The sequence below is a fragment of the Microchirus variegatus genome, assembly GCF_963457635.1.
Source record: "Microchirus variegatus genome assembly, chromosome: 6".
NCBI lineage: Eukaryota > Metazoa > Chordata > Actinopteri > Pleuronectiformes > Soleidae > Microchirus > Microchirus variegatus.
The window spans coordinates 8314260-8602617 of NC_139807.1; the positions used below are offsets into that span (position 1 = coordinate 8314260).

General features: G+C 40.3%; 4 protein-coding genes across 5 annotated transcripts; 3 read left to right on the forward strand and 1 right to left on the reverse strand.

Moving 5' to 3' along the window:
* Nucleotides 1–22174: 22174 nt before the first annotated feature.
* Nucleotides 22175–95310, forward strand: rxfp1 (relaxin family peptide receptor 1; the record flags this gene model as incomplete). The annotated part of the gene is made up of 18 exons (XM_083891418.1): nucleotides 22175–22217; nucleotides 29324–29461; nucleotides 60875–60958; nucleotides 66671–66776; nucleotides 70589–70660; nucleotides 71271–71342; nucleotides 75327–75398; nucleotides 75579–75650; nucleotides 75788–75856; nucleotides 75974–76045; nucleotides 76176–76247; nucleotides 77248–77319; nucleotides 78567–78638; nucleotides 80069–80140; nucleotides 81969–82198; nucleotides 85440–85850; nucleotides 86842–87060; nucleotides 94886–95310. 18 exons carry the CDS (start codon nucleotides 22175–22177, stop codon nucleotides 95296–95298), a joined length of 2361 nt encoding a protein of 786 aa, XP_083747544.1. The 3' UTR covers nucleotides 95299–95310.
* A 3344-nt stretch (nucleotides 95311–98654) lies between these two features.
* On the forward strand, nucleotides 98655–113683 carry etfdh (electron transfer flavoprotein dehydrogenase). 2 transcript variants are annotated; one of them, XM_083890776.1, is made up of 13 exons: nucleotides 98655–98792; nucleotides 99515–99676; nucleotides 100243–100472; nucleotides 100821–100902; nucleotides 101322–101440; nucleotides 101919–101996; nucleotides 102718–102864; nucleotides 103068–103208; nucleotides 105949–106092; nucleotides 106820–106988; nucleotides 107849–108031; nucleotides 109423–109644; nucleotides 112713–113683. In XM_083890776.1, the coding sequence occupies exons 1-13, from the start codon at nucleotides 98762–98764 to the stop codon at nucleotides 112874–112876; spliced, it is 1872 nt and encodes a 623-aa protein (XP_083746902.1). In that variant the 5' UTR covers nucleotides 98655–98761; the 3' UTR covers nucleotides 112877–113683. The 2 variants fall into 2 exon arrangements, with proteins under 2 accessions (XP_083746902.1, XP_083746903.1); XM_083890777.1 differs by lacking the exon at nucleotides 98655–98792 and adding an exon at nucleotides 99290–99432.
* A 33-nt stretch (nucleotides 113684–113716) lies between these two features.
* On the reverse strand, nucleotides 113717–120027 carry ppid (peptidylprolyl isomerase D). The gene is made up of 10 exons (XM_083890778.1): nucleotides 119886–120027; nucleotides 118273–118413; nucleotides 117893–117999; nucleotides 117580–117768; nucleotides 116931–117053; nucleotides 116680–116786; nucleotides 115678–115819; nucleotides 115175–115261; nucleotides 114940–114982; nucleotides 113717–114100 (listed from the first exon to the last, which is right to left on the reverse strand). The coding sequence occupies exons 1-10, from the start codon at nucleotides 119968–119970 to the stop codon at nucleotides 114012–114014; spliced, it is 1113 nt and encodes a 370-aa protein (XP_083746904.1). The 5' UTR covers nucleotides 119971–120027; the 3' UTR covers nucleotides 113717–114011.
* A 10401-nt stretch (nucleotides 120028–130428) lies between these two features.
* Nucleotides 130429–226609, forward strand: rapgef2b (Rap guanine nucleotide exchange factor 2b; the record flags this gene model as incomplete). Its single annotated transcript, XM_083891419.1, has 30 exons — nucleotides 130429–130497; nucleotides 157060–157130; nucleotides 160429–160485; nucleotides 169369–169452; nucleotides 180150–180225; nucleotides 182790–182957; nucleotides 205030–205161; nucleotides 209132–209309; nucleotides 210573–210709; nucleotides 211455–211613; nucleotides 212257–212409; nucleotides 212506–212670; nucleotides 212833–212952; nucleotides 213047–213250; nucleotides 214548–214656; nucleotides 214753–215029; nucleotides 215327–215484; nucleotides 215827–215841; nucleotides 216286–216526; nucleotides 216825–217208; nucleotides 217303–217514; nucleotides 217841–217964; nucleotides 218413–218436; nucleotides 219702–219925; nucleotides 220245–220412; nucleotides 220807–220956; nucleotides 222102–222303; nucleotides 222385–222902; nucleotides 223480–223773; nucleotides 226575–226609. 30 exons carry the CDS (start codon nucleotides 130429–130431, stop codon nucleotides 226598–226600), a joined length of 4899 nt encoding a protein of 1632 aa, XP_083747545.1. The 3' UTR covers nucleotides 226601–226609.
* Nucleotides 226610–288358: the final 61749 nt, after the last annotated feature.

Genomic DNA, 288358 nt, shown 5'->3' on the forward strand with positions numbered 1-288358 from the left:
AAAAAATGTACAAGGCGACCAGTCTGTATCAGATGAGGATGAATGAAGTTATAAGAGTAACATTACAAATGCACGGCCAACCCAGTAAACTGTACTCTCCTCTCTTGTGTTCAGCATCACACATGCTGCAAAGTGGAGCAGGAAGAGAACGTGTCAAGGAGAATACATGTAAATGTGTGGTAAACAACATTTAACAGTTAAAAAAAAAGGTAAAAACATGGAGAATGATGCATTCATGGACAAACGAGCTGACAGGGGACACCTCGCCAAGTAACACTTAATTTAATAAATCCATTCCCCACTTGTATACTGGAACAAGGACAGAAGCCCATTAAATGGTATAGTCAGGCTACAACTGTAGCTCAACTTAATTGGAAGCTACATGAAGACGTATTGTGTTGTTACACTTTTATCTTTCTTCTCTAAGAAGATGTGGTGTGAGAAGTGATAGCATATTGTGGAAACAAAGAACTCCTCTGCTCAGCTTTCCAAAGCGTGACAGGGAACTATGGTGGCCTTTGCACTAAAAAGGATGTAAACCCTCTCTCTCTCTCTTTACTCTTCCTCTGGCATTTCCTCCTTCCTTACTACCTGTATGTCAGTGTATGTGTGTAATGGAGATCTTGTGGTTGGACAGTCTCGCCAACAATATGGGGTGTCTGGTCACGACACAGGAGGCAGGAATGTCCGTTTACAGGTATATTTGACGTTGAGTTGAGTTTGAGTTTATTGAAAGCAGGGACAATTCATATTAATGAACATATGCATGTAAATATGCAAGATTATAGCCAAACGGCTAATTTCCATCTTTAGTCCCTGTGGCACGTGAACAAAGATGCGCAGATTAACAGACTTAAAGATGAACAGATGTACAGGTCCAAACTCCCTAGTAGTGCTTTAGTGCGCCCTTTAAAATGGGAAGAAATAAAGGTGATGATACAATTCACAAATGCTAAATAAGGACCATAATCTATGCTTTTGTGGATGGAGCTGTTTGGCACCAGCTGGAGCTGTTCTCTATTTGCTTATCAAGGCACCTCCTTGAAACAAAATATCGCACTGACAAAGTAGTCTTCTTCTCACTTTCAATGCTCTCCACAGTCTTGCACCTCCGTACCCTTTCTGAACTCCCATCTTCCGCTCCACACCACACCTCCTGCCCATCTGTCTGTGCCCTTTTTAGTGTCTTTTTATGCTGTAAGGTGACATTGGTTGTTGTGAAAAGGCGGGCATAAATACAATAGAAAACATGTTTTTGTATTTCGTTTAAACCATTTATACAGCATCTAACAGTATTTCTGTCAATCAACCCTCCTCGATGTTGCACGCTAGACTTTTATTCTTCATCGCCAACATAGAGACGTCAACATTTGCTGAAGCTCCCGTGAGTGAAACACTCCTAATAAAAGCATCCTCGTGTCAAACAAACACAGATGGAGCAGGAGCCTGTAACAAGCATCAGAAGAGAAATGGACAGACATGACTGGGAAATCTTGAAAGGATGGGCTTTGGCACGAGCCGGAGAGAGATCTGTCCCTCTCAGCTTTAATCAGTTTTACCCTCACTGGGTATAAAATAATCACCAAAAGCTGTCAGGCCCTTCAAAGCTCAAACGAGGTAAATTTGCTTATTTTGGCTGCACGTGATCATCCCCTACAAGAAAGCATATAAACAAGACAAACGAGGAACACAACATCAATCACATTAATCATTTTACTGCACCTAATGCATGTTTGATGCACCTGATTTATAACGCATGTCCTGTGATTACAGGCAACAGCTTGAAGGCATCATGGTATACTGCATGTAGCAACAGATTGAACATGTTCGATGTTTTATCTGATACTGCCTGAGACGGACAAGATTAAAATGCCTACTCCTTTTCTCAACTGTGAAGTCTATTAAAGGTTATCAACATGACATGCCCTTTGGCTGTTAGAAATCATTAAAAATTGATATGAACTGAAACATCCACCTTGTTTAATTTTAGCAGAATTTTACCACAAGGCTGCAGCTCTTGAGATAAGGAGAGTTCTCTCCCTCGTGGCATTTTTGTCTTAGTTACTGTGGGGCGCATTCTATTAATAGTCACATTGCTCAGAATTGGATGTATGTGGCGAATAAGATCTTTAACAAGTTATTACAATATTCACAAAAAGTTGCGCTCAGCATTTTGTTACATCGGGCATTACTAGCTGTATTGGTAAAAGACCTAAAACTTGAGCTTAAACTCATTAATGTTTTTTGGGGAGTTGCTCCCTGATGGCCGTTCAAGAGAGTACATTCTCAAGAGAGGCTTTCTTGACCCTAAGCCTTTGTCAATTAGCTAAAAAAAAAAAAAAGTAATCCACATACAAATAACACAAATTAGAGATGGAATCTTTTCATATACATTATGTACTCGGTACACAATTGCTACTACAATATTACTCAGTGCTCGGCTCAACTTCACACCTGTAAAAGTGTTTGGCATATGTTTGTCACCTCGCTGAGTGGTTGTGCACCAAGGCATGGCTTCATATCTCTCCCCTCCTCCTGGAGACTTCTCTGCTTTTGCAGTGCACATCAGTCAGTTCACACTTTTCACCTGCTCTCCATCCATCCATCCATCCATCCATCCATCCATCCATCCATCCATCCATCCATCCATCCAGGCATCTCCTACAGATTTATCCTCAATGGTCGTGGGGGACACTGGTGCCAATCCCCATCTGACATGCAGCAAAAGGCGTGACCGTCACACCCTGGACAAATTGCCAGTCCATCACAGGGCCACATAGAGACAAAGAGTCATCCACTCAAGTGTCCAAATTGTCCCCAAATCTGCATGTTTTTGGACCTTGGGAGGAAACTGGACAACCTGGGGGAAACGGACGCACAAGACCATACATCACCTGGTCTCCACCATACCCAGCTCTACAAACCATCTTCATCAGATTATCCGCAGTAGTGTTTGTGCTGTGGTAAACTCAATGAACCCGTGTGCCAAGACCATCTATTTTGTCATTCTGGTGTCACGATCTCAGCATGTTTTAAAACCCCACTCCTCTGATTCTCCCTGAAGATATTCTCACCATCTGCCTTGTTCCAATCTCTCCATATTTGGCAAAATCATCTGGCAGCCTCTCTTATAACACACACGCATGGTGTGCATGTGTGTGTGTATGTGAGCGAGTGGGTGTGGGCTCGCATGCTAATAAACAGAATTGTTTCAGCACAGACTTATAGAATCCAATTCTGATGTATAGTTCCTGGCACAGTAATTGTTTCCAGCACAACACACACACACACACACACACACACACACACAATACAATCCACATAAATAATAACCCCAAAGTAGGATTAAAATGACAGAAAAGTGATTGCACGTATTAATTATTTAATCAGTATGAGTCCTTGATTTGTGCACTCACCAGCCCCTTTATTAGAGAACAGAGGACACCAAATAAATATGGTCTTCAGCTGCTTCAAGATTAAACATGCTGTGCATTCAGAGATGATAATAGTCATGGGTTGTTATCTGAGATCCTGTTGTGACTTCCTGTTGCCTTTCCCTCATTTCACACCAGCCTTGCCATTCTCCACTGACCTCTGGCTCAAGTCATTTTTCATCCAGATAGCTGCCACTCACAGGATTTTTTTTTTTTTCTATTTTTAGGACCCCTGAGTTGGAATATTCCTTCCAGGTTGTCTGAGCCGCTTGTATGTTTGCACTCTAGCAGGTGTTATTGACCATGCACTGAGATGCTGCTGAGTTGATCGATTTATTCACTCGTTTCGTTGCACATAGATGTTAAAGAAACGGGAAAAATTGCACTTTTTGCAATTGTTATACAGGTTTAGAACACACTAATGTGTACACATATAGACACTGGTGGTTAGAAAAACATTAATAAAGTAGCAGATGAAAAATAAACAACCTCCTGATGAACTCAAATCAGCTCAACATGTGAAAAGCTATTTATATAATTATCAGTTTCCTCATTTTATATTTGGGTCTTTTCTAAAAAAAAAAAAAAAAAAAAAGTGGAGACTTTATTTGTTTAAATGTGACAGCCCTCAGTATCAGATCAAATCAGCATATCAGTCATTTCTATCCCATCACTGAGCCCCTAACTCTGCTGCCATCTACTGCCACCACCTCCTGAAAATTTAAGTACCTCCTGCTCCAACCTTTTTGCCCTTTTTCTTATTGTGCGGTGTTATTGCATCTGCAGATGAGGCCACGTTGATTATTTATAACGCTTTGACAAAGAGCAAAGGTATTTTCCCACACAGTTAAAATCAGAAGAGAAAAGTTTAGGTAACCGTCGATGCAGACTGAATGTGCACCAGAGGTCATTCTTATTGTGAAAGACTATTGTGGCTTCAGTCAAAAAGGTTGTCTTTCCAATGCCTGAAGTGGCGTTAATCCAACATAATGGAATGGAATATGAAATGAAATAACAACATAAATAAGCGACATAAACGTGAAATATCTGCATGATGTGTTTGGATTATTACAGAAGTGCAGAATTGCCGCCAGGGAGAAAAATGATCGTTTTGTCGTTGAAATCAGAAAGTTCTTTCGTCGAGTGAGTTAATAGCGAAGGATTATTGTGATCGGTCGCTGAATGTGTTCACATTTTAATGTTTAATGCACTTTTGCAGCAGCGACGGCGCGCTGTCAGGCACAGCTGATGGATTCAGGCTACATCTGCCTGCTGGAGACACTAAAAACTCTCGACAAATGCGTGTCTTTAGAGAGAGAGAGAGAAAGAGAAAGCGAGAGACTGCCAAAACATCCAGAGAGTGTTTCGCATCTTCAGCAGGCAGGTGTAGTCGCTGTGACACAAATGAAATTAAACAACAATCAGTCAACAGAGCCGATCAGAGTGGTTTCTTGTGATGAGAAACCGGAAAGCAAGCAAAGGTCAGGCCATGCACTTTGGAGATGCTTCATACCACTCCATTCAAAGTGAACGAGCGAGCATTTTCAGTCGATGCCTCCCACTGTGTGAGTCATCCGTGAGGGTTGTTCCAGGGTTCATGCCGTCAAAACTGTGTGAAAAGATATTGTATTGTACTTACCTCACATAAGCACACAGCTGAGATATTAAGCATCTCACTCACTCACTGCCATGGTCTCCCTGGCTGGTGTCACTGAGCACATCGGGAGGTAGGCGCAGAAGAATCCTACTCCCTCGCATCCTGTCCTCCCCCTGTTGACTGTTCATAATTTAAACCGTTATTTCAGGAACGTTGTCTTTTCAGTGAACTTTGGGAGGGAAATGTGAGCGATTCTATATTTAAAAGTCCCAGTGGTGATATAATTCAGTATCAGCACTCATGGAATGCCTCTCTTCCAATCAAATCTCTTGCTCGCAAAGGGGTCAGACCTCACAGTTGAGTAAAAAAAACTGCTTATCCTCGCTCGATTGCAAACTCGAGAACTCTGCGACTCGCGGAAAAAAAAAAAAAAAACTTCAGTCGGAGTCAATTACTGAGCGAAATAGAGAAAGGGATTGTTGGTGCGGAGGGGAATAGTGAGAAAGTTTTCTGCTGGTTCACAATAACAGAATCACACAATCACTCTGCCTCCGTTTGTCCACGCTGATGCAAGAGAGGAGAAAGCAGAGGAGGTTGATGATCGTCTACGCCAGGGGTCACCAACGTGGTGCCCGCGGGCACCTGGTAGCCCGCGGGCAGCCAATACGGTGCCCGCGGTCTCACTTCACTTCACCTCACTTGCATGTATCCATATGATGGCTCAGTAAAATATCTTTGATATTGTTTATAAAAACTGATAATCGTTAGGAGTAAGCACTGGAATGAATGTGTATGCAGTTGAATGCATAATATTAATCATTTAAATGGTAAACAAAAAAAAAATGTTAATGTGGTAGCCCTCCATATTATTTTTTACCCTTAAGGTAGCTCTCATCTCAAAAAGGTTGGTGACCCCTGGTCTACGCTAACACTGGGTTTATAAAACTTTTTAATACTACCTTGTACTCTGAAGATATCGCTCTCTTCACTGCTCTTTTCCACATCTGTGGAATATCTATGTATGTATTATAAAATACTGTCATACATATATGCATTGCATTAGCACATATCTTCCCCCCAAGTGCAAATACAATTATATTCAAATACAGATATGGGTTTAGTTTTTACTGCAAAGAAAGATGTTTTTCATTGAGATTAAATTTGAGGCATGTGATGTAGCATTAAAGTCGGGGTCATACAGCGGGGAAAATATTATCAATATAATTTATTCCACATAGCACGTGTCATTTCCTGAGTATGAGAAAGGCAGCAGGATGAAACCATATTATCAAATGAATATCCGTAATAATAATAATTCATCAGTATTTCAAGTGTATAGAAGAGAAGTTGTACTTGCGTAACCGGGGATGTACATTATTTGATGCTGCTCTGCATGAGATTAACAGCTTTCCATGTGATTAAAGAACAAATCCTATGTAATTTGATTAATTATCTAAATATTTTCACCAAAATAAATATTTCTTGAAGTCGCACAGTATTGCCATGTCCATTTACAGTCTGTGGTTATGTTTTTTTTTTTTTTATGGAAAATCAAACTGCTTCTACTGCCTAAACCTAAAGAAATACTGTATAGGTACATACAAAACACCTCTCCACTAAGTCAAGCTGGGATCTGAACCATCAACCCTCAACGAGCCATCGCATCTGGGTGTAGCCTTGTGTGTGTTGCCAGCAGCTCAGGGAATTCTGCCTCTGTCCTTTTGAACTTCAGAATCACAGAGGTTTATTCCATGAAGTGTCAGTATCAGCCTAACCTCAGCACTCTAGTGACAAAAGCTAAATGTTCATTGAGAGACCGTGACCTTGGTGTGTACTCACGTATACTCTGAGCTCAGTTTAAATATTAATACTATCTCGGCAGGATTTGTGTGGATACTGGTAAAATATTATCATTTTGCTTGAAGTTCAGTAGAAGAAATTTGCATTAATATGTGACCAGAAACTAATTTGCAAATATGCCACGAACATACCATTACGTGCTCTTATATTTAGTGGCATTCATAATTAGCTTGTATGCCAACTATTTTAATTAAGCATAACACACAAGCACCTGCATTTATGGGGCGATTCTGAAGAGAAGGAAAGGATTCAGAGAGAAAGGGGATTTCATTGCCATACCATACCATAACTCTTGCAGAAGAAAAAATTTAATATTCCTGTGTGGGCCGCTAATTAACAACTCCAAAAGGTCACAACACAAAAAAAAATGTACATTATTAATTGACATACAACTGAAAAAGATGTAAAACTGGAAAAAAAGTAAATGGCAAGTTAATGTACTCTATTCACAGATGTGATACATTCAATGAGTGGAGGAGGATGTAAGATGAATAGTGATATGTTATAAATGTGCAGTATCATTCATTTCTACTCATTATAATGTTAAGAAGCTTACATCGTTAATCACATTGGCTCCTGTGGGGCCTTTATAATCTTTGCATGAGCCGAACTACCCAGGTCCACAGATCTGAGTTCCACAGTGAGAAAAAAATATATCAAATTAATGGGAGTTTTTTGGGGTTTGTGTGGCAGCATAAATGACGTTGGCTGCACTTCTCACTGAAGGTGGACTGCAGTATTCTAAGCGTTGTGAAGCAAAGCTTGTGCTCTGCAAAGGGTTGCACATGGGAATGACCATGACAGCTCTGCTCCACAGTGTACACAGCCAAACTGATTCATACTGTATAACCTGTCGTTGAAGACTTTATAAGAATTACATATAAACATGGATTCACACTGACCATTAATCCCACAGTAATGGACACACACCATTTGTGTTTATTAATGCCACAACTGACTCTGTTTACTGTAATAATGATGAACAGCTTACCTGGTGGACAAACTGCCTTGCTCAATTTATCTCTTTCACTTTCACCGTTTGCTGCTGCTCGAACTCCTCCGGTAACTTTGGAGTCTCATGAGAATTCAGAGAAAGCCCTGAGCCGCGGTTGCGCAACACCAGTGCTTCAGTAATGTGGTCCGACTTGGGCAAAATCAATTGGCTGTAACTACTGTAACCACTGCCACCGTGTCATAGCTGCTGGTCAAGCAGACCAAGTCTACAGGTCTACCAGCTCTGATCTGACTGGAACCTTTGCAATGCTACCAGATTTCATCATAGCTTTCTCCTGTGCAGTCACTTCTCGTTTTTTTTGATGCATAGCAACATTTCTCCACCCCCAGCCCCCCTCCCGTCTTTAGGAGTCAACATGCATCTCTCGTTCCGTAGCCAGCCACCAGTGCCTTGACACTGGAGGGGTTTTTTAGATGATGTATTACCTAAAAGCCCATATCTCATTATAACAATGTCATGAGAGGTTTTTGAGCCGAAATACTTTGTACCACGTGTATTTTGCTCATGCAGGGCGATTAAATGTTGTTCATTCATAAATCTAAGTCATGACTGAATTAGTTGCATCCTCCAAAGACAACATCAACCATCGTCCCGGTCAGCAGAATTAACAGGAGAAGAACAGATAAACATCCAGAGCAAAGCAATCATGTGCATTATGCATGATGTGTTGCCTCATCTATGAACTTATAAGTGTTAGAGTGTTTTTTTTTTCATTTTGCTGCCTCACACTGTAGCTTCTCAACAAAGAGAGGTGACGATCCATCCAGCATAGTTCGGAAATGTCCCATTATTTGTAGAATTCATTCAACGACTGCTGTCTGATTACGAATCAATTATCAAAATTGCATACTGTTTCCAAACATATCTGTTTGCTAACAAGGCACAAATGGAAAATTGCTCAATTGCTGAAAGCCGAAATGAGTCAGAACACAATCAGTAAATCATCCATAAAAATATAATTTAACTTTGTGAAAGTTTGGAGACAGTAAACTAGCACTTTTCAAGTCAGCTATAGTTGTATGACTAATTATAGCTGCAACACCGGGACTATGGGTGTTTAGTTTTCTTTTTTCAATTACTTTATCATCGAAAATAAATTAAAAGCTGGCATTGGTGTTGTTGTTTTCCTTCCCTTGATGTTCGGAATTTCTCTCATGGTTAAATTATCATGATTTCAGGGATGCCGTTTAGAGACACGTGATGTTTTTCTAAGAGACATTGCACAGATGGATGGAAGACAAAATGTTAGACGTGTATCCTGTGTGGAATCACCGCACAAGGGACCAGAAGTTTCTAGATTTAGATTAATTTCTGGGTCACTGGCTGGAGGGAAAAAGACCAACGACAGGACGAAGCACAAATGGTGTCTGCACAATTTTTAATGTGCAGACTGAGCCTTTAGGCGAGTGTTCGGGCCGAACAAGAAAATATAGACTTTGTAATGAGAAGTTTTGATTCAGATATGGTTTTAGAATTGAAGGATTTGTTTGTGTGGTGGAAGATGCGTGACATTTTGGCGAGGTTTCCAATTTGCTTTTGGGGGTTTTTGATTACAAATTCCTCCAGTATCTCCAGCACAAAGTATACCATCCAAAACACAAACAATTTCAAACAGGCAATGAATGAGACAGGCCTGATTAACATAATTCCAACACACAAACTTCATTAAAACTTTAAAATGTCCAGCTTAATTACAACTCAATTGTTTTCCTATTGACACAAATTGAAAACTATTTCCATAAACAAAACGTTTCAGCTTCTTATCATTTCCACATGAGCGTGTGTGGGGGTGTGAGAGTGGATGTTTGTTTGTCTCTATATGTGGCCCAGTGATGGACTGCCCACCTGTCCAGGGTGTGACCCCTGAGACCCTCATGTTGAGGACAAAGTGGTAGATGAGATGAGTCATTTCCACATACTTCAACGTAGAAACTTCAAATTCAGACTTCAAAATATCCAGCTCAGTTGGGATATTATTTCTCATCATTTCATCATTTCCAAAATATTGGACACACTTACTGGTTCCACATACTTCAACATAGGAATTTCATTCAAGACTTTGAGACCCTTTCCTTCCCTCAGTTCAACCACAGATTCGTCACAGTTACAGTTTAGAATAAATGAAATTGTCAGCCTTCAATCCACAATTTTACTTTGGTGTGTGTTGCAGAGGAAAGTTCATGGCTAGAGCGGATGACATCACTTCACTTCTTTAAAAACAAAAACACACACACATCAGCTCAGGGTTACAGACATGCTGGTCTATTTTCGGTTAATAATAAGTTCACATTTTGTGTTGGTATCACAATCATGTTGTTGCGTGTAAAAATCATCTGATTGACCTAATCTGGAAATAGACCTTGAAAGTCTGTATTCTTGCTCTGCGATAATACTGTACTATTTCATTTTTGTGATTACTGCAACAGCCCTAATAGATGTGTTCAGATTTTGGACATGTTTGGTTTTGCAGAAACATTTTCGACTTCTTCTGCTCGACGTTCAATCGGAAACTTGAACCTCGTCGTTTAAACTTCTCGTTCATGCCAGTTGATTGCAGCATGCTAAATTGGCTTCGGGCTTGGGCAGGAGGCAGAAATCCCACTGCAATTTCTTCTGAAATTGCCTTCTCTAGTTTAATGTATTATCACTGACCTACAGTAGTGAAAAAAGCAGAATGATGAACATGAACAGAAACTGTTTGCTACCATTACTTTTTTTTCAGTTTGACCCATTTTAGGTAAATATGTTGCTGTTTACCAAGCAACATCGTGGATAGAATTTTATGCAACATGTTGTCCAAGTCTCTCAGGATGTAGCATGTTTACCAGACTCACATATTCTAATTCACAGTTGGGGCATCGGCAATAGTTTTAAATACACTGTTGATACACTGTACAAAATAGATACCTTGACAAAAATTGGCTCTTGAATATTGCATCCTTATTTTGGCTTTCACCATGTCCGTGTCAACCATTTTCAGTATGTCATTAAAATTATAACCAGGAAAACAAAACAAAAAATATGACTTGCAAAGGTAAAGTAAACATGTTTAACCTTTATTTGTGAAGAAGCATGTGAATATCCCTCACCTGTCACTTCCAAGTGACTTGGAGAACCCTTGTAGCTTTACAACTAAAGATATTTTAGATTTAGATGGATGAAAAAATTGTATCTATGACCTAAAACAAAATACATATTAGTCTATAAGGAAGGCAGATATTACAGGCTATGTTCTATTTGCATAGTGTTCTCTGCACATATTTGCTGTTGTAATTTAGTTGTGTTGAAACCTAATTTCCAGCAGACAGGTTTGATATGATGCGTTCCTAAGGTTGTGACATTCATAATAAGTGATGCAGAGTCATTATATAAAAAAAAAAAATTTGCCAAAATAAGATGTGACACCTTTATTTTTCTCTCTGCCTCCTCTCCCGACCCGTCTGCCTTTTAAGTGGGATTAATCACTGGTCTACTGCATTCAGCCACGCTCTACGTTATTTTCTCTTTTTTCGAATACTGAAAGTAAACATCATATAAGTCAACTCACTGTGACGGCACACATCGGCCATCCAATATAATATGTGTCTGATAGATAGATAGATAGATAGATAGATAGATAGATAGATAGATAGATAGATAGATAGATAGATAGATAGATAGATAGATAGATAGATAGATAGATAGATAGATAGATAGATAGATAGATAGATAGATAGATAGATAGATAGATAGATAGATAGATAGATAGATGTGTTTCCTTTCATCTATGTTCTGGAAACATTCTGGGAACTGAAAGTGCAACCAAAATCTAACGTTTGGGGAAAAAACCTCTAACGTTTGGGGAGGAACCAAAATGTAAAAAAAGATACACAAGTTGCTATACCTCACATTATATGGGGATTATTGGACTGTTTTAAAACTAATTTCCATTACAATCATTGACCCGGCAAACTGTCCTCTACTGCTCTGCAAATTCAATTCACCTTCTGGTGAATCATAGACTGTACAGCATAATCTTAAATAAAGGAAACCATTGTGTGTAATGACTTCCCTCCCCGTCACCAAAAGGTGACGGCATGAAATCAGAAATAAAGCTACTGTACACTTATCTGTGTGACTGCCCTTTCACTTAAGCTGCTGAGAGATGGTCAGGATCTGCACATCTGTCCCAAACCTGCCCAAGCGACACAAAAGAAACCTGCTGACCACAGATAACTTTTGTTGCCTTCATGTGAGATTTTTTTTTTCCGTGAATTGTGAGAAATTGCTGCTCTCCTAGATCGTACTGTAGGTCTATTAGAATTCAGATGACCATAGAATTTCAGCATTTTTAGTATTCAAACCAGTCACAAAAGCATGCGCCACCTTAATATTCATCAAAGAAGCTAGAGACAAATAACATTTTATATGAGCTGCCTCTTTCTGTTTAACATCCCTCACTATTTACACCGTTTTCTTTCCATACCCTGATGTAATTCATTGTTGTTCTTCTGCAATTTGATATAAAATAAATGCATATATTTCTAGCATTTCTATATTATACCTCCATGCTGCATACATGCATCTACTTGATGTATACCATATAGGATTCCGTTTAATTGCACACAGAGAGAATAGGACACAGTGATACAGAAAATCAGCATTTTATGTTTACGTCCACTGAGGTAACCTGATAAATAAAACAATTTTCAAGGTAGTTGTTTTGTTATATCATGATATAATGTTATACTGTGAATCACTGTTTCCCCAAGAGCTTCTTTATAGACTTAGTGAGTCAGCAAAACTTGATGCAACCATTCTATTCACACTAAGGCTGTAAAATGAACCCAAAATCAGCCCTTTATTGGGATTTGTTAACAACATATTGTTGACAGTAGAATAATACTCCTCACCTTCACTTAAAGCATTGTTAAAAATGTGTTTTTCTGCCCTTTACAAAGAAGAACGAAATACAGTATAAGCCAACATTAGAACCACGGTGTAAGACACTTAAAGGTTAATTACAAGTCATTCCGAGATACTTTTTGTTTTTCGAGAAGAAAGTCAGCTCACTGTCAAGGTGCATCGGGGCAAATGGATCATTTTCTGAATTTCAAAAATTCATTAAAATTATTCCTTAAGAGGTTTGCAAATATTTGCAACCGCTCCTTGTTCAGGCCGATGCCGACTATGATGAAGGTAAATTTCAGGTCATCCCAGGAAACTTTTTCTTTTCTTGAAGAAAGTCAGCTCAGTGTCAAAGTGCATCGGGGCAAATGGATCATTTCCTGAATTTCAAAAATTTAATTAAAAATATTCGTTAAGAGGTTTGCAAATATTTTCAACGGATCCTTGTTCAGGGCGATACCGACTATTATGTCAAATTTCAAGTAATTTTCGAGATACTTTTTGTTTTTGAGAGTCAAGTCAGCTCACTGTCAAAGTGCATCAGAGCAAATGGATCATTTCCTGAATTAAAAAAATTCATTAAAATTATTCCTTAAAAGGTTTGCAAATATTTTCGACGGATCCTTGTTCAGGGCGATGCCGACTATTATGATGGTAAATTTCAAGTCATTCCGAGATACTTTTTGTTTTCTTGAAGAAAGTCAGCTCACTGTCAAAGTGCATCAGGGCAAATGGATCATTTACTGAATTTAAAAAAATCATTAAAATTATTCCTCAAGAGGTTTGCAAATATTTTCAACTGATCCTTGTTCAGGGCGATACCAACTATTATGATGGTAAATTTCAAGTCATTTCGAGATACTTTTTGTTTTTGAGAGTAAAGTCAGCTCACTGTCAAAGTGCATCAGGGCAAATGGATAATTTCCTGAATTTCAAAAATTCATTAAAATGATGCCTTAAGAGGTTTGCAAATATTTTCAACGGATCCTTGTTCGGTGCCATGCCAACTATTATGATGGAAAATGTCAAGTCATTCCGAGATTTTTTTTTTTTTGCTGAAGAGCCTCTGCCTGCCTGGTGCAGCATGATAAATCAGTGAGAATTAAAATTCCTCAAAAAAATTGAAAATCAAGGATGCACACCATCGGGTCATGCTCAACCCATATCCAAAGTCTTAGGGCAATCTGACTAACGGTCAGCGAGATATGCCTGTCAAAGACAGACAGACAGACACACAGACGCAACTTGCTTTATAGATAGATATACAATATGTGGTGCAACAGCTGATACAAAACCTGCAAAGCCATAATCTGAATAACTTAATTACTAAAATTCCCAGTTGCTACTTAACTGTGTGTTCATAAACACCAAGCACAAAGCAGTGGCTACAGTCAAATTAAACCATTATTGGGCTATTTTGTGCTGTCATGGGAACATTTCTTTTTTCAAGCATGAGAAACGGTTTACTGTTGAGCCATTTGCTCCATCAATGCAGTTTTATCTAAATTTGCTATCAATAATATTGAGAGTAGCAGCCACCTGTGGCCTGCTGCATACAGAGAGAGAGAGGAAGCCAATAAAGGCTTTCACAGTTACATTTGTAGATATGAAAAGTCCAGATTAATATTATGGTATCTGCCCCAAAGTCTGATACCATACTCTTGAACTCTTGAACCAAACGTTTATTGTGTTACCCTGCAGTGAGCTAAATGCCTGTGAGTGACTTTGAAATCTCTCTTTTTGAGTGATCATCATTGATATTGCCTGTAGCTGCACATATGTCAATAGAATTCAAACTGCACACTGTGTCAAGATCGATCCACATAAGACGATCAAGGAAACACAGGCCTGACTGACAGGTTTGATCAATAGCTGTGATGGGTTTGTTTTTTTCTTTTTTTGTGTTGTTGTTTTTGTATTATTCTTTTTTTGTCTGCATAGTTGTCATCAGGTTCCAGATCAAATGTCCACATGTGCCAGTTAAATGAACCTGGTCCAGGCTCAGAGGAGAAGAGAGTGTTTTTACTCACATCAAGACTTTGAGCCCCATTTAAATGATGTATTTAGCACACGGTCTGAAGTGTGTGTTGCAAGCACATTAGGGTGTGCAAAACTCCCCATTTGCTAGTTACACAGCGTGTAATGTAGGCACAAATTAACTGAGGCGGTGTATGTAGTGTTTGAATCACTTTCAGGTGCATTTTGGGTGTCAGAAAAATTAAGCCGAACAGCGTTTCGCTTGTCTTTCCAGAATGTGTGTCTGTATCGTGCATCTCTATTTTTGAAAATGCAGGAAACTGAATAAGTACATTTTGTACAATTATTCTCTGCTGAGGAAAGCAGAGTGTATGGTATGTGCCTGTATGAAGGTGCATTGAATGCACCACTTAAATAAGCATGAACATACTGCACCACCGACTTAAGATCAGGTTATTGCTGGTCAATGACTCACTGACTTTCTGCTCCTCGAAGATTGCAATGCACCCACATTTGGACCAAGCCATAGCACAGTGTTTCTCAATCCTGCATGTTTCAGACGTTTCCTTGCTCCAACACACCGCGCTTCACCGTGTCATTATCAGGCTTTTCCAGAGCTTAATTATGCGCTGAACGTTTGAATCAGGTGTGTAAGAGACGGGAAACATCTAAGAAATACATGGCAGTGGGTCACGAGGACCAGGACTGAGAAACCCTGTCATTTGCTGTCCAGACAGTAAAGCCCTTCGAGACAAATTGTGTTTGTGATGTTGGGCTCTATAAATAAAATGGACTTGGTCAGCACACCCACAGGTGCGCTGATGGTCGTGCTGGACGTGAAAATGACAATCATGACACCTGCACTGTGCTGCGCTGTGCTGTGCTTTGTGCCGGGTGCAAGATAGAGACAGCCCTTTGAGGTTTTTTGTTGTTGTTTTGTAAATTAATAGCAGTGACCTCTATGGTTATGGGTTTCCACCACCAACCTCATCTGACAGTGGACATAGTCTCCAGAGACAAGACTGCCATTTGTCTTAAAACTGAGGAAAAAGCATGACATGTACTGCAAAGTGTAAGTGTGAGTGACAGTGAACGATGAGATAAGATTTTACAAGCTGCTGTTTTGAGGAACTAACATTTGCTTCATGTCACGTTGAACTTCAAATGTAAATTTCATTTTAAATAATACATCGCTGACCTTTGAGACTTTCCCTGACCGGAGAGTCCCACAGCAGTTTAACATGTAAGATGCATACATTCAACGATGTGCATTAGATGTCAGTTGAAGCTGAATTCTGAGCCAATTTTGCTGCTCTTGTGCAAAACATGACCTGTGACACTGCTGTTATTTATTATCACATACATTTTTTTTTTTGTTAATGTCATTTTAAATTATACACACCTTTTGAATATTGATCTGTTTTTCACATCTGACATCTGCAGATAACTTGATCCACTCGTTGGTGCGGTTGGGAGTTTGAAAATGATTGCCTCTGTAATCTGTAATTCAGTTTTAAAGCCACACAAGCACCTCTTCCTCCAGCAAGTCTATGTAAATGAAGCCAAAGGGGAAAACAACTTCAAACTTAATTTACAAAAAGAATGGCAGTATTAGAAATGTATTTCTCAGCAGTTACAATTACAAGTTTTAAAGTCTTGTAAACAACTGATGTTTTTAATCTCTACATGGAGGATCAAAAGTGATTCTCGTGCACATTTTGTGAGTGTTTGAATTTGAAGGACTTTAAATTACTTGAAATTCAGAATGTGACTCTGTGATAGCTCAACTTTTTATCATTGAACTTTGTGCCAATAATTATGTTAATAGCACAGGTTTTGTCCTCCCTTCCAAATCCTTCCTTTAAATTACTAGGATTTTTCATGCTTCATTCATTCGTTTTTCAACATCTCTCCCTAAGCCTTAAGCACAAAGCCAGGGATAAAATTCGGTGAGATAAGTGTCCTTAGCAGAGCTCAAGTGTTAAATATATATATATATATTTGGGGACGCTGACTTCACAACCAAGGGACAAAATGGTTAATCTGGTTTCATCACGATGAGATGAAAAGGTCACATACAATTCCTTGCATTCGTTGTAGTCTTTTATTTTTGACATTTATCTGTCAGCAGAATTTATTCCCACACAAATGATCTGTATTCTCAATCATACAGGTTTCATACAGGTGGTTGTGCAACAAAGCCCAAAAGCAGCTCAACGCCAAATGCTGAAAGATGTGTTGCCGATAGTTGCAGAAACTAGTGCAGTACCTGTTCAATGTGTGCCTGTTTTTCAACTGTTTTTTTTTTCATTTCTTCTCCAAACACCTACAAAGTCAGGTTAATGATTCAGTTCATCTAAAACAACAACTTTACAATTCACTAATTTGTGTGTGTCGCGTAGAAAACAAAGTCACGGCAGTTTAATGCAGCCGTGCCGCGATGACCCTGCCCGCGTTGAGGAGGCACTTTATTGTAATCGAAAAACCAAGCAAACCGTGTACCAAACCGAGTCGAAGTGAGGCGAGCCGAGGCGGTACTACATAGTGGAAAAACACCACAAAAAGCCTGATCATCCCAGCTGCAGCGGATTTCCTTGACCCTCTCACAGCCAGACTGCCGGCAAACACGCAGTGCTTGTTTTTTAATAAACCTTCAAAATGGTTTAGTTTGTTGCTGGTGGTCTCTCTGGGATTTGGGACGAGGCAGTCTCCTTATTCATGTAGTGATCAGGTTTTTCCCCTAGGCCTGGTTGTAACACAGAGATACAAACATTCTTTGCATATAGATTTCACAATGCTATGAGGAAAGAAAAAAACTGGTGCTTTTTGTGCCTCCAAAATCATCCTCTTCCCTACATCTGGCCTCTTAGGACTGAAACCACAGCTCCATCATATGCCTGACACTGACACATACAATAACCAAATGACTACCATCACCACCTCAATCCACACTTCCATCAAGGAAGCCACAGGAACCTGAAAAAGAAATCACTAAAAGCCTTACCCCGTGTGCCATAGCTGCACTTAACTGTCTTTAGTATTCAACATGCTTGGTCTTTTGTGCTTTTATGTGTTCAATGTGAAAACGTGACTTTACAAAGTGTTTAAATAATTTCCCAATTGGTATAATAAAAGTTTTGCAGTTTATCTATCTTTAATTTAACCATTCCCTGCTTATCATCACCCTCATTTACTCAAAACAAACAAACAAAAACACTGTCACGCTAACAAGTAACGCAATTTCGGTTCAGAAAATTCCTTCCTTGCTTTTGAACTCGAATGCATTCGAGCTGCATGGGAATGTAATGTTGAGGAGACAAGGTTGTTATTGCGAGTCGTCTATTCACGGCTCTTACAGGAATCCATCTGTAAAATATGCTGCGTGGATGAATCCATTTCAGTTAACCTTCTCACGTTCTTGACACATCCCCAACTCATAATTCAAGGCCAGTCACCGGTGAGGCGCTGATCATTTTACATTCCTGTCCTAAACATTTAGCCACTAAACGTGTGGTTCAGTCATTAAAGTTACAATGATTAGGAAAATAATAAAGCTGCATCCTTCATCTGAGGGACTCTGTCAAGCAAAACTATCACACCTGACAAAGGATGGTGTACAGCATACAAACAAACAAACACATAAAGCATTTACACGTCACACATAGTGATTGACAAGCTTAATGAACAGCAGAATTCCTTTTCTGTGGCTGATTCTTTTTGCTTTCGGTGTATCAGCACATCACATCTAACCTGCCGCTGTCTCACTTTACAAGTGTCCCTCTGCCTTGACATAAATCAAATCACTGTGTGCTGCAATAAAAAAACACACACAGTGAATTGTGAGGAGTTGACAGGCTTAATTAGCATTGTGTGAACTAATTTGACAATGTTTGAACGTAACAGACGTTTGTTTGGATTTAAAAGTGACGCGCAACATCTTAAAGTCAAAATTAATTAGGCGGTCAAACTGTGAGACCATGTTAAGGCCACAGCATACTTCTCCAACTGCATTAATGCGTTATCCGACTGCGTAACCACGGAGACCCCTCGAGCCTTCATAGTTCTCCGTCGTGGTGCTGGATACGCACCGCAGTTTTCTACCCGATCAGTAGGGGTCGCTACGCAAGGTTGTTGTGCTTCTTGCTACGGTGAGCAATGGCGTCCGAGAGAGAAAGACTGCTGTTGTTGTTGTTGCAGCAGATATTACAAATATTTTCTGTGTCCCGGAACGCAGTTTTAAGATAATTTGAGGCGAGAAAATGGCCATTTAGTGTCTAAACATGTGGTTTGTGTATTAAGATGTGACGTATTTATAGTTTGGCAGCGACGTCTGTGGAAACCTCGGTGCGCACGGTGGCCGGCACAGAGCAGCGCTATCTCGGCCTGTCCTGAGGACCAATCACAGCCCTTGCCGTGTCCGTTGTCCCTAGACGGAGTGACGGACACTTAAAAAAATATTGTGTGCACTCGGAGACGACCGAGAGACTCTCCGACAGCCTCTCCGGCGACGTAGAGGGGTCTCCGTAACCAACGTATAGAGCACTTTACACAGAAGTATACATTAGGCTTTACTCTCCTTGTCTATGTCCCCAGATCGGAATCAGACTTCTAACACGTACCAAAGAAGAACAACTTAACTATTCTAAATCAGCGATGCTAAAAAAATCAATATGCAATCTCATTTTACAACAACAAAGGGAAGATTTGAAGATGCATTAGAGGACACATTCAGTGATGTAACGTGTTGACTGGAAAAACATTCTAAGATGTTTTACTGTTACTTAGCAAGACCCCACAGGGCTTGTTTGTATCTAATGATCCGGCAACACGAGGCATGTCAAACCGCCAGAAACACACTGGTAGTGTAACAATGATGTCAAGGATGGAATACTTTCTCTAACAACCTCAAGTAAGTCCTTGAAAAAGTTTCATTCAGATAATGACTTCCCCAAAGGTCCACTCTATCGGGACAAAATGGCTTTCTGTGCACAAACGATAAGTTAAAAGTTTAAGTGTTTTTCAGTTGGTGGCATGTCTCGGGCAACCAGAAGAAAGAAAGCCAAAATAAATCCAAAGTCTGCTCAAACAAGTGCAGCAGTTTTATTCATTTTTGGAGGATCAAAAACTTCTCTTTTCAAACCTAATCATACCTGCAGAAAACAGAAACAGAAAATAAATGACAAAATAACTTACCTAAGGTTTTCATTGAAAACAGGAGACAAAAGAAAGATGAAACGAAAATGACTTCTCGCTCCCACGACTGCTGCCTTTTAATTTAAACTTAAAAATGAACGATTTTTCCCAAACATTACTACAATTATTATGTATCGTATATAAACAAATAACTCTCTCAAAAGCAAATAATCTATTTACTGCAGCTTTCAAAATCAACTTAAATGCCATACAGCAACTGACAGACAGTCACACAGACACTCTCAATTGACGAGAGAAACTGGATATAAAAGTGCTAAACAAACCCAAAACTTGTGACCGAGGGTCATAACAGCATGTCAGTCATGTATGGGGGATTGTCTGTTTCATCAATATTCAGATATAACATAGCAAATCTAATCTGAAAACAAACACAACTAAAATACATTATTCTACATTTGTTTCCATCAAGCATAATGACAAAATGCAAGCAAGGAGGTTTGTGGCATTTGTATTCAAATTGGTTTTGTATGTGCGTGTGTGTGTGTAGCAGATTGAGTCAACCACGTCTTGGGTTTCCTTTAAGAGGATCACTAAGTGATACTTGAGAAAACAAACGTTAAATAGAGTTGTTGGGGAAAACAATTGCCCTTTAAACTTCCAGCAGATGCAAAGCAACTGCTCTTCAGTCAACTCCTTTTTATGTCCTCAACTAACTCCGGAGGGAAATGACTGCCTTTTAACCGTCAGATGATTCATTTTGTTTACAACCGACTTGCATTTTTTTGTGTTTCTTTTTTATTTGACTTTTTGCTTTGTTGGAAAAAAGGAAAGAAGGAAAAGCCCATTGTGCTGGATGGATGAACATCAGGGGTCTGTCTCTTCCTTTTCACTGTTATGGTGATTTTTGAGTAATCCAGCACTAAATGGATGTGCATGTCATTTTGTTTATGTTGCAGCCTCGACTTGCACACAAAGGGACAATATTTGGATAGAAGTATAAAAGTGAAGTACTAAAAGTCCTCGCGCCAGCGGGTACTGTTTACTGGACACAAAGTGCAAAATGATGTTCACTACAGTTTATTTAAAAAAAGCAATTTTATGTATCGCCTTCGCAACAAGTAGACCCAGGTTCACAGCCCGGTCAGGACAAGGGCTTTTCTGCATGGAGTTTGCGTGTTCTACCCGTGTGTGCATGGGTGTTCTCCGGGTTCTCCGGTATCCTCCCACAGTCCAAAAACATGCCGATTTTTACCCTTTCGGCGAGGATAACGCCGTAGAAGATGAGTTAGTGAGTGAGAAGTTTATGTAGGTTTTTTTGTGATTGAACTGTTAATAATTTGAAAGAAAAGTAAACGAAAATCGGCTGATTGGTTGCACTGATTTCAATCATTGGTATCGGCATTGGCCATAAAAGAAAAAAAGAACTTGTATCGGTAGATCTATACTTACAAATATGTCTGCGTGTTTGTCTGTTCTTTTCAATTTGAACTTGACAAGTACAAGTTGGGGACAGGCAAATAGAGTGAGGACAGACTGAGGCTGTGGAGGAAAAAAAAAAAAAGACAAGATGAGCCTCTAACCACTGGTAATAGCATTTCAGCCTGTCTGTCAGTCCAAAGCCACTGCCTTTGTTTGTTTATGTGGACAGTGACAGGACAGGGAAAAACAAATGCTGACAACAGCGTTCAGTTTACCTATTCTGCTAGTGATTGATTTGAAGCCTTGGAAAACGTATAACACAGGAGGAAATCATCTCAGGTGATTCTGGCAAACCTACAAAGGAAAGAGGGGGCGAGAAAAGAAAGAGGGGGATAAAGGAGAGGTGGGTTGAGGATATTGTGGCGCTCTATAGTCCTCCTCTCACTCCAGATCTTTGCTCCTCCTCCCTCTGTCCCCGTGTGCGCGCTGCACCTGTGCGCCCGCAGCTTCTCCTGCTGCTGCTGCTTCCGCCGCTCGTGCGTCATGATGGCAAATGATCCTTTTTAGACCTTTCTCTCTGTCGAAGTGTCTCCAGATCGACTCGACCCTGCGAAGTGGCCGCTGTTTCTCCTCCTCCTGCAGCCGCACGCTTTTCTTTCTTCCGCGCAGCAGCGACAACAAGCGAACTTTTGGTTTTACGCACAGGTTCTCAATTGTTGGACAGCCGGCAGAGATTCCCTCCGTCTCTACTTCGACCGTCACCCGCACCACCACGCGATGTTTTATTTCAATATTCCTTTTTATAAAAACTTAAAGTGGGTACAGGCTACCATGCGAGTTGCTCTGGCTCTCGTGCTCGCGTATGGAGTGTCCGGTAAGTTCAGCAACTTCTCTCTTATTTTTTTCCACCAAATGATGGATGCGATGCACCTAAATGTATGGTTTTACCTATTATTATTATTGTTTTATTATTGTGGGGATTTTTTTGTTTGTTTGTTTTTATTGATTCCCCAAAAAGTAGCCAGGTGATTTCATGCCGGTATCAGTGTAACCTGCAGAGAAAATAACGAGAAGGAGGAAGATAAGAAGGGCAATTTGGTAAATGGGAGATTTTTGAGATTGTATTTGTCGACGGGGAGTCGCTGGTTGTTTGAAGAGGAAATCTATTTTATGTGCAGCACATCCTGTATATTAGGAACATAGCAGGGAGCCCTATGCTCATGGAGTGCTGGGGATTTTTAGTGATGGTATCACCTCTATATTGCATCATGTGCAGTTACCCCAGGATTTCATTCATGTTGTGTGTGGCTTCCCCTTAAAGCCTCTTTAAGATCCATTGCGGTGCTGCATAATTTACTGCCGCAAAAAGCTGTTGCCACTGAAGTCACTGTCCAGTTGCTCTTGTTGTTCATCCTCAACTGAGAACACATTTCACGATTAAAAGTCTGTGTGAAGCTTAAAGAAATGTTGAATGTTGTGATTGATGATGGGAACTTAAGTTCAGTGGATGAGTTTTTGTGTGGACCAGAAGGTGTTTGGTGTCGTGCTGCAAAGACGAATTGTTTAATCAATTTACCCATAAATTGTAATAGGAATAGCTTTCAGGAGTACTGTGGGCAACCTGGCTTGAGATTTGTTCACCTCTCATCCAAGACGCCACTTTGATTTGATCTTAATTGCTTCGTCTTTTTTTTTGCTTTATTCTATTTATTTGGTGTTTTCCTTCTTCTCCTTAGAGGAACAAACACACCAGACATCTGACATTTAATGGAACAAACAACAATTTGATTAAAAAAGACAATATTTGACAGATTAATTGTTAGTTGCAGCTTCAGTTTGGAGTGTCTAGATTTAGATACAGATGTGTATCTTATGTGATTGCTTTCTTTAATTTTATTCCAAACCAATCTAAAGGATTTCTCAAACTTGAGACTTCGGTATTCAGCGAGGGTTTCACTAAGTCAGGGTATTCATTTGTACACTTGTCAAGTGGGATATGTTGCGTAATTATGTGTTATTGAATTGTATTGCTAGAACAATGGATTCATGGATCTGGGAAGAAAGAACATTTCAAAGAGTAACTGCTCTGCTGGGTGCTGGAGGTCTCCAGCAGTAGGAAGCAAGAACAAATAATATTGGTATTTCTTTGTTTCTTTCTCTCATATTTTCCTTTCAGCAAACTTATTGTATTTAAATTTACCATTCCAAGGAAAACCCCTCGATAACAAATGGCAGAAATAACCTGAATAATAATGTCCCCATGGTTTTGATGGAGTGGGTGAACCTGCAACAGCTTTCAAGTAATTCACTACTAATTTAATCCTGTTCTGTTTTTTTGCTTCTATGTGACACATCAACAACTAAAGTCATCAACATAGCAATTGTTAATTAAAATTATTATTTAGTCGTTGCCTTACATCAGAGTTTGTTCTTGTCTCTTAATGATTCCTTCAATTGTGAATACAGATAAGTCCTATTTCCTCTCATATGTACGTTCTGCACATGAATGTTGGGAAGTTAGTTGGCCACCAGCTGTTGTCTGAGTCGTGTAGACAAGTGCAACAGAACCAGCCCCAAAATATGAAGCTGTCTCAAAAATCGACCCAATGTCCAACACACTCTGGACTGCACCATGTAATTTGTGGTCTCCCATTTATTACACTCTGAAGAAAGACTATTACTTTTGGCCACTGTAGTACAATTTTTTCTTTTTTTTTTAATTTGTAGTCTTCACGTGTTATGGTTTTCTGGGCTCCTGAGCTAAACCCTTACTTGAAAATCACTGAGGGGCTGCACAGACAGATAATTGATGCTCTCGCTGCAGCTCCTCTGCAGCAGTGGCTAAAAAAAATAAGGTGTTCAGGTAATGCTTCTTGCTTTGGATAGGGGATTTATTGAGTATCATAAAACGTTTACCTTTTGCAGAGCTCTGATAGTAATAAGTAGTAAAAATCTGAAGTTATTTGAATGGATATATTAACCTTATTGTTAAATTTGTTAGCTACTGTGGTCTCACCATCAAGCAGTGGTCTATACATCAACTGGGTATTAACACAATATGTATGTCTTGTGATCACGACTGGTCAAGACGTGACTGATAAGAATCTGAAGTTTAAAATATTGAATTAGTTATTTTTGCATACTTCTGCTTTTTATTGTCCCCTCCAATGCAATTGGATGGCATTGAAACCTTGAGTGAAATGCCATGCCTTGAGTGGCTCAAAGAATCATTTTCAACCAAGAGCTACAATTTATGACTATTTTGATAGCAGAGAAGTCATTGGTTTATGTAAATGATCAATTGACTTATTGGATAACCTTAAACAACACTCAGAGTTCAATAGAGATCTAAATGGCTGAGACATTACTGTTTGAAGCTACAACCAAGTTGTCCAGCAGAGGGCACTGTGAGCCCAACTTGGCTTGCACCCATGCCCTTTTTTGCTCATCGGAACAGGGATATTAATTTGGGTGTGGTGGCATTGGAGAACAGAGAGCTAGACCAAAAAGTTCTTAGACCAGCTCTACCCACGACAATCAGCTGATTGATTGGGCGACAGAAAAACGTCCCACGGAAGTCGAGGCAAACAGCTGCAGTCGATTCCCATGTAAAGATTTACATTTTGTCTAGACAAACGGCCGCATCGGTGTCGTCGTTCATTGTTTGTTCAGCGGGTACGACCTCGCGCTACGTACAAAACACAAGCCCTGACCCAGTTTCCAAACCGTACCGTGATGCAAAGTAACAAACAAATCCGTCTCATTTGCTTAATAGTTGTCAGAGCCAACCGCGTCAGAGGAAGCATAAAACACAAGCTAGTAGTTGCACATGGAATGGTTTGAGATTAAATCGCTCAAAACGTAACTAATGATCTCTAACCCAAAAATGTCTCTTCCATTTCCTCCTAATACTAAAAACTCACAGTTGCATTACTCTCCTGCTAAAAAGCAGTTTTGATCTGACTGGCGAGCGTTAGTAAACGCAACAATGGGCCGTTGTGATTCACAGAAATGAGTCATGATGACCCATATACAGTCTGAGCTGAAGAGAAAGAAATGTAATTTACGTCTGTCTTTGTCTTCACAAATTGTTGTGTATGCCTTCAGCCTTTTATGACGAAATGTACACAGACTGTCAAAGTTGTTTCTTTCCTTCATTATAAAAAAAAATCTTGCTTATTTATACTTGTGCTGTTATGCAATCACAGAAATATCATTAGCAGATGGAAATCCTTTTATTGAACCCATTCAGCATGATGATGTGGTGGCAGGCAGCGTGCAGCCCTGTCATTAGACGATGTCTGTTTCAAAAACAAAATTGATATTTTTGGGCAACAGTGAGATGGGAATTTGGTTGGTCTGGTTCCCTTAGGTCACCTGTCAAGTTAGTTTGAAGACTGTCAAGTGAACCATTCGACAAATACGTGATTGAAAAAAACATGAATTGCTTGATCTGGCTTAAAGTGCATGTAAAAACCTTACTCGAAGGCTACGAAAAGCAAACAATTCTTATTTTCAAGCAATTATCCACCCTTACAAACATACTTATGAGTAGTCTATTCAATGTCTGCCACTAAACCATCCCTGAAGGGTTAGGGTTAGGGCAACCTTCTGATTCTGATTATTACACACTTGACCTTCTCATAGACAGTTTGTGCCTATCCCAGGTAATTGCATAGGAAACTAATTTGTTTGTGCTCATTTTTCCTTGGCTTTGGTTGCAAGTGGAGTAAAATCTCTCCTTTTTTTGTCTGTGACATGGTCAACAGCGGTTGAAGTAACCGAGTGTTTTGAATGTTTTGAATGCCCTTGTGTCAGTACTGCACACGCCTGGTGGCCTCAGTAAATCACCTGCAAAATGTAAAAACCTTTTAAACAACAGTTATGCCATTAACGGTCGAACAGACAGATTCCTTGAGGAGTTCACACAATGCCGATTAAGTCTATCAGCTCCACATGGCTCTCCCTGTTTCTCAGTGCAACGGTGTCAGATCTCCTGCTGCCAGTCGACGTATCCTCACTGCACAGAGAAGGTGATGTGTCCTTATTTCAGCACAGACTGAGGCAACAGCAGCACTGGCCCAGTAAAGTGAGACAGCTGTGCACAGCTTGAACGATGACTGAATACGGAAACAAATTCCCATGAAAACTTTCAGAAGTGAATTCCACTGATCGGAAAAATAAATGAGTGATTCAGCTGAGAGTGAACTTGACTTCTCAACCTTCCTGTAGACGCTGATTCCAGCCTTGAGGCAAGCTGGCCACATGACAGGAGCCTTCAACCAATCGTTAGGCCAGTCAGAGTGAAGTTGCTCCTATTGGCCGGAGAATGAGTATTATGTGACATGTTTCCACACAAAATTAGCATAAAACTAACAGATGAGTCAGCAAAGCAACATAACATCCTTGAGGAAAGAGGGCACACGTGAAAGAATACAAGAGCAGCAAGTGCTCAAAATTGCATTATTATCCACTAAGTGCCCCCCTGCACCCTCATGTATGTTCTTCCTCTGATTAGTTTCGTACTGTGTGAGTTGCTGTTTCCAAAACAGCGGGTCACAGTGTTGTGTAGGCTTTTGGGTGAATGTTCATCACTTTAAATGCAGTCAGGGGACCACTGCATGCCTTCCTCCATCTGTTACCTCACATCCTGCCCATTATATCCCCCCCCCCTGTGAAAATTGTGGACCATGGCAATATTTAAATCTGATGTTGCATGATAATGTTTGACCTCCTGTTATCACGAATGGCAACACGAAGCCAAGAAATTAGACGATGTCCGTTTCAAAAACAATTTCGTATTGGTCAATAAATTAAAAAGTTTACTCCCCAGATAATTTAAATTAATTTGGTACAAACATAACCTCCTCCCATCTGGCCTGCATGAGGGTAAAAATTGTCATGCAGTTATTCATTAGCTGGGCACCAGTGAGATGGGAATTTCCTTGTTACTGAACAGGAACCTCCAGATGAAAATTGTTAAAGCAAACCCATGTCAAAGAAGACAAACAACGCTGTGTTCTTTATATAGCAACATGAAGCCAAGAAAAATGACGCACATCAATGTTGAAAACAACACTGGGAGATGATCATTTCCCAGGGTTTGCCGCTTCAATTATGCCAAAGCCAGAGCACAGAGTACAATTTGAAAATACGAAAGCCTGTGCAGATTACGGTCGAAGCAGCCAGTTGGTGTGTGCCATTTTGGAAATGTTCTCCTTGGCAGAGTGGATAACGTATGACATCACATTATGCCTGGAGACTAAAGCACATACTATCCAAAAGTTTTCTTTAATGTATTTGGACCCTGAGGTCCCACCACATTCAAACTGGGTTTCAGGGAAAGCTGCTATATACGTCAACTGTTTTTTTCTGTTTCTCGTCGGAAGCAGGTCACAGTCTTTGAGGAGCCAGAAGGATGATTGGTTGTTCGTGAAACCTGAATATAACTGTTACATAAAATCCCAGTCATATTTAGAAAGAGACACATTCAAATACAAAATGGGCAAACCTGCATTTTTCAAAAGGTATACATTTTATACCTTGAGATAATCAGGCAATTTGAGATTTATTTATTTATTTAATTGGATGCTGTGATGTTGCCAGCTCGAAAAATATCTCCATGAATAGCTCAGCATACGTTGGATGAGTACAGTGTGTCCTAAGCTCCTTGTGGCCATGACGTGACTATTTAACGTAAGGCCAGACGGTTAAAGGAAATGCAGGTAATGAGGAGATTTATCACCTCACATCTGTTTTTATTTGGCTGCACACTGGTGCCTTGTAATTAGCCTGTAGCCTGCTTTATATTGAATCAGGTGCATGTCAGGTTAGATACACAAAGGCCTGTATGGGATTTCGCTATACAAGGCTGGAAGTGATGACTGAAAGAGTAATTCTCACTCTCAGCTTGCAGGGGTATATTTAAGTCTCCTTTACATTCACTGCATGTGTCAGTCTGCACTCTCTGTGTTCTGAGTTTTTTCTGCATAATTGAGATTCTTTAAAGTGCAACAGAAGCCACAAATGACTGTTTATTAAAGCGGCACAGCAGTGGAACATGCAAGGGCTGATTAGGCCCCACTGGCTTTGGTTTGGACAAAAGCATTTCCTGCACAATTGTCCTCTTCAAATATTATATGGAGTAAAGAATTAAGGAATAAAGAATGGAAACAGCTTATCTCCAGTCTTCTCTTCAGCATTTGTTTAGTCCACTACTGTCTTTAGTTTAGTTTGACCCTCAAATGTGTCTTCACTTGATGCATGAACATGCAAAAGACCTGTAATGAATTACAAAAGATGAACAGTAGGCTGCTGTGAGGCTGCACATAATGTACCACTGATGGAGAAAGATGGAAAGAGAGTGCAGGACTAAACCAGCTCTATTTTTATGTACAATATGTTCTTAACAAGTGGTTTGATTTTGGAGCATTTACATGTACATTCTTGACAAAAAACTGATGAACGGCCCATTTCTTTGCTTTGGTCCCCACTGAATTGTATGTCTGTTGTGTGGCACAGTGCATCCGGAAAGAAAAGACAGTCACACATACACTTTAATGGCCAACAATCAGGTGAATGTCGCTTCTCTACATGTTTATTGAAGAGTATTTTGACACTTATGTGTTTTACATTTACATTCTGCACAAACACTTTGGTCCTCACTGAAGCGTGAATGTGCACGGCTCACTCCCCAGCGTCTGATTTGAGACTTTAAACACTTGGGGACTTTTTTTTCTTGATTTCCAGATTTTCCTGTCATGTGACAAACGCAGAAGAGAGCTTTTTCATCACTTCACGTGTACTTTAAAAGCTTTCGTAATGAGTCGCACGCACTCCTTGCACATTTTACTGAGCTCTTCTTCTTCCAATATGTTCTTCTTTATCATGTGATCATGATAAAGAAGATTGGTGGAAATTTTATATTTCATAAAAATATTAAAACTTTCTGCTTTTCTTTTCTTTTCTTTTTTTTTACAGCTGTCAATATCACAGAGGAGAAGGCAACTTGTCCACTGGGATATTTCCCCTGTGGTAACCTGACTCTGTGCCTCCCTCAGCTCCTGCACTGCAATGGCATCGATGACTGTGGGAACCAAGCAGATGAGGAGAACTGCGGTGAGTGCGTCTGCTTGAACGAACGCGCGCACAATTTAGAAACAAAGTCTTTGCTTTTATGCCTCGGCGTCCGGTGATTTCCAGAGATAGGAGAAGCACTAGTAACTTCCCCATATTTATGCATTATGATGATGATGAATCATCTCCTACTCGGGGAGTTCACTGATTTCCTTCCAACACGGTGCATACAGCCAAAGCATCACTTGGCTCAAATATACCACGAGGATGAAACCTGCATTTCCCCAGTCTTTCCCTCCAGAGCAGTTCTCTGCCATAATGAATCAGGTCAACCATATGCAGGCTTTTCCTTCTCAGAAACATCACTTTTAGCCTCCTCTTACGTTAACACCACAGATATAGGTGACGGTAGGGGCGAGAAGTCCTCTACAAAAGAGAGTTGTGTTCCTTGTTTGCCTACTGTATTGCCTTCTGTCTTCATGCTGTGTCGTAGCTGCAAGGGCACTTTTGGCTTTACTCTAAACGCCAACCTCGCAGCGCATTTTAACTGAAAATGTGTAAATATGTGGAAGTCTTTAATATTATGCCCCTGTCTGGGAGGTTAGGAGCACAATGTAAGAATGCCTTTGTTCCCTTCCTGGTCTCCAAACCAAAATAAAGGGCACTCCTATTCCTCAACAACAAAATGTCTTTCACATTCAAACAATTGTCAAATTAGTTCACATCATGTTGATTAAGCCTCTCATCAGCTCCATTTAATCTCGTGCTGCACACAGAGTGATGTATTTCATGTCATGAAACTGGACTGAGTGGGTTTTCTACAGCAGAACTTGGACTGACAACACCAAGACGTGTCCTTGAAAAGTTTCAAAAGTGGATTCTACTGGTAAAAATAATCCCGGATGCTCAGTAGGACTTTGACAGGCGGGGCTGTCGTATTTTTTTAATCATAATCACAAGAATGTGAGCCAGCGATTTTGAAAAATGCCTGCTTTGCCACCAGCAGTCCATGAGCAGCTGCCTGACAATCATGACTGGGTCTTCACCTCTGCACCTCGCGGCTCAAAGTTTCCTGAAAGCAATGGAGACAAGTAACGGAAAAGACAGATGAACAACACAAAGCATACCAAAGTTCTGTCTCTCTGTGATTGGGAAGGGCCGCGGGAGGAACTGGGGAATCAGAATCACAGTGCCATGATGCTCTAAGGTCCACAGGGGGTGATGGACGTTCTGCACTGCATTGTTAACCTGACAAGTATACTTACTACACTATTTCACAGAGATTCTAACAGACCACAATGTTTGGAGACCATGAAACCAACAGCTCCCAGGGCCACGCCCACAGCTCCAAACCATGACGGAGAGACCTGAAAAGATCTGCAATGTACAGCAGAACTCCCACTCCTATCCTGAGAGAAGGATACATAAATATATACAAGACCTGGGGGTGTAGCATTTAAATTCACATTATGTAATTTATACCATTAGGGGACTTAGGGATGCCCTACTTATGCGTGTGCATATGTCAGAGAGAGAAAGAGTCCTTTCCAATTTAGCACAAATGTTCACTAACTTATGGGGGTGTTGGTCTCATTTTGAGCATGTTACATGAATCAATTGTGTAGACTGAAATAGAGATTGACACATTTTTTCTTTGGCCAATGCTGAGGTTTTTTCCTGTATATTTAGCCGATTTCCTTTTGTGTCCTCCAATTCCAAAAATGTAATTGCTCGAATACGGCAAATGATAGAAAAACAGCTCAGCTTGCAGTCTTTTCAATAAAAATGTTTTTCTAAATTATCACATGCCTGCTCGATTAATAAATGATGAGAACAGTCTACCTATTGAGTCTGATTGAGAATCCAGTAGTTGTCATTTGCCAATTTTCATAGAAAAATAAGACATGCCACCAAGTTGATGCCTCCTCTATGTAGTTTATTTGTTTTGTCATTTGGAAATGATATAAGGATCCCCATGAAATTGAAGTGGTGCATACCAAAATGCTGCCTTGTGCAGCTTGTCCTTGATTTACACCGGTGGTTTAGGTCAGCGTGACTGCAATTATTGTCCTGCATCCGCAGCACTGGATTCGTACCCATAAACAAAATAGGTTCAGAGCACAGATGCTGTAGTAAGCACATTTGATAAAACCGTGGGGCATCGGAGGAACTTTAATGGCAGACAACTGTCTTGCAGTTAACGTGTTGCAAATTGTATGATCCTCTTTTAGTGGCTTATTCTCCCGTGTGTCCCTTTTTCTCTGTTAATGCGGCTCATTCTATGACACCGTGGCATTGTGTGGACGCCTTTATTAATTATTAAAATAACTAGTGCAGTGCCCGTAGGAAGTATGTATTCCTATAGTGGGAGCTGAAGGAGATTTTTCAGTTATGGTAATGCATGATAAGGAACATAAAGGCAAACATAAAACAAACACTGTGCAACCTCATCAGGCACAAACACACTGTTTAATTTTCGATTAGCATTAGCGTAGCTAGCTGCTCTTTGTGTTGTGACTAATGAGGTTGCACATTGTTTGTGTTATGTTAGCCCTACGCTAATGCTAATCTTAGCCTCGCTAGCTTACCTTTGGAATAGCTGCAAAGTAGTAGCATGCTAATGCAAAATAAATATGTGCTAGCGTATTGGTGAATGGACACCTCGTCGTTTCACTATAACACCATGTTCTGCGGTGAACCGTGTGAAAATGTCTCGCCCACCGTTCGGACAGCCTCTTCACTTCCACCTCCCCGCTCCAGACAGCGCAGCTGCTGCTGATGAGCCGCTGCCTGCCTGGTGTAGCGTGATACATCAGCGAAAGTGCAGCATGATCATCAAATCAGTGAAAATTAAGATTCCTCCAAAAAAATTGAAAATCAAGGATGCACACCATCGGGCCATGCTCAACCCATATCCAAAGTCTTAGGGCAATCTGACTAACGGTCAGCGAGATATGCCACACACAGACAGACACAACTTGCTTCATAGATAGATTTGCCATGGGACTCGCTTATAAGAATGGTTATAAAAGACTTATTTCTATTTTACTTTTCTCTTCTGTTAATTTCACCCAAGACCGATTAGCTTTTGCCTGTAACCAAGATAAAAAAAATAAAAAGTTTTACCACTTGGAGGTTGATGCAAGATTTTGGTGTGTCGCTGAAGTTAGATTGTTGGAAGATCGTGCTTCGTATGTAAATGACCAAAAAAATATATTGCTTGAAGCAATCAAGCATAAAGCAGAAACCAAGAATCCATTAAAGGGCTATTGTGTTGATGATGACATCAGCTCGTTTTTTTGTGTCTAAAAAAAAATGCACTTCGAAATCCAGAATAATTATGCTCAGAAGGAAACGATATGCTAATCAAAATGGTGATGGTATAATGTCTGTGCCTCCTCACTCCTCACACTGTGAAAATAGGATTATGAATGACTGCTTTGCTGAATTTATCTCGAGGAGAGCGAAATCAATCATAACGTCTGTGCTGAAACAGGTGCAGACTTTAGAAATGTCTGTCAAATTATAATAAATGACTGTCGTAAAGTCAACCCAGGATTTGTCCATTAGACTCAGCTCAATCATCTCAAAGCTTTTTGTCACAAAAGCGCTGATGATTTAAGGTTAGCGCCATCAAAAGGAAGGTGACATTTTACCATTGCTATAATACTGTTAGATTGAAGTTTACCATTCAAAATATGTGATTACTCCAACTCGCTGGTGTTGTGGAAATTCCTCTGCTGCAGGTTAAGTATGAAAGAGAACTTCCGCCGGCCGACAAGGTTTTATTTTCGTTGCAAGGAAAAGGTCAATCTTCACAGGAGTGATCTTTGCTGGAGAAAAGAGCCCGAGCAAAGTGTGCACTCCACAGTTATACCTGAGCAACTTCCCTTTCGCATTCCTCCAATGGACAAAGACTCTACCTTCAGACGGTGCTTTCACACCTCTTTGTCTATTGTAGGTATCGGGGAGCTGTCTCCCTGCTGGTGCTGCAGGAAGGTGCAGGGTAGACACAATATACAATACCCTAAAGGACCTGGTATTCTGTGTTCTGTGGGTATGGGTGATGGACAAATGTAGCTCTGAGATAGAGAAATTGAATTTTACTAATACACTGGATAAAGATACTTTTCAAAAAAACGTTTCTTCAGTAGACGAGTTGTTTTTGCTTATTAAGCTCAGTAAAGTTTCTCATCACGCAGCACAGGCTGCGATCGCAGCAGCATCATAACGTGGTTGTGGTTTACACTTGTGGGCAAGGTGAGCACAAATGCTATAAAATCTGCACAGTCTGCACGTCCTTTACCAGCTCGCAGTGCTACTCTGGCTGCTTTTGGGCAGAATGGGCAGGATAACAGAGCCAGGCAGGGTGTTAGCCAGACAGAAGCTCTATCAGCAGCAGCCCACTCCAAAACACATAATTAACTTTAAAGCCACAGCACTTCTTTCTTTTTTGTTATCGACAATACCAAAACATCTTAATCTGTGAAAGGGGGTCACGTTGATGGGCCAAAAACACAGCTGGACTTTTATGTGTTACCAGGAGTGTTACAAGTCTTATTTGGTTACACTGTCACACATTGGCAAAATAATAACACAGGTTAAATGACATCACTTACTAAACATTGTTGTCTAATTTGAGCACATTGATACTGATGTAAAATACAGTGACTGGCACTGCCTCATAGCAAGAAGGTCTCCGGTTCGAAATCCCTGTTTGAAAACACTGAACTGCAGCTAATAGCTCTGATAAACACAATTTACAGTACTTTTTTAGTGGATGGGAATCACAGAATACCTCAAGCATGTGATACATGGTCCACAGTCATAGAGCGATACATCACCATATCTGTCTAAGTCGGTGCTTCTCAATTATTTTCTGTTCTGGATGGAGAAAACATTTTGCACCCTCCCACACCCCCGCAACTTTTAAAAGTATAATGTGTCTATAACATTGTTATAAGTACACCTCTGTATAACATTGTATGCTAACGAACTTAAAAGAAAACAAAATATAGATCAACTTACAACAAAGAATAACTTTATTAGCATTGTTTTTTAGTCTGCAACAGAAAATATTTAAAGTGCATCAATGTGTGGATGTGGATGTGAAATTACATATATATTATTTTATATATATTATTTTATTCTCGTACAGCAGAAACGGCATGTTCCCCGGGGTCAAACGAACCCACTATTTGTGTAGGACTGGTCTAAGTGAAGAAAACAAAACATCTGAAAAAAGAAATACTCTCTCTTTATTCACAACATTGAGAACAACAACATGTATTGAACGTGGCTGGAGGATATCTTAATATCGATATTTTAATACTAATATCTAAACTTAATTAGTGTTTGTTTGCCAAGCTAGTATGGATATCGTGAGTCTGGGGGCAGATTTTAGAAATTGTCGATATTTTTTTCCCCCACCTCTACTTCTCATATATCAAATACTCACAAGATTAGATAACTAAACAGAAGCTGCAGCAAGTATGAATACTACAAATATGAAGTTTTCAGTGTATGTGGTGTTATTGTTGCTCTGATACAGGGAGAGGTGTGATGGAAGCGGCAGCTCTTGGAAAGAAGCTGTTCCTCAGCTTGTTGGTACTAAATGTGATTGATCTGAATGAGTGAAGTGTGTAATGTCCATGAAAATGCAGGTGTTTTTTTTTTTCTCCTCCACTCTGTTGGTATATATCCAGTTTGTAGATGTTGTCGCTCCATCCCAATGATCCGCTCACTGCCTGATTCAGATCATTACACTCGGCCACTGTGCAGATGGCATACCACACAGAGATGCAGTGGGTCAAAAATGCTCTCGATGGTGCGCCTGTTTGAAATGAATCATTATTTTATTTTTGTGGGACTTGTGGGTTTTTTCTCGGTGTCACGAGGATGGAGAGTCTCTCATCGGGAGACAAAGAAGACGATATTCAAAAGCAGCACAAAGAAAAATATTTGGCATCTCAGATACATCTTTTGTTTGATAATAGTGGAATTTGTTCTGCATGAAAACCACACAAATGTTTCTGTATACAGTTTAAAATAGTGGTGGGAAAACGGTTGCAAATTTTGATTCATGACAAGATCGGATATTGAATTAAATCCGTTTAACTCGATCATGGTCCCTCCATGTCTGCTCTCCATCTCTCCAAACCCAGCTGATATTAGTTTAACCCAACAGTGGTGAAACCAATGACACAATATTTCACTCATACATGTACACGTAATTTCACCCTCTGGTGTATTTCCAGGTTTTTCATCATATTTTAAAACATGCTGAACCAACAGTTTAAAGTCAAACATTGAATATGAAGAATTTACACAAAGCTTGTGGCAGCATCTGCAGTCAGGCTGACAGGAAACTGAGATGGATGTTTTTTTTTGTTTTTTTTTGTAAATGAGATTATGAGATTAGAATAAATCAAAGTGTAAAAGCTGATATTAAACACGCAGTACGTGATTTATGGTGCTAGGGGCCTCTTTCTCTTTGCCCCCAGATTTCTGTTCCGTTTCCACTCATTTTATTCAGGCTTTTATTGTGAAATATTTATAGGGACCACATGATGCCTTCATATGAATTGAGTCCTGAGGATTTACAGCATTTTAAAAATGTATAAACCCCTACTCCTAACATAGCAGCTGCTCTCTAAAGCAAAGAACATCATAAAATAAGGCATCCAACATGAAACCGTTTACATTGTGATGGATCAAAAAAATATAGTGTGTATAACCTTAATCTTGCTGTTTTTTTGAGATTTTGATACTAAAATGTTTCATATTATACAAAATCAGTTCATTTTCACATGTCAAGTTAAGCTATTGGTATTGGCAGATATCGGAAAACGCAGTATAATAATATAATATAATGACTACAACAGTAGGTTAATTGGCTGCTGCCTCCTTGACTTAGAGTCAGAGGAAAATATTATGTTTATTTCATTTCACAAGAGACAACATCATGCATCCCTGTTTTCGAGTACTTTTTGGCAGACGTAGCAACTGAAAGTAACAGACTGCATAGTCAGAAGGAAGTTTGTCCAAAGACGGACTGAGATTGTGGCCGGGTGCCTATGTTATTTGCGTGATTTACAAATATTTGTCACCATTTCTTTCTAATGCCAAAATAAATGATGAACAGCATGTTTTGCTTTGGCAGTCAGAGCTGTCATAAGCATTTAAGATGAAGAAAATTACTCACACCGTCACACCTCATTACAGCAGCAGGAATGCTGTCACTTAAACAGAAGGTGTGGACATTAGTGGAGAGTGTACATGTATTTTTTTTTTTTTCACTTTCAGGATTATCAGTTTCTCAAGATGAGACAAGAACAATTTCATTTAATTCAAATCATCAGTGCAGGTTAATGATTTAAGTCGGTGTTTCCCAACTCACTTTTTAAAGGTGACCTTTAAAATAAATCTTGACTAAAGCAGATTTGTGCATCGCATAGCGACTCATTTAAAGCCATTATCTGTAATCCAAATCATTTGAACTTGGTAAACAATTAGTGAACACATTTTAGCTTAATTATATGCATGTTACTTAAAACATGTACTCAAAAATTGGTGGGCTTATCACAATAAAATATGTGTACTGGCGGTGAAGTTAGATAATCAACAAGAAACCTTCAAAAAAACAAAAAATCTGTAGTATGCCAAATTTGATCAATTAAGAGAAACTAGTAGCAAATAAACAAAAATTAAAATATGTTGATTTATGCACTGTTACACATTTGTATTACAGACTATTGCTGACCAAACTGCAGATAACTTCTAATAAAAAATAAATCATGCAATGGTATGGAATCAAAAGAACAACAACCTATGAATGCAATAGCAGCCTTTTTCATGCACATTTCCATATCACACCAGTGGAAAAGCACAGCTGTTACGTTGACACCTTGGCATCCGGAAACTGAGGATGTTAAATGAAACTACACCATCACACATTTGATTATTTATGTGTGTGCTTACCATGAATGTAGTGTGAAAAAAAACAGCCACATTTTAAATGACAGACAGATAATGACCCTCTTTGTGTATGTATGTATGTGTATACTGTATGACTCATTTGTACAATCCAATTATCTTTTACTTCATGCTTGGGTTGAGACTTTGCTGTTGATGAGCATGCTCGATAACACTGTGATAGGTATTGTGGTTAAGCTGAAGAGCAGGGATAAGCCCAGCTCTCTGGAGGTTGCGGCAAACCACCTGAGAAGACGCCACCGGTACTGAAAGATAACTTTAGGGTCAGACTAATTCTGCCTTCTGCACAGCTCCGTGCAGTTTGTGGCGTACTCGTCGTGTTTGGAGCGGGAATATGGAACACCAGCAAAATCCTTGTGGGCTGCGCCTGACCACAAAGGCTGCCTTTGTCTGCCACAGTTTTAATCTCACCGACCTGACAGGTGTCTGGGGTTGCACTTATGTTTCAATCTTACCCTGGTTTGGACAAAGGGATAATTATAAATAAGCTGGAAAGTCACAGGCGAGTAGATCTCGACTGATTCAACCCGTATAACGAATGGTTACCCGTTTCTCGAAGATGCTATAAGTGAAGTTATTATATTAAATGGAAAAATGTTAAATTCAAATACTGGCTCCACTGATAACAATGACAGTACTTGTACTCACAAAATACATTTTCATTTGCTGGCTGCAAACTGTGTTTACGTTTTTGGGTTTGATGTTTTGCTCGATTGCACCACCCACCACCACACATCCAATAACACAGTCCATAGCACTCCAGTACACAGAATGCTAGCAGAGAGAGCAGATAGCATCTAGTTACTAAACACTGGAAATACAGTCTCTAGTCTCGACTGGAGGAGAAGAAAGAGTGGATCTGCAATGGCGGCTGAGAGTGAAGAGGAAGCTGACGGGCAGATATGCTGATGCGGGTTAGGGGTGGGAATCACAGGGTGCCTCATGACACGATGCAATACGCCAACAATTCTGTGATAATCGATATTATTGCAAGACAAGTAGCGACACATCACAATATCTGTCTCAGTGAAGAAAACAAAAACGAAAAAAGTGTTTATTCACGAAGTGCATGAAGACTATTTATTCATCTGTCCATCTTTATCCCACTGTAAACGCCCTCTTTTTCTTCAGCCAGGTAACTTCCACTCAAGTTTCCCCTCATTCGTGAGGAGACACCGAGAACTGGTGAATGAAACTGGCAGGGACTGTTAACTTTAGAGTGCCTTCATTTGTTAATTAAAAATGTCGAATTTTGCAATTATCGTCTTGCACATGGAAGCACATCGATGTAACACCAAATCTATATTTTGACTCACCCCGACGGAAAACAGGGAACCTATTCCCTGTTTTTACATAATGTTATGGTGCTTTATCATGATACAGTTCAGTGCTTTTGTCATGCTCCGCCTTCATCTCCGTCTGCATCTCCTCCTCATTTCTCTCCTGCATTCATCTCCGCATGCAATCCGTTCACCTGCGGCGGGAGCACACCTGCTCCCAATTCAATCATCAAGCTCCTCTACTTATTTCCTGGTTCTCCAGGGTTAGGGTTACTCCTCTGTATGGTAAACGTCACGGATCTCACGAAGACCTTTCCTATTCTAGTGTCTAGCTATTGCTTGTTTCTCTGCGCTTACCTTCCCTGCCTTCAACTTCAGTTCCTCCAATATTCCATCTCGCCATTTCCAGAGCAGTGAGTCCCATACTGCCAGCCGTTTTTCGAGCATTTTGACCCATCTTTCGAGATCCACAGAATATTATGTAGTATACAGAATAGTATGTACTATATACATATACTATGTAAACGTATGACAACATATAAAAACTACCAAAAGAAAGATTGGACTTTCTTCTTTCATCTGGAAAAAAAAAAGTTTGTTTGTGATCCCCTCGTCACCTCACACGTCCCTCCTCAGTCCTCATTTCCGGTCTTCTTCTCACGATCCACACTGATTGCTCATCCAAAAAGAGCAGTGCTGCCACCTACATGGTCAATATGTCATTACAAGCTCCGCCAGTGTCTCAGCCCCGCCCCCCCCCCCAACTTACATGTCTATACACGTCAATGGCAGTGAACGTTCAGGAGCAAATAAACAGTGAAACCGCCCTCTGTCTTCGCCTTTGCACCTCCCCGTAGCAGCGTTATCATTATACAGTTCTAGACTCGACTCTATTCGATTTCTTTGCTTTGTGAGTATATTTGTAAAGCTGGAGATATGGTCTGATGGAATGCAAAGGTTATTATAACCAGCGTGGATGCAGCTTGTATGGTGTATATTATATTGGCTTAGCTGGAAGTGGTTACACTGGAGCTCTAATATGTGAAGTTTGAAGTGTGACACATTACAAAAGGACGTGTGTCATGTTTTAACTCTTACAAACATTCATGTTGTTAAACCAAAAAGTTCACTTTTGTTGTTTTTGTGAAATATTTTTGGCCACAAATGTGGTTTAGTGAAAACCTGGTATGGTGAATCTCCCATGGAGAAAACGTAAATAACGAGACAGATAGTTGTCAAAAACAAGAAACAAGAAAAAACAAGAAAAAGTGCAGCTGTCCATCACTGTCTTCACTCTCACTGAACATTTTCTGGAGGCCGGACCGTCCCCCACTACGCATGAAACTGTAATAAGAGACTGTATGACAATCTGTGCTCAGAAACACAGTCCACTGTTTGGCTGTCAGTCAGTGGATTTCCCTGCACTGGCATAATGTTCCAGCCATGCTGACAGATGATATGAGCTGCAGACACTCACAGGGTGAAGGTGGTACCATCATTTGAAATGGAGCAGCTGCTCAGTCACTGTGACGTTAGTGCCGCTTCGCTTTCGGAGGAAACGACTTGCTGTAGGTTTTATTTTATTTAGTTTTGTTTGTTTTTATCACATGCAATATGCACAGAGTTGTACTTTGCTGATGCGCAGCCTCTAAGCCTGTATTATTTCAGTTGTCATTTGAAAAAATATATATGTATTTATTCACTTCCTTATCTAAAAAGTGATTATGTGTTTTCTGACCTCCCATTTGTAAGTACGCTTCAGTATTACCATATTCTTTGTATAAAACCGTTTTTACTTTCCCTCATAAATCAACCAAACAAACAAACAACCTTTATTATAGTATATAGCACTTCTCATATACTATATATACATGCATTTTAACGCAAACGACTTCAAATGAAATCAAATGACACCTTCCACAATGAGACACACACATCAATGCGTGTCACAAACACATTTTAAATTCATACATAATCGGCCCACTTATTTAGAGAGTAAAGTTGACAAAAAAAGGGCAACGGTCAAGACATCTCAACAGATTGCAAGTGACGACACAGCGGCTGACCTATGAATAAATACATACTCATAAAGTCCTAATCGGAAAAAAAACAAAATAATTGAAATGAAAGTGCTAGAATGATAAGTAGATAGAAAGGAGTTGACAAAATCACATAATGTGAAATACCCAAGAGTAAAAACTTACTCCACTTACAGTACACTGACAGATTTGGCTCCAAAACGTGAGAAGCTGTCGCAGGGTTTCCATCTGCAGCGTGGGGCCTGCAAGGCTGAATTTTCAAAGAGAAATCAGTTGAAATGGAGCAAGGAAAACAAAAAAAAAGACTGTGTGACTGCAGGACACGATATACTGATAAGCCCACTAGACATCTAACGTTACGCTAAATGGAACAGACTCGCTGTGAAGAGGCCACCCGTGCATCAGCATTTAGACCCTGCAGCCTTTTCTTCCTTCCTCTTATATTTTTAGAGTAGAACTTTTAAAGTCTCCTGTTAGGCGCAGTGTTTAGGTGAAGTCATTAATGATAAACACATCATGGAATCGAGGCTGTGTGAATGTATTGAATCACTTTCGAAAGAGTAGCCCATTAAAACAATGAGACTCTTTCATTGAAGCTGCTCATGGTAATTCTACAGCAAAAGTTGCTTCTCTGCCTTTTGTTCTTAGTTTCATATCAGATAATGTCCTCTATATTCGTTGGTAACCCATGGCCAAGAGGAAAATAATTGGGTTTGTAACGGAAAGTTTCAATCCAAGGGCTGGGAGGGTGGAGATGAGGGCTGCCCACTGCCCCTGAGCCTGGCTTGTGTGTGTTCACTACCGGTGTGTAATAATGATGGGGTAATTGATTCTAATAAGGCTAAACTGCAGCGGCACATAGCAGAATTCCTGCGATACACAGATAGAGCCCAAGTGGTAAACCAGTTATGATGACATCACTCGTAAGAATATGAAGTTGTGAAAATCGCGGCCAGTGCCATGTTGACGTTTTGGAACTGGAATTTAAGAGGCGTCCCCTACAACCAGGCTCCGATTAGAAGATATCAGCTGGTGTCCGACTCATATGAGACATACTTTACTTTACGTTTACAAAATTAAAGCTTGTGATTGAGTTTTTTGTTTTCCTGAAAGACCTGCATTTTTATATACCGTATATACGGTCTACAAGATGGCCAATCACTTGGGAATCATTGAAGACTGTATTCTTTCTCTTCTGTAGATTTGTTTAAGAAGACGTCGTCCCAAAAGAAAATTAAAGTTGCTGAACTTTTTCTTTTGCCTGAGTGGCAGATGTAGAAGTGTTATGCCTCAGCGTAGGTGCAGGCTCGTGCTCCGAGCAGAGGATGCTTCATTTCTCCTTGTGTCTTTTTTTTCTTCTTTTATCTTTTCCCCTGCATCTTGTGTGGCTTGTGCTGATGTAAAACTACAATGTGAAATCTGGAAGAAAATGGCACACGGCAAACAGATAATAATCTTCAACATTTCTAACTCTGATCTGTGAACACAAACAGCTAAATTAACACAGTCTGACACTCAGTTGCCTGGGAATAAAACCAATTTTCGTTGCCATATATATATATATCATTATCTTATCAAGGGCATACAGATCCAAAACAATTTTTGTGTACAACTTTTTGAAAGAATATCCCATACTAAAAAAAAACACCTTTTGACACTGATCCAACTTCTCTCCACTCTCCACATAATGACTGAGCTTCTGTGACTGAAGTGTATATAACTGCTACTGTTATTGTTGCAATTCTTGTTTCAGCAGACTACATTTTGTAAAAATCACTCCCCGAGTAGCTTACACACACACAGAGTGTGATTTGAAAACTGCTGCAAAGCTTCTAAGACGAGCTTACTCTTCAGAGTGTCGGCAGTATTTTAATTGGAACAAATCTTACACGAGGGGTTCTAACACTGCGGGCTGCTTTGTAGAATAACAGGAGTATAATATTTTTTAACAAAGGCAAGAATGTCGTTCAACAAAGGATGTTAATTATACCCCAGAAATGCAGTCTTTTGTTGAATGACGTCCAAAAAGTACCAAAATTGAACCAGGTTATTTATGACTCATCCTGTCAGTAATTGCTCTCTTGTATTTTTACGAAGGGCAGTGCACAATTTATTCTTTGTTACCATAATTCCACTGTTAGCATTGTTGTAGCACGACCCTTAACATGTTTGCGGCACAATTATTAACTTTGGGCACGTGAAGTTTTGATTAATGTGCTCATTTCCTCAGACCTTTTAGGTTTCTCCTCATTCAACGGCGCATTTTCCAAAATATCCTTCTGCGTGTGATTAATGTTTGCTGTGAGTTGATGTGGTTCATAATAAGAGATTTGTTTTCTGCACACGCCCCTCTAAAACTGATTTCGAAAAAGTTATTAATGACCTAAAGACCTGAATTAATCATAAAAGCACTGCCAAACTGAATTACACCAATGTGGATTTTCCAGCCCCTTGGGTTTATATGACATTTAGTTTTTATATGTTTAAATGTGCACTAAATTTTGACTGGCTGCATAATAATACATTTGTATTATGCTTCTTCTGATATCAGAACCTTGGATTTCACCTTGACCTGACTGTGTATACTCTCATTTTCAGTTTCAGGCAATGAATGATGATGATGATTACGATTCAATGCAGAAGATTTTTCAAGCAAATACACATTTTATCCACCATCACTTTAACCCAAAGTATTCAGTATTTTTTTATGGTGAGGAAAATAAAACTTGTGCTTTTGATGCTGAAATGACATTTCCAGAGGTTGATGTACTGTAATAGCCAAAAGTCAAAATACTTTCACTCAACTGCTTTCAGGTTTTATCACAGCACACAATATATGTTTACCTGTTTCCGGGAAAGGTATTGCACCTCTGCCATCTAACCACGGCAATCAAAAAGTGAAGTATAACATAACACCAGGGGTGAAATACTATTCTGTTGAGAACATGGGGCTCTACATCACTCCAGCAGAAATGAAATGTTATTCCTATTAATGTTGCTGACCTGTATAGAGCCTATAACCTGGCGTGTACAGATATACAATCTCTTTTTATAACCTCAAAGCATGTTTTGTTGGCAGATTAACACAGAAGCTTCAGTTTTGTGACACCACATAATCAGTAAAAGTAAAACCCACTCACAGAAGCTCACGATGTGACATCACTCTTCTTCCTGCTGGCTTTGACCTTATTTTTTCTATGTTTTGTCACATGGCAAACAACTATCAACGGATGATCCCCCAACCCCCCTTGGTTTGGTTTTCATGTGGTTAACATGATGACCTGAGCAGATGAGCACAGACCATTCCTTCTCGTGGTGCCCCATATCAAAAAACACCACTACATATTGGAGCCATAGTCTCATTCCTCCTTAAAGGGGTCATATTATACCTTATTTCCCCAAGTTAAACTAGTTCCCTGGTGTCCTTATGAACATGTCTGTGACTTTCTTTGGTCAAAATACCAATAATAAGGATGAAGCACCACAGCAGTTCAATCACCCGGCCAAAACAGCCCTGTTCAGAACGCTGTGTTTAGTAGTATCTCTTTAGGTCCACCTTAAAAAAAAAAAAGGAAAACAAAACTTCAGAGACACAAAATTACATCAGCCACAGATGCTACTGTGAGCTAACAGCAGTTAGCATTTGTAAAAGTGATCATTTGCAGGCTCTAGCAGGCACATTGCCATCATAGTATAACATGTATGCACTGAACAGATAAATCCTCTGAGGCTGGAAGTTTGTGTAGGACTCTGCGCTGCACTGTGGAGCCAAGAATAGAACTTTTCACGGACTTACGGAATTGCCAGCCCTCTCGTGTGTTTTACAACATTCCAGGAGTTTAGTGTATTGTGACGTCTCAATGAGCGCGGAAGTCAACATCGCGTTTTTTTTAATTCCTGTACTTAGACTGAGGAGGACCCCAAAAACATGAGTGAGTCATGTTCTAGTGTCAAAGTGAGCCTTTGCCGACTGATACGATCTCCAGAGTCCCAAATAAGGATTTAAATATATTAAAAAGTTTATTTTTGCATAAAATGGGACCTTTAAGTCAAACATCACACAGGCAAAAGAAAACTAATAATATTCTAATGTTTTTTCTTGATTAAGTGAGCATCTGTACTAATGTCACAAAACAATTTAAAACCAGTGATGCAAACGACCAGCATCTGAATTTGGCTTCCTGATTTTCATAAAAAAATCATTAACTCTTGCATTAACGTGGGGTCTGTAATTGCGCTTGATGTGATGCTGATACTGTCGCTCTCTAAATAATGACATCGCCTCAGTGTGATGTGATGTTGATATTGCAGCGCCAGATAAAAAAAAAAAAAAAAAAAGTTCACCAACTGAATTCTAAAATGCTGCTCCCTGAAGCTCAAGTAGTCCAACGATGGGTTCCCGCTATTTACAAACATCTGTCCGTTTGTTTATGTGTTGGAGTCGTACCACAGTGATGAATTACAGTACATTTCCTCCCTAATGAAACATCTGCAAGGCTGGTTTTCATGTCATTTATTCCCAGCATTTAAATAATCTCTGTCTTCTGTAGCTTGCCTGTTTGCAGATCACATTGCCTTCAACTGTGCACACATGTATGAACATACAGTAGCCGGGTGATCAAAGCACCGCTGGAGATCAAATATAGACCGTCTGCTTTGTTGTTTACAGCGTGTCGTCACATTTTAGCTATTCACATGTATGTTGCCTTTTACATGTGAATTATTACCTTTCATAAGCGTTAATATTTTGTAAAACACAGGTGTTAAACTTGTGTATTTCGCTGTTTTGTTTGTTTGTGAAGCACTTTTTTTACGATTCTTAACTGTTTTCTCACTCGTTTTTGTTGCTTTTCCATCAATGATAGTACCTGGTACCTGCTGCCTTTTTTTTAGTACCTGCTCTGGCGCGGTTCCAAGAGACCTGAGCCAGTGTTGTCATTGGAAGAGTCATGAGTGAACTGTTCATACTGAACTAATCCTTTTTTAATGAACAGATTCTAATGATTCATTTACGCGGAAAGAACAACTGCTTTGCTCGTCACTACTTTGTGTCACGTATACGACGACGTCACAGCAGTTTCATGCAGCTGTGCTACGACGACCCCGCCCACGAGGAGGTGCTATAGTAATGGAAAACGCCTGATACCAAACCAAGTAGAGTTGAACCGAGTAGTGCTATAAGTTATAATGGAAAAGCAGCAAATTTCTCGGTGTACCGATAAGCATGGTAAACCCATGTGGCCTTTATCCAGTTTATGTTACTCCCACCAGATTTAACTTGGCCAACTGTGATGTGCCTACAGATGAAGTATAGAATGAATTCCAAAACAACATGGTGAATAAATTGGAACACGTGCTATTTTAACAAGATATTTTCCAAACCTTCATCCGCAGTTGAAATCCTCGGTGATCGGCAGCCCGAGAGACGAGCAAAACAAGAAAGCCAAAATGATTTGCTGCCAAAAATGTCTCTCTTTTAATTCAATGTGTCATATCAGATGTCACGTGTGAAATTACCTGCCTATTACATCCACAGTCCCACCGCAACCAAGCAGTTGTTCCCTGATTTAAATTAATCTTCATGAAACCACAAGCCCTGAAGTTAAAACTCTCCTTAAGTCTTTTAATTGTCTTGTCTATTCAGGCAACACCTTTATTGCTCGACATGTACAACTGCAGTGTTTTTTGTTGTTGCAGTGAATCCTTTTGGATCTCTCAATGTGGACATTTTCTGTGGCCACGTATCGAATCGAATGTTCCGTTCATTAAGGTGATGATTATTGAGTTTCTGTATACCTTTTTAGCCTCGGAAAGAAAAATCAATCTGCAGCCATCAACCCTCTAATACTTAGTTCTTCTTCTTGCTCCACACTGCCTGATCCTTCTTCCAAATCATGAGAACAATTCCCTTTCCCCTTTCCAATTAATTCACCTGGAGAAGGTCACATTTTTGGTTGAGTATAATGACGATACCTTGATCTCTCTGCCTGAACATGGTTGCCTCCTCCCACACCCATTGTGCGGCAATGATTATTGAGAATTGTGGAGTGAAGGACATGCATAATGCAGATCAATCCACTCACATGTTTTGCGAGTATAGTCTCGTAGAATCAGCATGGAGACTTTTCTCAGGTGAGGTTGGAATTTTCCTCGGTTATCAAACATGCATGAGCTTCCGTCCTCTTGGCAGACATTGGGCATTGTCCAAATACCCTGTGCCGTCATTTGCTGTCTCTTTGGTGGAGCCTGCTGCAGATCATTGAGCATATGAATCTTCTCTTCCTCCAATTAAACATGACAGCTGTATCATCTGTGTATGCCGTACCATTGCAGTGCAAATCTTGTCTGGAATGCGAGGAATTTTAAGCGTAAGCAATTGCAATAAGAAACGGTGACATACATCCTCTGGACACATAGTACCACCAACTGCGGTGCCCTACCAGAAACATGAATACATTTACTGGGTGACCAGGTAGGATCTGATTAGATGAGAAAATGGAAGCAGTGGGGGTTTCAATTGTGGAAGAAAAGCCACTGGATTGTAATTCTGGACTCATGTATTTCTGTGTGGAGGCCACAATATAAGTCAGACCTATTGTTTCTGTGTTCCTTTTGATAAATCTGGAGTGGGCTCATTTCAAACCATTCACAATAACGTGCTTCAGCCCGCAAAAAAGTGTGTTTAACTCTCCCTTGGTTAAGGAACTGACTGACGACTGGAGGGTGGTTTGATATTAGAAAGAAATGTTTTTTTTTTTTTTTTTCGAGAGTCCGAGTCTGAGACGGTTCCATGTTCTGCAAGCATGTCATGTATCTGTGGGAGTTTGACTTCAAACCCTTCCTCACACCGCAAAGACTGTCCCCCTGCCTCCTTTTCTTATCATAACGTATGGAATCACAACGACATAATGCATCGCAAATGAGTCTCCCTTTGATGCACAGTTCAAAGCGACTCTGTGAAATTGTTATAATCTCTCTCCAAGTGTCATCTGTGGTTCGCTTCCCCTCTAATTAGACTGTTGACCGTAAATAATATGATTGAAATATGATACCCTAATGGATAGGGTGCCATCTATGATGAAGCGAGATGGCTAAATTTCCTCTTAGATGTTAGATGGCCATTTTTTTAACAAGTGTGGGGGCTTCGTTTATTCATGGCTTTTAAAAATTTAGATTATGTCACTTCAAACACTAAAGCTAAACCTTGGACTTCCATGTACTGGATCTACTGTATACATTGCCACATAGCAACCAAATTAAACATTTATATGTTCATGTTTGTACTGTATCTTTTGAATTGTTAATCCATGTTTCTTTGATTTTAGTCCAGTAACCTCTAAACACCCCAAAAATTATTAACAGCATTATTAGTTTTGTTTTTATTTTATTTTTTATTAGTGCTCTTTTATGCCCTAACAAGACAGATGGTTGTTTGTTATGTGTAAACTCCAGATAAAACTATTTTACTATTTACTAGTTTTATATGGGAACATCTGCACAAATTGAAAAAAAAATAAATAAAAAAATGGTGGAGACCAAAGGCCTCTCTTAGATGAATGAATGTCCGACTTCCTGGGAATAAAAGAGCCATTTTCCGTGTCTGTCCAATTTTGGCTCTGCATGCTTTGTTGGCTTTGTTGGCTTTGTCGCCCCCTGCCACAATTTACTTTCCTTTCCTATCTCTGTTGCTCTGCTGTAGTTTTGTCCTGGTGTTCTTTCACTGTGGTTTTGCGACAGTGAAAAATGTTCCTTGTAATTTCAAGGTTAAGTACACTAACTACTCAGCCAGCAAACCCTCAGGAGTAGCTGCACATGCACCTGCTATAAACAGTTTAAACATAAAAGTACGGCACTCGAGGCAGAACCTGCTGACAGGCTTTACTCTATGGAAAAGCTGAGATTTGAAATTGCCGGAACACTAAAGACACTTTTGTGAAATTTCCCCTGGATGATTCGATGAAAGGTTACTAATCCAACTGCTTTGGGTTTGAACCAAGAAAGTTTCACAGTTGATGTGATTACAATCATTTCATCAACCCAATTTCATCACCCTTATAGTTTTATATGTCATTTGGTCACATTATCATCAACAATTAACTTTGAGGCCATGGATTTGCTCTGATGTGTTGTGTGTTTTGCCTTATTGAAACTTTACGAGTTTAAGCTGTGTGGATTGTGTACGGTCTGAAGGGTGGATGAGTCTCCCTTTAGTGGGCTGTTGGATTGAAGAACACAGTGGGGATCATGACTATAGTAGTCTCCTCAGTGTCTCCTCAGCTTGTTTTCCAGTGGGTGCTCAAAGCCAGAAAAAGAAAATGCTGACTGGTATGAGTCACACTCCTCTCAGCCTTGATATTGCACAGACCGTCATGAGCCTCTCTGAACCTGAAGCCTTTCCTCTGTCTTTTGTGTTGTAGGCTAAGTGTCTAAAGTGCATTTATATCCGAGGACTTTCATTTCCTGGCCTGACTGGAGTGACGATAACAAATGGTTTTGGAGTAGGCTGGGTGAAAAAAATATAGATTCGGTGATGTATCGTCAGTCCTTCCTCGTTCAATATGAGAACTGATATGCCAGGGCAAATATTGATATTCTACTTAATGAATGAAGGCGCTCTAAAGTAAACAGTCCCTGCCAGTTTCACTTTCCGATCATTGCTACTTCACTTTACAGTAGGATACTGGCGGAGAAATCTACATTAGGAGATGACCCGTCCACGTTCAATACATAGACTTTATGCACTTTGTTCTCCATGTTAGAGAACATAAATAGAGGAATACTGCACTGTTGTGATATTGTATCGTAATATTATTGGTATCGTGGCCCGTGTGTTGCGTATTGATGATGTGATTCCCACCCCTATTTGGTAGCATTGCAAAAAGAAAAAATAAACATGGGATGGTTCAGGTATATGAGCCATGTGGATTTGTAATTCAACCTTTTACCAAACAGGGCATTTTCAAATGTTCAAATGTTATCAAATCACTAAAAAAAGACTTAAACATCTAAAATCTCACAAACATCACCTAGAAGACAGAGCACAGCTTTGCATGTGAACCATGTACATAATCCATCATGTCCTCATCCAGTTCTGTTACGCCTATTATTTTGACACACCCACTCTGGGTGCACGTTTATGTGCAGCAAGATGTCAGAGTCACTTAAAACATCTTTCATTCACATTTTGATGCTGATTAGATTTAGATTGAGATATGAAGCAGTCGGAAGTGGTTAATTTGTGCGTTTGTCAGTAGAGAGTTGTTTCTATCTTGTTTCGCCTCACCGCACACTTCCCACACTGCACACCGGTAAAATGTGTTTTATGTCAAGACAGGCGAAGCATTGCAAGGCAACATTGCGCGAGTAAAGTGAGAGGGCTGGACACAGGTTGGAGTAGGACTGAAAAAATAAAGAAGCCTGCATTAAAAGCTTGAAAGGGGTGAATTCTGAGGGTTCCTCTCCAGTTTTAAGTCACGCAAAATAGTTGAAGCTTCAACCTGTAAAAGCTGAAAATGTTTTATTTCAAAACAGCGTACATCTTCCTTATTTAGTTATTCCTGTAAAACCTTTGTACAGTACTGTATATAAACATTCAAGGCTAAAACGGAGACTTACTCTCACTGGTTTGTGTTCCAAGCATTAAAACATTGGACAGACCACAGGAGTAATTATGTGATCTCATGGAAGCTTTATTAGCCCACATATCTGCTCAATGATGCTTGTGTAAACAGCCCAGTAAATATTTGTTGGTGGTCTCTAATGTGCTGAGTTAGAAAGCTATGTCTAAATATGACTTGGGTAAGTGATGGTGACTCTTAGGTCCTCAATGCAGCTTTAAAAACTTTCCAGGCTTCTACACAACCAGGATAATGGAGAGAAAACAAAATGAATGGAAGTGGTGAGCAAAGGAACAAAGAGGGAATGCAAAGTATGTGCAACAGCTGGCACGTGTGTAAAGTGGTATAAATGTTCAAAGATATAATAAAGAAAATGTAAATTAAAACAAAAAGTTCAGTATACACATTTGAATGACGGATCATAATACTTTCCGCTTACTCTCCGCCAATCCATTCTCACATTTTCTCCTTTCACCAATTGGTTGGGGCAGATGGTTGCACATCACTGAGCAAGTGCGTGATTGTGAAAGGAACTAAAACAAACCTTTAAAGTCCCTGAAAGGCAATTTCCTTTACAGCAGTTTCAATAAAATGATACAAATCAACCCAAACAGCACAGACAGTAAGATTCATGCAAATGGATACAAATGGCACAGATGATTGCTGTTATAATAAATCACAGTGGGTAGGTTGTAATATCTTTAATAAAAGGCTAATAGCAGTGGGCACAATGGACAGTCACAATTGTTCAGATTGCCAAGCTAATGCATCTCATATCCTGATATTTTTCAGCACAGTGTGGACATTTTTCAAATCAGATTTGCGTCACATCACAAAGAGAACAGTCTCATCAGAATTCATTCACCTTTTTGCCTGTTACACATACACTGATGTCGCACTGTGGGAAGCTTGGCACAATTTAAACAAAAATGGAGGAGGGTGTGATTCTCCAGAGCTTCATCTCAACCACAAATTATCTTCAAATCTGATCTTCCTGACAATCGGTTCACATTATATATTACCAGTGATCAGATCTAGATCTTGATCAGGTCTAGTCTAGTCCTCCACATATATTTCTATAGTCACAGGCCACTAAACAAAATAGACAAACTGGACGACTGCCTGTTTCTGACACGACATCTCACACAGAAAATGCAGAACAATAGACTCGCACTGTCTCAAGTGCAAAGAGAAGAGATTTAGATTTAGTCCATTCCGCAACTTAGCGGCTGCAACTGTGAAAGCTCGATCCCCCTCTAAGCTTCAGATGTGATTTAGGTACAACTAAGGGCAGCTGATCAGCTGACCTTAGAGACCGCAGAGGCACATAATGGCTGCAGCAACTCACAGAAGTAGGATGGAGCGAGACCAGTTAGACATTTGTACACTAATAAAAAAGGATTTTAAAATCTATTCTGTAACACACTGGGAGCCAATAAAGGGAGGCCAGAATAGGCCAGATGTGCTCACACCCGTGTGTCCTTGTTAGAAGGCGAGCGGCAGCATTCTGGACAAGCTGACAAGCCTGGCTAACCCCGACGTAAAGGGCATCGCAATAGTCTGGACGGGTCGTGATAAAAACATGAACAAGTTTCTCAAAGATTTGAACGATGTGTCGGATTACCTGGACACGGCCTGTACTCCCATCCTTATAAGAGCATCTGAACATGTAAGCCAGTCAGTGATTTTGCAACACAACTCCATTTTTCAAAGGACTTTGATAACTGTCAAACCAGCAAAACACGGCAAAAAGGAACGGACTCATTAAAGGACCTGTCCATACTGAAATTATGCACCATCGCGTGAAAGAGCAGCAGCTGATTTGTGTCTGATCTTTACATGTGGCTGTGTTTGTATAAAAGTTCAGCTTCTCTCCCACAACAGAGCCCAAGTACTTATATTGCCGCGCTGCTGCCACCCTTAATTACATGGGAAGCAGCAGCAGAGGGGAGAGACCTCCTCCAAACTCAATAAAACATTTATTTGGTTTTGGCAACACACCTGAGTCATTGCTTGAAATGAATCACGGTCTGGATCATGGCTTTGCCAACCGTCCTGCAAGAGATTTATTATATTATTGTATTCATACATCAATCCGTCCTTCTTTTACCGCTTTATCCTCCGCATGAGGGTCGCATGGGGTGCTGTGTCAGCTGACATAGGGACAGGGTGATAGGCGGGCTCACACCCTGGACAGTTCACCAGTCCATTGCAGGGCCACATATACAACCATTCACTCGCACACTACACTACAGTCAATTTAGAGTGTCCAATTTACCTTAACTCCATGCAGAAACACCTTTCGAACCTCGGTCTTCTTGCTTATATTATTGTACTATAATATAATATTGTGTTGTGATTTGTATAAATAAAAATAGCAATGCTTTTTTGAGTTAATAGTGTCTCAAGGCTGTGTATTATAGAGCTACTTTATCTTCCATTTTCAAATCCCAAAATTGGCTGTGGTCTTGCTTTGTGCCAGTGCCATTCTTTTTTTGGGGGACAGCAAACAATGCAATTGTAATAGATTCTGGTAATAAATCTCTCTTTTGTGGTCGACCCGTGACTACTTGCTCTTAAATCTGCTCTTAAAGTAGTAACAAACTGATTAAAGTAGTAACAAACTGATTAAAGGTCCCATATGATGCAAAATCAACTTTTTAATCATGTAAATCATGTCTCGCAGAGCACCGCTTTGTCCGTAAAACACGCGAAAGTCCTGGCGAGGGCAACGGTATCCGAAAACCCGGAAGTCCACAAAAAGTTAGATTCTTGGCTCTACAGTGCAGCACAGAGTTCTACACAAACTTCCAGCCTCAGAGGATTTATCTGTCCAGTGGATACATGTTATATATGACGGCAATGTGCCTGCTAGAGCCTGCAAATGATCACTTTTCCAAATGCTAACTGCTGTTAGCTCACAGTGGCCTCTGTGGGTGATGTCATTTACTGTCCCTTAAGTTTTGTTTTCCTTTTTTTTTTTTAGATAAAAAGATACTACAATACAAAGCGTTCTGAACAGGGCTGTTTTGGCAGGGTGATTGAACTGCTGTGGTGCTTCATCCTTATGGTAGTTTGACCAAAGCATGTCACGGACATGTTCATTAGGACATTCATTAACTTGGAGAAATAGGATTTAATATGGGACATGCTTGTGTTTTTCCCTGCTGTGAAAAAAGTTATATAACACCAGGTTTATTCAAGACATGCTTGAGCTTTACATCCGCACTTTATTCAGTATAGGAGACCCTTCTTGTGACATTCGGTCACATCATTCCAATCCAACTGCCAATTATCACAGCACTCGACAGACAAGGCAACAGAGCTGTTGATGCCCCCGAGACTTTTCCCACAGTACTGTTCATATATATATATATATATATATATATATATATATATATATATATATATATATGACAAGACATGCTTGAATCCAAGTGTCAATCCTTGGTGAGCCCACCACCTAAGAGCAAAGGAGAGACAAATCAATCACTGACGTACTCACCCACAAACCCCAAGCTGTGTGTACCGTGGTTTCATCGAGCCAAGTTCGTCACAGGAAACAACCTGGCTCCACACACAACGATATCCACTCCTTATTGTAACAAGTATGCGTAAGATCAGCGTTCTGTTTTGTTTCACTCCTCATAATCACAGCATATTTCAGCTGCCAGACGAGCCACTGATACATGGAAGATGGATTTTTCTTGCCGCTGCTTTATCCAGCCGCGTGCTGTATTGAAGATCAAGTGCTGTATGAAGTCATAAATCCCATTGCCAGTCAGGAGAGTCACATCCACAGGGACACGCAGTGCTTATTGGGAAATCGTGAGGAAATTGCTTCCTTTTTAAATAGAGGAAAAAGTGATTACATCCTTTCGGAAGAAATACTATAAAATGTTTTCAGACTGCATGCAAGGAATTGGATGAAAGAATTGATGCAACTGGTGTGTTTTTTGATTGGATGTATGCATGGATGGCTTTATTGGAACGATTTTTCAGGTGTTAGACATTGGCAAGAAATATACCAAACAGAATTATTGATTCATTTTATCAATATATAGTAGCAACAAGAAAATATTTCAATCGCTCATGTCACATTCTTTAAAGGTGCATTATGTAATAAATCTAAAGCAACTGGCCATAAAATCCTCCTAATATGTCACAGAGACTGAGGAATAATGTTCATATAACAAACTGAACTCACCAACAACAACAGTACAGACAAAATATTTGCATAAAAAACAATCTTTTGCAGTCAGTAGAGTCTCTGCTGACGAGCAACCACGGGTTGCCAGTTACGTCAGAAAACGAAACCTAAAAGACCTCGGTATTTTGAATTTGAATGTATTAACCGTTTTTGGCCACATTCTTACATATGGCACCTTTAAGTAATAAATTGTCTAAAGGCCCAGTAATAGCAGGATTAAACTATATTAAGTGTTTTAGGAGCAAAACTCAAAATATACAATAATCACATTAAAGGGACATGTGTTGACAGGTGAGCAAAATAATTGACCAATATATGTCGGCATAGTTTCTAAAATCATCACAAATGTGATCCAATCACAATATATTTTTTATTATTTTGTTGTTTACTTCATTAGGCATTATCCAATTAGCAGGAGATTGTCTGGAACCTTGAGGCGAGCAGCAGGGTAGAGTGTGGATTTTCCAGAAAATGTCTCACTGTTTCGTCACATCCCCGTGCCCACTCAGACATTCTTCAAATAAAAGTTCCTGCAAAATGCCCTCCAGACCAATTTAAGGAAAACTTCATTACATGTCTGAAAGCACCATAATAATGATTGTTAGAGACTATAATACAAAAAAGTACAGTAGGACAGCAGGACATAAAGACTCATAATACATAGTTATTGGCAACATTGTCAATAAAAATTGTTTATCTGAACTGTCTCTCTAAACAGACCACAGACCTACATCGGAAAATTGTTTTTTTTTAGTTTTCAATTTAACTTTTTTTTGTTACTTTACCCATCTTGTGTGTCCTGTTTTTGAGCACACGGGAAGACTCGTCAATGAATGTGCGGAGCACTGTCTGTTTTTCATCAACGTCGCTTTTATCGCAGCTGATGAAGTCACAGCCATGGCACTTTGTGAGATTTGTATTTCGCAGCCGGAGTGCAAAGCAAAAACTGCGAGAGACCTCCTTGACTGCCCTTTGAAGTACAGCTCCCCACCCCCCCACTAAATGGGCGAAATGCTAAACACAAATTTACATGACAGGAGGGAGGGAAGGCTAGGTTTCTTTTCGGCCCAGCGCTCTGTGAATGCACAGGCTTTGATCACAAAGCTCAGAAATATGATGAGTGCTTCTCCATATTATAAGTATATGTTCCTACAGTGCATAGATGACCAGTTTCATATGATAATTCAAACTTCTTATGCACGTATGAGGGCTACTCATCTCTACCTGAGAGGAGTTTTCCGTACGTATCTTTGATGCGTGCAGGAACAATACCTTTTATTATGGATGGATTTGGTTTGATTCAGTACATTTCTCATTTTCAAAGTGTTTCCATGTATCACTGCTCGCCTTCGATACATAGTTCCTCCTATTTTCTCTTTCAATTTTATGAAACGTGAAAAAAAGACGAGTTGTGTACATGACATTGTGTTAATTACTTTGACACAGACAGAAAATATGTGGCCTTAAGCATGAGAAATCTCTCACTCAACACTCACACTCACGCCCTGGTGCCTCACTTTGGCAGTCGGGGTGAATATAAAAAAGTTGAAGTCAAAGTCGAGTCAAAGTCGCCAAGTTGTTAACGCTGTGGTTTGTTGTCTGTTTGCTTTATGATAACTTTTATTTTCTTTCTTTATTTCCCCTGGCTCGGTTCATACTGTCTCCGTTGCTGTGACTAACGTCTTCTCCATTTTTTTTTGTGGTGTAGCGTTACAGCACCACTTACAGGCCTGGCATATGTACTACATACGTTTCGTGTGGATACAGACGTTTCCTGAAACGATGCCGTTTTTACGGGGAAATTTTCCAAAACGACAAAGAAAAAGATCCGGCGTGGATATGACCTAAAACATCTTGACTCATGGCACAGATTAGACCAATCTCCAAAGGAGAAAATGGAGAAAAAAAGACTAAATAATTCTAATGGAATCATTTGTGTCTTCTGTTTGATGCAGAAGTTCAGAACTATATTACCTCACTTTGTAATGTGTGGTGTGTTTCAGCCAAATCATTTGGACCTGAGAAGTAGTAAGATGTTGCTAGCGAGCAACTCCCTTAAGAGTTGCGATTTACTTCTGCGAGTGTTTTGATTGTACCCCCGTGAGAGTTGCTGGAAAGGAAAATGAGAGACTTTTATGAGAGTTTAAAGACACTGTGATGGAGTAACAGCACAGCAGCTTGAGCAAAGCAGTTCATAAAGATATCAACTCTGGTGAGAGTTGCGAACAACTCCCGTGAGACTTGCGATCAAGGAAAATTAGGGTCTTTGATGATGACGTTGTGAGGAGCAGTAAAGAAGTTTCAGCAAACCAATTCATAACATTAAGAGACAGGATATCAACTCACGTGAGAGTTGTGATCATCTCCCGTGAGAGTTGGGATCAACTCCCATGAGAGTTGCTCACAAGATAAATTAGGGTCTTTTATGATGACAACTCCAATGAAAGCTGCCATCGACCCCTGTGAGAGCTGCTATTGATCAACTCTCACGAGAGTTGCAATTGACTCCCGTGAGAGTTGCAATCAACCCTGTGAGAGCTGCGATCGACTCCTGTGAGAGCTGCGATCGACTTCAGTGAGAGCTGCGATCGACTCCCGTGAGAGCTGCGATCGACTCCAGTGAGAGCTGAGATCAACTCCCGTAAGACTTGCAATCAAGAAAAATGTGGGTATTTGATGATGACTTTGTGAGGAGCAGCATAGAAGTTTCAGCAAACCAATTCATAACATTAAGAGACAGGATATCAATATCTCCTGTGAGAGCTGCTATTGATCAACTCTCACGAGAGTTGCAATTGACTCCCGTGAGAGTTGCGATCAACCCTGTGAGAGCTGCGATCGACCCCCGTGAGAGCTACAATTGATCAACTCTCGTGAGAGTTGCGATCAACTCCCATGAAATTTGCTCTCAAGGAAAATGAGGGTCTTTTATAATGACGTTGTGAGGAACAGCAGACCAATTTATAACATTAAGATATGGGCTATCAACTCCCCTGAGAGCTGCGATTGATCAACTCCGACGAGAGGTGTGATCATTCAACCGTGAGAGTTGCTTGCAAGGAAAATGAGGGTGTTTTTTGAGAGTGGTGACATTGTGAGGGACAGCATGGCAGTTTCAGCAAACCAATTCATAACATTACAACTATTTCATATTGATACAGTAGTCTGCAGAGTGATATGTTTGTTTCTTTTATTACCAATTTGCGTCAGACTTTGCCACACCCTGAGCATGCACTGTGTGTATTTGAGGGCTAATCATCGAAGTCGATAAGAATCCTCTTTGGGGAAACACAGAGATGTAGATAAGTATGAATTTCTTGTAAAAATTTGATTTGATTGTAAAAACCATTAAGATTCATCCTCTGACCTGTGCTTTGTGTGCTTTATTGACAAGCGTATCATCATTTCTTCTTAACAATCTTCTTTTTAAGTCAATACACTCCAATTATGCTTTATTAGAGATGATTGATGGGATATTTCTGAGACCAACTGGGGTGCCTAATCTGAATGTTTCATACTGTATCGTGAATGTGGAACTATCCAGAATGAATACTCCAATATAGCTTCAGTCCACAGACCACACAGCTGAGTTTGGCTGATTACTGCTGTCACGGTCTAATGTCTGTCTGTCCGTTTTAAGTGGTGCCTTTTGATGCAATGATCTGCAGATGTAATACTGGTGCTGTACCGTTTGAAATATCAATTTGGCCTGAGGCGCATTGGTGATTATTTGTGTTGTTTGTTTGTAAGAAAGCCATTAAAAGATCTGAGCTAATTCAATCTCTAATTCCAAATTCAATCATTTGTATTTCAAGCTTTAATTTATTCATGAGACGGCATAGTTATTGAATTAATATATTATTAATATTATTGATAGCTAATATAAACATTTGTGTCTGTAGGTGTTTCTTATTTGCTGATAGCCGGTAACATTCAAAAAAAGTGAATGTCAGCCAATACTGGCCTGAGGCAGATGAATCTTCGCATCTCGTATTTAATTACCGCTGTGAATGTTATGCAACTGAGATGAACCCCTTCCTCCTTTTTTCTCTGCCGTGTACAAACACAGTTCACACACACACACACACGCACAAAAAAGCCCCGGTGTTGGAGGCTGGGGATTTATAGGCACATAAAGTTCTCAGTAAAACAGTGACTGAAGGATTAGATCCTGACTGAAGTTGTAATTCACCCGAGAACATAGGCTTTAACAAAGTTGATGTTTAGCTGTAAAACTCTTATGAGTCGTTTTATGCGTAGTCTGGACTTGTATATGTGGCGAGTGAGCGGTATCATGTTTTTTTCACGGGAGCTCGGTCTGATACAAGGATTCATATGAAAGCTGGATTTCATCTTTTACTGTTAGTGCAGAAGGACCCATGAAATTTGAAATGATATCCGCTGAAGCACAACAAACATGGCTCAAGTTTAGGGGAGGATTTGCTGCTTGTGTCGTTTCTTATATGGTTGGAAGGATTCACAGAAAAAGTATCCACTATACATGTTCAGTCAATTCCATCAGTCTAAGCTGGACCTGGATTGCTAGTTCACAGTTCATTTCATTTTCGTTTGGAGTCCAGACTTTGGTGGCGATGGTGGTGCTTGATGACCTGCTGAGACTGATCGAGGGTGAGAGTTGATTACTCTGGACTGGACAGATGGAGTGGCGGAATGTGAGCACAAAAGCAGCGTGACGGAATTAAGGGCAGACGGTGAATCACTTAAAAATAGGGCAGCAGACGAGCCACGCAGGCAGGTGTGCTGCTGTCGTACATGAATAGATCACACCAGCTAATGAACGGCTCGGCAGAGTGACGGGGGAATTAGGTCCAGATCTGAGGTAAGATGAGTCACACAATGGAGGAGAAATTACACTACAGAGGAAGCATATTGAGAAGTCATTTGAGACTGAAGCACAACTTAAAGTTAAGCAGTTAAGCAGATCTCACAAGCTGTGCTTTTTGTCTTTGTGATCATCTTGTTGTGTGTTTTATATAATTCTGTCAAACCCTGAGGACTGAGGGACCCGTGTCACTTACTTACCAAAGAGTGATGGTGAAGAAAGTACTTCAACGACTGCAGCTTTACACCGTCGTCCTTGCATCAAGTCATAAAAGTGAATGTTTTAATGGTGTCAATATCATGTGGTTTTGCTCCATCACAGCAATATTGAACTGAGGCTTGACTTGAAGGGATCACATTACAAGTCAAATTGCACTTTCCGTCAGAAAGAGTGCAGTGATAAATATATTTTCTCCAAGTCATGCAGCCTTGGTAGTCATTGGGAATGAACTAGATAGTGCAGGGTATCTTAATCCTGGTCCTCGGGGACCCGCCGCCCTGCATGTTTTAGAAGTTTCTTTGCTCCAACACACCGGATTCAAAATGGTCAGCTCATCAGCAAGCGCTGCAGAAACCTGACAACGACCCATTCATTTAAATCAAGTCAGTTGAAACAAGGAAACTTCTAAAACATGCAGGGCGGCGGGTCCCAGGGACCAGGATTGAAAAACTCTGGGACAGAGCATCAAATAGTGTCTGCTATATAAAAGATAATGTAAAGATAAAGTTATAATAGCCCAGTACTAATATATAAAGTATTTACACACTAATATAGTATATACACCTTTATAGTCTAATAGTAGTTAGCAGTTAGCTAGCAATAACTGCATTGTAGTGATGCGGTGTCCCACTTCAGTGTCTGTGCTCAACATCAGTCCACTGATTTGCAGGAAGTGTGATTGCTCTTTGTCCTTGTCGTATCGCTGTTGAAGTTTCAGGTCATTTTTGCTCCATTTAATGACCAAACTTGGCAGAAGTCCACATTCTTTATGCCTGTGTTCAATACCATGATTAATTTAAATGACAGTCTATATGTCTGTGCCAGCTGGCTGCTTTTTGAGGAGTGACCTCTTACTGTGGAATTCATGTTTTCAGTCACAGCAGGCAGAGCATCTCAATGCAAGTATTTAAAGTACTATATATATTACATGTACAATAATGAAAACATCAAATGTCAAAAGGATGGCAAATCCATTTGTCAAGCAAGCGCTGCGGCTGCTTTTACCACTTTTATACCCAATTTTCTTTTATAGCCAAATTTGAGGGCTCCAAGAAGAACCAAGTTTGCCGCTGAGCAGTTTTGTGTGTCTTTTTGGCACTTACTGCATTTAAACCTTTTCTTGCTCGAACCACGGTTATGTGTCCTGTCTGTACACCACTTTATATTTTACCTCATAAAAGTTGTTTGGTTTTGAAGTACAAAGTGATTGATTGTAAATATGTGTTTTTGTCTGTTCTCTTTTCTTTCACAGGAGACAATAATGGATGGCCGCATCTTTTAGACAAATTTTTCGGAATGCCGAGCTATAGCGCCAGGACCAGGTCCAATATATGCTGTAAGTGATGTTGTTCTGTTGCTGAGCTGCAATTTTAGAGATGGTTTATGCTCTTGTGAAGCATCACTAGTTAGAGGGTGTAAGGAAAAAGGAAACACAACCTTGAATCATGTTCGCTGCCGACTTGCTGGTGTTTACCAACTGTGGTGTCCAACATAGTCCTTCACACAAGTGAGCACAAAATTGGCAAGGAAACACTTCCTCTTTCTAAAGATATTATAAGTAGTAGTAGTAGTAGTGGTAGATGGAGAGCAATGAATATAAATTATTATATTTATTTTTTTTATTTATTTTATTTTGAAAATGTGTGTTTTTCCTTTCCAGTATGTAGATATTCAAAAAAAAAAATGTTTAAATGGACGTGTGGGAAGGGAAGTGTAAGATATAGCGGTGAACATATTCTTAAAATATCGTAGACTTACGCAGGTGCAGATTTTCTTTCTGTTAAGTTCCTTTTGTCCCTGCCGATAACCATGTAATCAGGCTGATTCACAGGAATGGCTGCAAGGCTCGGCGTTGATTACGTGTCAATTCCTCACACAGTCATGCTTCAAAGAACCTGCGCAATCCTTTTAAGGAGCTGCAACAAAAAAATAATACTTGCATACCTGTGAGAATTCCTACGACATGGCAGCTGAGGGTCTGTATATTTGCAGTAGCACCTTTCTTGTCTTGATGACCACTCAAAGCATGTAACGCCAGTTTTGCCTCATCACTCATTCACACGCACATTCATACAGGGCATCTACAGTATGTGCAGTGCTATTTCCTCTCATACGTCATTCCCACCTTTTCTCATGCTGCCACTAAAGCCTCCAGGAGCAATTTTTGGGTACAGACTGGATAAACAAGGACCTCCAACCCACTCCACTTACTTCTCTGTGTGCGGTATCAACTCGATTGTTCTGTTTGTCAGAATTAAAAGAGACATAGTCATTAATTTATTATTTCAATGTACTGGGCCACACAGTTGGTGTAGTGGTTAGCACTCTTGCCTTTGCAGCAATAAGACCCAGATTCTGCATGGAGTTTGCACGTTCTCCCCGTGTGTGCGTGGGTTTCCTCCGGGTTCTCCGGTTTCCTCCCACAGTCGAAAAACATGCAATATGGGGATGAGGTAAATTGGATGCTCTAAATTGACAGTGGATGTGAGAGTGTGTGGTTGTTTGTCTATGTATATGATGGCCCTGTGATGGACTGGCGAACAGTCCAGGGTGTGGCCCCGCCTACTGCCCTATTTCCGCCAAGACTGGCACAGCTCCCTCCACGACCCTCATGTGGAGGATGTTTGTGATGGAGCTTCAAGTCAGCTTCAAGGATTATGTGTTGTGAATCTTCCGGGCAGTTGATATGTAGAGCTATGGTTGGTGCACATCAGTGATAGGCTGCCCATTTCCATATCATAAACATTTCCTTTCAGTGATGGTTTGGTGCAGAGTTAACCGGTCGTAACCTTGAGATCCCTGTTATTTGACTTCAGTCTGATCTGTCTCTGTATTTGGAGTTCAGCGCTGAGTCATAACATAAAGTTGCACTTATGTTTATGAGTCTCTGGGGAATGATTTTATCTGAAATGTAATTTCCCAGAGTTATCTGAACCGTGTGTGGATAAGTATTTTGTGTGGGTGTGCGTGTGCAGTCGGCTTGAGCACAGCTCGTTTTAAGTGGAGAAAAGTCATCAGACTAAAATTGTACGGAATGTATATAAATCCATGCGTTGTGTATGCTGTGAGGAAAATAATATGCTGCTGAACATCTTGGAGTGGAGTGTTTTTAAACAGCACGGGCATCAGATAAAGTGTGCAGTAACATTTTTGGTCGCCTTGGCGATGCAAGTAGCTTTGTAGCCCTTGATAGATGCCGACATTTGAGAAAGATCTGATATAACTAGATCTGATATTGCTAAATCAGATTATAAAGAGGGTTGTTCATGTTTTTTTATCTAAAACTCATGGGTCTTTTGGTGATTTGTACTGCAAGCATTTACTATATATATATATATATGAAAAGAGACTTTTGTTTTCAGATCCAGAAAGTGAAGCCAAAGTTAAGAGCCTGTATTTTACTTGAATGGCATTTTCCATTAAACAGTTCGAGCCCTATACTCCACTCGGTTTAGGTATCGGCACATAGTTTTTCATTACTTCATGGTTGTCACAGCACAGCTGCGAGAAACTGCCGTGACATAGTTTTATACGTGACTCTCTGATCAATGAGCAGGTACCAGAAGAAGCACCAGGAAAACAGGGTAAAGTCGAGTAGTGCTCGAAGTGTATTATGGAAAAGCGCCGTAAGAATGAATTGTGCCACTTTAAAGCACGATTAATGCAGTTACAGTTGATTTCATGAAGAAGAGCCTGAAGGTTTTTTACAATGCTTTTACCCAAAGTCTCAGTTTAGTGTGAGTAACTGATATCTTAAGTCTTTAAAACCTGAATATTTGTTGAAAACTTTTCTTTCTAGACTTAACGACCTCTGAAATCACAATATGCTTCATTAACACACACACAGAATGGCTCACTGTGTTTATTTTTTATTCATAAACCATCATTCATCCTGAAAGAAAAATGTCCTGGATCACAGTGGGGATCCCAGAAAAGCTGCATGATATATTAAAAAAAACAAAACAAAAAAACAATAATGATTGAGTGATTGTTGTTCTGTTCCTGGACCAACTGATGGTATCATCAGCCTCAGTCAGAACCAGAAGAGGATTCTGACCCTTCGCTGCTTCAGTGAGCACTTCTAATGTGACCGCAGCCTGTTTTTGAGCTGGTGGACTTCTTTACTCCACCAGCGTTTGCTACATTAAAAATCCATAAATAATCCATTGCTTCATTAAAACAGACCTATTCCAAGAACACGATATTGATATTAATGTTCACCACTTACTCTAAAGAGAGAAAAGAGAGAAAAAACAATTTGAAACAACATTGTTTTAAGTTAAAGTGGTGTTGTGTTTAGCGTCGTAAAAATAGAATCCTTGTGCTGTTGTCTGTTAAGTTATTGTTTACAGTTTTGTTTTTGCCTATATTTGTCTTATTTTTATCTTAACCTAATATGCACCTTATTAAATAAGGTGCATATTAGGTAAAGATAAAAATAAGACATGGAAAGAAATAAGATAAGAGTGAATGTAAATTTTACATTCACTCTTATCTTATTTCTTTCCATGTACAGTTTTTATAATATTTTGTAATTGTTTATCTGTATACTGAGCTGCTGGAACCCTGTTCTCTCCCCACTGTGGGATAAATAAAGCTTATACGATAAGATAAGCTAAATGTTATCTTATCTTGTTCACCACAGTGATTAACAAAGGAGTCATGGCAACATTTTTTTCCTTTTTTATGGCATATTTCACGTGACACCTGTATCATTATTTACTCACAAGGACACATTGTTATTATAAAATGACAGAGCAGTGCTGATTTGTGTCGTTCTATATTTGCCAGTCTGCCTTAGTTTTTATCAGATGAAGTGTTGCGGTGTTCACAACAGCAGAAACGCACATACATTGTTTGACTTGTTCTCTCCTAGCTATGGCTAAACCTCCCACCCTCCGAATTAAATGACCTTTTCAGACAGTTGAAAGGGTCCTGTCCTCATAGACCTGTTTTATTGGAAGTTCAATGTTGTAGAGCTGCACAGAGATGAGATTGAGGCACGGAGACAAAGTAACAGCAACACATTCAGCTCATCCCGTTTTTCATTTTGTTTGTCCCCTCTCTCTTCTGTTCTCTGGGTTTCTCTTTATCCTTATTTTGCTGGAAGTTCAAATACACTTTTCAGACCATATCAGCATTTCAGTGGTTTGATGCTTCTAAAAAAAACTGTGGCAGACATAAAAGGGAAAGTAACCCCTTTTATTATTTGCCTTTTAACATGAATGTAGGAAACTAATGGACCTTATAAAGAGCATTCCTATCAATGAATCAGCCTTTTAACGACATATCTGCATTTTGGAAATGCGTTTGGAACTGCTTATTGTTATTATTATTATTATTATTATTATTAATAAACTTCATGTAGTTGTTTATTTGCAAAACAAACTCTCAATTTGAATCCTGAAGCATGAGTGTGTGAGTGGATGAATGGCAAAACTGTAGTGTGAAGCAGCTTTGCGTGGTCATCGAGACCAGAAAATCGCTATGGTGGCAAACTGGGGCTTCACTTTTTAAAACTGGAAAACTATATCCATTTTTAATTTACAGTCTATAGGCACGAGACAGGGTAAAACATGGACTGGTCAGCAGTAAGATACAATGCTCGGTATGGATATCAGTTCAGCGCTGGTCAAAATCAATGGACTGGATGTCACATAAATTATCCATGAAGTGTGGTAAATGCTTCACTCAGCACATGTAACATGCTGTAATGAAAGTCTAGGTCACATGACCCCATTAACGTCATCTCTAATGATATAAGAATGTAACCGGTGCTATGAATGTGAGGTTGTGCTCCAGCTAACCAGCAAACCCTTGTGTGGAAAATAGAGCTGTAGACAATGGATGAATGAGTGAGTAATCTGACTGAATTCCTATTCATCAGATAATCCATATTTTGAGCCTGAAAAGACTTGGTTTGCTGCAAGTGTTATAAGTGTCTTTTTTTTAGAGTCCATTATCCACAGTAATAAATTAAAGTGTTTGATTGAAAACTTTCTTTCAAGGATGTTTTTGCGGCGGTTTACAAAGTGTCATCAAATTTGCATTTCATTGAAGATTCAACCTCGTTACACAGGGTCATATTAACCTTTTTAATCTAACTGGGATTTAATTAAAGTTAGCTCTACCCAGGAATATAATTTACTAAGCAAAGATGAGGAACCCACATCTGTTATTGACTTATCTCAGCACTCTAACTTTTATAAATTCCTCTTCTATTAAAGCATAGCTGTAAAGCAAATCCTCTTCGCATAATGTTAAATGCAAATAAAAGTGGCTGAAAACGGGTTGTAAAAAATTACAACTGTGGAGTAAAGAGTTGCGGCGGAACGCCTGAAAATTGTCTCTCTAGTACTCTGGTCTACATTTCTTTGGCTTGATGATGCACCATGAGCCATAGTTAGACACACTTACAATATAAATACCCTCAAGCACACTTAATCTGCAGTATACCATTCCCTCATGAGTCACCGCACCGGCTCCGACACTACTGCCTTTGGTTTTTTCACTTGCTGAGATGTATTTGTCTTGAAAATGTGTCTCACCTTTGACGTTAAAACGCGCAAAAGCTCTGCCATGTCATTTAAAATGTGTGGTTTTTTTTTAAATGAAGTAGAGAAGAAGAACAGAAAGAAGAGCACACTCATGCTTTGAGGCTGCAGTACCACTGATTGACAAAGAGGGAGACAGAGAGCAGGACTGTAGGTAGCTAAACCAGCTCTGTGTTTTTGCAACGTTAAAATAAGTTTCTGATTCAGACCAAATACACTCTGGAGTAGTGTTACATTTAAGATGGGACCATGCCTTTTTTTAATCTTTCATACTTGGTTAGGTGGTGCATAGAATATTTTTTTCTGTGTGATGACAAAGTCACAAAAGGTCTTTCATTTCTTAATTGAGATGAACTCAGACCTTACATTCAGCTGGCCAAAAATTGCAGTTGTGCAGAACTGCTCCAGGCTTGACACGGTGGCACTTTGGTGCAATGACCAGTTGACTGATGTATACTTTGATGTCGCTTGTTCTTGCCTTTCCATCTCCTCAGTGCTGGGTGTTGTTCCAGAGCTCTGCCAGTGCCGGGACCTTGAGCTGGACTGTGACAGTGCACAGCTTCAAGATATCCCAGCTGTGGCCATAAACGTCACCATGATGTAAGTAGAAAATTAACATGAACCAATTTTTTTTTTTTTTATCAGTAACACAAAAGCTAAAGCCATCCGCGGGAAGCCTTGGTCATTGACATTGATGCACGTACCTCCTCTTCAAAGGCCCATTATGCCACTCAGGCTGCCTTTCAGTGCCACAGAGTGAGTGAGGAACTCGCTTGCAGGCAGAATTAAAGATGAATCTCTGATGGGAGTGAAGTGCCTAATGCAGTGCTATCACATTGAATTGACGAGCAGAGCGGTGTGTGTCCTTGAAAGTGTTGAAATTGCACGAGGCGGCACCACAAAGACTCTGTTTCATGGTGTCGTGAAACGTTTCCTGACAAAATCCCTAATATCGGGGGATATGCAGTGGATTTTGTGTGTGGCGTGTGTTTGCTGCAGCCTTGAACTGCTGCTTCTCACGCACGTAACGTCATTCAGTTCAGAGTTTGGATTTGAAAATCATAAAACACGAATACGCTCGCAAGTAAGCCTGCCCCACACACGATGATAATTGGCCAGATTTCGGTGCCGATCTGGCCCTTTTAGACAATTGTGGGTGCCTTCCAAGTTTAGGCCAGATTTGAAGACTATCTGGCCAAATTATTCCGTGGTGTGAGGAGTTAATAGACTCGATTTTTGCGTCAGTCTTCCAGTTTTCAAATCGCAAGTGTTAAACGTGATGAAAACAACAACAATAAGCGATTGGGGGCGTGAGCAGAACCACACAAAGACCGGGAAACAGATGTTGCGTACCTTTTTGTTTTGAACCGTAAACTGTAAAAGCCAAGTTGATTTCTGTCTTCTCAGCCACGAATTTATATTCTGAAGTCATGTTGAATCACGTGGGTTTCTGTGAGATCCCAAAGCCCTGCAATCTCCCTCCCTGAAAGGATTTGATATAGCACACCAAATGTGTGGTCCTGCGTCTTGAATGGATCATCTAGTCTGTGCTTTCTCAGGATTAAAAAGTCTGTTTGTCGTGTCTGTGGTCTCCCTCAAATTTGAAAATCCTCTCATGTTGGACAGTTATTTATGTGGGAACAGAAACAGGACATAAAAATAAATGTAAAGTGGGTCTTTTTTGGGGAATAGTTTAAGCCTCTATATCTGTCGCATCATGTGCTAAATATACTAAGGTTGTGGCTCATTTCTCTTTTTCATCTAGACACACATGTCGAGACCTTTTACACTGGCTGCGTGAGCCATGTTGGCACTTTTTGGGAAATCACCTCTTGTCTATTTACTCATGTGCTCACCTCACTGCAAAGAAACATTAAAAAATGTATACAGAGACAATGATTTGCTGCCATCAAAAGCCTTTTGTTCCGCTGACATATATGTGACAAGAACACAAAAAAAACGTCATCAAGATGTCATTCATAAAAGTAAATTCTCCACACATCATATTTTTAGGCCGCACTTGCATAACCTCTAATATTAATGCAATTATCCAACAGATTGGCTTTACCTGATTATCTTTCACAGTGCATGTGCTTTGTCATCAGCCTGGCATAACTCACTTAATTGCTTTTTTTTTTCGGATTTTGCAGTCAGCTAAGTCAGACAACTTATTCAAAGGGAAATTTCTTTTGGTTAGTTGAAAGTGCAGATGACCAAAGTTTGAAATGCACAGGCATTTCACTTATCAATTCGATGGCCATGAACAGTGTAGAATTCTTATTCTTGAGATGCTGCTATAGTCCAACCACAGTATATTCAAAAAAGTGGTCGCTAGATTCAGGTCACATGATGTTGTTTGTTTGTTCCCAGTGGACAGGACTGGTCATGGCGCTGGCCAATTGGAGTTTATCCAAGTTTACTTATGGTTGATGGGTTCATAGCATAATTTCAAATATGTTAACAATATACAGTCCAAGTTGCTGTCTTCAAATATCTTCATCCAAGATAGATGGAAACAAAAATATAACCCATATATAACATCTTCACATATTATGTGGCTATTTTGCATAAAGACACCAAGCTTTCAAAACAGTTCCCAGTTTTTCGTTGATAACACATTGATTAATTGCCAAATTAATGCGTGTTCAGTGTTAATGGTCCATCCGTTTTCCTGTCCTCATTTATCTGCTTATATATGCGAGCTTACTCGTCGGGTCATGACCCACAGCTCATTATTCGTGTTAGTGAGTTGGCATTAATCACAGTGTCAGTTTAAACTTCCCTCTGTCAGAACAGAAACAGGCAAACACGGGCATAGAATGGTAACAATTTGGTCAACAGAGTTATTACCAGACTAATACCACATTGTTACTGTTCTGTAATGTAAAGTGTAACCACACCAAGCACTGGAAGAACATTTAAACTCCTAATAAAAAGTAGCCATCTATTGTTTCCTAATGTTATTTGTGAATACGATTGTCCCATTGCTTATATTATGCTGCTAACTCACCCCCATCTTGGCTCGGTCACATTGAGATTAGAATCTCGTCTTATCTCGTTGCGACTTCCTAGTGAAATAAAAGTTTAAAAAAATAATCAATCAGTAAATTGAAAGCTTTGCCTGGCCCCCTGGCTCCCTCTTGACGACAGCAGATGAGCACAATGCCCACATTTACTGCTGCAACATCACCAGTCTGCCTGTTGATCTCCTGCTCCGTCCGTCCACTTGTGAATAAAACCAAAGAAAATGCTTAAACGCCTCCCCGTAGAGCAGCAAAACCTCAACCTGCAAAATCAGATCTTATAAATATTAATCTCCTCTTGCGTAGGATAAGACTTTTTCCACTGCTGCTGAGTTTAAACAGTGTATTTCATACAAACTCTCTGCAGGTCGTGCCACATTTTTATCATGAAAACTACAAATCCATAAAAGAACCTTGTAAAATCCTATAAGTCTAGTCGAATTAATTCCTGAGTGTCTTCACTTAATAATAATATGACGTCTTGAAACTTTTTATAGATGGCCATTCAATAATGGCACCTGCCCCCCATAAAATGAAAATGAAAAGAACATTCAAATTATCCTTGGGAAAATATTGTATCTTTTCACCTTCAATGACGAGCAAGATCTGAGGCACTCAAAGTTTTTTGAGGACCAATAATCCACAGGCTTTCTCAACCCAATGCGGTGGTAAAAGAAAGCAGTTGGTAAATTGATGATTAAATGGCTAATCCTTTTTAAAAAATCACAGATAAACAGGTATCTGGAGTAGGATTTTGCAATCTCCTTTGAATTTAACAGAACGTTTAGAGCGCTCCCCATTTGCTCGATACCAGTGGTAACCTTTAAAAAAACAGGGACTTTTAGAATTAAGAGGTTTCTTGTTTGTTTACTGGACTGCTCCGGAGCGTACCGTCACGCAAGAAATAACAGTGTCTGTGTTTGGTAAGAGCGTGGCGAGCCCACAGAGACATTGTCAACAGTAAGAAAATCTCAGTACCGACACAATCCAGCCGCTCGACGGTGCCGGTGAGTGTGGATGATCCTTTAATCGCCCGTTAATCCGTTAAAAGCTTTAAAATCAATGACTGAAAGGAACGATTACTTTTGAGCTTCTTTGAGATTATGAAGGAGAATAAAGAGGCTGTAGTTTGCCCTGTTTACAGATTTATTTCCCTGGTAAATGACCCAGTGATAAAAGTTTGTTATTTTGTTTGCTGTGTTGGGAAAAACTGAGTCTGACCTGAAAAAGGCCTTTACAAACAGAGGTAGTCAAACGTTCTCTTTTCTTTTTTTAGTTTCAAATGACCAACTCAAACATCACGGTTTCTGAATCTTTTTTTTTTGGGGGGGGATCATTCAACCCACATGTAAAATGTCTAACCTTGAAAATGGTATTTCTGTTCCTCAGGTCTTTACAAAGGAACCGGCTTCAGAGACTGAAAGAAAACACGTTCTTTAAATACCAGAGCCTACAGAAACTGTGAGTTTATCACAAATCATGAGTTGCAAAAGTAAGATTAAGATTACTAGATTCATTTTATGATTATTTTCTTACTGTTCAGTACTTTTATTCCTTCATTCCATGTGCCATAATAAGATGTATGTGTTTTGACCAAAGAGTTGGGTCTATATTCTCTCAATAATGCCGTTCAGGTAACAAAAATAATAGAAGATTCAGAAGAGAACTGCATTTCTCTTTCTTCCTATTTTATAATTCATATTCATTCATATTTATTCCTGACTGACGCTGTTTATCAGCTTCAAACAGTCGCACTCTGTGCTCGTGGGAGAATAGGTTTGATGATCTGCCAGAAACCATTTGCCTTCGTCGCACTTTCAGCTTTGAGTCGCTGCTTCGTCAGTCTGTCCAGATTCAAACATTTCCCCGAGATATGCACACACAAAACATCCAAATCCCTTTCCGGGTGTGAGAAAACATGAAGAGACAAAACTGCAGGTGTGAGCAGGGCTGTGTATCGTTGCAGATTGTTAGATATCTGCCATTGTGTGTATTTGTTTTTTTTTTTTTTCATTAACTTTATTTTTCAAGCGATGCACACAATCTTTTTTTGCGTTCTTTCTGCACACAGATACCTTCAGCGCAACAGAATCCAAGATGTGAGTCCTGATGCATTCAGGGGCCTGTATAACCTCACGAGACTGTAAGTTTGTTCACTTTTTTTTTTTTTTTTAGCACATGTTGCTCAGTCGCAAGGTGGCACGAACACAGTATTCCAGATGGTGTTGAAGTTGCTCAGTTATTGTCATCGGGCATGTTGCTGTTTCACTCGCAGCTGTTTGCGTCAGTCGACTGAACTCGTGCAATGTGGCCAGCGTGATAAGCTGACACTTCTGCCGAGTCTCACTTCCACATTAATTGCTGTACGTCTTTTAATTTCCGCATCGAATCTCTCGCCGGAACCTTCTCTGTGCAGATTTAATTGCTGTTAAAAGTCAAGTCTTCCATCTGAGTGTCTCAAACTTAAATTGCTGAACATACCAGCTACATGAGGACAATAACAACCTGGAGGTATAGGCCACGTGAGGAGCATTAAGGCTGATGGGTTCTGTCTGTGTCATTCTGTCGTTAATGTTACCATGGGAACAATAACAGGAGTAAACCCCTTCAAAAAAAACAAAACATCTGTCTGTTAACTGTCTCAGTTATCAGGTCATTGTCACCTTCAGAAGTTACCTTTTGTTCTGTTAACATCCAGATCCAAGTATTTAGCCTCTGGAGGCTGGATAGAGAGTCATTATGTGGCACAATCGAATCAAATCTCATAAGTGGGTCCTTCAAAAGTAAAGTTTGTGATATATATTTTTGTAAGAAAACCTTAACCTAAAATATTAGCTATAATTGAGTGGATGAGGGCGGAATAAGTGAGTTTTACATAAATTACCATAAAACATTGTTACCCGGTAAACAGAGAGAGCTATTTGATCATTGAGTATTATGTGTCCAGTCTCCCGAGGGGCATTTTGAGTTATTTACATTCTGAAAATGTATGTGGTTTCTAAGCTTTCCAACAATGTCTAACACATGGAAATTTGAATATATTATGAAGAAGATGTGGCCATTGGAATGTAGGCAGAAGAGAATTTTAGCTTTAAAGATTTACACCTTCTGGGGAGCCAAGTGACAGGATCAACAACCCCCTCCTGATCTAGCTGTCAGTGACATCTGATATCTGTGAGCCCACAAGAGGACGATCAGTGAAAGTTTTGTAGTAACTGAACAAGTTTTGCTTTGACTTTCAACTGTAACACGGTGCCATGTCGAGAGATAAAGGGCAACGAGGCACATTTCTATTAATCAACCCTCTCCCCTGTCCTTGGGTGTTTTAATGTTAATGGTAGAAGAAGACACACTGTCCTTCTCGGCTGCTCTACAAAGACTGTCTTAAAATTGTCTTCTATGACTATGCTCTGACTACTATGATTGTTTCCAATCACGTATATTATCAGAAAAATCACATAGTTGTGTTACTTTGCAACATATTTAGACATCAATAAATAAATATCACTGTAATTGTAACTGTGACAAAAAAAAAAAAATTGCAGCTCATCAAACCAATGATGTAAAAGCAGAACGTCACATTTCCGTTTGGTGCCAAAGCTACATGTACTCAAAAACCTTTTCAAGGACGTCTTGCTTGATTCGCAGTGGAGTGTTTATGCGGTAAAACGTTTCAGTTCAGGAAGATGGAATATGACAGTACAGCAGGGATGATTCATTTCGTGTGTGTGTGTGTGTGACAGGGACTCCTCTCCGTGATGACCATTAGCTATTGATGAAGGATTATCTGCCTTCAAGTCCTGCTTTGGTCCGGGCTGGGAAAATCCTAATGCTGTCACATACAGTGATATTTAAACAAATGAGGGTCATCTGAATGTTTGGGAACCATGTCTTCTTGGCCCTGTGAACACTGCATCTATTCAAGCTGTTATTACACAGTGCAATAGGGCTGCAATTAATATCTATTTCATAATCTGACGATTAATCACGTTATCGTTTGTACCGTAAAATGCCAGAGAATGTTTGTCAAACCTCAAAATGATGACGTTTTGTCTTGATTTGTCTACAAACGTAATGAATCCATTATAAAAATGAGTTGACAGTTAATTTAGTAATCCATTAATCACTGCAGCCTGAAATACAAGTGACAGAATGTTATTTTCTTGATGCCCCTGGTAATTATGTGAAGTCTTCCAAATCACCATTTATATGCCATTAAATCATTCGTCGGTTCCACCTTGACCTTTTTTTTTTTTTTTTTTAAACATGATTTTAAATTTCAAACCTGAGTCAGACTTTATCTCCTAATATCAGTCTGTGACCTTACTGTTACTCTTGTAACTGAATGGAACTAAATCTCTGCAGCCGAGGCAGAAAAGTGAAGCAGATACAAAGATCCTCCGCTTCATACATTATTGATGTGAGAAAATAGTGGCGGAGAACAGAAATATTACAACTGTGAAGTAAAGAAAAAGAATTGTGGAGTAGAGTGTGAACTGTTTCTCTCCAGGCGTCTCTTCGTGATTTTTTTTTTTTTTTTTTTAAGCTTGTCAAAAAGCACTAGTTGCTCCTTCTCAAACACTGTTACGATATAAAACCCCATTTTACCTCTTTCACTCGTGAGTAACTGCACCTGCTCCTTCACTATTGCCTTTGGTTTGTTATTGTCTTTTGCGAAAACACACAGAAACGTTCTACCACTTTGCAAAAAATCCTAAAGATGAGGAAATGAAGTGGAGAAGAACACCAGACTCCTGCTGTGAGGCTGCACGTACCAGTTTAAATGCATGTTAAAAGTCCAATTTTAGTCGGACTAAGACAATAATTCAGTTTTCTTACATGTCTTGTAAACATGTTAGTCCGACTAGAATCGAGCTAGTTTTAGTCTGACTCACAGACCTGGATATTGAGATTCATAGTCCGATTACTCCTGCATGTATACGCTTAGTCGGACTGGAGCCGGACCCAGAAGTAGAAAAGAGACGATGTATAAACTGCAGTGCTGTTAATGGAAATCATAAGGTGGCGGCGTCTTTCTTAAGACAACACAGCACATCATAAAGGCCATGCTCGATCTAATTTGTGTCACGATTAACATGTACAGCAGGTAGGAAACGTACAGAGCCACAGCACGATCCATCTTGCCGTCCATCTCGCCCTGTTCGCTGTTGGTTTTTCTGTGACATAAAGGTCAACAGGAAATTGATCATACTTGAAATTGATCAATACACTAGAGAGACGTACATGACCAATAAATCGATTTTGTCCTCTGCATGTACACTCGGCAAGTTGTCCGATCGCCTGCCTTAGTCGGACTACAGCCTTAGCTTGTCACTACACCTTTAGCTGCTTTGTTCCCTTATTAAGTTCCCCTTGTTAAGTGTGTGTGTACTTGTGTTTATGTCTTTGTGAGGTCCACAAAAACCACAAAAAAGTGCTTTTTCAGAGCTAAGACCTGGTTGTATGGTTAGGGTTTGAAAACTAGGTTATGTTGGGGTTAGGGTAAGACACTTAGTTGTCTTCGTTAAGGCTAGGGTAAGTGAAAGGAAAATGCATTATGTCTATGAGGTGAAGATATAAAAAGACGAGGACCAAAAAACTTATTAACCATATGAGTGAGGACATTTGGGGAAAGTGAGGACATTTTGGCTGATGCTCACGTTTTGTCACCCCTTGAAAATTAGGTTTAAGGAAAGGTTAACGCTTGGATTTGATAGGGTTAGATTTAGGTTAGGGTAAGGGTGTCGTCACTATGAATGCTGTGCTATATTTCAAGTTTTTTAATTAATGAGGTGGCTAGTAACACATTTTCCTGTGGGGTGTCAAGGTCAGAGGAGATACCTTTTATCACTCTACACACCCCTAAAGAAAAGGCTATGTTCCTGTGGGAGGACAGGCTTTTATGGCTTCATATTAGTGCCTGTGATTTAGGAGTCACTTCTTACGTCAAAAAACCTGCAGCTGACAAAGCATGATTAAACGTACATGAACGGAGTGTGGCGTACATGTCGAAAAACCGTGAAGAATACCTGTGGAGGAACGGTTTTAAACACCGTGGTCAATAACTCATTATGTTCAGAGAGCATCCAGTTCATTTGACCTCACAACCATATCTCTCCTCTATTAGATATCTGAGCAACAACAAGATATCGATCCTGATGCCGGGAGTGTTCCAGGACCTGCACAAGCTGGAGTGGTTGTACGTTGAAATTCCCAAAGCAGAGATAATTCCTCAGCAATAAATGAATGATTATTTCTGATGAGGCACATTTTGCTGTGTTATTACAGTACAAGGTTACCAAGCATCTCTTTTATTATTTCCTCTGAATCCATATCCTGCAAATGAGGCTGAAACTGTATCTTGTTTTATTTCTTCTAGGATCCTGGAAAATAACAATATCCATCAAATATCCCCCATGACCTTTACAGGGCTGAACTCCCTAGTTTTACTGTGAGTTTTCATTACCTCCATCTTTTTTTTTTGTTCGTTTTACTTTGCTGCTCTGTGTCAAAATGACAAACATCCTGCTGTTAGGAGGCTTTGCTGATCTGTCTGTCTATGTTATATTGTGTGCCGCTGATTGACAGGGAGCTGCTGAACAACTCTTTGACAAAGCTGGACGACATCTGTCGGGAAATGCCAAGATTGAACTGGCTGTAAGTAGGTTATGCGGAAATCAAAAGGCTGTGTGGTAACAAAAAGGTCTTAGGGTGAATGTTCTCCCTCTCTCTCTCTGTGTGTGTGTGTGTGAATTTCATATTGTGTTCTTGCAGGGATTTGGAGGGAAATCTCATCGAAACCATTGGAAACCTCTCATTCTGCTCATGCAATATGTTGACAGTTCTGTAAGTAGAAACATGCATAATGTAACAGCTCTGCCTTTAAATTATGCTTTTGCCAAAGTCAAACTGTCGGTTCAAAAGGTCAGAAAGATATGATATGATTGTCTGTTTTGCATTCCCTGCCTCTCTCCAGTGTTCTCCAGCAAAACAAGATCAGCCACATCCACGAGCAAGCGTTTTCAGTCCTCCAAAAGCTTGGAGAATTGTAAGTCCATTGTGTTTGGTTGTCGTTGTATATGTATATGACCTGTTTTGGCATTGGTGTATGCTTGGTAATTACAAAAAAAAGAAAAACAGTACACAAGGAAATGAGGGAGACAGGGAAACCTTCCCTCTCTCGCAGCCTGTTTAAGCAGATAAAGCAAATCTATGCAGCAACCAAGAGGATTTGAGAATATCAGTCTAATGAGGTCACATTTCAGGTGAAGGATTTACTGAATAAATATTAATTTCGTTAATGAAGAACATTCTCTTTGCTGAGCCTGGAAAGCTTATTGAAGTTGTTATATTTGGGTTCAGTCACACCTTGTTACCTTTTGTTCCCAGTCCATGTTTGTCTGTGACGAGGTTTCTCAGGAACTGTAGGTTTTCATTTCACTTTGGCAGTTAGTTTTAAATTAATAACACACTTTTATGACCGGCTTTTTTTTTTTTTCAAATGATGACTTATGACATATATATGTTGCTGTGTATCATAATGATAAAGTTGATATTCGTGGCAGTGAACTGTCTCGTGTTTTTTTATCACCCAGAAGCCTTCAGCCATGTAATATAGTAAATCATTACACATAATTGTAGGTTGTATTTCCAAGTGAATAGATTTCTAATTTTGCTTTATAATCAAGGCATTTCGAAAATTATAGTATTGTTATATTATGTATTATAAACCAGGCTCGACTCTGCAGCTCTCATCATCACCTCACAGGAGCACACTTCTCATTACACTGTAAACCCACAGATTCTTGCGTGTTTGTGCACAGCATATTGTGCCGGTTGATGAGAAAAAAAGACGTGGGAGGCATCAAACAAGTGAATTGCATTAGAAAGAAAATATATAGGAGGAATTTATTTCAGGTCTCATTTCTACGTGCCTGATATGCAGTCCGCCTACTGTACATTGCACAAGGTTACAGAGGGTGTTGTACTTCAAGAATTGTGTGCATTTTTTTATGTTGAACTGATGTGGATTTGTCTTTCCCATCCAGGGATCTGTCCAACAACAGGCTGGTGGCAATCCCTCCCAATCTCTTTGTTTTACTGGGGGATTTGCTCCAACTGTGAGTTGAGCTTTCGCAAACACACACACACACACACACACCGGGATGTATAGCTCTGTGTTCAAGCATAGCTTTTCCATGCACATTAAAAGGCTTTTTTCTTTTGATGCTGTATTTGCTAATGACATCCGACAGAAAACTACTGATGTTCTTGATGCAGAGGCAATTCCAGGGAAATTTAAAAAGATGGAACACGACTACTTTGATGCATGAAATGGATATGCACTTTTGCTGTGTGTCGACATGATTTTCTTCCAATGATAAAAAAAAAAAAACAGAAAGTTTAGTTTCCATGGTACTGTGCTTGAGAGCTTCATTCAAGCAAGGAAAAACTTCCTCTAAAATGTAATATAAATGATAAATGGTCAAATATTTACTGTTGTTTTTTTAATTTCAAAACTGAAAGTATTCTCAAACCTAATTAACTACATGGCTAGTTCATTGAGTTCATTGGGCCTGAATTGAGCTTCCCCTGTTTCAAAGACCAGTAACCACCACTGGTCCACAGCATGTTGAGCTTAGAGGTGCATTCAGTGACCCTCACCAAAAAAAAGCCGTTTGACTTTTAATTTTAGTGGGGGAAAGTGAAGTGAAGTGATCAATCGCAACCAAACTTAGCTTTTTCAACTGTGGTCAGCCCAACCCTTGATTTACAATACTACAGTCCCTTGGGATGATTTTATCACGACACAAACGGCGAGTTTATTTGTCAGCAGAGAGGCTGACATAATTTAGATAAATGAGTAGTCTATTTTAAGCATGCAGCATTTTCTTGTGTACCTCTTGAAACCTAAACCCACCAGGGGAATGGCAGACTTAGCAATTGCCAATTAAAACTGCTATATATGTGTTTTAACGACAATAGCAGGAGCATTGCTGAGCATCAATCTTAATGTGAATTTGGGTGTGAATTATTGAAAAATGGGAGGGAGGGTTATAATTTAAACAGCACATGCAGAGGCGGTAACAGTAAACAAATACTGTGCTGATGGGTGGATGACGGGATGTTGTGTTAAAGGAAATCATGCATAATAATGCATGCGCACATCTTCAATACGCTAGTCTACATGAGAAGAAAGTCACATGCACAGTTTGGCTTCCATACAGTAAATGCCACCAATCTATATTCAAAGATGTGCAGCAGCTTGTCCTTTTGAAATTCCACATACTATGATATAAGATATAAGAAGTGGAAACCAATTCCATGTTATGTGATTGACTTTCACACCTGTGTTATTATTTTCCAGGAATATATCCTACAATCCTATTTTGGAGCTCCAAGTCAACCACTTTGACAAACTGTATAAACTGAAGTCATTGTAAGTTACTCCTTAAAATTATACCTTTGCAGGTTGTGTTTTATATATTTTCAGAGCCTTCCTGTTACATTTAAATGTACACAAACACATTGTATTTTACAATAGAGTGGCTGAGAACAAGTGAAAAAAATGACACCTGTGGTACAAAATGATGGATTTAAGACTGGAAACACTTTCTTGATAGAGAAAGAGGGAGACAGAGATAACAACTATAGTTAAACCAGCTCTGTGTTTTGATGCTTTTCCACTACAAAGGCCCAGTGCGACGCAACTCGGCACGGCACAGTGTTTTTGCTTTTCCATTTGCGATTGTAATGCAAAGTTCCAAGCGAGTTGAGCCGACGTCGTCAGACTGCCGTCCACTGATTGGTCAGAGAGTGTCGTCACTGGAAGAGTCATGAGCACGACACCCGACACAAGCTGAACAATGTCGAACTGCAGATCAGTTCAAAAGACTTAAAAATCCTGAAAACGTGCAATAATATCCAACAATTAGCAAGGAAATGTCTAAAATATCAACACTTTACAGACGAGTCTGGTGTATTTAGCGACAGCCTTGCTGAGATTGGCGATCAAGAGCAGCGAGGCGCATCGCAACCCCTTCCGCCATACTGATTCTAATGACTCGGTACACCGAAAACTGCCTCACAAATCACTATTTTGTGTATGCCGCTTGTCACGGCAGTTGCCTGCAGCCTCCGTACTGTAGTAATGGGAAACCAGTCCAAACCGTGTCGCTTCAAGTCGAGCCGTGCCGGTACTGAGTAGTGGAAAAGCTCAATTTGTGTACAGTATTGTTATTAAACTGTGACAAAAATGGTGAAAATGTCCCCTCTCCCTAAATTTACATTAATATTCTTGAAAAACGACTAACAAGACGTTTCTGTACTTTGGAGGAGAGTAGACCAAATATTCTCTCCTCTCAGGGGATGGAGTGTTTGCTGAATTTTCCAATTCTAACTTTTATACGCTTCATTCAAATTTGGCAAGCTGTTTGTATCACATTTTTCCGTGGGGTGACACATGTCACAAGTCTGGTGTCTTTTGATGTTGAGTCGCAAGTCAAGTCTGAAGTCACTGTTTGTGCGACTAAAGTGTGTGCACAGAGATACTGACACGCTGTCAGCACTATTTATTTATTTATTCATATATATATATTGCACTTTATTTAGCACTATCCCATTTTTTATTATTATTTTTATTTTTCAAATAACACTGCTTCTGTGGTGTTGTGATATGATGTGAATGATGTGCCTTTGCCTCTGAGATGGAAGTAGAAGTCCCCACTAATGTAACAATCATCAAATGAAAGATACCGTGTCTGTCTGTGCTTGTAAAAGTATTTCTTCGCTTGAAAGGCTGTTTTTTCAGAGGAGATCCTTCATTGAAATATAGTGAATGTGCTTTTTTTATATATATATTTTCTACAGGAGCATAGAGGGGATTGAAATTGGAAACATTCAACGGCGGATGTTTGAGCCTCTGAAATACTTGACTCATATGTAAGTGTTTCATTGTTTTGCTCAGTATTTTTGCTCCGTTAATCCTCATCATTTGGTTGTCATGTAGATTGTAGGCTTTCTTCACGTTTACTGTGCTTTGTCTCGTAGTATCCGAACCAAGGCTGTCGGCATTCTTTTGCAGCTGGGAGATAATTTAGACAGGCTTAGTGTAATTCATTTCCTGTGCCGTTAAAACGACCCAAGATACACGCCTGGTGTTTCTGAATAGGATGCAGCAAGGAGAGTAAATAAACGTCACTTTAGCCTTCCATGCACACGCTGAAGTGCCTCAAGGCAACTTCTATTTAAGTTCCATTATGTCACTAAGTTTAAAATATATGTCTCTAAAGCTTTATATACTGATAGACATCTGCTGTCCAGTGGAATAATCCTATTGAATTTAGTGCTGGGCGTGTTTCCATGACCGGAAAAAGATGCGCGTGACGTCATGTTTACGTGACTCCGGATTGTTAAAATGAGTCTCTAAAGTAACGCAAAACTTGAAAAACCAGAGGCACACATATGCAGTACACAGGTACGCTGGTTATTTTTAGCGCTGCTCTTTTCGTTTAATAAATAGGCCGCTCCAGTTCAGCTGTCGGCGCGCTAACTGGCGCTAAAAGGAGCTAATGCAGCTAACGGAGCTAACTGTTAAACGGTGCCTCTCTAAAGTAGCGCAAAACTTGAAAAACAGAGGCACACATATGCAGTACACAGGTACGCTGGTTATTTTTAGCGCTGCTCTTTTCGTTTTAATAAATAGACCGCTCCAGTTCGACTGTAGGCGCGCTAACTGGCGCTAAAAGGCGCTAATGCAGCTAACGGAGCTAACTGGTAAACGGTGCCTGGACTCCGGTGTCACGCGCGTCTTTTTCCGGTCAGTCGTCATGGAAACGCATCATGTGTTAACGTACCTTAACCTCGTGCCCAGCACTGATTAAATTTGATGATAACTTTATATGTAGCACATCCATTGGGTTGTTTTTCTTTTGTAGAACACTTTGCTGACTCCTGCAAAACTAACATTTAAGTGAGTTTACCATCAAGCCTTGGCCATTCTTTGTCTATTTATATATTTATTTTATTTAAGGAAAGGGACAATGCTTAATGTAAATATGCCAGGTTGTAGCCTGAAGCTAATTTCCACCTGTAGTCCTTAGTTATATGTGCCTCGAGCTATATTAGCCTGCTAACGTGGTTAAAAATGACAATGTTCCCATTAGCATTTATAAGAATGGACACAATGTGCACATCAATGTTTTTCATCGATAATTGGTTTCCTCTATTAGTTCATTCTTCACATCACCTGGAAGTGTTTTTTTGTGAGAAGTTAGATTTTGATGAATTATTTGATGTGAAATGTTGTCATTGAAGCCTAAAAGTGACTCCCGAGTGGTCGAGTATGTGCATCTTTGGGACCACAGCTCCGCTCCGCAAACCACTGCTGCACAGACCCAAGTTTTAAATTACATCACCAGTGCATGATCATTTTTGTAGAGTGGGTATAAAGTGGAGACACATTATACATCTTAAAATGAAGTCTCATTAGCATTTAGATCAAAACACCAGAAACGGCGTTTGACTCCCTAATGTTGAACTAGCACGGAGGCAAATATGTTCAATATCTCAAAACCAGTGGGCACATAAAACCTGTCTACATTTATTTATATACCAGGATGTCACATCGGGATTAAAATCTTTCACAATCTTTCATAATGAATGCATGAAGAAACTGTCATAACTGTGAATAAAATGTTAATAAAATTAAAAAAAAAATATGTGTTATGTTGTGTAATGATAATCTGCTTTAATCTTCTATCTATCCCAGCTACTTCAAGAAGTTCCAGTACTGTGGCTACGCTCCTCATGTGCGCAGCTGCAAGCCAAACACCGACGGCATCTCGTCCTTCGAGGATCTGCTGGCCAACATCGTGCTGAGGGTCTTCGTTTGGGTGGTGTCCGCCACCACCTGCTTCGGCAACATCTTCGTCATCTGCATGCGCTCCTACATCCGCTCCGAGAACAAACTGCACGCCATGTGCATCATCTCCCTCTGCTGTGAGTCAAAAAAACAAGTCTGTTTATGGTGTTTAGTGGTAGAAATTGAATTTGCTATCCAAATGTATGGAATCAGATTTGAAAAGTTCTTGCACTGAGCTCGCGTTTCACATTTTGAAGAAGAGATGATGCCAGTCGACGTCGGGATGGTCAGAGAAGTTCACACCTTTATATTTACCTTTTCGTTGCTTTAAGTGCAACCACGGGAGTAGAAATGACAAAACTACAGGAGAACAAATAACAATATCAACAAAACACAGAAAAGTCTGACGTTTGTTGTACGTAAAGACGTCTCCACACTTGGTACAAAATCTAGTGTGATTAATAGCTCATTTCATCAACAGATTTCATATCACACACATTGTTAGAGTCTCTCATGAATACTGAATGTAAAAATAACAAGAGAAAATCTCATCCCAGAATTTAATAACAGCCATCTGAGCCCAGCGATTCACACCATAATAAAACAAAACTGACTTAAAATATGGCAAAGGCACTGTGATGACAACCCTGTCAAGTCAGTGGGCGACATAATTGCATTGCCATTGACCGTGTATGTACCGTGATGACAGAAGTTATCCATCTGATGATCATTTGTGCTGTTACACAGCATCATTGTCACTTTTGGAATCTGTTATTTCGAGGCTGTACTTGGCAAACCAAGACTACTCGGTAGGAATGAATGAGTTCATAACCAAAAGCTCCACAAAGTGCATATTCAGCCTTGCACTTTGTCATTTGGATAAGAGCTGTAAAACGCTATGTATACATATGTGTGTGTGCGTGCGTGCGTGCGTGTGTATATATATGTACATATATATATGTGTGCATTCACTCAAAGTACTGATGCTGAGGAGGTGAAGGACAGGACTTAAAGGGACAATATGTAGTATTTATGGGTTTATATAACCCAAAATCCACTTTTTTATACATATTATGTGCTCCTGCATTGTCTAGTCGCTGTATAATATTCTTTGTTTCATTTTCGTAGTGTTTCAAAAAGTCATTTAAAATAACATGGTCGCGGGCCGCGGTCGCATAGCCACTGTTAGCAGCGAGAAGCCATGTTTCTACAGGAGCCTGTAACGCTCTCCAGTTCTAAGAGAGTCGGGGTGTCGCTCTATCAACACCGAGCATATCGCAGCACATCCTGCATTACCGTAATTACGTGACTGTTTGTGCTATTAGAAAAATTCTATTGGTTTCTGAAAGCTGAGAACTTTCAGTTTTTCTCAATTTTACGTTGTTAATACACTATTTTAACAAGCAGTTAACTAACTGCCAGTTATTTAACGTTATTCTGGAAAAACAGGGCTTACGGGACATTTTATGGCCCTTTTATGATTTAAAATAAGCAAAAAAAAAAGTCCAGACGGACATTTTATGGCTTTGAATCTGTTTGTGTGTCTATATTTTTATCCGTTGTACTTTTATTTTATCTTTTCTCTTTTAATATTCACTTATATCACTTATACAGTAATATATTACTTTTATTTTTTATATATGTGACAGGTGCTATATAAATAAACTTTTCTGGCTTACAATAAAGTGAATTAGAAACTCTAATGGTGGCCTAAGACGTTTGCTGCTAAGATCAAAGAGCTCTGAAAATATCTCATTATATCTCATATCATTTTGCAGCACAATTTCTTTATGCGTCGACATTTAAAAGCTTATCACGAGGATGTCGGTGGGACCTACGTGCTTTTTTAATAAAAATTTTACTGGCTGACATGACAGAAACAGGGCTTAAAGATAATCAGTGGGATAGTTTCCATACTTTTCATTTCTTTAAAACAACAATGGATTAAATCCCCTCATGGTGTGCATGCATGTTGCCTTTAATCATCATTATTAAAGGGGTGGCACAGAGTTGAAGAAGTTGAGGTGTCAAATACAAAGAAGAGACAGGGATGTGCAGCCGTGCAGATGAATCACCGGTGCTGAAGTGATAACTTGAAAAGATTCGACTCCTCCTGGAAATCAGTGCATCATTTGATATTTATGCCACTCGAGTTGCCCTCATCATTTCACGCATTAATATTCTCTGCCTCTCTTTTTATCTGACCTTTACTTTCTGATCACTTTCTCTGCTGGTAATTTCTCAGAACACTCGTGTCAGTGTCCATACTGCTGCCGAAGATGTTGAGGCCAGTTGAGTCAGTTTGTCAAGTTTAATCTTTTAGGAATTAATGTTGGCTGCAGAACTAGATATAAAAGAGTGTCATTTAATTGACTATACAGCTAATATGCGATTCAGTTGACTTATGACAATACACGGCAAACATGCAAAAGAAACAAACGAGATTGATTGGTATGTTTTGCTTCAAAAGTTGCCCGGAGGACAGTCTGCGGTGAATCTTCAGTTTACCAGTCCAGTTATCACATGACATACTAACATAAAAAAAAACATACAGGGAGCCTTTAAAGATCATATCCATTGAGCGTTAGATCAGAAATGCTTTTTGATGATCACTGGTATCCATATCAAAGGAAAGGCTGTCAGGAGGGTTTGGGTCGTGGATTTGCTGCATTTGCAAGGAACAAAACATCGAGCGGTGACTGATGAAGCCGCGGTGAAATTCTTCAGAAGTTGTAGGCTGTGACAAGATAAAGTATCGTATGTAAAAGGCAACAACACATGAACTTATGGTTTGGGATTTAGTAGTGATATGTAAATATGCATGTAAATTAAAAGATGTTTGTTTATGCATTCATTCTTTCCTGTTTATGAAGAGTTTAAACCCCCACTGGTTCAATCATTTCCCCCTGTAATCATGTAATTATGCGCATTTTGTTTATTTCTATACATGAATATTTATGTCCAGATATTGAAATTTACTTTTACGGATTATTTCTGCCTCCAGCTGAGGCCATGTAGATACATGTAAAGAGTAGAATGTAATCATGAAACTCTCAGCATAGTGGTGGTGGCTATGCTATATCATTTGTGTACATCTGCGCTTGCTGCATCCTCTTTATTCAGCTGCTATAAAAAGGTCACTCTTTCACATTATATATCATCACAGTCTATCCATTTATCTCTGCGCCTCTCGCTTGACAACAAAGACGACACCAACTGTGCTGGGATTTGCCCTCTTTATTGGCCTTTGAGGAAATCTAAATCTAAAGCACCATGCAGTTTGTCCTTGTTTTACTTTTTATGCACCACTGAATGCAGCAGCTGTAAAGTCAGGATTTTGTTGTCATAAATACACCTCTCTTTCTTTGCTGTTCACAGGTGCAGATGGACTAATGGGCATCTACCTCTTCATGATTGGCGCGTACGACCTGAAGTATCGAGGCGAGTACAACCGGCACGCTCAGGCCTGGATGGACAGCAGTCAGTGTCAGGTCATCGGCTCTTTGGCCATGCTGTCCACTGAGGTATCTGTCCTGCTCCTCACGTATCTCACTCTGGAGAAGTACATCTGCATCGTCTACCCTTTCAAGTATTTGACGCCGGGCTGGCGACGGACTGTCACGATCCTCCTCGGGATTTGGGTGTTCGGCTTCATCGTTGCCTTCCTGCCGTTGGTCTGCAAGGGGCTGTTTCGCAACTTCTACGGGACAAATGGCGTTTGCTTCCCTCTGCACTCGGAGCAGCCTGAGACGCTATGGGCTCATGTTTACTCCATCGTTATTTTCCTTGGTGGGTATTTACAGTCTCTCTAGTCCACTTAACTTTTTTGTTGTGTTTTCAATCAGTCAGACTTTATTTATATAGCACTTCTCAGACAAAGTAATAACTCAGCAGATAGGGCTTAACCACATGCATTTACAAGTGATATTAACGAGCATCTCCAGTGTCAACATCAAAATCCGATTGCTATCCAATCCCTTAAATCACCCCCCCCCCCCTTCTTCTCATATGGATTCCTCTTTGCTTTTCGAAAGCAGGGGAACAAGTCGTCTTTGACAAGTGGAAAACCGATGAAAGCAGAGGAGACTCGTTGCATTCACACTTCTGTTCAATGTGGTCACGATGTGTCTCCGACCACGTCCCAAAGGGGTTTGGCAGATCAGATAACAAGTGGTCAGGTGCTATCCGGTTGCAAACTGGTCGCAGATAACCAAAGGACCAAAGTGCTTCGCAGGATAAAATAAAACAAAGAACAACCCCTTCCCCACACCACACCCCCACATCACCCATTCCCACAAACTACATATATATTAAATAAAATTTAAATATGTCACAAATGTAGCAGCAGAAGCAGAAATGAGCAAACACTACCATAGACCTCAGTAATCAGCTATGAAGAGGTTCCTTTTGTTCAGCTACTTTCTATAGCTAATTGCAAACGCATCATTTTTTTTTATTTAAAACTATAGAGCGTAACTTTTAAATATAAAAGCCTTGATTAGTCCCCTTGTTCTGTGATATTTCCGCGCTCCACTCAGGAAGTGATGAATTTCATGCCAATACATCAGCAGCATTTCACTGGTGAAGCGAGACGTAGTACGACTGAATTTTAGTCAAAAAAAACAGTTGTTTCAGCATATGTGTAGAATAAATACCTATTGTCCCCACCTGTGTTTACACTTGCCCAGTCAGATCTGATAGTTTTGCTTGACAGAGTGCGATGCGGTTGATGCGGTACAAGTATGGCAGTCCTGCAACTAACCAAATAATCTCTTTGTAGGTCTGAACCTGGTGGCATTCCTCATCATTGTCCTTTCCTATGCAAGCATGTTCTATAACATCCAGAGAACTGGCACTCAGACCACCAAATACAGCAACCACATCAAGAAAGAGGTGACCATCGCCAAAAGGTTCTTCTCGATTGTCGTCACGGACTCCCTTTGCTGGATCCCGATATTCATCCTCAAGATCCTGTCACTGCTGCAGGTGGAGATTCCCGGTATAGTAGAAGTGCTATAACAATTTAAAGGAATGCTTTATTGTGAGCACCAAATAAGCCCATTCTGTGCCATTCTTCAGCTATAGGTGGTTTGGATTCACAGGAGTTGACAGAAAGATACAGATTGTTCATTATTAATGGCTAGATCACAGACTGTAGGTCTATATACTGTACATAGAGTATGTGACTGTTGGTCTGTGAAGTGACGCCAGAGCTGAAGTGCCTAAAACCAGTTGATCCACTGTTGTCATTTTGTATACAAGTCTATGACAAAATTATACTATTTCTAACTTGACATTACATCAGTAAGTATTTTCTCTAGTTTCAGGTCTTGCTGTGTTAGTTAAGCCAGGAAAAGAAATCATATTTTCTCACTTTAATCATCGTAGTGGTTAACCATTTATTTTACATGAAATTTTTTTTTTTTTTCAAAGATTTTATGTGTGTACATGATACACTCCAAACATACATGGCCAAACGCTTGTGACATCCCAGTGTTTGCTAGGGGAGACTCTGAGCATGGTGAAAACACATTATATCAATACTAATCTGTATTCGATATTTATGTGTTGCACATTGCATCACGTTGACATTTTATTTTTTTACCTTATATTTTTACTACTAGTTTAATTTCGTTTGGTTTAATCTGTGTTTATGTGGAAAGTTTGAGAGCAAGACATTTGCAATATTGGTTTTGTGGCATCTCACGCAAACAGTGTCAACGCTGCGACTCCTTGTTCCATTGGCCACCCACTCTAAAAAACAGTGTTGCATTGTCTCCAGACACTTCTGAGTCGATTTCATTTTCTCAAAGATCTCTATGCAGTCATTGCTGTCTAATTATCTCATTACTCCTGGCAGAGTTGTGCAGCTCTGATGTTATGAGAATGACAAAGAGTGAACTTAAGAAGAACAGAAGTAACAAAGTGTTTTCCCCCTTCAAAGTGGGGTCAGTGGATTCCTGAGGGTCTGGGTCTGAGCAATAAATTATAAACTGATGCCATTTAAGGCGAGGGGAAAATTCAGACTTCTGGATGTTTTTATGGCTGAAGTTAGACTGAGCAGGAGAATAAATGTGTGGCTGATTCAATGATGATGCTGTGGCAATAAGGGATAGGGGTTACTGCACAGATAAAGACTGTCAACCGACTGTCAACCGAAAGATAATTGCTATCTGGAACCAGATCTTCTTCACTCTGTTTCGAACGAGGTTGTGACGGAAGTTAGTCGTGTGAAGTGGAAAGGGAAGGCGGATGCTGGGCATAATGTACAATGACTGTAACGCTCCGAAGTTTGTTGACTTTCTTGTAGTAAAGTTTTGCGCTGGGCCATTGAGCTACACGGAGCAATGTCAGAGATTTTACAGCGTTGCTGCGGGCAGTAATGCAACATTACAGATGCAACTGCTGTAAAACTCCCCAAAATAAAACGAGTCTAAATGCCAGTAAACACATGCTGGGACACAAGAGGGTGTCCTTGGAAGTTGTATCCCCTATGAGGCTTTTTGAAGGCACTGAGCTTTTGAATGATATGCACAGAAGAGGATTATAACTCTAACTGAATATGGGCCCCTGCTGTGAATCCAGGCTGACTTCAGTTGCTGTTCTCTGCAAAGCTGCATGATTTTGCATGTCACCTCTGAAGCTGATAAAGGTGAAATTTCTTGAAATATAGATATTTCTCAAAAGATGTAATATGTAACATTTCATCCATCTTATCTCACACTGAGAGACGTTTTGGCAGCAACAGAAAGAAAGAAAAAAAAAAAAACTTGGATTTAGTTGAACCCCAGTTTTACACTTTTACGACAGGGGTGTCAAACTCAATACACAGTGGACCAAAATGTAAAACTTGGACAAAGTTGTGGGCCAACGTCGATATTTATTGAATAATAATCTTCCAGATAACAATGAGGGTCCAAACAAGTTTTGCTTTGCGTTACATTGAAATTAGAACAAGCAAAGTTCAATACTACACAGTATAACTAAATTTTGCAGAGTTGCAAAATAGAATTTAAAATAAAAAACACATCAATGGCATTCTAATTTATTTGCAGCCTTCTTATTTAAATGTAAAGTTATCTTTTTCCACAGGCTTATAATAATTTTCAAAATAAAATAACAATAAACCAAATATCTAATAATGATATCTTTCAATTAACGTGCAAACATTCAAACCTATTCCTTGAAGTAGCACAAAAAAGTGCATAAAGAAAACATTAATTATAGCTCAGTTTGCTACACACTGATCTCCTCTGATGTGTTCAAGCTAAGATACCTGGCATCTCCTTTTGGACGCTAGTTCATCAATGTTTGGGCTCAGGGCTCTGAGCTGAATAAATCCTGAGGATCAAGCGAAGGAGATCCTCCGTCTACCCATCTATACGATCACAATTTAAAAGAAAATGAAGAGCCAGACGGTTCAGGATTGAGGCTTGGAGTGAAATATAAACAACTGCAGGAAATATCCCGACTAGACGTAGGGATATTTTCGGGATCGTTACGTTACTTTATGGAACGCACACAGATGTTCACAGCGTCCACACAGACTGCGGATGCGCAGCCTTAGTCTGCGAACGCGCGGTCTGCACAAATGCTGTATAACGGCGGGCCAGCCCTAGTAATCGTTTGGTATTGCTTTGCGGGCCAAATATAATTACACTGGGCCAGAGTTTGACACCCTCGCTTTACGACGTCCAACCTCGTTCCTGTGTGAGCAGAGGAGACGACAGAGAGACATCATTCAACATGTGACGGAGAAGAAAGAACTGAGCAAAAGCAGGAAGTTCTGAGGCTCATGAGATCACAAATACCTTCTGTCATTTTTGGAGAAACAAGTCTGTTTCTCACAGATCCACTTCTTTTTCAAAGAGTAACGATCCTGTGTCCATTTTCCATGTTTATCACAGAATACTTTGTCATTGTAGTGTATGGGCTCTTCCAACCCTTCTCTGCCCTTGAACCTGTGAACAATAATTCAAAGTATTACACTGAGCTGAAACTCAGGATTGATTAAATAAACTTGAATCTCACTTTAAATATTTCAGACATTTTCTGTGAGACGTCAGTGAACACATTAGTTTGAAAGGTTTGTTTCAAACACTTTTTGACGTCACACTCTGCTAATGAAGGTTCTGTTTATGTGAAACTCACTAATGTCTGTACATCTGCCCCATCAGTTTCAAACTTTGACTTTGAGGAAAGTGAATTCAAACAAAAACTTTATCTCACGTTGTTTTGTCATTCCAAAGCCACATGAATCCACGTTCTGTTTCGTGCGTTTCCAAACCAATCCAAAACTCTTCGTTCTTATTCAGCTCTGTAACAAATTTCTAACAGTCGACAAGAGACGATGATCATCATGGTCAGAGTTTAGTGAGTAACAGATCAGTGACAGTTTCATTAACGGACACTCACCTGCTCATTTTCACTGTTGATCATCACCGGATAAGCATCTTGCCTAACACAGTAAAACCAGGCATGATCCCAGTTTTGCTCTTCATTGGATTTAAAGTAACAACTGCATCCATATCTGGTCCATCCCTCAGGACACCGCGTCACTTCATGTCAAAAATGTTTGTAAAGACAAGACACTTAGAGTCACTGATAACATCTGCCAATGTCATGAAACAGACAATTTAAGGAAGACATCATGTCAGTGGATTTAAAAATAAACATTTATCTCTTCTTAGTTTTTTTCCTTCAGCTTCTTAACCTCATCCTGGTAACTGCTCTGTATCTCAGTGATGTTCACTGACAAATATCAAGACTTGGAAAACAGTAGCACACTGTAATATTTACACCTAACAGTCAGTGAGACATTTGATCCAGTGAATCATGTTATTGTGTTTTTTCAAACCTTTAGTCTCTGCCAGTTGGTTTTGGTTGTTGTAGTTTTTGTTCAGGTTGTTGTAGCTGTTGTTCAGGTTTATGTGTCTGTTCTGCAGCTGGTCATTTTCAAAAGTGACTAAAATATCTGGTAAGAAACAAATTAATAAGACACCAAACAAAATGAAATCCACTTTCATGCATCATTTCCTGTGTCAAGACCAAACAATATTTTCTAATCAAGAAACAGATCATGAGTTCAACAATGCAAGGAAACACAGTCTGCAACGGGACATAATTTGACTCAAAGAGCGTTGAATGTGGGTCAAAGGAGACTTTAATGGAGAAAGAAATGCTCACAGCGTGTTGTGATCCCGGCTAATATCAGCAGATACAGCACTGCCAGAGTCACAGCCGACGCTCTGGAACAGCATCTTCTCACAGCTGGAAGCTTCTCCTCACTCTGTGGTTCTTCTACCCATGAGAAATCACATTATTCTCACAGAGTTTTTAAACTCTGGTGGCAGCACAAAGAATTACCAAATATAGACATACACTTTATTGTCCTCATTGCTATTATTGTATTGAGCTCAACAAGGCTAGACCCATTAGCATGCATCAGCCGAGATACAAGGTAAAAACATAAAAGGGAAACGTCAAAAACCAATGGAATAAAGTCAACAGTCTCACAGAGGAGAAATTAATCCCACACTGTGGGAAACACTGTGACGATCTCAGTATAATAATGTATAAAAGAAAGTTGAGTGTGACGGTACGCCGATGACTATGTGATATTTCTCTAAAACCACCAAATTGTCACACATTCATTAGTTTTTTTTTCCCCGTCTTGTTCTACTTACCAGTTTGTAAGTCAACATCTTTCTCCAGCTCTCCGCCCTCAAAAATCTCCACCTCACTTTGCTCTTGGACACATTTGACCGGCAGACCTGACTCAGGTAGAATACGTGCAGACATCCTGATGAACCAAAGACGAGCCGTAGAACGACCTCAACTTCAGTTTGACCAGTCGTCGCTGCTCGTCTTTTTTTTTCTGTCCGAGTCACTGTCCAGACGTTTACTAAACTGCTCGCTACAGCTTCACAAACGCCCTTCTGGGAAGGGCAACCAGAACAAGTACGGTGGGAACAAATCGAGTGTCTAAGAAGTTGTCTTTCTCACACGACTTATTAGGTTGTAAACAGACAAAGCGTACCGGTTATGATGATAAGTTAAATGAAATGAAATAAAGGTTAAACGGACTTTTATAACAGACAGTGCTATGATGTCATCAAAACTGTGCTTTGGACATCAAGGTACAGTTTTGATGACAAACTGCAGTTTCCTGCTGGAGGAACGTTCTAGAGTCACTGCAGCTCTTCAAAGGAATTAACAGCGGAACAAACCACAAATACAGTTTCTTCAAATTCATTCGATGACAAGTTTCAGCTTTCTGTTTTTAGCTCAATTATGTGTTTGAAATGTAATTTATTAATATGGACTGTGCAGATTTAGAAAACCTTGTAAATGCACTGAGAAATAAAACTAAAGATGCAAATAGTTCAATTTATTGTATTGTTTATATCATATAAAATATATGATACAAACATGTTTTAATATATACATCTAATCAGATGATAGAATCCGTTTGTTTCTGACACAGGAAATGTGAGGAGTGAACCCTTCAGCAATTAAAGGAACTGAGTCCTTCAATACGTTCTGATGTCGAGTTGCCATAGTGTTCAAAATATAAATTATTTATTTTTTAGAAAGTGTAAGTTCATCAGTTCTATCTTGTTAACTGGTGTTCAAAGGTTGAGTAACCGAAAATGAAAACTGACTGTTTTTGTTGTGAAAGCAGCATTACAGAAAGTTTGTTTTTTCAGACCATCTTTAATTAGATATACATAGAAGATGAACGGTGATGAGCTCAGTGCTGAAAGTTTTCTGTCCACAGCAGAATCACACCTCGCAACATCGCACATCTTCATTTTTTACAGGAAATAGATGAAAGAGAAATAACAAAAATAAACATGACTGTCGACAGTCAGGACATGAACTCGCACCATCACACCAGCACTTCTAACTTCTTATCAATAATTATTCAGTCATCACATGAAAGGATGATACTTTGGGTGAATTCCAATTCCTTGCTTAACTCTCAATCTCAAAAATGTGCGCTCCCGCTAGTGCAAGTGCTGTCCCGATTCTCAGCAAAATTAAGTTGAGGGGCAAGTTTAAGGGCTGTAACGCCCTCAATATTGAGATTTTACGGGACCACCCTTGGGAGCAAGGGCTACCCAGAATGCATTGCGTGTTTTCACATAAGAAAGATGGTGTCGAAAGCAGCGAAGCGAGTGCGATACAAATTAAGTATTTTCTTTGTTAAAGTGACAATGTGTAGTATTTATGGGTTTATATAACCCAAAATCCACTTTTTTATACATATTATGTGCTCCTGCATTGTCTAGTCGCCGTATAATAGTTTTTGTTTCATTTTCGTAGTGTTTCAAAAAGTCATGTAAAATATCATGGTCGCGGGCCGCGGTCGCATAGCCACTGTTAGCAGCGAGGCGCCATGTTTCTACCGGAGCCTGTAAGGACAAACGCGAGAGAACAAATCAAGCGTCTCTTTACTTGTAGCGGAAGTCCCGCCTCCTCTCTCTCCGCTTCGTCTGCTACGGCCGCGGTAGCTCGCACTCTCCCTCGCCTCACGAACCTCATCTGCTGACACGGAGAAAGACGACGAGGACGACATTTGACCAGCTGCGGATACCGTAGCGCTCAGGGAAGGGAGGGGGTGAGCAGAGCAGCAGGTCTTTGTTGTAAATTTCAGCCTCTCCTCTAGATGGCACTATAAACTACTTATTTCCCCTTTAATAGAGATATAAAAATTATGAAAACCATTGTATTATCTTAGTTTAGGCCCATATTATGGATTACTGACGCCATTGTTGCGTAACATTTATTTTTATTTTACGATCTTTTGTCAATAGCCGGCCGGTACGCACACGCGATCGTTCGCTATCGGTAACCCTTCAATAAGCCGTGGTGTGTGGTAACTGTCAGCTGAATATGTCCGTGGTTGTGGTATTTGTATGAGTATCATCTTATAACTAACTGACAACCTAATAACTTGACTGAAATAAAATAATAAATAAATAATCGTGAGGTAAATGTGTTCTTCTTCTTCTTTTTTGGAGTTGACAGACTGGACGCAGCTTTTGCGTTATTCTGCCCCCTACAGTCTGAAGATGTATCTGCATTTAAGGGGTGTCCCATTTCTAAGTAACCCTCAACACTTGGTTTTGAGGGCCAGTTAAGATAAGGGTTGAGCTTGAGGGTTAAGATAGGAATTGGAATTGGCCCTTTATTTGTTACAGTTGTCCAGTATGAGCATCCTTCTCAGCAACAGACTGTAAACAAATGTTTTGGTAAATGGTTTTGTATTTATATAGCGCTTTTCCAGTCTTGATGACCACTCAAAGCTGCTTTACACTACAGTTCCCATTCACCCATTCACTCACACTTTCATACGTTTCTCTATCACTCATCTTTCATACCCACTCACACGCTGCCGGCACAGCCGTCAGGAGCAACGTGTGGGGTTAAGTGTCTTGCCCAAGGACACATCTGTCTGAAAAATTGCGGCCTGACTTTCACCATGTTTTTGACACTGTTGTTTTATTCTATATTCTTTCCGAGTATTAGCCAGGGCTGGGAAGCCTTAAGCCTAGCGCATGCGCAGAGCCCCCAGACCAACTTGAGTCCGTAATTTGACTTCCAGCCGCATAATCTGGGTGGATAATTCCAATTTCCAACATGTTTTGCGGTTTAGTCAGACTAAAACAACAATTCTTTTTTTTTTTTTAAATGTCATACTCATACTAACTGTGTCATCATCTTATTTTTACCTCTTTTGCATTTTTTACTTTTTGATCTTTAATCTCGTGTCTGTCGTTTTAATAATTTCAATCTTTCTTATCCCACTCCTCCGGCAGGTACCATCAGCTCCTGGGTGGTTATCTTTATCCTACCCATCAACAGTGCACTTAATCCCATTCTTTACACGCTGACGACACGACCTTTCAAAGAGACCATTCTTCAGGTGTGGGCGAACTACCGGCAGCGGAGGCCGCTGCTCAGCGGTCAGCACGCTCATCATCCGTCGCTCACCTGGCAGGAAATGTGGCCCCTGCAGGAGAACAGCAAAGACCTCACCCCGGGAAACCCTCTGAAAATGACGAGCCCGGGAGCCAAGCTCACCCCTGTGGAAAGTACCAACGAGAGCTACAATGACATAACAGTTTGCTCACAGCAACAGCCGAAGCAATGCACAGTCCTGTCGGTGAGCTCAGAGAAAAGAAACGTGCGCCACACGCTCACTCTCGTGCAAACGAATGAACTCATCTAGGTGTCTGCCGCCAATTAAATGTCATGTGATCTTCAAAGTTAAGAGCCTTTAATCTCTTTTTGGCACTCAGTGATTTGTGCCCTGATTTCTCCCTGTAGGGATGAAAAATCATTTGTATTCATGAGTGTTTTTGGAAATGTTTGCATGTTTTGCCTATGGTTATCAGACGTCACAGCAGGAAGTAGAAATAAAACTAGAAGCTTCACAAGCCCCAGGGCTAAATTATTAAGTATCTTATTATTGGAAAGTGCAGAAGCTATTTGTTATTTTTACACCAGAGAAATGTATTACATGGATTTCCTATTTTTATTTATTTCTACATGCATATCATCTATTATGGATTTTTACTGGAAAAAGATTCCCTTTAGATTTCCTTTGCATTTCCGGTTGAAAATGCAAGCAATCTGTCAAAACATCTCACAAAAGTACATACAGGGAAATGAAGTTTTCGAGTGCCTGTCGTTTATACTGTATCGGTCGTTTAACGTGTCCTCACTTTAGCCCACACACAAACATGTTTTCATTATTGATAGAAACCTTTTGCCAGATTGTTTTTACAGACACATTCATAATTCATAAATTCACTCTGACACTATAACAGAATTGTTGTCTAAAATTTAAAGAGAGAGGAGAAGAAAGAAAATATGCTTTTACAGTTTTGCAAAGTAAGCAGTAGGGCTGAATATTGATGAAACATTTTCAATACTATGTCAATATTCGTACCTGTATCATAGTTTTATACGGCAGCTCCCATTAAAGCTGCAGTAGGTCAAATTAGTAGGGAAATAGCTGAATGTACCTGAGTCCGTCCCATCGGACGATTATGACAGACACATGAACTCAATATGCAACAACCGACCTGAGACAGTCACGATGACACAGGTTTAATTGCTTTTACCTTTTTCTTTTTTTAGATTGCTTTGCAGACATTGGGCATTTGTTGCCGATGCTGGAACAGCAAGCTTACCACAAAAGGACTGTGAAGCACAGCTGTTTGTATCAGGCACAAGGCGCACCCAGGGCCTGCCCTATGCATTGTGGTGCCCCCTCCCATCTCCTCTGTCCACTGTCATCCAACACACACACACCACAGTGGTTTCTAGAAACACATTTTTTCCATGGAAAATGTAAACATGTATAAGAATGCCAGACGACAATGAGACCAACCCATTAATAAACTAGAAAAGCACTCGGAGAGCGCAGACCTCCGCCAAGGCAGCCCAATGGTCCCATTGCGGACATTTCCTGTAAATGTCATCCAAATCCGTCTGAGAAACTCTGCCGAAAACATATACGGAGGTCACCAACGTAATAAAACACTACATAGACTTCTATTTGCAAAAAAAGACAATTAAGTATAGTAATAAATAATAGTAAATGATAATAAAAACAAAACACGGATCATTTAAATTTGGCACGCCTGAACTTCAGTTGTTTAGCAACATAAGGCATCAATGGGTGGATTTTTAGTCATATACATATATATAATATATGTATATTATTTTTCTTTGTGGTCATCCAGTGCCCCTCCCGTAGATGGCGCCCTAGGCAACCGCCTCCATGGCCGATGTCGAGAGCCGTCTCTGGGTGCGCCCTCTTATTCTAAACTGCCATTGGTCAAGGCTAGAAACGCAGCCTTGAGGAGGTTTAGAAGGCTAATTCTCTCTCAGATCACTTGATTTATATTACAAATATTATGGAGGTGTTGCTCAATAACACCCATGATAATGTTGCCTACCTCAGCTTTAACTGTGTGCCCATGTAAGATTAGATAGATTAGGATGGAGGATGTAAAAACGACCTTTTAATGTGAAATATCTTAAAATGCATGGCTCATTTAAAATCACATCAGCAACGATTAACACCAAATATTAAAAAATTTGGAAGGAACAAAACAGGATGATGAATCAAATTTATACCAAGCAGAAGAGCCAAGCCCATTGGCAAGTGCAGTGAAAACAATCACATCCCCCATGTGTTTTTGTAACTTCGTTAAGTGCTTTAATAGTTAGTCGTCCTTGTTAATGTTGTCCTCTATTGCCCGTGTGAGGCTGCTGTATAGAAACTTTCTCCTGTGAACATGTTGTAATGCCTGTTGTTTGTTTGATAATCCTACTGCTGACAATGTTGTACATGCAATCTACCTTCAGCAAAGAGATTTTTTTTTTTCATTTTGGAATTACATTTGGTTTGTAGAAGGAGATGAGAAAAAAAAGGAACTTTTATTTGGTCTTTTTTTCCATTACTTCTGCCACCAAACATGATTGTAGGAAAATATTGAATGTAATATGTGAGACAGGTCATTTAAGGAGGCATAAGGTGTAAGTAGGTTAAATTATCTTTTTGTAAATCACGTCAAGTCATTCCCCAGCTGGTCTGGGGACATGAACATAGAAGGTCACCCCGCCAGCAACTGCACCAAACAGCACATTTTTTACACTCTGATGTGTACAGATAAAGACATTTGTACAATGTTCATAAATGATTCTGTAGATACTTTGTTCAGTGAAAGGACTGATTCCTGTGGAAGCAGATTTTTTTTGCCAGCCGTTTTTAAAATAAAAACATGAATGCATATCAAAGAAAAGAGGATAACAAACTTAGATGTGACTACATTGTACCGTATGTGGCTGTTTGTGTTTACATTACATTACAAAACATGTTTGAAAAGAAATGCATTTAATATTTAAGAGAAGGATATTTTTAAATGTGTGTTGTCAGTTCATTGTTGTATTGACCTGTACCCGACAATAAAATGACTTAAGTCAGTAAACAACATGCTTTCTCTTTTCCCACAGATGCTTTGTGGAAATCAGTAAGATGACACCTTGATTAATTAATAGACTAATCGTATACAAAAAAATACTGTATGAATCAAAACAAAAGAGTCCAGAAGATTAAATATTTAAGAAAGGATGGATAAGAGTGAATAAGATTAGGAGGTAAAATGAGAAAGTAAATAAAGTACTGGACTAATTGGCCCAGTGAGCCGGCTAAATAACAATAACATTTTTGTTTTTGTTTTTAACAAGTGTTTTATTGGTCTAATAAATCTGTGTACTGTATAAAGAAAAAGAAGACGTGACGTTATTTATATCTGAACTCTGGACTCGAACAGCTCATTCATAACATTCACCTTCTAAATCCAGTGGACAGTTGGCCTGGAGTGACTCCTGTTAAAAAAACGTTTGATTCATATACTTCGTTTTTTCGGGATTTACCCACAGCTCTGTAGCAGAGCACAGCATACAGATCTACACTCGCGCAGGTACGTGAACGCAGCCACTGCGCAGCCATTTGACGCTCTCACGTGACTTTGTTGCGTTTTGTAAGACTCAGCTTTGATAATTGAATAACAGGCGGGTCACACAAGTTTGTGACACGCAGTGTTTACTTCAGCGGATTAAAAAAAAGGGAAGACCACTGTACTGTCCGCTAGTGGGCTAACGCTAGCTGACTCACTATGTTGCCAGCTAGTAGATATTCTACTCAAGGTATGACAGCTAATAGCTTGTTAGCTTACGTGTTTTTGGAGTTGGTGTTGACATTGCGGCTTATTTGTCGTTAGCACTTGTGTTGTTAGCTCATGTAACTACTACTTATAGAGTCGAGTACCGGGTTACATTTTCTTTCGTGTTTCAGTTACTTTTTTGAATGTTTTCTGCGTTTCTACCAGTCAAAACAGTGCAGCATGCTAGTAACTGTTAGCGTCATGCTAAAATGTAGGTTAAAGTTGAACCAATATGGGTCACTTGAGCGGCGCCCTTGTCCAGGGTTAAATGAATGACTTGTGTTTTTATTAACGTGTCGACGTTTTGAAAGTGTGTTTGTGATGTTATGGTTAAGTTTAATCGCGGATATGAGTGTAATTGACATGGCTGGATTTGCATATCTATATATAACTCTGGCTGCTAGCATGGTGCTACTGCTAAATCTGTATAGTGTGACAGCTGCTTGCTTGCACGTTCACTATATTACATGTCACTAACTCTCTGCACGTGTCTGTCATTTGTTTGTTGACGTGTTGCATTTCACTACAGTACACCTCCTGCTTAATTTTTAATTTGTGGTCTTTCTTTTTGTACTAAATGAACTTTGTTTGAGATAAAAACCAGATCAGACTCAACTAGACCAGTGAGCACACACATACACATACATCCCCCACTAGTTTGAACTGGTCTTGAACTGATAGCATCGGTTGTCTTTCTCTTTGCAGCCCACAGGTGCATCAGGGCATTGAAAACAGTTCAAACGGAGCATGCTGTGCCTCAACGGTATACAACACTACACAGAAGAACATGCTCCTCGTTGCCACCAGCACCCCGCATCACTACTCACTACTCCATCCACCCTCGGGATAAAGACCCAAGATGGGAAGGTAAGACGGTCAGTTTGGGGATATCTATATGTGCTACTTAGTTCTGCGCATTATAAATGTAATACTTTTTATAAAAAGGGTACCAAAACATGCTCCCCATATTCTCACAGTGCCCATGGTGAGTAGTGGTGTCATATAAAGTGATTTTCTGCTGTGAGCCGCATTAGATAGGGCATATTTTTCTATCAAGATCCGCTGGAATCTTAAATCAATATAATTAGATAATTATAGCAAAGTTTAGAGTGGAAACTAAAACCTTTATAAAAAGGTATGATCAATTTTACATGAGTGAATATTTTAGGAACTTCCATCACTGGTTGTGCTGTTCTAAAAATAATGCAAAGGACAACAAAGGCCATATGATCTGAATTTAATATTAAACTTCCTCCAAATGTGCTATGAATAATTTCTGAAAAAAATAAATTCTTCTGCCCAGATTTTCAAAACCAATCTAATTTGTCAAATATTTTTTTGAAAGCTGAAATATAATTCAGTGCTTCTCTTTCTTTATGAGTGATGCACTGTTTTCCTCTCTGAACATAATGTTTCTTTTTCTTCCTTCCAAGGCGTCGAAATGGAGAGGTTTGCCGACGAGGCAGATGTGGTGATTGTAGGTGGAGGTCCTGCTGGTCTTTCCGCAGCCATCCGCCTGAAGCAGCTGGCTAATGAACATGAGAAGGAGCTGCGAGTGTGTCTTGTGGAGAAGGCCTCTCAGATTGGAGCACACACTCTGTCAGGAGCTTGTCTGGAGCCCAGTGCACTCGCAGAGCTCTTCCCTGATTGGAAGGAACGAGGAGTAAGACTCTTTTTCAGTCTTGTTCTCTTTTGGAGTTTGGTTCATAGACAAAGATATAGCATAACAACTGTTCAAAGTCAGTGCTCTACCTTGCAGTTTCCTATATTGTACATCAACATTTCTTCATGCAACATAGTAATTGTGTTGTATACTGGTACACAGGTTGTAGTACTATTTATTCACCATTTTTGTAGAGCTACACAGGATAAATATACATTTATTTATGCTAATATTAGATGATCTAAGTATGAACAGCAATAGCATTGTTAAATTCTAAAGCTTTTAATGAATACACATAAATCTCTATTATTGTGAAACTCTTGGTAACACATTTTCTTCTTAACTCAGGCACCGTTGAACACTCCTGTGACTGAAGATGTATTCAACATTTTAACAGAAAAACACAGAATCCCTGTCCCCATCCTTCCAGGTAAAAGCTCTGCTGCTGTGTGAAGTGTCTGTGTGTGAGTTCCCACCACATTAAGGTGGTGTTGCATTGATATTTTCACAGTTCGAACCAGTGATCAGAGTGGCTTTTATATCCATTAACGTGTGTTATTTACCACTGGGAGTAAAGTGGCTTCAAACTGATGGTGAGGGATTGAAATCTGAGCGACCAGATGTGTCTGTGCAAATTAAGTGGTGTGGAGACTGAACAGACACACCTTGTGTCTGAACTGATCAATAGAAGGAACATTGCAACATTTGCATTATATGCTTACAACATTATTGTCCACCTGATATTATTTTAAATTTGGAGTAGAGGCACATACAGAAATGCAGCTGTCAAACTTCTTATCACCTCAGCAGCAGATTATTTATGTGCATAACATTTCTCACGACATGTAGGTCTGCCCATGAGGAACCACGGTAACTACATAGTGAGGCTGGGGAACTTGGTACGGTGGCTGGGGGAACAGGCTGAGGAGCTTGGAGTGGAGATATACCCTGGTTATGCTGCGTCTGAGGTGAGGATTCTTTGAATCTCTTTGATTATTTATTATTTGTGTTCTTTCTCCCCACATTCCTTTATCTTTCTCAAAACTAAGTTGCCACCATTCTACACGCATATATATATATATATAGATATATATATATATTTAAGTGCTTACATGGCTACTTTTGGGTGAATGTTTTATCAAAAAATGAAGTTCCATTAAAACTTAGTTGATGTCTTGTCTTGTATATGAAGTAATATACAGTCAACAACTTATTGTTTCTAAATATTTATAACTGCTTTTATCGTTTCATTTTCTTCTGAAGTCCATATGTTGTTGGCTGTGTTATATGTGTATTGTAGTTGTAAAGGTTACCATTGTTGAGCCAAAATTGATACAATAGAGTGATCATATTGACAGTACTCTTTGTTTGTTGTTGTTGTTAGAAGTCCCCTAAGAACCTATATGATTTAGATATTAACCTTCATCGGTATATGCTTGTGTTAAGGTTTTGTTTCATGAAGATGGAAGTGTGAAGGGAATTGCAACCAATGATGTGGGCATTGCAAAGGATGGCTCACCAAAGGTACTGCACTCTAACACATTTATTTAGTAAATAAAAGATGTATTTTTTTGTATTTATTACATAATCAATAAAGCTCTCAGTCTTTTTTAGCTCTTGAGTTTGCTCAATAACTTCATGATAATTCGGAAAAACAGACCCCGTATTGCGCCATTCAGCTTATCATAGCATTTTTGTTCTGCCAATCTTCTAATGCTTCAGATTTCACAATATAAGCACAGTTAAAAATAGGTGTGATTTTCATATCGTCTATTGTTGTGGATGGTGCTGCACATTTGTAGCGGGTCAATGTATTCTTTCCCTAGTCTAGCATGATGTATTGTAGCCGTAGAAATAGCAAAGCAATAGAAGAATGGCAATACTGGTGCCAGTCATGTCACCTGAGTTCAACAGAGAAAATGTTGTGGAGATATGGAACATCACCTCTGCTTTATGTACGTGTCCACAAGACAGCTTAGAAATATATGCCGTGTTCAGTCTTGGTGCTGTAAATTAGTCCCTGGCACCTTCTTAAAATGATATGTCTAGTTAATTTTGTTAGGTAGCAACTTGGTATCCATACATGTGTGCATCTCTCTCAGCCAAGACATGACAAGTCACAGTGACCATTTTATCAAACAGGTTATTAAAACTACTGTGGATATTGTTGGTTTTTGCTATGATTATACCACATTTTGTTGAATTATTCATTGTTGTCTTATATTGTTAACCTCTGCTGCTTCAGGATGTGTTTGAGAGGGGAATGGAGCTCCATGCCAAAGTCACATTGTTTGGTGAGGGCTGTCATGGTCACTTGGCCAAGCAGCTTTACAAGCAATTCAACCTACGAGAGAACTGTGAACCCCAGACCTATGCCATTGGACTGAAGGAGGTAAAGAACTGTTACCACTCACATGAAGCTCATCAGAAATAAACTGGCACTATGTTGGCCTACTTTTTGTTTTGCCATAGTCTGGTTTCATCTGTCAGAAGAAGGTCCTGTTGCTTTTACACTGGAGATTCAGCAGTGTGTTTACTCCTCTTCCCCTGGCACATCTTCAATTCATTTACTGTTATTTTGCTCTCTTTTCCCAGATTTGGACCATCGATGAGAAGAAGTGGAGGCCAGGTAGAGTGGAGCATTCTGTGGGTTGGCCCCTGAACAGGCAAACGTATGGAGGATCATTCCTGTATCACCTAAATGAAGGAGAACCACTGGTGGCACTGGGCTTTGTGGTGAGTGACTTTGTTCACATTCTTGACAGAGATATTAACAGTTTTTTACAGCTGTGTGTGATGGATGTCGCAAATAACCTAAAGATAATAATTCTGTTTCCAAATGAACAGTGAAGCTGTGGGCAATATAATGCTGTGATTCGATATTGTGTGGTTTATTTAAAGGAAATTACTTTTTGAAATGTGTCGGTCTTCTCACAAAAGCCCTCAATAAAAAAAGTGTTTTATAGATAAAACTTTAAAACAAAAAGGGCTTTTATATTTAGGTGGAAGCACACTGTCATTTCAGCTTTAAACCCTATTACTCATGCAGTTTCTTAGCCTGAACTTGAATACAGGAACAGTCACTATCACCATTTAATGCACAGACTCTCAAGCTCTGCCAGATTTAATAAATCAACTTTTAAGTATTTGTCATGGTTTTTTTTCCACCGAGTATAATATATTTCTATTCTGTACTTTAAGCTGTGGCATTTAGGGCTGAATGGTTTAGTTAAAATATGTTATTGTGATTACAGGGACATAAAGCTATTATAAGTTTAAGCTTCAAGATCCAGTTAAGTATTTCCTGTGTCATAAAAATGGGATTATTTTATAATTACCTCATGAAGTACCTCTAGATTCTAATGCAAGGATGCAAATTTAAAGATGTGAATGGATTACAGCATGGTGTAATAAAACTGGTGGTTCTTTGGGAAATTAAGTGTTTATATATGTCTTTTAATTAAACTTTACTTGTCCAGACTTTATCCAGGAAACTGTTGCTTTGATATGCACATGCAGGCAAATAGTCAGACAGATGTTTAGGGCCTGCTCGATTTACTTTGCTGTCAATTAGCGGAGGATTCTCGACTATCAGTTCTTCTTCATTAACTGTCGTTAATCTGTAACCTCAATTGTTGACAAGGCGAAAGAGGATTTTACTGAATTTACCAAACCCAAGTTTGACAATCATTTCTGAGTTTTTTTCTGAACCTGGCCCCATCCTTATCATTAGGCCAACTCCCTGATTTTATTGGGTTCTTCTTTTGCCCAATCTTCGATCTTTGTCAAAAATTCTGTCATGAATTCCTGCTCACAAACTGACAGACAGACATGGGTGAAAATATAACCTGAGTAGTGATCAGTGAGCAGAACTCCAGTAAGAAAATAACAAGGCAGGTCTGTAAACAATCTGTCTCACACGTAGGTAGGTCATTCACTTATGACTCAGGGGCTTGTTGAGTATGACTGGTACACTAGAAGAGCAGCATGAATTGACTTTTATATATGAATACGATGCACATCCTTTGCAGTTTGCCAAGTGTGTTACTTTAGGTTTAAATTTAAATTTAAATATTTAATAACAATTCTGTCAAATTACATGAAGCACTTTGACTTACGGCTACAACAGCTTCGTCCTGAGAGTTTGCATTTGTTTGTTGTGATGTAAAGTGACCCCGAGATGTTACGGACGTGCTCAGTGTTGTTTGTTTATTTCCTCCATGAACCTCACTGAATTTGGCAGCATGTTAGTATTCTCAAGGGTTTTTGTTTTACAAATCTCCAACTTCCTGCCTCTGAAATAGCTCATATATTGTGTTGTTGGCTTAAGTTTTTGACCATTTAGACACAACAGGGCTACAGCTACTAATAATTTTCCAACTCTTTCGACTATTTTGATTTATTTTGTTAGTTGTTGGGTCCATAAAATATCAATAAATGGTTAAAAAAAAAAAAAGTATATCTTTAAATGGCTAATTTTGTCCAAAGATAGTCGGTTATTCAGGTTTCTTCATTATTTCGATGGAGCAAAGAAACTTTCAAAGAAAGAAAACCCTCAAACTTTTTAAGTGATTTTTTAAAAATAGTTGGCAATTAATGCAATAAGTGATTAATCATCAATTAGATAATGAACTACAGTCCCACAGACTATACTTTCAGTAAGTGGCACTTCCCATTGCCTCTATCATAAATCTCTGGCAGGATACATCTCCCTGACCAACAATTTCACATTCAGTGACGTGCCATTGGCCTTAAAACACAAAGGAGCCTTGATTGTTCCACTCTTCTTCCATTTTTATGTGCTTCTCTAGACCTGCAACTCCAGATACGGTGACCTGAGATGACTGCAGAGATATGGTAGTGTGGTAGTTTAACGAGATTCTAATAGCCGCTGTGATTATAGTTTTCAGGGGGCAACATTCAAAATGCAAGTTTTAAAGGCATCAAGGATCATAAAAGCTTGATTTATAATCTCATTACCGTGACCCTTGATAAAATAGTTAATTACGGGTCTCTAACCTTTGGTCGTGCTGCGTATTCTAAGGCTTTATATACTGAATTGTTTAACAGTTTCAATTGAACGCTGCAACACACAAAGTCGATATAAAATTAAAATATTTTAATTTGGTTTTCAGCTACATTGATAATAAAAAAGTGCTCTGAAAGCACATACATCAGACAACATTTTAAATGCTTCTCTAACTAATTGACCCGTATAGACACAGCTATAACATCACAGTGTTGTTTCACCGCTCTGTGCCCATATGTTAATTTATTCATCGCCAACAACACAGAACAAAACAGAGTTATTGCAGAAGAAAATACATTTTATGCATTTATTCACTGAACCATTGTTATCAGTAAAGCCAGTCTTTCAGTTCAAACTTTTCTTCATCTCTGATGTGATTTATGCCTTAATATGTGCATATCTTACACATTGGCACCTTTTAACCATGAAACATTTCCCCTACTGCAGGTTGGTCTAGACTACTCCAATCCATACCTGAGCCCCTTTAGAGAATTCCAGCGCTGGAAACACCATCCATTTGTTGCACCCACTCTGGAGGGAGGCCATCGAATCGCATATGGAGCCAGAGCTTTAAATGAGGGAGGATTTCAGGTATTTACTGACTGCACGGGGGACATTTGTATTGTATAAAACAATTTTTATTTTGTACAGCTTTCTTGTTTTTAATTTGCTCCGTTTTACACGAGAAAGCCATGAGCCGTGTAACAGCCTATATTATGTCATAGAAAACACAACGAGCGCAGCTGTACCATTGGGGGAAATAACAGATTTATTTACATAGAAAATAACTGAAATATGCGACTCCCATCAGAAGTGCCAATTTCCCTGAAGGAATTGCTGTTTTACTTTTGAAACAAATCGATGTTGCTGCAGTGGAATAACAGAAAAACGTTTTCACTACTTCTAGTAGTTTCCACTACTTATAGTCTTTTGATTTTACATGAATCATTCACATTTGGATGTAGTAAAAACATACACTAGACATGCTCTTGTGTGTAGTAATGCATAAAAATCATTCAGATGTGTTCAGGGTTTGATTTTATGATCATGATGGTGTTTAGTGGACTGCAGTGGCATCCACAGTCACTGAGCTGTGAAATCACGTTTTTGAGAGCAGGAGTTTTGCAGCTGAATGGCAGCAGTGTGATGCAATCATGTCAACATGGACTAAGCTCTCTAGAGATCTTGAAAGCAAAGGGGAGGCCTTACCCAGCTGCCACTATCCTGACATCAAGTTCAAAGTTTAAGGTTTTTAAAAAGTGGAACACACAAAAAAAGTCTGTAGATGTACTTGATTTCCTTCCTTTTCCCTCTCAAGTCTATACCAAAGCTGACGTTTCCCGGGGGGCTGCTCATTGGCTGCAGCCCCGGTTTCATGAACGTCCCGAAGATCAAAGGCACACATACGGCTATGAAGAGTGGAATGCTGGCTGCTGAGGCCATTTTCCCCAAAGTGAGCGCAGAAAGCCTGGATTCAGAGACCGCAGGTACAAAACTGAAGATGTGTTAATCATTTAGATCAGAGGTCTTGTATCGTGACAGAATATTGTGATGTAATTATTAGTTATTAGAATTAATGTCAGCCATCCCTACTGTGAACAGCTGGTTTTTCCCTTCTCGCCCCCCTCCTGACATAACTTGAAACTCACGTTTGAGTTTGAGACCCCTGATATAGATAGTAGCATATTGTTTGCTGATACTCCTAGTGCATAACTTGTATAACGCTCTCCTGGGGAATTCTGAATAATTACCAGGAACACTGCAGGCGTCTCTGCCTTTGTTCGGAACAGCCAAGTGTATTTTTAGCTGTAGAATCCTCCTCTGAAGTTTTTCGTGGGCGCGTCAATGTTTTTCTGCGTTCTCACTTTTCCAGTGCTGTGTACAGTAGAGGTTGTGTTTCCGCCTTGTTGGCTGTAAATTAATCACATACAGTATTCAGCAGATGGAAGGTTTCCGGGCGACGCGACAACAAAACAGCATTGTACTGATACAGGCACAGAGGGTCGCCCTGAGATAATGGGTTTAATCAGCATTGTGTGATCTCATTTGGCAGTGGCTTGAATTTAACGGATATTCATTTGTGTTATTTAAAACTTACAAACTACAGCTTTAATTTTAATTTCACACACTGCACACAGTAGAATATTAGTTGTCAATTGAACAGAAATGCTCCACCACTCAAATGTGATTGAGACGAATTCAGTTTAATTTGTGCTGCTTTTATTTAGGGATCTCTCTTGTGGAAAAAGCATCCAAATTCTTGTCACGAGAGGCACTGTACTACAAATGGGCAGATTAATAAACATGACAACAGCAGAATCTAAGTGTATTTTTTTGTTCCTCCCAGGAATCCATGTGCCTGAGTATGCTGAGAACTTAAAGAGTTCGTGGGTGTGGAAGGAGCTGTACTCGGTCAGAAACATCAGGCCGTCGTTCCACAACTACTTTGGCCTGTACGGTGGCATGGTCTATACTGGAATCTTCTACTGGATGTTCAGAGGAAAAGAGCCGTGGACATTAAAGCACTGTGGTGAGTGTTGTATAAACGGTATTTTTTACAGCTTGTAACATTTTGACGCCTTTAGCTGCTCCATCGACTCCATCAAAGGGCAGAAAGAAGCTCTGCAGAAGGATTAATATTGAACAAGGACGGAGTATGTTTTACAACAAAGCTCATGTCGGAATTTGACATGCTGCTAGAACGAAGCAGGTGGTGAAAGGCAAGTAATATCAAGGGCGTGAATGATGTGATTTTCCACTATTCAGAAACATTTATAGAGAACATCATCCTGTCTTGTTGCTTCAGTCGTAGCTTTGCCTTTAAGAACGTGGTATAAAGTATAAAAATCCATGATCTGAGTTCAATTAGAAGGCATCTTACGGTGAGGAAACACAAGCACAGTAACGTGGAGTCTGGTTCAAACTGGAACAAATACATAAGTACAACCCACAGAAGTGAATAATAACATAACACAGCACTTCAGCCACAATACTGTGGATCAGGACATCATATACCTACTCAGTGGGTATGTGCGTACTTGTTATTGTATTACTGTATAGTGCTTTCATAATGTTCATTATGACGTTGATTTCTTTTCTCCTGGGGAGAATCATTTCAAGCGTTCTCCTTTCCGTCTTTGAGTCATACACTCCCTGAACAAGCAAACGGAGAATAAGTACTTACAACACAAACCTACAACTCCATACAACCTTTAGCACTGTGACTACGGTTGCAATCAAAGCTACACCCTGTGACCAGGATGATAAAAAGTGTGACTTAATATGTTTGTCATCAATGGGGAATGATATAAGTATCATGGTATAAGAACTGTGCAAAAGGCCACCAGTGGCTTTGTTGTTCAAGAAAAGTATTTTAGATTTTTATATTACATTTCAACCAGATATACATGAAATATGTACTTGTAAAAGAGGCTTCTTCAGGTTAAAGTCAGTATATGTGAGTTTACTGACATTATAAATTAGTGGGAAGTACTGGAGTCAGCCCCCTGATGGCTATTTAATTTATTGTAACAGCACAAGAAGACCATTTTCCTGTACACGGCATATACTTTTTTGTTATAGGAGCTATTCAGGTGTTTTGATCTTCATGTCTGTAGATTATTTAATCTATTGTATTTTGTCATTATGCATTTCTGTTTTTGTTTCCATGTCTGTATTATGAAATTCTGTTTTAAAATATCATCACGAATGCTGTTAATCGCTGTTTTCCCTGGCACATGATGTAATTCTTTAAGCTTATTGCATCCACCCCAAATGGTGGCTTCTGTCTGTGATTATCTGTGCTGCTGAAGCAACAAAACGCCAGTGGGTTCCCTTTAGGTGATGGATGAGGTTGACTTATCTCAGCAGCAGAGAAAATCAACATTTCCTAACCTAACGGCTTTACTCCATCTGTCTCAGGCCTTGACGCAAACCAGCTGAAACCAGCAAAAGATTGTACACCGATTGACTATCCCAAGCCTGACGGCAAGATAAGCTTTGACCTGCTCTCCTCTGTGGCCCTGAGTGGCACCAATCATGAGGGAGACCAGCCCGCACATCTCACCCTAAAGGATGACAGCGTTCCCGTTGCCAGGAATTTGTCTGTATACGACGGGCCTGAGCAGCGCTTCTGCCCCGCAGGTAACAAAATCATGGCTTCTGAAATGCATCACCCATACAATCTACCACGCAAGAGCTATAGAAGGCTATTTTCTGATTTGTGGCCTATGATACACACCAAGTTATTGATTGTATCTAGGGCACAGAGTTGATACCAGGCAATTTTCTATATATCGAAACTAATCTAATCTCTGGTGATTGTTAACAGGCTGAAAATAGAACCTTCAACAGTTTTGATACGTGTGCCTTTTTTTTTTGTTTTCCATGACTATGAACTGTCTTTGTTTTCTGTTTTCACCATGGTTACTTGTAAGTAATAATCTCTGAAATTAAGCAAACAGATGCAGAGAGACGAGAATCAGCCTCCTGTTTACAGGCATAGTTGAACCTGAATGATCTGGGATAGTTGATTTCACAATTGGAACAGAGCTCAAACATGTTTTTTCAATGAAAACAACAAAAGATGATGGGAAATACAAAGCCTCGTTTCGCCACGGTCTTCTTTGCTATTGACCAAACGACTAAGAAAGCTACTTCATCAGATTGGAGGTTAATGAAGGAAAAGTAATAACCTTGTTTATTTAAAATTGACTTAATGCGGATGGCTGAACATGTAGGTAAAATGGTTTCTGGTCTAGTGGGAAACAATTATTCAACGGTCAGATTTAAAGGGGAATAATATCAATCATAATATAATCGAGCCAAAGCTTCGATCTTCAAACAGTCCAACGATAATCATAACTCATGTAGAACAGCGGACATATTCACATGGAAAACTCGTATCAGTCAATGTATGGTATTTTTTGTTAAATCCATCCTCGATATTGCATTCAATTTCATAAGAAATCTTATTTTATAGTTTCTTTGCATTCTTTGAGTGCCTTTTTTTTTTCTTTGCATTCATGTGGGTACCAGAGGACGTCATATAACCTCAAACAAGTCTCTATGGTTACCCTCTTCTCCATTTTGACTAAAAATGAGTGTCGGCACTGAACCAAACTGGAAATTACTGCATCATACTTTCGTTTTAAAATCATTATTTTCATTAAATCCATCCAGATGCACCAACATGTTGAAAAACTCGGACAGACTGAGTTTGATGTCTCCTTTTTTTTTTATGTTTCTCCCTTTTCTGTTCTTTTATCCAGGAATATGTAATTATTTTTCATGTTATAAGAGGATGTGAAGGCCTCTTGTGTTGTGAACCTTGTGGAATATGCTTTTACTAATACACTGCTAATGTTTCTCAAGCACCAGTCGTGAACATGGGGTTGTGCTGCCAATGCTTGTCACGGTCTTGTATTTTTTGGAGGCTAAATATCATCCATATTCACATAAGCTTACCTTCGTCTGAGCTCGCCAAGAGGATCAGTCTTAAGATGTTTATTCACAGAAGTGTGTGAAACTGCCCTAGTTCCAACTTTTTATTTCAAAAGCCGTCCATTATCAGCGTCATTATCTCTCTATAGTCTATGAGCAGCTTATATAAGCCATGACTAAAAACTTATGAAAGACTAAAGATGTGTCCACATTGCTGGAAGTAGAGGCGATCATTGTTGTTGCTATTAGTAACACTTACCTCAGCACAGGCATTGGAAGATATGAACATTTTAAGTCACACATAACCAAAATAACTGCAATTCATATTATATAGTATAGCAATCTGTGCTTTTTAACTCGCACAAATGTTCCTAAGAGAGTGGTTCTCCAACTTTTAAGACCAAGTACCACTTATTTGAGCTCTGAAAGTAACACCGTTATCACCAACGTTAAGATACAGTGGCGTAAATGGTCCTGAGCAAAGTCAGCCAAAGACTTTTCACAGGAGGGAGAATTATTCCCAATAATACAATTTGCTCTCATTATCTTCCTCTTCCTCACACACTGGTAGGGTGAGATTAGATTAAAATGGAGTGAGACATAATGTGGCTCTAGGTGGTATTTATTTAATTTATTATAATTTTGTTGTTATTTGTGCCATTTTCTACACACTACGGTCACAAACTCTGGTATATACAGCAGAACAGTAGTTCTAAAGTACCACCAGAGGAAGCTTGACAAACATCGCAGACTGGATACATATTTTTCGTCAGCATTAAAAAGTTAAAAGCAAGAAATCCGCAATGAAATAATTCTGAAGGTCCTGGCTGACTGATGGGGATGCAGACGTCCCCATATGGCACTTCAAATTAAATCACTAGGACAGAGTTAATATGAGCTGGATCGAATTTTTAAGGCACACGTGTGAAATATTAAGTGTTTTCCTCAGTCATGATCGTCCCTGTAGCATGGTAGGAAATCACCATGATCAATAGCGTGCTTTTTGTCGTGGAACACGATTAACCTTCACATCTTGCCATCACTAATGACAAAAAGTTGACGCATCTTTATTTTTTCATGGAAAACAAGGCCTCCACTGACTGAAATCAGGCATTTTAACATATTTAAACACTATTTAAGCAGCTTCAACTTATTTGTGCCTCTGCTGTTGTTGCTTATGTAGTAATGGGACAATGGAAAAATAACAATTTAATCACTTGATACTGATAATTACGGGTAAAACGGCAGTATTTCTTATCCAAACGGTGTCAAAGTCGGCACTGCGCACACCGTTGCGATTAGGAAGTCACCTGCCAAGTTTGAAGCCTGTCGAGTGATACAGACTTTCATTGAATTTACAGAGAGAGATATGTCAGATACTAGAAACTGTAGCATTAATTACTCCTTCAGGAAAATAAATCACTGATTTAAAAACTCGCTCAACTTGGCAATTGCGTCACTGCTGGTGTCCAAGTTTTCACAGAAATCTAAACCCAACAGGAAGTCGTCCGAGAGCTGTTAACCCCCGAGAGATTCTAATCAGACAAGTTTTAACTTTTAAATTAAAAAGCAGAAAATGTTCTTTCTTCTCCTTGTGCCTCTTTTTAATCCTCATTTCCTTGTCTCGTCTCTTCCTCCTTTTATCCTTTTTCTGTCCTCTCCTTGTTGCAATTGTCCCATTCCATATATATATATACAGTATGTATATTGATTGAATCTTCACCATTACAGAAAGAAGAAAAAAACAGCTTTTCTCTCCGTGTCTCCAGGTGTGTACGAGTATGTTCCCACGGAAACAGGAGACGGGATGAGATTGCAGATTAACGCTCAGAACTGTGTCCACTGTAAAACCTGCGACATCAAGGACCCGAGCCAAAACATCAACTGGGTGGTGCCTGAGGGTGGCGGCGGACCAGCCTACAATGGAATGTGAACGTCAGGAGCTTCCGTTTTTTGTTTATTTGTTTGCTTTTCCTTTCAAACCGTTTGTCTTGAAGAATAACTGTAAGTACGATCAATCAGGGACACATGTTTTTTGTCCAAAAATGGAGAATGAGCCCCCAACTACAGAACCGTCGCTTATGAAGGTTTGTAATGTTGAAAGAAATCAAGTAAGAGAATCACATTTTATCATCATAATTATTCATTATTTAATTATGCAGTGGTTTAGCTAGTTTAAAATGTGCCATTCGCTATCAAGGACCACAGTAAATCTGAAATTAAAGCAGTTGTCAAAAATGAGCCCCTGGAGTGTTTAGATTATTGCCATAATGACCACAATATGGGCATTTTAAAACAGTTATCGTGTTTAAAGTACTTGACAAACTGTAACAGACTATTTCTTTAAGAGGTTTTCTATATATATAAGGTTGATTTGAGGGGTGAACATACCCCGATACTGACACAAATAGCTGAACTAGGTACAGTACCTGTGGTATTAAACAGTTAAACAATAATACAGTATATATGTTAGTTTTCTGACAGTGTTTACATGGAGCCTGATGTTGCCTTACATGTATATGATTATGGTCTTTCCCATGTTGGAGAGCATACAACTTATCAAACACTGGTATTGATCAGTCCTGTTTTGATTGATGATGAAATAACAAACCCTGGTGTCTGTGTTGACACCATCTATCAGGACTGAACAAGATGGACTGTTATTTTAACAGCACTATTGCGGTTATATCGAGCTGCACTACTGTACAATATATATCACACATTACAATAATGAACAAACACTTGACTGCTGTCCTTTTCTGATTTATTGACCTCTGTATAAAACAAATAAAACGAATGGGGGACGAGCCTTGAACGAACGCACATCATTTCGCCAGTGACAGTGAGCCATCCCATAAACACTCCCCAACTACACACTACAGTGAACAAACTGGTCAGAGCAAAGACAGGTGAAAACAGACCAACAGAGAAACATGATAGAAGCCGTCAACTGAAAATACTGCACATTTTCACCAGCTTTATCTTCTTCAGTGCGCTTCTTTTTCTTCTTTTTTTTTTGTTTTCAAATATTGATAAATATTAATTCATTGCATCTTAAGTTGAAATGATCAAGCAAACATTTTAGCATAGATTTTCTTCTCTTTCTCCTTCTCCTCCTGGACCTTGAGCTGAACTCTCTTCATCTCGTTGCTGATAGCTGTCAAAAAGAAATACATTTTATTTAGTCTCTTCCAACAAAGTGCAACAATCATACAAATCAATATTTGACCTTTGAATATTAAACATGGTTTTTGATTCCCCTGTGTCAATATAGGCATATTTTATCTGTCATTCTGCACTCAGTCTATTTGAATATTTCAGTACTTGCTCAAACGTCGAGGGGAAAGCATGAAGCACGCCGATAGCTCTTATCTTCTAACCAGCAGCCAAATACGCTGCTTATTAAAATATCAAAAGAGCAGCATGACACTGTCAAACCAGAGAAGAGCTACGGATTTCCAGAGAGCCAGATTCTTCTTCTTTTATTTTTACGTGCTGGAGCTGTGTTACTTTAAAACTGTTCCTCTAAACAGCCACTGTAGGTTCGCTCGCAATCAAACGGCACGTGACGCTACTTTATTTTCTCTGAAAAATCACAGCTGTGCTGTAAAAAGGACAGCAATAAAGTGATGCAGTGTAAGATATTTTTAAAAAATCAATGTTTAATTTTGTATTTCACAGTGATGTGACGATTATGTGGAAATTAGCTACTGACAAACCGAAATTATCGCAGTGAAAATCGCGAAGAGTGTCGTCACTGGAAGAGTCGTGAGTGTGACATGAGGATCTCTGTCTGGACATTGTAGTGTTTGAGCTTCATGTATAAACATGAATTTATTGGCGAGCATCTGTGTTGGAAAATATTTCCCTGTCGTTGGGCAGACACTCTCGCTGTCACTTGGAGAGTGGAACACAAATTCACTTCTGAAGCTTTGACGCTGATCCTGGATCTGTGAAAAGGCTTCACAAACACAATGTTGAGGATAAGTTGCCCACCTTTGTCTTCTGGTGCTATTCCCTGAGCTTTCTTCAGATCCACCTGTCGGGTGAGAAGCACAGTAAAGCTGCTTTCAGATTCAATGCTCATCTTTTGTAAACAACAAGTCTCCTGCTGCTGCTGCATGAGACAGACCAACTATTGTGTTGTTTAGCACTTAATGGAAAAAGGCTTTTTTGTTATGTTTTAATGTCAGTACTAAAACAGCACAACGTATGCTTTTAAGGACATTACCATGGCTTTGCTGAATTCCTTAAGCCCCTGCCAGGCCTGAGCTCTCCGGAAAAGTGCCTTCGTGTTGGCTTCATCCAGCTCCAGAGCCTGGAACAGAAACACGGCAAATTTAATTCCCTCCTCAGAGCATAGTAATTTATTTACTTTGTATTCATCGGTGTGTGAATTTATTCACTTTTAGGGGCCTATTATGTTCCCTCCATCGCTGATGATGTCTGTGCCCTCACACATTAATCACATTTCGAACAACACAACAACAGTTTGCCCGATGGGGAATTTTTATTTTGTCATTTATAAAGTAACCATAGTATGAAGCATGATAAAGCCAATAGAATGATAGAGAGAAAACATTTTTAGGGTCACTGAATGCACCTCAAAGCTCGACATTTTCCAAAGTGGCCTTTAAGCGATTAATCGGCTAAAACGATCAATTGTTGACCTCCGGGATTAATCTTTTCATACAGTACTGGGGAGAGTGATACGAGTAGTATTAACGTTTTTACCTCATCGCAGCTCTCCACAGCATCCTGCCACAGCTGCATCTTCAGGTTACAGGCTGCCGTGTTGAGGAAGCAGCTGAGGGCGGTGGGCTTCAGCTTCTGCTGCACCTCCTCCTCCAGATGATCGCCACCGACCTCCAAGTACCTGCAGGGAAACGAGCAAGTTCAATGCTCCTGGTGCACTGTTAAATCCGAAGCATATAACATCGGTGGGCGAGTAAAAGGATGCCGCTTAACCCGAGGTGGTGAGATAATGAATGTTGCTGTGAGAGTGTGCCTCTTTTATTTGTACCCAGGGGTCCTTTGTGTAACATTTAGAACAGTTTGTTGGCGGAAATTGAATATATATAATAAGCAGGGCTGGGTATTAGAAAAAAATGTGTCATCAAATTCATCAGCATTAACCATGCAGCATGCACTCTGACTGAGATCGATCAGTGTCTCACTTCAACCAGCTAAAAAATAAAACATTTTACCAAAATGTGTGCTGAAATATTTTGTAAAAACAAATTTAATACACTTGGCAGTGTAATCAATACCCAGCCCTATCCATATGTATATTTGTATAGATGTAAAATCGCTTAAATACAGCCAGGGTGAACAGACCAGTATTATTTATAAGGTTTTATGAGGTTTATGGTGCAAAGAAGAATGAACATCTTTCTTTCTGGAATACAAAGGTCACTGTGAGTTCCTTAATCACTTGGAGGAAAGGAGGAGTGTGGTTTTGTTACAATCTGCACGCTCACCATTAGATGTCACTAATTCCTGAAATGAATATGCACATCACCTTTTCTTCTGAGGGTGAAGGGTTTGCAGAATACTAAGTTCAAAAGGAGGTACAGCCCACAAACTGCATCCATTGACCCCCCAAAAAAACTTTATAAGAGGACAATTCCCCCAACAACCATCAGATTAAAATGTGTCCTCTAATAATGTTTTTTTTTGTGGCGATGCTAAGTTTGCAGCTCTGCCTCCTTTTGTGACAGGACACTTGCACATTACCTGAGAGCTTTACTATACTTGTTGACTGCAGTGCTCCAGTTTTGACTCTTAAAAAGGGTGTTTCCAATGTTCTTCACATCCTCGGCAACAGAGAGAACCTTATCAGCCTGAAAAATAATAGAAAAAAAACAAAACATATTTATGACTATTTTCTTTTGACTTTCTTGCAGTAGTCGTCATCAATGTCTATTGGATATGACCGGCAGTGTGTGTGGAGAGAGCGCACATCAAAGACGCTCGCTAATTCTTACATCTTTAAAGTCGACGTCTGAGTCCTCAGGGAAGTCGGGGTAGGCGTCTCCTGATCCGTCGTTGGGTGCAGATCCCCAGCTGTCCCCGTCCTTGTGCTCACCACAGTCTCCAATGGCACATGGCTGCAAAAGGTAGACATCAGAGGAAAAATGCGTCGTTTACAGCAAGAAATGTCTCAGGTTTTTTTTTTCTATGGCTGACGCCCATCTTTAGAAATCAGAGCAGTCGATGCCTGACATTAGATACTGAAATTTATTTGGCCAATACTTATTTATCCATCGGATAAAGCTTAACTTGAATAAACATTTAACAGTTATGGTATGTCTAATCTGCATTTTGCGTTCCCAAGTCAGTGTTCTTTTGTTGTATAAATTAAAAATATATGTATATATAAGTGTCTGAACCCATTCCATAATAGCTCTGCCAACTAAGACTAGAAAATAACAAAAACCTAGCATATAAAAAGAGAAGAATTATGCGCATAAATGTTGGTCTACAAAATTAAATATAAGAAAACGGGGGACTGGAATCGATAGTGATAAAATAAAAATTGACACTGTACTGAGTGAGGCTGGGTGCCAAGTTTGAAAAGCTGCAAATATTTTATTTCGGAAATAAACAGTGGAGACTTCAACTTGGAATAATTACCTTCACAGGGGTATCCTCTGTGGTGTCGATAGCCTCCAGCATTTTTACGACTCCCATCCCTTTCAGCACCTGTCCGAAGACCACATGCTTCCCGTCTAAATGTGGGGTGGCAACGGTGGTGATGAAGAACTGTGAGCCGTTGGTGTCCGGGCCGGCATTGGCCATGCTGAGCAAGCCCACTTTGTCATGCTAAATGGAGAAGATAATCAGTCATTACAGCAGTAAAAAATGTCCTAAGCAAAAATCACTCAGGAGGATTCAATTATTGTAGGAGAAATTCTCCTGTGGTGGAGTCATAAAACAGCTGCTTCACCTTGTAGTGGAAGTTTTCATCCTCAAACTTCTCCCCGTAGATGCTCTCTCCACCAGTGCCATTATGGTTGGAGAAGTCACCTCCTTGAATCATGAACTTCTTGATAACTGCCAAAAAAAACACATTTAATGTAAGAGTAAGGGGTGCTTTATGTACCCTTAATGCAAAGAACCACATGGTTTACATTTTGAGTAATACTTAAAATGTAATTTATTTCTTGACATGACTGTAAAGCAAGATCCCATTTCTTCACTGTACTGAATGTCCCCTCAGCTACTTCTACACAGATGATAGTTCAGGTACGTGAACTCAAACTTCTGGAAAAAATGTGCCTCCAAACTGAAACATCACACTGAACGCAGATGTGAAAAGGTATTTACTTCTGTGGAAAGGGCATCCTTTGAAGTGTAGTGGTTTCCCAGTGGATTTGCCAGTGCCCTTCTCTCCAGTGCAGAGCGCCCGGAAGTTTTCAGCAGTCTTCGGGGTGATGTCAGCAAACAGCTCCAGAACTATTCGGCCAGCTGTAGACGGAAAGAAAAAGTGCTGGGTATAATTTCTGTGCAGAAGGATAAAGGCGGTAATTTGGAACCATTTCTTGTATTGGTTTGAAACTATCCCTGCCTCCCAGGGTATAAAACTAGTGGTGGGTGGAGAAGCATTTCCTGTACCGTTTATCTAAATGTATACAGAACACTCTCGCTTGAGAAAAACACAGTGCAGAGTGACTCTGAACACTAAACCCTCTTTAAAGGTTGCTTAAATCTTTATCTCTGGGCGCCTTGTTTCAGAAAAAGCAAGGTCTGCTCACTTTAAGATGTGCACAGATTAAGTGCTACCACTCAGTGCCCTCATTAGAGCACTGAGTGGTTTCTTTAATGTCATGATGTTATCAGGGAACTTCCTTTATCCTCAGACCTGCACCTTTCATTGCACAGAGATGTGCTGATCCTTACTCTTTACGATCGCATGGCAATTTGTTGCTTTCTTCTCCATATCCAAACTGAGAGTTCTTGAGGCCAACCCCACTACATGCACTTGTTTTTTTTGTATTTATCTTTTGCTTGTGTTTGCCAATTTCTAACTGTTTTGCACTTTGCACTAACTGTTTTGTATTTGCTGCTGCCTAACTTGGTCAGGACTCGCTTGCGAAATAGATTCCTAATCTCAATGGGATTTTCCTGGTTAAATAAAGGTTAAATCTACACCTTGGAAGCAGACTGATTAATCGGCCAGATGATAAATGTTGTTACGTTCAGGCCACCGTAGTTCCCCGACAGGATCAGGGGAGGAAAGGGTGAGCACAGGAAACTTCCTATATAATATAATCTGCTGTCTTAGCATTGATTGTTTTTTATTCTTACACATGAAACGTTTCAGCAATTTTGTATAAAATTATTAAACTGTACTATTTAACGTGATGGCGAGGGGGGGTTACAACTGGCAAAACATATTGTCCAAAGAAATTAATCATAATATATAGGCATCAGCTGCAGAAGCTTCGAGATGATGAAAATGAAAACGACACCTGACACGGAATCATTGCAGAAGCGTTATAAATACCAGAACAATACCAAATGTAATAATTGTAAATTAAACCACTTACACGGTCAATTAGTAACCCAGACATATGATTAAACGTTCACAACCTAACCACAGATGTTTAATAATGACCATTATTTTATTATTTTTTAATTGGCAAGTCTTGAAGGAACACGTGGTTCTATGCTCACAGAACAAGCTCTCTATATTGCATTTATCTAAGTCAGAGCTGTTGTACTACAAACGTATTCAGGCTCTTACAAATACAAATATCTATATTGAATAAACAGCCTATGTTTCTACATCGTACATGTTCTTGCAAGTAAATAAATTAAACGCTATGTTTGTGTTAAGTCACTAGAAAGAGCCAGGAAAGCGCTAAGCTAACAAAGCTAACCGGCCACAGCTGAGCGGTTATCTCACTTTAAATTTAGAAAAACAAAAATGTGCTAACCTCTTTCTCCGCCGATGTCTACATCGAAAAAGACCCGGGGGTTTTCGGGGTTTGTAGGCTTGTCAGTCGGTATTGGTTGGGACATTTTAAGGACAAGGCGATTTAAGTCACTTGTTTCAAGTAGCCTAATATGCTAAACCCCGGCGAGAATGAACTTAATATCTTCCGGTTAGGAATCTTCAAAATAAAACCCTTTCAGCGAGAATTGAGACATAAAAATTGGGGGAATCAAAAGTTCTCGTTTTTACACCAGAATTGGATATAAAATACACATAAGCAATACGAATTTAACGTAACTAACACATTAAATCAGACGCGTTTGTCTGATTTCGGTCACTGCTGACTTGAAATTAGACTTCCGGTCACGGTTTTTCAGAATAATATCTTGAGATACGTCATAACATGGTAATTAAATACAATGGAGTGACTTTTATTTTATTTTCACAGCACATGGTATCATTATAAGCCTTTGTTGTCGTCATCATTATTGCCATTATCCATATTTTCTGTCAAACAGAGAAATGCTCTTAAACACAAGCTCTCCTTTTCATATTATTTATAAAATCTAATTATTACCTGCAGTCCTGTTTGATTTGCAACAGGGCCTCTATAAATGTTATTATAACAGAAACATTAAGGGGAAAAAACTAAATATTAACCAGTTTTGTAATGTAACAAAGTACAAATACTTTGTTACGGTACTTAAGTACCAAATTAAGTACAAAACTCACATATTTTGTTATTTGTATTTCTAATAACATTTGCACTACAATTCTTCCAGCTATCTTTATTACTACCAAATAAAATCAGAAGAAGAGACAGTAAATGTCTTTTACTTGGTAATACTATAAAAAAGTGACTTCAACTTCTACCAAAGTCATTTTCTGGTTAGATATTTGTACTTTTACTCAAGTCTCCCTCTTTGAGGTACTTTATACAACACTGCTCTTAACACATTGTGTTTCTCTCTGTAGTGCAGGAGGTATAAAGTGGTGAGGTTTTTGTCAGTGAGGATGGATCAGCAGGTGCTGCAGGAATCAAAAGCCCATCAGAGGGCGAGGGCACCTTTCATGTCCAGTGTAATATGGTCTGTAGACATAATCATCAGTTTAAGAGATCAATACTACACTTAACTTAAAGTAGAAGTCCCTTTTTTGCCCAGTTATTTTCAAAGCCTGCGGTCAGAAAGTCAGAATCCTGCGGTGAATTGCAGCGATTGTAAAAGATAAAGTGGAGTCGTAAACTTTCCATGAACTTTCACCAATCGTGTAAGGAAACAATCATGAAATAGTGTGTGTGTGGGGGGGGGGAAATAGGTGCTATTCTTCTCAAGAATTCAGACTGTTGATGTTCAGTGATGAAAGCGCTAAAACTACAATGTGTTAGAGGAATTAAAAAGATCAAACTAGACACTTGTCTCACCACCATCTGCTCTGTCTACGCTCTTTCTTTCCGAGTCTTGGTGTTGACTTCTCATGCTATTAATAATCTGTCGTGTTCTTTATGGGGAAAAAAAGAAACAGGCGACTGAAGATTGAAGACAGGCGGGAGATGGCAAAGACTCGTCTGGCACCGTGCAATGGTAACTGCAATAAGGACATAATGTTTTTTATACAAATTAGTCACTTTCAGGGTTTCATTAAGACCAAACACAGACAAAAAGTATAATTTTAATTTGATTTATTTGATGTTAATGAGTTTGAATGTGGACACACACACACACACACACACACATTTTAAGAGTTACAGGCCATTTATGTTCAGAGTTCAATTATGAATAGATCACAAGTGGAGCAGTGCATTGTTAGATTTCACAGAAGGGGGTTGCGGCTAATGATTATTTTTATTGTCAATAAATCTGTCACTTATTCTCTTGATGAACATGGTTAGTCCATTAAATGTCAGAAACCACAAACCAAAGTCATTTAAGAAGCTGGAAAATCGAATTATTTACTTCTAATGATCAAAATAGTGTGGTTGCTGTGGCCCTATTTCACTTTCTAGTAAATGTTATGGTTTTATTCTTAGCGGAGTGTTTTTTCCCAGATGTTCAGGGAAAATAACACTACAATCTGTTTCTTTTTTGTGTTTACGCCGGTGGCTCTCACTGTGTCCTGTTCCTCTGGACAAGTACACAGTATTGATTTATCAACTCCTATGTGTTATTATTGTATCGTGAGTGAGTGAGTGAGTGGGTATAAGAAGGATCCATGATTCCAGGAAACAAGTCCTTGAGCACTTTGATGACACTGTGAGCCGAGCAACAGACCATCAAATGTGTCCACAATCACTAACCTTTTCTGATCTTCCCTGGGTGTCATAATGTGTTTGTGCCTCCTCAGCTGTTAGGTGTCATTTATTGACATGCATTTTTGCTGGCTTCAGTGCCTGTTAATGTTAATTTGTGTGTCTAAACATGGTTTATTCCAGTTATTCCACAGAGTGGCTCTTTAGTCTAGATTATTAATTTCCTTGGATTAAAACACTCTGTGTGTGCATCTGAGGACTTAATCTAATGCATGACCTTGGTAATGATTTGGGACATTTGGTGTAATGGTGGTAGAGCAGGGGTGTCAAACTCATTTTCACTGAGGGCCACATCAGCATAATGGTTACTTACCCTCAAAGGGCCAGATGTAACTGTCATACAGAATAAATGTAACTAAATGTAACCAAATATAATGTAAAGTAAAGGTAACTACTCTGTAACATATTGCTAAATAACTTTCTGTATTTATTACTTATTCAAGTTACAAATTTGATGCATGACAGATGTAACCTGGTCGGTGATGGCGTCACAACGTAATCGCCATGCATTGTGGGAAATGTAGTTTATGGTCAACGCACGCCGTAAAGCAGCATAGACCTATTTTAACACAGATTTTTAAGACCTTCTGGAACACCTTTTAAAACCATATTGTAAGAAAATGAACACAGAAGGAAATAAATAATCTTAATCTATTCACTTCTTCAAGGTTTTCCTTGAAGCTGTGCGTAGTTGCTTCTAGCTTTAGTCCTTAAATTAGCCTTGACATAGACATGCACAGTGTTATATAAATACCTCATGAAAAAAAACTGGTTTATTCTCGTCACGCTGAACACTTTCAATACATCTCGCTTCTCAGGGTCACCTGGAGATTTTTTCAGACTTGCGGTGAACAAACAGACGTAAACAGAGTAACAGAGTCCCATTCATGAGTGTTGTTCAAACAAGAATAACGTGCCATGGGAGTGGTATTTTTAGATCTTTATGTTTACTGAGCAAATGTGATGCAAATCACTTTGTACTCTCGACACCGAGAGGGAGTCGCATTGTAAGGGTTAGGTTTGGAGTAAGTCTTCCACTCTGTGTGAATTCATATCTTTGACCTTGTGGGGACATTTTGTCAGGGCCCCATGACTTTAAAGGGCTTTTTGGTTTTAGGGATTGGGTTAGAATTGGTTTAGGTTAGGTTTAATGTAAGGTTTAGGCTTAGATATGATGGTTAAGGTTAGGATAAGGGGCTAGGGCTACACTCTTAGAAATAAGGGTTCCAAAAGGGTTCTACGACCAGGGCTGAGGTTCTACCTGGAACCATTTGCTTCTGAATAACCCTTTCCAGAAGAAAGGGGTTTTGAAGGGTTCTTGGTAACACTAATGGTTCCAGGTGGAACCTTTTATAAAAGGGTTCTCCTATGAGGACAAGCCGAAGAACCTTATATGGTTCTACTTAGCACTTTTATTTCTAAGAGTGTAGGGGAGGCATTATGTACATTATGTATATGGTGTTACCTCTTTAGGACATTTCCTGGCATACATACTCACCTTGGTTGGCCCTTAAGTCCTCTTGGAGACCAAAACCTGATCCCAGTGAGGCAGAACCTCAGTTTCGAGGAACTGGTTTTAAGTTTAGGGCTGAGATATAAATTGTGGCTCGGTTAAGGGTAAGGACAATGAAACATAAAACCATAGGGAGTGAGATCATTTTAGGAAAATTAGGACATTTTAGCAGGTGCTCACGTCTTTAAAGGGTGTTTTAGGGGTTAAGACCTGGTTTTTGGATCAGGGTTACAAATGGGTTTAGGTTGGGGTAACTGTTAGACACTTAGTTGTGATGGTTAAGGTTAGAGTGTGTGTCTATGTGTGTATTTAACTCTTTAGGACCTTTTCTGGTGTAAACACTGACCTTGTCAGGACCAGTCGTCCTCATGGAGACCAAAACCTGGTCCTAATGAGGAAAAAAAAAATCTAATTTCTGCTAAGATTTGAAGTGTAACTAGGGTTAGGCATTAACTATTTATGGTTAAATAGTTAAAACGGTTTGTTTAGGCTGTCCAGATGAATGGAAGTCAGCTGTGTCCTTAGAAGAATAGCTACGCCAACCTCCGTGTGTGTGTGTCTGGCAGATTTCTAGTGTGTAGCTTGAGGCAATGTTAGTCTCTGCAAACATGTTGCATTATGAATGGGCAAGCGGATAACCTACTCAGCGCTGAGCAATGCTGTGCGGGATGTTGTCACCTATCCATTTGACACAGCAAACACACACACACACACACACACACACACACACACACACACACACACACACACACACACACACACACACACACACACACACACAAGTAATATGACTCTGAGCAAAGGAAACAGAAGACGTTCAACACAACAGAAGTGAGCTTTCCAAATTCTGTCCTATTCTTGTTCCTGGAACCTCTGAGTCACTCTGTCCTCCAGCATCGCCCGGAACTCGGTTTTCTGTCAGAAAAGCATAAGGTTCAGTCATTTATTTTCACTCTCGCACTGTAGTTTCTGTCCTTTGTGCATATAATGATGATGATAACAACTCATTCATGAGCAGGGACAACGTCACATCCACGCTGATTCCTGTCGAACCGGTATTTTTGGTGTCACGAGCAAACGCATCCGGCAAATGTAATACCCAAGAAATGACTCACATGTTTGCTAAACACCACATTCATATTGTAAGATGAATTAAAAAGAAAAAGTGGGATGCGGCCTTAACCCATTCATTACCTCTGTGCTGCTGTATACGATATAACACAAAGTGTATATGTACAGTACCTTAATTTGCACATTGCTGTGCAGCGTCCCACGGTTCAACAGCTGGCTGTGATTCCAGCCCCAGCCAATCTCACCCACATAGCCCTGCTTGGGCTTAGGGGGCGGGGCATTCGGTGCAGCTCGCCATAAGTAGCCGAGGTCACCTGTGGCCTCAGGTGACGCGTCGCCTACGCCGATGTACAAGGGGAAGTATCCTGACCTCGGCCTGTAGTCTCCAACTCCATTTGGACCTTTGGATGAAATGAACCAGAATAACACAACCAGTGTTACTACACGCTTAGAAATAAGGTTTCCAAAAGTGTTCTTCTACAAGGGCTGAGGTTCTACCTGGAACCATTTGCTTCTGAAACATCCTTCCCCGAAGAAAAGGTTTTTCAAGGGTTCTTGGTAACACTAATGGTTCCAGTAAGAACCATTTTGATCCAGAGACCCCTTTATAACCCCTTTCCTTGAATAAAGGATTTTTAAAGGGTTCTTGGTGGAACCCTCCAAAAGGGTTCCGGGTGAAACCTTTATAAAAAAAGGTTCTACCTGGAGCCAAAAAGGGTTCGCCTATGAGGACAAGCCGAAGAACCTTATATGGTTCTACTTATTTACTACTTTTTATTTCTAAGAGTGTACCAAATAAAATCAGAAGAAGAAGAGTTGGTATTTATGTTTAATAGTTTTACTTCTAATCAGAAAATTACTTTTGATACTTAAGTACACTCTTCGAGAACCCATTTTGGTTCCAGGGTGGAACCTTTATAAAAAGGTTCCACCCTGGAACCCTTTTGGGGGGGTTCCACCAATAACCCTTTTAAACCCTTTATTCAGGAAAGGGGTTTTAAAGGGTTCTCTGGATCAAAATGGTTCTTACTGGAACCATTAGTGTTACCAAGAACCCTTGAAAAGAAGCAAATGGTTCCAGATAGAACCTCAGCCCTTGTAGAAAAACCTTTTTGGAGCCCTTATTTCTAAGAGTGTACAGCAAATGTCATATAACTTTTTTTTACTTAAGTAATATTAGAACTTCAACTTCTACCAAAGTACTACTAAACTACTAAAATGCAGAATCTGACAAACCAGTAAACATCACATGTGTGTATTTTGACACATTTACCACCTGCAGCCATCACCGGCCATTTCAAAAAACATAATGCCCCGACTGTGTAACACATAATCTGCTGAGTCATGATTAAAATGACTCAGTCACAATGTTGTTGCTGCTTTTTATTTATCGTTTTACAGTCTGTGCTTTGATTTTTAGGTTGTTGTTTTTTTGTTTGTTTCATGCTTTTCTTTCTCCGATATCTGATCCAGTGATTTTGATCAGAATCACACTGATACATGTCAAAATCACTGGATCAGATATTTGATATTTAACCTTTATTTTATCAGGAAGTCCCTTGAGATTAAATCTTTTTTAAAATCTGTCCCCATCATCATTCACCTTTCCTCATCATTCCCTGCCAAAGATTCTTTTTTTTCAATTTTCTTAAATGTTTTATTATTATTTTTTAATTCAGGTTTTTGAACTTTTTTTTCATTAGTACTTCCAACAAAACATACTCATGTAAAAGTCACATTTTTTAAAAATGACTTTTAATAGTACAAGTACACAAAAATACCCACTCAATTATTGTATTTATACTTTCCACCTCTGATAATGGGTTACACACAGTTCACTTATTTAGGTTCAATTACTTCCTTATACACTTTATATATTCCCCATCTTGTATTTTTTTTATAAGTAATATCTTAGTATGTGAATCTGTGAATTTTGGAGTCGCTGTAATTTCCCCCTTCAATAAAGTATGTCTGATTATTATTATTTAAAAAGTGCATATTTATGATACAGAAACAGAAACAGACACACCTCAATTAAAGTTCAGTCCATTTTTTTAAAAATTGCGCTCAGTCAAGGAAAAATCACACTAAAAGCTCAGTTCATGCTACCTGTGAAAATCATCCTTTGTCCACACTGTGGTCTCCCTGCAGCGCCGTCGCCATCGCGCCCCATTTTCCTCCACTGTCTGTTTCACACGGTTATTTGCACCTAAATAACAAGGCACCCTTGGGTGATAACTTGAGCCCAGCGGCGGTCTGCTCTGCCCATGGGGTCATGGTCGGTTGTCATGCAACAACTGGTTGTCATGGTGTCAGTGCTTGTGGCCTAGTTACATCTAAAGAAACTGTCCACTTCACATTTGACCTAAAGAAAATAATGAAAGAAAGTCTGTTGTACAGCACATTATATTATATATATTATCATTTTGTAGACTTAAATGTGCACCTGACCTGTAGGGATGCAGTTAAACTACTCATTTGCTATATTGTATATATACAAATAACTCACAAATGACTGCAAATTGACCTTCCAACAAAAGCCTGGGATGGTTGAATGATGTATATTCAGGCTTGAATTAGAAACATTATGATTATGTACTCGCACCACTGAAGGTGTTGGCCTTCAAGATCAAGAAATGTACTGCAATTTGACAACTGTAACATAGCAACAAACACGTCATAAAGCTATTTTACAACCAAGATACACTGATCCAGCAGCAAAATAAGAGAAAAACAACCAGATGCTTACACTTCTGATGGAATCTCACAAGTGCTATGTTTATTTTGATCATTTATAATTGCAGAGGTACTAAAGAGGAGCAGGAATGAAGAGGTTGCCAGATGGTGCCTCCCATGTGGCAGCAGCTCTCACTTTTTCCAAGGTTTTTCCTCTGTCTTTTTTTCATAATATTCTAGTGTGTTTTTCTTATTGTTAATATAGTGTACTTTCTTGGAAATGCACGCTTATTATCTTTATCTTTACTGTCTTTGGTGCTGTGACAATGTAAAATGTCCCCACTGCGGCACTAATAAAGGACTATCTTATCTTAGGTTAACAAAACAAAAATAATTAATAAATGCTCCATTTGACCTCTTGTGAACATGATTTCCACAATTCACTCGAAGGTACAGTGTGTAAAATTGCCTGTTGCAGCTGAATATCGCTCGCTCGAATATCACCCTTCACTTTCAAGTCTGTTGAAGAAACTGTGTAGCCTTCAGTGAGCATCAAAGCTGAAAAGATGTTGAGTTTGTCCATTGTGGGCTCCTGTAAAACATTATAGGCCTCCGTAGAGCTGACCTGGCTCCTGGTATATATATATATATAAAAATGTCTTTCTGGAGTAATGAAAAAAAAAAATCCATACAATCAATTGATTGTACACTAAAAATGAGAAACGTATCAGTATTTCTCTTTTCTATTTTTTGTACAGTCAGTCAGTCTGTATCTGTATTCCAGCCTCTGACCCTCTGTGCTGCTCTAACATAGTAATTTCCTCTCCTGGATCAATAACGTCTTATCTGCGCTAATCTTATCTTAGCTTTTAACACCCATACACAGACCCTAGCTCTGTGTGTGAGTGTGTGTATAATCAGCCAGTCCCTGTAGATTCTTGTTAGTTTTCACGGGGTTCACTGCACTTAACAGGGCTGCATAGGTTTTTTTCAAAATAAAAGCTCTGTACCTCAATTTATATGAACTTTTATTTCAGTTACTTTTTAATTATAATGACATATTGTTTATTTTATGTGCTAATCTTACCCTTTTCCTGTTCACAGGTTTACATTTGGCCTTGGATAAAGTGCCTCACTTTTATTGAAAATTGCATATTGTCATGTTGCTCAGTTTATTACAGCTACAGTGACCTGTTGTGAAAACCTCCGATATGAGGTATTTATTCCTATTAAGTGTGCAAATGTTTGTCTTTGTCTAAAATAAAGGATTTTGTCGTTAAACCTTTGTCATAAGTCAAGTTAAGTTCAAATCGTTGTTCACTGTCAGGCTGATTTATGCTCAGATAAGAAATAAATGCATTATATATATATATTAACTTTTTACATCATTCACAATAAAATTATGTGTAGTATGTAGTAGTGTAGTAATTTTGAAATAAATAAATACACGATTGTTTATTTAGTCTGAGTTCTTATGGGATAAAAGTTAATAATAATTAAACAACAACAACATTAATAATCATAATAGCAGTAGTAAAAAATTATACCGTAATTTTAAATCATCTTTATTTATGGAGCACCTATCAAAGTGCTTATTAACAGAGCAGTAATAAGACACTACCAGTGACCACACCTTGCTTTTAAATTATTATTATTATTATTATTATTTTTTTTTTAAATAGCTGGGTCCATATCTACATGTATTCCCCCAATGGGTCACTAGATGGCGCCATAGCATCATTCTACGATACTGCGCTCACTGCCCATTCCCATTTCTTTCTCTTTTTTGTTTAATGGACTCGCCCATGAGCCGCCCCTTGTGACTAAATCTCTGTCAAGTCTAATAAGGATAAAAACACCTAGACCAGAAGTGCATCGATTTTTCCTTCAAAATAAGATACCCGTCTCATTATTCGGGAAGCTTGATAATTGTAACTGCCAAAAGAACACCAAAAACCAACTACACAATGTATTGTCTATTGAAATAGAATAATTCTCACTTGTTATTGGGTTACATTTTCATGTGACGGATAACTTAATTTATCCAGTGCATTATTTAAAAAAAAAAAAAAATGCTTAAGGATGTTTATGTGTACTACCTGTCACTTTCCATATCAAAACAAAAATCTATCTATCTATCTATCTATCTATCTATCTATCTATCTATCTATCTATCTATCTATCTATCTATCTATCTATCTATCTATCTATCTCAGGCACAACCTTTATTTTGAAAATCACCGAAGGAAGTGTGACACTTAATTGCAGCCGACTTGATATTGGCGTGTCAGTCACCATGGTGGTGGCATACAACAGAGTGGAGCGGCGGCGGCGGCGGACCTACCCTCACTTTTAGAGCCGTTTAAAATGCGAATATAATGAATATTTCCTCAGTGAATGTTGCCGGGTCTAGCTCTCAAAATGGAGGCCAGGTTGTTGTTGACGGGATAACTGTTAGCCGGTAGCTTACTTTTTTTCTTTCTTTTCTTTTTTGGTCATCTGGATCCTACATGGAATTCCTTCCCGTCGCTACTACTAGCAGAATGCTGAAGAGACAAGGGGTAGCTTTGATGAACGTTGGCTAGAATTAGAGGGGGCATTTTTGTCCCCCCCCCCCTCACATTAAATAACATTGTTTTAAGAGACATTTGTTTTAAAAAGGAAAGAAGTTTCCCCTCCCCTCCCTCTTCTTCTTCTCGGTGGGACTGGTGTTAGCAGCCGCGGTTCCGGGGCTCGGGTAACAGAAAGACAAGACACACCGAGGAGGACTGCTCGGCTGTCTGGCTCCAGTCGTGGCCTGGCTCCGGGCACTCCCAGCTTATCCGCTAGCATTGGAGCACAGGCGACAAGAATTACGCAAAGACAGCGGGGTGGACTTGTCCTGCTGCACACAGACCAGCGTCTCTGGATAACTATACACGTTTTTTTTTACACAGGATAAACCCCTTCATCTCACGCACGACGTCTCCTAAAACAATGGCGTCTTATGTGGATAACAGCTTTCGGCAGGCTGTGATGATGAATCCGGCTGAAAGGACGCAACAGGTCAGTAAAGGAATGACTTTATTGTCTTAAACGGGGACTTAAAGGTGCATTTGGTGATGTTTGTCAGTGTTGTGTCCGTGCCACTGGTTGTTACACTGCAGAGTCCGCCGCACAGACCCCGTGCCCTCAAGTGTTTTCGGTGTGCAACTGTTGCCATTCAGCTCGTACTAGTAGTGTCACGTATGGCTTCATCCCGCTAAGCCTCCTATCAGCACAGATAATCAAGGCCACTTAACATAACAGGAGCTGCAGCCATGCTGGGACTCTAACCCGGCCTGTAGTGTCACTTTAAAGTGCACCTCCTGTTTTCATTTGAATGAATTGTGCAATTTGCACAGTTTTTTTTAAGGGCTAACTAGTTTTCTGCCTAAATCATGTATAAAGTTGTTGCAGACGCACAACAACAACAGCAAAACTACTCCAAATATGTTTTAAAATACCTTTATATTGCAATATGTTTTTCTTTATTTTCAGGTTTATCATAGGGATATTCTGATAATCAAATATTCGGTTTGAATTTTCAGAATTTTCAGCTGCTGTCTTTGCTCCATGCAACATATAAATAATTCAAATTGAATGATTTTGGTTTGTGGACAAAAAACAAGACATTTGAGAACATCATCAATTCCAGGTTTGGTAAACATTGATCAACATTTTCTGATTTTGTATGGACCAAACAATTACTCGATTAATAGAGAAAAGAATAAATTGTGATGATAACTGTTAGTTGCAGCGTAAATGTCATGTTTGTACATTGTGCAAATGCACTTTGCACATTGGTTTCCCTCATATGTGTGCTATGTGTCTATGTTGACCAGTGTACGTTTCTTTCTGTCCACTTAGGCATTTAAAAACACAAGGGCTGCATTCGACGATTATGTTCTTCATCGTTCACTCTGACGATTTGTTTCTTGATTCATTTTTGGTCCGTAAACTGTCAGCAAATGTTGAAATCTCTCGATCTGTGTTTCCCAAACCTCGAAATAACGATGTTATCAAGTGTATTGTTTTCTCTTATTTTGTTGTTGTTGTTTTATGGCGCAAAGGAAACAGGAAATATTCACATTGAAGCCTCTGCAGCAAAACTTAACTATGTGACATTTTGTCATGATAGTTACCAATATCAACTGCTTTGGAACTTTGTTTTATTGCGATAACATTTTTTACCACATCACCCAGCCCTACCTTGAAGCAATGGAGAATAGTTGAATGTGCAAATTAATTTTAACTATCATTTTACATAGTTTAAAGTGAACTCACTTCAAAACTGGGCAAAGTCACTCACTGTACTGCCACAAACTTAAAACCAGACATGTTTTCCATGATAAAACATTATTTATTATACAATATTGATAACACAACACTATAAATGTTTGACAGTTAAAGTAGAATCCAGTCAATTGTTGCTTTCACACTTCTCTATGGTCAAATAACACTTGTTAAACAGTAAGAACACTTGAAATCTGAAGTAAAGCATTTAAATCAATTTCTATGCATTGTTGTTCAAAGTGTGTTTGCACAAATGTTAAATGTGAGGAACCATCATAATGCCATGCATGATAGTATTGAATACATTTACATGCTGTCCATGTTCTAGATCTTTTCCCATAGCTTTTCAGTACCAGTGGCCCAATATAATTGACTTAGAATTTAAATAATATCCTCTAAGAGACAATCTGTGTCTCTGCACAGATATATATAGATGCACTTAAAGCTTATCATCAGTAAACAATAAAACTTTAGGAAGCATAATCCTCTCCCAAGGCCTTCAGTATCTCACAATGTCAGTACACTCCCTTCTACTGTATCTCGCAAGGTTAAAACTGCATCCATATTTATAGATCACCACCAAAATCCTGGGCCATATCTTGGGCCTATCCCCAGAATATTAAATCTAAGTCAGTTTGAGTTATGCTGCTCTTCATCTGACAGACAAACGCAACCACAAACATCCCTTTCATGGTGGATGTAGTAATGACTGCAGCCACCAGTAGCAGCCATCGTGTGTATTTTTACAGTTCAGTCCTGTCACTGCACTGTGCCACCTCAGGATCACCTGATTCAATAGTCAATAGTTTCCTCTGGGAAAACTGGAGTACTCGTTGGCTGTCTGCGGTTAATAACCTCGAGCCACAAACACACACACATACACTCACGCCCAAGCTTACACGCCTTCGGGTATTAGCAGCAATGCTTTACAGATGCACGCAAAATGTCCAGTTTGGCCTCTAAAGGCGGTGTCATTTCATTTGCCTCCACAGCACTGTGATGCTGGCTTTGCACACAATGGACGATCGATAGACCACCACTTAAAACCAGTGGGCTACAGTTAGTGGCACAGCGTCTGCCCATTTGTCTGACAGTGAGAGACAGTTATTGGTGTCATTGATGGCTTGTTAATTGAACTCGAGCCACTGTCTTTACAGCACAATATAAGCTATGATTTGCAAATGCCTCCGTGGTTTTGGAAAAAAAAGATTGGATTATCGATTTTGGCTCACACTGGTAGCAGTAATGAGCGTTTAAGATGGGGCTAAGGATTGTCGTAATTTGTCCCAGTGCCAAAATAAATTGTTTTTTTCTTGAAATGTCTTTTTCGTATTTGGTACAAAATGGACCCTCCCCCCACTCCCCCACAAATAAACCGTGTTTAAATAGTGTTATATGACTCCAAAGAGTCATATAACACTATTAATGTTAATGTATTAATCATGTTATCTGGGGATATTCTCTGTAGGAAAAAGTTGCTCATCTTTTTTAAAGAAATGACCCTTCAACAACCACAAATGGAGATGGAATGAAATTTCATAACTGCTAGCTTGTCGTACCTCTGATAAAACATGCTTCATCCTGCAAACACCTGATAGAATTTTCACTATGTCAGCTTTGCTTTCAGCACCATATTAGAATCTGAATGCTGTTTCTGCAACTGCCCAGGCCTGCTGAGAATATAGGAGACATGGAAGCTACTGAGGCTTTGAGAGAAATTATCCCACTGGGATATTAAGAAAGAATTAAAGGGGAGTAGTTTAGTCTTTTTTTAAACTATAGAGTCTTGGGGCTCATACACATGAAGCTTTTTAGCTGTCGCCATCTTCATTGTCATTTCTGGTGAATTTCTGTGGCACATACAGTCTTTTTGTGGGGTTTTGGGTGTTTGAAGGCCATTCCTTGAAATAATGCTGTGTTTATGGAAAATATTTTAAGAGCAATAGAAGATTAAAACTGTATCGGGAAAGTTCTGTTTTTGTGTGGATAAGGCCTTAGTGTGAGACTGTCAACTCAGGACAGTTTGAACAATGATGTTTGAAAATGATTCAGTTATGGGGAAAACTTGAACACAATAACAGGATGTTGAAGTCTCGTCTACAAACATTCACTTTGCTTTGCAAGACTAGAGAAAGTCTTTCTGACGCTAACCTTCGTTGTGGCTCCTCAGTTGCTCTTTTCCTCTGTGTTTTTTTAATAGCTGCACCTTTTGCTAGCGCTCTTTACAAGTGTGCAGTGAATGTGGTGGCTGACACGGTTTATCCTAATGGCGTTGGCAGGGCCCCTCTTGTCAGGATTAGCTAACGGACTGAGGGATCTGTCTTTATCGCTCAAGACCGACCGCAGTAGGATTTGACCCTTCCTTCCCGCCCTATTGTTAAATAACAGACCACTGGACAGCGAGTATTTGCACCATTCTTCTCAGTTGGTGTCTTTTTTTGAGCAGTGACTGGAAATACAAAGAATTCTAGACGTGCAGTCTGATGGGGAGGAAGAGGGAAGAGGATGACACATTTCTTTAATAAAGCACTGCAGCACATTTCAGCAGTTGTGATATGAATTAGGATAACATGACACGACTGGTTTGAGCTGTCGTTTCTTTTTCATTTCCAAATTTAATATTGCATTTCAGAGAAAATGACATCCCTCTGGAATAAATGAAAGTATTTCTCTCACATACAGTCTAGGTGTTTTCCCAGGTTGAAATCAGTGAGTCCTCACAACCCATTCTCACCCCGTTCATCTTCACCTTTAAGCTATTTTTAATTAAATCTTAAATTGAGTTTTGTGGTGGTTATCAATCAAGCAAGGGTTCATCAGGGGGTTTTATCTTCTCTGTTTGGGAATGTGCTTTTAGTCACTGTAAAAATGGCCGCAGGAGAATGTGTCGGAGAAGACATATTATCAGATGTGATGGATCCTCGTATGGCTTATGTTTGTGGACAAAATATGTGGCTTTAACCCAAATTCTTAGGCTTGATTTTTCACTTTTGGTCAGACAGTCCATACGTTTCCATATACAAGTAAGTCAAACTACGCCATTCAACTGGACTACTGTCTTTTTCGTAGTGTACAAGCACTAGCAGGGAACCTATTTATTGATTGAAGTACACCCACCTCCACTACGCTAGGTGGTGATACGCCCTCTTTCAACTTGTTAGTATAAAACTGTTCTGTTTCCAGTTTAGCTAGTTGTTGAATGTCATTTTAAAGTATGGTTTTAGCCGGATTAATACAAAATATATTTTTTTCTAATGTCATTGTCAACTTCTGCTGGGATGGACGTTATGTGCCATTTTTGTTTCTTACATCTATTTCTAACCATTAGTAACCTAAATTGGGTGTATGCATCATTGGTGGGATAAGCTTCAACTCAACTCATACCGAGAGCACGAAACCCAAGGCTTCCCCTACCGATACGGAAATAAAAGTGAAATCACGGATATTTCCGTCTTCACACAGGAACAGAAATCTTCCCACACCTGGCGTTCCATGGTGCACAGATGAAATCTGCTTCTGCTTTCACTGCTTTGTTTATTTTCAAGTAGCTGGACTTAGGACAGATATGTCTTCTCTTATTTAGCCAGGTGGTGAAGCCAGAGGCCACAGACAACAGTCTTCTCCTCTGCCCGTGACCCTGCTTTTACAGCTTCATAGCTGGAAGGGCAAGCTGCCTGCTTTACATTGTTTCCACATATTGTGGACCTAAAAGCAGGAGACTGGCACTTGGTTGCAGTGTCTGCACGCAGACAAGGGAGATTTAGAGGGCATTTACTGGACTGGGGGTTATAAATGTCCAACTGTCATTAATCATCAGTGTAATGGAAGATATTGACAAATTCAGAACACCTTTGTATATTCAAGTTTTCAAAGGATGATCGCAGACTGATAGAAAAGTACTGCAAAAATATATTTTATACTGGTAATTTCACTGTGACTGGGAGTCTCGTAATCAAATGTTTTATGATGTATAATATAAAAGGGTGAAAGTGCACAGGCTAGTAGAATAGTTCTGCAATTTACTGTTGCAACATTCACATTTCGCAGAGCTGTTTGCATAATGCATTCGGTATGATAATTTTATTCAAATTGTAGGAATGTCATCAGAATGTTTTGCGCAACATAAAATATCTTTTCTGGAAATTATTTTACCATTTCAGTCAAATCCTTCGGGGCTGCGACAACAAAGTAAGAGCCATTGCTGATAGTTGACCTGCACAGGCTGCAGTTGCTGCACATTGTAAAGTGACTGATGAGCATCCTGTTCAGTACAGTCAGGAAGAGGAAAAGCGCCGGGATGCTTTTGAACTCATACAGGAAGACTGTCTTGACAACAGAGCCCCTTTCCCTCAAAGCTGTTTTCATTTTCTTAAACAGGGTGTTGTTTTTTAACTTTCTTCCTATTTGTGTCAGGGCGTCACTGCAAACGTCTATTTAAAAACCCTCCCGTTCTGTGGCGTAATCTGGACTTTTAATCTACAGTACCTTTTCATTTTCTCAGACAAAATTAGGGTCGTCTGTAAAAAATTAAAAAAAAACTCCTAGTCACCCTGTAAATTTGGTTGCTACTCACTTTGGTGCTTGCTTGTACTCGGCAGCACAATCCCTGTAGCAGTAAAGTGATGTCACATGTTATTCTTGTGTTGTAAGTGGAGGCTGAGTGCGGGCTGCAGTGGTTATACACACACACACAGAATGCGGTCACAGTGACGTATTCCTTCTAGTTTAAATACAGGGGATGATTTCAGTGGAAGAAGGAAACAAAAGCACCGACCTACAGTGCCCACACACAGTACAGCCACTGATTGGCTCATTTGAATCATGATTTTACTTCCACATCAGATATTTCCTCCCCATTATACTATGATTGCAATAAAACATAGCACAGACGAGTGGACGGTGGACTCATAAAAGCTATTGATTATTGAATTAAAAGCATTGATTCATCACTGTTACAACTGCACAGGGAGCAGCGGATGAAAAGGTCTAATCTTAAACAGATAAATAATCTCCACAGTGTGGGAAGACGGCATTTATAGCAGGTTTTTACTCTTTAATTATACGGATAAGTGTCTGATATTGTTGTTAACTGGCTCATAACATTTTTACTGGTGTACAGCAGGGTTTTTGTGTCGTCCTGAGCGACTGTTACTCCCCAAAATCTAATAATGAAACAGCCAATCCAGAGTAGTTTGTGTTTGAAAGCACCACTGAGACTGAAGTCAGCTAAAGAAAGTGTGGCTTTTGCCAAATTAATCATTTAGTATCAGTGCAGCACAGGACCAAGCTAAAGCTCTATGTTATTTGGCAATATCTACTTCTATGGATATGCTGATCATTGTTTATTTACCTATGACTAAGGTAGGTGCCAGTAAGGTCTTTGTTATTAAAACCTCAAATATAATTGCACCCTGAAACATGTGTCAGTGATCATCATTGAGTTCCCTGTTTAATGATTGATAAAGTGAATTAACTTTTCCTTTTTCTAATCTGGTTCTACAGAACGCTTTGGCGATTTTCTGTTTACAAGTTGATAATGTTTCCAATCGAGAGGAATTTATGCCCGATTATGCTGTCGACCATGGTTGTTGTTTGAAAACTGATCGTCAAGGATGTGATAAGTGGCTGCTTTGCTTTCAGGTCTGCTGAGGCCAGTGAGACAACGTTTGTTTCTTTATGCTGTAGATTATACAAACCAAATCGGCAGCTTAGCTACATTTTTATGCAAAGAACAGATGGAAAACCTTTTGATGTTGGTTGAAGTACGGTACATGTGGGAAACAAATTTGTTTGTGTTGCTTATTTTGCAGAAGTATACTGAATTAAGCAGAGTAGAGGACGTTAATGTAACACATTAGTTGCTTACACTGCTCTTCTCTCTGCTGTAGTTTTTTCTGGTCCTTATTTCAAAGTCATCCCAGGTCACCTCTTGCATATGTGTCTTGCTTCTGGTTGCTACTATACAAAATGCCTTGTTACTCAGACTGCATGCTTTGGTATGTGGCTATCATGCCAAGTTTGATTGCAAATCTCCCTTTGTTCTCCGGGTTTACGTTGGGATGTTGCCTTCAGGGTCATGCTATACGGGATTACACAGATTCTTATGTCAGTGGCATGTTTCAGTTCCTTCATGTTCACATTCCTGGAGATATTTTTGAAGCAAAGAAAAACAGCTCTGGAGTCAAGGCTCCTGAAATTCCGCTGGCCTTCGCAGCAGAAGGCAACAGACATCACGCTACTGAGCGACCACAGTCTTTACATAACTTAGCCCGAGACCCACTTGGCTGCTCAGAGAGCTTAAAGAATAAACCATTCCTGACATGCAATATTTACATGACCACTATTGGGTTACACTATTTGCTGAGGCTGTCATTAAAAGCTTCATCCCGAAATGTAACTTTGGAAATTCCAGCTCTGGAAAAAGCGACACCTTCATTTCAGAAAAGAGTGATGGCTGCTTTTTAAAAGTTCACAAGGCAATGCTGAAAGCTTGGCTGACACAGTTGCTTTATTGCTCTGAAATGTATGCCACTTGCCTGAGGCTAAAGATTTTAGTTTCATGTCATTGTTCATTCACCTGTAAATGGTTGTTACCAAGTAATTGCTGGTAACAATTATCACACTTTTGGTTTGTAGCCTCACTCTGGTATATAATCTGCAGTGTAATCCTCCCTCCTGGAGAACTGCTCCAGACATGACGTGGATCAGATGAAGAGCTGATTAATTTGCGTGACTAAAGATCTCTAAATCCCAATATACAGGCTCACCATGTGGCTAATTCTTGTTTACAGAACTGGTAACAAAGGCACTTGCACGTGGTTGCTGTTGCACGAACAGGGTCAAGTCCAAGGCGATGTTGTTGACAGGGCTGCTGTGTTGTAATGATGATTTTCATCTGGACATTAATGTAGGAGTCCTGCTACATTCACCTAAATTACATAATTACATTTTTTGATCATTAACACTTAGGATGAGGAGGTTGAAATGAATGTATCGAGGCTGAAAAACATTTTTCTCTCACTCTTGCTCTGATACTTATTTGGCAGATTCAATAAATCATTGTCTTGTTCAAATACACATACTGCACATTACACACATCCTATTTACAATCACAAATGTTAATTTTCAACCTATGGCATCCAGTTGTGGCACCACAGCCAGTTTCATTAGAAATTTGGACCATGTACCTAAAACAGAAAACAGAGCCAGTTACTGGATTGCTCACCTGCTGAAGTTTAGGACTGTAAATATTTATCAGTAGGTACATGATCCTTCTCTGCTCTGGACTTTCCATAAATTCTTTTAAATCATTTTGTAGCACACACACACATCAGTCTGACTCATGTCTCTTGGTTGTTGGAGATACATCTTGTGTTTACAGTACATCAGACATGTGGTTGTGAAGCTTGTCTTGGTATTCTACTTGAAGATTAGCTAAGATAAGATAAACCTGTTTTGTTCCCCGAAAGGGGAAATTTGATCTTCTTCTGCATTTGCCTTTATGACATAACATTTTATTTGATTTCAAATGAGTTTGGTATCTGGTATCGTCAATTTAGTGACGATACCAGATTTATAAACTGAACACGACACCAAAAAGCTCCACCCATTGTCCCTTTAGGACTTAAACATATTACCAGTGTTTGTCATAGTTTTTTTCAGTATTTTGTTCAGCTCTTTTCAAAACCAGTCCCCTACATTACATGCAGTTACTCCCGAGGAATGTCGGGCAATAATTATACACTCACTTATGTTTAAATACGTAATGTTTGGTAAAGACTTTGGAAAGAAGAAGCCCATAGAAGTGGTCTTTGTACTTCTTAATCAAGATCTAATGAATGGGAGGCCGTATGTGTCACAGTCTATAAAATTATCTTTTCAGCATTTATTATAGCAACAGAAGTGGAGAAAGTTAAGCGAGATGAATGTGGTGGTGACATGCAGCAAATGGCATGGACTGGATGAGAACCAGAGCTGAGGCATTGGAATGCCCTGATGTCATTTACACTGAATACTTACAAACGTGCCACTCCGTAGCCAATAACATCGATGCTATGAAGTTAATCTGCTCTCACCAGCCAATTGAGCGTCAGTATTCATAGAGGTCCCTTGTCTTGTAGTGTAAACAAATCCACAGTGCATTTAAGATGAGGGCAGTTGGAGTGTACAGGGAATGTGCGACGAGAGTAAGGGTGTAAAGAAAGGGCTTTTTTGTCACTGACATCATTTGACCATGACTGCATGACCTTAGGGGGCTCATTTTCAAGCCAGTTTCAAGCTCAGATGTTGAATCATTTCACAGTTTGTCGGATGTGCTTTTTGATCGTAACGTGGCCCGTCATGCCTCATGCAAACTGAGGTTTATTAACAGCTGTGCTGTTGGAAGGCAGGTGATTACTTGCTATGTGAGCTGTAAGGCCCAATTCATTACAACGGTAGTGTGAGCAAAAACAGCTGTCTTTGCTAATGGGTATCGTTGTCAGAAGTGTAAACTGCTGCAGTCATGCCAGCAGGAAGACAAGGGTGAGAGGACGGACCAAGACAGCAAAGAGGAAAGGAGGGAAAATGCCTCCTCGCAACATTGTTTACCCCGTTTATACATCAGCGATTAGGAATACTGTTGTTTCACTTCCTGTGCGCAGTGGAGCGGATTGGTGTCTTGTTGAAACCTTATCTTTGTAATTGGTCCCTGCGGGTTTGTCTAACCTGTGGTTGGTCACGTTTCCAACTCCTCAGCCCTCTGTTCCTCTGCTGCCCATCAGGGAAAATGTCCGTTCATTTCCAAGGTCTCGACGTAATCTGATTCTGACTGGAATGTTTGACAGTTACTCCTTGCTTCCTGCTTTTTTGAAAGAAGAGGATAATTAGCTTTGCTTGCTTGAACTTAACCACGCTATCTTTCTAACGGCTGACTTCAAGTCTCTTGGGCGCCAGTTGATAGATTATGAGGACCAGTGAGAGACGGGTTTTTAGGACCTTCCCTCTGTAACAATTTTATAAGAAGATGCACTGCAGTGATGCAACATCCCCTCGCAGCAAAGTTGATTGATTTTAAGCTGTTGACTTTGTGGTATAATTTTCTTGCACCAATATAGCAACAGTTTTTCTTTGAGTGGTGCAATGTCACTTTCATCTGAGCATTATTTATGAAACTGCTGTAGCTCATCTGCGCCTCAGAACTTGACCGGGCTAATTGACACTTGCCTTGGTTGACCTCAAGCAGCCATCCGTTTCCAAACATTTTCCCATATGGCCCTATATTTTCTTTGCACTTAAACCACTCCCGCTGAGACCAAACCCTTTCATTAATCATTCTTTGCCTTGACTAAAACACAGATCTTTGAATGCGTCATGCAGCAAAGACCAAGTATCAATAGGCTTATGTAATGCCATACACACAGTTAAAAAAAAGCAGTATCTGCTTGTTGTGTAATTTGGTTAGTTCCTGTATTCTGTTTGTAAGCAAACATTCATAAGAAAAGGTGACATATTGCACTCTGATGGGATAATACTGTTTGTCAAAGTGGCTTTAGTCTGCGCTGTGCAGCACAGCACAATGGGCACCGATCAATCAAATTAACAAAGGAGTCTTGCAGCGTCAGTCACAATGACAGAATGCTGACAGTCTTGTAATTCACCGAATAACCTCTTGTCCAAACACATTTCAGCATTTATTAAGCAGCGTCATTAATTAAGTTAATACATACCAGTTGAAGAGTTGACTGTGATTACAATGTGACTATATCCACCACTGTGAGTATACTCTGCTGTATGATTGCATGTAGCTGTTGTGTTTAATTTACAACAAGTGTCATAAAATATATGACTCACATCGGGACGTCGCCCTCATGTGATCCTGCAGTGGCACTTGCTGCCTATGCAGGTTTGACTGCCTGCGGCTGTGTTATTGTTGCACTAAATGTTGACTGAATTTGATTGTAATTGGAAGGAAAGATGCCCTCCATTCAGGCAGGCTTCGCTATACTCTCAGGCGCTTTGAAACACTAACACAATGACTCCCTGTTACAACCAGCTTCTGCTTGTCAAGAACTGTTAAAATCACACCAATTATATTGTCGGTGTACTGGGAATAGCTGGTTTAGCTAAACTGTACCAACTGCAGTTGTAGACATGCCAAGAAGCTTAAACAAAGAGTTGTATTTATAGCTCAGTGCCACATTAGCTACAGTCCAACATCTAGCTTAATTTTGTGGAACAGTGTATGAAAAGGATGGCAGATAATTACAATATGACAACCAAGAGAAAGGACAGACATTACCATACAGAATAGACATCCATGCATTAAATCATTTACAGTGTAATGTCCACTTCCCTCCAGAAAGGGAAAACATTAACTTGTCACTAAAGTCCTAAAAGACCACAATGGTTCGCCATGTTCCTTTTGTGAGACATCCTCAGGATACAGCCTGAAATCCCCGTCCATCTTGAGCTGAAGGCCTATTTTAGTCTGAGTGAAGTGAAAGGCTTTGGGTGGGTTCATAAGGCAACGCTGTAAACAGGAAACTTCCATTCAAGATGATGTGAAAGAGAGTGCACCAATGTGGTTTAGACGATGAATACAAGAAAACTACCATAAAAAATAGGCCAAAGTTGGGAATCCTCACTCGGCGGGGATTCAAGAAATAACCCTCATTTATGGTTTACACTTGTAGTTGGTTACATGACATTCACCCAGGAGCTATAGTTGAACCCACTGCTCTCACTGCACCACTTACTCTGAACTGGCACCTCACCAGATGCATCATCGTGTCACATTCAGTACATTTCCACGCACAGTGGAAATGTACTATATATCCTTGAGCTACAATTAAAGCGTGCTATTCAAATGAATGTCCCGGAGTACAAGTGGGGGATCGATTTATTGAATGAAGTGTGTCCACCCCTGCTATGCTAAGGGGAGATGCACTCCCTTTCAGCTTGTTCGATGGTAGCATGTTGAGTGCCATTCTAAGTCCTTCCTAACAATCATGAACCTAACACCTTTTGTTTACCAGCTTCTTCTATTATTTCAGGGTTGAAGTTGGGGCTGGGTACTGCTGTGCATGCTCAGATTGCACAGACCCATCTTCAGTCCGACTGTAGCTTGACCGAGGGTATACATCTTCTCATCTTCTACCACGTTATCCTCCACACGAGGGTCAAGAGGACAATCTCAGAAGACATAGGTCGGATGGCGGGGGGAAAACACTGGACAGGTCTCCAGTCCGTCATAGGGCCACATATAGAGACAAACAACCATTCACTCTCACACTCACGGTCAATTTAGATTGTCCAATTTGCATAACTGCAAATTGTATGTTTTTTGGTCTGTGGGTGGAACCCTCAGCACCAACAAGAGTGCTGAGGGTATACATGCAATACTAATTCAACTCCCAATCACATGATCTGTGCGAGTTAGTCTGACTTTTTTGTTTTTCGTCCTGAGAAACAATGCCATCATTGTCCTTTGTGAATTAACGATTTACAGTTCGACAATCACAGCCCTTTGAGATAAAAAAAAAAAAAGTGAGGATGTCACACCTAACACAGGCAGGCATTACACCCAACTCCATTGTGATGACAAAACCATGAAAGGGCAACAACATTGTCTAGCTACTAACAAAGGTAAAGCTGCTGGCTTGTTCCCAGCCCAGAGGGAACACACTGTTCTAGTCTTGTAGCCCAGAGACCCTCTGGAAACACTCCAGTCATGAGACCACTGGCACTGACAAAGGTAACACGTAAAATGACTGTAGGAATTTAGTACCTCATTGAAAACAATAAGTCGGTTTTATTTAGTATTTAGGGTTTGGGTTGTGCGACGTTTGGTTTTGTAATTTTAGACGTCAAATTGTTTATGTCCAAAGAAGACAGAGCAAGACCAGATTGAAGCAGCACATGCACTTAACGGGGGAAAAAATCAATTGTGGAAAACAAAACAGAAAAAGTTCACAATTGATGCAGTTCAGCCAAGACAACCTCAGCAGTGCTGCTTACAATATCTCAATGTAATTTCCCTTTCATGGATTTAGTTTTGAAGTAATGTAGAAACATCTGTGCTACATGCTCCTTAACAACAGCACGTCACATTTTATGTGAGATGTCTTGCAAACGAACAACACACTCCAATGTCCTTCTGGTAACTAGAGGGTTTTTGTGGCCTTCGGGGCCCAAAAAAGAGAAATCTGGCTCTTGTGAAACGGTCCTCATAGAGAAAGAGTTTCTCTGGTTGTTCCCTAGCAACCAACAGCCAGAGAAGCATTGTGATGCTGGAATTACTTTTTGCAGACTGCCTTAGGAGGAAGCGGCAGAGATTTAAAAGATTGATTATTGAATACCATAATAATTTCATATGCAGCAGGGGGTAGGTTTCAGAGTAATGACCATACGTTTTAGGAATTGGGTGAAACTGATGCAGTCACAGCAATGTATTAAACTCATACAATTGGGAACTATTTCATTTTTCCCCCTATTGTTGAACTCTGGGGGAATTCATGAATAACTCCCCAGCCTTTGGCTTCCATTTGTCTCAAGTTAATTGGGCAAAAAAGGGGGGTGAAACTGGACCCAACCGTTTGTGTATCATTTAGGCCACCAAGAAAGCCGTTTTCCCTGGAAAGATGAAAGCACATCCTCACCCCCCATTTCATCCAGCAAACCCCCATCTTACCTTGCTTTCACTTTGAGCTCTCATGAATTGATCTTGTGTATTGTGTGATGTTGTGTAACTTTGTGATGATTGCACAGCTCCTCTTTGAGGCCTTTGTTTGAGCGAGATGGAGCGGGTTTCATTTGGCCGGACAGTTGGCTTTGTTCCCGGGTGCAGACCTGCTATGATCAGGTTCAGTGACAGAGCTGAGAGATCCCTTTGTGTCCAGTATTGGTCAGAGTCCACCGTTGAATCCACACTGAGCGTTGTTGTGGTTAGGGCTGCATATTTTTCTTTCATCATAACGCAATGACATGGCAACACAACAGATGTTTACGTTTGAGAACCTGGCAACTTCACGTTAGGCAAAAATAAATGACATTAAATGTTGGTTCTGCATATTGCATGCAACTTTTTCAGCCATGTTTTGTTTTTGGAATCGGCATCGTTTCACTTGATTTTTGATCTTTCCATGATAACATCTTCCCGCAGGTTGTTAAATTCTATCTTGGGCAATCGAAATCACAATATGACGTAGTGCAAAAGACACTCCAATTATTTGATTATGATAAAATGTTTGGCATATCGGCATTATAATGAATTACTACAATGTTACAGAATTACTGGCCCAAAAATCTTGGAAATATTTTTTTTTTATTTGCTAGCTGACAAAAACTGTTAAATGATCATGATGTAAATGTATTTTTATTGTGAATAATTTTCTGGACCATATTGTGCAGCTCAGTTTCCTACATTTTCACCCTCCCATTAGATGAGCATTTTCTCAAAGGCAGTCACTTCTTTTCTAAAACTCTCAGACTGTATTGTGGGTTTTTAGTCCCACTCTCTGTGAGACCCTTTCCCTTTTCAGGTTGTTTTGCAGCATATACATTCACTTATGCTGATGTGTGTGTGTGTGTGTGTGTGTGTGTGTGTGTGTGTGTGTGTACGCAGCTATTTTGAAGACCAGCCAATAGCAGCACCCTCACTCTGAAATGACCAGCGATTAGTCAAAGGAGTCAAAGAATCCTATTATGGGAACAGAGTTCCCACCAAGGCTGAAAATACGGAGCCTAGGGGAGGCGCTTGGGTTTAGTCCTCTCAAATTAATTGATTTACATTATGCAAAAAGCTTATTAAGGAATTATTGCCCAATAACACCAACAATATGTTGCCTACTGAAATCTCCACACATGCTAGTGTGCTGGGGCTGTGTTTAGTACAGTGGACGACTCTGGTTGTGGCTGTGGTGAGCGTAGTGGTCATGGTGCAAGTTTGTGGTCACAGACTGTGTCAAGAGGCTGTAGATTGAAAGTTGCTAACTCATGATGAGTAAGCATTGGTGACGAAGAATGTCCCAGTTTTGTTGAAATACTTGAAAATGATTGCACTGTGATGAAGTCAAATATATGGAGTGTTGAGAGGAAATCTCGACAGTGGATTGAGCTTCTTGTAAAGCAGCTGGAGGAAACTGGTTCTAACACGATGCCATCCTGTTTTGTAGGATAGAACTGTGAAGAAAAGTAACTTGAGAGCCAAGTTTTTCACCTCAGGATGTCCGCAAGGTAGAACCTACAATTCAACATGTACCGTCAGCTCTAATTTTGGAAACAGTTGTGCAAACCTGCATCGTTTTTGCAAAATCATAGTGGCTTTAAAGGCTCTGCTCGTTCCTGCTCACAATCCTAACAGTTTACAACTAGATTTATCTGAGCTGCTGCTTTTCATGCACATCACTCTGACTGTGCGTATTGTTGTCACAGCCCATGCATTTATTCCTGTGATGCTGTTGATAGCTGGTGCCTGCCGCATATCAGTACTACACTGGTAAAATAGATTCATGACTTGTTTTCAGAAAATATCATTCAGTGTTAAAAGGAGGCAGCTGTGACATCCTGTGTCAGTGTTACTTGACTAACACTGAAACAGGATGTGGATAAAGGTAAAACAGAAGCAGACTTGATGCAGAGAAGTGAAATCTTTGCTTATCTTATCCTTCTTCTCACCCTCAAGGGCAACAGCGTAGTGTTGTGTCCTTAACAGTGTTTTGTGCAGATTTTGAATTTAAAATCACTTCCGTCGTAATGCAATGAATGAATTTTTCGCACATTGAGCAGTTTCCGTTATAAATCATACACAAATTGGTTAATAAATAAAGTAAAGGGCGCCTCACTTGTGTTGTGAACAATGCAGCCTTACTTTAATGCTGATCAGCTACTTCCCGATTTCCTCATAAATTATTTCCGACCTTACCTTGTGATGCAGAGAAACACTGCACCATACATTTAAGGATTTGGTTCATTCTTATTCTGCTAAGATTTTACACGAGTTACGCATACGTTTTGTGTTGCCAACTTTGTGATTTTTTTCCTACATCAGTCAGCAACACATCTGTTTTCTGATTTGATGTATGGTATTTTGAATTAATTTTGGAGTCATTTTGCCTGTAGTACAGACAAAAACAGTGTGGAAGAGTGTGAAATCTGTAATGGATAAATATCATAAGACGCACATCCATAATAAAAACAATTCTCAGTGGCATTTTCATTTCCAGAGTACCAGTGCATATGGCCTACATTAAGGTTCATATAAGTAAAAACAACAACAGAATGAAAAAATCTGACATTCTGCTTTTGCCTTGGGGTGATTTTTGTTTCTAGTTCTCCTTCAATGCAGCCATCATACTGGGACAGTGAGCTGTAGCATCCAATCGTTCTCAATGTATGTTTTGACATGATACAAACGCTATGTATGCATGTTGTATTCATCTATAGAAGATGTTCCTTGATATTCTGCAACACAGGTCTATTTTGCACTTCGTCATTTGCACTCACTTCCAACCCAACATGTGTGTCAGATTGCTGCGGCCCCTGATCAAAACACAGGGGTTGAGGAGGTCAGTGAACCCTGAGCATGCATGTTGACATGCTTCCTGCCAGGATAAATATGCTTTCTCTCTATGAAACTTGCACCCATTTTCTTGCACAATTTCTGCAAAAACAACCTGTAGCACGACTGCAACCACCGTCACTATCTGCTCCTTTGTGTGCAGCCCAGCATGCACCTAATTTGTAAGCCCCAAGAGACAGAGTGTGTTTTTGTTCTTGAGGGTTTTACACTGGCAGGCGGCTCAAGTAGGTGCTGTTAAGCTCATTCACATGGCTCCCTGATTCCTGTTCCAGCCAGTCGCCATGTCCACCAGCTGCCCCGACCATGGTGGGAAATAAACAGTAGCTCCCAAGTGCCTTTTAAATTTTGCCCACAACTGCATCGTCACTCTGCTCCCTGCAGCCACTTCAGCCACTCGCCATTATTCACAGCTTTAATTTATTCATCAAGTTCCATCAAGCTGGTGTAAAAGTGGAGGGTGGTTGGACTTGTTAGAGCCTCTCTGTGGACAAAGACGAGTCGTATATCCATCTTAATCGTGTCTGAACAGGCAACAGTATGCATATAATTGTGTGTCCGGTGATTAATTTAGCATCCGAGGTGGCGATGAGGAAGGAACGGGGCCATGTGCTCTGCTAGCTTAACCCATTGAGTTAACACCAAGTGCTTGATGTTAATCAGACTGCTAATTAGCTTTGTGCAGTGTGTGCCAACTTCATTCAAGTGGCACATTGGTTTTAATGCTGTCTGTTTGTGACAATTAGTTTTATTTTATTCACACATGATTATTTGGTGCAACAAACAGTGTGATTTCAGGTTTTTATAGAATTCCTGTGGAGCTACCTTTTTATTTTGCAGTTAATTTGAAGGATTAACTTCATCATCTCATCGCTTTATTTTCCAGGCAAATGAATGCGATGTTTTGCTAATGAGCGCATCTGTTCTGCTAGTGACTCCCTTTGTTGTGATCCCATGCCGTGTCTTTGTAAAACAGACACTCGACCTCGACGTTTGGCCAGAAACAGTCACCGATAGCAGCGCCACTCTTCACCGTGTGACCTTGTTGAAGCCCACAAAGCCTCCACCTGCTCTCTCGTACACACACATACACACACAGGCTAATGGATAAAAATACCCAGCAGATCTCACACTCTCTGTCAATAGAGATTCAAGGACAGCTGCCAGCCTCCCTGTTTTTTAACAGAAGGAATGCACAAACAAAGGCAGTGGGAACACACACATGCACTCGCTCATATAAACACAAGAGACAGTCGCACTCGGGGCAGCACCAGCCGGAGCATCACACTCCTGCCCCTGAGGTGTGTGATGAACGTGCACATTTCAGAACAAACTGCCATCGCTGCTGTTTCGGCTGCTTTGGGGGGAGGCGAGCCTCCTCAGTCCCACTTGGCACACTGACACGGACGTGCTGCGACATTTGTGCTGAGAAGACAGTTTATTGCAATATATTGCCATTAGCGGATAGTGCATCGTGGGCTAACATGACCTTCCAACCTCCAACACTGACCGTCTGACTCCCGGTGGTCTGTTTATCTCGTTACGCGTCTATATAGGCTGTTTATCTCCTCACGCAGCAGTTCTGTCCCGCTCATTATGCCCCGACGCTTACTTTAAATAGCCACCCGCTCTTGGATGCAGACATATGCTTTTTATTAGACAGCCAGACGTCGAGGAGACTGACATTTCTTGTCATGCAGCGCTGCATTAAAGTCCTATGTGGAGAATCTAAGAAATGCACAGAAGGGACTTCAGGGCACTTTGTGCTTGTTTTTCAGTGGAAATTATATTTAAGCAGTTAAACTAATGAACCCCAGTGAGACAGTGCTTTGTTGTGCCCCCGTTTAAATTAGGGCCACGCAGCTCACGGCTGATTTAGTCATAACTGGAGGTCTGAATAATGTGCAAACAGTAGTGCAAATTGTCGAATGCCCATGTATATTAAATTTAATACCACATAAGACGGAAAAGGAAAACATAATAATATCCACACAAGCTGTAAATTATTCATTTTCCTACAATATTCAAGTAAATAATGAACTTAAAGGTGCAGTGTCTGAAATTAAGCAAGATTAATTGTGGTTGTTGCGTTTTGCAGCTGAATATCCTTCACCTCTCCCTTTTTATCTCTCCCCTTTTATTAATTCTACTTATTTTATTGTCACTTTCTGCCAAATGAAAATAAAATCACCTAGGTTTTTGCAGACTTAAAAGGATGTATCACAAATCAAATTGCAAATATGTAAAGGAAAATCCCGCTTGGATATTTTACCCCTATATAAGCTCAGTCTTTTGTCATTTTGCACTGTTAATGTGGCAAAATCTGTATTAGCACATTTTTAGCACATTAACACATTTTGTTTCCTCACTTTATCTCTGAACCAGCATTTCCTTTTTCATGGAATGATTGACTAGTTGTTAGATTAACAGATGCAGGTTTACTATATAGTATCCCAGCAGGAGCTCACAGGCACAGCCCTAATAGTCGACCCAGATGCCTCCTCTTCTTGGTATGCTATAATAGCACCTTCCATAGGTTAGTGATCATTGGGAGGTGTGAGTGGAGATGGCCCCTTTTAGCCTCATGTGTGCCCGTGTGTCTGTGTGCGAGTTCCGTGGCGTGGACAGTGAGACATTATCTAGCCAGTGTCATCCGAGGAATGCGAGCCTCTCCCCAGTGTGACACACAAGACGACTCCTCTGCTGTCACGGTAACAGGATCCAGGAATACCAGCTCGTCTCTGAACGAGGGGTCGCCGGCACAGAGAGGCAAACCTGGAAATGGTCAATAACGCGAAGGGGAGGGGAGTGATGTGCGTTATGGTATGAAACATAGGCTGCACGGAACTGTCGAATAAATGCAATGACGCATACATGACAAGAGCCTAAATCTGACTCTTTTTTTCTGCAAAACAATATCTTTTGCCTTAATGAGATGGTTTGCGTTGCGTACTATCCTGGTCCAACCTCGAGGCGGCCACAGTTCACAGGGTTGAAGGTATGGAGTAAAAAGCTCGCCCTGCGGTGACAAGTGAGCAATTGTTATAAATCTAGGTCGTCCTCGTTCCCAAGTCGCAGGGGATTAATTTGTGCTTTTCACAGCTGTTTTTTTTTTTTTTGAAACGGAAAGACAAAAAAAAAAATCCTCATCCGCACACAGTGCCTTGATTAGAGTGGCTAGTCCTCCTTTGACTGCGGTGAAAAGCACCTGGATGGTCTAATGAGCTGACTGAGAGGAAGCTGCAGCCTCTTGCAAATGAGAGAGTGCAATAGTTCAATAAAGTAATTTGATCATTTTTACTCAGGATGTTTCCTCCTTCGATCAACACTGTATAGAATGACTGACCGATTACAATTCCCTTGATTTCACAATCTGCCAGCGAGACGTTACTCTGTGAAAACTCCTCGTGATAAGTTCTTAACAAGTTGCCGGCAGTGCTGACAGAAGTGCATATGTCTCACTGTGATTTCTCTCTCACACTCCGCTCACTCGGCGTTTCTCCACACCTCTCTCTTTCACTTGGCGTGATAAGAACAGCAGTTTCCTCGGGGTGTGGGGAGCTGCCAGATAAACTCTGTGGTTTTACACACACAGACCTGAAGGTTTTGCAATGAGCGTTGTTGTTTTTTAAACTATTTCTGAACATAATAAAATATACATGCATTATTTGCATTAGAATTAATTCTGGATGCATCATTTTGATTAGTACAATGATTAAAGGTTTTAATCCTTATGGCAATTAATTGAGAGTTGGTCAATCATAAATAAAACAAAAATCTAAAGTTCGAATTAAGCTGCAAAATGTCCCTGAGATTTTCTGCTCTTTGGCCATAAAATCACACCAAAACCTGTTTATATCAAGGTTTCTTAATGAAGAAATTGATTTAAATTCTCTGTAAAATTTCCAAGAAATTGAAAAAAAAAGAGCCTTACAGCTCAGCTGGATTAAAGCAAACATTGTTTGGATTACCTCAGAAGTTCATAAGAGATAACCTGCGTGACACAGTGATTGGGTAATACTGTTGGATGACTCCGTGTGGGCAATAATATATCACTGAAACTGCAAGGTGCTTGCCAGATTTTATGGTTTTATAACATTTGAACAGTCATTTCCGAAGGAGATATAAAACATATCATCGTCCACCGTTTGCTACCTGCAGTCTGTCAATCAAGTCTCTGAGTCACTGCTCGAGAGAAATGGCACTCGTGCTCTTTGTGTTTACATTGTGTGTTCTGTGACAAGAGACATTGATATCAGTACTGCACGGTGACACACGTTGGTCAACTCGTGCGTCGATTGCAAATCCGAGCGTCCATCAGATAGCGAAGAGGCTGATATGGGGGGTCAGCAGTGAGGTCCTTCCCCACCCTCATACCTGAGACTCTTTTGTTAACGTCTCACACATTGTTCCATTGTTGCTGTTTTTTTAAAAGGTGGCAGTTGCCCTTTTCTTTGATGTGTCGCTCCGCAGAGGCTGATAGATGCATGCAAAGGTCTGCTATCTGCTCTCAGCCAGAGCCAGATGAATAAATGGATTGACCATTTGTGCCACAATGAAAAGGTTGGACCAGGAGGGAGAAAAAAAAAAGAGCTTCCTATCTGGCAAACAAGACACTGTTGTGTTAAGAGATAAGGGAAAGAAAAGGCATTTTATAACATGTTTACAATGACCTTGGGAAACGAGCACTAAAGTTGCGTAATTGGACCATTGCAATGTGGAAATGCCGAAATTCACTTTTTATTTTTAAAAGGGTTAATTCAATGGTCAGCATTTTTGTTCTAGATGTTATAAAGTGAGATTTTTAGATATCTTATAATTAAAAAAAACTTCGAGCACACACAAAAAGAAAGACTAATAAACTTGTATTTTTGCTATTCTTTATTTAAATCTATGATCTCACTAGACAAAAAAAGAGATTATTTTGATATAATTGTTAAAAGTAGCAGTTCATTTGTCAACAGTAACACTGGTTAGTAGATTTGTTTCTTCTTTTCTGTGCACCAAATAAAATGGAAACTATTTTGCTAATCGATCAATGAATTTAGTTTTTCCAGGTCAAGGGAAAATTTTTCTTTTCTGCTTCTTAAATTTAGCATTTGTCATTCTTATAGCATGTTGAAGACATTACTCGACTCATATATTTAGCCAAATCTTCACTAAGTTGTTTGCCCTTTATGGGTTAAACATTTTCAAAAACAAACTCCTCTCCCCTGTTCTCCCCGTCTTTAATCTGGCCTCTTCAGACTAATCCTCTTCTCATGCAAAACTCTACTTGTTTGCACTGTAACTCGGCTCTTTTGATTATTCACCGTCTTAGGGAACACAATGTGGGAAAAACCGCACAACTTCCTTGACCTTCCTTTGCCCAATCAACACTTTGCCACTCAGGAGGCTGGCAGCAGGCCCGGCGCTGCACACGGTCCCTATTGGGCCCGAACATAATGGGTGGAAAATGGAGGATGTCGTGATCAGTGTCTGTGTGTGTGTGTGTGTGAGTGTGTATTCAAGCCTCAAAACAGGGAAGACAAGGCCTGTTATTGTTTAATTTGGATTCTGGAAAGGAAATGCCTCCACTCATTGGGCTACATTGCACCGCTTCCATCTGTCTTACAAATGAAGGTGTAAAGTTATGACTTGTTTTTTTTTTGCGCCAGCAACTGAGGAAGTTTAAGACGAAGTGCAATTTACAGCAGCTCATTGGTATGCAAGGAACGCCACAAGGAGTTTACCCCAAGGTCCTTCTTTTCTTTTAAAACTCTTATCAAGAGCAGCATCTTGGTGTGTTTTCCCTCTTGTGCAGGCCACCTGAGTTCCTGGAAGGATTTGTTTAGAAAAGGAAGAGACGGGGGGGATTAGACGGTGTTAATGGTTAAAGCCTGCGATGGGAGTTTGAACTACTTCCCAAAAGTCCTAAAGCCAGCACTTTTTTTTTTTGTGAAACAACAAGAAGCTTTTTTTTTGTCTTTTATTCAGTGCGCACACAACACAATGAGCAGAATTTTCGATGCAGCCTTCATCTTTGTGCCCTAGTTTCAGCTTCCCACTGTTGGTCTGATCCTCCTTCCTGTGTCTGTTCTATGAGAGACTTTTTTGTCTTGTTTTCAACCAGAGATGGGACTGAACACGAGGATGACAATGAGCATGAAACACCTACGTATCGTTGAAAACACAGATCAAAGGTCCTCTGCTTTTGATCGTAGGACTGTGAAGCATCAGAAGAAAAAATTAGAATAAATCCATGCTTGATCTTTCGTTATTTGAACGTTGAATTGTCTCTTAAAGAATCGAGAGAAGCTTATTTTGCATTTGACATTTGTGTGTGCTCTCTCTCTCTGCACAATATAGTAGTGATTGTGTTTGGTTTAGTTTGAAAAGAAGACCATTTAGAAGAAAATTAGACCGGAAAATGCAGAGCCCAGAGAGTGGAAAAGATGGGGTCCTTTACATTCTTTCCATACAGTCAATCTGAAATATTTGAGACTGAAGCCACAATTGATGGTTTTGCATATTCCTCCCTGTGAGGTTGCATTTAAGTGGCGCTGTTGTATTCACAGTGATGTCACTGTGGGATGAAAAACAAATCTACAACACTGCCACCTAGTGGTGCTTATCCATCTGGTTTATTTACCACCCATTTAGACCACTGTTCAATTTCATGCCTTCCTCTGTTGTCGTTTTGCAGTTGCAAGAAATTACAAAAAGATACCATCATACATAGGATGAAGTCATGTAGAAGATAAAGTGAAATACAATATGAGTAAACGGCTTTGAGGTTGCACAAGTTAACAAAGAGCAAAGCAGTGACTCATAAAATAAATTTGAATATTCAGTCCTCTTAATCTGTGACCGGCAGATACCCAATCTGTTTCTGAGGAATGTTGAAATGATATTAGAAGAAAACCTGCGTACAGTTGCCTTTAGTTGACAACACTGAGTGGAGCAAACAGAGGTGACTTAATGCCATTAAAATGCCTTGGCCGTTGACTTTCTTGAATACAGTTACATAAGTGGAGGCAGTGCCGTTACATGGTCTGGTCTTAACCCTTATCTTAACCCGTTCCACCACTTTGGTATCGGTCAGTGCTTAAAGAAAAACTGAAAACCTAAGATGAAGTATTGTATTTGTTTTAAAAAAAACTCATCATTTGCTCCTTTAAATCAGAGGACAGGTTTATAACTAACAAAAAAGTCCCTGCATACAAACTTTCACACGTTACTGTACATATCTTTGGTCATCCTCACCCAAAGCGGCAGTTTCCCAGTCCTCCAGTAGGAGGCAGTAGACGTCAGAACATAGCCTCTGTGAAAAGGACCGCTCCTGTTCACAGACTTTCACTGACCAAAGACACTTTTGTGAACATAAGGCTTTGGTTAGTGTGTGATGTAACAGGGCCGGGCAGCCCCCAGGACTACACTACACAGATTCCTTTCTTTATCCACCTTTTTATGGGCCAAACCTAAATTAGTCTGACTTCAAAGAACCGACAATCGTTTTGTGTGGTTTTCATAGCATAGTTTTCATATTAGTGTATATACGTTATGTCTATTTGTGGGCGTCACATGGTTATTTGCTACAAGTGGCATAGTAGATGTGGTTGCACTTTGTGTTATGTAATGAGAAGACTTTTTTTTTTAACCTACACCTTGTAAATGGAACATTTTAAACCTTTTGTTTGTGTTATACTTTATTGAAAGGTTTGTGTGTTCGTGCATTTAAGCTTATGAGTCAAATTAGAGGGAAGTCTGTGTCTTGTTTGGATGTTTGATAAGAGTGTGCATCTTACTTAACTAGTCTCAGGATTTGATTTAATTATTATCATCATTAGAGATGTCTCGTCTGACACCAAAAATCACAACCTATACAATCACTTTTACGTCTTTTAAACTACCAACCTGTTGGTGCTCATGCATGTACCATGTAGCCATAACATATTACAACTTTATAATATATATTCTGCTCCTATTGTCAGATTTTTAAATTTTTCTTGACCGATATCCAATCCAGTAATTTCTTTGACCAGTATTGGATCCATACTGATACTGAGTATCGCATCAGATCTCTAATTGCCATGTCAATGATTGGACCCAATTCCAAAATCAATACAGCATTAACGTAGAATTGTAACATAGAAAATATCTCTTTTATTCAGCTCACCTATACCTTTTATTCCCAGTGGTCAAAAACATGTTTAATTCCAGTTTAAATGGGTTTTCACGAGTGGGAATGATTCTGCAATTATGGGTTTTTATTGGCTTCAGCAAGGCCTGTGATGACCACGCAGATTTCTTCTTCGTCTGCTTTATTGTTGCACTGGTATGACATGCATTCATGATCCATAGCAAAATTCTGTAGCAATATAAACTATTGATATAGAGTTTTTCTGTGAAAAGGGCCTTTAGTGTTCTGTTTTTCTCAGACCACTTAAACCTTATCATAGGGATCATAGGTGGCCTTTAACACTGCAGAGACTCTGTTATTCTCCCCCATAAAGTCGTATTCATATTTTGTGGTCAACATTTGTTGCTCTCCGAAACATAACCCAAAAAGAGGAAGGGCATTCTGTGTAGTTTCATGTGTGTAATTCTGTGGCCGGCGAGGTCTTAGACACAGAAGCGTCTCTGTTGTCCTTTCGCTCTGCCGTCGCCACGTCTACCTCCAGTTACCACCGACAAAGACATCCCAGTAGCGCAACACACACGCGCGCACACTCACGGACTGTCAGTGGCCCAGTATGTCCCCCACAGACAGTGGAGTAGCTGTACGAGCTGCCAGCTCTCAGAGAGAGCCACTTTGTTTCACCTCTAACTTGGATTCGGGCCAAACAATCTTGAGAGTTGCTCACTGAGTCACTTGATGAAATAATTGAATGAGGAGTTTATAGCTGCGCAGTGTAGTTCCTTTATTATTATTTTTTTTCCTTTCATTTTATTGCTCTCTATTCAAATGTGCAGTCAAACAAATCAATGCTCCCATCCTGTCTAAATGATTTCTGTGGCGTGAGAAGCCAGTGTGTTCTTCTGCAGAATGAATGAACTGCTTAAGAAATCATATTACAGTGATGTGATTTTTGATGGGCTCTGTATCAGACACACATTTCCTTATTTTGGGGGGAATTATAATTTGAAAGGCAGTGGCATCTCTCACTACCACCGCAATACCCCATTTGTAATGTTGTGAAACATTTGAGCCTCGACGGGCTTCTTCAGTCCTCGCATCAGTGTGACTTGAGTGTGTTTCCAGTGGAAGTGAACAGTTGCTGAACAAATCGATTAACTGACCAAAGAGAAATCAATAATTATCACCAGATGTTGAACCAATAGATTACTTGACCGAAAAGAAATCAATAACAATTAGAACTCTGCGTCCGGTTCACTGATTTCTGGTGTTTGAGCATTTGCAGTTGTTGGTTGGATGAAACATTATAACTTTGATCTTTGATCTCTTTCATTGAAATTACAATTTTATGGTCTATAAAATATCAGAAAATGGTACTCAACATTTCCTCAAACTGCCCACACGTTATGAGCAAAACAACATACACTTAAATTGCTAAAAACCAACTGCGGTGTTCTGTTCAATCAGTTATCAAAGCTGTTGCATGTTGATTTTCTGTCTATTGGCGAACTGCATAATCAATATATCATTTCAGCTCTAATTTAACCATCAGTCATTGTTTTGAGGTTTGCTACTCGGTCTTGTAACACCTTTTTCCCCCTTTCTTCTTCTCCTTCAGGACCTGGAGATCGTCTACTCTTATCTCCATGGCATGGAGGCCTTGTCCAACCTCCGAGAGCATCAGCTGAGGTGAGTGTCTGAACACACACACACACACACACACACACACACACACACACAGTCCTTGGTAATTAGCGTAACTTAAAGCTTGATATCCCTGTGATACACATTTCAATTGCATATTAAAATGGAGTGACAACTCCTCTGTGTGTGCTCCATTAACGGTTATAGTCGGGGGGTGAAAAGAACACTGAACCACCAGCCAAACACTGGTGACATCAGTCTGCAGCCACGCTGCCTTCTTAGCCACATTAAAGCTGGAATTATTTTACTATCTAAAAAGCAAATGTGGCTGTTTTTAGGAGCTTATAGTTTTGTTTTTTTTAGATAGTTAAGGGTTAAGAAGTGGTTTTCTCGGGTATTCTTGCTTCACCCACCAGCCTAAAGACAAGCAGATTCTTGGCTTATTGGTGCATGTGAATTTCCCACTTTCATTTTCCACCGACCCCGACGTGGGATTTGAAGACAGCACTGCTACTTTAACTGTTAAAAGCACTTATTCCGTGAAACTGTTCAATCCGCTGTGTGCATGTGCAAAGTCCTGCGGTGACATCACTCCTGGCCTTGACCTCTGACTTCCAATGTAGATGGAATGCACCAGACTTAAATTTGGCCTTCGAGGTGTAAAAGTTTGTGTCAGTGGTTGTATTTTTTTGCTTTCATTGCATAGATGTTTTCAGACAATTCCAGAGATTCTCCAGAGCTTGTCTAGAGCAGAGGTCACCAACTTTTTTGAGACGGAGAGGATAGAGAACAGTGTGGAGGGCTACCATGTCAACATATTTGCAGTTTAGCATTTAAATTTAGAAAATTATGCATTCAGCTGCAAGGTAATTCCAGTACTTACTCCCTAACAATGATCACAATTGTCATCAACAGTAGCAATGATATTTTATTGAGTGATAATATAAAAATGTGCATGTGATTTTTACCACAATTTACGGTTATCCTACGAGGAAACTTATACGTACAAGTTTATTTCTTAAAATGTGCATTTGTCATTTGAATGGATCTCTTTTATGTGAATGCAAATGTCTACAGAAGTTGCTCCGTACATTCTCTGGCAATCCTCCTGCGTGCTTGAGCTCGAGTCAGGTGCTACCCCCCCCCCCCTCCCTGGTTCCTCTGAAGAATTTCCTTTAGTGTTTATTTCTGGTGAAAGTCCAAACCCAGTTCTTCAGTTATCTTTAGTTCACGTCTGCAAACAGCTGCTGTCCACCGGGCGACCTGTCCACGGTTTATCCCGCCACTCGCCCCGTGTCAACGGGGATTAGCTCCGATTCCCTCCACAATTTTCACAGGGTGAGCTGTATAGATGATGAATGGATGGAAGAGCTGGTGGTGGTTCCTATAGCGGAATTCTTTGCATTCTTCTCCTCCTCCTTGTGCGTCTCATATAACCAGCTCACACGTTCGGAAAGCTTTCATGAGTTGTTCATTTTATGGGCACGCACTTTTTTCACATCTGAATCAGAAGGTTCTGTGGTGGCATACTGAACAGACGGGTCTAAACCAGCCTATAATCAGTGATAAAGATCAGAATGAGAATACTTTATTAACCCCCGGGGTTAATTTGGGTGCATTACATTCTGCTCCTACAGAATAACATAACACTCTGGAATAGAAAATAAGGAATACGATTAAGAAAACATAATATTGGAAACCGATAATATATATATATACATTTAATATGAAATATAATCATGTATGACTACATATTTTTCTGGGTGTAATCTTCCAAAAACCCTGCACAAACAGCTAAATGTAAACTGGCGGGAACACGCTTGCCTTTTTTATTTGCTTCACTGTCACCACGTAAGCTTTCCCGCATTTTCTCTTTGATGAAGGCTTTCCAAACAATGAATGTCAGAAGTCTGTTCCCAGCATGCCCTGTGTGCATACATGTGGATTATACTGGCGAGGGAACAATGTAGCGGTACATGACCCGCGAGCTGGAACATTCCTCTGCGTGACCCCTCGGAGGCCTCCCACCCTGCAGTAAACCCCTCTCCCTCCTCCCTGTTTGGATCCTGAGGAATGTCCCCGTGGTCCCACAGACTAACCCACACCGACTCCTGCCAACTCTATCTGAGTGGTTTTGGTTTTCCTATCTGTAATCCCAGCCAGACAGACATCGCACTCACCATGGGATTATGTTATAGTTCATTCTTCTCGTCTTTTTCATCTGGGAGGAATGTGTTGTTTTTCTTCTGTGGTTCTTGTTCACAGCGACTTGTTTTTTCGGTCCTTGTGCAATGGGGCTGCAACACGACAGCTGCCCCCCCCTCAAGCTATTTTGAAGCCTTTGTTTCTATCAGCTACTGTTTATTATAAATGCCTGTAAAGTGTAAAGAGGCCGTCTCGTCTTCTCTGGAGGCATCTTTGCCTTTTAATATTACATGGGTTACCTTTACATGATCAGAATGATACCAACCCCAGAAATCATTGCTTATAATTCAGTAGTAAATCTTCAATTAAAAAATCACATCATTTTATTTTAAGTACACAACAAGCACAAAATAACATGTCAGACTGTGCCTAATTCGTCAAGAGAAACTTAAGCACTGTGTACACTTAATGCGTTGACTAATCCCTCTATACTTGTTTGTTTGAGACGGAGCAGACGCAGGCAGGAGTGGTCTTGTGACTGTTGGGTTAATTATTGAATTCCACAATCCATGACTGAATATATATGTTGCCCTTAAATGTAGCACAAAGCCCTCAGCAGCTGCAGTGTCTGAATAATAGCTGTTCTCTCATTCTTAAATGCACATATAAACTATCTCAAACAACAAAAAAGATGTTTGATGAGTTGCCGAGTCGCTGAGTATCCGAATATTTTAAGTGTTCAGTATAAAAACCCAAGGACATCACTGCAGGACATCACTAGAAGAAATTCTCTGTAGAAAAAGGACAAAACGAAGGACGTCCCTCATCAGCTATAGCTTACGTATGATTCCTATAGCAAGGAGCAATAAAGAGAGTCCTTCTCTTGGTTTTAATAATGTGCGACCACTAAGAAAAAGAACTATAAAGGGAGGCTGTGGTTCAGGAGGTAGAACAGGTCGTTCTACCTCCTATTAGACGAGGTTTCCTTGGGCATGATTCTGAACCACAAAATACGTGACTTAAAATCTTTATTAGCCACAACTTTATTCTCTAAAATCATTCCCATTTGACGTGTTGAATAAAATAACTTACCTGAGCATGAGTTCCTGCACTTGTTGGATCCAAGAATCCATTCCTTAAATGGCTCCTGCTGTTTTCTGACTGCTGCTGTCTTCTCCCTTCTCATCTTTGTCTGCAGGATAATGTGCGAGACGGTTCGTTACGAGAGACACGAAGCCAACGAAGTGCTATACTAGTAAGTACCTACAAAACGTCTGGTTTGCTTGTGTGTGGTTGCCTGTGTGTAAATGGTTATTAACAATAATGATATTGCTATTATAGTTATATATATTTATACTGTACCAAAACATTAAAACGTGGAAAACAACCAGAGTTGGAATATTTGAGTTTAATTTGCTGAAAACATTCATGGGTTTTTTTAGCTTTTACTCAGGGTTATTGATGAGCTGAGGTAAGTCTGTGACACACAGCGGAGGAGCGACCTTGATGGCTTCAATGAAAACAGATGTTGACAAAGAACTGAGTCAGTGCCTTTGATGAATGTGTGTGTGTTTCAATGTCACCAAGACACTGTAGAGCACCATTGAAGGGAAAAACAAACCTTGAAGCTTCTGAATCCATGAATCGCTGAATCAAATAACTAACAAATTAAGTTCCTGAAGAGTTTCAGTTTACCGTTTAAACTGTGCTAGTCACAGTTTCTAGTTTTCTAACTCCGACCTGTTTCCACCAAAGCAGTACAATGTAGTTCAGCTCTCTTTTTTTGTGGTTTGGAACGGTGCACCGTGATCTGCATTTCCACTGTGTGGGTCAGATGGTGAGAGCCGCATCAGCTATGTAAATAGCATGATGTCATACTGGTGTAGCTTGCCAACGAATTCCATGAAGCAAAGTGTGATAATGGAGGAAATCATTCTGTACGATTTCCCTTAAAGATGCACTTAAGTGATGCTCTTTCTGTGAGCAAATCAATTTAAATGAAGGTGCAGTGTGTAGGAGTCGGGACAACTGTGTTTGGTAGCACAACAAAAGGGCAAATCCTAAAACTGGGACAGAAAGGACTGGGTATTTTGGTACAAAGCAAAGAATTGTGCATTGTGCTGAACTGTATTGCTTTGGTGGAGACGGGGCCTCACGTTTTATTGACGGTTAACATGATCAGAAGGTTGTAATGACGGTTTCCAGGCAGCATTTTAAGTGAGTTTGTGTCCTGAAAGGAAACACACACACAGTGTTTGACTGCTGTCACATGTTGATGTCTTCCAAACGACCATGGTGAGAATCAAGACAGTTAATTAACTCTATTAGGAGCTAGAGAAGGCACCTTGTCCCTTCTCTGCATTCTGATCCTTAGTTTGTGTGTGTATGTGTGTGTGTGTGTATGAGAGAGATAGGGCCTGGGGGGAAATCTGGAGTGTATTATGCGACCCCTGCTTAATCTGCATTCCTTTTGTTTAATCAGCCCCCACACCACCAAGTGGGCTTCTAATGAGGTGTTGACTCTTCCTCATCATGGCAACACACACACAGACACTGGGAATAAACTTTATATGACGCCTCTCACCCACTCTATAATCATATCTTGCATGTCAAAAATGCTTTATACACTCATGCTGCCAATTACTGGATGATGCTGTCATCACACACTGCAGTAATATTTGTTTACGCTTTATGACAACGTTGTGACCATAAAATTAAGTGAGTCGAAAGATGTACCTCGTACACCACCAAAACTAGCAGTTTTATGCATTTTTTTTGATGCAGACAAAGCAGACGTTTCCTTTTTACCACTGTCAGAAGAAGCATTTGCCTCTGAGTTGTTGTTTTTTCCTCCTGTGAGTCATGTTCGACACCATGAACATGCCAACAAAAATTGTCAGAAAACAACGAGACATAAGCAGGAAACAAAGAGATAGTTTTTATTTTAAAGATTTTGTTCTCTTACAAAAAGGCAGAACAGAATATCCACTCAGTGATTCAAAATTCAAGAGATTTGCCATTTGCACATAAATATTTGTGCAGGTTTCTCACGTCAGCAGTGACAATAAATACTATAAAATAGAAGTATTTTTTGGAATGTATTGTGGATTTTTAGGTGAATCACACTCTGCTGTTATATTGCGCATGACGGGGTGCATTTAGGATCGAAATATTGTTCAAAATGTAAATGTAAACAAAAAAGTGTTTTTAGTCATTTTCTTTATTGAAATTCATCCATGTTTGGATGCAGTAAAATAAAAAAAATAGCATGACTCCCTGTACTATCCTGGGAAAGAGGTCAAGAAACATGCCAGTTTCTTTCTTTCTTTTATTTTTCTTTTATTGGTAAAACCTCTGTGACACTTCTGTCTTGCTACAACTACAAAGCGCACACGTTTACGTGACGTGCATGTATGAATCAGTGATAATCACTCGGAGCTCTTTCTCCCTGATAAGAGCCTGGTGTTAAACAGCAGCAGATCAGATTGAGATTCCTCCTCAGCAGGATCTTAATCAGGTCGTCTCCTCTGAAAATACAAGCCTCTGTAACAGCGTGTAACAATGGTTAATAATCAGCTGGGAGAACGAGGGCTTTAAACGTCAGATGGGGAAATAAACGTGATACGATCTCAATTAAGTTGTAAAAATTCTATGGCGTGTACATTTCTCGACTCGTCATAAAGAGTTTATTTCCGTAATTGTGTCACCTTCAAGAGGAAGGTATTTATAGCAAAACTATAATGACTTTGGTGAAAGGGAAATTAACATTTCATTAAACGTCACTGGCAGAGAGGTGGTCATCATTCACAGACATTAAAACTGTTTTATTGTAGAGAAAATGAACCGTACATTTGCAATCACGGGGGCGTGTTCCTTTTCCAGCCACTGCTTCTGACCTGTGCTGAGGTGAAGGGTGAGATACATTTCATCCTGGAAGTTGAGGGAGGAAAGTTAAAGGAACGAGGGAGGATGCAGAGATGAAATTTACTCCCCGAGTATACTGGTCACACCGTATCTTATTACGGAATCAACCATGTTAATGAAAACATTAAAAAGCTAATGATTGATGATAAATTTTTTTTATGTATTTTAACAAACCAGTTGTTAATCTAGACTGTAACATATTCAAATAAATTATAACATTGAAAGCCATTGGTTCAATTTCTGTCCAAAACCTAAACCCAGCTCATCACCATCAAATTTCAGAACTTTATTATTTTATCTAGGCTTAAGTTAACCTTAAAAAGACAGCAATTCATTGCAGAGCTGTAAAAATATCACTTAATTTCATATAAACTCTCTCGCTAAATGTCACTGCCTTTTCCCGTCCGTCCTTAAAAATCCTCCTTATCCTTCCATGATTTAAGGGAACAGGGGATCCAGATTAACATTTTTCATGGCTGTGTGTTTGTCCTTTCTCTACAAACGTCCACTGTGGTGAATAAAACCCACAAAAGATTCATTTAAATGTCCCCGTTAATGACCCCGCACGCTCATAACCACTCTCTGCTGATCCCTGACAGTTGGCTGTCCTGCAGTAATGATAGGAGGATAACACTTTAGAAAGTGCTCAGGTCTCATCCTGCACAGGACTCCAGATTGCTAGAGTGTAAACACACACACACACACTCACACAGATGCACACACTTATGCAGTTTCACTCAATATCTCATGAAAACATCCCCACAGTGAGAGAGAGTCTGAATCCTCAGAGGGATTTAACATCCCGAGATTATGGAGCTAAATCCCTCCTGAGATGGACGCTGACCCAGCACATTTTACAACATCCCTTTTTAAATGGGTTAGTATCATGCGGTTGACCTTTAACCTCTCCCATGTCAGCCATTTCAAAGTAATTCCTCACTCTTGAGCTGCCATTACCATAATATACATGGACATAACACTCACCCAACTGCTAATACTCTCATAATTACAGTGTTACAGGTTAGCAGCAGTATTCATTCAATTTGGCGTCGTTTATTGGTTTTCTAGCGTCTTATAAATCATGTGAAGCTGAAATGACTATAAAAGGTCTCCTGTTGATTCATTAAAGTCTATATAATGATGGATTATGAAAATGTAATATTTTATCCCGTATCTCCTTCATGTTTCAGTTAAGGTCAGTCCACAATTGAGACCTTGTCACTTTCTATCAGCTCGAGTGTAAGTGCTTGAAATGCCACCTACATACTACTTCATTAAAAGGCACTCAATGCAAGCAGTTGCATAATGACTGTTTATTATTTGTAGTGCAAAGATATTAAGATACATTATATTATTTTCCCTTTTTGGTTCTTCCTACGTGTTTGGGTTCATGGGTGACACTTAACATTGTAGTACAGTGAAAATATGCCAATAATATGGCAATCATTTTGCAATAGGGAAGAAATAATCTTATTTCTATAGTTATAAAATAGATTACTTATTACCAAGTTAGAAATAAGAAGAGCTTGTAAGAGCTACACAGAACATGTGTTGATTGAAATAGCGAAGAACTACAATGATATAGATAAAGTGTCTTAAGTCCAAGTCAAGGCAGCTGACACCAAACCTGATGTTACCAGGAGAAAAAAAAAACAGAAACGACAACATACACACTGTTCAGAGAGACCAAACGCTCTGGTGCATCTGTCAGAAACCGTATGCAGCCTCTGTTCACTGTGACGCTTGTGATGACTTGCCTCCAGACAAGTCATCACAAGAAAAGAACCAAAAAAAATACATCACATTAAAAAAATAACATCATCTTTGGTCCATTACAAACTGTGTGTGACAGTGATGTGAAGAAATTATAGTTATTTGTTAAACTAAGCTTGGGGGAAACATAAAAATGTCATTATATACCAAAACATATTTTAATATCTTAGTAAATGATATTGTTTCTAACCATAAAAGCTTCCACATGTCACTATTTTTAGTGATGTGTTGGTGAATGGTGGTGAATGGCTCTGTATTTCATAATGTCACTCGCACCATTGAGGCATTGAGGGTCTCTCGAGGCTTCCATGGTGGGAGCATTACAATAACATCACAATAACAACTTAAAATGGTCATAATTTCATTTGGCCTCTGAATATGTTTTTCAGTGGACACGCCTCTTCTATTTTTAAAAGCCCTGTTTCAAAACAACACCACTCTCTCGTTGTCTACCATTTATTTATTTTTTTAAAGTCCTGCTCACTGTGGGTTTTCTCATGGGGCCCACAGTCTCCACCACTCTATGATTAAATCTAATCCGACTAAATTAAAAATCTGTGTGTATATGTAAGAACTCCTATTTCCTGGAAGTCTCAATTTGGCCAGCGTCATGTTAACATTTTTTCAAATGGAAGTTCACCTGCCATCTAAATCGTCTATTTTCCTCCATACTGGAGCAGGAACAGGAAATTGACATAATGTGTTATTGGAGAAGACCAGTAATTAGCAGTTAGCTCTGTGGGAAGATATTTACTGACATCATAAATCAAGTGGGAATTAGGCTCATTTTCCCAAAGACTCCCATTCATACAGACTTCCTTTTTGCAGCCAGCATAATCACCCCCTGGTGGCTATTCAATATATTTGACTTCCTATTTGATTTCAGGGGGAATCCAGAGGACTAATCATAGTTTGTCAATTTACTGTCTGAACTTGGCTAATTAATTTCCTGACTCAGTTTTCTTCGAGCTCTAAGACCCTAACCTCATCTCATGAATGACGTGACGCAATAATCGCTCTCCCGCCGCCGTTTCACTCCTTTCCTCCTCCTGGCACTCGTATAACCTGCTTCCCCACTGTTAAGAGGCTTCCCAGTGGGGGTTTTGGTGTATGATGTTTAGTGTTTGACAATCGCTTCTGGTCCACATGTCCCAGTTCAGTCAAGCTGTCGCAATGTATAAGTCTCCTATCTCCTGCTTTCTTTTTTTCTTTTTTTGGTCGTGTATCTTCTCTTCTTACTCCTCCTCCTCTTCCTCCTCAATGGGGGCATCTGCTTGCCTGCAATTAATAATTTAGCATTTTATTCGTGTCGTCTCCGAACGCAAAGGAGAGCGATGAAAGCGGATGGAGGGAGGAGGATGGAGACCAGCAGAGGGAACAGAGAGAGGGATGGTGTCGGCGGGGAACCAGAGAGACTTTGCAGTATGTTACTAGAGTGTCTACAAGCTCATTAATTCTGAGGAGGAAACCAGCAAGATTTTGTTTTCACTAAATAAATGGGGGGCAGTAATGCTGATGGTGAATGAAGTGAATGAATGTGTGTGTGTGGGGGGGTGAAGTGAGCGCACCCATCCTTTACCTTTCTGTAAGCAAAAAAACGCAGCCCCACCCTGCCGATGTCTGGCTGGCCATTGATTTTCTTTCTTCCTCTGGTTTCTATTAAGAAGTCTCACTCAAGACTCGGTGAACATGCTCTGTGATAATCACACAAGCTGCTGCCTCATTAACACCCGAGCAGCTTCAAGTAGAAGACACAAATTCAGCTCAGTGAGCACAAGCTTGTCTTTCGTGATGAGGTGATGTCTCAAAGCACTGAAGTATAAACAGACACAGAGTGACATTACCTTGGATTTCGGGCTAAAATGATGCTGTGCTGCGACGGAAATTTAAATTTATTTGTCATGATTAAGCCTCGAAAAGATAAAGTATGAAAGGGCCACGTTTTAAAACGTTTAATTTGTCCAGTTGCTAAGCTAACTAGCTGCTAGCTACATCCTCATATTCACTATACATTAAGACAGATTTTAGACCAGGTCAGTGTCTGTATTTACTTTTTCCACTCATAATTCAACACTTAGCTAAACGACTGCCAGCTACAGCCTTATATTCACCACACATTTTGACTAGGCTAGCTTTTGTATGTATTTACCTTTTTCAATCATCGTTCAACTCTAAGCTAACTAGCTGTTAACCATAGCCTTAGCCTTATCTTATTTTCTTTGCTGTTTTGGAAAGGTTCACCATGAAACATGGCATTGTTTCAGGAAATGTGCACATTTTTGAGTACACATACACAGAGAGAATGAACCAAGCAAAGAAAGAAAGGGTGGAAATTTGAGACTTTCCGATTCCTAATAGCATTTCAGTTCCACCAAAGCGCTGTGTCAGAAACTCAGATATGATTAAAAAAAAAAGTATTTGGTGGATTCACCTGGACCTGTTTCTGTGTGGACAGCCCCTTATGTCCATTCCTCATTAGGATAGGCTGGATTTTGGACAGCACCTGATTAAAATACTTTTACTAAATTAAACACTAAGCCAAGTAGCCGTAAGCTACATCCTTAAATTCAATTCAAAGGTGTAGACCAGGTTAGATATTTACTTGTCTCGCTCATTATTTAACTTGCTCTCTGTACAAGTTACCAAATAGTATCCAATCTTCTTGGGTATAGAGTTATATCTCAAAATGTCTAGCAATTTGTTGTGAAAACATCTCAATTATCCATGACATGCAGTGACATTCAGGACATAAGGATTCTTCAGTTAGTCACAAATAGTTGCATTTCAGAATTTTAATGAAAGAAACTATGTACAGTATGTTGTTTCAAAAACTTCCCCGAACCAGCATACGACATTAAATCATAATATTTGTCAAATGAATCACTTTATATGAATAATTACAGTCCATGCAAAAATGAAAGCAGTTTTATGAAGTATTTTTCGGTTCAGCATTGCTGTAATGTTTGTGTTTGTTCGTAGAAAGATGATGTTTTCTGTCATGAGAATACTTCCTCCTTTGAATTTCTACTTCCCTTTTACTGTCACTGGTTAAACTTCACAGAAAGTCGCTTCAGGAAACTGCAGGACAATGTTTTCGTAAGCAATAGAAGAGCTGAACTTCCAACGTCCAAAAGAGATTCTCAAAGTCAAAGTTGATTCGGCAGCACTTGATATTTGAACTGACCTGCGCAGTGTGTGCACATGTCACGCTTGTCCTTTGAGCCTTTTGATGGGCTGCATATAAATAAGAGAAAGCTTTAACCTTTTGATCCATCCCTCTGGCGTTTGTTTACAGTGCTTTGGCAGTAGGTTAACATCCAAGGCCTCTCCGTTAATCCTGCATTTACTGAGTGTTCACTGAGATGCAGCCATGTGAGATTATTGCTTTGCAATCCCTCTGCTATCCATGATGGCTGGAGGATAATCTTAAATGTATATATACCGTATAATGCATCATCTGAAAAGAAATTGTTGTCAAAACTATCTTTTGATTTTCCTGTAAAAGTCCAGTGCTCCACTACCAAGAATATAGATTCTAGAAAAAAAAGCAACTGCAATTTAAACTGAATTTACAAAAAGGCGTCTTGTGGTGTGTGGTGGCAGTGTTAATGTCTCTGTGTGTACTTGTGGGTGTTTGTTTACCAGTAATTTTTGTGCACACTTGACAGCCAGATCATCATACAGGGGTCAGACGGAGTTTGCTCTGTCTGCCATGCCCAATTTCCTGGTCTGTGAGTCTCGGTTGGGCCATGGGTGTGGGTGGAAGAGAGATTATTCCTTAGTTCACTCGTTGTGCTGTGCTCTCTTCCTCTTTCTCTCTTACACTTAGTCTGTCTCCAGTTTTCTTCCTGTCACTGTCTATTTTCTCAACGCCGTACTTGGCACAGTGAGACGTTTCACATTCCTGAAGCATTTAATCACAGCATCATTACATAATTCGTCAGATAAAGCAAATGACACAAAATATTAACATTAAGGAGTGTAGAACAGGCACAAACATCATTTTTTATTATTAATTATCAATCTGTTTGGTCCAACCATGCGTTGATCTGTGTCTGTTAATGATCAGAGGAAAATAAAACTAGTCGGATGATGTTTATAAATTGCTTACAAACCAAAACACCATGACAGAAAATTCAGAAAATCTGAAAATGTTCACAAATGTTGCCTGATGCATTATGATTAATCGCCTGATTTGCACTATTAATCACTGCTCCGAAATGAATAACTTCTTGGAAACTTTCTTCACAGTTGCAGAACTTACTGTGTAGTAAGAAACTTTACTGTTTCAGATCAAAATTGTTATCCTGGATTTGTATCTTACCCTGTTCCTTACTCTATTCACTATTCAGAATAATTGATATTTGCTTTGATCATCTCAACAATTGAGTACTCGCTGTTTTCCAACCTGAATGTGTCTCTTATTCTCTCTCTCTTTCAGCCCCGATGACATTGGAAGCTGCTGGTACATCCTGCTGTCAGGCTCCGTCTTCATTAAGGAGTCCATGTTCCTGCCCAGAAGCAGGTAGGATCACTTGTCAGGCCGTTTTTGGGTCTGTTTGAAGCAAGACTTAATTTGGGTACTAACATAAGAACAGTCCTCTCCCCTCAAAGACGAATCGCAGTCACAAAGGTATAAAGGTAATCCTGGGCTCTGGACTTCTGAGGCAAAATCAGTCCTAGATGCTAAAAAAAATACACTCTTATTATCATATCCAGAGATTTCAACATCTGTACTGTGTGCAGAGTAATTACTAAAGGTTACAGAGGACATGTGCACATGCTTCCTGTAAGGGAAAAGATCACTGCCTTAAATATCCCAAATATCAATTCTGCTTATGATGCCACTGGATGGGGGAAAAAAACTGCTCAGGAGGATGTGACCATGCTGCAAACTAGCTTTTTTCATTCCCTCTATAATCACTGGGCAAAATGTGACTATTTTTACTTGAACATATTTGTCAGCAAATTGGTGCACATGGTTTCAATTTGCACTGCTAGCTGGTACAGCTCAAAAATGTCAATGTGACCCATACACGGGTTATTTGCTTCTTTTAGCCAAGAGAAGGATTCTGCACCACTGCCCTTCATCGAGGTCTAGTTTTCTTATGTAAAAAATATCATGCAGCTTCAGTGGGAAAAATCCATTACATTTTAAAGATTTGGAATAAGTGCGTGGAAACACAACTTCTACCACTTAAGATAGCATAAACTATTTAAAGAACACGCTCTCATTCTCATTGAAATACAGTATGTCACAGAGACTTCAGGAGGTGTTGATCTTGAATAATCAAAAATAAAGGCCTGTTTGGTATCCAAAGAGGATATTTTTCCAAAACTGGCAACACCCAAATTCAGTTTCCCGGTCAAGTATTTATGTAAACATTGCTTAAGTGGCATACGGGACAAAATAATTTAACAGTACATAATGTTTCCAACAGTGTGTGCCCATAAGTAAATTCCCTTCAAGGAAGTATTTTAAACATTTTCTTACATAATTTTCTTCTGCTTATAAACGGAGGGATATTAAATTACGTATTTATTCACCCATTCATTCATAATTTAGCACAACAATATCACAGTGCTACATTTAAATATTAACATAAGTCATGTCCCCAATAAATATGTTTTAAGTTAGCCAATACTTGATGACTGACTTATAATTCGTCCACATTTTGTACCAAGAAAGACAAGTATTTTGAGTGTTTCAGTGGTACACAGCGCTATTGTCATCAGTCCAGGTATAACATTCATCTCCAACACATTCAGAGGACTTGAGATTTGTGTTCTCCTCTTGCGCTCACAGCAGTGATCACCACCTCTGAAGCCAAGTCCCAAATGTTAAAAAGCTGCGATTTCACAAGTGGATCTGTTACATGACACCAATGCAGTGGGCGTCTTGAAAACAATGATCTTTTCATCCATTAGGCTTGCATAACACACCTACGGCCACTAAGAGCCGGGGGCCGTCACTCGAGCCCGCGGAGTGGAGTTTGTGCCAGCGGTACGGTGTGTGTGTGGGGGGGGGCTGGGTCAGCAGCGGTCATTCTCTGGATTCACATGAACGTGGGAGGCATTTAAAATGCAAGGCTCCATCGGAAATGTGCCAAAACGCTGCTTCCCTCTTTAATATGACCTTTACAGTTTTGCCAAGGTGAATGTGTATGTGTGTGGGATGCCGGAGAGGGATTTGCAGATATTGGTAGATTAAAGTTAATGCCCAGCTGCAGGTGCTGGCGAGGGGGAGGAGAGAGGGCTTTGAAAATGTTTACTAAGCGTATGTTACAAAGACGGCTGTATAGGGATCAACTGTGAGACCGCGAGAGACTGCAAGGGGTTGGTAATTAGCTCGCTGTGTTTTTCAGTGATGCCAAGTGCCTTGCACAAGACTTGTGTTTCTGTCAACTGCAGGAAAAATATTATTTTGATGCACAAACTGCATATTGAGCAATTTCAATTCAAACCGCTCGGAACACAATGTGTGCAGCCACCCTTCATATAAACAGCCAGACAATATAATTACACGGGGACATTACGCCATGCAGTGGTGTGTGTGTGTGCACATAAAGACATTTATGGCCTCAATTTATTTAGGTTTGCAAAATTATACCAACACAGTCCTCGTCAACATTTTCTGTCATTTTGTTGACACGTTTACAGTTCCAGTTATACAAGTCTCCTGTGAAGATTGATTGTTATGTTTCAAAAGCAAAAGTAGTGTGATGTTGTTATAGTTGGGTGGGGGATTCAGAAGAGAATTTAACACCATTTAAAACAGTCATAAGTGATTGTCAAGGTCTCTCATACATTACAATTCTGACCTCGTTTGACGTAGCAAAGACATGGCATTTAAAAAGCATGTTATGAATAAATTAGAATTGAGAAATGTCTGTTTTTGTTTGCTCCCTTTTTATAACTGTAGCCTTGCCTTGACCTCAGGCCCTGGTGTTTGGCTACTTTATGAAAACCATGATGTTTCGTTTTTTTTATTACTATTTTAACTAGTATTCAAAGCTTTCAAGGATTCCAGGGTCATGTAGGTCACTCACTTCTGTATTGTTGAATGAATTGACAGATTTTTTTATTTTTATATTTTTTTTAAAGAGATGATTTAAAGTGATGGCAGCAATGGTGCAGCTGAATTCTCCCAATAGTACTCAAGAGATTTGTTATTGCAGTGTGGTAGAATAGTGCCGTTTTAACAAAGTCATTGGGCGTCACCGGTGACTGATATTGCATGTTTTTGGAGAAGCCAGAGAACCTGGAGAAAACCAATGCACACCTGGGGAGAACATGCAAACTCCAGGCACTAAGGCCCTTGTTGAAGAACTATATAACTTTTCATCTGTCATGGTTTGTTTTTAATTGCCACGATGACATCACCATGTCTATAACGAGGAGGTTTCAAAACGGCTCGGAGGGTAAATTGGTTGTGACACGAGGAACTGAACGGAGTCCAGCGGGACTTCCTGAAGCTTTTAAAGATGTGTTGGAATTGAGTTTCAGACAGCACCCAGCCTAGAAATGGCTGTCCATATCTACACTGGCAGCAAGGTTGAAAACCTGATATGCCTCCCGTCATTTCTCCTGGTGCCTTCTTTCGCACTCTCTGCCCTCTTCCCGCCACCCCCCACCCTGCTGCTCCCTGTAGTGAGATGTGATCCAGGGGAAGACGAAAGTCAGTCATCAAATGAAGAAGCTGGAACTCTGTGCCCTATTTAACCCAGAGACCAGTAGTGTGAAATCAAATACGAGCCACATAAATAAATCATAATAAATGGGACAGATTAACATTGATTGAAAGGTTCAGTTTTTTTTGTCAGATTAGGAATTTAAGACGAGTTTAATTCATTACTTTTAAGAGAAAATGCGTAAAAAAAAATGAGAGGTTGAAATATGAAAACAATTAATTGAAAGTGAAGTGTATAATTAGTCTATCATACCGGTTTTCTTTCCAGCGTACGTTGGCTGAGCCAGGCTGATATTTTGAGCTGTAATCTTCACATAATTTCTCAAATTTAGTTTTTTTTTTTTTTTTTTTTGGCACAGGGACTGGTGGTGGAGTTGACAGGGTTAGGAAAGAGTTGCAAACATGGGACATTTATTGCTAAAATTAACTACTTCTAAATAAGAAGAGCTGATGCTGCAACTCCCAGTTTCTTGCAAATATGCAACTTATTTTAAGCAGTAGACAGAGCTCCTGAAATACCCAGACTTGAAATAATGATTCCAAACAAACCCTGAAAGAGAGCCTCTAATTTAAATATAATGAACTTATTGGGCTATTTTTAGTCATATGCAGTATACAACTCCTAACTTCCATGTTGATATATATACCCTTTATTAAAGGAACTTTATCCATGGTTTCACATCCTCTCTCGCATGCTGCTGTCATAGCCTTTAATGACATTGTAAGCAAACTCTCAGGAGTTTACCACCAGTCAACCACTGAATCATCGGTCACTGGGTAATGAAAACCACATACCACGTATTGGCTGAATCGGCTCATATCAGCAGGATTCATTGAGAATGTGAATCGCCTCACTTTTTGTTCATGTTTTCTGGGAAAAGGGTTAATTAAGGTTGAGACACTCATCTGTAACTGAAGTTGACCAACTCATTCAAGGTTATTCCCAAATTGTGCAATTGCTGTTTTTTGTATTTCCATGAGTGTTGAGACCAGAGTAATTAACCCTGAATTAATTACAGATAATGCTGTGGCGCACTTGACACCATAGGTAGTTGTAGTTACTCGCATAATATATTTTTGAAATAGCACTCCTATTTAAAACATCACAATATAATGCACAAAATCGTTGGAACCTCAGAATATTTCTGTGCTTTGTGTTGCTATAGCAACCTCCCATTCAAAAGGAAGAAAGATTTGCAAGGTTCAACCAGAAGAGTCATGTTTATCTTTTAAATACACCACAATAACAGGGGAATAAAACTAAAGCAACTTTGTCTTCAAGTGTAATCAGTGTTAATTTCAAGTCTTCAAGCGTATAAACACACCGACAGGACCTTGTTATGACAGCGGGTCTGCATTTGTATTCTCTGCTTATTGTCTCATCTAGTTATTTCTAGCTCTACCATTTGCAGTAAAATTCAGCCCCTCCTGCATCCTTTCAATACGCATTTTTTAAATTCACAATCATCTGGCTTTTGTTTCCTCTAAAATGAAGTGCAGCGTAAATCTCTTCAAGGAAATAAGTTGGACACGTGTGAAATTAAAGCAAGAGCTGACGGGTTAGTGTTGGCAAAAGCTGTTTGTTAGACTTTATCCCCCAGTTATGTTTATTTTTCACCAAGCAGTTTTAAGTCTAATCCTCTGTGCACCTTGCTGCCTAATCATTACATCGGTCGACTGCCGATGAAGTTTGTTGTGAAGAAAAGCCACGAGGTGAAGTGAAACTCACAAGTACGACTTAATGTATTTGAACTAAATGGCAACGATGGGTCAAAGAAACGACTCTCTAAACAACATTAGTCGCAACTAAAATCATATATTTAATTACATTGTCCAGAACTCATTAAAACTTCCCACGCAGACACCTGCAAGGCATACGCTGCAATTAATTTTGACATTAATATTAATGTTACTGAAAGTGTGCCGAAATTAGATAATGTTGTTGTATGTCAAGCGCAAGATGAATAGTGCACAGTACAGAAAAGCACATATATTAAATAAAAAATATGTCCCAGTTGCAATATAAAGCTTCTTAGAAAAATGAATTCAAGATTTATTTGGTTCCATTTTTGTTAGTTTACAGTGTTGTCAGAAAGTTAATGAGTAACTCCTACTGAAAGGGGAGGTCAGAATCTGTCTACAGCTACTCACTCCTACATAATGCTCACACCCCCCTCTCACTTACCAACTATGTAACAGGAAGTGAGTCGTACGCTGGTATGCTGGATGTAGTCAGTCAGTGCACCACATTACACAGAGAGAGCAAGAGAGGGAGGGAGGGATAGAGAGAAAGGGGGCAGAGCCATCGGACACAGGCTGATTCACACACACTTTCAGAGCCACACACTCACCATTCCCACAAACAAATCTCAGACAGCAGCAGCAGCTCTCAGGCGTGCACAGGACGATATGCCGCAGTCACACCACAGTCTCGGGACTTGGAACACGCTTGTGGAACTAACTCTGGACTAACAGCAGAGGGATATTTTGTTTTTGAAAGCGTATCCTGGTGTCTAATCAGGTGACCGTGTCACTCTGGGAACAGCTTGGACAGAGTGGGGGTGAGTGTCCACACTCCAGTCAGCATTTAACCCCAGCAATACAGTATGACTCACTGCTTGAAAACTCCAGTGTAAGGAGGGAGGTTGTGATTTTAAAATCCAACTCATCTCCAAACCAGGAGCTGCTCACAGTAAAACCTTCAAGTCTCGAATCCAGAGCATGACTTTGATGTTATTTTGAGTTTGTGAGGGAGCACAGTGTGCTGCCAGTAAAAGGGGTGTGTGCTGTGCTCATGTTTGGTGGGTTAGACATGAATTTTGGCAACTTTGAAACCAAAACAAAGATGGAACTCCCACTGTGGGAGAGAATGTGTTGGAATTGGATGATGAAAGCAGCGACAATTGATGGATAACATCTTGGGGCGGGGGCTGGGGGGAAGTTTTCAGCGGCTATTGTTAAACTCTTTGCCTTAGTAATGTGAAGTTGTATTTTGGGAGGCAATAGTCACGAGCCAGTTGCACATTCTTGGCAGCAGTGTCGGCTTCTATTCCAGAAGTGGCGGGGCAAAGGTTTGGGGTGTGCTGTATTGTATGTGTGGCGCGGCCATGCTGTTGCCGTGTGAAATTTTGTTAGTGTTTGAAAGGTGAAAGTGAGGTTGGACTATCTGGTGAAGCTTTGAAGGGGTGTTGGTAAACTCTTCCAACCTGGGTGTTGTTTTAATTGGGGATGGGCATATTCGATTATTTGCTTGGGGATTATTTATAATATATTAAGCATACAAAAAATATATATATATAAAAAATAATTATTTCTACTCCAATGACCAATACCTCCATACCATGTGTTTTTGCAGAAGTTATGAATTTACAGGATTTATTGAATGCATCTTGAAGCTGCTCCTCCAAGCTCAAAACACTGTAGATCCCACAGACGTGATGACATTTACGGGGGTCTTTGAATGCATCTCATGTGCTTCTTCCATTAACTCAAGACACTGGATGCACTGGAGTTATTTAATATTTGACAAAAGATACCATGGAATATTCACAAAACATTTTTGCTGGAACTGCCCATCCCTATTTTCAATTGGCCAATCACTCGTAACCAATCTCTTTGAGAATTCCATCCACCGCCCTCTCCTGACCTCTCGTTCACTATCTTGGTTTGAAAGTCTTGCATAACCAGGGATTCTAGTCTTCATCCTTCTTAAGGGTCTGGTGTGTGAAAAAAATCTGTTTTGCCCACTCATCACTTATTCCGTTAAATAGCTTAACAAAGTGAAAAAGACCTTAACATCCTTTTCCCCTCTTCCATTCACTGTCCTCCTCCAGCTCAGAGCAGCCTGGGTGCAGATTAGGGATTGCGCTGGTTCAGTCAGACGGCAGAAATGATCTGAGGTTTTGACAGCGGCCTGACGGGCTTGCAGAGAGAAAGGCTGGTGATGAATGTGGAATGACATTCCAGACACCGAGGCTCGTTGTATAACGGGGGGTGGTGGTGGAGGGAATGCAAGGCCGCTGAGGCAGGAGAGCTGTCAGTCATTCAACTGAGAACGAACCTCGGGAACCTTTAATTTGAAAATGAGATACTGGCCGCCTGTGTGAAAGCAGCTCATATAAAGCCTCTCATGCTGGAGTAGAAACATATTTGGGAAAACCTTTAACGGATTTCAAGTCTCCAGCTGGATGTTTGCTACCTTATTGCTAACTTATCAGTCACCTGTAAAGCTTTGAAGTTTTCTTCTAACGTTTGTCCCTTTTAATTTTCTGGTTCTAAAATGTCATGAAACATTTAAGGACCAATGATATCTTTATCAACAGTTGCTAGTTCCATTAAATGTCTGTTTAATTACCTTGAGTACGATATCTTGGTACAAAGGAGATATCCTCATTTGTCGGGTTATAATGACCCCAATGTTGACGTATGCTTTTTGCTACTGGAAATAGTAATGCCTTTTATTATTCTGGGCAGGCGTGTTAGAGCTACAGATGCTGGCCTTTTATGGCTGCCAGGGTGCGAAAAAGATAAGATAAAGTCAGACAGAAAGTAACAAACCAAGTTGTGACGTTGCTCACAAGAATCTAGACTCTTATTTTCACCTGGAAGCGACTTAGAAGTCAATTTTTATTCCTGGTCTATGTACGTGTTTTTAATCACATCTGCGAGGCAGACCCCAATGGCAAGGACAAGGAAATTAAGTGGGGGAAAATGATTTCCTTCTAACACAGGTATATAAAATAAAGCAGATTAACTCAACGGAACATACGGCAACATTTTGGTGGTGGAAAAGTATGACGCTGATAATCTGTGCTCTGTTATGCAAGAGTTACATTCCTGCTCAGGCATCTGACACCTCTCTTATCTTTTCTCATCCTCATATCTGCTTTTGCCAGCCAACACACACTGAGGTTGTTACGAAAAAGGGGGAAACACAAGGCGTACTGTACATCTGCATGATGGAATTCAAATTCTTTAGCGGATTATTCATATTGAGAAAAGCTAATGAAATTAAAGATTTGGGTCAGGTGCATTTATTTATTTGCTGTTTTCAGAGTGTGGCTCACTGCAGAGATTACCACACTCCAAGCCAAACTGGCATTTGTTTGGAAAACAAAAAGTTTATTCAAGCTATTTATTGTCTAGCACATTCACCCACGTGGTCTGTAATGTACCTAATATTTGCTCAGGAATAATCACAGAGCAGTGGAGGCTTTAATCTCCAAACAAGACGTTTTCTGTTCGAAAAAAACTAAACAAAAAAAAAAAACCTTCCCACCCCCTCACTCTTCACTTCCATAATCCCCTCTTTAATATCTCACATTGCCAGTGGCATTTGCCTCCTGCAAAATGGAGGATTGGATTACTAATATCAGGAAGGCAGTGGAGGAACATGATTGAACATGCCACTTTGGTGTTTGCATTTGGTGGCCCTAACGTGTTTTGTGATGCGTGATGGGTGGAATCACGACTCCCTTTTTGCACGTGAGAGTGAGCCAAGGGAGGCTCACCAGGATAAGAGCTGGTACCCAACTCCAGCTGCCTGTAAAACCAGATCAAAAGCATTTGCTCGCTGCTCTCTGAAGCTGCTGCCCAGCTGACAAATCATCTTTGCTGGAAACAAGTTGCAAAAGAAATGCCGCGTTTGTCTTCTTGTTGGAGCGTAAGACATAGTAAAGCGTAAAGCTCCACATTCTCTCTATCCCCGTAGTAGAACTCGGGCTTTTGTATGCAAGGAGAGTTTAAAGGCTATATAAACTGAAGCGCGAGCAAAACAGACCACATCTATCAGTGTGAATCATCCCACTAACCCCCCACCCCTCACCCCTATCCCTCAGCTCACTGTGGTCTTTGATTTCACTATATCATCAGCAGTGTTTTCAAATGTGAATCATGTATAGCTATTTGTCAACCAGTTGTTCTAAAGGCATCAGAAAGTTGACATGGAACAAAAAAATGTAAAAAATTGCTGCTCTGGCAGAGTAACAACAGAACAGCTGACAAAAGAAGAAAAAAAACACAAACCCCCACAAAGGCTCGTCTGTGAAAAGAGGCAGAAAGAGAAAAGCAAAGCCAGCTAAATTTACTTGTAGAAAATAAAAGGCTCCACAGAAATCACTATTGGCTCTTTGCAGAAGTGGCAGGTACCAGCCACCAAGCTTTTTTTTTTTTTTTTTTTGCAGCTGTGTGGTGTTTATTTCACAGCCTGCCCACGACAAGTAGCCACAACCTTGGGGCTACAGAGCGTTTAGAGCATGCTGTGCTGGAGGTTCTGCCTCTGTCGACATGATTGATGAAAACTTCACCCCCACAGCCTTGGTACAGGTAGCCACGCACAACTTACTCGCTGTTCACTTCATCTCAGGAAAACCTTTCACATGCGAACTTCACTTAGCCAACTCGAGAGATAGACAGTGAATTTGGAAAAAAATGTCACATCATATATCATCAATTGATCATTATTCATCATCAGTTAAAATGCGGATTGTCTTGAATTAACTTGCCCATGAAAAAAGCTTATTAGATGTCCTCAAGTTGCCTGTTTTTGGTCAACCTACTGTCTGAGACCTGAAAATATATTACATTTCTTATCATATCCTCATGATGAATACATACTGAATACATTACCAAAATAATTTTTCTTTTCATAAATTAATTAGTTAATGATAGGGTGATTATGTTTAGTCGTCGGTTTCCCATCATAGATGATAAAGAAAACACTTACCTACTGTATCAATATCACCTGATTTACTTGTCCCTATTCAACAAATTGGTATAGACCAATTATTTCAGCTTTAATAGGACCTGAACAAATTAAAGTTTTAGTCCTGCTTGGCCACCTTTACTTGATGAAGATCTGCAACACACAACTCATGGGAACGTTTGCCAGCGCAACAGCAGTTTGCTCTTTCTGGGTCACACACGTTTATCGAACCAAACAATCAGCAAACCAACAAGATGTGGGTCGGTTTCCTTATCAGAAGATGCTAAAAATAGTAAACAGGGAAGTCATTATGTCTCTGCATTGAGGTCAGTTGCTGGACAAAAGCCTCCATTCTTTACCAAACCCACCCACTAGTTGGACGTCCTCATGCTCAGAATTTCCATGGCTGCTCCGCTGCGTGGACAGGCATTCGCTTTTAATATTCCTTGGTCCACTCCCACCAGCCCTAAATTTGGAATGCTGTACAAGCTGTGACGTCATGAAAGTGGACTTTTCCAGAGACGGGTGTTTCCCCCCCGCCTAAGCTGAAAGAAGGAGTTGTCCCGTCAATGCTACTCTGTTTCCCCCTTTTCATACCAGAGTTCCATAATGCATATTTTTAATGTTGGATAAAGTGGCAACTACTATATCGGCTCATGCAGTCGTCTGACTGCTTTTTGGCTGCACTGAGGTTCACAACTCACAGGGACTATGCATGGGTGCTTTCACTGGCAGGCCAAACGGCGTAAATAGAACTGTGTCGATACATTCTCCACTTTCTGTCTGTTAATATTGACTTGAATGTATATTTATCTCATTTTTCCTCCAGTTTTGGGAAGCGATCAGCAGGCAGCCTGCGCCGTGGATGTGAGTGCATCGTACTGGAACCCTCAGAGATGATTGTGGTGAGACCCCTTTCTTTTTTGGACTTTCACAACCTCAACCATAGATTTACACAAAGTAAAATGCTTAATTTTATTTGGATAATGTGGACCTCTTACAGCTACACATACATAAAGGGAGATGCAAAAGCATTGTACAAAACTCTATTTTCAGGCACAGATTCACATTTGCCTTGTATCTTTGTTGACCCGTTTTGTATACTGAGTGCATTTGTCAACCTTGGATCCATGTTAATTACACTGTCCTTTCACTTACAACTATTTTGTTTTTTGAAATGCGTACGTAATTGGATTGAACTGTATTTTTAGATCTTAAGAAATCATCTTTCATCAACCAGCTTTGTGTTTAAATGCAAACCATTTTCATCATATGGGTCATAAAGTCTACCTTTTCTACAACAGGGTGTGGATTTAATTTAGAATATTGCCCTTGACGGTTGGCCCTGTGATGTTTTAGACTAATCACCAGTTAATTTATCTCACTTTAAAAGCGCGTTCGTATTAGTGCAGTCTGTATCTTTGCTGGAGTCCTTCCAACATGTGGGGGGTTGAACGAGTCCAAGGCTGACGCGAACTCTGTCCAACTTCCATCCAAACAAAATGAAACGTTGACTTTCAGAAGAGCCTCCTATGTTGCCAGCGTGTCAGTGGGACACGATGAGGTATCAGCACAGCGCAGTCATGTGTTCTGTGTCACAGCAGAAGGGCAGCAGTAACCTACATTCAACACAAAGTCAACATTGTGCGAATCCGAACAGCTGTTAATCACAGTGGATGCGATGACGACCATGTATGTTTTGTAACGGCGACTCTGATGACGCCAATAAGAGAAGTGAGGAAATTGCTTGCAAAAGGATGACGAGATGGGAGGACTGACATTTTGTTGTCGTTAATAATTTAACTCCACTAACCCCAACCCTGTATGGCAAGTCTATAATGTATCACAATTTACTAAATCCAATATTCAGTTATATACCATAGGAGACAGAAAAGCAAATTTTTTGTCCCTCCAGTTATAAAACAAATAGTGTTAGAAAGGAATAAGGAGAATATCCTGTCACCAGAGATTTGAATAGAACACTTGGTGCCACCTTAAAGTTGGAGATGAAATCTGACGCACATGCAGTTTAGGATTCATGAATTATTTATCATTCTATTGTTGGCCATTTTCACGCAATAGGGTGTAGAGAGGTGTGAACGAAGATGTACACATTATTTTGAATGAGTCGCCAATTTTGATTAAGGTCGGTGTTTACTGCCACCTTTAAACCTCTCATACTATACAAATTCATCCTTTGCCACATGTGGAAAGCTAGACCTCAAATATAAACCAGGGTTATTTTGAAAATAACAACTGCTTGGCATTGCTGCAGCCACAGAACATCTCAGTAATCTCACTTTCACATACTGTAATTGCCGTGTCTCCTTGAATATGCACTGTAAAAAGAGAGGGGGGGGGGACTTGTGTTAACTGAGCTTCTACTGTATCTGACACACACACAAACTGCCTGTAATAACACCCTCTGCTCTGCTCGCTGCAGACACTCTGTGGCCTTACCCTGCTTGCTATTATAGGTGCCATCCTGCCCTATAATCAGTGAGAAGAGGGGTTTTGCTTTGCCTCGATGCAGAGACAGAAAAAAGAAAGATGCGCACGTGTCGTAGACCTGCATTTTAGAACGCGATGAAAGAGACCTAACGCGTCCAAGGAGTGAAAAAAAAATAAGCCGCTCACGTGGCTGTAGTGTACACACATGCACACATTGCAATTAGACACACAATCACACTTATGCTCTCACTCTCACACACACAACTCCCCTGCCGTTGTCATGGCAGCAGTTGGTGCGGCAGAGGGAGTTTTTTTTTTTGGCAGTGTAATCCCAAAGGCTGAACACTGAGAGGAGAGAGGAGAGGAGCAGGCTCAAAATTGAGGAGGAAAAGGAAAAGGAGTAAACTAACTTGTCATTCCATCATGACCCAAAGCCGCCAGGGAACAGAGTGGTCTCATTTAAGTAGCGCTGAGCCACAGATACTTCAGAAAACTGTATGACTTCACCGACTTTTATGTGAAAGTGGCATTCTGTACCAGTTTTCCACTGCATAAATGTGTTTTTCCTCCTCATTAAAAATGGAAACACGGGGTTTTGAAACATGTCATTTCATTGTGGATAATGTGTTTAACAGGATTGAGGGCATCTCTGTTTTTCTCTGTTCATCTTTTAAACTCAGGCCAGGCTCCATTTTTGTTTTTGTCTGACAATTTTTTCCCTGTCAGTCCTCTCTCCCTCCTAAAATCCTCACTCCGTTTCTGTCTCTCGTTTTCGTGTTGTGAGCCTTTGACGTAGGTGTGTATCGTACATCCCCCACACACTTCTATTTTTACGCAATCAGTGGGGCAGTAGGCAGGGAGGGGAGGGAAGAGGAGGTGGAATCAGTGATGGAGTGTAAGAGGGTGGGGTTTTCGGTATGAGCGTGTGCATGCTGTTTTGGGTAGGAGTGGGGATGGGCGTGATTGAAGACGATGACGGTCTCCCTTTCTCCCTCCCCTCCCTCTCAATCATATTCAGGTGGACTATATGGATGAAAATGAGGAATACTTTCAGCGGCAAGCCTCGCACAGACAGTCCCGTAGGCGCTTTCGGAAGATCAACCAGAAAGGCGAGAGGCAGACGATCATCGACACGGTGGATCCGTACCCCACAGGAAAGCCTCCCATAGCCCAGGGATACCACACGGTGAGTTGCAGCCTGCGTTACAGTTTTTGTGTTTACCCTCGCTGCGGGTTCATCGCTATGCAACTCAGCAGCGGCTCTGAGCTCCCCTGTTGCCGCGTTTGTGCTCTTGTTTTGTGTGTCACGCTCCTTTCCTCAGAACCTGTTGTGCAGTCCTGCCTCAGAGCTTTAAATGAAATGTGTGTCGTCTCTTACACCAACTTCGTGTGTAACCCCCCCCCCCCCATGTTTGGTGCCTGTTGCTGACACTGATTTGAAGGTTGTGTTTTGATCCCATGGACGGAGAGCGCTCTCTTGTCCTCGAGGGAACCTTGTTTTCTAATCTTTGCTGTGGTCTGTCCTCTGTGCAGTGTTGAATTGTTGTTTTTAATTGTTCTTGATAGATTAGAGTTGGTGCACTTGTGTGTAATTGAGCTCCTGCTGCTTGCAGTGTGTGTCACTCTTTTCTCTCTCTTTGGTGTTTCCCTGAGCATCCTCTTTGACTCCTCACAAGCCCTTGTTTGTCTGTGCTTGATTGTCGTCAAAAACAAAATCCTGCAAATGAAGTTCTAATCATGTTTTTGTCCTCTCCCTGTACACCATGTTCAAAACACTTCTGAGCACAATAACAGTGAATACATTTGTTGTTCTCCTGACTTCACACGTTGAATTTGCCCTGGAGAGTCTTTTCAAGAAGTGCATTTCTGTGTGATGATAGTGTAATCATCCAACTTATGTAAATGCAATTAGTTCACTTTGGAACTTGTGTCCTTTCATGTCTCTTTAATTCGCTCAAATTCGGCTTCATATATACTTATACATAGTATATATTTGTTGTTTGGTGGGTAAAGGAAAGAAAATAATGAAAAGACATTTGCCTTTTCATTGCAGTAGTACTGGTTGTCAAGCTAGGGATGTACGCCTGTAATATGGGGTCACATGATACAGATTTGTGTTAAACAGCACCATTTATATTGTATTGTGTTTTTTTTAATGCAGACCACTGTGAGCTTTTGCAACCCTAAAAAAAAGTTTTGTAATTTTAGTACTATAAATGTGTCATCTATGAAACAAACTGATTTGACCAAACTCTGTATTAAATATTGACTGGCAGTTCAAGGTGAGAGTATTATGAGTGACAGGGTGGTTTGTTTGGGAGAAGGGGAGTGCTCCAGGGGCAGCTTGTTTTGTGAATTTTACCCCTGTCCTCTTCCTATGTGAAGGACATTTCCTTCTCCAGAGCCAGTGTTCGATACAGTTCACCTACAGTATTTCACGAATACCATTTTTAAACATGGAACATTGACAATGCCAATTATGAAAGACAAAAGCAGGGCTGTAGTTTGGAATCACTGTGTATTGACTTTCCCCTCGTGAAGGGATTCGACTCCAGCAGCGGAGAGTTAGTTGCCCGTTGCGTTGCATCCAGACTATCTCCCATCTGTGCTTCCATTCTCTGGGAAAAGGAGGCAAAGCATGTTCACACTAATGATGTAAATACCCAGCATGCAATTGCCGCACAGAGGTTTTCCTGTTCTGCACAATTTCACCGCATTCCCTTCATTCCCAACATTCTCCCCTGGGGGTTCTTCTGTCAGTCCGCTGGTTCTGCGTGGAACTCTATGAAACCATCACTCTTAAAAAGGGAAAAAAAAATGCTGCAACATCGTCTTCCTCCTCCTTACATGCGGCCCCACCCTTGTTCCTAAATTTAGACCGGCTGTGATTTTGATTCAGAAGACTGCACTGAACTTTCTCATGGCCCGACTTCTCCCATCGCACACACTCAAAACTCTTGTCGCTCTAGTATCGTTCCTGTGGGAAGGATGGAGCAGTGCCATGGCAACCAGCAGTCCCAAATGGGCTGTGCTTGAGTTCACTCACAAGTACAGTAGGAAAGGGAGCTAACTTAACATGAGTGTCGTGCTGCTGCTGCTGCTGCTGCTGCTGCTTCTCCAGCTGCTGATGACAGAGGGGTGGAGGCGAGCAGAGTGACACATTAATGACTATAGACGGCTAAGCTGACGTAGCAGGCTAATCTCTACTATATAGAATACAGGCGCTGCTCAGATTTTCCTCCTTATTACCCTAAGGCATATTTAGGTTGTGAGAAATGCTGCTAGGATGAATTTGGGATTAAAGAAAGGAGTCTTTTTATTCTGTTTACTTGCGCATATTAAAGCAAATCAAAGCAATAGAGGAATCGGTGATCCAGAGGTATAGTAGCTATGGAGTCAGTTATAATTTAAGACTGAGATTATGGGCACAAGTTATTGAATGATATATATATATATATATATATATATATATATATATATATATATATATATATATATATATATATATACTGTATTTTTTACATTTTCTTTTTGCTACTTTTATTTATTTATTAATTTTATTTAACTTGTGACTAATCTACCGCTTAAACAATTAGCCATTTAATCTGTTGAATATAAAATAACATTATATTTAGATTAGACTCTCCTCTGCACTGTAGTAAACAGAATATTGTTCCGTTTTAACCATTTGTTGTACAAATAGTTTGGAATTATCTCCAGATTAACCTGCTCAGTCAGGGCTTTTCCATCAACTCACGTTTATTACGACAATTCTAACGCAACATTATACATGTCTTTGCGTGCAGAGAAACCAAATGGCACATTTTCATTCACATTTTTTAAAAGGTGATTTCTACTCGTATAATTGAGATCTGCTATTTGGAATGACATCAATTATCTCATAATAAACCGTGGAGTGAGGGAGCCTCTTTATTTGAAACTTAATGGGGTTTTTTTTTTTTAGCATGAAGAGATGTGACGTACTAATGACAGGCTTCGCCCTCAGCTGAGTCACTATCCTGAAATAAGTGATCTTTGATCGTAGCAGAGCGGCCTATGCGTGTCGCGAAGAGTGGATTTTGAGTGCAAGGTCGCAGGTTGGACCCCCCTGTAGTGACCAAGACTGTTCTCGAACAGCTGTGTGAGCTGCTGTTGTCCCTGAGCAGCAGACTGAACCTGCCCAGTCATTGCACAGTAAGTTGCTGTGGAGGAGAGTGCTAGCTCAATATTATAAATGTAATGCTGACCCAGTAGTGGAACTCCCACTGGGAGTGCACACACACACACACAGACACACACAGCCCCCACCACTATCTGATAACGAGCTATTATCTATATGAAGTGAGGATTATTTGGCTCTTGCTATATTTATAGCGTAGTATAGTTGCGTCTTGAATCCGTAAGCGCGGTTTCATTTGAATCTGTCGGGACATTTACTATAATTGGAAAACTGAGTTTCGATACATAAACTCCACCATTAGTTGAATAAGTGTTCAGCCAGTCGGTTAATCAACCTGTCAGCTTCAATTTTAGCTCTGAAACGCTCTGTGTGTGCGTCTTCCTACTAACTCACTCAGACAACGTCAGAGCCGGGATGAAGTATGTTTTTGTGATTGTTTTGGATTTTCCAGCCGTTTATGTCACTGGTCCCTTGTCTGGTTCTTTTAAGAGCCCAGAACATGGAAACTATGAAGTATTGTTGTAGTTTTCTTACAGCATAGCCCACCGTCTTTGACATTAACGAGAACGAGTCGTCTGGAAAACCGATGGGGTCTCCTTTTGAAAAACATCTATAAAGCAGTCTTGTAATCTGTAGACTTGAGTTGATGTTTAATTCAGCAGGGTTTTCACTGGACACATAGTTCGGCTCTGTGAATACAGCAAAGTCGCCAGCTTCACTTCAACTGTTGGTTTTAGCTTTAGATTCTTTCTGTGTTCTTTCTGGGAATGTGGTGTGAAAATAATGGACTGAAAAACACTTTGATATCCAGCCGACGAACGGCATCAATGGGTTTATTCTGAAGTTGCGCTTATGGTCGCGGGCTACGGTCAGTCAGGAGCAATTTGTGAGAGATCAAAGTAAAGGTGTTGCCCACGGCGACATTTGCGCTCTTCTGTGCATCGCCAGTCACTTTTTTTCCTCCTTTCCCTTGCACATGAAACGACATCATCCTAATTTGTAAGGCCGGTCCAAATCAATGACACAAATAAGTGGCATGAAATTATATATATTTAGGAGGTAAATTGCAATGCACTGTTACTATTTACATCAAGCATGATGTGATTGAGCTTTTAAAAGCTGCAGAAAAAAGCAGTGATTCACTGAAAAATGTGAGGAATCTGCTGCGATTGGCTGTCGGGGTTACTCACACTTTTTTGTGTCTCAGATAGGAGAGCAGGCTCCTTGTGATAAGAGGGTGCATTAGCGTTTCCTCCTTAGAGGAATAGAATGACCTTTGCGGCATTTCTAAGGTGAAAGTTGGCAGCTTTGGCTCCACTGCTCTTTTTCAGATTTACTATCAAAGACCACACCTCCTTTTTTTTCTTCTTCTTCACGGGTAACATTAAAAGCCTCTGATTTACAGTATGATGTAAGTTCCTCCTCCCATTTTATGCCACTGTTTGCTGAAGTAAGTCATGCTCTTGCCCCCAAGTATTATGTCATTTGATTTGAGTAATGGAGCTGAAATCTCTCAGGGGAAAAAACATTATAGCCTTAATTTGTAGGTTTTTGGGGGCAAAGGATGACAACCAGTGAATGTAAAGCCTTAAGTAAGTATAGATATATAAATGTGCTTGTGTTTCCATAGATGCATCTTGTTTAAATCAAGGCCGATGACAGAGACAGTGTTCAGAACTAAACATGACTCAGTGCTCAGAGCAGTGGGCTAACACTTGGCCGCCTTGTACAAAGTGGACACAGCGGAGTTATTCCTAGAATTACTCTCTATATTCACACGCTCGCACTCGCAGCCTCTGCATGTTCTGTCCTCGGAAAGGCTCGCCATCTCCATTTTATTACCTCCCAGTTTTAAAACGTTATCTCATGCTCGCATAAACAGACATTTGAGCTGCCGAACCTGACACACACACACACACTCTCTCACACACAGTCATTTCTCACTTAAGGTCTGATTGTATCTGTCGCTCAGTTTGAAGTGACTCGCACTGATGTGCCTGCTGTCGAGTCCTTTTATTTACTGAATGCTACACTCCTGGTTTTATCCATGGCAAATAATGAGTGTCCTCTTTCTTTTTTTTATACTATCTTTCAAACTCCTCCTCATCTTCAAACATTACTTCAAAAACTGAACAGATGAGTAATCTTCCTTCTCTGGGTTTACTCAATGGCCAGGACGGCATCCAAGGCCCCGAACAGCTGTTCTATAAATATATAAGCAGCAGGAGGCAGACAATCAATACTCCCTTTTCTCTTCCCCTCCATCCGGGCAGCCTGGTGGTGTGTGAGGTTGGCCTGTAATCAGAGGGTCGCAGGTTTAATCCCCGTGGAAGCAAATGTGTCCACCGGCAATTGTGTGCTCTGTTGGTGTGACCTTGACAATGACATTGCTCACTCTTATAGTACAGACAACTTCTTAACTGCTGTAAGATATACTGTACCTGGAAGCAAGAGAATTAACCGAGTACTGACGATGCCTGACCTGAACCGAGTGTTGAGTGTGTGTGTGTTACCCTTTCCCTGACATGCAACCGTTACCATGGTCACTGCTTGTTTTCCATGTCGTGCATGGCTGCCAATATCCACATAAAAAATAATAATACTGCACCATAGTGCTGCACATGTACGCGTGTGATTGGAAATTAACATTTGTTTGAATCCAGCTCAACAGGGACCCGACAGGCACATGAATCCGAGGTCTAGACACAACAATGCTATCGACTTAGCTCGGGGCAGAAACGGTGGGGAAACGATCAGTCTAGCTCTGCGCAAAGGTGACAAAATCTGCCTAGAGGCACCTCTCGCATTATTAACCCACATGTTTCTTGTGTATTTCATGCATACAAAACCAAAACCTAAGCATAGTTGTTGTATTTAACACGCGGTGGCATTCATTATCTTGTATAGTAACTAGCTGACTAGCTGACCAGCTGGATGTAATATATATCATAAAATATTTCCCTAAATTTAGCACGAGATGAGAAACCAAAGTAAAATTCACCAAAGACGGGGTCTTGTTTTAACACTGAACATAGCACAACTTCATTGTATAATTGTTGTTTGGTTTGAGTTTGAAACTGTCCTGCAGTGGTTAATGAGGAGGTTAAGACGTTAAATGATCTGATCAGTAATCTGCAGGCACGCTCTTAAAAAAAATTATAGGGGTGGTATGTGTGTGCATGCAAGCCAGAATAGTAATACATGTATCTGTGTGTTCTGCTTGTGTCCTTGGCTACGTGCATTGAAGAAGTGAACGGAATTTTTGACCTTGAATATATAATATTTCAGTGTGCCGAGTCCTTAAATCATTTAAAAGGATTTCACCAGTAGGTTCATATAATCTTTTCATATTTTCAAGTTTTAGAGTGTTAACATCCTTCACAAAAGAGCTGGCGTTTGGTTTTCATGTCAAGGCAACAGAAGCTGCAAGCGTCGCACTTCCTGCAACAATAAGTACGGCCGTCTATTGACAACAGTGATGTACAAGTTCACCAGCAAACGCGTATTGATCAGGCTCAGTTCAGCGGAGAGTATGTCACTCTATTGTTGTGAAGGTTTTTAACTGTGTCGGTGAGGGTCTCGCCCTCGGTTTCTCACCCCCTCGACTGACTGGCAAGTGGCATGTTTGATAACCTCTATCTCCCTCTCTTCTCTCCATGGCTTTCTCTCCTTAACTTGGCTCGCAGGAATGCAATAAACCCCAGGTACCGTATCTGCTAACACCGAGTTGCCTGTTGTGTTTATATAGTGTGTCTGTGTCTGCTGTACTAGCCGTCTGTGTTGGTTGCTTCTGGGTTTATCTGTGTCTGCTTCTGATTTGTTGCATCTACTTCCTTCCTTCCTTAATAAATGCCTTCCATTTTCTGACATGGAGGCTGATAAGGACGGAGAAAGACAAGCCTGATCTCCCCCCCCCCCCCCCCCTCCCACCCATTTTCTACCAATTCAATTCTTCTGAAATGCTCCCATCTTCTTGCTTCCGCACGCATTATCTTCTTTTGGATCTAAAAATAAGCGCGCTTGGTTTGAAACAGAGCTCGTCGTGATGACAGAGGAATGATAAACATCGCCTCTGGAGCAGCTTATGGACCTGTAAACTGAGATAATGGTGACAATTTAGCTGATTGAGGTGCATGGTATCTGTAACACTGCTGATGATGCTCTGGATGATGTCGCCCACTATCTTTAAGGCTCTGTAGACTATTATTATCCCTGCTGTGAGTGTTTGAATGCAGGGATGCAAACATCTACCCGTTGCCCAGTAAATATGCCACATACAAGTGTTCCTATATTACAATGGCTTTTTAAAGGTACTTTAAATTAAGCAGCTATTTTAAGACATACCTAACATTAGTACCCATGTGGGCTTCAGTTATAAACATAGCATCACTGCTCCCCCCCCCCCCCGCTATGTCTGGAACCAATATGTCATATTTATTTTTTGATCTTCCGTCACGGAGTCCTGCAGTGTCCAGGCAGAAATGGACAGAGGCTGCAAAAGATCAGAAGTCACGATGTCGAGTCGTCATGAGAGCAGAGAGAGAGAACAAACCTGCCACTCTCAGCGGAGGAAAAGCCAAGCTCCTATTTTTGGAGACGTCCTTTGTGACAACCTGCTTTGCTTCAGCTGTGCCGAGATATAAAAGCCTCAGCTGCGAATGGAGACATTACGGCGGAAGCAGAAGCACTTTTCTGTGTGTACCTTTTCTTGATTCTCGCCTCCTGCATTCCCTCACCTTAATGTTGAAGCGCAGTTTTATTCGGAGGAGCAGCAAATGTTTATTTTCTCTATCAATTCATTAGTATCTCGATTAATCCATTAATGTTTTGTGCATAAAATATAAACGGCCATTACAATTTCCCTTTGCTAGTGTTCAATTACATTCACACATTTTATAGTTCATTGTAAGAGTCATAATATTTTATCCAAGAGAATCTTTTGGTTAAAAAGTCTCAACTCTTCATCAATCATTGAGGAACTTCCTGATGAATTTTTATTTCTGACCAATTACTCAACTCATTTGTTCGGCTCTAGGGCTTTTCACATTAATTTCAAATCAGTAAAAGTGGCAGTGGTGATCGATGAAAGACAACGCAGTTCATTTATTTTCCACAGTGTCTATTTCACAGTAAATATCTAGATGTGCAGTCAAAGTCGGTCGTCCTTTGTGTCGCTGAATCGCTTTCCTGAACGTCTCCCTTTTTCGAGCACAGACACCAAAAGCAGAATCTGTGTTTATAGTTATTCATAGCAACATATCAAACATATTTTTTTTTTCTTTGCTTTGATAGAAGTGGAACAGATATTTTTGGGAACATTTGTATGTTCTCGTGTGATAGTATTGCAGGTGAAACTACGACTCGTGCCGCCGAGGAAAAAAATAAGCGGCTCATTTTTACAACTGGCCGTGGTTTATTTCTCAGCCTGTGTTATGGAACATACTCACTGACATTTGATGGGCTTTTCATGTCAGTTATGACATTCAAAGACCTTTTTGAAAGTTGGGGGTATTTTCAGATTGGGTGACAGATGACATTTATGTAGATGATAATGAGCCTGCGCAGTGGGGATAACGGAGCTTTGTGTGTTTGTCACTTGAATTTGATCAGACTATTGAAACCATTTGATCTGTTCAGCATTGAACTGCTGTGAGTCGACGCTGTGTTTCCCTCAAGGTGCGGTTTTGGTTTGGTACGCTACGGTATGGTTTGGAATGGGTCGAGTGTCTCAACAAGACGTCAAGCTTTATATGCGTTTGCCTCGACTTCCATGTGATATTTTTACCCTGATTTCAAGGAAGTGATGTTTTTCTGTTGCCCCATCAGCTGACTGTCACGGCTGGAGCCAGTCTCACCAAAGATTGGAATGGTTGGGGCTCGGGCTGAACATAATTTGTGTCAAAATAAAATGTTGGATTCTTTATTGTCTCGATCTATACACATCTTACTCTACAGACTGAAGAGAACATGTTTGTTTCTTCCAGATCTGCACAATCCTTTTAAATATGTTTTTTTTTCTATCGCTGATATCCTATACCTGAACAGAAGCTTTTACCCAGTGGAAACACGGCTCAAGTGTTGAAAATGCTTCTTAGTTAGTCCAACATAAAATGTGTTTTGTTTCATGTTGGTTGCTTGGTCCCCATAATGTTAGATGGATAATGATAACAACAGGAAGAAGCCTGTGATGATGATTGTTCTCCAGTTTCAGCTGGAGTAAGTGAAGTAAATTAAGCACATTCTCTGTGGGGTTTGTGTATTGCCATTCGTTAATAATTGAAATTCATGGGTAATCGTATTGTATGGAAAATGTGCTTCACATTTGTACCTGTAATCCTCGTAGAAGCTATAGCCACAAGCGTTTTTAGACACACAGTATAGAAACATTGCTTAATGTCTGATGGATGATGTTGCTACGAACCATTAACTTCACCTATACTTGTAGTGTGCTTTTAAGTGTAGGATTTTAGGGACAAGGAATTGGTTTGGATTGGAAGTGTTTTTGGAGGCCTTATGCTCACAATATGCATTTGACCTTTTACCGTTTCAGGTTATCGTTGTTTTCTTTTCGTTTCTTGGGTAACTGAGCGACGCAGAAAGGTGGAACGTGCTTCCTGTCACTTAATTCCGCCTCATCCCTCGCTGTCAATGTAAAGTTAAAGACTTCCAGTTCATAACTTCCAGTTCATTCCATGGTTACTCAATAACCTAATCCAGTAACCTTTAGTTAATCATCAACTTTACACTCAACTTGCCAGAAATGTTACTCTCCTACTTATTCTGCCCACACTATCCTTCTTTTTGTTTTTTTCCATCCTCCATTTTGATTTATACACCTTGTAGCAGGTGCATGGATACGACAGATGTTTTGCCCCCTGTGCACTTAGCAACATAATCTTTTTAAACGCGTCTCACTGCTTGTGTTTCTGCCAAATTATTTTCAGAGCAGCATGCTGGCGACAAACGGTGTGATAAATGAAATAAACCCTCAGGCTGACGCAGCTACGGAAATATAGTGTCTTTATTAGATCATCATTCCTGTTCTTACAATGCCATTTAGCAGCGCTGTAATAGGACTGATGTCAAGGATTAATGCACGGAGCTGGCACTCGGTAGTTCCATGTTTTTTTTCTCCGCGCGTGGCTTTCTGTTGGCTAACATACAGTACGCATCCAGTGAACATTACAAGGTACGACGCAGATCAATAAATGAGAGTGGGTTTGATCCTCCTGTAATTGACGGTTGAAGTTTTCTTGAGCAGGATAGTGAAAAATGACCTGCTTTACTGGAAAATGAGGTGTTTTCTGAGGCGAAGTGTAGTTTTATGTTACAGTTCAGGCTATTCGATTCTGTTTAATTCAGTTTGATATTCTAGCTTTGTATCTCACCACACATCTAAAGATTAAGTCTGGTAATATTCTATAGACCTTTTGAACATGTCTGCATATCTGAAGCCTGCTATGTCATAATCCTGAGCTGAGTTGTATCAGAGTGCGTTTTTTTAAGTATCTTTAATGGCTGAAGTGCCATAGGCAGAAAGAAAAAATAACTTGTGGTTTTTAGACAATAGTTTTGACAATTTAAAAAGTTAAATAGGATCAAAATCTGATCTCATCTGATTTAAATTTCAACACTTGTCACAGTATATCACTCTGTTCCTGTTATGGGAGTCATTGCAGCTCCAAAACAAAGAACGCTGCATGACGGCGTTTGTTATTTGTGGTTTTTCTTGGTTTTAAGACTTGTGACTGTTTCATTTTATAGCTAATTGGAGTGATTTATGATGTTGAAAACAACTCTGCTTTGTTATGATTATTATGCCCACATAATCATAACATTATTATGCTCTGTGAGATATGTGGCTATCTTTGTTTTGCCTTTTTTTTTAAAAGCGTTGGATAGAAATCTAAGATATTGCCATGGAATGATATCTTCTTCTGTTTTTCACCAATCAAAACAATGGCGTCTGTGTGTGTGTGTGTGTGTGTGTGTGTGTGTGTGTGCGTGTGTGCGTGCTCACCACGTGTCGGTGCTCTGGTGTCAGCAGTGTTATGAGGTTTTTATGGTTTTAATGCCACGCATCGGCAAACAAAAACATCACATGGCCGACACGCCATAAATGCATTGCAGGCATGCCGGGTTCACACACTGTTTACAAATGGCACTTGAGGCTCCGCCCCCCCCCCCCCCCCCCCACTCTACCTCATGCATTTAGCACACACTGCAATTGAGCTTGAGTGCATTTATGTTATTCTCCAGTGGCGTTATTCACATCACTGTCACAATCGTCTTAAGATCGATGCTGCTCTGCCTCTCGGCGTTTACACTTAGCTTGTGATTAGTCAGGGGAGGAAAGGAAAAAAAAAAAAGGCCGGTATGTTCCTAGAAAGCTTTAAACAAGGAAGGGGGCGGGGCCTGATATTCCCCAGACGAGACCCCGTTGCCTCGGTGATGTAATGATGCCCCCCACACCCCCCCGGATGATTGTTGGAGACGTTAATGACCAAGCTGTGCAGCGAACCACCTGAGCTTTTCTGTTGTTGTTATGCTACATTACATCATGGCTGGGGGGCAGGAGAGGTGATGTCATAGTGGGTCTCCAGCTTCCCTTCCCCCCCACCACCACCACAATCCTCCCACTCGTCTCCCCACTGCTTTGATTGGAACCGCTCCAAAACCAGTCATTGTATGCTCGCTGCTTTCTAGGCATCGTCTGAGGCACAACAGACGGATACTTTATACGACACATAAAATATAACAACGTAAACACCGGCCTCAGCTGTCTGTGAATTAAAATAGTATTGGATTTCCTTTTGTTTTCCAATCTTGATTGCTTTTGAAATATTTATATATGTGTTCAATTTTACAATTGAAACCTCATCATATGCAGCTCTGAATTTCAATGATTCTTGTTTATTAATGCAAGCAATGTACAGCTGCAGACGGGGATTATGTTTATTTATTTTTTTAAATACTTCTGTGTTTCAGCCATATTGAAAGATGCCAGATATGAAACCTTTAAATGAACAGTTCAAAAACATAATGTTTACAGCACATTAAACCAGAAGCTGAGAATATTAAGGCAATTCAGTACCTAAAAGATCAAACTTTGCCAAAATTGCCAATTACACACACAAATTCAAAATGTATTCAAACATTTGTTTCATATTGTCACTCGTCCTGACTGACCATTAGCTTCGTTGCTTTAACTTTTCATGTTTTTTGCAGTCTCTCCCGTCTCTCGTCTCTTTATCAATACATCAAAATGACAAGAAAATGACTGCGGTGGAGCGAGATGACAGGAAATGACTGGCACTGTCAAAAATGCAGGACAGGGGTTTGACAACGATGACAAAACAGCCGTAATGAAATAAAAAAATAAAGTGTCACGTCTAGTTTATTGAGGTGTGGAACTTTTCATCCGCGCGCTGCCTTTATCTTTGTCATCTATAGAGTCAATTGTGACAGCTTCTAAGCTACTAAGTCTTTATTTGTGGTGCTGATTTAATGGTGTTGGGTGACCTTTAACCCTCCCCTTTGTTCCCTGTGATGCTTTGTTGTCACATAAAGTGTACCGTTATCTCTATCTGTCTGAACTAGATCTTCATACGTGGTGTCTTCTAAGCGTCCTTTCCCTCGTCTCTAACCCAAACCTTTACCCTAGAATCTAAACCCTTTAAGAAGAAGCCTAACCCTAAAACCAAGCCTTGAAGTTGCGAGGACCAGGCAAAAATGTCCTGACAAAGATAGACTACAGAAACACACACACACACACATTTTCCATCTTGCTCTCACAAAGCAGAGAAGTGTAGTTGTTGTTTTGTTATTTGAATCCTTGCTGTCACTGCTGCTGCTCGCTGTACTACAGCTGAGTGAGGGTGAAGTGCCAGAGTCTATTGCCACTTTCTCTGTCTCTTTCTCTCCTGCAAACACACTCGTCTCTCTCCACCTCCCCTCCCCTCCCCTCCCCTCACTTCACTGTGTCTCGCTGCCTCGTCACCACAGCAACTGAAGGCCCTGGAGGGGTGTGTAGGGGGCTGAATGGGTGGTTGAGTGGTTAGTGGGGTGCCGTGGGGGCTCGCGCTCACCCGGTTGCCATGGCTATTTCAGCTGAGCAACGGTGACGGGAGTGACATCATTGCTGCCGCTCTCCGCGCGTGTCTATGCTGTTCTCCATCTTCCACCTGCCCTCTTTTTTTTCTTCTTTTTTTTTAACTCCAGAACCGACGCCACTCTTTCTCCCTCCGTCCACCACCTCTCTCTCTCTCTCCTTCAATAGGAAGTGCCTCTGTCTCAGTTTCTCTGTCTCCCCACCCAGGAAATGGCTTTTCCTTCATGTGGTTACTATGCCAACCGGCTCCAGCCGCTTTCTTGTGCCGAAGTGAGCGTGATAATGGCAAATTTTACTCGCACTGTGCCTCCTCTCTCCTCCAATCACACATTTATCTATTTCTCGCATCCTCTTCTGTAGTACCTCCCTCCACTCGTCTGCAAATATGCCCTGTCTTTTTCTTTTTTTTGCTTTGTGTATCATCTCCTCTTCCTCACTTCCAGCCTCTCATCCGCCCTTCTCTTCTTTCCATCTCTCTATCAGTGGTTGTGCCCTCCAGAGAGAGGAGCACTGCCATTGTGGCTGCTCTTACAGCATCACTGTCAGGCAGGGAGGAGGTCCTGACTCCCCCAATCTCCCCCACCATGTCCCCCTCCTCCTCCTCCTCCTCCTGAGACACACACACTTACACACACAAACCCTCCTCCTCTGGCTCCCGTTACAAACAAACCGCTGCTGGTTTAAACGTACAGTGCGTTGGTGGAGGCTGCTGCCGTCTCGACTCTTCAAATAATCTACTGGTGCAAAACAGACGCACACTGCTGTGTGCGTGCGTGTCTTTTCTCTCTCTGTGTGTAGCTTTTACTTTCAGGAGAGGGAGGGAGGGGAGACGAGATAGCGAAGAGAGGGAGCAAACGTGAGTGAAAGTGTTGTCAGCCATTTTTCTCATCTTTTTTTTTTTTTCTTCCTCCCACCGTTTTCCTGCTTTATTATCGGCGCTGGTGTTCCTCCTGCTGGAGATGTGATTGTCAAGTGCGCGCAGAGAAGACGCCGGGTGTTTTTTGCGTTGCTTGGATAAAAGGGATATATATTTCTTTTTTTTCCATTTCCCTCTCTCTCTCTCTCTCGCTCTGTCTCGCTCCTACTCCTCCTCCTCCTGTGTGGTTTTAAGATATTTCTGTGGGAAGCAGCGGGGGAGGCTGGAGGCTGCTGTTGGTTGTGGAGAGTCTAATCAGGCCAAGGGAAGGGAAGAGGAGAGCGGATACTCCCAGACCTGTCAAGCCGCCGCCTCCTCCTCCTCCTTTCAGAGAAGGAGAGAGGGAGACGGTGCAGCCGAAGGGAGGAGAGAGGGCTGGAGGGTTTGGATGGATATGGGGGGTCAATGCTGAGGCATAGTGCAGGTCCGGGATGTAAGATTTTAGCCCGGTGAACATTTTTTTTCATTATGAAACCATTAGCAGCATCAGACAGCAATGGAGTCCCGAGCCAGCAAGATAAAACCCCGGTAAGTAGCCTATCGACGTGCAACCTTTCTCCCGTGTGTGTGTGTGTGTGTGTGTGTGTGTAAGTGAGAGTGTGTCTCCTCTCCCCCCCCCCCCTTCATTTATGACCCTGTAGATATGATTACCGGCTTTATAATGGATGTGCATCGGATTTCCATCGGAGTCTGCACACGAGATGAATGAACGAACGAACGAACGAACGCGGCCAAGGACCCAAGGGCGAGACGGGAGGAAACACTGATTATTATTATTGCGCTGTGGAGCCTCAGATGTGTGTCAGTGTGTTGTACTAGAAACGGCCGCCATGTGCTCGCTGTCACTTCACACGCGCACGCAGCACACGCGTGTATTCTTTTAAAAGGATCTATCGATCTCAGATAACATACAGAGCCCTTCCTGCTTATATTTTTTATTAGGAGCGTATGTCAAAAAAAGCGACACCTATAAAAGTGCCATGTCACAATGTTGCCAATCTCCCACACACACACGCGCGCGCGCGCTCACGTACAGTGGTGCAGGTGTGAGTTTAACGACCGTAATCGTCTCTGCCCTCATTATGTTTTACGACGCACTGAGGTGACAATATTTGATCGTATAGGTCCATAAGACGTGCCCGTGAAATTAAACACGCCGGGAGATTTAAGGGGTGAAATCAGTGTGTAAGAGATAGACGATGATGATGATGATGATGATGATGGTGGTGGTGGTGGTGGTTTAATGGGGAGAGGTGATGTCATGTGAGCACTGAGACTCGTCCCACCTTTTAGCCTCCAGGACGAGCTGCTACAGCTCAAATGCAGCAGCGGTGATTTATGCAGGGCGAGTTATTTTAAGCAGAGGGAGAATAAATCGATGTGTATGAAGAAGAAACACGGTTGATATTTCCTGTTTTCACAATGACGATCAGCTGAGACGAAGTCTCGTTGTTATTTATTTATTTATTTATTTGTCTGAGAGCCAGCTGTAGTCGCTGGTGGCGCTGTCCGTGGTGCTGGAAGCAGCCGGCGGCCTCAGCAGACCTTTTGAAGGCCTGAGCTGATCTGCACTTGAACGGTGAAAAAAAAAAAAAACCCGGATTGATCGTTTGTCAGTGCCGCTGGCATCACTCACGCACCGGGACCACACACGCGTACGCGCACGCAGAGAGGCACGCCCGCAGTGTAAATGACACTGATGGATCAGAACAAAGATGTCCAGCTTCCCTTAATAAGGCTTTATAAATAGCAATAAGAACCAATTGGCTCCATAATGTATAACTTGCATATACATTAGAATGTGTATTTCAACTATTGTCCCCTAATACAAGCAATCAGTGGGTTTAGGTTGACTTATTACATCACAGACCAAAACAGCTTGAGTTTGCAGCTAGTTGTTAGCATGCCTAGCGCTATTCTGTCTTTCTGCTATCCATGAACTTTTAAATATTACATTCCTTTAGCTGACAGACCATAATTTTGTCTCCTCGTCAATCCAAAAACCGCAACTGTCCTCGACTACGACTGATTGATGTCATGTCTTTCTCACTTCGAATTGGCATCTTTTACTTCAAGTGTCAAATCATCTGGGTGTTTTAGTCCAGCTTTGAGAAATTAGATTTAGTAAAACATTCTAAACATGTATTTTCCCATTGTAATTAACATAATTAGATTTCTAGTGTTTCTAATGTCCATCTGTTAAAAACTTACGCTCACTTAAACATTGGTAGTGTTGTGTGCAGGTAATTTCTACATTGCTTTACACTCTCTGTGCCTGTTTGTATGGTAGCATTTAAAAGACATTTTCGGCTAAACCTTTATAAAACATAAGGAATTCAAGTTGTGCCGTGCCATTTGCGTAATCCCTTCATTAAATGTCATCGTTTGGTATTTATTTGATTAGTTTTGCAGCAATATTTCAAAAAGCACAGAACCAAGTAAGGGCTATAGCCACTTGCACTTAAAATATCCTTAAAACACAGTAACTTAACAGTAATTGCTTTTCGCAAGATAAGAATAACAGCTCATTTACCTTTAAAGTAGCACAGTATAGTGAGTCATGAAGCCATATCATGATTGAAGTTCAACAGCGATGCAGCTCGAGCTGGAGTAAACCAGCAGATAAGACATCAGTTACACTGAAAAACATGCCTGAAATTAGCATTATTACTCTTAAGTAAAATCCTATTCTCCTGTTTTGTTTTCTGAGATTTATTTTTTATTGACATTTGAACTGATTTATGTTGATTACATGTCCTCAGATTTAATGTGACCCCCTTCACTATCTTATTTTTTTCCATTCCCTATTCATTTTCCGTTGTTTGTTTTCTAATGTTTTAGCATATAAATGGAGACTTGGGTAAATATTCATTTAGCCAGCAGGAAACCCACCATGGGTAGAGTCAATAACAACCACAAGATCCCATTTCAGTAATGACATCACTATAGTAACCTTATGGCCATTGGCTTTTATAGCTGATGTTTAATTCCTATATTGCTTTTTTTTCCCCTTTGGAGATCTGTGATTTACATTCTTATTGCTGCATTTTATCTTTACTGCTTCAGAGCAAATAACTCACACCATCACAGTACAATCCATGCTGATTTATCAGGTTTTATAGACCTGGCCATGAATGCCATCTCCTTATCTTTGAACAGTTGTTGGAATTTAGATCCATGTACATACGACCTGTGCCTGAATGCTTTAGCCTCGCTGTCCTGGGGGTAGTAAATAGTGTGAAAATTACAGTCAGGGAATTGACACTGATAGCCTACTTTGTGTCACACTTTGTGACCCGTTTACCATAACTTTTGTCACATTTTATGTCTTATAATCTGTCAGCAATGTCGACACGGTGCAAACAAACATACTTCATGAGGATTTATTGATGTGTAGCTTTTCTATTCAAATACTTTTAAACAGTAATGGGCATCTAGTGGACTAATTTCTCGTTATAGATAGTCATCTCCTTCCGTCTGTCAGCTGGCATGTGTGGTGCCTCCTGGCGAGGCTGCAGCTAAGAAGAGGAAAGCCCAGAGAGAATATCAGACCCATTTAATCAGACACCACACCTAAAAGGTTTTAATCTTTTGATTCCTGAGGCTCAGGAAAACGAGGAGCTGCCACTGTGGTCAGGATAAAACTCTGGGATGTGTTTGTTGTCTCTTTAACAAGGCGACAAACTTACAACCACATGTCGAACTTTTGCAGAGACTTCAGACACTTGCTAAGCGGACTGAATTCAGAATGGGAAATCAAGATAATTTAAAACTACTAAACCAGGTGTTTGAAATTCACTCTTTGGTTTCAGAAAGTCGTGTTCTTTTTTTTAAAAGATTGTTTAATGCAGTGCATGTTACCCCGAGCTTTGCCATTCACAGCTCTGGACAGCCAAAGTAGTAGCACAGATTCACCCGTGGCATAGAAAGGCAATAAAGAGATTGAAAGTCAGCCAGTGCTTCCACCCAGGGCTTCCACCCAGCAATCTAGGTCATTAGGTCTACAGTGTAATTTAAGGAGCGCCACATCTGCTCACATGTAGGCAGAAGTGAATGTTGCTGCTCTAGTATTAGAGCGACGCTTTATCTTTCCTGTGACAGCTGATCGTACATGTTTTTGGCTTGCTGTTCTGCAGCGCTCACCTCATTTGTTTGCGAGAGAACACTGAAATCTGGAGCACGGGAGTAAAGGGAGGAATATATAAGGTAGGGGACTCGTCATGATGCGCCGCCGTGATGGATGTTGAGCGTATTATCATCAGATTTATACAAGAGTGCATCGTTTTAGACGCGGTCATTTTAGAATAGACGTTAAAATTACATGTATTGCCATGTGGTTGTGCCGCTGGTGGGAAAAGCTTAATGAGTGTGTGTCGTTATTGTTGTACTGGCATCCATCTTGGCCCAATCTCTTGCATGCCATTGGGCCGATGAAGTCAATGGACCACATGCTTATAGACTGAATGGACCCTGGCTTATTGACCAACAGACAGATGACCTAAATGAGCGGAGAGAAAGGATTAAGTGTTTATTATCCTCTCCCTTTATCCCTCTTTCCTGTCCTCCCTCTCTCCCGGCGGGAGGGGTTTGTATGTGGGTAGGGGCTTGGTCGGGAGGAGGTGGTTCCTTTTCTAGCTGGTTATGGAAACCAGTTGGGATATTATTATTGACATATGGACCACTCCGGTGCCTGGCTGGAAGGCTGTATCGACAAAGCTCCACATGACTGGTCTTGTACTCAATAACGAGAATATTCAATTCATTTACCCCCAGTGCACTCCCTCTTATTGATTACAGCACCAAAGTGTTATGAAGAGGTTAACAATTCTTGACCCAAATCTAAGTGGGTCATGATTACGTATTTTTTTTAAAAGGCTAAATAATTTCCTGACGGTGTGTGTGGCCAAGGTGCTTTGATTTAAGAAGGCTTCGTAAAGACTACCCATTGCTACAAATTACTGTGTTAATTCTCTAGACTCACAGCCCGCAATAATCTAATTTGACCCAGGCGTAGTTTCATAATGAACCAAATCATAACAGTACAATAGGTCGCTGTACCATTTGTCGCCCTTAAAGTTTTGTCTGTCCACACGAGTAGATTTTAAAGTTTTAAATGCATAGGTGTGTGTAACCTGAAAGTGTCATGCAATACAGTTCCTACTCAGGCAAGAGCTTCTCTTTCTTCGTTCTTGTTGACATGTTCCACGCATTCAGAAGGAGCAGCAGCAGCACAACGCTCTGCAAATAGATCCTGCGAAACCTCAACCCATTGCGCTGTACATTGTGCATACAGCAATGACCATAACGACGATAAAACCCTGTTCTATTCTATTCTATGAGCAAACAAACAGCATGTGTGTGCACATGACTTACACACTGGCCATAGATTTAATTAATTATTTGCAAAACACAGTTGATGAGTTAGACTCTCTGCTATGTCTGGTCTTGACAAGAAAATTACGACCAACGCCAGAATTATTCTGTATGCTTCAGCATTATTTTGAACTTAATTGTCTTACTATATTACACTCTTTTACTCTTAAGTGTAAAAATGTATTTGGCTCATGTTACCCTGACAAACAGATGAGAAGTGTGAGAACCTTGACTTCTGTGGCTTTGTTGCGTGATGGGACTGAACCGTGATCAAATTTGGTGCAAAAGTCATCAAAAGGAGAATGTGTCGCGGCGCCGTCGCTCCAATTAAATACAAAGGCATTTATCACACCAGCACAATATAGTCCAGCTGGTAACAATAACATGGAAGTCGGCTGGAGGCACTGAGAGTGAAGTCAACCCCAGATGAGGGGATGGGAAAATAGTCGCCTGAGGGAGGTTAGTGACTGACTGGACCCTCTGGTCGACCATTTTGGTTAGTGCAGCCAGCCAGATAATTAAACATGATGGCGATCTTTGACACAGTATAATCACATCACACCTCAGTGCCACAGGAGCCGCACTGTCTGGTGCTCAGTTCTCTCGTGACTCGCGTGAAGAGATATCTCGCGTTCTAATCTCGCCTTCTCGCAAACATCTCACGATCTTAATCCAGTGCCTTTTACACCTTTGAAGTTCTTCATTCACTTAATTGTGTATCATTAATATTGAGGAGTCAAAACTAGTTAAATGTTGGCAGCAGAACTCTCAGCTCTTATACTCTTTAAATTTAAATTAAGCCACAATGCAGATGAGCGATTCAGAGTATGTGATTACGTTTAATTAAAGTGCGCTCAACAGCGCAACAATGGTTCAAACTCATTAACATGTGAAAAGAACCTTCAAAATATGTACATGATTTCTATCTAGTCCATTCCATTTGTCACCCAAGTGAGACTTCATTTCACTGTTTCGGCTGCGGAGACTGATTTCCATAATTACCTGCGGTGGAGTAGTTATTTTCAGCCAGTAGTGCCATTTCTAGATGGATGCAACCGTCACCCAGACTTCCACACTTCAGAGACCATTTCAACTTTAAACTTCAGATGTAAAGAGCGGAAAATCCTGGTTAGTGACAGCACAATCTGTCCAATACCACAGCTATAGCACATCAGGATTTATAGGAGGAAAGTATTTTTTTTCCCCCTGACCTTTATTCACTGTCGTTTATCAAAGCTCTGTCAAAAGTTTTTCCTCTGCAGTGGGAAAATTATAAATCACCTGCACATAAATTAAATCCCAAATGTTATTTACTGTCCCTATCTGAGATTACACAGCGAGTATAAAAATCTGTAAACTCACTGTGGAGGATGATTTAGCGGGCGACATCCGACAGTGTGACGAATGAAGCAACTTAGTTAAAGCAGCCACATTAGACCTTTAGGTGTAAGAAAAAAATGGAATATTGATGTGCTGCCACAGCTAGAAGTGAAGTTGAAAGTGGTTCAGAGTGGTCGCCCTGCTGAGTATCACATATATATTGGTAAATAAAACATTTAGCCATTAAATATTCACGTTTATAGACCCTGTGAACCAGTTTACGCAGCATGATTAAATTCATCATCCGCCCCTCTGCTGTTCTATAGTCAAATATGAAAACTTCCAAGCAAATATTATATATTATACACACTTAGAATGCTATATTAAATATCTAGATCTAAGTTTAAAATGTAAATATTAAGGCGTAGTATGGTAACTAATTGTTTTCCCTTTTAGAGACAGAATATTCTTAAAAACAAGTCAGTTTAATAAATGCAACTTTTTTTCATCTTCTTCCCTAAGATTTCAGAAGTGGGTTTTTTTATGCTTTATTTTATATTCTGCCTTTATTTCCATAAAAAGTGGGTTGGCTCAAAATGTGGCTAATTACAGTGGTGTTTTACAGTGCAATGCAGTGTGAATTACACTGAGGGGTTTCCCTTCCATTACTGCCTAGTGTTAATTTTGATTATCCCAGTTGTGCACGGTAATGGAGGTGTTTCCTAAACATATGCAGCTTTTGTTTGTTTGCTCAACTCATGCAGTCGCTAAACACAGATATCTACTGATGTACCAACTACTCATGGCAGTTCATTTGACTGTTTCATAAACTAAAACCACGAGGGCTTTTTTTAGGCCTTTCAATATTCCCCTTTTTAACACATGCACTCTTAATCTGACATATAGACGTAGGGTGAAGAAGAGGATACTGTTTTTCATAGCCATAGTGTGTGAAACTCGATCGTTGCTTTTGACACCTTCAGCGCAATCTGGATCGTTTAATTAGCAACTTGTCGCCTCTGCCTTTTCCTTTGCTTTTATAATAGATTATGTGTTAAGCTGAGCTCTCACAGTGGGACTAATTCATCTTCAATCGGGAAAAAGGCTAAGGCTAATCCCTTCTATTCAACCCTTTTTCAACCCTTTCTTCTTTATTTTACTGTCCAACTATGAAACGTATTCATACAATCAATCAAATGCTCAGTGGAAATAAACAGGCCGTGGAATACTTCTAGGTGTACATCATGCTGCTAGGTGTGTTTCCAAACATCAGTGTGAGTGTTGGACTGGCGTATAACTGACCATCTGTGTGTATATTGTGTGTGTGTGTGTGTGTGTGTGTGTGTGCGTATGTGCAGCTCCCCGCCGACTTCAGCAGACTTCACCTGGCCGACGGCTTGCACCCACAGGTGACCCACGTCTCCTCCAGCCACTCAGGATGTAGTATCACCAGCGACTCTGGAAGCAGCAGCCTGTCAGACATTTACCAGGTAAGGCATGCCAACCCTCGGTGTTGGATCGCGAGCCTGGACTCCCCCCCCTGGATAGCTTGAGTCGAGTTGAGCTGCTGTAGTTTCCCAACTGGCTAGTAGAAGACGATAAATCTCTCTCAGCTGTTTGGAAAATGGTTTTAAGCCTTAAATTACATGAGATACCACACTAGCAGCCAGTTAGTGTTACTTGGCTTTCATAATTTCCTTATAAATTATTATTATTTTACTTGGGTTAAATGTCAAGTGTATAAATATTAGTGACACCTAATGGTGAGACTGTACAGTGCAACATAAAAAAGGACTCTGCTCACTCCTTACTCTTCCAAGTGCATCAGGGAACAACTTCACATACCAAAAAAGTATATAAACACTCTCGCTTGTCTTCTCTCTTTGCCGTTTCTGCATTTGTCTTTGTCTTCTATGTGTATACAACCTTTTTACCGCTTAAACTGACTTGTTTTTGAGTGTTTCTAACCCAATCAAACGCCTATGGTCAAAGCTCTCCTTGGTGAAGTGACATATCTACCTGTGGGAGCGCATGTTAAGTCTCATTAAGTAGGCTAATACATTTTAGGAAAGCTGTAGTGGAATTGTAATGAATATAAATCTGACTAAAGAAACTGGTCCAATAACTTCAACCCCCAGTGGTAAATAAAACACAATTCAGCTCAATGGAACACACAAACACACACGCACACATTCTCGTGACTGTGTTTGTGCCCCGAACCTTGCGACTAATCCTCTTAACACAGCACACCCACCCCATTGGCTCGTATACCGTCACCTGCTGTGTGCCTATTTATGTGAGCATGTTTGTTTGTGACTCTGCTCAGGGGCATCAGTCAGAATTTCACACTCTGGTTTCATTCAGACCTCATCCTGGTTTGTGTTCATAGTTTCGGATGATATTGACCTGTTTGAATAGAAGCTGTATAATTGTGTGTTTGTCTGTGTGTGGAGCCGGAATGAGTGAGCTGTAGTGTAGAGCTATGTGTGTGTTTGGCCATGATGTTGCTGTCTGGGGGCAGGTTGAACAGGCTTCTGCTGTCCCCCAGTCTGTGATCCTGGTCTTAGAGCCATCTGCTATCAGCTCTCTGGCAGTCCCTTGATATCTCGATCTCTGAATCCCTTTCTCTCTCTGACACACACACACACACACACATTCTTTCACAGCATTGCTAATGAGGTTACTCATTGACGATGCGTTCCCTAACCCCTGCCTACCCTAATCGTAACCATCACAGCTAAGTGCCTAACCCTTAGCATAAACCTAATTCTAACAGTAACCCTAAAACCAGGTCTTAACCTTGAAAAAGCCCTTTAAAGATGAGACAACCATCACGTTCCTTCTTGGTGTCTTAATCTTCTTCTCCTAATGTGCCAATTTGCTTTTGTGTGATTTGCTTGTGTGACTTCCACCTTTCTCGCTGTGATTTTTGCATTTCATTCAGTTTAGAGCGATCAACTGAAAGGGAATGAATGTGGAGCTATTCCGTTTGAACGTGGAATTTTGGTGTTGTGGAGTTTGGGCTGTCGAAACAAGCGATTTCAGCTCTGGATAACTGTATTTTCCTTTTCCTATTTCCCTTTTACCTTGTAGGTTGGGCTGCAATGATTAATCGATTATTTTTTAAATCATTAAAACTAGCTCTCTGATTTGTCCACTTCTTCATGTGAATAGTTTCTGGTTTCTTTGCCCCATATATATAAAAAAGAAATCATTAAAACAGAAAAGTTTTGTTTTGTGCACAAAACAGAACATCATTCCTCACATTATCAACATTTTTCATCATTTCTGACATTTCATTAAACAATAATCGATCCAAAGGTTCCAAAAGTATTTTTTTTTCTGCTTTCCTCTTGCTAAGGTCACCTCCTGACCCCTTATATTTATCTTAAAACCACTTACAGCAACTACTGCATCTCCTGAAGTGACAGTTAAGGAAGAAATTGATCACAATTTCAAATTCTGGACCACTTCTTCTCCAGTACTTTGAGAATACGGCATGACTTCTCATGTTTGTTTTATGCAACGTTGTTTTTTTCGTTAGCTCAAGTTGCCCCCTGCAGGTTCCAGAATTAATGACAAAGTGTAGCAGATTACCAGAGATGTTTGTGCTTCTCACTGGGGGTGGATTTTTTTCAACACATCGTGGGAGGCTCGGTTCTTATCACAGGCAACCAATTGTTCAAAGAAGACCAGTGTTATATTTCTAAAATCACTGTGTAGATTTTGTTTTTGCAACATTCATCTGGTGCTCGTGTGAGGTGGAATTATGAGCAGATATATGAATAGCGCTGAGTAGTTAAACCACCGTGCTCCTCCAATCTCCACTGACCTCAACAACAACTGAAGCGCCATGTGAAGAGAGAGCCACATCATCGTCACATTACTGCCAACATGGCGCAATGTTTTGTATCTGAATAAATCATGAAATTGGTCCTTCAGTAGGACTTTGAAAGCATTGATCCCCAAGAATAGCCCTGATGAAATATTAACAACACCTGACTTGCTTACTGTCTCTTAATGCTTACAGCGTATTTATTGATTTTTGATATACATGACATGACAATGAGCACATGCAGGGATGCAGAAGTGTACGGAGCACCTTTTTGTTTAAATGCAAGTTGTGTCCATTTTTAAAACCCTGGTGGAATTAGATTAAGTCTTTGTGGTATCTATAAAGAAATACAGCATGCATTTGCCGTTTTATGTCTGCTCTTTGTTTGCAGATACGACAAGGTGAACCTGTCTAGGATGTGTCAGATTTACAGATGGAATTAAAATTCCAGCGTATACACAGGCGGTTGTTGCAACTCCTTGTACTTTTCCCTATATATTTTTTTGTTGTTTCAGCTTTACATCAGATGTGCAGTGCTGTTTCCATTGTTTACTGCTCCCCAGTCAAAAGGCCACGCTCATACACCCACATCATCTGTGCAGACACTGTCCTGGCCCCTCCTACCAGGGTGTGACGCCCTGGTGAAGCCACTGAGACACTGTGCCTGAATCATTAATGACTTTTGTGCACATGGCATTTGAGGAGAAATGACAGAGGTTTTACGGTGAAAGCGTTGGTACGGGGAGTTTTGAAACATTAAAAGCAGACGGGCAGTCTGGGAGGTGAAGATGCGTCTGGCTCTTGGATTTTGCGGACAGTTTGCGAAGTCGACCTTTTCTTCTTTCTCTGTTAAGAAGCGTGCGGTTGAGGCCGACACTGAGGTGAGAGGGTTCACTGCTGCAGTGTGGTTGCTTTATCAGTGCTGTGATGTTTTTTATTCCCCTGCACTGCTTTGGTTTGTTCATGTTGTGATCCAGGAGCTTGGACCGGGCACAGTGGCCCCTCTGTCATTTACCGAAATATTTTTCTTTGATGATCGCAGGAGGACTCCGTTAGCATCGCTCAAGCAGGAGTAATTGCATTACTTTCGCCCCCCTCATCTTACTTCATTTTCCACGGTTTCACACATGTTTCATCTTGTGCTTTCAAAGAACAGGATCTGGCTGCGAGGCAGGCGGTGAAGTTTACTGAGGGGAACAGGAAAGAGGGGAAGTTGGTGGTTAATGAGCTCGGGGCTATGCATAGCAGACTGTTTACTATGAGGTGTTGACGAGTTTTTCTTCCTATACTGTACTAAGTTCCTTCTGATCAATGTATTGGCAGCAGTTAAAAAGAGGGTATTTTTTTCTTAGACATGCAGTGTGTCACAGCTCATGCTTGGAATGGAAAATAATCTCGGCAGTGTGTATTTGCTGTTCTGCATCTTAATTGTGCTGCATTTTCACCCGTTTGGAGAGTTTGGTGATGTATGTGGTGATCGTCTCAGTCCAAAGCAGCTGTAGAGATTCCAACTCTGACCTTATAGCTCCAAGAAAGCTGCCGATGTTGGATTGGGACACAAAACCCCTCCCTCTGTGTTCATAATCAATAATTGATTGCTCATATTTTTCTTTCTTTCGTTTCAGGCCACAGAGAACGAACCGGGTGACATGGACCTGAGTGGCCTCCCAGAGACCGCCGTCGACTCTGAGGAGGACGATGACGAAGAGGACATCGAGCGAGCGTCGGATCCCCTCATGAGCCGGGACATCGTGCGAGATTGCCTGGAGAAGGACCCGATGGACAGAACCGACGATGACATAGGTGAGCGCCCCAGACGTGGATTTTATTGTCTCTTCCTCTTGTGTTTCACACATCACACAAACAAACTGCGCTCAAGGCAGCGTATGGACTCTGCTATTACAAACACAGTCATTTGTGCAGTAAAATATGAACTCAAAGCTCAGTGTGAGATTTTAAGATGCTGGAATCAAGTGGGACAGTAAGTGTCCCAGTTCAAAATTAAGTCAGTTCTCCATAAAAAAAAAAAACACCCTCTCTTTCATTATTAAATCGGTCACAGTAAATTTACATCTGAAGTCTGAACTGCTCTAGTTTATCACATAAGCTTTCGAGTAAGCTTTATCAGACTTCCACTATCATATCCCTCAAAGCTATGACTCGACTCCAATGATAATGATACGAGTGTTTAAAAAAATAAGTACACACTGAATACAGGGAGTGAGAATGATTGCTAACCCCCTCCCCCCCTCGCTGATCCCCATGCCGTACACCCCTCCTTCTGCCGGCAGGCTTTTCTAGGTCACTCTGGCACATCCTCTCGCCTCACCTCTCCCAGCACATTAAACTTTCAGTGCTTCCACAGCATCACACATGATGCTGTTGGTTTGCCAAGCACAGGTCAGACTTAACGTCAGACTATTGCTGCTGCCGGAAATTGATGGTAGACGGCGAGAGAATTTTTTTTAAAGGAATCATTAAATAAATGAGCCACTGGAACGTTACTCTGCAATTTCAGTGTGTGCGTGTGTACAAATATCAACAATTTTCTATTCATGAAATCTGCTCACTGCAAGATTTATGGATTTTCCAGAACAAGTGGGGAAACTTTCTGGAAAAGCTGTTTGCTTACAAGCCATTTTCACTGTTAAATACCTTTAGACAAATAAGACGACGTGATCACACTTCGTCATGGCTGACGAATCACAGCACGATTCCTGTTGAGGTCTCCAGTGAAATCGCACGGAGGCCACAGACTGATGTGTGGGCAATTATTCCTGCCCTGCTTTGAAGGTTTATATCAATAGGATTGATATTTAGCTGTATGTTCTCCAGATAATGATTCCTCTGTCGGCTATTCATTGTGGTGGTGATCCATTCTGATGCTCAGCCCCTAGCTTGTGCCCTCTTCAGCTGGAAGCGAGAGCAGTGCAGACGTGCCAAAAGCACTGCATGTCCTCTTCTTTTTTTTTTCTCCTCTGGGTGTCAAGACGATGTTTGCTCTTTTTTTTTTTTCTCAAATATCCTCCCCTCCCTTCCGCTGTCTCTCCTCTGTCCCTCACACAGAGCAATTACTGGAGTTCATGCATCAACTGCCAGCGTTTGCAAACATGACCATGTCAGTGAGGAGGGAACTCTGCGCCGTCATGGTTTTTGCTGTGGTGGAACGTGCCGGCACCATCGTTCTGAATGATGGAGAGGAGGTGTGTAGTGTTCTATATTTATCCACTCATAAGCTCGGTCATGTGGCCTTTTCTTGCCTTTAATTGTGTTTACATAGGCGTGTGTGTGTGTCTCTAGATTGAACCTTGGTTTCACCCCTTCACGTCAATGAATCTCTCTCTCTCCATTTGATGTTTTTTTCTGCTCTATTAAACCTGAATGGCAGACATCTCTTTATCACCAGGCCTCTCTTTAGATCCCTTAGGCAACAAAAGCAGCCTTCATTTATTCTCTTTCTCTCTGGTCAAGGCATTTTCAATGGAGATGATTCAATTGTGTTTTTTGTTTTTTTTTGCTACAAAGTACTCAAACAATAAAGAGCAAGACATGCCTCGAAGGCTTGACCACCTCAGTGAATCTCCAGTCGTAGAGAATATGAGGTTCACTGAGCATATTATTGCTGTCGGTTTAAGGCTGTGAATCTGTAAAAGGTCTCTGCGGGAAATTGTGTATCAACCTGATTATTGAAGCATATTATATACTGTGTAGTGTATATTAACTTATTAGTTTAGCAGTGATTTCATTGAGACTTTAAATGTGTTGTTGTATTCAAATGAGGAAAGTAATAAACCATCTGTCTGGGATTTAATAACTTTGACTCATTAAGAAATGGCAGCTGTGGCTGAATATTACACACTTGAACTCTGTTATTGTTGTTGTAGTTCTCTTATTTTTCTTTGTATGTATCTTTTTTTTTTATGTTTTTGCATCTAATCTTTTTCTTAGTTGGACTCCTGGTCGGTGATTCTGAACGGTTCGGTGGAGGTGACGTACCCGGACAACCGGACTGAGATCCTGTGTATGGGGAACAGCTTCGGGGTGTCTCCAACCATGGAAAAGGAATACATGAAGGGTGTGATGAAGACCAAGGTGGACGACTGCCAGGTAGGATTATGATATTCTTGCACAGGGCTGTTGAGTTTGGCAGCCTCCCTCCATCCCTTTCTAGGGTTAACGGGTCAATTTCCTCTGCGTCTTAGTGCGGAGAGCGAAGCACAGAGCCTGACATCACATCATGGCTATTCCCACTGTGGCCTGCAGTTACAGCAGCCAGCAGGTGTTGGCACTCATGGCACTCAAACGTGTCTTGGATTGAAACATCTCTGTAAATTTGAGAAACAACCATTCTCTGATAGATATTGGACCAGCTCACAGAGCGAGATTATGTTTTTGCGCATCATGGGATTATTGGTAATGAAGTGTAAAGACACTGACACCGTTTCAGGAGCTGAGCTCTTCTGGGCTCCGCGGCTGGAATAAGAACATCTTTGTTTCTCTGTCAGTGGAAGCCCTTGTTTCATAATTCATCACTGAGGATAGTAGTTTAGTTGCCAGGCAGAATTTAATATTACTTAGCTGCTTTCAGTTTAAATTGTTTTTTAAGCTCTTCATTAATGTGTGGCAGTAAATCCCTTCATGTAGGATTAGCTAATCTCTAATCGAGTGATGACACAAACGATTTAATTACTTATTAAAAATCGAAAAATTATTGAAGAATTCATTTTTTTTGTTGCCTGTTCTTGTCCAGTTTGTGTGTATAGCCCAGCAGGACTACTGCTGCATCCTCAACCAGGTGGAGAAGAACATGCAGAAGGTGGAGGAGGAAGGAGAAATTGTGATGGTGAAGGAGCACCGCGAACTGGACCGCACTGGCACCAGGAAAGGACACATCGTAATCAAGGTGACACATCTGCGTTTAGTCAAAATTAGATATAATGGAAAAAAAAAAGGAGGAGCGAGTGCTCATCAATTAATGATTATGCACGTTAAATCCCAGGGCACATCAGAGCGTCTCACCATGCACCTAGTGGAGGAGCACTCAGTGGTGGACCCCACATACATTGAGGACTTCCTGTTGACCTACAGGACCTTCCTCTCCAGCCCCATGGTCGTGGGCAAGAAGCTCCTGGAGTGGTTCCACGACCCCAGTCTCAGGGACAAGGTACATGCAGAAGGGTTTATGTTTACCTGCAGGATCCAATGAGAGAAATGTCAACTTTATACTGCAGTAAATAACATTTGAAATGTCAGTATGTAAAAACCCATTGTGTTTAGACACCAGTAAATTGTACATTGACCTGTGCTGATCATGTGATTGCTCCAGGTTACACGGGTAGTCTTGCTGTGGGTAAACAATCACTTCAACGACTTTGAGGGTGACCCTGCCATGACTCACTTTCTGGAGGAGTTTGAAAACAATCTGGAGAAAGAAGTAAGTGTTAATGTGAGTGCACTTACTACTGAATTTTTGCAAAAATATATTTGGTTCAATTTATGCGACTTTTCTCACATTGTTTTTGTCAATGTTTTTGTTCTAGAAAATGTGTGGGCATCTTAGACTGTTAAATATTGCGTGCGCTGCTAAAGCCAAGCCGCGGCTGGTGACGCTGACCAAGCCGTCCAGAGACTCTCCACTGGCATTCAGCCTGCTCGGAGGTCAGGAGAAAGGTTTCCGCATCTTTATCGACGCTGTGGAGGCTGGGAGCAAAGCAGCAGAAGTCGGCCTTAAGCGTGGAGATCAGGTAAGATATTATTTTCACTTCAAACTATCACCGTGTCATCCTCCATAACAGTGTTTAAATCACCATCATCTCTCACTATGCATGGTATTGCTTTCTTTAGGTAGTGCGAAGACAGCATACATTGCTACTGCTTACACTGTTATGAACATTTCTACACTTATATGGGAATTTCTTTTTGAGGTGTGATAGAAAAGTATAACCCCCCAGATTGTCACATGTTTAGCAGTCTCAAAAGCATTTTGTTTTTCTGTAGGCTACAATTATTCCTGTCACAGGGACAGCAACTCAAATTGAAGGAAAAATAATCATTTTTTCCATCCAAATTCATTTTGGCTGTGAAACTGGTCCAACATTTTTCTCTAACTGGCATTAAAAGCCTTTTTAATTTTTCTTTAAGTCCAATATTGAACCTGCCAGTAGCAGTGAACACTGTCTTGGCTTTCTCCTTGCAATCTAAACTCTCAACAATTTTCACACTCTGCAGTCTTCAGGGCTTTAAGCAAAGTCCCTTAATCCTTAAAACCATCTCAAGAGTGTCTGGATGCAAGTTAAGCCTTTCTGACTCCAAACATCCCCTGCAGCTGTTTCCCCAAAAGGAAGCAGAGAAGCCCTTGGAAGCTTTCTTGTACCCACTCTGGACTTTTGGCTTTTTTGCTTCATTTGCTCTCATTATTTAATCAGAACTCCAGAGCTTTAGTTTTAAAGAGAGTATATTTAGAGCATAAAAAGAAGTTGTTTTGTCAGTGTGTCATTAGCATTAGTCCCTCAGTAGTACAATTCAGCATTTTACTAATAACTGCTTATCCCAAAACAGACATTTTGTCTTTTTAGTCCATCTTTACTAGGGTTTTTTACCAGCAGAAGAAAATCAGAGAGCGGCCTGTACTTACATCCTCTGTCAAAGGTGACTTCCTCTTCTACTAAAGAGGAAGTGGCAGTGCCTGGTTGGCAGATTGTGTTTAAATGCAAATATCCGGGCCCCAGGACAGAGGGCAAGCTGTTATGACAAGGAACAAGACAATTTGAAGGCGACGTGTCCCATGTTAATGTCAAAACCATGTGTTGGACTCAATGTCAAATTATAAAACACACATGAATGTGACAGCTTATTACCTTCCTTTGTTTACTGGGAAGAATGTAGTTCAGAAGTCACTACCTCTATTTTAAGAAGCATTTTTTTTCAATGACATTGTAAAGTATGATGTAGTTTTTCTTATTTTTAATAAAATTTTAAGTTTATAACTATGCAATAGTTAGTTAGCAGCCTTTACCTGATGGATTTCTTCTCTTTCTACAGCTCTTAGAGGTCAATGGGCAGAACTTTGAGAATGTCCAGCTCAGCAAAGCCAACGAGATTCTGAAGAACAACACCCACTTGTCAATTACTGTGAAAACAAACCTTTTAGGTAAGATTTTGTGAAGTTATGACCCTTATATGTCAAAATAATAAACCTGAGCTCAAAGTGAGGCCTCATATTTCTCCGTTTCCTCCTTCTTCTCAGTGTTCAAAGAACTTCTTTTGAAGCCTGACCATGACCACGACTTGGACGGCGAGGAGGAGCATGACCGAAAGAATGGAGCACCTCACCTTCCAAAGATTGGCGACATCAAGAAGGCCAGTCGCTACTCCATCCCCGACCTGGCGGTGGACGTGGAGCAGGTGATGAGCCTGGAGAAGGTCAGCAAGAAAGCCAAGTCCAACTCGGTGGGAGGACGCAACAAGCTGAAGAAGATCTTCGACAAGACGATCACCAGCATCCTGCCTCCTAAACCATACAAGTAATAACATCCATCCACATTTTTTTTTAGCTCTTTAGTAGTATATTTTAACATTTTCATAAGGCAGATTAGAGCTCACACATCTATCTTTCTTTTACTGAACCAATTGTGAGCCTGTCGTTGGATCACTTAACCAGAATCAGGTGTTAAAAGAGAATACATTTCATGAGGAATATGTTCTCTGTAGCCAAATAAGTCCACACCTCACAATTCTTGCCAGCTCAAACATCGCCCTCTGCCTTTTGTTGTCAGAACTGCTGTCTCACCTCCCTCTCGCTCTCTCTCTGGTTTCCATAGTGACGTTTGCGTGGGCCAATCACAGGACGACAGCATTGTGGGGATGAAACAGTCCAAACAGATCCCACCAGCTCTGCCCGTGAGCGGGAACCTCTCGTCGTCGAACCCAGACCTCCTGCAGTCTCACCATCGCATCCTTGACTTCAACAACCAGCCAGGTACAACACGAGTGGCTGTCATTGTTGCGATGCGGTGATTAATGAATAAATTGCTTGGCCAATTTGTATGAAAACAAACCACACAATATACACAGACCTTGAGGTCAAGGTTACTGAGGTCAAATGGAACCTTTGACTGTCCAATTGTATTTTAATGATATAAATATGCTTACATTTTTGCTTTTGGAGAATAATTTCAATTAAACACCCTTTCAAATGACTTGTTATTAACAGAATGTGAGTGTAGAGCGGAAAGATTTGACTGCCAACAACATAGCACAACCTCTATTTTTAACTGTATCTTCATTAACACTTGTCCATCACATGTTTATGTTCTTTCAGTTCCAGTCGTACCAAGTGAGTATGTTTCTTTCCCTGTGGTCCTGCTTTTCCTAAAAACAGCCAAGTCTTTGTCAATGCTGCCGGCCTCTATGTCAAAATTTTAAATACATTAATGGATTTACTCTCGTCTGCGGTTGTATATATAATCATACTTAATCAGCATATCTGCCTGTGAACGCTAACCAAGAAGAAATGCTAACAGCAATGCACTGACATCTGACATTTCCCTTTTTCTGTGGGTGCTATGAGAATGGTTTTTGTGATGGAGATTTTGGGATCACATTATTTTTCCGTGGTGTGTTTCTGATCAATCGAGTGATGGGGAATGTGGTTTGCGGCTGGCGTCGCAGAGGTGTCGTGTTTTTTGGTAAAAGGCATTTAATGGGAAGATGCAGGGGGCTTTTACATGGCAGTATATTGCAAGTGATTATTAAATAAAGCGTCACGTGTCGTCCACAGATATGTCCGACCAGGTGTTGAGGGTCTTCAAGGCTGACCAGCAGTCTCGCTACATCATGATTGGGAAGGACACGACGGCGAAGGAGGTGGTGGCCCAGGCCATCAGGGAGTTTGCCTTGACTGCAGCGCCAGAGGCTTATTCACTGTGCGACGTGTCCGTCACGCCAGAGGGCGTCATCAAACAGAGGCGATTACCAGACCAGCTCTCCAAACTGGCTGACAGGATTCAGCTCAGCGGAAGGTAATGTCATCTCAAGTTTAATGTGCTGCCGAGCAACCGTTTTTAATGGAATTAATCATTTGATTTCCCTCTTTTGTCATCCTTACATTAATCAGTTTAATTATCTTTCTTTTATTCAAAAGTCCCCACTGGCTAAATATTGATTGAATAAAAATATAGGAATGTAATCCTAACAATACCAGTAATAACCAATCACCATAGACCACACAATTGATTATCTTATTGTTGAATATTCCAAGATGATGGTTTCCAAAGTAGCTGATTCAAAAAGTGTGTTTTTGTCCATTTCCATCACCAGATACTACCTAAAGAGCAACATGGAGACCGAGACGCTATGTTCAGACGAGGACGCTCAGGACCTCCTTCGAGAAGGCCAGATCTCTCTGTTACAGCTCAGTACGGTTGAAGTGGCCACTCAGCTCTCAATGCGGGCGTTTGAACTCTTCTGTGCCATCGAGCCCACGGAATACATCGACGACCTGTTCAAGCTGCGCTCAAAGACAGGCTCGGTCAGTCTGAAGCGATTCGAGGAGGCCATCAATCACGAGACGTTCTGGGTGGCCACGGAGGTGACGCGGGAGCCCAACCAGCTCAAGCGCATGAAGACCGTCAAACATTTCATCAAGATCGCCCTGCATTGCCGCGAGTGCAAGAACTTCAGCTCCATGTTTGCCATCATCAGGTGAGAGACACTAATACAGTCTTCAGAAAATGATTTGCTCTCGTCATATTTTAGCTGTAGCATCTACTAATTGAAAGTGTTGTTGTTTCCACAGTGGTCTAAACTTGGCTCCAGTCTCCAGACTGAGGGGAACATGGGAGAAGCTACCGAGCAAATACGAGAAGCTGTTCGGGGACCTGCAGGACCTCTTCGACCCTTCCAGAAATATGGCCAAGTACAGGAATGTCCTCAACAATCAAAACCTCCAGCCACCAATTATCCCTCTGTTCCCTGTCATCAAGAAGGACCTCACCTTTCTTCACGAAGGTAGCTAAGAAATTAGAAATGTATTGTTTTTGTTGGTAATGTTGCAGGTATTTGTATGTAGCATGAATGTCTTGAAACTCCACTTTTCTGGGGGTATTAAGCGAAGCTAGAGTAACAGCTCCTTCAATTTGACGACCTACGGTTTTGTATAACAAATTGAAATGCCATGTTAAGATGTAAAATCATGAAAGCTGATAGTTAAACACAGTTTAACAGGTAGTAAACGGAGTTTCTGGTTTTTATGACCGCAAGTATTGCATTACTAAGTGATTTTCCATTAGAACCTTCAGTATTAAACTGCATAATTTTCCTATTCCTCATCTCAGGCAATGACTCCAAAGTGGACGGCCTGGTTAACTTTGAGAAACTGAGGATGATCGCCAAAGAGATTCGCCACGTTGGTCGCATGGCGTCAGTGAATATGGACCCAGCTCTTATGTTCCGGACCAGGTGAGGAAACAATGAAGCAAAGCCAGATCTCAAGATTCTTAATGACCGTCCCTGTAGGAGCAGTCCGCACACCTTTTGACTAACCAGATTCTGTGGGGTTAGCCGGGTTCATGTAGATCCAATCAAGATTTCTGCATCACGCTTTTTCTTTCTAGCAGCTGTTCCCTCTGGCAACTGTTTTTCTCCTGGCAACTGTTTCCTCATACACATTGTTGGCATAAGATGTGCACAGTGCTCCTGTGAAAGTGTGTCTTTGTCTAATGATGTCTCTTCCCAGTGGAGTGTCACCATTTTTTAATTTCCTCTCCACTGACTTTCATGTGGGTGAAATTGCTTCTCTCCGGTGGTCTTGGTGGTCTCTCCTGTCCTAAGCTTTTGTCTCTTTCTCTCTCTCTACTCGTCCACCCTTTCCCCCCATGCTTCTCTGTTCATGGCACTCGCCCTCTAGGAAGAAGAAATGGAGAAGTTTAGGGTAAGTTTGGTGACCCCTGCAACCCTTTGCATCCCCTGCACCACTGCACTGTATTCTGCCGATATGTGTGCAACTTTTCTTCTTTGTTTCCACTGACCAGTTTGAGTTTAAACATCCCACTAATATTGTCTCAGCCTGACTAATATTATCCCTTTTTTCATACATATATAAAAGGTCACCTATGCTAAAACTAGGTCAGATTATTTTACATTTTACAAACCACATAAATTGAGATTCACGGGGCATTAGAATAATACATAAACATACAAATCTTGGATGATTGGATCCAGCCTTGCATAGCAGATGTGGCCTTTTCTCATGTTTTGTCTAACAATATGCATGCTTCTATAGTTTCAGAATTATTTTACTTATCTGTAAGGTTTTTATCTGTATTTTAAACCTGTAAAAAGCTGGAAATCATGGATATTTCTGGATACCTTATTTGTTTTTTTTATCATGATTTACATTCTTGTGGTCAAATGGGGAAACGATGGGAATATTTGCATTTTACATTTTCCTAAAAAAAGAAGGAGGACACATTTATTTCCTGTTTCCCATGATTATGATTTGGTTTCTTATAATTATGGAAAAGTGTCTTTTAATTATGACACCCTGTTTTGTGTAATTATGACATAAGTTGTTGCCATAGGAAGGCCTTAGTTGTAATTGCAAAACATAATTATGATAATTCTCATCTTTGGCGAACACAGTGCTTTGAAAATTGACATCACTTAAATGGACCTGGAAATCCTGATGATAAATTTCTCCCCACTGACGAGCACAAACATGATTTGTCATTGACTAACACTGGAGCCTTTTGTCGGTGTCCTCTTTGACCGAAAGCCACGCGCCAAAAAAGGCTTTTACTACGACTACAACCAGCTCTGACTCAAGCTACAGCAATGTAAACTATGACCGTGTTACACTAGCAGAACACCCCTGCTTTCTACTTCCCTGTTGTTTGGCTATAATCATCACTCACCCTTACTCACCCCCTTCCCCCTGCTGCCTGGAATGTCTGGAATGTAATGGCGTTGAGAGGAGTGGCTAAAGCTGCTCTCTGCATGTCCCAGGCCCAGTAGCACCTATACATTCACACTTGACTACAGGTTTATTTACTACTTAAAACAACATCTTAATAAGTCTTTCTCTGCTCTCTGCTTTGTTTTTGTGTGTCTTTATCTCTCACTTTTATGTTCTTGCGTGTGTGTGTGTGTGTTTATGTGCACTGTGTCTCCGTGGGTGCCTTTTTGTGTACATCCCAGGTCTCTAAGCCAGGGTAGTGCCAATGCGACAGTGCTCGACGTCACCCAGACAGGGGGGCACAAGAAGCGCGTGCGTCGCAGCTCCTTTCTGAACGCCAAAAAGCTTTACGAGGACGCCCAGATGGCCAGAAAGGTCAAACAGTACTTGTCCAACCTCAGCCTGGAGACGAACGAGGAGAGTCTGCAGACTCTGTCGCTGCAGTGTGAGCCCTCCATCAGTACGCGTGAGTTTGTGGCACAGCTTTATACACGATATGATGTTTCTGTTCCTCCACATGTTCTCAGGCTTCAACATTTCTGAGACAGACAGGGTGGGACCACTGTAGTAAAAAAGACACTAAATCTCCCTTTAAGACTAATTGGCAAGGAGTAGACATTTGCTTGAACCACCCATACAGTTTCACACTGGTCAATGCCAGCTTTTACCAGCTGTTTGGTTCTTGCAGTTCTGTCCATCAGCAGTCGTCATCTTTGACCACACAACACAACTGTACGACTTGCGCAATCCATTTAACATACATGTTTCTTCCTCACCATGCTCAGTGCCTAAGAACGCTGGCGGGAAACGACCGGACACGTCACCAGTCGTGTCTCGAGCTGCCAGTCAGCAGAGGGGGCAGCTGGCCAAAGGAAACCAGGCTCTCCAGGTCCCCGCCGTGGCACTTTACCCATCCCGAAAGAAAGTTCCGGTCAAAGATCTGCCGCCTTTCGGTAAAGCTGGGTTTAATGAAATTCAAGTCATTCAAATCGTACAGCTAGTATTCATTCTTATACGTGTCATTTAATGGTATATTTCTGGTGAAGTAGGAGAATCCCCTGTAAATGCACTTGACAGTAATAACATCGTTTTTTGTAAGTGCATGGTTATGGACAGAATGAAAAGAAGTCTGCATAAATCACCTTCCTCAATTGCCTTGCGTCTTATTTTTAGACAATAGCAGACTTCCCAATCGTCTGTTATGGTGGTGCTGCCACCTAGAGGCTGTCTGGAAACATAGGAAGAAAAAAAAAAAAACAGACAAAGCCAGTGTAGCATCCTCAGACCCTCTAGTCATGGCACAGTTCCTCATGCTAATTCTGCTCATTCTCCCGCTGATGTCCACAGGCACCAGCTCCCCACAGTCTCTGAAGAAGATTCTGTCATTGTCGGAGGAAGGGAACGACCGGCATCGGAGGCAGCCAGAGGACACAGTGTCCAATGCCTCCTCCCAGCTCTCCTCCCCTCCCACCTCCCCCCAGAGCTCGCCCAAGAAGGGTAAGTAAGCCAATAATCCTCCCTCCCTTCCCCTCCCCGCTCTTCAGGCTCCTTTCTTCAGGCTCCTCTCTCCAGGCTCCTCTCTCCTTCATCATGTGTCATGTCTGCCATCTGGTGGTGGTTTTTGAGAACTGCCTGAAGTTTGAGCTCAGAATTAAAAAAAGAAATGAAAATCGCTTTATTTCACAACTCATTGGAAGCCAACATCATGTTTAATTCTCTTGTAGGTTACTATGACAACACGCACTAACAACACACATCCTCACCTCACCTCTGGTTACAATAAGTAACCAGAACTGTGACTCACGTGGAGGCTGCCAAATTCCCACCCAGCTCATGTGTACAGAGGGTTTAAACCTGTGATGTGTTTGCACTGATCGCAGGTGTGGGGGAAAACTAGCACGGCCGCAGAATCCAAGCGTGTTTCTCCTCTTTTTCTGAAACCAATGCAGTTACAGATTAGCTATTGCTGGTGAGGAGGTGAACAAAAAACGAGTGTTTTATCAGTTGCATCAAATGTTGGGTCAAGGTTAATCTAGGTCATGTGACTTATGGTATGTACTAGTATTGTTGTAAACCTAAGAGGTATTCAAGGTTTTCGATGCAGAGCAAGTTTCGTCAGTAAAAAAAGAAAGAAAGAAAAGAAATCCTTTATTCTGCACCTGGAGCAAATACGTCAGAACACCGTGATCTTTAGAACACGGTTACTCAGCAATGTATGACCTCACTTATATAACGCAGTGACCTTAGAACATCTAGGCCACGTTGCTTCACCGTTGTGTTTTTGTTGTTGCAGGATTTAAACATTTGCCAATTTGTTTGTTTTAATCCTTGATGGCTGTATCTAGTGACAGATGGTGGGTTTAAAAAACCTGGCTTTTGTCATGGGACTGGAATGTAAAATGACTCACGGATTGTTTTTGTCCTTGCTGAGACCTTTTTAGATGTTGTGTAAGTTCATGCGTCTCCTCTTCCACCCTGAGCTTAATTGTTATGTCACCTGGTGGTGACTAATCCCGGTCAGCTGGAGTCCTGTTTATTCTAAAGCCTTACCTTGAGATGTTTCCTTTTAAGAATTATTTCCTCCTTCGACTCAATATCATTAATAACGCTTAAGAAAACTTAAATTCCAAATGTTTTTTCAGGTTACAACAGGACGGGCGACGCCTACTCAGACTCTGGTCACAGTGAGATCTCGTCTCGCTCCAGCCTCGTCAGTAACTCCTCTTTCGACATGGCCCAGGATGAGAGGAGACTCCGCCACTCGGGAGGAGTTGGGGAATCTCACATCGGGGGATCGCGGCTCGAACGAAGGGCCACCACTGATCCTGACCAGTACAGCCTTGGGTAAGTACAATAAAAAAAATGTCAAAACTGTGTTCCATTTTGCAGAGGATCTTCTTTGAGTATCTTTCCTTTTTTTTGTAGGTCATATTCATCGATGCAGGACTGTCGGGGTATCTATGCTGGCTGCCCCACAGTGCTTTCCTCGCCCAGTTCAGAGGAGCTAACTCAGGATCAGGGCGATCGCGTTTCCCTGGACGCTGCAGACAGTGGCCGCGGATCCTGGACTTCCTGCTCCTCTGGTTCCCACGACAACATTCAGACAATGCAGCAGGGACGTAGCTGGGAGACTCTGGCTTTTGGCGGCGGCGGCATCGGAGGACTCCCGCCTGGTGGGCCAGAGGCGTTTTTAGGAGGACCTGCTGCTCTGTGGGCAGCTCAGGCCAGAGGGAGCTGGGCGTCCGCCAGCTCCTCTTCATCCTCAGCCGCATACTGGGGAGAGGACTCTGAGGGCGACACTGGCACCATCAAGAGGAGGGGAGGGAAGGACGTCAACGCCGACCCTGAAACGAGTAGCATCACATCGACTGGGTCGGAGGAGGCCAAACAGATGAGCCGACCGTCTCCGTCACCCATCACAGCCGGGGGTAAAGGCCTCATTTGTGAGTTGTGTAGTTGCTGTAATCACAGATTGGCTGATATGAATCAGTCAATGACGTCTTTAATGTGAAATAGCTGGAATTTTGGTGAAATAGTGCTGGGAAAAAGACATTGGGGTGTACTTCTGCTGAATGATGTCCCACTTCCAGAGCAATAAAACCCTTTTATACCCGCAGTCTTTTGACCATTTTAAAATGACTCTGCAATGTACACAGATTTTCAGCAACTTCTTTGAGCATTGGTAGGAACATGCTACTTTCTTTTGTCGTCTTAATTTTTGGCAGCGATGCGTTGTACACTTTCAGTACAATGTTGGTAGCTATTTTTTTGGGACTTTGGGATTTATTTCTTTTAATTTCAATGGGACTGAGAGAAAAGACGCAAACAAAATAACCACAGTGGTGTTTTCTTCTTCCTCCATTTTGTTTTATTTATGGTGCATAATAATATCACATTTCAGGCAAAATACACCACAGTGGCAATGGATATGGTGTTGATTTCCTCTTTTTAGTTGCTTCAGTCATCCTTTTTGTCTGAAAGAAGCTCATGCTGTTATTTTCTATCTTTGTGTCCGTTCAGCACGGAAAGAAAGCCGTTACCGCGAGCCTCCCCCGACTCCCCCGGGCTACACCGCCCTGACCATCTCTGACCTCGCAGAAGGACAACACCCGGCCCCTAACGCTCCCACGCCCACGTCGACGCACTCGGGGCGCCGGCCGCCAGACTACACCACGGCTCTGCAGCGCTCCCGCATGGTCAACCAGTCGCCCGACTCTCACCAGGCTCACCAGGCGGCGGCGAAGCAGAGGTCGGGCGGCCTCCACCGCACTCGCTCACCGGCCGAGGACCAAGAGCCCGATGATGAAGAGGAGGGTGAGTCCTTGTCTTCCAAACTAGTCGCTCTGAGGAAGCCAAAGCCAGTGGCACGGCATACACCCGAGACTCCCAGACCATGAGAGTGTGTGTACGGGGGTAAACAGGCAGGGCCCCTCCCTCAAAGGCAGGTAAAAACTTACTTATCAGGTTGCCCCACCCCCTCCTCCTCCTCCATTCTAACGAAACGTGCATGCGAACAGGAACACACAGTCGGGCTGAGATCATCCCACACAGCACCAGTAGGATCAGTCTCTCACTTCAAAACTTCTCTGTCTGATTGATTTTTTTTTTTTTTTTAGAAACGCATCGCAACTCATCTGTAGTGGGAGCCTCACCTTTAACTCATAGAACCCCCCATCATGCATGAATCTCACCGGAGTTTCTCCACTTCTCTGCCACCACACACTCACTGCACTCTTCTCTCACTCTCACTCTCAAACACGGTGCCAAACAGCATCCATCAGCAGGCACCGTGCTTTTAGGATCCTCTCACCCATGCAATCACACACACACACACACACCGCCATCCTCCTGCACACACACACACACACACACACACACCTGACCCGCCTGCACTGTCTCTGATTGAATTATGCAACACTGTATTTGCCCAGGTATTGAACAGAAACATGTCCAGATGTGTCACGGGACAGCAGTAGGGCTGTGTCCAAAAAAATTGATTAATATAATCTTCTATTTAATAATAATGTTAATCTATTCATAAAACCCATAATCGATCTTTTAATACAAAACTTTTATTGAGGCATGAAGGCTTTACTCTCATTAATCTCGCGAGACTAACAACGAGGCTAGAAGAAGACGTTCATGGCGTGAACGAGTGCTTGTAGCGGAAAACCTATTCTCAAACTTTACCCAGCAACAACAAATACTGTCAGATGGTGTCGCTAATTCAAGACAGCTGTATGTATGAACTACACAGAGCAATCTGATTCATAGATTTACGTATGTGCCATAAGTTTAATCACTTCTCAGCGTGAGAAACGTCATATGTGGCGTGTGAACTTATTGAAATTCGTCTTTGTATAATCAACAGTATTAATTCTGTAAAAATGTTTTCGTAACCAATTAAGAGTGGTATTGTAACTGAAATATTCCAAATTAAATCGAATTGAGACCTTGTGAATTGGAATCGAATCGATTCAGGAAATTGGTGGCCATACCCAGCCGTAGTTAAGCGGAAGGTTTTGCAAAGTCTTAGTCGGGGAGATGAACAATTTTTCTACTTAACCACGCAACTGTTAAGCAAAACACGACAGCGAATGTACTGAATAAAACCCAAGGCTGGTTCTTATCTGTTGTCCCTTGGAAAATGTTACATAAAAATGGCATATAAATGGAAAAACATTTATCAAAATTGTGTAAAAGCCCATGAAGAGAGCTTTAGATAATGTTATTGGCAGTTTGCAATGAATGTTTTCCCTAAGGGCGTTATTTTCTATTCAGTCTCATACACGATGAAAATCAAAATAACAGAGTAACAAAATGTCCTGGAGACGAGGTAATCTCTCTCATTATTGACAGAAAGTGACAAAAAGAGAACAAAGTAAACGTGGCTGCGACTACAAACAAACCTGGCCTCACAAGCAGAGGGGGGGGGCATCACTTTTTTTTAAATTTTAAATATTTTTCTTCCTCAAATGCGGTTTCATCATACGGACAAGCGTGAATTTCAAATGTAGTGCCCTGCCATGGTTTGCCTCAGAGCAAGAAGGTCACCTGGTTAGGATCACAGTTTTCTCAAGGAACTCTCTTGTGTGGAGTGTTGCATGTTCTCCGTGTCTGCACGTAGGTTCTCTCCGGGTTTTCCAGCTTCCTCCCACATTCCAAAAACATGCATTTATGAGATTAGGTGAACTGAACACACACTAAATGTAACCGTAGGTGTGAATGTGAGAGTAAATGTTTGCCCTGTGGACTCTGCCTTTCCTCCTCCGTCATTCTCGATCGGCTCCACCTCCCACGGTGACCTTCACGGGGAGGAGACGGAGGTCGAGAGCGGATGGATTGAAAATGTCGCTCAACTCGTTAAGTTTTATTGAGCGACTGATATCGAAAGTGTCGAGTGTATAAATCAGGATTAAGAGACATATGACTCTGACCAAACGCTGTAAATCACAGCTGTTTAGCACCACATATATTGACTGAAGTATTTTACTGACGGCAGTTTTTATACACAATCGGTTTTACTTGCCCCTAATGCGTATGAAACAGATGCAGGACAGCATTAAAACAGTCAAGTAGGGAATATTTTTGATACGATTTCTGACTTTTCAGCTTCTGAAATGTGATTATTTTCTGGTGTCTTTGCTCTGTATAACAAATGCAAATAAGACATTGGAAAACATTCTAATTTACTGTTTTTTTGAACACCGATCAACATTTTATAACCTTTTTTGAGATTTAATACACCAAACAAGTACAAAAAATCAAGTCGTCAAAAATAATAACTTTTCAAAACTCTCCTTCAAACACTGTTAAGTAAATATTGATAATAAAATAAATGTAACGTCCTTGTGTAAAAACCAGCGGGGACTTTTTCAAACGTCCAGACTCGTCTTGTGTCAATAAAAGACAGATTAAAATCGCTATTTTCTTTTCCACGTCGCTCAGAGTTGTTTTTTATTTGTACTGATGTGATTGTGAGGCAGAAAATCGATCGAGCGCTTTGGGGGGAGAAAAAATGTTTGTCAGTGAAGTTGACTTTATTCACTTTTATTACTTTCTTCTTTTGTACTCACCTCTCAACGTCTCTTTGTCTTTCTCCCTCTTTTCCACAGAGGACGAACAGGTGTCTGCAGTGTGAGGGGGGGACAACGGTCGGGGGGACGTCCTCTTGCAGTAACTTGAAGTCTGCCTGGTTTCAGGGCGGGGCAGGGGGGGGGAAAGGGTGGTTTGAAGAGACAGAAACTCAAAAAAAGACTCATCATCAGTTACATACGTGCCTGCCTCCTCCACATGGGTTCTCCCTCCTGATCAGTGTGTTCCTCTGCTCGTCTCCCTCCCCCTGCCTTAAAGCATCATGGGGGGTTGAAAGACCCTGCATGCAAAAAAAAAATACTGTGAAGAAGAAGAAGAAGAGGAGGACGGAGATGGAGAGGAGGTCAAATGTCTGGCACTTTGGGGGAAAAGACTGGTCGACCCGGCCGCATTCACACAAAAGAAACACATTTGACGTAGTGTTAGAAAACAGGACCGGCTCCTTCAAACCTGGACCCAGTGACACAAACCCCGCCCCCTCCACCTGTTAACAACAACATCATGACGTGTTGAGCTTCATCTGCACTTTTTGTCTCATTTTCTACTTTCTAAAAAAAAAAAAAAAAAATACAACAGAACAAAGAACTAAAGCAGACTATGGTGTGAAGACGGGAGAGAAAATGAAAAACGGTTGACTTGACTTCCTTATAGATTTCTTTTTTTATTATTATTATTATTTCTTTGACTGATTGCACTCCGGGAGCCGAAAAAAAAAAGAGAAGAAATCAAGTTCTGATAAACCCATCTTTTCTCTGCCTGGACTGAAGAAGAAGAAGAAGAAAAAAAAAAGACAACCCATCTGTTGTTGAGTGTTCAAACTCAAAAAATCCAGTATTATCCCACGTGGAATCTTATCAAGTGTCGCTTCTTATTAAAGCTAGAAGGAGAGTCAACACACACACACACACACACACTGAGTTTTATAATAACACACACGTATAAAAAGATCATTTATAGAGACAAATCTAGCACTTTCAGCACAATCCTAGACGTTGCCAGATGTTTCGACCTGGACACCAGGGTATGACTGAATCACGCCGCGAGTCGCCTCGGAGCGCGTCCTGCGTCATTTCATCACCCGTCATCCTCATCATCAGACTGTGGTTATGCTGTTACATTGGGAGTGGACTGTTTTGGTTTTTATCAACAACAAAAAAAAGCACACGACGACAACGAAAGTGTCTCGTCTTTTGACGGACGTGGATGGGCCGGTGGGAATCTTTATCGCTCGTGAATCAAAGGTCAAGCTGTTCTGAGGTCAGAAAAGTTGTCCCTTTTTAGATCGTCAGAACTTCAGAAGCTGCGTGTATGTGTGTAGCTGTAATTTTTTTTACAAACAATCTTGTACAGAGTCTTAGGGCAGGCACACAGGTTTAGAAGAATCTGCAAAACCTCACCCTCTTGTGTTTTCGTGTAAAACAACTTGAGGAGAAAGATGATATCAGTCTCACCTCTCTAATTCTCAATAGACATCATTCTAATTCATGTGTTTGTGTATCTTTGTGGCGCCACATACAGGCCTGGCATATGAACTACAGCGTTTCGAGTTGTTTTGGGGCGTAAAAAAAAAAAAAAAAGGAAAAAGTTATGTTTCCATGTGGATAAGGCCTTGTATAAATACTTCCCTTCAAAATAAAAGCATCCACAAATTATAAAATTTTTAAGTCACCTCCTCAAACGTGAATGTCTAAAGCGCCTTACAGACGGTGAGGCCACGATCGCGTCCTCACACGGTTGTTCTCATCGCCCCTTGTTTCAGTGGAGCTGGAGTGGGGGGGGGGGGAGAAAAAAAATGCCTTATTCAAGATACTTCCCTCGATGTTTTTGTTTATTAAGACTCAGTACAAGATATACAGTTACACGGCTTCTGATTCAGTGAAGTAGATTTCTTTCTTTCTTTGTTTTTGTCCCCTCTCTGCATCTCTTCCTCTGCCGTTCATCTCAGAAACAAAGGACAGACAAACAAACAGACTCTCACGTGTTACTACAGAGCATCATCAGATCACTGGATGCTGTCTGTATATCTGCGTCCATCATATCTTCATCAGTGGAAGTGACTAAATATTTAATTTTTTTTTTTTTTTTTTTTTAATGACTCCGGTGAGGAAGCTGACAAATGAAGGAACTTGTTTTTGTTGTTGTTTTCAAGGCTGCCAATCAGACTGATGATGACAAATCCATTTTGTGAAAACTATTTTTTTTTTTTTCTTCCTTCTGTCACTGATTCGCACTGATCACATTGATCAGTCTCGGAAACTACGGACTGAGAGGAAGACGAATGAGTGGCAGTGGTTTTTCCCCACTGTGTTCTGTGTTAAACGATTCTCGGCCGGGGGGTCGGCGGCGGCTTTGGGAGTGTGGGCCGGTCCAGGGCTGGACAGGGGCGGGGATGGGGCGGATTTCTCTCTTTTGTTATTGTAATTCTTTTGTAATGGCTGCAGATAGATTGTTAATAATTTGTTTGTATTACCGTGGTGACACGCATCATTCACTTTTCCATTCAAAATCTTGACGATAATGTGCATATTGGCGTGGGAGGGGCGGGGAGCGGGATGGGGTGGGAGGGGGCGTGTTTGGCGCCGCGTTCCCACTTCGACTAAAACAAAAAAAAAAGTTGCACAAAAATGTACAAGCGTAAAGATTAAAGTGTAGTGGGTAGAACTGCTACTGCCGTTTGGTGTGTGATGTCAGTGAGAAGTGTACATTTAGCTGGTGATGACCTTCTGTTCCTCATTCTTTCTCGTGCTACTCTCGACCTTGTATGTCTTTTAAAAAGACACTGCGGCGGAGTGCGTATCGGTTGTTTTTTGTATTTTTAATACAATAATTGTAAATATTGGTTATATTTTTGTTTCAAATGTACTATGTTTATGCCTCAACATCCAGTTTATATGAAGCTGGGAATCAATAAATACTGCATAAAGAAATCAACACCTAGATTTAAATGCACTTATTCATTCATTCATTCATTCATTCTCATTCATTTCGATGTCTTTTCTTTTTGAGAGGTTTTTCCTTTTCCTTCTCCCCAGATACCGTCGAGTGTTTGCACAAGTCATGGAAGCAACTTGAAAAGTGTAACCCACATACTTTTCTATCTGACCACAGTGTGTCAGAATTAATAATAAAAAAAAAAAAAAGAAAAGAAAAAAGATGAAGATATTGAATTTCTCGTCTTTCTTTCATTTACTTGTTTCTTATTGTCTTGTTATGCGGCCACGCTCTGAGAATCGCGCGAATCCCACCTCTAATTTCTTATTATCGTCGTCTCTTTCATTTTATTGCAAACGTCTATATTTCCGGCTCGCCGTGCACCCACCGTATATCCAGGTTATTAGAGAAATGAATTGGAACGCATTACTCAGGGGGAATACGTGCTGCTGTGTTTTATTTCTCCTGCAGGTAAACCATTTAATTTGTCTGATTTTTTTGGAGATCTACTGCATAGTTTTAATAACCTGAGAAACAATATGAAGAGCATAAAGGAAACAAAGGTATAATAACAAGAAGAAGAATAGTAGTCAGCCTTTTATAAAAAATGGATGACATTAATGATTCGTTTTTGTGGCTTTAATCACATATGGAGAATCTCTGGTGTGTATGGTTTTGCACCACTAGAGAGCGCTGTTGCTCTTAAATTAACACTGCCTTTTTAGATCCTTAAAGGGTGTTTATGGAAACGTTGGTGACATGAGGGTGCAGCGGTTAGAGCTGGTGCCTCACATCAAAAAGGTACCTGCTGTTTTTTTCTCCTTTCTGTGCAAAATTTTAAGATTTTAATTAGTTTAATTGAAAATCTTTGTTTTTTTTGTTTTGTTTTTTTAAGCAGTTTTTACTGATTAATAATGAGTGTCTTTGTGGGGACGTTTTGTTTGGGCCCCACATCTTTAAAGGTTTTTTTTAATGTTTGGAGGAAGGGGCTATAGGGAATGCATCATGTCCATGAAGCGTCCTCACTAAGATATAAAAAACACATTTGTGTGTGTGTGTGTGAGTGTTCAGACGAGGACGAGTACAATTTCCCATCCCGACGGTCGATACCATTTCCCCGGCTCGACATCCTCCGGTCCTCATGAATAATGCAGACGCGCTGGTCTCTCTATCAAAGAGCCGAGGGCCCCAATTTGTCACACTCTCCAAAATTTGATACTCATTTCTACCATGAGAAATGAGCAGCGCCTCTGACACACACACACACTTGTACACTAACTTTAGCCCAGCAAATAAAGGTAAAAAGTGAGTTAAAAGTAATTTAAAAATGTGAAAAAAACCATGAAGTCTTCATTATATTATAAATATTAGAGAATCCACATATTGCACAATTGCAGGTGAGCTGTAAGTCTTCACTAGTTCATAATCCAGTGATATGAACGAGTTTAATGAGAGCGTGAAAGGATGATTCTCATTTGAAGCCATTGTTTTTCATAGTTTATATTATTTTGTTGTCTGTTATTGTTTAACAATGTGTGAAAATAGTATTATTTATGGCACTAAATCACCATTAGTTCATCTACCAAGGAGTTGCACTTTGAAACCTTTGAGTCCAGTTCTAAACTCAACCATGCGTCCACCGATCCACCTTTGCAATGATGTCTGACTCCTTTTTTCCCCACTCCTGTGTGGCTCAGTTATAGTTACATTGCCATTTAAAAATGATAATTGGTCTGAAGGGACCATTGGACCCTGGAAATCTTCACCTTTTATGGACTTTATTTCAGCTGAAAATGGACAGACGGTCACTAAAATGTGTCCTTAGAGCGTGAAAGAGGTCGGGTTAAATGTCCACAGCTTGGTCATAATATGTGGACATTTTAGTCCTGACACTTTGATGGATGTCAAAGATGTTATAGTCTGTGTGAATCACATCTCTTATTCTCCCTTAGCTCAACCAAAGGCTTTGGATCTCGTCTGATTCAGTCATTATTCCCACGAGATGAAAATGACAACCACCGTGACCAAAAGAAAGCGACATTAAAATAAATCCATACCCACATTTTTGGCTAATTCTTCCTCGCAACCATAATGCTGACAAAGAGGGAACATTGTCGCTGCAGTTCATCTGCATTGCACAGATAACTGTGACTGACACGAGCATGGAACCAAAACAGCACGTATAAAAAAAAAAACTGAGCTGCTGCATGAAATCACAGAGGACACGCCGCTCTAATCTGTGTCCGACAGTAAAAACCACCCACCTGAGAATAGTGCAAGATGACTGATGTCTTGGCCCTGGAAGCGCGCTGCTCCCTCAGAAGCAGCAGGGGGCACTCTTCTCTATGAAATGCCACGCGTGGAGCTGTCCACTCTCTCCCTGGGCGATGGGCCTTATCGAGGGGTAGCAGGCAGCCAGTGGTCCTCTGTAGATAGCCGGCCCCGGTTATATGTGAGTAAAGCCTGGGCACGGAGTCAGCGAGCGTCCTCAGTCGAGGCGGCTGTGGGTCACATTATGGGGGGGAACTGTCTGGATTCCTTTCATGGTAAATTGGATGAAGGCCACATCAGCACTGGAGCTGTGGAGGGGGGAGAAGAGAGGGGGGAGAGTGGAGATGTCACAGTGTTCAGCGAGCGGCCTGTGTCTGGACACCACAGGGCCACACAGGGCCAGGGCCGACGATTCAGTTAAAAGCTGTCAGAGAGAAAGAATCAAGGCAGAGAGGGAAGATAAATAAAAAAGTACTTTACCGCACAATTTACTCTAGTAAAGTGTGTGTGTGTGTGTGTACGGGGGGGGAGCTGAGAGTGGATTTCACACCTTGTTTTTGTTTGTTTTGTTTGAAGCAAAAAACTCAAATTCACATTTAATGGCGTCACACTGTTCCCCTGACTCTTGACGAGAGAGAGGCTGTGATTTAGGCGCGGCGTGGCGTTTCCTTTAATTACTGTACGATTAGTGTTAGATATTTTTTTATTTTTTTTGCCTTTAACAGGAATCGATGTGTGGCTGCTGCAACACAACTACAACAACAACAGCTGTGTGTGGAAACACAATAATATCACACAGCGCTCTCCTCCATGAGAACTGCTGCTGTAAAATCCTTTTTGAGCTACATGGGTACAGTTTTATATCTCATGACACTTGAAAAAATAATCAGTGCTACAAATAAATCAGTGCAAAAACTACAGTATTTCTTCTTTTTTTACCCTCTTTCCCGACTCTGTCGCTGCCTGTGACTCTCAAGTCCTTCGCTGTAGATGAGCAGATATGGATTTCTCTGATATTATACCTCCGGCAGAGAACCTGCACATGTGCAGATGTACAGTGACAAGAGAAGAGGGAGCAGGAATCTATCTATCTATCTATCTATCTATCTATCTATCTATCTATCTATCTATCTATCTGTATGTCAGTCTGTCTGTCTATTTAGCAAGTAAGTTATCGAGCAAGCCATCATTTAAGCTAGCAAGCTATCATTTTAGATGACAATAAAACACAGCTAGCTGGCCAAGTATCTATCTATCTATCTATCTAGCGAACTATTTAGCAAACTAGCTATCGAGCAAGCCATCATTTTAGCTAGCAAGCTATCATTTTAGATGACAAGAAAACACACCTATCTATCTATCTATCTATCTATCTATCTATCTATCTATCTATCTATCTATCTATCTATCTATGGAATGGATATGAAAGAATTAAAATAAAATGCTGCGCATATGCAGTGTATGGATGTGTGAGTGAATGGGTGAAAACTGCATTGTAAAGCTAAAGCTAAGCATCTTTGAGTGGTTATTAAGACTAAAGTGTTGAATTCAGACCATTTGCAATTCACTTGAAAAGGCTGTGAACTACTATTTGTATGAAAGTCTTACTTGTGGAACGTAACGTTCAAAAATTTCAGTTGAGGCCAACACAAACACTTTACAAGCTTTCTTCTTCTTCTTCTTCTTCTTCTTCTTCTTCTTCTTCTTCTTCTTCTTCTTCTTCTTCTTCTTCTTCTTCTTCTTCTTCTTCTTCTTCTTCTTCTTCTTCTTCTTCTTCTTCTTCTTCTTCCACCACATCAGCTCAAACCTCCCAATCACAGTTCAAAGTTTTCACTCCTGAAAGCAGAGGACAAACTACAGGACTTCCACAGTCGTTACTAAAAATAAAGTTTGCACTAAAGGCCTGTGTGAAATCTGTATGAAGTGACGTTATGTGTTGGCCGTCTTGTTGTTGTTGTTGTCTTCCGTCACAGCTGCTCCGTTCTCGTTGACCCTGCAAAGTCAAACCTCATTGATATCCACTCTCCAAACACGGCCGAGGAACTTTAATTCTGCGAGTTCTTCTCAGGAATCATCCACCCATGCTCTCCTCCAAACCTGAACTCAGAGTAAGGTAGTTAGCGTTCACTGGGGTATGAATGTGTTTCAGTGGCTGAGAGCATGTAATTAAAAGGTCTGAAACCGCTCAACGGTGACAGTTTGAAGTGCAAAAAAAAAAAAAATTTCAAGACTCCATTATAAAGTAATAAGCCATTATTTAGCCTCCTACTAGGAACAAGTCTACTGGCTAATGTGCATTTTCTCTATGTGGGTTTAAAAATACATGGATATTGCAGTAATATCTCAGGAATCAATGTAGAAAATGTCACAGGGAAAAACACTTGATTACTTAATGACATAGTTTCTCCGTGGAGATCATTATGAGCACATTAATCTTCAAAACACTCACAATCATGATTCACCGTCGACATTTACATTTAAATCATATTGTGTTCCGTTCTGATATCGATGTTGATATTTTTCTTAAATGCCATAAAAGTGTGAGGTGATGGTGACTGATGTTAGCTCGAGTTTATCGCAGATGGTTCAAAAACTCAACTATTTGGTGCATAATGGTTTAAAATCCAAATAACAAAAAATATAGGTATTATATTATATATAGGTATACATATTCAAACTGGCATTTTGATTGATTGTATGGTATTTAGAGATTTGTGCAGAGAAAAAACATCAAGTTGTTATAGCAGTTTTTTGGAAATGGACTTTTTTGTCCTTAATGACCAAAAAGGGTAGTAATTTAAACTGAAACTGACGGTCAAAGAGTGGTAATCTATACAATCTGGACTTCTAATATACATAAAGTAAAGTATTTAACTAAATGTCTCTAAATGTTATCCCAGAAGTTATCCAATCTCCTGACCATTTGCTGAATCGAATCTTTAAAATAATGAGTAAATAAACTTCCATATACTCCTTCAGAATAAAGGTCATCCTTTCTCATCTGTTTTATTCACTGTGTTTTTTCATTTTAGTGCAAATTGAGCTAAGCTGTATATATTAAAAAAAAGCTTGTTCCCCTGTTTTTTTTTTATTTTTTATTCTATAATTATGTTTCCAGTAATAATAAAAAAAAAACAGTTTTGAAATAATATATATTTTTAAAATTATAACTCTAAATTACCTCCTTACCACAAAGTTTTTACTGACTCAACAAATATAGTGGGGAAAAAAGGGGAATGTTTTTATTATACTGATGCAGATCCACTGGTGTCACATACATTATTGACATTTTCCAGACGTTCAGTTTCTCAGTGAATCGTGAAATCCTGAAATCCTGACATAAAACCTTGACTCAAACTGTCTTTAACCATCGTTTTTTCCGTCCAGGTCTGGCAAGTGTATTATTCTGATTCACTCTGGCATAGTTTCTGACCTGAAGATATTTGAAGGAATGTTTTCTCTGAAGGTGAAAAAGAGATTTTTTTGGGGTGGATCTGCTCCCCCTCGTTGTGCATGCAGGTGCTCGAGCAAAAACCAAGCACACGTTCACCAGAGTTTAAGACGGCACTTGATGCTTCAAGGGTTTTTACTAATTAGGAACCAGATTACACACTTTCTAAGGAACAGTGCATTAAAACTGGGCAGAGCCTCCCTTTGATCCCCCAACGAGCTTCATATTCTAGGTGATTACACCAGATCTTGAAAACCCGCTCTGCTCTGAGATCTTACCCCCGACCGTCATCACGCTCCGTCGTTCCTACAGATTTGTCAGATGCTAACAATTTCCCTTCTTCTACCAGGGATTCAGATTAATTGGATTCGGATTCAGTGACTCGGGAGACCAAAAGTTCCCTGGAGTCATCGTCGCGTTCGTGACGTTAATCCGATCCGACTCTTTTGCTCGGTGACATTGTGGATGATCACTCTGGAAGCGGTAGATGTTACACTTTTGGCCACAGATGGTCGTAAAAAAAAACACCAGGCTGTGACGACGAGAGGCCAAAGTCATTCAAGTTCACCCTTTCACCCCGTCGTGATGTTTGACGGGAACATTAACAGCAGCTCCTCGCTCCTTATTTACATTTACGTTGTTATGCACTTCAATCTGAGACAAGTTTGCCCGCGAGGACAAGAAAGTCCATTGTTTATTGTCTTATGAGAATGTTAAATGGCTTGAAGCAAGAAAGTCCAGCACATAAACTTTATTTGTATAATATACTACAATGTTTTATGCTTTTGTCAAGTGACCATATTTTATTTCAAGGGCTCCTTTAAAAAAAATGTTCGTATCAAATTGTACTGAAATCTTAGTCAAAAACATTGATATTCGCCTTCTTGCGAGTTCCAAAAACTTCATTCAAACTTCAAAATGTTCCGGTCAATTATTGTGGTCTAAATCATAATGTGTGACATATACAGTGAATTCCCATTCACATGAAGTTTAAAAGCACTTCAGACAACGACTAACTGGTTTGACGCACTTCAGCGTGTAGAAACTTTCACAAAAAAACGGTTTTCCATCCCTAAAGAATCACAGATTTGTTTTCATTGTTGCTGTTATAAAAAAGTTGTGTGGACTTTTCAGCCTCTTTTTGCACAAATTCTCGACTTATTTTTTTCACACATTCAGACATTCAATAAGAAAATTGAACTCATCATTTAATTTTCTCATTCCAAGTACCAAGTCATTAAAACACTCCACCAGGTCCTTTTTTTTTTTTTCACTTGATTATACAGAAGAATTGTGAGCTTTTGCCGAACAAAGCTGTTTATAACACAGAGTTTCTCAGTCCTGGTCCTCGGGACTCACTGTCCTCCGTGTTTTAGATGTTTCCACGCTCTAACCCTCTCTCTTGAGGGTGGGTGTCACGATCCTAGTGTCTTCATTTATTTGGACTTTAATTCTCCTAATGTGGTGTGAGTTTTATTTTTTGTCTTGTAGTTATTGTACTGGTGTTTTTTTGTGAATTTCCTGTTTTATTTTGACACATCCTGTTGTGTCAGCTTTCCTGTCTTTTTGATGACCTGCCCTGATTAGTGCCACCTGTGTCTGAATATATATATATATATATATATATGTATGTACTCAGTGTTTTACCTTTGTTCTCTGTCACTGTTTTTGCTTTTCCCTGTTGGCTGATTATGAGTCTGGTTTGTTCCTTGTATCCTGTTCCCCTCGAGGTTTTGATCTATGTATGTTTTTTTTTTTTTTACTTAACCCTTGTGCCCTTTTTGCTATGTTTTTTTTGTTCTTGTTTTATTTTTGCTTGAGTCTGTGCTTTAGTGTTATATAATCCTGACATTGGATCCCCATAAGACCAGGACTGAAAACCTCTGACTTAACACACATGGTGTCTTTGCTATGTGGAATTGAAGCAAATATTTCCTAAAGTTTGATTCATACTTTTCGCCAAGTGTGAATCAGCTGTGATGGACTGTTCTCATGGCCTGCACATACACTCTAGGTCAAGGATTTCCAACTTTTAGTCCTAAAAGAGCAATTTTGACCCCTCTCCAGCTAAATTATTTAAATCTGGAGCTGTTCATGTATCGCCTTGATCCTCACTGTGTAAGAAATAATGAAAATAAAACTACAGGGAGACACTGCAGAGACCTAAAATGTCGTATGTGTGGAACATCCTAGACTGACCCTCATTTTAGTACGAGTCCAACTCACCACAGACGCCACACACACACAGAGAATATGGAGAGATAATAACATTTGAACTACTCCTTTGTTTCTGTCCGTAGATTTATTTTAATCAGTGTCCCATTGATGGCAACATTCTGACTGGATGCCGTGAGTGAAATCCAGAGTTCAGTGTTGCTTGTGTGCTGTATTATATCATCTGCTGCTGCTGCTGTGACACTCATCAGAACAATGAGCTGACATTCAACCTTCACCCTTCTGAACCAGTAATTGGCCATTAGGCCTCACTGGGTTCGGAGCATCGCACACATCACAGCTGACCTCTGATTGGTCCACTCACCTCCACGCTGTGCTATGACTCTGGCAAGGGCCAGGAAGAGGAGGAGGAGGAGGAGGAGGAGGAGGACAGCCTGAAGGAGGAGGAGGAGTAAGAAAGCCTGGAGGAGGAGGAGGAGTAAGAAAACCTGGAGAAAGGGAGGAGAAGGAGTAGGAGGAAGAGTAAGAAAGCCTGGAGGAAGAGGAAGAGGAGTAAAAAAAGCCTTTAGAAAGGGAGGAGAAGGAGTAAGAAAGCCTGGAGGAGGAGGAGGAGGAGTAAAAAAGCCTCAAGAAAGGGAGGAGCAGGAGTAAGAAAGCCTGGAGGAAGAGGAGGAGGAGTAAAAAAAGCCTTTAGAAAGGGAGGAGAAGGAGTAAGAAAGCCTGGAGGAGGAGGAGGAGGAGTAAAAAAGCCTCAAGAAAGGGAGGAGCAGGAGTAAGAAAGCCTGGAGAAAAGGAGGAGAAGGAGTAAGAAAGCCTGGAGGAAGAGGAGGAGGAGTAAAAATGCCTTTAGAAAGGGAGGAGAAGGAGTAAGAAAGCCTGGAAGAGGAGTAAAAAAGCCTCGAGAAAGGGAGGAGGAGTAAGAAAGCCTGGAGGAGGAGGAGGAGTAAAAAAGCCTTTAGAAAGGGAGGAGAAGGAGTAAGAAAGCCTGTAGGAGAAGGAGGAGTAAAAAAGCCTCAAGAAAGGGAGGAGAAGGAGTAAGAAAGCCGGGAGAAAAGGAGGAGAAGGAGTAAGAAAGCCTGGAGAAAAGGGGGAGAAGGAGTAAGAAAGCCTGGAGGAAGAGGAGGAGGAGTAAAAAAACCTTTAGAAAGGGAGGAGAAGGAGTAAGAAAGCCTGTAGGAGGAGGAGGAGTAAAAAAGCCTCAAGAAAGGGAGGAGAAGGAGTAAGAAAGCCGGGAGAAAAGGAGGAGAAGGAGTAAGAAAGCCTGGAGAAAAGGGGGAGAAGGAGTAAGAAAGCCTGGAGGAGGAGGAGGAGTAAAAAAGCCTAGAGAAAGGGAGGAGAAGGAGTAGGAGGAAGAGTAAGACAGCCTGGAGGAAGAGGAGGAGTAAAAAAGCCTCAAGAAAGGGAGGAGAAGGAGTAAGAAAGCCTGGAGAAAAGGAGGAGAAGGAGTAAGAAAGCCTGGAGAAAAGGGGGAGAAGGAGTAAGAAAGCCTGGAGGAAGAGGAGGAGGAGTAAAAAAGCCTTTAGAAAGGGAGGAGAAGGAGTAAGAAAGCCTGGAGGAGGAGTTAAAAAGCCTCGAGAAAGGGAGGAGGAGTAAGAAAGCCTGGAGGAGGAGGAGGAGTAAAAAATCCTAGAGAAAGGGAGGAGAAGGAGTAAAAAAGCCTGGAGAAAAGGAGGAGAAGGAGTAAGAAAGCCTGGAGAAAAGGGGGAGAAGGAGTAAGAAAGCCTGGAGGAAGAAGAGGAGGAGTAAAAAAAACCTTTAGAAAGGGAGGAGAAGGAGTAAGAAAGCCTGGAGGAGGAGTAAAAAAGCCTTGAGAAAGGGAGGAGGAGTAAGAAAGCCTGGAGGAGGAGGAGGAGTAAAAAGCCTAGAGAAAGGGAGGAGAAGTAGTAAGAAAGCCTGGAGAAAAGGAGGAGAAGGAGTAAGAAAGCCTGGAGAAAAGGGGGAGAAGGAGTAAGAAAGCCTGGAGAAAAGGGGGAGAAGGAGTAAGAAAGCCTGGAGGAGGAGGAGGAGTAAAAAAGCCTCAAGAAAGGGAGGAGAAGGAGTAAGAAAGCCTGGAGAAAAGGAGGAGAAGGAGTAAGAAAGCCTGGAGGAAGAGGAGGAAAGCCTTGAGGAGGAGGAGGAAAAAAGCCTGGAGAAAAAGGAGGACGAAGAAAGCTTGGAGAAAGGGAGGAGAAGGAGTAGGAAGAGGAGTAAGAAAGCCTGGAGGAAGAGGAGGAAAGTCTCGAGGAGGAGGAGGAAAAAAGCCTTGAGAAAAAGGAGGACGAAAAAAGCCTGGAGAAAGGGAGGAGAAGGAGTAGGAAGAGGAGTAAGAAAGCCTGGAGGAAGAGGAGGAAAGTCTCGAGGAGGAGGAGGAAAAAAGCCTGTAGAAAGGGAGGAGAATGAGTAAGAAAGCCTGCAGGAGGAGGGGGAAAAAAGCTTGGAGGAAGACGAGGAGGAGATGAGGAGGAGGAAAAACCCTGGTGGAGGAGGTGGAAGAGTAAGAGGAGTAATAAGAAAGCTTGGAGCAGGAGGAGGAGAAATGCAGGTCAATATTCAGTCATTTGAGGTTTCTGTATAGAAAGACCTGTCAACTCACTGTTACTGTTGTGTTTATGCGTCTCTGTGTCTGTGTTCTATATGTTTTTATTGATCAGTTACTCAACAGAAAACATCAACAAAACAATAATGAATTATTTAAGTTGTTTATATGAGGGGAATAAAAAAAAAAAGTAGTTTATCTCACTGTCCTCGCTGATGATCTGAACATAGTCCCGAATGCAAAGAATGTCAAGCTTTCAGTCAAAGGACATGTTTTTTACAGTTATTCACTGAAATATTAAAAACTCTCCTGCAAGGTTAACATATACATATATATATATATATATATATATATATATATATATACTGAATCTGTCTGGACCATCACCAAAAGCTCATCTTTCCTTCTTTGAGACACAACATCTTCAGAAAAATGATATCAAAATCTGGTCTTATCTTTTTGAGTTATCCTGCTCATAAACAAACACCAGGAAAAACAAAACCTGCTTGGTTCAGATAATATTGTTCTTATTCAATATACATGCGCTAACTGTAAACAACACCAATACATAATATTCATTATTACAACAATACATTGACCACAGAGGATTATTAGATTATTTACCTCAGTCTGTTCTGATTTTCCTGTAAAATACAGACATTTTACCTGTGTTTGCTGTCAAATCACATTTATTTCTTAATAGTTCAAACAGTCAAGTTTTCATTAAGTGCTCAGGAGGAAACAAAAACACTGTGACAGAGGACAGAGGACAGGTGGTGATGGATGTACGGCCTGTGTTTGCAGTTTTTCATGGTCGAGTTCACTGAGCGCTCGGATCTGAAACGCGGGGACAACAGCTCCATTGTTGAGGATGAGAATAGGAACTCTCAGGTCAGCACATCCTCACGCTCTTTCATGTCCACCAGTGCTCAGTAAAGAAGAGTTGTGTCCTCATTGAGGGACGTAACCGAGTCCTGGCTGTCACAGCTTCTAAGCACAACTGACCACAATAATCTGGGACGCTCTCTAAAGCTGCTGTTAGTTCTGCTACTATTTCCGTTGCTCTCCGCGGACGCCAACAACCGCCGCTGCTCAGTTTAATTACATCACAATGGTCCTGAGGTCGAACAAAAGCAGGCTGGGTATAAATAAATGTGGCATCAAATGAGGAAAGAAGATTACGTTGAATTCGTAAAAAGGAACATGTACGACCCAATTTTTTTAAAGATTTCTCCACCTAATACTTTAATGAAGTCCTTTTTCTGGTAAATTACCCACAACGTTAAAGGTTAAAATCATATTTAAGTGTTGATACAAGCGCTAACGTCCCTGTGCATGTTTCTGCAAACAAAAACAGATTTCAGCCACATAACAAAAGACAAAATGTTCACTGAAACTGTAGTTTCTAAACTGCTCACTCTGCTGCACCAAAGTCCATAGAGAAAATCAGCATTTTTTTTAGCTCACTGAGATATGAGAGCTGTTAGTCCACTTTGACCTACTTAAGGAATTGTGTGCCACTTAGAATATAAAATAGATAGCAAATAATAAAATAAATAACTCAATAACATACATTTGCTTACCGATAGGCGGAGCAGTGGATCACCTGCTCCATGTGTGCTGGGATGTAAAATCAGTGATTTTCTCTATGGACTTTGGTGCAGAGAGAGAGAACTGTTTACTTTTGGACAGGAATGCTTCAAATCACAGTCTCAATAAGTTATGATTTTTTAATACAGACGATTCATCTAATCTCATTTAAAAAGGCTTTTGAAGTGCTTCAGAACTTATTTGTACTTCAATTATCAATTCATCACGAGCAGAAGGAAGCGGTGACAGAGCAAACCCTTGTTTTTCCCCACACAATTATTAGATGTACATAACGCACACACATGCCTATGTACTGAACGTCGGAAATGTAAATACATCATGTTTTTCTAACATAATTCCCCCTGCATTTTCTCTGAAAAAAAACCCCCAAAACAATATCCTGTTTCACTTGAGAGATGGATAGACTCGCACGCCTCTGGTCACGAGCAGTAAGTACTAAAAACACACATTTTGCATCTCCTCTTTAATTTGACTGACACCATCTCCAACGCTCGGCTTGCAGACTGCACCAGACACTGTTGTGTACAGCGTTGTGCTGGGGAGGCAGCATCGCAGCGGGGGAGGCAAGCAGGATAAACAAACTGGTGTAGAAAAGCTCTGGACAGCCTGGAGGCAGCAGCGGCAGCGGCAGCAGCAGCAGCAGCAGCAGTGGCTGAGGGGAGGATGAGGACTTAACTAAACTCCGTCTCAAGCAGCATCTCCCACCCCCTCTGTGGTGGGCTGTGCCAGCCTCTGCATCACAAGGGGGCTGCCTCGTGTAAGAACACCAGAAAAGTCTCAGTGTGCACTGCTGTTCCGACAGGCTTCACACAACAGGCCTCAACAAGGAGCTACAAGGAAATGAGTCACTACAGTATATGGAGAATTTTGTGTTATTCCTGTTAGATAGACATTACCTGTCACGATCAATTTCACCCTCATATCTGTGTGAAATGGACTGAAATGTCATGTCTGTATTACAGGGGTCTCAAACTGGTGGCCCCCCAATCGATTACATGTGACCCCCCACTTAATATCATGTGATGAAAACTTGGCCCACGACCTTACCGTCTTTTAAACAAAGTGTGTAGCTGAGGCACAGCTGCCAGTGAGGTGATAGAATATAATATATGTTTGCTAGCAATGTTATTTATAACAGTAATAATAAGACATTTGGTCATAATTATCCCATTATTAAATCGTATCGTATACAACATTCAATTACATATATAAATACACACAAATGATAATTGTCCACACTTATTTATGTAATTTAAAATAAATGTATCTGTTTTTGATATTAATACATTAATTTTGCATCATAAATAGTATTATTAAGTTGTTATAACAGTTACATACATATATATTAGATTATATAGTTTTGTGTGTATGACACCTACAGTATGTTGTTGTCATCAGAAAATACTGTTTACAGGTCAGTGACTAATTGACCTGTTATTCCTGGTTTTCAATAAGCCAGTCCATCTATCTTCTGTAAGCTGTGAGACAACGGTGCACAGTCGGTGTCTGCAGAGGTTTTTGCACAGATGGATGCAGCAGTGCTCCACTTTTTCGACCCCTCACAACGCTTAACTTAAATTCTATGTTGGTTATAATGTCACCTTAAAAAGTCCCAAGTTTCCCCTGATTGATAATTGACTGGAAGAAAAGGAGCCGGATATTTTAGTTATAAAGAAGTTATAAATGATGACAATTCAGACTACTGTAGTCCATAACACCGACACATAATAGAAGTAAAAGTGACAATATTTAAGTACATACTTACAAACAATTGTTTGAAATAATACAGAAGTAATGACATAAACCAAAACGTTAAGGCCATTTCCTGTAAATCGTGACGCATTTTAGCAACATTTATAAATTATTTATCAACATAAAATACTTTTCAGCACATTTCAGACCGAGTAAACAACAAAAAATATCCTTAGCAGAGGATGGTTTCGATCCATCGACCTCTGGGTTATGGGCCCAGCACGCTTCCGCTGCGCCACTCTGCTTCAGGTGTCGGCGAGTTGATTATATTCCGTGTTAAACATTACAACATACAACGGTTGATCAGGCGTCTGGGTTGAACATTGGCTCCACCTTATTTTAGCCACGCCCATTGACCTAATTAGTTCCACCTGTGGTTCACGCTGATTCCGTCCTCGTGAGCGGGCTAGCTTGAATGTAGTTTGCGGCATTTTTTTGAAAACTCGTGGGCACAAGATACGTGTATATATTTTTTTTGTTTTTTTGTTTTTTGCCAACTACAACTACTGCGAAAACTACAAACAAGTCTTCAAACTGCTGCCACCTATGTTTTCTCCACCTACGTCACCTGGGAGCTGTCGACAAAAGGCACTCTTCAGAGTTTATAGTCCCGCCTCTTTCACCTCTGAACCTGGACCTCTGAAGCTGGACCTCTCTGGATCCACTACAGTTTTCTTCAAAAAGCTAGGTAACTGCATTTTCTCTTTACTTGTATCAGTTTGTATCTTGGCTGTTATTATTATTTTTATTATTATTATTATTATTATTATTATTATTATTATCATTATTATTTTTGTTTGCATTTTGGCTGTTGCATTTCATGTCTCGTCATGACTGAATGTTTGCATTGGTATCAATTCTTATAATTCTCTTTACTTGTTTTTGCTTTGCACGTGATGCGTTCATGGTCAGTTGGTATATTTGAGTGTTATTGACATGGCTGGATTTGCATTCATTTCATTTCAAGCCCCTTTCAGAGCTCAGTTTTGTGTCGTGTATTGGTTTTTACAATCTAGCATGCTGCCCTTTTTTAGTGTAATCATGTAATATTGACTCCCAGGAAATCCCATTTGATATATTTTATAAATGGTGGTAGACCTCTGTGGATCCACCACCAGTAACTGCATTTTCTGTGTATTTGAGTTTGTATCTTTGCTGTTTTTATTTTTGTTTCTCTACTATTTGTGTTTGGCTGGTCAATATTTACATTTGGTATTAATTATGAATGATAATTCTCTTTACTTGTGTTTGCTTGGCATATTTGAGTGTTATTGACATGGCTGGATTTGCACAGAACCCTCCTCAGGTTGTTGCCATTTTCCTCAGTTTTGTGTTGTGTATCGTTTTTTTTTACAATGCTACTGTGACCGCTGTCTCGCACGCTGCCCTTTTAGTTTAATTATTTCCATGTAATATTGGTTTCCAGGAAATCCCATTTGGCTTTTAGTTCCTAATGTTGGCTGTTGTAATCTTCAGATGTGCTCTTTGTGGAAATAATTTGGTGTTAATGTGTGTCTGGATGTTGATGCTTTTTTGTCATTTTGGTGCAGGTTTTCATCAGTAATATATATACATATTTGTTTCATTTGTGGTTGCTTGGCAGCAGTGCTATAAATATATATATATGTATATATATATATATAGACGTATAATTAGGCATATTTGAGTGTTATGGACGTGGTTAAATTAGCTCATTATTCTGATAAATGTAAGGTCATTTTGAGTGGACGGAGTAGAGTCTAATATTTTGTTTATTTAGAAAAAAGGTCAACCTTCAAGTCATGTCAATATGTTTTTAATGAACACCAGCAATTTGTATTCCAGTCCATAACAGAGCGGTGTGATTATGACTCGTGTACACATTACATCAACCTCCACTTGGAAGATTTAATCCAACTAAAATGTATGCATGTTCACTTTAATCCTTCTATGACCAGAATGCGACACATTTCCTAATCTGATTATTGATTTTTCTGCCCTAAGATTTCAGAAAATGCAGCTTTACTTTGGCTCTTAATCTCTGCTGTTGAATTTCTCTGAGGGTTTTTAGTTTATTTTAACCTTGTAGTAGATTAAACAATATTAATATTGTGCCGATTCAGGTCGACTCCGTTTATGTGGACACCAATTATCTGACCACTGACCTTATTCTGCATCAGATATTACTCACATAATCATGAACATTCCATCCATATTCCTGTTTGCGTGTTTTTACAGACCAGTCAGATTATAACTCATACACACACATGCCACATGTCGTAGTCTGATTATTGATTATTCCGAGTATGCCCTCAGGTTGTGTTATTCAGAAAGTGCCGTTTTATGTGGCTGGCTGTTGATCTCTGCACGTTTGCATTAGTATATTGATAATGAGTGTTGCTTGGCAGGTACATTATAATGCATTCACAATTAAAATATGAGTATTATTTACATTTTTGCAAATTGTCTGCGTAAGATTTTTGCCATTTACCTTATAGTTTAGTTTCACTGAAAGCTTATATCGTGCTGTGTTGCCTGTCAGGGTGTTAACATGACGGCTGTCTTGTCCTCTGCTTTTTCCAATAATTACTTCCTTGTAATAATACCGGCTTGCAGGAAATCCCCAAATCACATCGCTAACTTTATAGTCTAGTGTCATGTTCGTATTTGTCACCACGTAGTTAATATTCAGCTTCATATTACAGGAATGGAAATCAAATCAGCCGGTATATTTTCTGCACATCATAATTACATCTTAAATTACTGAGCTGCTCTTGGTTCCCCCCAGTGGTGCTGCATGTAATCCCAGACCTCCATGGTCTGATAGTCACTTACTTCATCATTTATCACCTGAAACCATAGATATTTGTGATTTTCTGGGTTTAAAATGATTCACTTAGTAATTTTAGAAATATGGAAAGGACGTGTTAAGTCATCAGACTTTGATTGATTGAATGTAAATGTGGAGTTTATTATCAGTTGGTTGTTTGCTTAAAGGGAAGTAGGAATTGTTCCACTGTGAATTCATATTGGAAGCATTTAAACTTGGACTGCAACTAACAATTAGTTTCCTAATCGATTAATCTGTAAATTATTCTCTTGATCAATCGAGTAATTGTTTGGCATATGACGTCTGCAACCTGTGGCTCTAGAGCCTCAGGGTTACTTTGCTCAGGGAGTCCTCTGCCCTTGACCTGTTCCTGCATTCGAACCAGCAACTCAATTCCCTTCAACTTGTTGACTGCCCTGACATTTATACCTGTTTCCTGTGACTGAGGTACTAACCCTAGGATGTAGCTGTGTCAAATTATATGTGTCACATACCATGTAACTCAAATGTACTCGCACAAATACAGTGACACTCATGGACAATTTATAACATCATTTTTACAGTATAGAGCATTTTAAAACAACTACAGATATTGTTGCGGTCTCGTTTCATGCTGGAATGAATGGATTTGCATCTACTGAATGGGTCATTGTCACACCTCAGCATTTTGATTGCATAGTTTGTCGCCATTTGGGGACTTTTATTTTTAGCTGTACTCATTACGGGAACGACTTCATGTCGTCTGACCTCTCGTACAGCAGGGCCTGGTGACCACGTCCTCGCTGCAGCCCACACGTTTCCCTGTCAGTTCTGCCTGGAGAATTAGTATTCCTGTATCCTGCCTCGTTATTTTCACCAGCTGCCCACCAAATATCTGAGTCGGCATGTGCATTTAAATGGTGTCCACTCGAGTTAACGTGAGCATTTCGCTTCTCGACAGCTGCTTTCACACGCCATTAAGTCAAATTCCGAAAATCATAAATTCACAGCATGAGCATCGTAAATATGTCTCTCTATTTTATTTTTTTTTCGTTTTAAGTTGGTCTATGATAATAACCAGACTACAAAATTACTTAATTCTACATCATTAGATAAAATAGAGGGAAGAAAGAAGGGTAAAAGGGATGCAATGTAATGTCCTGTATGCCCCCTATAGCAAAATTATTTGAATACTGTAGGTTTTCATGCACACAACAGTCTTCAAAACTTTATTGATTTCATAAACCATTCTCTAAACATTAACCTTTTGTAAACGTGCACAGTATCTCACTGTTGAGTTGAATTTCTTTACAGAGTTTGGTCCGGCTGTAGATGTGATGAAAGTGATGAAACGAGAGAAAAGACCTATACGTCGGCCTCTCATCTTTAAAATACAACTTTTTGGGCACTTCTCTTCTCTTTCATGACTACATTTGTCAAAACATTCCAGCAGCGTACTGTAGACCATAAAAATGTAATGCAAATTTTAACAGATTTGTTTTTTCTGAAAAATGTGTGTTTCTGTCCACTGCTGTAAGGGCTGTGTGGGTCATACTTTTACACCGAGGTCAGCAAGAGCCTGCGTGACACATATTTTATTATCTGAGTCCATAAAGACCTCCAGTTTGATCCTCCGTGTATGCTCCCTAAAGCAGTCCAGTCAGATTATTTTTCAATGTCCTCTTTTTATTTGTTTCCACTGAAGTCATTCACTTCTACATTTTTATTGATATGCCAACTTTTACACCTCCATCAAGTGTAAAAAACAAACAAAACTTTAATGTGATTTTTGAAGACTTTTGTCATTTTCAGTTTTTCCATTCAATGGCTTTTATGTGCAAATAAAAAAAGGGCATAAAATCTGTCTGATAGGAAGAAACTTAATGTCTTTTGATGGACAACTGTCAGAGAATTGTGGTGGTGTCATTATATGGTATAGATTAGCTCAGACGTCCACAATTTTCCTGAATAGTAACAAATTAAAGCACCATTTTATCTCTTCCTCAATACATATCAGAGGCCAGGCCTCAGGTGGCTTTGTTTTGTGACCAAAGTCATCAGAACACCACCTCACAATTGTATCTTCTGGATATATGAGAGTGGGGGATGTTCTGTTTCTTCTTGAGCACAGCCCCCTCACACTAAAAATTAGAAAAATGAAATAGTTAGAATTGCGTTCTATTAACTGTTGCAGCGGTTAACGCCTCCCCCCTGCAGCTCTTGACGCGTAATGAGGAAAACATTTATTAAACATTGCTATTCAAGGAGCTACAGGGTTTTTCCTAAGACTCCTTTATTATACATGAAGCAATCTGTAATCAGGGGTCGAGCTGGTTCGAGATTTTTATACCAGAATGGATCGGTAGCTTATTATACCAGGCATTGTGCTTATTTTAGAATAATGTCACTGGGTAATGGAACATTAGTCCCCTTGGTGATTGTAGCCCACCAATATAACCTTAATAAGAAGTGGGGAAAGCAGCAGGACTCCTGAATGAATCGTTGCTTTCTTAAATGTTGCCATCTTGGCCATACAGTATTTTAGTTTTCTGTGAGACAAAGTCTCACCATCTCCTCCTGTATAATAAACTGTTATTCCCCTCGCACTAACCATTGAAATCTCATATTTATCCAAACCTGAAAAATATGCTATAAAAATGTTCTTTTCTTTTAGAATTTTCCAACTTCTGATAAAATATACAACAGTTTAACAACATAAAAATGCACTTAACTTAAATAAACATTTGTCGAGCAACAATTCCGATCTCTCTTATTTTATTTTTTAATAAAAAATAATGCTTAAATATTGTACTTTATTAAAGTCGGTGCAGCATTTATCAATTTTCTGAGAACAAAAATGTACAGACATAATAAATTCAATTAAAATGGGTATGCGCATAATTAATGAATCTACCTCCACTTAAAGGATGTCAATATGCTAGAAGAAAGACCCATGCTGATTACCAATTATGACTTTGTAAAGATGAGATCAATATTCTCATGCATGAAAACGTCATAAACCATACAGTGGTATAGATTTAGACATGCGTTGTTGACTGTTAAAACAACCGCCGGCAAAGCAAATGATAACTCTCTTTCTAAAATGTTTATATACCTCTTTACCGCATCAATAAATCCATTGAAGCGAGGAGCCTGTTTTCTCTCCAGCTCCTCTCATTAACCGTCGGTGAGATGCAGCTGTTTAAATAGGCTGTATTGACGGAGGAGATGTGACTTAAATTCCTTCTCAAACAATGATGAAAAAAAACAAACCCCCAAAACAAAACACAATGAAGCGATGACGGTAATGGAAGTTGTCTGAAGCTCCTCAGTCTGCTGCGAAACTCATTTCACTGTTGTATGAATGATTATTATCTCCGCAGTACCGCGGGTAAAGCAGAGTTGTAAACATGCCAAATACAGTGAACATTTTTCAGGAGACCTTGGCTGCTCTCAACAGTTTCTCTTTCTTGCCGACAAATTTATACCAAACACCATTTGGCATCTGTTGCTCCCCCCCCCCCCCGACTCAAGGTCAGATTGTGAACACAGAATGAAGTCATTTTTGGTTGTGGGTTCTTGACAATGCTTGGTGCGAACGTCTCCGTGTCCCCAAATTACAGTTTGAATGATTATGTCGTTGTCTGCCACCTCCTAAACCTCTGCGCCAAGTGGCTTCCGTCAGCCAGAGACGCAACACTCACAGTAATGTGGCTTTAAAGTGAAAGTGTCACCTCCATTCAGGGGCAATTTAAGATTATGTGTAACCATATGTAACTCTTTACTGGTTATTGTGGTCATGAAAAGAGGTGGCGACATAATTATGGTTTTGGGTTCAGGTTGTATGACCTGAGATTTCATTGTTTTTCATGAAGTCATGTGTTCCCTAAGCTCAAGGTCAGTACTAGCTTGATGTTTAACCATTGCAATATCTTTTTTCTTTATTTTAGCGCAGATGGGTTCTTTGAGTTTTTCCATTGTTTGTATGATGTCATGGGTGAATGCAACAATAACCAGTTAATTAGAAACTAAGTGTAAAAAGAAGAGAAATCAGTGTCATGTAGCTCTGTGATGATTTGAAGGTCCCGCAATCTGTTGTTAAGGCCACTAAATCTGACCTCTGACCTCCAATGCTTGGCAATTCATGGTGTAGTTCCAGTACGTGGATTCTTAAATCCAGGTTTTTCCACCAATGAATAAGGTCACATGTCTGATGCTGCAAACACGCCTATAGCGCTAGTTATTGCTTTAGTGAGAGTTGAATATTGGGGAAGTTTCGCTCCAAATGAAGACGGAAGGGTTGCTCGTGTGTAGATCAAGGGGACCACAAAATATTTCCACACCAATGATTTCAGAGAAGCGTGGGGTTCAGATTGAGTTGATGTGTTGCCCAAATCAGCCATGGCCATTAGTTGGTAGCAGCTCCGGGGTAAGCAGGAGGAGGTAAAGTGTAGTCGTGCTACAATGGCTACAAACACAACACTGTTTTTTTTTCTAACTCTGGTACGCCTGGAGGACGTCACACTGGGGGCGAAGGTCGAGATTGTGACGAGATCCTGACACCCCTATATTTAACTGAACTGCCTTCGGCAAACTTTCTACAAGGTTATGTGTAAAGGAGGCCACCATCGCTAACGAATACGTCTAAATTACCTCAGCCTATATATCCTATATATATTTTCTAATGTTCCAAAAACATAAAGCTGCGTTTATTTGATCTGGTCATTTGGGAGTCGTACTTTACTCCACGTCAACCTGAAAAGCTCGTCCTGGCGTGTCACCTTTTTAAAATTGGCTGTGGTCCAACGATGGCTTATTTACATCCCCAGCAGATGCACAGCAGCCACATTCATATTCATGTTCATGTTCTTGGCCAGCAGCTGAATGTAACTTCAGTACTGGCTCTACTTTAAACCCTATTTTGAGCTCCATCCGCTTCTGGGGGTTATACAGTTCACAATATGTCTTTGTTTACAGTTTGATGCTTCACCATGTCCCTCGGCTAGTCCCTAATTTGATCTGTCTTCATTTTGGAGCTGGCCAGGTAAAGTACAGCAGGTTTATTAAAGCATTTTTTTTTTGCTGGAAGCTGCTGCCAACAGGGTAGAGTGCTGATTCTTTTCTCTCTTGCTATGTTAAAGGCAGAAATTGGGATTTAAGACATTGCTTTGTTGAGGGTATAGAGAAACACAATCTTGTGAGATGGATACCTGTGGTACGGCTGCACAGTATTCACACCACAGACTGTTTGAACTGCAATACATTTAGATTTTTGCTCAAGCTACTTTTGCTTGCCAAAAAAACTGTTGCAGAGAAGCATTACATTTTTCACTTTTTCAATAAAATGATGTTCAATAATGCCCTTTTTCATTGTCTGCATAAGTTACTCGCTATCTATGTTTGCTGTGAACCCAAAACACAAAGATTTAATCCAAGTCACATTTTTTCATAAATTGTGCAGCCCTAACCTGTGGCTTTGTTACAGTTGGATCATTCTTTATTCTTATGATGTTCATTTATCTAGCTTTTACAATTTTAAAATAACCAAACACAACTATAGCAACAGAAAACTAGCTGCTTTTAGTCCCTTATTGGTCCAAAAACAGGATAAAAAGGCCAGTGTGTGCTCACATGGACATAATTTAGTGACAAATTATGGTTATTAAAGAAAAAAGATCAGCCAGCATCTGCAAATTAAGTCATTGCCTTCTTACAAAGAACCAAAATGCATCTGAACCTTTGAATTCCTGCCAGAATAGCAGTGGTTTGCGTAGTTGTGTTTTAAGACAGAGGCGTGTAGAACACAGTATGTAATCCTACGGTCACCCTTTGAAATACAGACAATGCAAAAATGTGATTTGATGCTGTTCCAGCACGATTTTGCTTCATGTCGAGCCCCTGCTGAGCCCAGCACTGTTAGAAAAACACACAACACTCTCTGTCAGTGTGGATGCAGACTTGTGGGAGAAAAAGCACATCTAATCTTCACGGCTGCTGTCAGCTGTGACCATTAAAAGGAGGTAAATTACATGGGTAGAGAGAGAGTATGTAAAATAGCCCGTTAGTTCTTTAAGTGTTTTTTTTCTCTTTTGCATTTACCTTGGAATGATTGATGTGGCTGCGGCTTTCATGTGTGTTCCCTGGTTTGTTTGTTGCTTTTGTAGTTTTTCTGAAGCGGAACAATGAGGCTTCATTAGCACAATGACCTCATCAAAACGTACGGAACATTGTTTCAATTACATTTTCTATAAATACAGTAAAGACATGTCAATTTAAATGATTGTAACGGCAACAAAACTTTGATACTAATCACGTCATACCACTTATTTTGCAGTATTGTTATTATACATGACACCACCCATTTAAAAGGTTTACATGTTGAAACGGCAGGTTCCGCCTTTCAGACAGTTCCTCCAAACATCATGCATCAGCTGCTCTGTTGTCTCCCAGAGAAGCTGAGCTTCCCTTTGCTGCATTTATCCAATTGGCATCTCACTCACTTCTAGTAGTTTTAACCCTTCTGTTACCAATCCTGTTGCTGCAGACAGGATTTGGAATACGTAATTCTCATTACCATAACTTCTAGACCGTTTGTGGTCAGCTGAAATTGGCACAGCACCTCCTACGACCCTCATGTGGTGGACAAAGCGGTAGAAGAAGGATGGATGGATATCGGAAAACAGAGAAATGGAGCTCTGCGGCAATTTACGTGTTCTTATGGTAGACCTCAGGACTTCCTGTGGAATGACCGTCCAAGCCCAGACAAGATTCACCAGTGCGTGACACATTTTTGTGTCAGCTTCTCAGTACCGTAATTCCTAAACGGTTAAATAATTGCCAGATATGGAAAGTGAAAGTTATCTTGGAAAAAGGGGCATAACTCACTCACTCATTGAACATTCTTTGACACTTCTACAGCCTTAAAACTAAATAAATCCAGGCAGCCTGATCATCATGATGGTCATAAGGGTTAATGCACAAGAACGGTAAATAGTTGTTTCTCAGCAATCGTCTCTGCATCATATTATACATCCTGTCGTCTAAATAAATCTAATTTATTTCCCCACGTGCCTATTTAAAGATTATAAAGTGCACAAATCATCTCGCTTGTAAATGTGGAGTGGGAGGTGGAAATGTACCTCAAGCGTTGCAGGTGCACCAGGAGCCGCTCTGCACGCCACAGGTGCAGTAGCTACAGATGTCATTGAGAATATAGCCTCTATAATGCAGTGATGCCGATAAGAATCTATTCTGCAACGTTTCTTTTTGACATTACCAACAGTTAATTAACACACAGCTGTCTGATTATGGTATAGTTTGAAATGGCATATTTGACAGAAAACCGTTTTGTGTTCAGAGTTAAAAATAACCTGTTTGGTATTGCTGCTTTAAACGCCAACTACGGAACAAATCTTCAGCAGGCATTTGGTGCCACTTCACTGCACTCATTAAAACACATTTTGATTTAGGTTCCTCCTTTCTATTCCACGGCGCAATTGTCTGAAAATACCACAAAGACATCTGCACAAACTGGAGCCGTGGCTTCTTGTTTGCCGTCGCTGTGCATCTGCCGTCGGTTGACAGTGTTTGAAGCTGGAATGATGACAGCCAGCTGAAAACTGTGGTGTCACATCCTCCTCTGGGAATGTCTGAAGTGTGCAATCAGATCAATGTCAAATGTTGTTTCACAAAGTGGGAATTCATTGTTATGAGCTTATTAGGTTTCATGTGTTTTCATGTTGTGTATACTCTTAAGTTTTTACACTACATTGATCTAAATCACAGCGGTGCAGAAATGTCCCCCCGCCCCGTTGTCCGTTAATGCGTTATTGTGTCTCGTCACTGACACTAATTATAAAGCATTGGCTTAATATTGGGAGAACAAAGTGTGTTCTTTTCTTTGGGGAAGAAAAAAAAAAGTCAGTAAAGTGTAATCACACCTGGTGAAGTGAGAGTTATTTGTATTGATCAGCCACCCCCTGCAGGTATATTGCGGTCAGCGTTTGCTCTCATCTAGTAAACATTGTTGCTTCTTAGGGGGGAAATGTTAATGGAATCCATTACCAAATTAATTAAAAGTGTTAAATGAACAAAACGTTCTTAAATATTTATTTAAACACATTGGGTTTTCTTTCCGCGAACCCAGATAGTTTATTGTTTTGTTCATGTGTATAAAATAATGCATTTCATCTGGGCCCTGGGCCACAAGGGGGCAGGATGGAGTCTTTTCCTGCACTTAGATGTTTCGTCTTACAAAAAGTTGTGTGACAACTAAGGTGTGATTATAGGACAACAAAACGTTTCTGTTAATTTTAAATGGAAGTCTTAATCCATAATTTAGGAGTGCAACAATTATTTTCCCAACTGATTAATCTGTCAAATAATCAAGTCGCTCTTTCTGGTTCATATAAGCTGTCAGAAAACGTCGACAATGATTTCTTTTGTCTTGTTTTGTCCGCACCCCAAAATTATTCAGTTATGGTGATTTCTTCATTATACGGGAAAGGAAACCACAAGTGAATAATTTCACTTAATTCTGTTACTGCTACTTTTACATTTGCCTGAGGTGATGTTTTTAAATCTTTGGAGACCCCGACTCCAAAACTTAATATATTAATATCTCTGCCAAAGAAGACCGTAAACCAGTAAATATTCAATCTTTATTTGTTATTTGTAACAAAAATTAATCGGCTAATGACTTGTTTAGTTTTAGGGTAAGCACAAGGCTCGTATATACATTCTTCATACGTGAAAGACGTATTTATTTTCAATTTCCTTGCTGTATATCAATATCCTTTACCATGTAACCGTGTGAAACGTATTCTTATTCACTAATGTGCCCAGTCCTGCCTATGAAATATACTAATATTCCACTAAATGTACTATATACAGTGCTTCACAACTGTATTAGACCATTAGAGAATTCATGGATAATAATACTAATAATTATATTTTAGCATTAAAAATATAATTTCGGTTAAAGAGCTTCTACATACTGGTGTGTTAACCAATACATAAACAAATACATGTGTTTGGCACTGTATATATTGTAGTTTTTGCAGCACTGAAAGGTAAATTTGACCGATTAGTACCATTTTACCGAAGTAAAAAAAGTTCTGAAATGCAAAATGGCTGCCCACAGCTTTGGGCACAGAGAGTGGGGACCTCCTCATTTGGAGTGAAGGTAATTAGCCACTGGGCAGCAGCAGAAAGTCACAGTCTCCCTCAAAGCTGTCGTCTGTTACATGGCGATAACGCTGACATGTTCTTCTCCTCCTGCCACGTTCTGCTGCTTGCCAGTAAATGGCAGGGGAGCAGAGAGGAGCAGAAAGAAAGTCTGGAAGGAAAAGGTTGGTGAGGAAGACGGTGATAGATGAAGTGAGCGGCCGACCTTCACTCATTAGTGAGCTGACCCTCGATAATCTGAGTGAAGGCATGGACAAGCAGATGACCACACTTCTGCCTTTTGACACAGACATTTTGAAGGGGACAGCGTCTGTATTGTATATTTTGTCTGAGTCATTTATTTACTTTTTTGCCTCCGCCATGACTGAAGTGTTTTACAAATTACAAAGAAAGTTGAAAATGTAAATTGGAGGCAAATGTGACGGGTAAAAAATATTTTGTTGTTGTAGGTTTATTGTAATGCCAGTTGAGTACACAGTGATTTGTGACCAAGGTGCAACATAACACAGTGCAGTATGCATTAATATACATACTTTAACCCAGGACTGTCCACAGTGATGCCATTTGGCTCACCAGACCTATATTTTTAAAAAAAAGTAAAACTTCAAGTGACTCCGTTTCAACATACAAACAATGCCTCTGTCAAAGCCACTGGCACTATGTGTAACTTCTCTTTTTGGGGTCATGCCAGAAAAGGAACTACAACATTCTTTAAGACATTAAATCCAATTTGTATAAAATGCTGTATCTGGTCATCTGGTAACAAACAATACAGTTTACCAACTGTAGAGGGACCCCAAGAGCAAATCCTACATTGTTAAAAAATAAATAAATATATATATATAATATCACCGTTTATGCTGTTCTCTTGTTATGAGATAGCTATAATGTAATGTACTTTATTTCTACTCGATTTAAAGGTACACCTGAACATTTACGTCTGTGTGAATTTTGTGATCTCCAGGTTGTGGAAGATGAATTTCACTTTGTTTTTTATTGTATAGTTCTCATGGAGACCAAAACCTGGTCCTAATGAGGCAGTACATCAACCCTGAGGAACTGGTTAAGTTTAGGGCTAACATTTGTGGTTTGGTTAAGGTTAAGGCTTATTTAAGGTTGTCCAGATGAATCAGTGTCCTGAGAAAAATACCCGTGCAAACCTGTGTGTGTTCATAATGAGTCGCAGCAGCCATATGATGGGGCATTTGTTGTGTCTGACATCTTTGTTCGCTAATAGTCTGTATCATATCTTCGTTAAATGGTGCATGAAAACAACTATCAATGATCATGATTACGTTCATTAATATTCTCTCGACTGGACTCTCTGTGAGCACAGACTAACCGGAAAGCACGTTTGTGTCTGACCTTGACGCACTGTTTACAGCACAAACGTGGCCAAGTAATGAAAATAAACCTGCCTTTGATTTATCGCTTACTCATCGACTTGTCAGGTCACACTGCCGGTGCAGTCTGTTCAAAACTGATCGCGATGATGGACGTTGAACTCGGCGATGCAAACGTGGCTGTAAAACAAGACTGAAAGTGATTTTTTACATTTTTTTCGTTGAGGAAATCACGGGGGACGTTGTAGGAGTCCAACTGAGGTTAAATAACACGATGTTCTCAGTCTGAAATTTAAAAACCAATTTATTTTTGTTTACACATGACAGTTGCACGTGGCAAATCATGTTTTTGGTGAATTGACTGCCTGAATTTTGAAATTTCTGAAATAAACTTTCAGAGTTCAAAGTGTTGTGTGCTGTAAACTGTAAACACCAACCAAAAAAACCGAGTCCAACACACGGACTTTGATCTCTCTCATGAAGTTTGTGGCTAAAGTTATGTCATGGATGGAAAATCTGAAGGTCCCTGCACCAAACTTTTTTCTATAATGTCATAATCAAAACAAATCTGTAACTTAGAGAAATGCTAACAAGCAGCAGAAATAATAGTTTTCCTGAAATTAACTTACAAATATTGAGAGTGCTTTTTTTGTGTGATAAAATAGTTTGCCTTTTTGCAGCAAGTTTCATCGGTACTGTACTGTAGGAGCTAGTTAACGCTGGATTACCTTTACTTTTTTAATGACAGTTAAGAGGTTTGAGTGCTCTGTAGCCTTCAGTTAAAAAGCAGATTGACAGCGTAACAGCTGCCCATCACCTTGGCGCTCTGCCTCCAACAGAGGAGCTTATCGCAGCATTAAGTAGGGTTCCTGCTGGAAGAGGAGCAGTATTTTCACAGTCAGACGCTGTAGGGAAGGTCAATCAGACAGGTGAGGCGATTGGATATGCAGCTGGCTGGAGGACCTCGAGCCAGATCTACAGTGATTTGGGTGTAATAACTTGGATTTGATGTACTTTTAAATTTCCTTGGAGGCTGCCTTCAAGGGATATCTTCATATGATAGTGCCTGGGGCACAAAAAAACCCCACCAGGACTATCACTAACCCAGGCACTCTCACACCGACAGCCTCAGACAGTGCTCTGATCTTTGTAATGAGCAACTGATCTCTTCTTTCGGGGCTCCCACACATTTCGCTCTCTCAGGCTCATTGAGGCTGCTGTGATGTGAGGAATATTAACTAAATATGTCAACAGCACATACTTTAATGAGGTCTGGTGGAAACACTGGACCGAATAGAGACATGACAACAATTCCGGTTGCCTGTTTTTTTTCCTAATTGTGTCAGTATTTTGCCTTTTTTTGAGGTGGCTATGACTAGTTTGAGATGTGATTTGAGACCGGGGAGTTGAATCTATTGGCCTCACCCTGTCAAGACACTGACATTTTAACTATGGGAAGAAGGGCAAGCAGTGAAGCTGTACTTTTTACAGCACTTAATAAACTTCTACATTTATAGTGGCCGTACAGATCTACAGTGTATGAGGTTGTTCTGAGAATTATTCAGTTTCCCTATGTTTAATAGAAAGAGAGAGCGAGAATGAGGTGCAGTGTGAAGTATATGGTCAAATAAAGGAGATGCAAACAAATGCAGAGTGTTATATAACCTTTGTTCCATCGAGAACTTGAAATAACACTCAGGGAATAGTACAAATATGATTAAAAAATGGTTAAAATAATAAAATTCTAATATGAGTTAAAAACATTACAAGGAATATTTGCTTAGCAAGAGATATGGCCCTTTAAATCTTATGATGTACACTATAAATATAACCGTGCATGATAAATGCCATTTTTAAAGCTCTGTACGGAAGAACAGCCATTTGCATTCATGTCTGGAAAATATGGAAACAAAAAAATAAAATAAAACTGTCAAACGGCATTTGATGCAAAAATGTATGAGACAGCTGCGTGCAATTGCAAAGAAAACGGTTTGAAATACAATGCTTTCAGAAGGTTTTCTAAGAGCATAATTGGACACATGGTCAATAGTAGGAAAAATGGACACAAGGGTGGGAGATGACCAAGGATGACATGACTGTTGGCTGAGCAGACTGACGGGTCAGCTGGGAGACTTTAGATCACGACAGTTCTGACCACAGCAAGGCAGCATGGGAAGCCAGCTGTTGTTCACCACCTGCCACCTTTCAACAAAGCAACCAAAGACTACACAACACTCTGTGTCTCTCTTCACCTCCCAGTGCCCTGACAAATGTAAGCTAATAATCCAATTACGGCACAAATTTGTGGACGCAGCCTCGTTAAAGTGAGGAAACTCTCAACTTTTGTTTGATAAATTGTGAACAGGATGGTATGGAATTCAGTCACACCTGGAGATGCCAATTTCTAGCAAAATTGCTGTTCAAATATTTAATGGTGTTTTTTGACTAATATCTGAACTCCAGCACTTGAGAGCTAGTAAAAATTAGGGATGGGAATCTGTATCGGTATCTGTCTATTTGTCTACCACGGACAAATAGAAATTAGCAAGAGCATTTTAGCTGAGTCATTTTTGGGTTGTTTATTTCTTATTTTTTGGAGAAGGATAATTGTTACACAGTTAGAGAATTATGTCTTTGAAATGACTCGGCACAAATGCCTTGTTAACGGCTTCATAGTTCATAAATGGTCTAAAATAACTGCATCTGTCTAATATTGGTATCGGTAGATACTCGAGTTTGGGATATAAAAAAGGTGCCATCGTCCCACCCCTTGTAAAAATAACAGTTGAGTTAACAGGAGCAGCTTGTGAGATGCATTCAAAGACCCTGGTAAATGTCATCACATGTGCAGGATCAATGCAGCACAAATTAGGTATTGGAGTACAACTATTTGTTTTTATGAATGCAGCCATTGATAAAACATTAACGAATCATCACAGTGACCGATTGAATTTTTATAATCGGGCAAATAATCAAATACTACACACCACAATTTGGCTTGTGAAGTAAACACGGCGAGGGAGTTACATCTGTAGTCTGAGATATCACCGAGTAGTCACATCAACAGAACAAACAGCTGTTCAATACTTTGCCACCGAATTTGCAACATTACCTCGCTCATGGTGCGCTCACACTTAATGAAGAGATTAGACGCACACAAAGTTAATGCAAAGACGAGCGAGTGTATGCAGATTTGCACAAATCCAGCTGCCAATGTGTCATTTGCTTCAGTCGAGTGAGTTGAAATATTGGGGAGAAATGTCCGAACAGTTGAATGGATTGCCATGAAATTTGGAATAATCATTATCTATCCCTCAGGGTGAAATTGAGAAACTTTTAACTTGGAAAAACATTTTGCTGGTGCCGAGTGCAACCAGACTTTGTATGAACACTGATACAGTTAAAATATTGTAAAGGTTAAGTTAAGAAGGTTCTAAGTTGTTCTCTACAACATCACTTATCCCCCGTCCTACAGTACTGTGTTTTTTCATCCCTACTTAATAAATTTAATGATCCACACTTGGCCTCATGTGACTCCAGTATTGACAAACCTTAACATTTGACCTCAAGTGACTCTAACTGTTGTTAAACCTCCAGTTCCACTAATGAACCATGTGACATTGATGACCTTAATAACAACACTAACAGAGGTTAAATACCTAGATATTCCCACCAGTCAGACAGAGCAGAGGAGTTGCTTTTTTCACTAATGCTCTTTGTGCTAGAGCTGCACGATATGGTCATAAAATGATATTGTTGTTATTTTTGACAATTATTGTGATTGTAATGGGTTTCGTAATTGGTACGACTGATAATTTTTTGCATCTCATTTTCCTAAAAAAAAAACTAAATCAGAGTTGACATTTTTTGGAGTCATAAACAAAACTAGAGCTGCAACTGACCATTATTTTCATCATTGATTAATGTATCCATTATTTTCTTGATTAATTGAGTATTTGTTTGGTCCATAAAATGTAAATGTTTCCCAACCCTCAAAATGATGATGTTCTCGGGTGTCTTGTTTTGTCCGCAAAAAATAATGGATCATCAAAATAGTTGATCATTAAGTAATTGATGATTAATCGAATAATCGTTGCAGGCCTATTTTTTGGTGCGTAGAAGCCCTGCAGAATTAAAAAAATTTTGCGATTCATTATACCCACCTTTTGCCCTATGTCAGCTGGGATTGGCACCAGCTCTCCCCGCGACCATTATGTGGAGGATAAATCGCTAAAGTTCCAGCTAAAGCAGCTCACAGAGGGTCAGTGTCATGACAAGACCACCCTTATTAACACACATACATAGCAGACTGGCTTATATTTGTCTTGGATCCTTTCATTTTGCATAGTAAAATCAAATCACGGCAGATGATGTGTGGTCTGAGGCTTTACACTGAGCAAGCCAGCAGTGATGAGACTCCTCATTTCCTGAAAGGACTAACCCATTCACCAACCCATGATTCATTATGATCAGTTTGATAATTAATATTGCAGCGCCGGCCTCTACAACCAGTTCACTGCTCCTGACGCATTCTCCTGCTCCCCGTAGGGCTACGGCGCCTGAATCACCAACGCCTCAGCAGTCTCTGGTGCATAACGCTGCCTTATTAATGCACTGTTTACCTGCAGTCAGTCTGTCACTAAGATGCCATTATCACAGCAGGGGCTGTGTTGTTTTCTGCTCCCCTCTGTTCATTTGCCGGAGCGTAGAGCGATGTTGATATAAAGCTGCTATTGAGGAGAAGCTCATCACATTCTGAATGTGCTTCACATTAACTTCAGTTATTAATGTGATGAGCGTAGTAGATCTTCACTGCGAATGCAGATAAGTGTTGTTATTCTTGGCAAGGTGGCAGAAGAAGTCGATCTACAGAATATTGATCGTAAGTGGTCTGCTGATTGATTTCAGTGACTCCTTTTCTCAGAAAATAGTGAAAATCCACATGTTTTCTCAAATCTCAATGTGACTATGTCTTCAAATGACCTGTTCTTTCCACCGCTTCAGTTTAGTAGCTCAAAACATTCATTGATTACGGGGAAAAAAAATTGGGCGATTCATTTCTGATTTATTTTGTTTGTACAATTTGTTGCAGCTTCAAGAAAAAGCGAAACTGTGCTCCTGCTCAGCTCACGTAACTTACTACATATTTCTTAAAAGTCTGTAACTTTATCCACATTTTTCCAGCCCTGAGAAACTATACTATCTCAGTTGGCCTCGGACCTTACAGACGGCACTCGTCGTAGGCTCCTTTTAGTCTGTGTGAAACTGTGTGACGAGCATGCAGATTACAATAATGCCAGCTTTAGCTTTTCTCATTCAGACTTGGCCTATTCACTGTACACACTGATGATTTGGAAAGGGCCTTTGCTTCCAGAAAGTTTTTTTTTTTTTCTTTTTCAAAACGTTTTTGTCCTCTTCTTTGTCAGTTGCTATTCTTTTTTTTCTTTTTTTTTTCAATAGCACTTTTCCTCAAATAGTCTAGAGTGCATAATTACATTTTTGTGAGGACGCCGCACACAGATTAAATTGGCAGTTTGCCCTCTGGGCTTTAACTCAATAAAGAATGTTAAAACATTTGCTAGGATGCAAAGAAAGTCAATGCTGAATTACATATTGATGTAGTCCATACAGTGAATAAGACGGTAGCAATGCAAATGTCACATTTGATATTTTACATACTGTATTTTCCTCTACTTTGCTGTGCAACACCTCATTTAAACCTCTTTTTAGCCACAGGTGCTTCCTGCCAACACTGATCCATGTATTACCTGCAGCCCACCAGAGCATTTACTTAAGAATAGCTAAGATGTGAGAGTGAACAAGGCCAATGCTATTGTACTCTTTCCACCAATCTTTGGCCCAGTCATACCTAACATGTCTGCAGAGGTCCACAAGGGTCATCTTAGGCCAGTTTCCACCATGGTCCACACAGACCCTAAGCAGAGAAACAAAAGCACACTTTGAGTCCACATGAACCTTACCTTGATCGTGCATGCTCCATATAACAGAACCCCTTCCAGATCAGTTAGTGGTGCACTCTTGTCAAATGAGACAACAAAGACATTTTATGATTTACTGTGCGCCACAGGAGGCACAGGTGGCCCCGGTTTCCAAACTCCATCTATCCCTGCTAATGCTATCTCCCAGGCCCTCGGCATTAGATGCACCATGGAGAGCAGATGTTTCAGATCCAATATTTGGGACACAGTTCACAGAACCCTTACCACCAGCAAATTCATTACAACTGTACAAAGATCATTTTGGTCACCTCGAAAACTTCATACAATGAAAGTAATTGCTTACCTAAACTGTGCTAATTGGGAATCACAATACGATACGTGATACATGGTCCACGATACCAATAATACCGAGATGCAACGATTCTGCAACAACCAATATATTGCAAGGCAATCGTATAGAGATACATCACGATGTCTGTCTAACTGAAGAAAACAAAATGTCTGTGAATAGTTAAAAGTGCAGTATTTCTCGATTCATTCACAACATAGAGAACAAAGTGCAAAAAGTCTATGTATTGGACGTGAATGGAGCATCTCTTAACATAACTTTCTCCGCCATTATCCTGCTGTAAACTACCTTTTCTTCGGCCAGGTTAGGGTTATCACAGAGTACAAGGTTTGTGTTTCTCCTTACAGTGCAGTTTTGTTTTCAATGGATGTGATGTTGATAATAATGAGAGGTGTCTAACCAAAGAACATGCACGTACAAAGATTAGTAGCCAACATTCGATACTACTTATTTTTCTATATTCAGCCTTCAAGCAAATGGATGGTAATGTATTCTGTATTTCTCTTTGTCATCATCAAAGCCCACGAAAAGCCCCCCAAAGCAACAATGACTTGATCGGATGATACTCTCTGTGTAGCCAAAGCCTGATACAGCTAATCCGTCTATTGTCGTCCAAAAACTATTAAAAAGGGCATAAAGGAGTTGCACCATCCATGCGACGCTGCCATTGTGTCTTATTTGACACATTCACTGTCCTTGTGACACGCATAACAAGCCAAAGTGTGTTAATCCACCTCAGAAAATGGATCCTGGCAATGAGAGTTTCACTCTTGCTGCTTAAAACTTTGTAGTGCTCAACTGGTGCACTTTTCTTTTTTCCTCTTCCAAAATTAAACTTTTATCTGTGTGACCCGTTGTCCCCGGTGAGAAGCAATAAGCTTGAGACCGAGAAGCAAGCGCGACAGGGCAGGACCTCTGTTGTCCAACTTTCTTACAGATTTCAGATCTAAATTGAATTCCATTAGTCATCTTCTGGAAATTTCTCTGTCAAAACCTGGTGTTTTATCTGTAGCTTTTTCGATGGATGTGAAATCAGCGAGACCCACACGACACGACGCGACAGAACAAAGTTTCTGCAGGACTTTCAAATATGGACTACTGTCATATAGTTGTCATGCTATTTGAGACATTTCCAATTATTTTTATTGGGTCTTGTTCAGTTTTCTTGCGTGCCTCTGACTTCCTGGGAAGCTGCATCATTACGGAGTCCGTCATCGTGGGGAAATAAAGTCGAGATGAAAAATGAATGATCTCAGATCTATCCGACCGCAAAGTTGGATGCACTCGGTGTCTGTCAAAACTCGGCATGTTTAAAAGATGACTTGGCGCTCGCAGGTAGTGCAGTCTTTTTTTTGATAATTTCTTTAAAATTCGACTCAAACGCAGGTGTGCAATGAATCATAGTGCATGAGTCAGATGAGTGTGAGGAGATGGGACACGTCACAGCTGCTTTAAATCATGGATTTAAATAGCATGTGTGAGTTTTTGCTTATTTAAGTGTGGTTTGTATGGCTGCTAAGATTATTTGATTATTAATCCATGACTCCATGAACCCTATAGTGCCGTATCGCAGCATACATTATGTCAAGGCAGGAAAGCGAGGGAGGAATTAAGGAAGGAAAGACAAACCAACTTCTCTGATTTTTCAGCTTCTTAAATGTGAATATTGTCTAAGAGAAAGAAAGCATTATTTTGTTAGTGAACAAACGGAGACATTTGAGAACATCAATTCCATGTTTGGAGCGCGATCAGCATTTTTCTACATTTCCCAACATATTTTGGACCGAACAAGTAATCGATTAATGAAGAAAATAATTGAATATGAAAATAATTGTTTGTTGCAGCCCTGACACCCTGACAAAAATGTTGCTGTAGTTAAGGAGGATGAGTTGAATAATAAGTGAAAAGTGACCTTTAACCTGAAAAAATAGTATTCCCTGGTTTAAACACCACCATTTCTGATATTGCTAATTATAATGGACTGCTTTAAGGATGGTTTGAATGGCACACTATCAGTTAATATCCTTTTGTAAGCCATATTATCTTCATTACATGGATTGACGTCATGTTGATGCACAGAGGTGGTTATAAAAGAAGGAACTGAAGACGTGGAGCAGGAATGAATTTACTGGACTGGTGTTAACAGTTGTGTAAACTAAAGTGTATTCACACTGTGCAAACAAATAGCTTCAGCCCACCCCCATCAATCACTCACGCACTTTTCTCAAAGTGAGTGTAGCTCTTGTCTTAAAAAACCCTGCGCCTCATTTCACTCATTGTTTGGCAACAGTTTCCCCCTCACTTCACACAATTGAAGCCTCACTGTCTCACTTTGGAGCAGCACAGTAATCGAAGATTGCGTGATTCATCACGCTGGCCGTCGCAGCCTTAAATCTGTTTTTCAAGCTGCACCAGTGCTGAGCGTTGTTTCTGCACAACTAGGTGAACAATTAAATGTTCACATGGCCTGTGGCCTTTTACTTTGTATTGCACTTACAGTAATCAGTGAAGTCGTCATCAAATCGAGTTGGGGGCCGCAATCATTCATTCATTCATTCAGTGTCTACCGCTTTATTCTCCACACGAGGGCTTCAGGAAGCTGGAGCCAACCCCAGCCTACACAGCGCAAAAGGCGGGGGGAACACCCTGGACATGAAAACAGCCATTCACATTCAATTAATTTCTGTGTTTTTGGACTGTGGGAGGGAACCGGAGTACCCGGACCAAATTCACGCACGCATGGGTGAACATGCAAACACCACACAGAAACTAGGTCGAACCTGGACCTTCTTGCCTTGAGGCAACAGTGCTACGGCACAGGACCTGCATGTCCAATTGAAGACAAAAAACTAAACAATGTGCAGCCATCTCTGGAGTTCAAAAAATCATCCAAAAGAAAGGGAAATATCCAATCAGTGTCATTATGTTTAGGTAAAACTGCCTTGTTAATGCTGGAGGTCAGAGGAGAATAACCAGACTGGTTCAATAAGGTAGAAAAGCATCCATAACTCATAACGGTGACTGTAAATACAACTTAAAACAAAGGCATTGCACTCCCTGTGTAGCTAATAAACTGGCCTGTGACTGTACCCAACACTGATGCAGGGTATTGAAACTATTCAAACTCACAAACCAACATGAATTATATTGACAAGCGAGCATTGATTAATATATACAAAATGTGTGTGTATAGAATGTGCAGCTAATAACTAATTATAAATATACATTGGACAAGAATTCACACCCTTACTGCATAACATAACAGTTTCAAATGATTATTTGAGTTTCCTTTAACCCAAAATGTGTCAAATTCAATGATGGCTGATGTCTGAGTCACGGCTGCCCTGTGTCACAGACTGAAAAACCTCAGATATTGAGATTTCATGAATTCAAGGAGCTGCCAGCTGCTCAGCCCTCATCTTAGGTAATTAGATTCTGGACTCAGTGCCCTCCTGTCCAAACAGCCATGGGCTAGTAGTGTGTGTGTGTGTGTGTGTGTGTGTCTATGATGAAGGATTTGGGCTGACAGTCGTCAAAAAGAGACAGTCCAGCTGCAGCTGTGGTGATTTTTTTTTTTTTTTTTTGCTGTCTCCTCTGGTCAGTGGAAACTGTAACTCATTCCACTTCCTAACTGAGGCAATCACTACCTGCAGACCCTCCAAGGCTCCTGGGGATCCACTAATCCCTCCAGGAAATGCCCGCTGTGCTCTCTTATGCCGGTGGTGTGCGCTGGGGGGAAAAAAAGGGTTATGAGGTGTCCAACGAGATTATCATGTAAATGACACAACTCCTGCTGCCGCTGCCTCGGTAGCAGATTAAAATTTGGCTTTCCTTCGTCTTAATTTTTTTTTTTTTTTTTTTTTATCGTTTGCTTTCGGTGCCTGTCTCTCGTCAGAGATAGTGCTGAGACTTGAACACAATTGTGAATCCTCTTTTGTACTTGTCCAGTTTGACTTATAGTTGTGCTCTTGTACACAGCTGGATACACCCACACACCTCCAGACATGAGCACGCATGCTGTTTATTGTGCTCATACATCATATACTTGATTAACACAACTGCAACTCGAAGTGTGGAGTGGATTTCTGCTGTTCTTGGTGTGTTACAGCAGTTGGTATTCACGATGTTGCACTACTGGCTCTTTCCTTCTTTGTCTTTTCCTTTCTTCTACATCTCAAGTCTTCAGTTGTTATTCTATTGCTCCTCGATCATCACATTTGGACCTTATGAGACCCGACCTGAGATGCTAGCGGGGGCGTCATCCAAATTAATTCTAATTAGGTTTTGTTGTAACCGCCTGTTAACCACCATGTTCAAGTGGATCTGGGTGCTAATTAATTCATCCATGTCAAATTCAGATGAGATTTTGGACCCATTGATTTTAACAACACCAAGTTCCTAAAAGGAATAGTCAAAGCCAATCATGTGTTCACTTTGTGCTGCTGTTTATTCTATGAATACATAAAAATAACTTGAGACAAACACCTATGATCACTCAATTTGGGAATATTAGCTCTATAATATGTCTCCAATGTGGAAAAAAATGACTTTCGCGTTTTGTAGCTGGAAAAACAGAAAATTTGCCCTGACATGATACATCATCCTATTTTCGTGACTGAAAGTTTGATTAATGTCACCCACAGAGCAAACTGTCAATGCTCCGATGTATTAATAGTGCATGTCTGTGTTTTTGGTGCTCATTGATCACCATTAAAGGTGCAGTGTGAAAGATTTATTGGTGAAGTTGCATGTTGCAGCTGAATATCGCTCACTTAACCCTTCCCTCCCAAGAACACCATATGTAGTATATTTAGTTAAAAACTCAAAAGATGGTTAGTTTGTCCATTGTGGGCTGTTGTAATTAGTTGGTGCCAAAATTAGAATGAGAATTAGTAATTTTTGCACACACAACAATTAGTGATGGTGAATTTGACCTCTAATTTTAACCCATCCTTTTAACACACCATTAGTGAATACACTCCTCTCTTCAATGGGGGGGATTGGGTACCTCAGCCCTTGGCCCTTCCTGGGATTGGACTGGCAACATTTTGGCTATGAGTCCAATTCTTTTTCCCTTTTTGATTCCCCTGATTTGATCTTCAGTGTCTGCTGTATCTCCTAAAGCTTTCACACTGGACGTTGAATACACTGAAAACAAATGTGCACTGCAGTAGTGTTGCGGCTCAGATATGTGTTTTACTGTAATCTGTTGGCAGGATCAGGGCACTGCACCACTGTGCTCGTCTCCCAGATGTGCCGCTAATCAAACATGTCAAACCAATTCCAGCCAATCAGAGCTCAAACACAAAGGAATACGGTGTCTCCTTTATGAATATATCCATACTTAAACACCATCTGGCAGCTGTGGCTGCGGTCATCATCAGACATGCACAAATTACTCATTTTGGCTGATGTGATGTTCCAGGTTGGCTGTCACTTTATTAATTTATTCACAAAAAAAAATATCTGAGGCACTGTTACTGCTGAAACCCCAAGAGATGCTTTGAGCAAAACTGAGATAACCTTTTCTCCCACACAACCAAGACGACGGATGCAAGAAAAATTCACAGCTTTTCCACACAATGTTGATGGAAGTTAATTGGAGTTCTGTCTTACACCATGACTCCACAGGAGGAGTTGCGTGAGCAGCATGTTAGCAGAGCAGCAGCTCCTCCAGACGAACTGTGTCCACACAGGGAAAGTGAAGCTACCACAGACTGACGTCAAGAAAACTCACATGCTTCACCCCATCTAAAACATGTGGCGTCATGTGAGGGAGCAATTATACTGAAAAATCATTTCTGGCTATGAGAAGAGTTAGTTGGATATATACCAGCAACTAATTAAGACAGGCAGGAAGTGTTCTACATCTCGGCTGCAGATAGATTAGAAATATTTGGGATAAAATCTAATTATGTGTCAGTGGTAATGGAATAAAACTGAGCCTTGACTGGTTTTACCTCCAGTCTAAAATTGGATGCATTTCAAATAAAAATACTGAACCTCAGCAACTTGCCAGCTCTGGTTTGACAGTAAAAACACATACACAAAAAGAAAAAGAGAGTTAAAGTCGATGGCAGCAGTGACCCACCAGTCATCATCTGAACTCTATAAAAGGTTCCTGTGACATTCCTTTTTTTTTCCCCAAAGTGCAGTTTTAACAAACAGACCTAAAGTGGTGCTTTAGCAGAATCGGTTCAGATATGCTCGCTCGCTTTGAGCATGAGTGGAGAATTTGGTACTGGGCTGTTCAGCATTTAAATGAGTTTCAAGTTTAATTGTCCAAATTTAACTTTAATCAACAGGGAAATTGGTTGTTAACATCCTCGGTTAGGACCAGAGGCTCCACACACTCAAACAGCAGTACTTTTTTTTTCTTGGTTGGTGTCTCACAATGTTCTGAAGAATAAAAAAATATTTGTGTTCAGGCACAATAACACACATTCAGACCTCTGTCTCTATACGTGTGGTGGTATTATAGAGCTATACTGGAGTGGCTGTGAGAGGCAGACAAATCAAATAGATTCAGGTTGGTGGAAGAAAACATTGTTCCTTCCTGAGCATGGCAGGAAGCAGAGACAATAAAAAAAGAGGATAAGACAGGTAAACACAGTGTTGATGCTGTAGGTTTAAATCATCTGTGGGTGAATCTGGTGTCTGTGGTCAACTTTAACAACATAATGGTTCCATGTCCATAATGTGAAGCCAATGGTGACGTTCCTGAAAAACAGTGTTCTCTCGTATGGCCACCAGGAGGCAACTCTACTCTGAGGAGTCAATTTGTGTACAGCTCTATAGCAAAATCCCCCCTAATTTTATTCTTAATTTCTTTGTTTTGAGGCTCAGTTTATGGTCTCTACATAGCATTATGTCCGTTTTTAAAATTGCAGTTGTAAAGTAGATGATGAAGTGCAGCGATGGTGCGATTGAGAGCGGTTGTCATGTATGTGGACCTCACACTCCGTTACATCCACCCCGGTCTTCTTTCCCAGCTCCTCGTTAAATAATGGTATCTTCTGGCTTAAGTCATAGTGGATTTGCTTCTTGGCTGATTCACACATTGTCAAACAGACCTGGAGGTTAATTAATGTTCTTGTCCTCGACCCGTAAGACATTTTACATCCAGTCAAATGTGAATAAATTGATCTCAATCTTTAAGGAGCAAACGTAGCTCAACATAATGTATTATGTGCGTGCGTATTGGTACTTCCTGCTCCATTTTACACCTTAATGCTCAGTTTAGAGTCGCTGTAAATCTCTGGAGAGGTGGAAAATGGATTGCTGTCATACTCCAGGTGTGTTGTTGAGGCACGGGGACAATTGTCTCTGTGTGTATGTGTGTGTGAAGGTTATGGTCACATTAGCTCTCAAACAAAACTGCCCTACATTCATCATAGGTGTATAGGTAATAAATACTGAGCAGAGACATTTACCAGTGCATGAGAAGGAATCAACACCGTGTAGTTTGTTGTGTGCAATATTGTACATTACATGTGGCTAAAAAACAACACATTCGTAGTATCAGTTTCCCACTGTGAGAATTCACAGGTCAGATTTAAACGGAGTCGGTCTGTTACAGGAAATCTCTCCTCTAATTTATCAGCTGTGCATGCTTCAACAGAAGTGAATAGGAGTAAGAATTTACTGCTGCTCAGCTCAGTGTTAGCACTGGTCCAAACCAGTGCCTTTAGTCTGACCATATTTTGAAGGTGTTTGAAGCAGTCACTGTCACATATTTATTTATATGCAGCATCTGAAGGTGATGGCATTAATCACTTTCTTGGCTCGGTGTTGTGGGTCAGATTTGTGGTCCGAGTGGAACAGTGGAGATGGAAATTGCAGTCCTTTTGTATGTGGGTGCAACGGTTATAACGACATTGACATCAAAATCAATGACAAAATTAGTTGCTAGTTATTTATTTGTTGATTGTTGAGTTGTAGCATTGCATTTTTTCCTCATACTGTCGAGCTGAACGTCGCATTTTACCAAGTGAGTCATGAGGGAACAGACGCTTCACCTCCACCAACTGTTATTTTATGCCGCACTAACGGCTAAGTTAACAGCTGAATTTGCACATTTGTTTCTTTGCCGTCTTTGGTGTACAAGCAGAAATACTCCCGCATGCCACTTTTCTCAGATGCTTTGATCTTGCACTTGTCTGCTCAGGAGGACAAATACGTTTGCTTTTGTCCTCCCAACAGTCTGGTGTGCTTCTAGGCTGTGTATTTTGTACTTTAATTTAATTAGCACACACCGGAATCAACCTAACTAATTTAATAGCAGGTAACTAAATGGAGCCATTGAGAAATTGTGACTTATCATTCAATTACTCAATTATTTGTTTCAATAACCAACTTCTTGACTCTCAAAGTAGTCATTTACAGTCCTAATGTACCATATGCAGCAATACAATGTGATAAATGATATTTGTACACAATACCTCCATGTAAGCACTTGCACTAAATCAAACCACATTTTAACAACATTAGTAACCTAATTTAAATCTATCCCAAAGACTATCTACAAAATGTACTGTGCTGTTTAATTCTTACAGCGGCCCCCATATCTGTGATGAGATAAGCACTCACTAATTGGCTGTTTCTGCTCTCTCGAATAAATGCCACAGATCAGCAGCCACTGCTGCCTCCACTGAAAATAATGAGCTCATAAAGATAAGGATCATGGGAAAATTGCAGATTGGGGACCCCTCGTATTCCCTCTGACTGTGGACGCACTTTATGTTCTCCGCTGTAAAGTAATGTTAGACAGTCGACTCGACTCGACGCAAGTTGTCTGAAAATGAAAAGCTGTGGCCATAATTCACAAGCTGGAGGTTTAAAAAATGATGTGTGCAGACCTTTACTGCTGCAAGAAAACTTGTTGAAATATTTTGTTCTTAGGACTTCCTAGGCTTCAATTCATTTCAAGGCTGAAAGGCCTTATGAAATAGGTTTGAGATCAGATGCCTCCTCAGAGCCATTTCCATCTTCTCTTTTGATGTTTTAGGGCAGCTGTCGCCCATAATGTAGCATTACTGCATCCTTACCTTTCCTTTGCTTGTTGGAGAACTGCTGTATTATGTTACAGACCTAAATAATAACTTACTTAAATAGATAATAAGGATCTACTGTATCGTATGTGCTCAACAAAATCCAGTCCCGCAGTGGCAGCCTCAGTCAAAGTGATCTGCCTCTATAAAATTCTTAGCAGCCACATTGCTTTTGTTCTGTGATGCAGGGAATTGCTTTTGATTATGATACGGTGGAGCTAAGTCAATATGTTGTGATAAAAAGAAATGTCTCATGTGACAAACGGCCAAAACACAACCTTGACTTATAGTGGATGAAAGGAAAAAGTACTTGATTCGTCTCCAAGACATCTTGTGTGTGTGATAAAAATCAGCTTTATAGCAGAGTACATATTCCTACTCTTCACATATCACAGCAAAGCCTTGGCTGGGTTTTTATTTTATGCGTGGAGCTACAACTTATAGATGTATAGTATATTTATAGCACATTTAAGGTGGGATATGCATGTCTAAGTGTTTTCAGGCAACACTGTGGTCTAATATCAGCCAAAGGTACTGGATGAATGGATCTTATTCAATGCAAAGTGCTATCAGCGAGAGCTCAATGGGCAGGCAACTCTGCAGATGAATAGCTAATAAGTGCCACTCCCTGCAGGTACAAGGCTTTGACTTGTGGGTTTCTGTGGTGTGGAAGCGATGCAGGAAACCATGCAGGATACAGGACTTTAGGAAGAAGGCGGTCTCCACAGAGCTCATCAGTACAAGTGCAGGACCTGACCTTATGTAATCCCAGTTTGCTTTTCTTCAGCCAGGATGGAATATACTTGTTCAGATTTGTGAAGAGCAAATGTAACTTCACTGAGCCCAGAACACTACCCCACTACAGTATTTAACCTAGTTGGTGATTGTTGTCGTTGATGAATTGGTGTAGCATTCCAGTGTGTTTCTCTGTGTGCAAATGAGCAAAGAAAGTGAAATAATAGCTGTTGCAATTTGTTATACTTGATATCGCAGACTCAAACCTTAAATGGGTGATTATCTAACAGTGCGCTTCTTGATTTAAAAAAAAAAGAAAAAAGAAAAAAAGCCCCAAGGAGGAAATTTAATTACATAAATTATGAAAGATTTGCAGTGTAGGAGCTAAATATTAATTATTAATCTGTACATCACAATACATTGGGGAAAATGCCTCAGAAATTCTCATAACACAAGGTGATGGCTTCATTTTTTTTGCCTTTGACAGCATAACAGAGTAGTGTTTAACGGTTCTCAAACAGTTATTTATTAAGTCATTCTTAAATTTGTGCTTCTCTGAGATTATTTTATGTTTTGGAGCTGCTTTTTTGCGACGGTAGGATAATCTGTACATCGCTCAATGAAATCTACTGTGCTGTATGTGCTAAAGATTTCCGTGCGCCATGAAGCTCTGTCTCAATTGCGGTTAATGGGGTCCTTCAAAATCAAGTTGAGCATCCATGGAAAGATCTAACAATAGTGTGGTCAAGGCCCCCTTCAAACCCTAGACCGCTGGAGCACTTTGCTTAATAAAAGTGGGTCAAACAGTTGTGCAGTAAAGCATTCAGTTAAGGGTAACATCATGTTTGTCCATGCATTTCCATTTGTTTGAGGAAAATATTAAATCGTTCCACCTGATGTGCTAGAACTGAAGCCAAGCTAATGTTTGATAAATCATTTCAGCCATTAGTCTGTGTTAATGGGTTCGGGCGAATCGATTAATTGCAGAGGGAGACATTGTTGTGTTGTGCATGGCTTTTAAAGATGACATTCTTGACGGAATTCAAAGAGCTGCCTGACAATGGGCTTTAATCTATAATCTATAAAAGTGTTAGCACTGACATTGTGTGGCCAGTGTAGAAAAGAACAAACATTCTCAAACATTTCTGAAGATGAAAACCAGAACTGTTAACCTTTCATTCTTTCACTTCCAAATTAATGGCGTTGGCGCCAGAGCAATAGAATGTAATTCTGTCAACACGAACGAACGCACGCGCACACCCGCAGCACGCACACACACACACACACACACTTTCTCAACTGCAACTGGGGTTTGTTAGACCTGACCCAGATCCTCATCACTGTGGTAATGATAGTTTTTAAGCTCACAGTTCTTCCCGTCGTACAGAAACTTTCTCTTGACTCTCTGAAGCTCTTCAAACGTTTGTTACGCGATCGTCTTAATTAGCACGTCAGTGAAGGTGCATGGTGAGTTAAGCCGGAGGTTGTATGGGCATTTAAAAAACAAATTGATTTGTCTAATCAACACAAAAACAGCTGCAAACAATAGTGGATTGAGTCTAAATATTGTTTATTTAATATTAATTGAATTAGTATATGCATGGAAATGTGTCTGAGAAGCTAAAGGCCATTGCAAATTAAAATACTAACTTTGGAAACAGATTTATTCAATCCTTTTTTTTTCGTCCAGTTGTCAATTTTAATAACGCATAATGGATTCTCAAGCATGAATACAAAATGTTCTTTTTCCATCTTTGTCTTGTTCTTCTAATTGTCTGTCACACTTTGAGTTCATTATGTGAGAGGAAAAAATACAAATTGTCACTACATTTTACAGACAATTAACATCGGCTGATTGATCCATAATTAAAACGTATATAATATGCAATTGCACGTCAGCTGTGGTTCTAATGAGGTTTAATATTTCGATGGATAAATCAGTCACGGCGTAATTCTTTTGACGCTCCCTTGTGCCTCGCAGATGTGGCTTAACAATTAACAATGCAATCAAATTTCATCTCACAACCTTTAAATAAATGTGTGGTATTGTAAAGCTTTAGAGGGTTTTGAGCTGTAATTGTGGTGCATCATTAGATGGTTTTTGATTGAACTGTTTTCTCTAGATCTACTAAAATGGTGATATGTCAGCTGGAACTGTCTAGTCTTAACAGATGGTTGTTTTATACAATGTTTTAAACAATTGTATTGTAATTACACTTTATGTAATGTGACAAACAGCAACAATTATTTTTTACTATGCATATGTTAAAGCGGACCTAGAGCAGTCCTGTTGCACGTATATGTTAGTTATGGAGGTCTACTTACATACATTAACTTGTTTTTATGGTCAAAAACCTCCTAGTTGCTGTAAACGAGCCGATTGAAATCCTCTTTTCTGACGCTGTTCCTGAGTCGCGATATTTCAGAGTGAACTCTCACCCCAGAAGACAGAGTCTTGTGATTGGCCAATACTATTCAGCACATCCGCTCTCAGAAGCACAGCTCCCGGCAGACTATCGATGTACATATCTGTGTTGATAGAATGTTTGAAATAAAACCAACCTTGCAATTTGAAGGATTTATGTCTCAGCAGCAGCAGCAGCAGCGCGTCATACTTCCGGCAGCGGCGGACTGATTTCGCTGCCGGAAGTATAGTGCTGAGAAAGTAGTCCCTCAAAAATTCATGCGATGCGACGTTAGTTTTGTTTCAAATATTATTCTATCAACACAGATATGTACATCGATAGTCTGCCGTTACAATCGATTTGCCTCGGGTGCACTGTGGAGTCGGTATGAGTGTTTTTAATGCCATGCTAACTTGTATCATTGACTTGCGCTAGCCATAGCATCAGCGAACTCGGCAACTAGAAGAACTGAATGAAATTTCTTGAAAACGTCTTCAGACGTCTCCATCACACCGGCTGAGTTGGAAAATAGGTCTTATGTTCAACATTCCTTACTATCCCTTTAAGATTGTCACATGACATCATTGAAAGACATAGTTGTATTAACTGGTGAAGTGGTGGTAGTGGTAAATTATGATCTGTTTGTGTGAACTCTGAACTGTTAAAAGCTTAAGACTCTAAAACCTTCTAAATCTTATTAAGAACTTAAGCCACACTGTGTCCTTTTGTTGCAATTTTGTCCTTTTATAGCTTCCCCTCTGTCCTTTTTATTTTAAACTTAACACATTTCAAAGCAGCTGGGTTACACCCAAGGATTAGTGCGCTGCTATTCATCCTCATTCTCTCTTTTAGCACTTCTTTCCACTCTGGTTGTTCCTACATTGGGGTAATTACCATCCAGCACTCTACTGAAGGCTCTCACTGTAAAATTCAATCAGCAGCCAAGCAAGATTTAACTCCCAAACTCCCATATGTTGAAGCGGTAAAGCTGTGTCCGTTGATTTACTGGTAACATCCTGTTTCTCTTTTGGCCGTGGCTTTTATGCGATTCCAAATAATATCGGAAAATGGATGGACTGCGGGGAGGGTTGGAGGTGTACGGCCGTATAAACATAGTTATTGCCAATCGTATTTCAGTTGTTGCCGTTTAGCGTAACTGAATTAAAAATGAGATTAAAATGAAATATTTTTCACAATAATAAAATACTAGAAAATCTGCTTGTAAACTTCCCTAACATTGTTTACATAGTTGGAATTTGTTACCCCTCGCTAAAACCAATAATAGACCAATTTAAAGAAAAACCAACAAAGCTCTCTTTATAGACATGACTCTAATTTCTAAAGTCCCTGCAGAGGCTAATACTGGCTGATGTAATCATCGCCACAGATCGTGTTTTGCTCCGTGGAATATAACCCCAGCAATGCATTTGCTGATGTCACATGTCTTCTGACTTGCGCCTCTTTTCAGTTGCTGTGAAAGGTAATAAAACAAACACTGAGAATGCTTCACCCTCCAAAAGGTCTTTTTATCAATCAGAGTTAATTACCTGCCATGAGCTTATTATACCGGGCCTTAAGTGAGGCAGTAAACCTGTTATAAGTAAGTCATTCGTATGCTGATAGCCAACCCCACATATATATAACTGTAAGCCCCTGTTGTACCTTCATTAAACCTTCAACTCAAGTTGAAGTTCTGAAACAATAGAAATTATATCCTTCTCTGAATCATTCCTATTATTAGATCACAGACTAAATCCCATTGAAGTCCAGTGTCATCGTTATCACAGAGCACTTTTTTGAGTCTGCATTATATAAGGTGATAAAGCCATTGTCACATCATGCAGAATTCATTCATTTTAAGGCCACTATTTTCTGTTCATCTGATGAAAGTTAGTACTGTATTAACATTCTTTTTTCCACTCTTACTTGACCTCAACCATTTTTTTCTCCAGCTGGTTAGAAACATCGTCCTTTTTATTTAAAGGGATCAGAAATGAGTATATCCCAGGAAGAGCTCAGGTTTAAATAAAGTCGGAGAGTCATGGTTGAGATGGTTTGGTTTAGTTAAGTTTATTTTAACATTTCCATTCGCAGAGGAGGAATAGTGATTATATTGGACAAAGGATGTTGGAGATGGAGCTGCATGGCAGGGGGCAAAGAGGACAACCACAGAAGGTTTCTGGATGTTGTGAATGAGGATAGTTGGTGTAACAGAACAGGACACAGGGGATAGGACAAGGTGATCCGCTGTGGGGACCCCTGAAGGGAGAAGCTGAAAGAAGAAGAAGAGGTTTTGTTAAAGCTGCATTCAAACTATTGTCAGATGATTTCAGGCAATGCTGTAATCAGCACTGTTTGTCACTGTAGCCATGTTTGTTTTCACAGTGATGCATGCACTATACTATTAAAGTGAGATGGCAGTGAATGGTTGGAATATAGACCTAGATTTGTCCTTCTTGGAGACGTTTGCATGCTCATCTGAGGAGTGAAGAAAGTCCGATGCCCCTGCTCACCTCATTGGCTGAAAACGTCAAGAAGCACCAATGAAAAGTTTCCTCCTCATCCTTATAGGAGTGACTCATGCAGACCTGTGTGTGTGTGTGTGTGAGAGAGAGGGAGGCAAAGCTGCAGTACAAGATGGCACATCTTCCTTAGAATAGTCACTCACTGCAGAAGCTCAGTTTACATCCTTTTTTTTTACTTCTTTCGATCATTACTGCTAAGGAAAGCTGGCAACGCTAGTATTGTTTTTGACTCAAGTGTGGTTTGTTTGTGGGCGGGCAATGCAGGTTTATCATATGCACTATGAATATAATAATACTACTATAAGGATAATGTTTCAATCTGTTAGTTTCTTGATGTCCTCAAATGTCTTATTTTACGTCACAGAAGAGCAAAGAAACCAGACATATTATTCACAACCAAGACATTGAAATTAGTTTATATATATATGTATATATATATATATAAAAACACACAAACTGATTAATCTTTTTTTAAAGTTGGTGATTAATTTAGTTGTCAATTACTAAGTGATGAATCGTTTCAGCCCTGCTCCTGACTGTCGTTGAAAATGAGGTCAATGAAAACAGTGGGATTGCACTTTGACATGTTGTTCTGTGAAGAAAGTATGAAATTACGCTTGATCATTTTATCCTTGTTTATTTTAACCCGATTAATCTCCCTCTCTCTCTCACCATTTGTGGTTGCTCCTGTATTGATAGCCTCGTCTTTATTATTTAAATGACCACGTGGGATGGGCGGCTGGCGTGTTCTATTTTGAAGCTATATTAGTGTTAAGCATCATAATTACTCTCCTCAAAGGCACCGGCTTCGGCTTTGAACTGTGTCCTATTCTAACAAACATTCACTTAACCCAGCACACAAATTCAGGTCAGAGGCATTAGCGGCTCTGTAGAGCGCAAACCATAGATCTTAATTGAGTCGTTTTTCTTTGTCAAAAATCTGCATACGAGGACAAACGGCTGGGGTGTGCACGGTGCTTGACGTCACACAACACAATCGCTGGGAAAAGTTGAAGCTTCAGTTTTGTTTTGGATTAAAAAAAACATGGTGTTTCAGGCTGCGGATTAGTCGGTGAGCAGATCTGTTTATTCATGCAGATACTTCAGCACTTTAAAAATAAATCCCTTATACTTTTAAAGGTGCTTTGGGAGGAATGTCAGATGACGCAAGTGCAGACCAACGCAATTAAATTATCCATTACACGCTCACAGGAGAGTCTGAGATGACATCACTTTCATCCTTAACGATCTGATCTGGACACCGCTATGATGATATCTAGGGATATCTATCACCCGCCCCCCCAACAGCAAATGGGTGCGGGGGACCTCCCGGGTACCTGTGTCCCGCCCGCCTCCCGGCTGGGCTGGGATCGGCAGTTTGGGCTGGGGGGCGGCTGTGGGGCTCGGGGGCGCTGGCGGCTGCGGTAGGTAGTTGGGTCGGCTGTCGGTCTGTCGGGGGGAGCCCCGGGGGACCTGGCCGTGGCTTGCCATGACTCCTGGGAAGGGTGATGGTGGGCGGCGAGCTGTGCGGGGGGCTTGCCCGGGGTGGATCCGGGACCCTGCTGTCTCCTGTTCTTTGGGGACCCCGGCTGGGATCCCTACGTGAGCCTCTGCCTGCTCCCCTCTGGGGGGGGGAAGTCGTGTGGTTGGCTCCGGGGTAGGCGTTGGGGATAGCTGTGGCGGGCTCCGGCCTGCCTCCTGGGGTGCGGTCTGGGGGAGGCTCTGCTGTCCCTGGTGGTGGGCTGGGCTGCCCTGGGGGCCTGGGTGTGCCCCGGGTGTGGGGACCTGGGGCCTCAGTGCCTGCCTCGGCGTGTGGTGGGCTAGTCTGTGCCCGTGGTGCTGTCGCCTCCTGCCCCCTCGGGGCGGGCTCTGGGCGGGGGGGGCTCCGGCTCTGCGGCTCCCTGCCCTGGCCTTGTGCGGGATGGACTTGCAGCGGCCCTGGGTCGGGCGGCTGCGGGTCTCTCCTGGCGCAGGGGGCCGGTGGACGCTCCATGTGCCTGGGTAACTGCCGATCTTCTTCTGGGGGGCTGGGGGGCGGCGACGCGGTTTTCACCACGGATTCCCGACCACACCAAGTGACAACCTCCGCACATACATATACATGGATGCGCGAATGCACAGACATACAGATACACACACAGACAAACTCTCCCTCCCTCCCTCTCTCTTTCTCTCCCTCTCTCTCCCCATCTCTCTCACACCTCCCTTGTCTGTCTACCCACCCTCACCCCCACCCCCCTGTCCGGCCCGGTCCTCCCACACAACCTAATAAATATATAAATCAATAAAAAAAATACATAAATAGCAGGACGGGCATTACAGCTCTATAATTACTCGCCCCGCAAACAGCAAAATCTGTTCAACACCAACAGACATGCAGTCAACCATAGTGCATGCCCAAGGTACTGGACAGGACAGGTAAAAAAAAACAGCCGCAGAAGAAATATGTGAAGAATAATAATGCAAAACATGATGAAATGAATAAAAGTGAAATATTTTTGCATTTAAGAACATCTACACGCGCTTACCCCCGCTGCGTCTCCCTCCATAACTCTCTTTAATGAGAAGAACTCCCAGAAGTCGTCTTTAGTAAGGTAATGTATGTGTATATCACCTCTGCTAATAGCTGTCAAACCACGGGTCCCGATGCATAAAACCTGTGGTTAGAGTGCCCGCTGCGTGTGAGAGGAGGTGATATAATTCATTAAAATCTAGATAAATACATTTCATTTTTGACAGGTATAAATTTATGAAGGTTATTTATACTATTTTAAATAACTTATAACAACTTTGAATCTGATTAACACGGATGATTTCACGATTACATCATGACCTTATGTCTTTATATTCTTGTATTTTGTTAGTTTGCTTTGAAATGTTAGTAAAATAAAACATTGATTTTGAAGGCTTTAATCTTTAATCAATTATTAAAAGGATAACCAGTCAGATTTTTTTTTTTCAATGATCTAAAGCAGAAAACAAACAGCAAAAACTAACATGTGCTGTCAATCAATACCAAGTACTTGAAAGTTGTCTGGGTTTTAATAGTATTACACTCACTCGTTTTAAGGGATTGGACAATATATCCACTTTTCCACCGCAGGAACTTTTCTTATTTACCTGGGATTTTGAAAACCTTGACGCGTTTTCACCAAATTTACCCGATCGTTGACCCCAAACTTTCACCAGCGCTGTGTGCTGTATAACTTGAAGGAGATGTAGAAAGAAGAATTTAGCTTTAGTCCTGGCTATTTTAAACGTATTTGCGTTTTAAAATAGGAGGAGGAGCTTTCAGTGGGACTTTGAGGTGCGGTGGAAACTTTCTTTTCCCCAGGTAAATAAGTTCTTGGAAATATTGGTGGAATAGAGGATTATGATATGATTGTAAGTATTGCAATGAAAAGTTCTCTCAATGACTTGAAAATTAAGCTCAACAACACACAGGCCTAGTAATTTATTTTGTTTTTTATTTTGCAAATTTCTGCTCATTCCAGAACCATAATGAATCATATTGTGATTCATAACACCTTTATTTAAGATTCTCTTTATTCCTCCTGTAAATGTTCACTGAAACTCAAGTTTGTCGCAATTTTTCTGTCAGAATAATAAATGCTAGATTAAAATAAATAAATGAATAGAATATTAAGTTATTGGTCTTACAGCTATAGCTCCCGGCGCCATCAAACTTTCAACACATGCCTCCTGATATATACGGTTTATTAAAATTCAAGAATAACCGCATTGGTCAAAATATTACAAACCAATGTCCAAAAAACCAAGATCAGTTTTCACCCTTTAAGTCTTAAAAGGGAAAAGTGCTTTTGCTAAATTATAATTTTTGCCCGTTTGTCTCTCTAATCAGATGCACAAACACACACTGTCTTGAAATCCTCTGTGACCATTAATTCCTCTCCAGGCTGCACGTAAACAAGTTTGTGTTGTGTGCTTGAATTGTTTAACATTAGGTAAACGGTATTTGGCAAGTTTATTTAATTTTTTATATTTATATATTTTTATTATAAATTAAATTTACTCTGGTACCAATGTAAACAAAGAAATTGGTGGATGAGATTAAGTTCCTTAAAGAGGATTTTCTCTTGCTTTGCGTGAGGATTACATGAAGCATGTTGATGATATTTAAAAGGCAGAAGATGCATCCTCCTGGCGCGATGTTGCATCAACCACATTTTGAATTACAGGGAAACCACATGGGCTTATTTCCTTTAAAGTATCTTAAGTATAAAGGAGTCTCAAAAAAAACCAGAGTATCTATGTGTTTGTGCATTTCTGTTGTGGTCAGTGAGCCTGGATTCATCCACTGTCAATAACGCCTGCAACAGGATTGATCAGGACATGTGCTGAGTACTTTTTATTCATCATTGCTCAGAGGCTGCTTTCATCTTCCTGTGCTCCTGTGTGTAATTACTGCACATAGATCTGGTCATTGATTCCTACTTTTTGCGCATCACATCCATTTCAGCAGCCTCTTTCCCCCTCATCGTCCTACCACAAAGTAATGCTCCAACACAATTATAAACCAATTAGTTAGAAATGGGCACAAAATATTACAAATTATTTTTCCTTGAGGCAGGCATGGTTCACCATCTCTCTCTTTCTCCACACCTGAATGGATTAATGCTCTTTTTGTGAGTGATCACCTTTAACCTGCTGCTTTCAGATACATCATTTTTGTCCTTGTGTCATGTACGTTGAGAAAAGTGTGTAACGTGAACTCTTGGATCAGCCTTTCTTGTTATACAGTGGTGTCTGCTCTTCTTCTGCTAGCCTGTGATACTCAGTGACCCCATAGCACTTTCCTCTGTGTAGGAAGATGCTATGGGTCACTGTATTTACAATGGGTCACAATATTTACAATACATGAATTGAAATAGATTCAATTTAGGGGTAAAAAAACAACCCATAATACAGCACTAGGATATACTAGGACAGTTTTTTATACCAAGTACCACCTGAGAAATTAATGAGCTCTCAAAGTAACACCATTATCGCTAACGCTAAAGTACAGTGGTATAAATAGGCCAAGCAAAGTCAGCTAAAGACTTTTCACAGGAGGCAGATTAATTCCCAATAAGTAATAATTTGCTCTCTCATCATCCTCCTCTTCCTCACATATACTTATATTAGATTAATCTGTTGATTAATCGAGTAATTGTTTGGCCCATGTGATGTCAGAAAACATTAAAAAATGTTGATCAGTGTTTGTCAAACCTGGAAATGATGATGTGCTTGGATGTATTGTTTTGCCCACAAACCAAAAATAATTCACTTTTAATGATTTATTTGTTATATGGAGCAAAGATGCAAAGAAAATATTCACATTGTAGAAGCTAAAATAATCAGAAATCTTGTTTTAATGATGAAACAAGCTTCAAACTGATTAATCGATTATCAGCTTAGTTGATGATGCATATAGAAATTGATGATTAATTGCAGTAATTTGCTTTTGTGTTGCTGTCAATTGTATGACTTTTATACGAGGAACTTCCATCAAATTTGACGTTTGAAGAAAGTTGTGCCAATATATTAACATGTGTGTATTTTGTTGACCAAAAAAAATATGAATACTCTTATGACATTGTCAGACAAAGGTCTTGATAATACAGCATGTGTGTGGTACGCTGAGTGATTTACACTCAGGTTTTCACTATTTTGTTACTGTGAATTTCACAAAAATCTCTCACTTTTCATATTATTTATAATTAATCCATCAAGGGCCCCCTCCGAGGGTGAAAACGACGCAAGCTCCAGTGTAAACAGTAATTATCCCTATTAGTGTCTGTGTCTATTAGTGTTAATTCTTTCTAATTTTAATTCATTAGAACCGCAATGCAAATGTGGCTGACATTTCCACCTTTTTGAGAACACTGCTGTTTGCAAAAAGTGAACGCACCCATTAAAACAGAGGGGGGAATTCAACATCTGGTGAACATTTAGTGCCAAATGTGTGCATGATAAGTAAGTATTACTCCGCAAATGCTATACATAAAACAAATGACATTCACACGTAAGTATCCAAACATGTTTGTGTTGGGGAGCTGTAATGGAGATATTATCCAAATGTATGTACCTATGAGGGTGGGCTGAGAGTTCATAAGCTGGATAAGAAGGAGTAATGCCAGAGCAATGAAACTTGGCATGCATTTAAATTCAACCTCCCGTGAAACAAACTGCATTGTTTCCTTCCAGATAAAACCCACACTTGGTAGCAAACTGTGAGGACTTGTGAAAATGAGCACTCGAGACATTTCATGAACACGGGCAAAATCTGGCACCGTGGTGTTGCCAAACATCTGCCGATAAAAAGCCCCCCAAGGACATATCCATGCTGACTCGGTTGCTTCATTAGGAGTTGATGCTCCAGCGTAACCAACTGTGCAAATGTCGGCAGTTGAATTGAAATAGGGTTAGGGAGGAGAGCCTTGAAGATGACCCAAGGATGACCCACCTGCCACAGCCACCACCCAGGAAATTTGGCCATTGCTTTATCAGCTTTTCAACCCACCCATATACTGTCTTTATCTATATATCTATAGATATAGATATATATCGCCAATATACATGTTGATGATTATACACTTACTGCTCATGCTGACGTTCCACAGTCTGTCTAATAGATTTAATGAATGTGACCTATTTAGTCTTTCTGATCTGCTCTTCTTTGCAGTGAGGTGCACCTGTCAACTGCATGACAGAGATGGATAGGCGCATGGACTTAAGATGTATACATATAAAGGTAAGACCATACAGGATTTTCAATTTTTATGAATAACCCTAACCCTACATATATCGTATGTACTGCAGAGTATTTCACATTGCACACGCACAGTGTGCTTTTTAGATTCAAGCTGGTCACTACCTAATTGCTCTCACCCTACGAGATTGAAATTAGCCAGTGTGCATTAGCAGGTAATTGTTGGTTCACGGGATGTTGCCTTCACAGGCTGAAGCTCCTCGTAAAAATCTGGCAGCTGTCTTGCCAGGAACGAGATATTGGTCTCCTGCTAGTCACAACAGGGGTACAAATGATCTCCAACAAAAATGTTACCAAGTCTCTCTCAGAGGTGAAGACTTCCCAAGGTAAACTTGACCTTCGGCATGAGCCGTCAATGACCCCCACCCTGACCTTATTGTGCTTGTTAGATTTATATCTCGCTCACGGTGGGCGTGAAACCTTCTATCTTTTGTGGAAAAGTCCACAAATAAACCAACCCTCTCTCTCCCGACAAGGCCTACACTGTTTGTTGCTCACACTCAAACAAGTGGCATTGGACCGAGAGTACTGTGTGTATGGGGCAGTGACACTGAATAAGCTTGAGCTTGTAGGAATATTTATAAGCAGTCTTCATGTTTGAAGATTACATTGTGAATGCAAATCCTTGAACGCCGCGCCTCAAGATAGAATTATTTCGCCTGTAACATTGCGCATATAAAGTTAATGGAGCGTGAGGAGGATGGGAGGGGATGGTGGTGTTGATTTGCTTTTTGTTAATGGCTAAGGAAAATACACTCTACACTCCCATCTGCAACTGTATGTTGAGCTTAAATAGAGTTAAATTGGCAGCAGGCTTCTCCTCCACCACTGGTCCCAGAGAGGTTGCGCACACACAGAGTGAGATGTGAGCTGTGTTAAAGGTGAAATGGAGGCGTTTTTACAGTCACAGAGGACAACTACAGTAACCAGCCGCACATAAAGTGTAGTGGAGGTTGACGAGAGTGTAACCTCACACCTGAGTAGCAGTGAGGGAATTCCCCCGTCACTCCAATTGGTCACTTTGTCTGCTGCAGCTGCCACTTTGCCTGGTTTACATTCACAGTTCAGAGACGATGCCGCGGAGCAAATGATGCCCGTGTTGATGGAAGCTAAAACAAAATCAGCATGGCCTGTATAGTATGGTGGTGGAAGAGAAAAAATTACTTTTTCTTCCCCTAATCCCCTTTATGAATCAAACACATTTTTATTCATTCAAAGTGGCCAAAGTCGCATCCCCTGGCTGTAACTGTATATAAAAATGTCTATTATTCTCGTAGTCTAAACAAAAAAGTACTGACAAAAAAATATAATGATCTTATGTAGATTGTCCACTTAAGAGCACAGACTGTTTCATGTCTTAACTGAACAATGTCAGTAAATATCTTTATTTCACTTTATTCACCTTTAATAGCATATAAGTGATCAGTATCAGTTATATAATGGGAATATTATCTTATTTTTATAGTGATCACTAACTAATAACTTGGCAATCAATACAAATGGAAAATTCAACGTACTAATGTAATTATCAGTTTTGATTCACGAACACTTTCATATGAAAGTGTGACAGATGGAAGCTGATGACTATAATATTATCTCTGTATTACCACACAATTACCTTGTTAATACCAATATGGAAACTGCTTAAGACCTATATTAGTTCCTATATTAGACCTATATTATCATATTATGTCGTTACTGTAATGTAGAGTGTTTCCAAATGATCTTTATCAAAATAAATAAAAAATGATAAGAAGGAATTATTGTCTATGTGTGTAGTCCAGTATGATTGGACCATAACCATGTTTTCATCGTCAGTTTTTAATTTGCAAAACAAGCAGCCTGTTATGTGACCCATGACCACTGTGAATGAATGAATGAAAAAATCCTAATCATTACAGTTTGAATACCGTTGTGTTCGACCCCGCTATTGAGAAAGAAAGAAGTCCTACCAAACAAGCTCCACGTCCTCTTCCCCCCTTTTTATTTTCTCTTTGGGGCTACAGGCTATAAAAAAGATGGAGAGATGGGAGAAAACAAGTCTGAAGGTCTTGTATTTTCTCCATGCTGCTGCCACCTTGCCATAATGATCAAGCTATTTGTACAGACACCTGGTTTTCACCCTATACCACTGCCATCTATAACTGTAAGCTATTGTAACCTTCCTGCTATTCATTAAAATGTGAGGGCAGGAGACCGCGCGCGGAAATGGGCATTTGACAGATTTAATGAGACTGGCTGCGAACAATGAGCCGTCGGGGTTCGATGGCGGAGCGAGTCACACTTACTCAATTTTATGGGGAATTAAATTCATCTGACAGACAAAGGTATTAGTAAGATTTTGTCACTCCCACCTCCCCTCGCACGTCGATAAAAATCCTGTAAATTAAGTTATGAGGATTGAAAGTTGAACAAAGGAGACTGTGCGCCTCTGAAGGCGGCGCTCGCACAGACTTGTATATTAATATAGAGGACAATCAGAACTCACTTGTACTCGTGTGTCATTAACATAGGTCCAGTTGGGGTTTTTGTGTGGGAGGTGTGGGTGTCATAATTGTATTCTATAATAAATAGGGCTTCACATATTATACTATTCATTAAATGTTAATTAGTTGTCTTACATCTGTTCTGGCTCGTCGTGAAAAGCGGTTTAAATGTAATAAAAACAATTGATTGAAAATAGACTCACGTAAAAAAAAGAAAAAGACAAACTTAATTTCCTCAGCGACTCTCTATTTCTCTTGTATTTACGTTCATTAATACGACAGTTATTACCTTGAGTTGTGACCCTGGCTGTCGGAAGTGTCTTGAATTAACCTAATCTACATTAACATTATGATAAAAACTATTTTATTCAGTTTAGTAGACATCAGAAAAAGACCAAAACTATGATATTGAGTAAAATAAGATAAAAATATTCACTGTATTTGAATGAATTGTGTATATATATCTATTATTTTCGTTTTAACTCTTGTCAGAAGTATTACTATGGATATTTTGACATGTTTATTTTGCTGTATTTTGCATTTTCTAAATCAGAATGTCTTAGAAGAGTTGCCATACATCGTTGTAGCGTAATATGTATTCGTAGCAGCGTTTTTACTGCTAGAGCAAAGCAGAATTTTCTTTTTAAATGATAATGGAGTAATATAGATGTCGCCTGTGTTCTGTCCCTGAAAAACAAAGCCCTTTTACAAACATTTACGCTCTGAAATCAGCAGAGGACGATTTACGAGGGGTCACGTGTTCGAGACGGATTTTTCGGTGGTTAAAGATGATGTTTTTCCAACACGGAAGTCGGAATAAATAAAAATCTTCTCTCAGTAGTCTCTCAATTAAGAGTTATCTGAGGAAAAGTTTGAGGAACGACCCCATGAAAACCGCAGACAAACGCCTCACTCTTCACTCTGCTTTAGTGAAGCAGGCGTTTGACAACTGGATGACAGTGTTTATTATTATCACACTGTGTAAGTGACACCGAGGCGGGACATGAAACATGTCTGAATGACAGAGGAGTGGATTATACCAAACAGGTTGGAAAAGAGGGGGGGCAAATGTTAAAAAGTTGGCGTCTTTGACTGGCAGCAGAAGAACAAGCCATGGATTTGAAACTTTGAAGAAATATTGGATTATTTGTTGAGTTTGTTGGAGAATAATATTCCTGCCACACTTGACATTTGGCACCTGTAGTCAGGAAAGTTGCATATTCAACGGAACTTTTAAGCAGGATGATTATAGTCGGGATTTACCAGAAACATTTAAACACGCTGTAATAACAGGTTATACTGGCTGAAACGTCTCCAAACACGGGGTTGTTTGCTCATATTTTAACTCAGTCTTGCATAATTTAGAAGATGAAAATGTCAGTGAATGTCATCGGCTGTGTCACAAAATCCCAGTGGATGTTTTTCTTTTTTTTCTAGAGGGCAGAGTAGAACATGAATAATGAAACAAACATCTCCCAAGAACTAACCTGCTGTTTAAT

Coding starts and splice junctions, on each gene's coding strand:
- etfdh (XM_083890776.1), top strand. CDS start 98,762: ATGTTGCCAGCTAGTAGATATTCTACTCAAG. Junction 100,473..100,820: donor CTGATTGGAAGGAACGAGGA/GTAAGACTCTTT, acceptor TTCTTAACTCAG/GCACCGTTGAACACTCCTGT. Junction 108,032..109,422: donor GTGGACATTAAAGCACTGTG/GTGAGTGTTGTA, acceptor CATCTGTCTCAG/GCCTTGACGCAAACCAGCTG.
- ppid (XM_083890778.1), bottom strand. CDS start 119,970: ATGTCCCAACCAATACCGACTGACAAGCCTACAAACCCCGAAAACCCC. Junction 115,820..116,679: donor AAGTATAGTAAAGCTCTCAG/GTAATGTGCAAG, acceptor GTTTCCCTGCAG/GTACTTGGAGGTCGGTGGCG. Junction 115,262..115,677: donor CTGTGGAGAGCTGCGATGAG/GTAAAAACGTTA, acceptor TTTCTGTTCCAG/GCTCTGGAGCTGGATGAAGC.